Source organism: Myxocyprinus asiaticus, chromosome 31, assembly GCF_019703515.2.
Source record: "Myxocyprinus asiaticus isolate MX2 ecotype Aquarium Trade chromosome 31, UBuf_Myxa_2, whole genome shotgun sequence".
Lineage (NCBI taxonomy): Eukaryota > Metazoa > Chordata > Actinopteri > Cypriniformes > Catostomidae > Myxocyprinus > Myxocyprinus asiaticus.
The window spans coordinates 8,269,700-8,547,375 of record NC_059374.1 but is presented as its reverse complement, the minus strand read 5'-3'; the positions used below and the strand labels follow the sequence as shown (position 1 = coordinate 8,547,375).

Genomic DNA, 277,676 nt, shown 5'->3' with positions numbered 1-277,676 from the left:
GATTTGACGATACTTCAGCTGTGTCTTGTTTCAAAGGCTGGGAAGAGTCCTTTGAAGGCTACAATACCAAGCATCCTCCTTTAAACAAGCCTCGTTTAAACCAGACGGCCTTCGTAGGACAAATGGAGGCAGAACTTATCATGGTTGCTATGACAGCACGCCAATCTTTAACAAGCGCGAGAGTGAGAAGGGAGTGTATGAGGTAAATTTTAGGAGAGTTATGATGTAGAGAGAAAAGAAAATAGATTTTACAGGTATACTTTTAGTCTATAATTCTTTATTTTAATTATTATTAAATTAAATTCAAGTTTATTTATAAAGCACTTTAAAAACTGTTGAGTGTACCAAAGTGCTGTGCAGTTAAAAGGATACAATTATGTAATGTACACCATATACAAAACAGGCACAAACAGATACAAATCCATACAATACAAATCCATTGTCACACGTTTGCTTCAGCAAATATAAAACCATTAAAACGTATCATAAGCTACAGAGAACAAGTGTGTCTTCGGACGGGTTTTAAACATATAGATAGAGGTCGAGGACCTAACGAACAGAGGTAACCCATTCCACAGCCTCGGAGCAGCAACAGCAAAGGCACGATCCCCTTTATACAAATAATCAGTTGCTTCTTGATATCCCACAGTCACACCTAAAGTATACAAACATACATACACATATATATACACATACATATATACATACATACATACAAACACATATTAATCATACTAACTATATTACACTACTCTCTCCACACCCCACCTGAGAGCCCTCCAAAAACTCCAAATACCTGCCCCATTTCCGTATAAACATATCCAAGCCACCCCGTCTTCCCGATGACATCTCCTCATAAGCTGCCACCCTCCCCACCTCCATGCACCACTCCGGATAAGGGGGCACACCAGCTGACCTCCAACCCCTCAAAATAACCTGCCTGGCGATCATCACACAGGTCAGAACCCAGTTCTCTATATGGCCATCCCCCACATCGATGACCGCCCCATCGCCCAGAACACAAAATCTGGGGCAAAACGAAACCCGAGTGCCCACCACGTCGCACACAATATTCTGAACCTTCGACCAGAATTTCTGGATCTCGACACACCACCAAAAAACATGGGCCATGTCTCAATCCTCCGATTGGCATCTCCAGCAGGTGGGTGTGTCTTTAAGACAAAGCCTATACAGTCTAGAGGGGGTCCAATAAAATCTATGCAAAATTTTGAACTGTATAAGATGCACCCTTGCATCTCTAGATGCAGACTTAATGTTTTTAAGAATCTTAGCCCACACTCCTTCCTCCAATGTCAAGTTGAAATCTTTCTCCCATACTCTATTGAGAGAAGTTAAGGCTCCGTCCCCCAGACTCTGAATTAACAGGGAGTAGTACACTGATGCCTCATGACCTTTTCCAAAAGCCGCAATCACCTCTCCCAAAGCATCTGCCTCCTTAGGGGGGTGTGTGCTACTCCCAAAAATAGTACAAAGCAGGTGGTGCAGTTGTAAATACCTATAAAACTGAGGTCTGTGGATCCCAAAATGTTGGACCAAGTTTTCAAACGATCTTAACACCACTTTCATATAGGTCACCGAGTGTAGCAATCCCCCTCACAATCCACTCTGGCCAGCAGAAAGGGGACTTGCCAATACACAATTTTGGGTTCTGCCATATGCTCGAGGCAACATTTAAATAAGTGTCCAATTTAAACAATCTGGACACTTTAGTCCATACCGAGTGTAAATGCCAAATAACGGGGTGTAACTTAACTTTTCCGATTAGTTTGATAGAGATGCTTTTTAATGGCGAAATAGGGGCAAGAACTGCCTGTTCAATAACAAACCAGGGAGCGGCTCTCTCAGGTGGAAGTGACCAATGAGCAAAATGTCTGAGACTGAACGCATAGTAATAAAACAAAATCTTGGTTAGGCCTAGCCCACCTTTGTCTATCGGCCAATGTAACTTATTAAAATGCAATCTGGGACATTTACCATTCCAAATGAAGGACTTCGCTATGCTATCAAATTGCTTGAAATAAGAGAGGGGGACATCTACAGGGAGAGATTGTAGCAGGTAGTTAAATTTTGGAACACAATTCATTTTAATAACATTAACCTTCCCAATCATCGATAAATGTAATGAAGCCCACCTGCCCACATCGCTCAAACCTTTTTATTAAAGGGTCAAAATTAACTACCTAAATCTGACAAATTTGCTGGGAATAAAATCCCCAAATACTCAATGCCCTGTTTGGGCCACTGGAAGGCACCTGGCTGGAAAGCCGTTACTGGACAGTACATCTATTTGGATCAGGGAGATTGGATGGTAACTTTTACACTCGCTTGGATCTTTGTCCTTTTTAAGAATCAGACTGATCCGGGCTTGTGTCATGGTTGGAGGAAGCTTTCCATTCTTTAATGATTCATATATAACTTCTAACAAAAGTGGAGCCAGCTCTGTAGCATAGGATCTAAAAAATTCTGTGGCAAAAACATTTGGCCCCGGAGCCTTGCCAGTATGTAGGGACTTAATTACCCCGTCAAGCTCCTCCAAGGTTATCTCAGAATCAAGAGTTTTTTTGCTCAGTCTTCAGTTTAGGAAGATCTAATGGTTCCACAAAGTTTGTAATATCTTCATCAGTAGACGAAGACGTGGAAATATAAAGATCAAGATAGAACTCTTTAAAGGCATTATTAATATCAATGGCTGAGGTAAAAATTTCACCACCAGCAGATTTCACTGAGGGAATGATAGAAAGAGACTCTCTCTGCATTATATATCTAGCCAAAAGCTTCCCTTCTTTGTCCCCCAACTCAAAGTATGACTGTCTTGCCATGAATAACCAAAACTCCACTTTCTGCAACAAAATAGTATTATAAATATATTTCAATCGGGTCAATTCTCTGAGGCCATCAGATGACATACGGCGCTTCAGCTCTGCCTCTGCACTTTTAATATTTCCTTCCAACTCCATGTGTTCTCGTGCTTTGGATTTTTTGATGAATGAGGCATACTGTATGATCCGACCCCTAAGAACCGCCTTAAGTGCCTCCCAAGCCACGCCCACAGAGGATACCGAGGACCAGTTGGTCTCCATATAAACACTGATTTCAGTCTTTAACATTTGTTGGAAATCAGGATTTTGCAAAAGGGATACATTAAGGTGCCAACTGCAGGTGCATCTCAATAAATTAGAATGTCGTGGAAAAGTTCATTTATTTCAGTAATTCAGTTCAAACTGTGAAACTCGTGTATTAAATAAATTCAATGCACACAGACTGAAGTAGTTTAAGTCTTTGGTTCTTTTAATTGTGATGATTTTGGCTCACATTTAACAAAAACCCACCAATTCACTATCTCAAAAAATTAGAATACATCATAAGACCAACAAAAAAAAACATTTTTAGTGAATTGTTGGCCTTCTGGAAAGTATGTTCATTTACTGTACATGTACTCAATACTTGGTAGGGGCTCCTTTTGCTTTAATTACTGCCTCAGTTCGGCGTGGCATGGAGGTGATCAGTTTGTGGCACTGCTGAGGTGGTATGGAAGCCCAGGTTTCTTTGACAGTGGCCTTCAGCTCATCTGCATTTTTTGGTCTCTTGTTTCTCATTTTCCTCTTGACAATACCCCATAGATTCTCTATGGGGTTCAGGTCTGGTGAGTTTGCTGGCCAGTCAAGCACACCAACACCATGGTCATTTAACCAACTTTTGGTGCTTTTGGCAGTGTGGGCAGGTGCCAAATCCTGCTGGAAAATGAAATCAGCATCTTTAAAAAGCTGGTCAGCAGAAGGAAGCATGAAGTGCTCCAAAATTTCTTGGTAAACTGGTGCAGTGACTTTGGTTTTCAAAAAACACAATGGACCAACACCAGCAGATGACATTGCACCTCAAATCATCACAGACTGTGGAAACTTAACACTGGACTTCAAGCAACTTGGGCTATGAGCTTCTCCACCCTTCCTCCAGACTCTAGCACCTTGGTTTCCAAATGAAATACAAAACTTGCTCTCATCTGAAAAGAGGACTTTGGAACACTGGGCAACAGTCCAGTTCTTCTTCTCCTTAGCCCAGGTAAGATGCCTCTGACGTTGTCTGTGGTTCAGGAGTGGCTTAACAAGAGGAATACGACAACTGTAGCCAAATTCCTTGACATGTCGGTGTGTGGTGGCTCTTGATGCCTTGACCCCAGCCCATTCCTTGTGAAGTTCACCCAAATTCTTGAATCGATTTTGCTTGACAATCATAAGGCTGCGGTTCTCTTGGTTGGTTGTGCATCTTTTTCTTCCACACTTTTTCCTTCCACTCAACTTTCTGTTAACATGCTTGGATACAGCACTCTGTGAGCAGCCAGCTTCTTTGGCAATGAATGTTTGTGGCTTACCCTCCTTGTGAAGGGTGTCAATGATTGTCTTCTGGACAACTGTCAGATCAGCAGTCTTCCCCATGATTGTGTAGCCTAGTGAACCAAACTGAGAGACCATTTTGAAGGCTCAGGAAACCTTTGCAGGTGTTTTGAGTTGATTAGCTGATTGGCATGTCACCATATTCTAATTTTTTGAGATAGTGAATTGGTGGGTTTTTGTTAAATGTGAGCCAAAATCATCACAATTAAAAGAACCAAAGACTTAAACTACTTCAGTCTGTGTGCATTGAATTTATTTAATACACGAGTTTCACAATTTGAGTTGAATTACTGAAATAAATGAACTTTTCCACGACATTCTAATTTATTGAGATGCACCTGTATATGATTTCTTTTTCTCTATATGTGGCAACACCTCTAAACTCACCAGGGCGTGATCTGAGACTAAAATGTTTCCAATTGAGCAATCAACAACACATGAAATGAGGGATTTGGATATATATAAAAAAAATCTATTCTAGAATAAATCTTATGGACTGATGAAAAAATGTATAGTCTCTTCCAGATGGGTTCAAAAGTCTCCAAATATCTGTAAGACCAAGATTTTTACACATCCTGTGAAGCATCAATGTTGCTCTAGGGGGCTTACACACTTTTGCTTCACTATGATCAAGGACTGAGTCCATCAAAAGATTAAAGTCTCTTCCCAAAATTATATCATGAGGGGTGCCAGCGGCTTGCAACATCCCTTCAAGATCTATAAAAAAGCCCTGATCATCAGTGTTAGGTGCGTAAATATTAGCCAAAATCAGACATTGCCCCTGAATTTCTGCTAAAACAATAATGACTCTTCCTAATTTATCATTAAACTGTTTGAGACATTTGAATTGTAATTGTTTATTTACTAATATAATGACTCCCTTGCTCTTACTTGAGCCAACACTAAAGAAAACATGTCCACCCCATATCTTCCCAAATTTTTCAGCTTCCTGCGAGGAAAGATGCGTTTCTTAAAGAAACACTATATCATATTTCTTACGTTTAAGAAAAGGAATAACCTTCCTTCTTTTTATGGGGTGCCCCAACCCATTCACATTCCATGTGGAGAGAGATAGTACACTCATATTAACATTTGACATTTTGATATAATAGAAAAAATAAATTGTGTGCCAAAAACAAAATTATGAAGACTACATTTCAACATTAATGCAACAATAAAACCCCGAACTAAACAAACAGAAAAAAGAAAAACATGCGCATTAACCCCGCGCACGAAAGCGCCAACCAGCGTCAATCCCTTTAAACTCAAAGAGTGTACGCCTACGAGAGCCACCACGAAACTTTGCCATCGGATTGCTCAATTTTGCCTCACAAATTTGTAAGGCAAAATTACATCAAATATTTTGTAAAACAAACCCCAGCCAATAGGCAGAATAAAAACAAAGAACGTGTAGACTCATTCACAGAACTGTCTCGAAGGTGTGTTCCTTCACAAAACAAATTCCAGCCGATATAAAGCCGTTCATTTTCCTCGGACAGACAATCTTCAGTGAGCCAGCTGATGAGTGCAGCAGATGACATAATCATTCCAATGTCCCACGAAAATACTCCACAAATCATACTCCAGCCAACAGGAGGCATAAGCACAAGGAACTGACAGATTCATCCATAACTGTCCTGAAGTAGTGTTATTTAACAAAACAAGCTCTAACCGCTAGGCGGAACCAGCACAAAAGGAAACGAAACACGCATCCCGGTTCCTCGGATGGTCAAGAGTCAATTCACTCGGAGGCCGCATAAAAGTATATCCCATGATTTACACAGTCCGCCAACTTTATAAAAGACATCCTTTGTGTGGGCATGTAGATATTTTGCGGTCATCCGTAGTGTCTATTCTCAATCTGCACGGGAACTTCATTGTAAAAGTGATCTTCCGTCAATGCAAAAGTTTCTTTAAGGAAAAGCGTTAATCCACAAAACAAAACAAACTCCAGCCGCTCGACAGAGCCAACGCAAAAAGAAACAAAAACGGCGCCCAGCTTCCTCTGAAAGCCAGAGTATGTACAGTGAGTTAATCCACTCACAAGAAAAGCACCCAATGGTTACTCACACATTGTTTCAATAAAAAAACATTACCTGATTGGGACATTGCTGCCATCCTTGGTGTTTATTCTCAGTCTGTCCGGAAACATCAGAGCAAAAGTGATCTTCCGCTGATGTAAGAGTTTCTTGCATTCCTTAAACCGATCACGTTTCTCTCTTGTCGAGTTTGCAAAGTATGGGAACAAGAAAATATTGTAATTCATCCGAGAAAGCTTTCCTTTGCTCCTCACCTGGCGCAACACGAGACCTTTATCGAATAATCTAAAAAATCTGGCCAGAGTCAATCGGGGCATTTCTCCTTCAGCAGATCTGTGAGCTGGGACTGGGATTTCCAGCTTGTGGCCTGTTATATTGAGCAGACTCGGGAAAAGCTTGTCCTGGAATTTCACCATATCTCTGCCCTCTTCATGCTCAGGAATTCCAACAATTCGAATGTTATTCCTGCGGCTTCTATTCTCAAGATCTTCAAGCTTTTCAAGAACACGTTCCAAATCAACTTTGGTCACGGGCAGATTAGCGGCTAATTCCCTCTCTGATGACTCCAAATAATCGATTCGTTTTTCAACATCTGTCACTCTTGTGACTAACTCAGATAATTTTTTTCCATTGCCGTAATCGATCGACGTATTACAGCGAGATCCTCCAAGTCCGCAAGTACCTTCTTCAACATCACCGACATGTTGAACAGTTGATGCTGGATTCCTTCTCCCGCCGCGCCATCCAAATCGAGTGCCCGGTCCACAGGCCTGTATGGGCTTTCATCTTGAACCCGTAAGTGTCTTTTAATGTCCCCAGTGCCCGAGGATTTTGACTTCTTTGCTATGTTTACCTCAAACAGCAAATGTGTAACTGGGTGTATCGAATTTCACCGGATTATATCATGAAAATAATTTAAAAAAAATTAGCAAAGTGCGCAGAGCTGTCTCTCACATGTCTGCCCTTTGCACGGCGTCACGTGGCTCATTTCAAAACTTTTTTACATAAGCAGATTATTTTGGCATCCAAGAAATGTAACTTTTATATATTCACAGTCTGGGTTCAGTTTAAAAGCTACAAGCTCTTTTTGTATGTAGGATACTGATAATAATTACATATTTTAAGTACTTTAAAAATTATCTTCCTATATACTTTCCCAACAAATTATTTGATAATTTTATAACTTTATTTTCTGTATAGAGCGCAGTAGTTTCTGCAGCAGAAACGCTGCTGGCGTAAAGGCACACGTGTTGTTTGCTGCAAAATTGTTGTGATGCACTGCTTAGGTTGGGCTCACACACTGCTTCAGTGTGCAATGTAAAACAGGTGTTATGCTACAAATAATTTTGGTTGGAGTTTGGCACAGTTAGTGTCTTATTGTCAACTTATGATCAATGACCAGATGAAGGTTTGTCTAATTCTTTTGCAGTGCAACATTACCAATAGCTGTTGTCTGGGCTCAGTCTTGAATCTACATGTTCTTTATGCAATAGAATAATATAGCCATAGCCTCATGCAATAATCACTAATGTCACTTTTTTTGAAGAAGTTAGACTTAGAAGTTAGAGTTTTAAACTTTTTCTAGTTTAACATAAGATTATATCACAAAATTAATTTGTAATCTTGCAATTTTGCCATCAACCTTGAACATATTTTCTGGACAAGAATGAATTTTTAGGGCCCAAGCACTGAAAGTGCGAGAGCCCTATTCTTCTAAGGATTATTATTATGATTACGCTTCTTTTTGAGGTTTTTGGTACTTTTGGGGTACATAACATGCATGAAAACTCTTGAAAGTTTGCACACACATCAGAGTCGTTGGCCATTAGGGCATGGCAAAGTTGTGGGGAACATGGGCATGTTCAGGGGGCTCTGTAGCACATCCCTTTTGAGCTACAGTCACCAAACTTTGTACACATATAGATCTCATCAAGCCAGACAACTTTCATGCTGACAGTCATAAGCTCTGCCCAACAGAAAGTTGGCCATTTTGGATTGTTTGAAAAATGCATGCTCTGGAATTTAAAATACTCCTCCCAGGAATTTCATGTTACAGGTACCAAATGTGGGTGACATCACACCAAGACATTGACGATGCTAAATTGCAAAATTATTTTTGATATATCAAACAGTGTTGCCATGGCGATGCGATAAAATAAAGTAAAAAAATTGGAATATGGAAATGTCTCATATCTTCTGCATGCATGGTGTGATTTACATCACAATTAAGCCACATGTTTGTCCTTGCAGGCTGATCACACAGATGTGGCTATTGTGGGTCACGGTCATAGCGCCACCAACTGGCAGAAGGAAGTGTGTCATTTTTAACAGACTTTGAAATATCCCTATTATATTAACCTGAATTGCTTCAAATTGAATAATGTCAAGACAGTGCAGATTTAAAATTCTGAAGGGATTCTTGATATCTTAAATACTGTTGCCATGGCAATGCATTAAATGTCATCATTCCTTTTTGTGTATATTCACATGTTTTGAGATATTTGGCATGCTTGAATTTTCAAGTTTATTGTTAATAAACATATTTCTTATTTTTTATATAAATAAAATATAATACAAATATCAACTGAAATGTAAAAATACTTGAAAACATGCCATATGTCTAACCCAATTCTGAGTGGCAATTACCAGAAATGTCCAATAGATGGCAACCAAGCTCCATTGCTGAATGATTCCCAACATAAGACTTCTCAGTCGAGAGCGGCAACTGCTCCTCGTTGCTGTGAGTTCATGAGTTTGAGCACTTTTCCAGTCGAATCCCATAGAAAAATGCAAATAAATGTGTCCCTACTCAATATATACATCCACTGAGGTGCGGATGCAATCTTTGTTAATTAAAACATATAGTTTTATATGGACGGAATAGAACCTTTAATCTCTTGTGCAATGGGTGGATTAATTACCCCTAGACCACTCAGTCAGACTCTTTTTATCAGTGCTGATTTATGTACTTCTCCACTGACGTACAATATCTCATGACCGACAATAGCACACAGAGATGAAGTTATCAAATTTATTATGTTATTATGGGAATCCCATCCCTTTACTTTATGTTTGACAGTGGCAAAACAAATGCTTGAGAAGTCTGACTTAACGGCTACAATATTAGTCGTTGTGATGAAGCATTGCAGGAACTAGTTGATAATGTCAACAACCCGGTCGGGAAGCCAATGCGCAAAATCCTGGACCTAGTGGGCCAAATGTTCCTTCTTCATCACCGCAAAACCCAACTGCAAACCGCGAGCACCAGGCCCAGCTCGCCCAGCTGCAGAGCAGCTATCAAGTGGTGCAGAATGAAAATCTCAGCCTGCACCAAGAAATTAGGTGCATTCAAGCTGAGAAAGTCCAGGCACAGGAAGATAATTTTCACCGGATGCAGGAGGAAAATGAAGCCCTGCGCAGGCAGCTTCAAGCTGCCCAGCTAAGAGTAGAGTCAGATCAGGTAAGTGCAGCTGAAACGCACCGCACGACATCTGACATAGAAGAGGGCTCCCTTTTTAGCGATACGCATAGGAATGTGCCCCTGAGAAACCCAGGAATACACGCTAGGAGCCGAGCTGCCCCTAGTGGTACAGTCTCTGACTTCATCCTCCAAGATACCTTTCAAAATCCTCCAGCGGCCCGCTGGTTGGATGCAGGTGCCCCTCCTTATAGTTGCCCCCCAGTCAGTTTTCAGTCACGCCACCTTGCGTTTCAAACCGATTGATTCCACACCACGAAGGGGGGACAATTATTTTCAAGTCCAGAGTGGTGTAAGCGGCTCAAAGATCCCATTAGCTAGGGAGCTGTACGCAACCTGGGGTCCACCCCCACGCGTCGACTGGACTCCTTCCCCACCACGAAGGGGAGGAAGTCGTCCTCATCGCTATAGCGATCCGAGTGACTATGATGTTTCAGATGACTCGGACGACCCGTGGTCATACCGACACCAATGCTTGCGCATCCGACAACTCGAGTCCCTCGCAGGGGACATAGAATGCTTTGACCCAAGTAATCGAGATTCAAACATCAACAGTTATCTTAGGGAAATTGAGCACTGCCTGATTGATTTGCCTTACGCTTCGTCACGTGAAAAACTCAAGCTTATATGGAAGACCACGGTAAGGAGTGTCCATGCATTCATGGAAACGCTACCGACTGGTACATGAAACCGCTACTCAGCTCTGTGTAAAGCCCTACGTGAGGAGTATTCGCTGTATATCGACGAAGCCTCCGCTAACATAGCTGCTTTCGCCATCACCCAGAAGAGGCACGAGCCTCCGCGTGAGTATTATAGACGCCTGAGAGCCACGTACTTCCAAGGAAGTAACGCACCAGGTCTGGAGGAGGAACGAGCTTTCAAGTCTCTTTTCCTTCACAACCTCCACAAGTGCGTGCGATATGACGTCATGATGCACTGCAGAATGGGCAACCTCACCATGCAGGAAATCAGAAAGTACACGCAACTGGCATGGGAGACACGCGTGCGCCCTGCCCGAGGGCATGAAGGCAACGCCAGAGCCCTGGGGATCCAAGCCTCATATGCAGACCTAGCGTTTGAAGGCAACGAAATGCCTCGCGTTAAGGTGAATGCTAGAACAGGACCCCAAAGGCGGCGATCACCCCGCCAGCAGGGTAAGCAACAGAACTAGGGGGGTGGTGACCAGACACACCCCCAGGGTCATGACAGGCCTAAACAACAAAACGTTCGCTGGCCGAAAAGAAATGCGCGTTTCGAATGAAAACCCAAACAAGAAGGTGAGTGGGTAGAAAAGGTTTCAAATCCCCTCAGAGAACAAGATTTGAGAGAGGAAGTGGAGGATATAAGGAGACGCTTGACTGAGTTAGTAACTAAGCTTGACGTGCTCCGTTGTTCACAAGGTCCGTCGACCTCCTCAAAGGAACACAGCGCTGAAACCTCGTCAATACGACTAGATGATGTACCCCCTCCCATTAACGCCAAAGTTTGCTTTGTAGGTCGGGAAAAGGGGAACAGTGTTCAAGTTGCTCCCCAAAACAGTCACTCCTAACATGCCACACCCTCCTTTCTGACCTTCTTGGGCGATCTGTACCGTAAGGGCAACGACTGACACATGGGTCGTTCAACTCCCACACACTACTCGACACCGGTTCCGAAATAGTCTAATGGGTTCCAACACCTTCGCAGAGGTGGCTAGAGCAAAGCTCTCCCTTGGCAAACCATTATAGACAGAGACCTACAGCTTAAGCATCACAAGCTTAACGCAAGATAGGTCGTCTATCACAAAACGGGCCTGGATTGACACCTTTCAAGGGATGATGCTAACAGACCCTGTTTACATATGTCTCATTAATACGGAACCACTGTTAGTTGGCCAGGACCTACTGAACCGATTGGCTCCGCTTATTGACTGCCGTCGTGGACATGTGGGCTCAGGTTGACATATCAAGACCACTTGGTCCAGAAAACAGTTCGCCAGCTTCAGATGCACACATCGCCATCGTCCAAAAATCCAGCAGAGACGACGACTCCAATAAGAACAATTACAGGGCCTGGGTAAAACCCTTCAGGGTACTATAGTCACTGTAAATTTGCAATCCGTTCTTATCAATAACACTTTGCACACTTTAGGGATTTTGTCAGAGAAAATAACTTATGCATGTATCGTTAGAGATCTAATGCAGGACCTCAAGGAAATTAGCTCCTCAGTCAACAGTCTGAGTGGTGGAAGGATTCCAGCTTACCTGGTCTCCCTAGACCTTGTCGAACAAATCCTTAGATCTGCTACTATCTCCGTTGTGCAACCTTCACAGATACACTTGGCATATAGTTTTGGCATTGAAATTCCAATCCATGTAAATCCTCAGAACCTCAAAATAGGATTTATCCTCAATCTACCGTCATAGGCAGAATATATATAGACTAAAATCTGTATTTAATGTTGGTTTTCAGAGAGGTAATGCACACATTCACCTCAAAACACCACCAACATTCGCCTACTATGATGAGGACCCCTCGCTCTACCTTATCCCTAATCTAAACATGTGTACCAAGACAAAGTACATTCATTGGGTTTGTCAAAATGCAACCCCTTTGTTAGAGAGGTGACTAACTACCTCCCTGAACAAGTGTCATGGTAGCATGTCCATCAAAGATGAAGGAACAGAGACAAAGGTAGAGCGAGCAGGCAGTCGCTGGCTCGTTAACACACCAGCCACCGAAGTCATATGACTGCCATGATACAGCCACTAAGCTAAGGCCACTAAACTAAGGCTACCAAACCAAAAGGTGTTCTTAACGGTTCCCCAAAGAGCCATCGTGCACACTGACGATATTGTCCTCCATCATCTCAACGTCAACAAACATGACACAGAAATTGAGATCATGGACGCATTTAGAGGTCACAGCCTCACCATTGATGACACCCTTCAACAGCAGCTTCAGCTTCAGGCTGAAGGGATGGAATTAGTGAAGTTCAGTCTCAAACCGACTGGCTTGACCACTATGTTTCATAGTCACATAAGCAGATCGTCATCTTACCGGGAATACCCTATCAGTTTGATTGCCATCTGGCTCCTCCTTAGTGGTTGGATCATCATCGCAATTATTGCACACGCCATGTACAGGTACATTCAACACCTACAGGTCAGACTGGACTCACTTCTCATACAGCTGCGTTTTACACACCAGTCTGAGCCCATCCCACAGGTTAACCCTATTCATTTCCAAGGATAAGCCTTTTAAGGTTTAACCCTCCTTTCCTCTAACATTTTGTTCCTAGTAACCAATGTCAGGTTCTACTTTGATTTTGTGTTATGACCAAAGAACAACAAAGGATTGTGTTATGGTTAATGCTGTGCCTTCCAATAACTTGAAATGTTTATGTGTGATGAATGTAGTTTTAGAATTAGCTAGAAGTTCTATGCCCAGATGTGCCTCAATCTCTGTCCAGACGATAAAGCCTCTGTGAACTCTAATGAACTGTATGGACTGTGCAACCATTTTTCTTTCCTATCAGGAATACATGGATGGCGTAACCCACAGGTTACTGTGAACTAACAAGAACTGTTCGGCCCTTCAGTTGCTCTAAAGATGCTGGACAACAACCAACTCTTCAGAACAAAGGGGGGAATGTTGGGCCTCATGTATTCAGATAGAAGACAAAGGCAGGCCTAACACAAGTCGTAAAACATAACTCAGCCCCCACACATTCCATGTCGTAAATTTTACTGATAAAAATCGTGCCAAAATCAAACAAAGGGAGTCCAAAACAGACTACAAATCCAGGAAGCCTTGCTCACTAAAGGATCGAGCTCTCAACTCCTATTGGATGAGGCACACAACAGAACGTCCCTCAAACATGACATCACCAGGAGTTAAAATAATTCTGAAATGCGTCCAGAATTAGCTTCCAGCGACTTCGTTCACCGAATAAAGACGTAGCTTTTGCTGCTCTCTGGTGCAACCTCGTGGCAGAAGGGAGTAATGTCCGGCTTGAAACTGTAGCCATACAATCTCCATCTCGCTGGACAAGTTGAGATTACTCTGTGTTCAACCAAACACTCTAACAGATCCGAAGGAGACCGCCGAGCAATTCGCATCTTCATCCGTTTGCCTGCAGAAGTGAAGAGATTAAAGATTTCTCTTCCATCTTCAATCAAGTCAACATTTCTGAGTTCTCCGCCAGCCCGCCAAGAATCAACAGCCGTACCGCCCGCCGACAATCAACAACCATACCGCCCGCCGACAGAGTGAGGAAACGGCCTCCCGTCATCACCCGAGCCTCAAGGAACCGGGTCAAAGTTAAAGGACGGAGGAAAACACATTCTACCTGTGTCCTCATGCGATTCAAGTAAGAGGTTACGTCTGGGCAGAGATAGAATATTATAGTGTGTTATTCTTGTGTTTCAAGGTTTTTTTTGCTTGTACAGTTTACGGACCGCCATGTCCGCTCATTATTAATACTCAGGGTACTAATTATCACAAATTTGTTTTGCTGTATTGTGGTCCAACCAAATTGGACTGTTGTGCATTTTCGCCATCGCGGGTGAGACAGAAACTGAGTTCATCCATTAGAGTCAAATAACGCAGGACTTTTACGAGCCCCGCTCGTAAAACCACATCTCTGAGTGATGAACACGGCTGCTTTCTCTCCAGCTATCGCGAAATCAGCTTTTGGGCTGTCACTTCATAATCTCTCTCTCTCTCTCTCTCTCTCTCTCTCTCACTAACCACACTGACACACACACACACACTGTCACACACACACCTTATGTGTTATAGGATTATTTTTATTTCCATATCTATTCATGTCACTGTTTATTTTGTAGTTGTAAGTCGGAAGTTTATTGACTGCATTGTATTAATTATTAATTGATATTACTGCATAAATAAACTTTGTTTATATTACAAAGAGAAGTGTTTTGGTTTGTTTTGCATACGCCTGTGTCATGCTGACGGGATGTCAGTGCTCGGATTCAAACCTTCATTCATTGTTTTTTTCCCAAAAATCGATATTCTTCGGATGTCGATTTTCCTAAGAAAACAATCTAATATTGAGACTGTTTTAATATTCGGTTATTAGTCCCTGATTCCAGGGTGGTGCCCAGTCAATGTTAATCCTTATTAATATTCTATTGATTTTTGATAATTGATAATTATCTTCGATGATCGTTGAATATGAATGATCAATAAGCTAGTGTTAATTTTAATTAATGTTTCATCGATGTTAACAATTGACGATTATCTTTGATAATTGTTGATTTTAAAGGATTAAAAAAAAAGCTAACATTGATTCTCATCAATGTTCTATTGATTTTAATAATAAGTAATTATCTTTGATAATTATTAATTATTGCTAATAACCAAACTTGCTCCTAAACGTAGCACACTACATTTACTGGAGTACCATATAAGGTTTTAATGAGTTAGATCCAATTAATTAATTTAAATATTAATTAATAACTACAGAAATAATTCTTTATTATTTCTGATAGTAACACTGATTTAAACTACCAGTAAAGCCCTACAACCACATGTGTGACAACTAACCCCGCATTACAGTAGTTTGTGCCCCGTGCTCCCCTAGGCTATGAACTTGAAATTGGCAATATATGCTGAACACTTGTATGCTGAAAGTAAGTGTTCATAAATGTTTTTACTGATATAAAAATGTGATATATGCAATATACAGAATATGACAATATGACAAAAATGACAATTTTCATATATGTATCATGTTTTTTTAAACACTTGTGGAATTTAAATGTGTACATAAATGCTCAAATATATGAACTCTAATTGTTTTTTTGTTTTTTTGCAGTGGCGATTTCTCAGGGCCAGCAAAGCCTTCTCTGCTGGCGTAACATAAATAAATAAATATTATTTCATCCTTTCATTCTCATTGACCTTTTTGCCTATGTATTTTCAGTCACTTTCCACTCAAAATTCATCCACAAACAAATAGAAAAAAATAAAAAATGATATCAAATCAGAATTTATTCCTTGATGCTTACAAGCAAATTGTGACACAAATGGTGTGCCCGAAGCCATGCTCCTTAGCAGAAGCAGCACGTGAGTCTGAGCTCCACCCCGTCAAGCCTTCAGAATTCCACAGAATCCCTCAACAGTGTAAGAGAATAGGCATCTAAAGTCAGACTGTCTGATTCATCAGCCAATCAGATTGATTTATTTGTTCTTGTGGGTGTGGTCTTAAGGAAATGTCCCAGTCCAGGCCTACTTGCTGGCATTGAGTGACGCAATCACGCTTTAAGTGATGTACGTAATTTGAAAGCGAAGGGCACGAGATCTTGCTAACGAGTCGGCTGTCATCACTGCTGGTATTACCGTTGAGAAAGAGATCCTTATGGATTTAAAAACCTGAGATGTTCTGCATGATCATGCGATTGATTAATTAAACAGGAAAGGAGGACTGATTTTCACTTCAAGCAAATTGGTAAGTGCTTTTTGCATTGTTATAGCAACATCAGGGGTTTTGTAAGTGTAAATTAGGCTGCTTGAGCATTCAGTGTCAGATCAAGTTTTGAAAAGTAACCGTGTACCCTGACGAAACAAAATTTATTGCAAGCAAAATTTAAATCGCAAATATTATTAGAGAGCTTTTTCTTGGTATTAGACCTTCTTGGTTCTGGCTTTCATGCATGGACGTGTTTTTAAAATGTCAGTTGGTATTATTAGTTGACTGCCACATAATGTATGATAGGTGTTATGATTCTCTGTTGTTTGCCTTGTGTTTTGCCCCCGTCATCTGTTCCCCCAGACTACACTTCCCATAATTCCCTGCCCTGATCACTTCCAGCTGGTCACTGTTGTTTTCACCTGTCTTTCATTAACTCATTACCCATTGTGTATTTAATGCCCTGTTGTTTGCTTAGTCTTTGTCAGTTGTTATGTGTGTTGACCTCCTGTGTAAAACCAGTGTCCATCGTGAATGTTTCCTTTGTTTCTGTGTTTTCCCATCATGGATGTTTTCTTTGTTCCTGTGATTACCCCGTTATTCTGTACTTTGTTTATTTAGTTAAATACTGTTTCGCCGCACCTAGATCCAGCTCTCGTGACTTCCTTCCTAACGTTCCATCAAACGTTACAATAGGCATACGGTGTCTTATTTATTGCGAAACTGTGTTTTATTAATGACATGAATCGCACTAAAGCCCTAGACTTAAAATGCACGGGCTGCGGCTGTATATGGCCATATACCAGATTTAAATATCAGACAATGTAATAATGGGAACAGGCCTAATTATTAAAACCTCATTTGTGTTTTTAGCTTACAGATTTATTGTACATCTATTTTAAACTTAGATAAAATTTTATTACATTCTCTGAGGCAGAAAATTATAATACAAAAATAATTAAGGATTTTTCAATACCCACAGCTTTCACTTAAATGTATGCTATTTTTGTGTGCATTTTTTTTATTTTTTTATTTTTTTATTTTTTTATTTTTGGTTGCTAACTGCATTTTTAGGTATTATGCACTTCAAATGTAATTAACACAAATACAGAGGTATATAATGATGATTTGTGAGTTTTCACTGCAAAACAACCCCAAAAAATTTGAGAAAAGCAGCAGTAAATTCAGCCATTTTGTAATCCCAGCTAGCCAAATTACGTGGCCACTTTTTAACTACACCGTAATTTGATGACCAAACTTCAGTTGTGACAATGTAACTGATTACATTGCGACAACTGGAAAAGTGAAATTCCTGTATTCGTTGCCACAACGTAACTTTGAAACAGTGCCAGTCCTCCATGACGATGTTTTGTCGCAAGGTTGTGGATCAGTAGTGTCACAGGGGGGACAAAGGACCCAAAAGCAGAGATGACGGTTCAATGGTTTTATTAACAAAGTTCTCGATGTCAAGATAAGGTGCACCTGGCGCCGGCTGCATAAGGCTGAAATCCAGCAAGCCGCAATGGGCTAGTGAAGGGTGTGTTTGTATGATAAGTGTGTGCTTTGTGGAAGTCAGGAACAATCTGAAGAGAGTCCGTTGAAGCTGGTGTGGTGCGAAGCAAAGCCCAGATGATATAGTCCCCGAGACGCGGGCACAGACCGAGGAATCCTCCTCCACATGAACTGGGCACAGAACTGGAGAGGGCGACAGCAAACAGGAAGGTAACCGCACCTCTACAGACGGGCAACCAACAGACACACTAGCATGCTCCAACTACACAAGAGAGCACAGTTAATATGACAGTAAACAATAAACGGGCAAATAACAAGGTGACACACAAGGAATAAGTAGGGAGTGCAATCAGATTGAAGCAGATGGTAACGGTCGAGTAAATCATTGCTGTGATCAGCATCTCCCCGAGATCGATCACCATTCCCACGGAAACGCTGATCGCGTACTGGCTCAACCTGTGAGACACGAGGGAGAGAGAAAAACAAACAACAGTATGAGCCGGCACAAATGCCGGAACCGTGACAAATAGTTACCAGATGGTATTTTATGCTTTGAATAATTATTCTATGGGCGAGCATGCAGTATTCTAACCTAATTTATGTCCTCATTTGCCCAACATTAATTTAGAGGCTATTTAAACAGTTGTGCATATGAATAATGAATGCAGACTCAAAGTTAATGTACTTCATTTATTTTGACAGTGAATAGAGAAAAATGCAACAGTAAAATAATTTGAAACATATTGCTACAGAATTACAATGAAATTTCAAGCCTAAATTACTTCTGTGCTCATATTAAAATCTACTTAGACTATCTTAACACCTAATGCTTTGAATTACATATGTTAATTAAATGAAAATGGTAAATGAAATCATTACAATATAATCTTTAGATCTACATATTTTTTTCAATAAATAATTATATTAAATTATAGCAAAAATGTCAAATTAATCAGTTAGCAAAAAAATTTACAATAACAATTAAAAATAGATAAATAGATAGATTCTCTGAATAGAGATTTTTAAATATCAAATGGTGTTGCCATGGTGATTCACTAAATTAATGGCAAAAATAAGGAAACAGGAAGTGTCTCATATCTTCTGCATGCATTGTGTGATTTAGATCAAAATAGAGTTGTATGTATTTTCTTGAGGGCTAATCACATGGATGCGGCTATTGTGGGTAACGGTCATAGCGCCACCAACTGGCAGCAAGAAGTGTGTCACTTACAACAGACTTTGAAATAGTCCTCTTACTTTTACCCAAATTTCTTAAAAATTGTTTAGACACTGCTAATGGAAAATTTTGAAGGGATGCTTGATAGCTTTAATAGTGTTGTCATGGTTCAATTACATGAAGTTGTAGTCAAACTGGATTGGTGGCATATATCTGTTACACATTGTAGTTTAGATTAATGTTGAGTTGTTGCTGTGTCTATCATGTATTGTTTTCCGAAAGAACTGAGTGGAATTGGACCCATGGTGCTTGGGCCCGTCATCACTGCTTGCAGCTATATTTATTATTATTATTTTTAATTTTTATTTTCAACGTTTTCGATACTTTTGGGGTACATAACATATGTGAAAACTCTTGAAAATTTGCACACACATCAGTCACCAAACTTTGTACACCTATAGATCTCATCAAGCCAGACAACTTTCACACTGACAGTCATAAGCTCTGCCCAACAGGAAGTTGGCCATTTTGGATTGTTTGAAAAATGCATGCTCTGGAATTTAAAATACTCCCAAGGATTTCATGTAACAGGTACTAAATATGGCGACATCATGCCAAGACATTGACTATGCTAAATTGCAAAATGATTTTTGATATATCGAACGATGTTGCCATGGCGACGTGATAAAATAACGTCAAAAAATTGGAATAAGGAAATGTCTCATATCTTCTGCATGCATGGTGTGATTTACATAAAAACTGAGCCAAATGTTTGTCGTTGCAAGCTGATCACATTGATGTGGCTATTGTTGGTCATGGTCTTAGCGCCACCAACTGGCGGAAGGAAGTGTGTCACTTGAAATATCCCTATTATGTTAACCTGAATTGCTTCAAACTTTTTTAGAATAATGTCAAAATTCTGAAGGGATTCTTGATATCTTAAATACTGTTGCCATGGCAATGCATTAAATGTCATCATTCCTTTTTGTGTATATTCACGTGTTTTGAGGTATTTGGCATGCTTGAATTTTCAAATTTATTGTTAATAAACATATTTCTTATTTTTTATATAAATGAAATATAATAAAAATATAAACTGAAATGTAAAAATACTAGAAAATCATGCCATATGTCTAACCCAGTTCTGAGTGGTAATTACCAGAAATGTCCAAAAGAGGTCAGCCAAGCTCCATTGTTGAATGATTCCCAAAATAACACTGAGAAGATTTTTCATGTTGTGTCTAGAAGGGATCCCTCTTTCGTACGTTATGTATATGAAGTATGTGTAACTACATTCTTCAGTTAACTATATTTCTCATTTCATGTGTTAAACATCTCCAGTTCTTGAGTTGGAGTTTCTGTTTCATCTGATCTGTGTATGTTTTGATTGACGATCTGGCACTGGAATGTGTTATTTTGAATTTATGATAAATGTTTGTTGTGGCTGTTATCAGTGTCATTTATTGTCAGCAGTTTTCTGCAGCTCACGCTCTTTTTCTGGAAATAGAAAAGCGAAATACGTCCCCCATTGTGATTGCCTTCTCAGCCGTATTGTTTGTGTGTATGTAGAGTGTGGGTTTTGTCTTTATCTCTCTCTCTTAATCGTTCTCAGGTGTGGGGTAACCAGGTGAGCTGATTGTTAATATGCAGCACCAGCACGCAGTGTGTATCCTTCCTATATAAACTGAGTGTTTCATGGCTGGGTTGTGTGATGGGTGTTCGTGAGCTGTGCCATCTTGGTCACCGATGCTCTTACGCAAATTCCCGCTGTTCGGCGCTGTCTGAACTTCGAAGTTCGCTGTTTTTAAAAAAAAAAAAATTATATAGAACGGTCAATAAATGTGTCTGTGTTTCTGCTACTCTCGTCTCCCCGCATCTTTTTATTGCATTTTATTTTTAAAGTGTAACACCCATCCACTGACATACAGATACAATCATGGTTTATTACAATAACACTTTATATTTGGGTGAATTAGAAACCAGAACCTTTAAAAACTAGACGCAAAGAGTAACCACTAAACCAATCAGTCATGTTCTTGATTAAATTGCTGATATATGTGTTCATCTACTGACTAACAAAATCCCAAGACTGACAGTGGCAGACGTAGAGATTAAATTACCATATAATGTGAAATATCAATTTGAGTGATTGAATAGGTCATTAAGAATTACTGTTTATCAAAATAGGTGATTTAAAATAATCTATTATTGTGCATAAAATAATTAATATTCATGAGTTTCGCAGCACTGCCACCCAAAGTACTGTTTTCCAAGAGTTTATTTTTATTTAGAACTAAATTGTTTGTTAATGTTCCCTTTCAAATGGCTTAATCCAGCTGTTACAAAGTTGATAGGCCTACAGGATTTTATTATTAGAATAACATTGGATATGCATGCACTCTCCATCCATGCGTACACTTAAAAAAAAAAAAATTGTCCTACATAATGTGAAGTTTATTCCAGATTGCCAGGTTTATGTCAAGCTAAGAAACATTTGGAATTTGTTGATGTGTTTAATAGACAATGTACTGGTAATCTAGAGTTTTTTTTTTTTTTTTTTTTTATGTTGGCGAATCAGTAGCTAGGCTGTTACTATGTGGTTCCTGTGGAAATGCAGTTGTATCAGATATTTATAATTTGATTGTAACTCCAATTAATGAACTAGTACTTGTTGCAATGAAGCTTGGTACCTTAATCCATAAGATCTACACTTGGGCATTTGCTTTGGTGTTGCCACCCCTCATAGTAAATAGTACGTAGTACAAATATATTAACTCTAATTGTATTTGTTCATATATGGCCATATACCAGATTTAAATATCAGAAAATGTGTATATTGCAACAGTCCTAATTATTATCTATTTTAACCTTAGATACATTTTCTTGCATTACCTAACTGCACCGTAATTTGATGAACAAACTTTCGTTGTGGCAATGTATTTGATTATGTTGTGACAACCGGAAAAGTGAATTTCCTATATTCGTAGCAACATCGACGAACAATAGTTCTAAGTATGTGTAACTACATTCTTCAGTTAACTATGTTTATCAAAAGACTGACAGATCCGTTAAAGATCCATTTAAGATGGCTAGCAAAATAAGAACGTCTGTATCTTAGAAATAACAGCTTGTATTCGGGAGCAGTGACGTTACTCCAAATCGCTCCGAAACGGTGTCGTTTATTTGTGCTGATTTGTGCCATTAAAAGAAACACTGTAACTATTTATCTTCCTTAGAAATAGCATGAAACTTTTCGGGAGCAGTGACATCACTCCAAATCGCTCTGAACCAGTGTCGTTCGTTTCTGCTGATTTGTGCTGTTAAAAGAAACAACATAACATATTCCTTTCTTTGTATTTAACGAGATTGCTTTTGGGAGCCATGAAATTATTCCAAGTTTTTTCGCAAGTGAACAGCCACAGTATTCTTTTTTTTTTAAGCACATTTAGCACATTTTTTTTTTCTTCACCCAATTTGGAATGCCCCATTCCCAGTGCACTTTTAAGTCCTCGTGGTCGCGTAGTGATTTGCCTCAATCTGGGTGGCGGAGGATGAATCCCAGTTGCCTCCGCGTCTGAGATCATCAACCCGTGCATCTTATCATGTGGCTTGTTGAGCGCGTTGCCACGGAGACATAGCGCGTGTGGAGGCTTCACGGCACACCCTACCGAGAACGAACCACATTATAGCGACCACGAGGAGGTTACCCCATGTGACTCTAACCTCCCTAGCAATTGGGCGAATTTGGTTGCTTAGGAGACCTGGCTGGAGTCACTCAGCCCTGGGATTTGAACTAGCAAACTAGCGAACTCCAGGGGTGGAAGCCAGTGTCTTTTACCACTGAGCTACTCAGGCCCCCAAGTTTATTAGTTTTAATTTTGCTAGAAGCTGCCGCAACTTGTGTTGACGGTGTTTGTGTAATTGCATAGTCCTATATATTAGCTAATACTCAAAATATTTGTTTGAAATTTCAGCGCAATGTTTGAAATCATGTTACATGCCATTCACATGCTTGAATGTGTTTGTTTTTACACTAAAATTATATGCAGCACCACAAAAGAGTAAAACGTATGTGTCTCAACTCGAGACGTTTAACAGTTTACGTTTTTTTTTTTTAACTTGACATGGTGTCAAAAAACACAAACAAGCCGTCAAAGACGTCTATCTAGTGCACGTTAGTGCAAACGGACACATAAAAGCACTCAATGTGAAAGGCCCCTCAGTGTAAGACTTGAAGTCTGTAGAAAAGTTTGATCACACTTGCGTATTCTTTATTATTTGTTACTACACATCTTCACCCTGCGTGCTGAGAATGAGACACAAAACCCGCATTTATACAAAGAATCCCTAACATTCACTTAAAATCCCCATTAGATGTATAATAAAATGTGATTAGAATTTGAAGTGCTATTAATACAGTAGGCTACGAATCTGAAAATGGCAATATATGCTGAACACTTGTATGCTGAAAATAAGTGTTCATAAATGTTGTTACTGCTATAAAAATAAAAATTATATACAGTAGATATATGCAATATACACAATATAACAATATGACAAAAATGAAAATTTTCATATATGTAACCACTTGTAGATGTGTACATATATACTCAAATATATGAACTCTAATTGTATTTGTTCATATATGGCCAGTGTTGATTTCTCAGGGCCAGCAAAGCCTTCTCTGCTGAAATAACGTGCCTAATAAATAAATATTTTTTCATCCATTCATTCTCATTGACATTTTTGCCTATGTATTTTCAGTTGCTTTCCACTCCTAATTAATCTACAAACAAATAGCAAAAAAAAAAAAAATGTATCCAATTCCTCGATGCTTACAAGCAAAGTGTGACAACTTTTTCACAAATTGCATGCCTGAAGCCATGCTCATTAGCCGAAGCAGCGCGTGAGTTTGAGCTCCACCCCGTCAGGCCTTCAGAATTTCCACAGAATCCCTCAGCACTGCAGTAAATAGGCATCTAAAGTCAGATTTTCAGATTCATCAGCCAATCAGATTGATTTATTTGTTCTTGTGGGTGTGGTCTTTAGGATATGTAGGGTGTGTTCTTACGATAAGTGCGTGCTTTGTGGAAGTCAGGAACAATCCGAAGAGAGTCCGTTGAAGCTGGTGTGTTGCAAAGCAAAGCCCAGATGATATAGTCCCCGAGACTCGGTCAGAGACCGAGGAATCCTCCTCCACATGAACTGGGCACAGAACTGGCAAGGGTGTCAGCAAACAGGAAGGTAAACGCACCTCTACAGAGGGGCAACAAACAGACACACGAGCATACTCCAACTACACAAGAGAGCACAGTTAACATGACAGTGCACAATAAACAGGCAAAAAACGAGGCGACACACAAGGAATATGTAGGGAGTGCAATAAGAGTGAAGCAGATGGTAATGGGCGAGTAAATCATTGCTGTGATCAGCATCTCCCCAAGATCGATCACTGTTCCCATGGAAACACTGATCGCGTGCTGACACCACCTGTGAGACACGAGGGAGAGAGAAAAACAAACAACAGTATGAGCCGGCACAAATGCCGGAGCCATGACAAATAGTTGTTTGTTAGTAACCAGTTGGTGATTTATGCTTTAAATAATTATTCTATGGGCGAACATGCAGTATTCTAAATTAATTTACGTCCTCATTTGCCCTACATTAATTAAGAGACTATTTAAACAGTTGTGTGTATGAATAACAAATGCAGACTCAGAGTTAATGTACTTCATTTATTTTGACAGTGCACAGAGAAAAAAAATGCAACTACAGAATTGCAACGAAATTACAAGCCTAAATGACTTCTGTGCTCATATTAAAATCTACTTAGACTATCTTAACACCTAATGCCAAGAATTACATTTCTTAATTTAATTTAAAGCCAGTTTATGGATAAATAAAAATGGTAAATAACTTCATTACAATATAATCTTTAGATCTACATATTTTTTCAGTAAATAATTCTATTAAATTATAGCAAAAAATGTCAAATTAATTAGTTAGCAAACAATTTAAAATTACAATTAAAAATTGATAGATAGATAGATAGATAGGTAGATAGATAGATTCTCTGAATGGTGATTCATGAGACTGTCACCACATTTAGACAACATTATGCCTAGACATCGAAATGCTAAATTGCGAACAGATTTTTAAATATCGAACGGTGTTGCCATAGCGATTCACTAAATTAATGGCAAAAATAGGGAAACAGGAAGTGTCACATATCTTCTGCATGCATTGTGTGATTTAGATTAAAATTGAGTTGTATGTTTTTCTTGGGGCTAATCACATGGATATGGCTATTGTGGGTCACGGTCATAGCGCCAGCAACTGGCAGCAGGAAGTGTGGCACTTACAACAGACTTGAAAAAGTTCTCTTACATTTACTCAAATTGCTTAAATTGTTTAGACACTGCTGATGGAAAATTTTGTGAAGTTGTAGTCAAACTGGAATGGTGGCATATATCTATTACTCACTGTATGATTAGGGTCCAAGTTTACATTAATGTTTAGTTGTTGCTGTGTCCACCTTGCATTGTTTTCCGAAAGCCACCGATTGGAAATGGACCCATGGAGCTTGGACCCGTCATTGCTGCTCGCAGCTATATTTTTGTATTGTTGTCTTAAATGTATTATTGCTTTAAGGAAGCTAATGATTTCAATACATAATTGGTTATTTTGACTGACATTGTAAAACATAGTTTCAATTTCATAGAATATGTGGTGCCCAAAAGTCTTAGACCACATTTAAAAATTTGGTATTTAAAATCTAAATTAAACCTGACAGTAAACGGAAACTGAAAAATTTAAAACAATGAAACTTTACGATGTAAAATGAAGAAAAATATTTACGATTCTAACTAAATCTAGGTCATCAATCCAATGTAAGAAAATTTGTGACACTAACCAAATTCCTTTGTACAAAAAGGTCAGATTTCTTTGCGTCGATTCTATCATTAAAGATGCTGTAAGCGTTTATTTTATTTATTTATTTATTTATTTTTATTTAATTTTTTTTATGAATGGTATGCAGAAAATGGTCCTTCTCCCTGAAAGATGTCACGGAAATACGTGTCCTAAGAAATATCCCCGGTGTCTGTGACAGCACTAGACTGTGTAATTAAATATTAAATATATTTTTGGCAACCTCTAGTTTAGGATGAAAATTCAAAGTATTTCTTTCATGAACCAATTTACTAATACTGACACCAAGATATTTAACTGTATCTTTTACCTGAATTCCATTGATAGAGGGCACATTTGAATCATGAATGAACATAATTTCACTTTTTTTGTGTGTGTTAATTACGAGCCCAAACGCTTTACAAAAGTTATTTAAACTCCAAATTATGGAGCAGACCTGAGATTGATCCCTTAAAAAAATGCATGTGTCATCAGCTAATGGAAAATCCATCTTAAGCTGGTAGCTGTGTTTTGGAACATGGTAGTTGGTCCAAGTTGGACCTTAGCTGGTCCTAAGCTGGTCCAAGCGAGTCATAAGCTGGTCAAAGTTGGTCATGAGCATAGCTAATAACCAGCTTGGACCAGCTAATGAACAGCTAGAAACCAGCTACCAGCTACCATGTTCCAAAACACAACTACCAGCTTAAACTGGATTTTCCATTAGGGTGATGTTTTTCCATCAATTTGAATCCCTTCAAAACCTGAGCAATGAACATCATATAAATGTAATAATTCTGCATCCAATAAAGGTGCTTCTCATTTCCTAAATTGTGAATCCTTGTTTCCTCGCTCCTCCATCCTCGACCCTGTGACCCGGAAACCAATCAAAGTCTGCCATCATGTGCTTCTCATTTGTAAAATTGTGCATCCTCGTTTCCTTTCCTTGCTTCCTTTCCTCACTTCCTAGCTCCACCCTCTTAGGAAATTAGGAAAGGGTCCAAGGAAAGGAAATGAGGACAGAGGAATCAAAGCAACACAGATTTGTAAAATGAAATGTCCTGCTCACTCACACATCACTTCTGAGCGCGTTTTTGCGCAGTTGCGGTACATCAGCGCACTTGCCATTATGTTATTGAAACTTTATTTATTCATATATTTTATGGGATCAAAATCCCGTCAAAAGTATTGCAGTCAAGGATCCAAAAATAATAAGCGTGAATCAAAATAATAAACGTGAATCAAAAAATAAGCGCAAAAATAAATAAAAAGCACAGACCAAAATAATAAGTGCAGATCAAAATAGTTAGTGCAGATCAAAAAATAACAAGCATGAATCAAAAATATCTAAACATTTAAAATATGCTGCAAAAAAACAACAGAAAAATTAAAGCAAAGTCATCAGAATTGCAAACAAAATCATGTTTTCCTTGGTTATATTATTGTTTTTGTGCTCTCTGACAGTTTTGCTCATATTTTAAATTTTTGGACACTTACGCTGTATTTTTCTTTGCTTTTGTTTCCAAGTTCTGCGCTTGGTTTTCCAAAACTTGTCAGTAGAGTTTCATGTAAATCAGGGGCATTTTGCATCCCCATTGGTCCACTAGTTCTTGATCGACAGCTCCTTCTCTAGCCAGTCATTGGAAGAGGGGAGGTGACGTCACTCCAATGCGACTCCAACGGCTTCTGCACAATCGCACGATGGTAGTTGAAGATGGATATTTTTTTTTTATATGCATCCAATAACCTACAAACAAGGAAGTCTTAAATAATGCCTAAACTAAAGACTCTGCTATCTAAATTCAGCTGACTTGATACATGTATTAACAGACTATGATAATGGCATCCTCGGACAACACATTGTTTCCTAGAGCTGGCAGAAATACTCAAAACAGACACAAGCAGTGTATCTATCAACCACAAATAATAGGGTTATATTCAATTACCTGTGATTGTCCAGGATTTGTCAACTGACGGATATCCATCTTCATCTACCATCGTTATCTAAAAAAAGAGATAATATGTAATATCCAAAAAAAAAAGGAGGCCTAAATGCTTTGGACTACCGGACATCAAATAGGATTAAGATAAAATGGATACAAAATGATCTAAAAAAACAAAAAACAAAAAAACAAGACTCTATGTGGAATATTTTCCCAAAGTTAATATTTCAACAGGATGGTGGACTAGAGTTTTCATTGAAGTGCAGTTTTGATGTTGGGAAACTACCAATGAAACTGTCAAACTTTCATAGACAGGTACTTCTTATGTGGACCCTAAACTACGAACATATTTTTCACCTCACAAATATACAATTTGGAATAATAGAGATATGAAACATAATAGAAAAATGTTTCCTAAAAGGTTGGTTTGAAACAGACATAATATGAGTTATAGAGTTCATTAAGGTGGATGGTTCTTTTTTAAATTATACAGAATTTTTATCCGTTTTGGTAATTCCATTAGTCACAAAGAGTTTGAAAAAGTATTGAGATCCATCCCTGGAAGAGTAAGATTGCTGTTCAGGAATTTATCAGATTTTCCAATCTGTAAAAAATAAGATTTTCTAGCTTTTATTCCTCTAGAACGTGTAGATATTAGAAAATGGATTAATAGCAATATCAGATCTATGTGCAGAAGCAATAATACTCCCCCTAGTGTCATATATTGGAATATTAATTTGTAATATATACGTTGGAAAAATACATGGAATCAATATAATAAATGCATTATAGCTAATAAAATTAAAGAGGTAACTTTTCAAATTATTCATAGAATATATCCTGTCAAAGATTATATTAGTAAAAGATGTAAAATTTAAATTAATAATGAATGTGCATTCTGTAAGTTGAACCAGAAACATTATCCCACCTATTTTGGAATTGCCATCTTGTCAAAAGATTCTGGAAGGATGTCGCTCAATTTATGTGTAGAAAAACGAATTATAATTTTCCATTGAAGAAAACAATGTTTTACTTTATTTTCATCACAATAACAAAGATGTTAACTTTTCTTTTATTGTAAATTTATAATCATTTATGGAAGATTCTTTTTACATAAGTTGAAATGGTCAGAAAAGAAACCCAATATTAACCTATTTTTGATAGACTAGGATATTGCAACATGATTAAACTCTGTAAAAATATTAAAGACAAAAGATTTGTAAAGATCTTAATTTGTATAATTTAACATATTGCTGTTTGTATTGAAACCCCTAACTATTTGTATTGTCTTTTACTCCCCCGCCCCTCCCTTCCAATGATTGGCTAGAGGAGGAGCTGTCGATCAAGAACTAGTGGATCAATGGGGATGCAAAACGCCCCGATTTACACGAAACTCTACTAACAACTTTTGGAAAACCAAGCGCAGAACTTGGAAACAAAAGCTAAGAAAAATACAGCATAAGTGTACACATTTTTTTAAATATGAGCAACATTGTCAGACAACACAAAAAACAGTAATATAACCAAGGAAAACATGATTTTGTTTGCAATTCTGATGACTTTGCTTAAATTTTTCTGTTGTTTTTTGCAGCATATTTTAAACGTGTTTATATGTTTTTGTTTCATGCTTTTTATTTTTTGATCTGCACTAATTATTTTGATCTGTGCTTATTATTTTGATCTGCGCTTTTTATTTAGTTTTGCGCTTATTATTTTTTGATTCACGCTTATTATTTTGATTCATGCTTATTATTTTTGGATCCATGACCGCAATACTTTTGACAGGATTTTGATGCCATATATATTTATAATAAATCCAAATAATTCAAGATGCACTGTTGAAGTATGTTTCAGTTATGGTTTATTTAAACTGTAAAGGTGATACATGAATTAAAACTATTGTGTCAGAGGTGAAGGTGGAGGATAATTAATATGTGCGTCAGATACTTCGACCAAAAAGTCTTCCACATAGGATGCTCCTGTGTTTCCTCGCTCAAGTATCCTCAGTAAACTTCCTCCGTCCTCTGTCCTTGCCTCCTCGCGGTGCATTTAGAGAATTGATATATCCTTCATGATGGCGGACTTTGATCGGTTTCCGGGTCACGGGCTTGAGGACGGAGGAGCGAGGAAACGAGGATGTACAATTTAGTAAATGAGAAGCACCCTTTAAATGGCTGTTGACCAATCAGCATCCAGGACCTATCCGTTTTATACAATGATGAGCCAAAACATTATGACCACTCACAGTTGAAGCGAATAACGTTGATCATCTCCTAACAAGGCCACATGTCAAGGTCTGATTAGATTAGATGGTAAGCAAACAATCAGTTCTCATTTTCAACGTGTTGAATGCAAGAGAAATGAGCAGGAGTAAAGACATGAGCGACTTTGACAAGGGCCAAATTGTTATGGCCAGACGACTAGGTCAGAGCATCTCTGAACAGCAATGCTTGTGGGGTGCTACTGGTGAGCAGTGGTGAGTACCTACCAACAGTGGTCCAAGGAGGGACAAACCACAAACTGGTGACAGGGTGTTGGCCGCCCAAGCCTCACTGATGTGCGAGGGCAATGAAGGCTATCCTGTCTTGTCCGAAATGACAGAAGGTCTACTGTGGCACAAGTTGTTATGATAGTTACGGAAGGAATGTGTCACAACACACACTACATCGCACACTGCTGTGTATAGGGCTGCGTAACTGCAGGCTGATCAGAGTGTCCATGATGACCCCTGTCCACCATCGAAAGCACCTACAATTGGCGCGCAAGCATCGGAACTGTACTTTGGAGCAGTGGAAGAAGGTCGCCTGGTCTGATGAGTACCGTTTTCTTTTACATCACTAGACAGCCGTGTACGTGTGATCACCATTTATCTGGGGAAGGGATGGCACCAGGATGCACTGTGGGAAGACAACAAGCTGGTGGAAGCTTGCACTGGGCAATGTTCTGCTGGGAAATCCTGGGTCTGGTCATTCATGTGGACATCAATTTGTCACGTGCCACCTACCTAAACATTGTTGCAGACCAGGTACACCCCTTCATGGCAATGGTATTCCCTGATGGCAGTGGCCTCTTTCAGCAGGATAATGCGCCCTACCACACTGCACACCTTGTTTTGGGAATGGTTTGAGGAACATGATGAAGAGTTCAAGATGTTTCCCTGGCCTCCAAATTCCCCAGATCTCAATCTGATTAAGCATCTGTGGGATGTGCGGAACCAACAAATCTGATCCATGGCGGCTCCACCTTGCAACTTACAGGACCTGAAGGATCTGCTGCTAATATCTTGGTGCCAGATACCACAGGACACCTTCAGGGGTCTTGTAGAGTGCATGCATCGGTGGGTCGGTGCTGTTTTGGTGCCACGTGGAGGACCAACAGTATATTAGGCAGGTGGTCAGAATGTTTTGGCTTATAAGTGTAAATGAACAGAAGAGTGGCTGAGATTTAGATCCAATCTAAATCTGCAGATTAACAAAAATCGATGAATCGCAGCAATTTAAGCAACATGACGTGTATTAATTGTATGTCTTGGCTATAGGTGTTGTTTTTCTGTTTTTTCCACCATATATAAATATGTTAAAGGTGTCATGACATACTCTTTTTCTTTTTTTTTTTTTATCATTTTATTATCTTCCCTGAGGTCACTTAGAATGTTAATAAAGTTTTTTTTTTTTTTTGCACCAATCAGTCATAATTTAATCATATATAATAATTGTTCAACCTGTCTGTCTGAAAAGCTCAGTTTTAAGTGCCTGGCCCTTTAAGACTTCGATGTAAACGCCCACTGTTGTGATTGGCTAACATCATGCAGCCCTTCCAATACAGGCATTTTTTAAATGCAATCTAAAGAAAATGATCTAACTCCACACAATATTAAAACTAGATTTCAGGGTTAACACATAACATACACCCAACAGATTTCATCTGAATGTATCAAACTTTTCACTCAAGCTATCAAACTAAACTATCAAACAGTCGACATATGAAATATTTATGAATGAAATTGGTTCCAAACTGTTTTTCGTCCAATAGTCCAATTTTAACTGCCTCATCTTTCAATAACAGTTCCTTTGCTAAGCTTGAATCATATTGTGACTGTTTCAAATGCAATTCACATTGAAATCTTCTGAATACTCAAATGTACAATACACAGTGATGTTGGGTGCTTCAACTGGCTGGTCTTCACATCTTACATTTTCCTGGTTTGTTTACACACACATCCCCGGAAATGCATCAAAATGATCAAAGATGTTTACAATTAAAAATAGCACAGATGGGTGCAAAAACGGATCAGGACGCCTTCCAAACAGAATAACAGAATGACAGTGCAGCTGAATGAAACACAATAGGGGATCCTTTTTAGTGTTATAACATGACATTGCATCTTTTAAAATTGACGCAAGATGTATGATAATGGTCAAAGCCGTTCGTCTAGTGCAAGTTTACGTAGAAAAACATTTAAATCCAGACAGGCACATGAAGATGTCCTGTGTAAGTCCACTTTGGAGGAATCTTCCATGACAGGCCCATCTCTCCCCTCTTCAACTTTGTGACTGACTGAGCAGCAGTGGGCGGGGCCAAGGGTGCAATGATGGAAAAATATGCATTGCATATGCAGATGCAGTATTTGGTCCTTGTGACATCACAAATTTCACGAATTCCAAACGAGCCATTTTTGCAGCTTGGTTTAAATAAATGCTCTTTTTCTATTAAGAAGGAAATTTTCAGTTCTGAAACTTACAGTATGTTTTTATAGTGCATGACCTTTTATATGTCAAAAGATCAAGGAAAATGTTATTCCTCATGTCATGACCCCTTTAAATGGCAATAGGCCTATACGCAAAGCACATTATGTTCATATGAATTTCAGTGATGTAAAAAGTACTTGTACAACATGCTAATTAATTCCTCAAATGGACTAAAAAAATATCACAAAAATGGCCATTGTCATTTATATAATATTTATTTCCCCAAATACTAGTGGAATTTGAATATATATATATATATATATATATATATATATATATATATATATATATATATATATATATATATATGCTCAAATATATAAACTAGGCCTAAAGTTATTTATTTGTTCATATGGCCATATATCAGATTTCTGTATGTGTCATCTATTGCACTCTTTCAAGTTCCTGTCCAAATATTTATGTATCTCAATTCAACACAGAATAGTTTTATGGGAGAAAAAAGGTTAATGAAGTTATACAATCACAAAACTAGATTTAAATCAATAATACAGAAACTATGCGATCGTATCATGAAATTACATTTTAGTTTACCCTCTGTAAAACATACACTTCTTGGCCAACAAAAAAAGAGTCACCATTTGGATTTAAATAAGCAGATACTTAAGAGGCTATGATTGGATCATTATTGCAGTAATTAATATGTTTCAGCTGGCAACAGTTCTTTTAACCCTAACTGATGCATTGTGTAGCTTCTCATTTCTTAAACAGCAATGTCGAAGACATATCCCATGGTCATGGAAAAGATGTTACTGTGTTTCAGATGCAGGAAATTATTGGCCTGTATCAAGCAAAGAAAACAACTGAGGAGATTGCTGAAATCACTGGAATTGGGTTTAGAACTGTCCAATGCATTATTAAAACCTGGAAGGATAGTGGTGAACCATCAGCTTTGTGGAAGAAATGTGGTCGAAAAATTATTTGGAATGATCGTGATCGGAGATCACTAAAACGCTTGATGAAGTCACATCATAAAAATCGACAGTAGAACTCACAGCTATGTTTAATAGTGAAAGTAAGAACATTTCCACATGCACAATGCAACGAGAACTTACAGGATTGGGACTAAACAGTGTGTGGTCAAAAGAAAGCCACTTGTTAGTGAGGCTAATTGAAAAAAACAACATCAATTTGCTAGGGAACATAAAGATTGGACTGTGGAGCAATGGAAAAAGATCATGTGGTCTGATGAGTTTAGATTTACCCTATTCCAAAACGATGGGTGCATCAGGGTAAGAAGGGAAGCGCATGAAGCGTTGCACCCATAATGATGCACAACAAGCCTCTGGAGGCAGTGTTATGATCTGGGGTTGCTTCAATTGGTCAGGTTTAGGCTCAGCAATGTTATGCAGCAATAAAATGAAGTCAGCTGACTACCTGAATGTAGCCTACTGAATGACCAGGTTATCCCAAGAATGGATTTTTTCGTCCCTAATGGCTCGGGCATATACCAGGACAACAATGCCAAGATTCATCAGGCTCAAATTGTAAAAAAAGTGTATCAGGGAGCATGAGGAATCATTTTCACACATGAATTTGCCACCACAGAGTGCTGACCTTAACCCCATTGAAAGTCTTTGGGATGTGCTGGAGAAGATTTTACAGAGTGGTTTGACTCTGCCTTCATCAATACAAGATATCAGTCAAAAATGAATGCAACTGTGGATGGAAATAAATGTTGTGATGTTGCATAAGGTTGTCGAAACAATGCCACGAGGAATGCACGCCGTAATCAAAGGTAAAGGTGGTTCAACAAAATATTATAGCATGCATCTTGTTTTGGCCAGGCAGTGTATTTGCATGGTACTCCAAAGTACTTTAAAGAATACCATGGTACTACAATCAGTAAATCAATCAATCAATCAATACAAATCTATGGTACTTAATTTTATTTTATTTATTTTTTTTTTAACTTTTTGGCAGTTAATCATATTCTGCAGTGCACATTCAGGTATAACTACAGATCCCAGAATGCATTGCAAAGGAAGTATATGAAAGAGATTCTTTAATACTTATACCAATCTACTTTGCTCCACCATAAGAGAGAGTATAACCAGAAACCTTCTACTAAGGGGATCCGCCTACAAAATTAGCATAAAATAGCATAATGCAGCAGTCCCATAGGCATTCTATGGGCTGTGCACTGGCGAGGAGACAAGAGGTTTATTATATTTTTCCTTGTTATTAACAATTTTTTATTGATTCCATGCAGCAAATCAAACAAACACAACAGAAAATGCTAAATCAAACCACATGAAATCACAACTTTTCCCCCCGAACATTAACCCCCCCAACTCCACCCGACACAAACAAGCACTCCAGTGGTCAAAAGCCAACCAACAAAGACACACAAATAGACAATAAAACAGCAGAAAATATTTAGGGACACTAGACTCCCTCCGCTGCCCCTCCCCGAGAGCCTTCCAAAAAGGCAAAATAGCTGCCCCATTTCCTGATGTACATATCCAGGTTGCCTAGCCTTCTATATGCCATCTCCTCAAACGCCGCCACCCTGCCCAACTCAACGCACCACTCACAAAATGAGGGCACATCAGTCGACCTCCATCCCCTGAGGATTACCTGCCTGCCGATCATCATGCCGGTCAGGACCCAGCTCTCCATATATCCATCACCCATATTCAGGACCGCCCCATCACCCAAAATACACAGTCTGGGGCAAAATTTAAATTGAGTGTCCACTACGGCACACATAAAGCTCTAAACCCTCAACCAAAATTCTTGGCATTGCCAGCAGGTGGGTGTTTTTAAGACCAAGCCTTTACAATATAGAGGGGGTCTAATATAATTTATGCAAAATATTAAATTGCATCAGATGCACCCTTGCATCTCTAGATGCAGACTTGAAATTTTTTATAATTCTAGCCCACACTCACTCCTCCAATACCAAGTTTAAATCTTTCTCCCATAATGTCTTGAGAGAAGTTGAAGCTCCATCCCCCAGACTCTGAATTAACAGGGAGTAATACACTAACGCCTCATGACAAAAGCAGTAATCACCACTTCCAGAGTATCTAGGGGGGTGTATGCTACTCCCAGAAATAGTATAGAGCAGGTGGCACAGCTGTAAATACCTAAAGAACTGAGATCTGAATCCTAAAATATTGAACCATATTTTCAAAAGATCTCAACACTCCACTCTCATATAGGTCACCAAGCGTATTAACCTCCCTCACAATCCACTCTGACTAGCAGAAAGGGAACTTATAAGTAATTTTGGGTTCAGCCATATGCTTGAGGCAACATTTAAATAAATGACAGAATTAAACACTCTGGACACTTTTGTCCATGAGATAACGGGGTGTGACTTAACCTCTCCGGTTAGTTTAATAGAAAGGCTTTGCCATGGCAATACAGGGGCAAGAACTTCCTGTTCGATACAAAACCTGGGAGGGGCTCTCAGGTGGAAGCGACCAATGAGCCAAATGTCTGAGACCAAATGCATAATAATAAAACAAAATCTTGGGAAGGCCTAGCCCATCATTGTCAATCGGCCTATGTAACTTAATGAAATGTAATCTGGGACGCTTACCATTACAAATGAAGGATTTCGCTGTACTATCAAATTGCTTGAAATAAGAGAAGGGGACATCTACAGGGAGAGACTGTAGCAGGTAGTTGAATTTTGGAATACAATTCATTTTAATAACATTAACCTTCCCAATCATAGATAAATGTAATGAAGCCCACCTGCCCTCATCGCTCAAAAACCTTTTTATTAAGGGGTCAAAATGAACTCTAACTAAATCACACAAATTTGCTGGGAATAAGATGCCCAAATACTTAATGCCCTGTTTGGGCCACTGGAAGTCGCCCGGCTGAAAAGCCATTACTGGGCAAAGCTTTGGATTTAGACCAATTGACTCTGTATCCTGAGAACTTAGAAAAGGAATTAATAATTCAGTGGAGGCAAGGCATAGATCTTGTGGGGTCGGAGATGAATAATAAAATATCATCTATGTAAAGCAAAAGCTTATGAGCCATACCTCCCGCCACCACTCCTGAAAATCATCTTCCTTTCTTATCGTGGCAGCTAATGATTCCAGGGCAAGAAAGAACAATAAGGGGGAAAGAGGGCAACTCTCCCAGGTGCCCCTATCCAGAGTAAAATAATCTGAAATTAATCCATTTGTTTGTACCGCCGCTACCGGGTGTCTATAAAGTAACTTAATCCATCCATATATTTCCAAAATCTTAAAAAGATAATCCCATTCTACCATATCGAATGCCTTTTCGGCGTCAAGTGAGATGGCAGCGATCGGAGTCTGATCATTCACCACTGACCACATGATATTGATGAAATGTTATCAGAAGAGCTACAGCCCCGAATAAACCCCACCTGATCTATATGTTTAAGAGATATCATAACTTTACTTAATCGGTTAGCCAAACTTTTTGACAATATTTTTACGTCTAGCAGGATCAGGAAAATTGGACGGTAACTCTTACACTCACTTGGATCCTTGTCCTTTTTAAGAATCAGACTGATCCGGGCTTGTGTCATGGTTGGCGGAAGAGTTCCATTCTTTAATGATTCCGTATAAACTTCTAACAAAAGTGGAGCCAGTTCTGTAGCATAAGATCTAAAAAATTCAGCAACAAAGCCGTCTGTCCCCGGAGCCTTGCCTGTAGGCAAGGCCTTAATTACATCGCCAAGCTCATCCAAGGTTATCTCAAAATCAAGAGACTTTTTTTGCTCAGTCGTCAGTTTAGGGAGTTCTACTGGTTCCATAAAGTTTCTGTATCTTCATCAGTAGACGAAGACGTGCAGCTATAGAGATCAAGATAGAATTCTTTTAAAAGCATTATTGATATCAGTGGCTTAGGTAAAAATTTCACCACCAGCAGATTTCACTGAGGGAATGGTACTCTCTCTGCTTTATATATCTAGCCAGATGTTTTCCTGCTTTGTCCCCCAACTCAAAGTATGACTTTCTTGCCCTGTATAGCCAAAACTCCACCTTCCGTGAAAAAATAGTGTTATATCTGTATTTCAATTGGGTAAATTCTCTGAGGCCATCAGACGACATTCGGCGCTTCAGCTCTGCCTCTGCACTTTTAATATTCCCTTTCAACTCCACGAGTTCTCCTGCTTTGGATTTTTTGATGAATGAGGTGTTACAGCGGAAGAAAACTAACAAATTATAAAGAAAATATTAACCAAAAAAAATAAATAATAATAATTAAAATTAAACGTATATGAGGTCTTCACTCCTGTCCCAGCCAATAACAACCACAACAGATTGCAATAATAGTGACAAGTTTATTTTTTTATAAACACAAGACGAAGCATTAAGACTTCAAGAGGGGATCAGGCCAAAATAATAAACAAAAGGAGTCTAGCTGATGGGAGGCACAAACTACTTACCCTTACAAATAAAGAAATAGAAAATTAACAACAGAAATCTAGTCTCACTCCCTTTCTAGCCATAAACAGGAGAAAACAGGGTTAACAACAAAACTGATGTCCACCTCTCTGCTGCTTCCATAAATGTTAGTGGGTGGAAATAAGCACACACCCAACAAAGGACTTTATACTCACATGTTTTAAAGAAAAGTAACTGTTTACCATTGAATGCAACTTCAAGTTCTTATTAACAACAGCAACTAAACACAAGAGCTACACATGCTGGGGCAGGAGGAAAGAGTCTCCTCTAGCTTCTTCTTCTTCTTTACTGTTTAATGGCGGTTGGCAAACCAGCAATTGGTGCATTTTCCGCCACCTACTGTTATGGAGTGTGGAGCATTGAAGTTATGGTAAATAACATTTTTTTTTTTTTTTTTTTTTTTATATTCTTATATACTGAAAAGTTAATGAGGAATGCCCAATTCTGAGTCGAGATATTATGGTATCTTCTCTTCTGTTTCCAAAACTATTCCTCTCAACACCAACAGCTCTTTGGATATTATATAAATGATGGCCCTTTATCTCTCAATCCCACTGACCTTGCCACATCCTTATTATCATGCATCTTGATGGCGCCGCAGATGGCCACCTCAGTGTGGAGCACTTCTATTGTTTTGTTGTTATTGTTTGTTTGTCCCGTGTTTAGTAATCTTTTTCCAGTCAGTTTTACCAGAGACGAACTGCTGAACATTCAACAGCATATACCAGTCAATCTTTTCCCGGATTTTGAATATTCGGACGTTTTGTTTGACATTTTAGTCAGAGGTGCGGCTGTGTTGTTTAAACACACTATGAGACGCAGGCGAGGGAGACGAGCAGGTGCGCTGATCAAGCTCCATCGGCGGGGCTTTCGAACAACGCTGCCGAGCATTCATCTAGCGAATCTCCGCTCTCTCCCTATCAAAACGGACAAACTACATCTCCTCACCCGCACAAACAAGGACTTTTCAACCTTTGCTGCCTTGTGCTTCACAGAAACCTGGCTGAGTGAAGCCATTCTGGACAGCGTGTTACATCTGCCGGGCTTTCAGCTGTTCAGAGCGGATCGCATCGCGGAGTTAACGGGGAAAACGAGAGGTAGTGAAACATGCTTTTACATCAATGAATGTTGGTGTACAGATGTAACAACATTAAAGAAGATGTGCTGTCCTAATTTGGAAGCACTCTTTATTAACTGTAAGCCTTTCTACTCGCCGCGGGAGTTTTCCTTGTTTATTCTGGTGAGTGTGTATATCGCGCCAAACGCATGTTTGAATGCCGCGCTGCAACAGCTGGCTGATCAAATCACAGACACAGAACAACAATACCCGGACTCAGTTATTATTATTCTTGGGGATTTTAACAAAGCAAACCTCACACGTGAACTGCCCAAATACAAACAGCACATTACATGCCCAACCAGAGACAGAAATATACTGGATCACCGCTACACAACAATAAAGGATGCATATCGCTCAGTCCCAAAGCTGCTCTAGGAACAATCTAATCACTGTCTGGTTCATCTTCCAAACTACAGACAGAAATTAAAATCTGCTAAGCCTGTAGTAAGGACTGTAAAGAGATGGACCAACGAAGCAGAGCTGGAACTACAAGCCTGCTTTGACTGCACTGATTGGAGTGTTTTTGAGGCTGCAGCCACAGACCTGGACGAGCTCACAGATACTGTTACATCATATATCAGTTTCTGTGAGGATATATGCATTCCTACTAGGACTTATTTAACATTTAACAACAACAAACCATGGTTTACAGCGGAACTCAGGCAGCTTCGTCAGACCAAAGAGGATGCTTACAGAGTCGGGGATAAAGTCTTGTACAATCAGGCCAGGAACACACTGAATAAGGGAATCAGTGTAGCTAAAAGAAGATACTCTGAGAAGCTGAAAAACAAGTTTTCAGCTAACGACCCTGCATCAGTGTGGAGTGGCATGAAACAACTTACGAATTACAGGACTCCTACCCCCAACCCTGTGGTGGACCAATAACTGGCTGACAACCTGAATGTGTTTTACTGTAGATTTGAAAGGCCCAATCTCACGCCCCATACTCACTCTGACCTTCACTTCACACAAACACCAACACCTCCTGCAACCCCCCTCCTCCCCCCTCCTGCTACTCAAACTGCACTTAAGATCTATGAAGATGATGTGAGCCACGTCTTTCGAAAACAAAGGATAAGGAAAGCACAGGGCCCAGATGGCGTTTCACCTGCATGTCTTAGATCCTGTGCTAACCAGCTCCCCATCTTTACACAGATCTTCAATAGATCACTGGAGCAGTGTGAAGTCCCATGCTGCTTCAAATGTTCCACTATCATCCCCATCCCAAAGAAACCAAAAATCACAGGACTTAATGACTACAGACCTGTCACCCTGATGTCTGTGGTCATGAAGTCATTTGAGAGACTGGTGTTGGCCCACCTGAAGGACATCACTGGACCCTTTCTAGATCCCCTTCAATTTGTTTATAGAGCAAACAAGTCTGTGGATGATGCAGTCAACATGGGATTGCATCATATCCTGCAACATCTGGACAGACCAGGGACATATGCAAGGATCCTTTTTGTGGACTTCAGTTCAGCTTTCAACATTATCATCCCAGCTATTCTCCAGACTCAATTACACCAACTCTCTGTTCCCATGTCTATCTGTCAGTGGATTACCAGCTTTCTGACAGACAGGCAGCAGCTTGTGAGACAGGGGAAATTCACTTCCAGCACCTGTACAATCAACACTGGTGCCCCCCAGGGATGTGTGCTCTCCCCACTACTCTTCTCCTCTACACCAATGACTGCATGCCAAGGACCCCTCTGTCAAGCTCCTGAAGTTTGCAGACAACACCACTGTCATCGGCCTCATCCGAGATGACGATGAGTCTGCATACAGAAGGGAGGTTAAACAGCTGGCTGTCTGGTGCAGTCAAAACAACCTTGAGCTGTACACGCTCAAAACGGTGGAAATGATTGTGGAGGAACCCCCCAGCACTGTGGCAGCAGTGGAGTCATTCAGGTTCCTGGGCACTACCATCTCACAGGACCTGAAGTGGGAGACCCACACTGACTCCATTGTGAAAAAGGCCCAGCAGAGGTTGTACTTCCTTCACCAGTTGAGGAAGTTCAACCTGCCTCAGGCGCTGCTGATACAGTTCTACTCAGCAGTCATTAAGTCTGTCCTCTGCACTTCAATAACTGTCTGGTTTGGTTCAGCAACGAAATCAGACATCAGAAGACTACAAAGGACAGTTTGGACTGCTGAGAGGATTATTGGTTGCTCCCTGCCTCCCCTTCAAGAACTATACACTTCCAGAGTGAGGAAAAAGGCTGGAAAAATCACTCTGGACCCCACTCACCCTGCCCACTACCTTTTTGAACTGTTGCCTTCTGGTCGACGCTTCAGAGCACTGAGCACCAGAACCATCAGGCACAGGAACAGTTTTTTCCCCCAGGCTATCCATCTCATGAACAGTTAAAACTGCCCCTTTGACCTTTATGAGAGTGGTGTGATGAGATCCTTTGAAAATATGGTTCAATAGTTTGGGATCCCCAGATCTCCGTTTTTTAGGTATCTTCAGTTATGCCACTTGCTTTGTACTATTTTTGGGAGTAGCATACACTCCCCTAAAGCAGCAGATACTCTAGGAGAGGTGATTTCTGCTTTTGGAAAAGGTCATGAGGCATCAGTGTATTACTCCCTGTTAATACAGAGTCTGGGGGACAGAACTTCGACTGCTCTCAAGAGATTGTGGGAGAAAGATTTGAACTTGGTATTGGAGGAGAGAGTGTGGAATAGGATTCTAAAAAACAGTAAATCTACATCTAGAGATGCAAGGGTCCATCTGATGCAATTTAAGATTTTGCATTGATTATATTGGACCCCCTCTAGATAGACCGACACAGACCGGGCAATCAAGGAACTGTATGGGAGTATAAGTGAGCAGGAAACCGTGCACCCTGAGGCTGCGTTCATTGTGACCGGGGACTTTAATAAAGCCAGTTTCAAATCAGTCACACCAAAATACCACCAGCACATTAGTTTCAACACACGAGGGGACCGGGTTTTGGACCATTGCTACTCTCCCTTCTGGGATGGCTACAAATCCCTCCCCCGCCCACCATTTGGCAAATCGGACCACTCTTCCATTCTGCTTCTGCCCGCTTACAGGCAGAAACTGAAACAGGAAGCACCCACCCTCAGAACGATCCAGTGCTGGTCGGATCAATCAGACTCTACGCTACAGTTTTGATCACATAGACTGAGAGATGTTCCGGTCCACCTCTGATGACGACATCGAGCTTTACGCTGATAGCGTAATGTGTTTCATCAAAAAGTGCGTGGAGGACATCATTCCGACCAGAACAACACGGATCTATCCGAACCAGAAGCCATGGATAAATAGCGATGTTCGCGTGGCACTTACTGTGCGGACCTCCGCTTTTAATTCCGGGAACGCGGAGGAGCATAAACTAGCCAGTTATGCCCTCTGAAAAACTATCAGAACAGCAAAACGCCAGTACAGGAACAAGATTGAAGGACAGTTTAACACCACCAACTCTAGAAGCATGTGGCAGGGAATTAACATCATCACGGACTTTAAAGGGAATAAAAACTCCACCATGAACACCGCTGCCTCTCTCCCGGATGAGCTAAATACTTTTTATGCTCGTTTTGAGGGAAATAACACCTCCCTCGTGGAGAGAGCTCTTGCGGCCGAAGCTACAGAGGTTAGTTCACTCTCCGTCTCTGTAGCGGATGTAACCCGATCCTTCCGACGGGTGAATATCCGCAAAGCCGCAGGCCCAGACGGCATTCCGGGCCGCGTCATCAGAGCATGTGCGAACCAGCTGGCTGGTGTTTTTACAGACATTTTCAACCTTTCCCTCTCTTTGTCTGTAGTCCCCACATGCTTTAAAACATCCACCATTGTGCCTATTCCAAAGCAATCAAAAATAACTTGCTTAAATGACTGGCGTCCTGTTGCTCTGGCCCCTATCATCAGCAAATGCTTTGAGAGACTAATCAGAGATTACATCTGCTCTGTGCTGCCTCTCTCTCTAAACCCATTGCAGTTTGCTTACCGCAACAACCACTCCACTGATGATGCCATTGCATCTACAATACACACTGCTCTCTCCCACCTGGAAAAAAAGAACACTTATGTGAGAATGCTGTTTGTAGACTACAGCTCAGCATTCAACACCATAGTGCCCTCCAAGCTAGATGAGAAACTCCGGGCTCTGGGCTTAAACAGCTCACTGTGCAGCTGGACCCTGGACTTCCTGTCAAGCAGACGCCAGGTGGTTAGAATAGGCAGCAACATCTCCTCATCACTGACCCTCAACACTGGAGCCCTACAGAGCTGTGTTCTCAGCCCACTCTTGTATTCCTTGTACACACATGACTGTGTGGCAACACATAGCTCCAATGCCATCATTACGTTTGCTGATGACACGACAGTGGTAGGTCTGATCACTGACAATGATGAAACAGCCTACAGAGAGGAGGTGCACACTCTGACACACTGGTGTCAGGAGCACAACCTCTCCCTCAACGTCAGTAAGACAAAGGAACTTGTGGTGGACTTCAGAAGAAAAGACAGAGAACACAGTCCCATCACCATCAATGGAGCACCAGTGGAGAGAGTCAGCAGCTTCAAGTTCCTGGGTGTCCACATCACTGAGGAACTCACATGGTCCATCCACACTGAAGTCATTGTGAAGAAGGCTCATCAGCGCCTCTTCTTCCTGAAACGGCTGAGGAAGTTTGGAATGAACTGCCACATCCTCACACGGTTCTACACCTGCACTGTAGAGAGCATCCTGACTGGCTGCATCTCCGCCTGGTACGGCAATAGCACAGCCCACAACTGCAAAGCACTGCAAAGGGTGGTGCAAACTGCCAGACACATCATCGGAGGTGAGCTTCCCTCCCTCCAGGACATATATACCAGGCGGTGTGTGAAAAAAGCTCGGAGGATCATCAGAGACTCCAGCCACCCAAGCCATGGGCTGTTCTCACTGCTGCCATTAGGCAGGCTGTATCGCAGCATTAGGACCCGCACCAGCCAACTCCATGATAGCTTCTTCCCCCAAGCAATCAGACTTTTGAACTCTTGATCTCCCACGATCAAAATACATCAGCACTGCACTTTATTACTCTTACTCTTATATCTCACACCGGACTGTCATAATTTATATTATTATTATATTATATTCTCTCTTAACAACTTACTATCAACCGACAGCCTGAATGTCAATACAGTACAAAACAACCTACTGTTCATTCTATATATACTACTATATATACTTTTTTTTAATTTTTTATTATTGAATAATGTGTATCTATATTGTGTGTATTGTATACTGTACAGTGTATGTTATTATTTGTATATTGTGTTATGTGTAATTATGTGTATATTAGACTTAAAATTGTGCTGTGTTAATTTGATGTTATTCTAAATTGGTATATGTCTCATCACTGTCACGACTGCTATGTTGATTTGAACTGCACCCAAGAATTTCACACACCATTGCACTTGTGTATATGGCTGTGTGACAATAAAAGTGATTTGATTTGATTTGAACACAACCAATCTTAATAAGGGTAAATGCAATTTTTGCTATGTTGGGTACCACTGATTTATCTCCAAGAAGGCATAGTCGTGGTTCCACAGGTAAATTAGACCCCATCCACTCTTCCAGTACTCCCAAAATTTTACACCAGCATGGGTGAAGTAAAGAACATTCCCAAATCATATGTAAATAAGTACCCTCTTCTTCATTACATTTCCAGCATAGATTATTTTCAGCTATCCCCATCCTGTAAAGCCTAGATGGTGTGTAATAATATCTATGTACTATTTTGTACTGAATGAATTTCCCCCTAACTTCCCTTATGTTCTTACCCACATTAGATAGGATGTACAGCCAGTCATTATCATGGATATTAATCCCCAAATCCTTCTGACATATTGTTTTCAGGTTATTACAGGTATCTGCAGTTTCACTAAGCATTGATTTGTAACACACAGAAGCAGTCTGAACTTCATGTGAAAACTGAAGATAGTCATAAACAGGGTTATCACTTGCATTGAATTTGTAATCTGCAGATACTTCCAAAAATTTCCTTGGCCCCCAATATTATATTTTTTCACCAATTCAGAGTATAACATAAAAATTCCCTTCTCATATAGATCACCAATTAGAGTTACCCCTTTAAGCTGCCATTGTTTCCAAAACACCCTTGCTTTACCTATGCAAATTTCAGGATTATTCCACAATGATGCATATGATGTGATGTCCTGCACACTTTAAGAATTTTGCTCCAGACGTGTCTCGAGTGTATTGTCACTGGATTTGAGTCCCATTTAGCTCCAGAGCATTGTGAAAGAATGCTAATGGGATGAAATGGTGAGGCCAGTTTCTGCTCTATCTTGATCCAGTCCAACTCAGAGTCTGTCTCGTCCCAATGTTTAGCCAGTTTGGCCATTTCAAAAGAGAGATTATACATCCTCACATCGGGTAATCCAAGGCCCCCTTTGTCCCTTGGGGAGGTCAACTTGCTCATTTTAATCCTGGGTCTTTTTCCTTCCCATAAAAACTCCTTGATAATTTTATCATATCTCTTAAAGATAGGGTTTTGAATGTTCACAGGTATCATCATGGATATATAATTGAACTGCGGAGCAATAACCATTTTGACAATATTCACTTTACCCCACAGAGAGTTTCAGCTGTTCCCATTTGTCCACATTATTTTTTATCTTTGACAGCAGTGGTTCATAATTCAACATCATTATATCCTCCAAATTCTTCGTTAGTTTAACCCCAAGGTACTTCATACCTTTTGAAATCCATTTAAAGCCGAATTGGGTCACTGTATGGGAATGACATGTTCTAGATATTGGCATAGCCTCAGATTTCTCCCAGTTTATCTTGTATCCTGACACACTTGAATATAACTGAATAATGCTCATTAATGGAGGTAGAGATTTTAGAGGATCACGAGATAGCAACAAAATATCATCCGCATATAACATTAACTTGTGCTCTATCCCCTCTTCTACCCCCCTTACTCCCATAATATTTGGGTCTGTTCTGATCATAATGGCCAGAGGCTCTAAAACTATTGTGAATAGCAACGGGGACAACAGGCATCCCTGACGAGTTCCTCTTGAAATTGCAAAAAATGAGGAAGTCATGCCATTTGTCATCACTGTCACTCTAGGATTTTTATATAATAAACTAACCCAGGACCTAAAAATATGACCAAACCCGAAATTCGACAGGGCTGCGACCAAAAAGCCCCACTCCACCCTGTCGAAAGCTTCTTCAGCATCTATGGATATAGCCGCGATCGGGGTGTTTTCTGAAGAATTTAGCTACATCAGATGGATTAGCCTTCTCACATTATCGGCTGATGACCTTCCTTTAATGAAGCCCACTTGGTCCTTATAAATTATGCTTGGTAGAACCTTTTCTAACCGTGAAGCTAAAATTTTTGTCAACACCTTACAGTCCACATTAATAAGACTTACTGGCCTGAAATTAGCCGGATCAGCTAAATTCCTATCTTTTTTAGGTATCAGTGTTATTAATGCTTCCATGAAAGTAGTAGGTAATACTTCCGCTTCAAACGCCTCTAAATAGACTTCTGTTAGAATTGGGGCCACTATGTGAACATACTTTCTATAATATTAAGCAGGAAACCCATCCACCCCTGGTGATTTGCTAGATTTCATAGAGGTTATTGCGGCTTTGACCTCTTCTTGTGTAATGGGAAGGTCTAGAGACTCAGATTGCAATATATCTAGTTTAGGTAACTCTATATTAGAAAAAAAATTCAATTTTCTACTGTCGCATGGTCTGACAATACTATTGCTCCAATTTTACAATCTACTACCTGATCAGTGATAGAATTCAAAAGCAAGAAAAAAATCTATCCTAGAGTGAGATTTATGGCAATGAGAAAAAAAAGTATACTCTCTTTCTGTTGGATTGACCAGGCGCCATATGTCAGTCATGCGCGATGCACCCTCTCAATCTCGAACTCTCCATCCGGATCAATACCCTGTCCCTCCGATAAGATTTTATACACGCACTTGATCATTCCACCTGCCTCCAGCCCCTCTTTCAGACCGATCATCCTCACATTACTGCGGTGGCTCCTGTTCTCCAAATCCTCGATTCGGTTCCACATAACTTTCAAGCATTTATCATGCCGCTCGCCGTCACCAACGAGCTTCGAGGTGACGTCTTCCATATTGGAGATACAGCCCTTCGCTTCATCCAGACTTTCTTGGATTGCATTCACCGAGTTTTTAAGGTTGGTAACAACCTCTTTGATTGATGACACATCCATCGCTACCCCTTGTAAGGTAGAGTTAATTTTACTTATTTCGGATAATAAGTTTTCCATCTTTGAACCTTGGTCTGTCGGCTGGGGTGATGGCGACTCGTGTGCCGGCGAAGTCTGTCTGGTTGTCATGTCCCCTTAAAATACTTAGATGTGGAGGCCGACATTTGCAGTCTAAAGCACTTTTTTTGTTCCACAAGTATTTAATCTCACCAGGGACATTAGATTTGATAGAAAATGTGTAGTGAATGTGCTCAAATAAATGTAAAATATTGGTGGGCCTACGGAGCTACACAACTATGCTGCCATCTTCCCCGGCGGTCCCACGTGACTCTACTCCTTTTACTCCTATTTTACTCAATGATACACTAAAGACTATATCATGATGTCTTACAGCTTGTTTAGCTATCTGATTAATTTTCTTCTACCCCCACGTGGGCAGGTACCCATAAAAAGGAAATGACTGTTTTTAACTGATGTATCCTATACAGACTTTGAAGTATATCTAATAAAATATACTGCCTTGAAGATGATTTTCCACTTTTTAAACTTGATAGAGCTGAGTATGAGTCAGAACATACCACTACTTCAGCTGGATGGACCTCTTCAACCCAATAGCCAGCATTTCCGTAGTGTAAACTGATAGATGATTTGATGTCCTTTTTGCTATTTTGTACTTGAAATATGGTATGTACACCGCTGCAGCTGTATTGCCTGAATCAAGATCTTTAGATCCATCTGTGTATATTTCAATTGTTGAGAAAAATTTCTGGTCCAAATACTGATGCACTATTGTATCTTTTGAAACTCGTCTGTTTATGCCATTTATTCTGTCTAGCACCTGAAAGTCAATTGTTGGCATTTGGAAAAGCAATGGAGGTGTTACTGACATGACAACAGTTGGGCTAACTTTGATATTACTTATTCCTATTTGTTCAGCCTCCTTATTTGCTTTCCATCCAAAGCTATTCAGGTTCATATATTCATATTCCCAACAGTTCTCAAGAACTCTTTTGACTGGATGTGATTCTAACTGTCCAACTAATCCAGTATGCCATTTCCAGCTTGATTCTTTGAATTTCCAATGGCATCTCACCCATTTCCACTTGTATTGCTGATACTGGGGATGTTTTAAATGCGCCACAGCAAATTCTCAATGCTTGGGATTGTATAACATTTACCTTATTAATCAATGATTTGCATGCTGAGCCATACACCATACTTCCATAATTCTATGGTAGACCTTATTATTGCACAATATACTCTTTTTAGAATACTGCAAATCTGCACCCCAGTCTATCCCTGCCAAACATTTTAACACCTTTATACCTTTCTTGATTTTGTCTATTATTCTTTGGATGTGTGTGTCAAATGTTAATTTAGAATCCATCCAAATTCCTAGAAATCTTATAACTGATGTTTACTCTAACTCTTGATCATACAGCTTCAATTTAACAGAGGGACTTTTTCTTCTTTTTGAGAAACAAACCACTTTGGTCTTTTCCACTGACAGCTTAAAACTCCAATTATTTGCCCAGTTCTTTAATTGTAGTCTGCATCCTTTTCACCACATGTTATATTTTTTCCTCTTTTTCATAAGGCACTATCATCAGCATATAATGATTGTCCTATTCCTAGATCAATTTTGGCAAATATATAATTTATCATTATATTGAAAAAAATGGGACTGCAAACTGTAATGATGTGCAGGCTTTAATAAAAATGATGAAAGTAAAGCCTGCACATCGTTACAGTTTGCAGTCCCATTTTTTGCAACATCCATAAGAAAGACTCCCTCTGTTAAATTGAAGCTGTATGATCAACAGTTAGAGCAAACATCAGTTATAAGAATACAAAAACTAAAGGGTATTTATACAAACAAGAGCTAATGAGTGAATGGAAAACAGGTGAGAACAATGAGGAACAGATGGCAGTGACGAGGGCAGTGCATGATGGGAAACTAGTCTGGGGGAAACACTTCAAAATAAGAGTCCTAGGCAACATGAGGGAGACAGACCTAACCCCCCCTTTAAGGGGCGACCCAAAGATGGCTTAGGAGGGCAGGAAGATACTGGTGAGGAAGAGGATTCTCTGGAGTAGCAGGCAGAACTGCTGGAAGAGGAGTCTCTGGGGAAGCAGGCAGAACCGCTGGAGGAGGAGCCTCTGGGGGAGCGGGCAGAGCCGTGGAAGACTCTGAGGGCGGAGCCGGGAGAGGCTCAACGAAGCCAGGTGGAGCCAGGAGAGGCTCGAGAGGTGAAGCCATGGAAGGTAGAGCTGTGGGAGGCTTGACGAGAGCTGTCAGCGACTGGGGAATGACCTCTGTGGTCATGAGCAAAAGCAGAGACTGGGAAACGACCTCCGTGGTCGTGAGCATGGGCAGCGACTGGGGAACGACCTCTGTGGTCGTGAGCATGGGCAGAGACTGGGGAACGACCTCCGTGGTCGTGAGCACAGGCAGAGACTGGGGAGAAGGTGTCCTTTTCCTTCTCCTTTTCCGGACTGCTGGGAGCATAGTTACGGGAGCGGGCAAGGCCACAGGCATTGGCTCTGGGATGGTTAAGGCTTGGAGCAAGGAGAGGTGGATGCAGGTTTTGGCCCAGGGTTCCCGCCATAATCCACTGTGAAAGGGGAACCGCAAAGTTCCAGAGCCTTCTCAACATATTCACAGAGTGTCCAATGAGGATCAGCCAGAGGCATCTGTTCCTTCAGTGTACTATTCAGACCGGTCCGGAAGAAAACCACCAGTGAGCGGTCTGGATAGTGCACTAAATTCGCTAGTTCTAAGAACTCACGGGCATGATCCTCAACTGGACCTTCACCTTGCTTGAGAAGCAGGATACAGACAGCAGCTAGATCAATGTTGGGTCAGTTCTTCTGTAACAAATGGTTACTGAGATGAGACAGGAGACATAGGATCTATGTGCAGACTTTAATAAAAATGATGACAGTCAAACAACAAATGGGAACTCAAAACAACAACAAACAAGAACTGACAAAGGAATACAAAAACTAAAGGTTATTTATACAAACAAGAGCTAATGAGTGAATGGAAAACAGGTGAGAACAATGAGGAACAGATGGCAGTGCATGATGGGAAACGTAGTCCGGGGGGAACACTTCAAAATAAGAGTCCTAGGAAACACAAGGGAGACAAACTGTGACACAAACACTAGTTTGAGGAGTTTTATTGTCAATATTGTATATCTTAGAAAAGGAGGACCCCACTCTTACTTGAATAGTTTGATTAGCTAAAAAAATCCATTATCCAACTGTACATTTTCCCATTAATACCCATTCGATCTAGTTTAATTAAAAGTCCATCCTTCCACATTATGTCATATGCCTTCTCTACATCTAAAAACACTCCCACCAGTACTTCTTTATTAGTCTGAGCTTTTCTAATATCTGCTTCTAAACTTAATACTGCATCCATTGTGTTTCTTCCTCTTCTAAATCCACTCTAATTTTGACTTAAAAGACCCCTTGATTCTAAAACATATATCAGTCTTGACATAACCATTCGCTCCATTAATTTGCAAAGGTTTGATGTTAATGCAGTTGGTTTGTAACTTCTTGGTTGTGAATGATCTTTTCCTGGCTTTGCAATTGGAACAATTATTCCATGCTTCCATGTAGAAGGGAGCTTTCCTAGTTCCCACACTTTATTAAAAAGCTGAAGTATCATATTCAACGATGGATCTGAAAGATGTTTTATCATTTCATTGCACACTTCATCTTTTCCTGTAGACGTATTCCTCACCACTGCAATGGCCTGCTTCAATTCATATAGTGAAAAAACTACATCCAATGTGTTTCCAGATGGACTTCTTTGATTAAGAATATTAGGAGTTTCTCTGATACTCTTTTCTCTTCTTAACCTCATTTCTTCGGATATATTTTGATTACTATGTACCTTTACAAAAGTTTCTGCCAATATTTCTGCTTTTTCTGAATTTTTAATGATTTGTCTTTCTCCACCAATTAAAACAGGTGTACTTCAGTAAGTCTGTATCCCTCCCATTTTCCTTATCATTACCCACATTTCATTAATGTCTACTTCCTTTCCAATATCGTCACAGAATTCCCTCCAATGCTTCCTTTTTGCTATCTGGATTATTTTCCTGACTACTACTTCATTTCTCTTATACTCAATAAAATCATAAAATGAATATGACTTTCTTACTTTTCGCAGTGCTCTCTTTCTTTGTTGAATTGCTTTTCTGCAGTCCTCTGTCCACTATGGAACAGCTTTCTTCCTCCTAATTCCCTTACTCTTTCCAATTACATTACATTACTCGCTGTATCATGAATAGCTCCACTTATTTTACTATTTAATTCATCTACATCATCTGTAGAATAATTTATATGTATTATTCTCGCCTCACTTATTACTTGAAATTTCTTCCAATCTGTCATTTTAAGTTTCCATCTTGGGGTTTCCTCTATTTCAACTTGAGTTAATTCTACCCCCATTTTACAACTTATATGGAAATGGTCACTACCTACTGTGCTCTCCTCCATCACATTCCATACACATTTCCTAGCCAAACTCTGGGATGTAATTGTCAGATCAATTGCAGACTTATGTCCTTGAGCTACATCCACTCTTGTGTTTCTACCATCATTTAAGCATACTAATTCCTTCCATTCCATCATTCTTCTACAGCATTTCCATTTTGATCAGTGTAATTACAACCCCATAATGTACTGTGAGCATTAAAATCACCACACCACACCACTTTATGATTTCCCATTCCTCCTACTTTCTCTAATATTTCACTGTTTAACCTTTCACATGGATTATAAAAATTAACTATTCTGATAATTTGTGTCCCTTCCCATATTTCTACCACCAGTGATTCATATTCCTTATTTACATCTAACATTCTATAACCTACTCCTTGTTTTACAAAAGTGGCGACCCCACCACCATTACCAACACATCTATCCCTTCGTATTGTAGTATATCCCTGTATTACAAAATTCAAATGTGGTTTGAGCCAAGTTTCCTGTATACACAAAATATGTGGTTTATTATCAAAATTATCTACATATTTCTTAAACTCTTGTCCATTTGAAATTAAGCTTCTTGCATTCCATTGTATGATTATTAAAACCATTATACTCCACCACATATTGTCTAGGAGTTCTGCATCTTGATTTTCTCATTTTTAATTTCCACCATTAAACCTTCTACTTCCAAGTGTCTTTCAGCTGCCCTTACTATGATCTTGATTCTTTCCGTTCTACTTTCCGTTTGAGCAAAGCAATTTATTACCTCCTCCATAAAAGCAACAAATGATACTTTATCTACTAGCATTGTGTTTTCATTAATTTTTCTGAGATTGATACATTTATTTATTTCTGATTGCTCACTTTGCACACTTTCTTGTTGCATTCTTAACCCTCTTTATTGCTTCTGCATATGTCAAACCCCCCGCTACCTTGATATTCTGAATTTTCACTGCTTCTTTCCTCACCTGACATCCTCCATAACCAGCACTATGCTGCTCTCCGCAGTTACAACACTTGGGTTTCACATCATGTCCACATTTCCCATACTTATGATCTCCACCGCACCTTGCATATCGATTCTTCCCCTTACATACAGCCGCCACATGTCCATACTTTTGCCATTTAAAGCACCTAAGCGGAGGTGGAACATATGGTCAAACTGCATAACAAACAAAGCCTAGAAACACTCTTTCAAGCATTTTTTCTTCATCAAAGTGCACTATTACAGAAAGGCTGTCCATTCTTTCTCTATTTCTGACATACTTTAATCACTTTACATCTTCCACTTTTGCCCCAGTTAAATTTCTCTTGATTATTTCTTCTGTCACATCCATTGGAACCCCTGTAATAATTCCTTTCACCCATTTCTTTTCATCCAACATAGTACACACGATCTTCTGTCCTAGTAATGACTTTAAACCTAATGCCACTTTTTGTTGTCTGCCGTCCTTACAAAAGAGCAACAAATTTCTATTTCTTAACATTTTTGCGCTTTCAATTTTCCCTATCACATCCTTCAACGCTTTGGTCACTTTCAATGTGTTAAATACATTTGTACTCTCTGCCAAGAATTGTATCATTACCTTGAATTCCTCCTTTTTCTTTTTCTCCTGTTGCTTTTCCTTTTCACTATCCGATCCTGAAGACTTCCGTCTTTTTCGGCTTTCTGCTACGGTCCATTTACAATTACCACTATTCCCTCTTTTTCCCCCGCCACAACATTCATCCTCCATTTCCTGCTCATTCCCGATTCTGCATCACTTCCCATCATCAATGCTCCATTCATAAACCAGTGTTGCCAAAAACTGCCCAACGCTCCACTGGCGCACCTCCGTGTCACTCTCTGGTAATGTCTCCTGTAGCTGACTTTCCACCTCGGCTTTATCCACATGTTCTCATGTTGTCCATCAATCAGAGTAGCTCAGCACTTGACCTTAATCATTGGCAGCTGATGTCAATTAATCTGGTTGGTAAAATGACAGAGAGAGAACACAAGGAAAAACAAGGAAGACAACAAAAAATATACAAACACTGTATAATCAATGTACATCAACCGCTACATCCATAGATGTAACAAGGAAATAAATAAATTAATTAATAATAAAGAAATACGTCCTGGGACGTAACAGAGGCATACTATATGATCCGACCCCTAAGGACCGCTTTAAGTGCCTCCCAAGCCATGCTCACAGAGGACAGTGAGGCCCAGTTGATCTCTATATAAACATTGATTTCAGCCTTTAATATTTGCTGGAATTCAGGATTTTACAAAAGGGATACATTAAAGTGCAAATACAGGATTTCTTTTTCTCCGCAACACCTCTAAACTCACCCAGGACGTGATCTGAGACTAAGATGTTTCCAATTGAGCAATCCACAACCGATGAAAAAATAAATCTATTCTAGAATAAATCTTATGGACTGATGAAAAGAATGTATAGTTCCTACCAGATGGGTTCAAAAGTCTCCAAATATCTTTAAGACCAAGATTTTTACACATACTGTGATGCTCTAGGGGGCTTACACATTTTTGCTTCACTATGATCAAGGACTGAGTCCATCAAAAGATTCCCAATATTATATCATGAGGGGTGCCAGCGGCTTGCAACATCCCTTCATGATCTATAAAAAAGCCCTGATCATCAGCGTTAGGTGCATAAATATTAGCCAAAATCAACATTTGCCCCTGAATTTCTGCTAAAACAATAATGACTCTTCCTAACTTATCTTTAATCTGTTTGAGACATTTGAATTGTAGATGCTTACTTATCAGTGTAATGACTCCCCTGCTCTTACTTGAGCCAGCACAAAAGAAAACATGTCCACCCCATATCTTCCAAAATTTGTCAGCTTCCTGCGGGGAAATATGCGTTTCTTGAAGAAATACTATTTCATATTTCTTACATTTAAGAAAAGAAATAACCTTCCATCTTTTTATGGGGTGCCCCAACCCATTCACATTCCACGTGGAGAGAGACAATCTGCTCATATTAACATATGACAGTTTGACATACGAGAAAAAATAGATTGTGTTATATAAAATAAAATTATAAAGACCACATTCCAACATTGGTGCAACAATCAACCCCTGAACATCCCCCAGAACAAAAAAAAAAAAAGAAAAGAAAAACGTGCACATTAACCCAGTGCACAACAGCGCCAACCATCTAAACTCAAACAGGCAATGTACAGTATGTCTACAACAGTCCCCGAAATAACTTTGCTGTTGGATTGCTCAAGTGCTTCTATACAAATTTTGTGAGACAGAATTACACAACAAAAAATAATTGTAAGGGGGTTTAGTGGAAAGGAGGAGGCAAGAACCGGCTTGACAACTTAAATAACAATTTATTAACCAAAAAACACAACCAAAACACACAACTGAAAACACACAGTACAGCTGCCTGCAATTCTCTCTCTCTTGAACTGTCGCCCCCGGCCGCCTTTATCCCTCGCGCGCCCCATCAGGCTGATTGGGGACCGGGTGTGTCTCATTCCAGCCCGGCCCCGCCCTCCTCGGCTCTACACTCCTCCCGGCGTTGCCTCAGGCCGGGGAGCCCCCGGCATGACGTACATCCCCCCCCCACCCTTCCTCTCCGGGGGGGGGGGCGTGCCTTATGCCCCGACTGCCGGCGGGTCCTCCCCGCTTTCCTCGACCTGGGAGGAGACAGGAGGGGAAAAAACAACAACACAAAATGGCGAGGGAAAGGCCAACACGGAGCGACAGAGAGAGAGAGAGGAGAGAGAGAAAAAGAAACTCACCGGTTCTCTGATGCCCCGTCGCGTGGTCCTCGATCACTACTCCACCCTCTGAGGCGGACTGCAGCCGCTCCTCCCCGGGCAGACCGGAGTCAGACCTCCGACCTCCAGCGGACAGAACGCCCCTCCGCGTTCCCGGCGTCCCGTGGGGACTCTCCTCCGCCCCTGGCAGCGGCCCTACCACTCCAGGTGGTCGGGGAGTTGCTTCCCTCCTCCCCCCGTGGACGGCGGTCTTCTCTCGACCCCTCCACTTTCCCGGGGGACGGCAGGGCACTCCTCCGCCCCCGGCAGCGGCTCACTCGCTCCAGGCGGTCGGGGAGTCCCGTCCCCACTCGCCTCGCGGACGGCGGCCGTTCCCCGCGTCCGGGTGGTCGGGCTACTCCGTCCCCCGTCGGATGGCAGCGGCGCTCCCCTGGGTGGACGGCAGTGTCGAGGACCCTGCGATGGGAATCCCTCCTCCTTCCCGGGTTTCGGCACCAGTATAAGGGGGTTTAGTGGAAAGGAGGAGGCGAGAACTGGCTTGACAACTTAAATAACAGTTTATTAACCAAAAAACACAACCAAAACACACAACTGAAAACACACAGTACAGCTGCCTGCAATTCTCTCTCTCTTGAACTGTCGCCCCCGGCCGCCTTTATCCCTCGCGCACCCCATCAGGCTGATTGGGGACCGGGTGTGTCTCATTCCAGCCCGGCCCCGCCCTCCTCGGGTCTACAATAATCTAAAAAACAAACTCCAGCCAACAGGCGGAATAAGCACAAAGAACGTGTAGATTCATCCACATAACTGTCCCGAAGGTGTGTTCCTCCACAAAACAAGCTCCAGCCGCTAGCAGAACCAGCACAAAAACAAACAAAAAAATCCATTCAGTTTCCTCAGGCAGTCAAACAAATGTTCAGTGAGCCGGCCCATTCGGCTGTTACATGAGTGTAACAAATGCCCTAATCACGCTAATGATTTGCAAGAAATATTCCACAAAACAAACTCCATCCAATAGGAGGCATAAGCACAAACAACATGCAGATTCACCCACAAACTGTCCCAAAGGAGTATTATTCCTCAAAACAAACTCCAGCCACTAGGCGGAACCAGCACAAAAAGAAACAAAAAGGCGCTCAGATTCCTCGGTCAGTCAAGTGAATGTTTAATGAGCAGAGTTGTGGAGTAACGGAATACATGTAATGGGAATACGTATTTAAAATACTAAATATAAGTAACTGTATTCCACTACAGTTACAATTTAAATAATTGGTAATTGGAATACAGTTACATTCAAAAAGAATTTTGATAACTGAAGAGATTACTTTGCATTTTATTGTCATTTGTTTCATTTAATATTTAGCCCTTTCAGATGGAAAATGTATACATATAAATTATGCAATCCAAAGAGCATTTGAGCAGCGGTGAAACACTTTCTTATGATGTGTTACATTCATACGAGCAGACAGAGAAGTTAGTTTGAAGTAAGTTTGGAGCAGAAGAAATAGAACTAAACCTTTATGCTAAGCTAAAATGCTATTTCTAGCCATTTTACATGCACGTTACCAGGCATAATCATATTTTTTATCAAGAAAATTCAGGTTGGATCATAATTTCTTTTTTACTAGTAAGACCTTTGATATTACGGACAAAATCGTATTCTTGATAAAAAAAAATGTTTTATTGTTTTCCTGTAAAAATCCTTACAACAATATCAATTTGATTTATCTTGTCTTAGAAACAACACTGCATAAGATATTTAGGTTTTTCAGAGAATGTATTTTTAATATGTGTATTTTTTCTTACTGTACTGGCAGAGTTTTTATATTCAAAACAAGTGAAAAAAATCTACCAGTGCTGAAGAAGTAATCCAAAGTATTTAGAATACATTACTGACCTTGAGTAATCTAACGAAATACGTTACAAATGACATTTTACAGCATGTATTCTGTAATCTGTAGTGGAATACATTTCAAAAGTAACCGTCCCAACCCTGTCAGTGAGTCAGGCCTACTCGGCTGTTACATGAGTGCAACAAATGCCCTAATCAGTCCAATGTTTGCAAAATTCCACAAAACAAACTCCATCCAATAGGTGGCATAAGCACAAAGAACATGCAGATTCATCCACAAACTGTCCCGAAGGAGTGTTATTCCACAAAACAAACTCCAGCCACTAGGCAGAACCAACACAAAAACAAACAAAAAAGGCACTCAGTTTCCTCAGACATTCAAGTGAATGTTCAATGAGTCAGGCCCACTCAGGTGCATCGAAAGCATCACACAATGACTTACTCATTCCATTGTCTTTATGAAGGACATCGCTTGCTGTGGGCATATAAATATTTTGAGGCCATCTTTAGTATCTATTCTCAATTTGGTGCAATTCAGTGCAAAAGTGACCTTCCGTTGATACAAGAGTTTCTTGCATTCCTTGAATCAATCACGTTTCTATCTTGTCGAATTCGCAAAGTCTGGAAACAAGAAAATGCTGTGGTTCTTCCAAGAAAGCCTTCCATTACTCCTTGCCTTGCATAACACAAGATCTTCATCGGATGAAAGAAGTTTGGCCAGAATTGATCGGGGCCTGTCTCCCTCCACGGATCTCCAAGCCAGAACTCTGTGAGCTTGAACGATTTCCAGCTTATGGCCTGTTATGTCGAGCAGACTTGGGAAGAGCCCGTCTAGGAATTTCACCATATCTCGGCCTTCTTCGTCCTCAAGAATTACAACCGGTTATGATTCTCAAGGTCTTCCGACTTTTCCCAGACATGTTCCAAGTCTGCCTTGGTCGCTAGCGGGTTAGCAGCTAATTCCCTCTACGATGACTCCAGATAATCAATCCATTTCTCAACATCCGCCACTCTTGTAACCAACTCAGTGAATTTCGTCTCCATGGCAGTGATCGATCGACATATTACAGCAAGATCCTCCAAGTCAGCAATGACCTTCGTCAGCATTGTTCAACAGTTGACGCTGAATTTCTTTCACATCACTGGCCAAGTTGAATCCCGGGCTTTCGGCCTGCTGCTCAGGGGTTTCAGCTTGAGCACATAAGTGTCTTTTAATGTCTCCAGAGCCAGAGGATTTTGAATTCTTTGTTATATTTTCTCCATAGATTAGTTATGGAACAGGATGTATCGAATCTCACCGGCGCAGAGCTCGCCGTTCATGCATCCGAACCTCGCATGGTGCCATGCGACTCCATCGAGAAAAGAGTTTTTTTTTTTTTTTTTTATGGATGTCTATGGAGGAGATGTGTCAGTGTGCTGAATAAACTGCTTTTGTGAGGAAACAGCTCATCACTTAATGAATTGACCACCTGTCTGCTAATCTTCAGCATGTTTTCACTAAACAATCCTTTTGGAATAAATTATGTGTGGAGTTTACTATGATAAAATCACTATTTTATAAGAGAAGACACAGACAATTTTGCAACAGGTAGGTGTCAGTTTACGGCTCTCCCCATTCATTTGAATGGTATCCGCAAACGGTGACTTACTATCGTAGACATAGCTCTCATCACAGTAATTTCTTGAGATTCGCCTTTGAGGGAACTGCTTACCAGTTCAAAGTCCTCCCTTCGGATTGTCCCTGGCTCCTTGCACGTTCATGAAATGTGTCGATGCTGCGCTCACTCCACTGAGGCTGATGTCAAAGATAAGCTATCATGAGTATTTTAAAATGCAGGGTTATTATAGATTTGGATTTTTTATTTCTATTTTATATTCAATTTGTCATCACAATTTAATTTAGTTTTTGTTAGTTTTCACAGTTTGTCTGTTAGTTTTAGTTTTTGTCTTCTCAGTGTTTTGTAGATTCAGTTTTAGTTTTAGTATTTTTTTATGGCTGCCAAAGCTGAGCTTTTACTGGTGTAATTTAAAAAGTCCTCCATCATTGCATTTCTCAGGGCATTTCTCAGGGCATTCTTGTGTTACCTCTATCTAGTGGTATTTTCATGTTTAATGTGGAATGTAAATGCATATTTTATAATATTGGGTGAATATGGGTAAAATGACAAAGGACATTTCAGCTTGATCTCAACTGTATCCATATGTATTTCCTTAAATTATTATAAATCAGTCTTTGGTGAGTAAACACATAAAGGGACAGTTGAGGGAAATTTGAGGTAAATCTGGTTAAGGTTATAAAAAGTAAAGTAAAAGAAAAGTTAACTTAATTTTACGATGTGAAAGTGTATAAGAAAATATAAAAATTAATTCCAAATACTTTGTAGATATTTTCCAGAGAATCATTTTTAACACTTATCCACTTTAACAGTACTGCTTAAAAAATCTGGGATTTGGTCAAAAGAGGGTCTTCAAAGGTTCTACTTCCCAGTATTGAATATTTCTACATTTTTGCTTTGGACTAAGGTAGAAGACATCCTAAGCTTTCTTCAGAGGTATAATGTTAGGTTATGTGGCATTTGGATGATAATTCAAAGTAAAATTTCCAAAAGTGTCCCACTTTTCACCCCAGTATATCAAAAACTAAAACTAAAATGTTCGTTTTGGAGTTATGAATAATATAATTAGTGGTGCTTGTGGAGCAAAGTAATCTCACATACTTATTAATATTATAAGTGGTGCTTGCAAAGCATACTATGTCTGGGGGTAAAATGTACCCCAAGGGGTAAAAAGGGGGGCAAAAAACTGTCCCGAAAAGTCCCATAGTGTACTAAGTCCCATTGGGTAATAAAAGAATCACTCGCTACCTGTACAAATTGACCCCAAGCACCTCCTCCCATCTGACACTGTGGCGCAGTTTCAGTCCCTGCTTCGAGAGTATGACATTGTCTTTGACTCTCACTTCAAGGGCTAAAACGGTGAAGCCAGGCCCTTCAAGGCCAAGGTCAATATGGGACCTGTGGAACCCACAGGAAGAAGGTCCTGCAAACTCATTGTAAGTGTGACCTTAAAAAAACAGTCATTAACCCCAAGTCAACCTCCATTCTCGGTTGAATCTCTTGTGCTGGCACTATCACAGCCAGTCCCCATCGTGCCAATACCTTGGCCTCTTGCCATGCTCCAGACACTGTCGGCCATATGCAATCCTTCATTGGGTCGTAGAACGTATCTATCAGACAGATAAATAGAAAGATAGATAGATAGATAGATACGTTCTGGTTCAGAGATATGTGATTTGTTACTTGGTTGCTAGGGTAACCCCATCTGGTTGCTAGGCAGTTACCAAGGTGATACTCAAAAGACGCCTTGCTATCCTGAGTCAAATGAAAGCAACCCGAAGTCTCTATGATGTTCTGGTGCAGAAATATGTGATTTGTTACTTGGTTGTTAGCGTAACCCCTTATGGTTGCTAGGCAGTTACCAAGGTGATACTCAAAAGACTCCTTGCTACCCTGAATCAAATGAAGGAAACCTGAAGTCTCTAAGATGTTCAAGTGCAGAAATATGTGATTTGTTACTTGGTTGATATGGTAACCCCATATGGTTGCTAGGCAGTTACCAAGATGATACTCAAAAGGCTCCTTGCTGCCCTGAGTTAAATTAAAGAAACCCAAAGTCTCTATGATATTCTGATCTGGAGATATCCATCTAAGCTCGTTTTAATGGAAGTCAATGCATTTTGGTTGCTAGGGTGCACTAAATTGTTACTAGGGTGTGGCTAAATATTGTCCAGCATGATATTTAAAGGCTCCTTGCTGGTCTGAGTCAAATTTGCCAAAGTTAAAATCTCTACAATGTTGTGGTGCAGAGATATGTGTTTTGCAATACTGTTGTTAGGGTAAGTCCATCTGGTTGCTAGGAAGTTGCCATGGTGATCCTAAAAAGGCTGCTTGCTGGACTGAGTGTAATGAGACAAACCTGAAGACTCTATGACATTCTGATCTGGAGATATCCATCTAAGCCATTTTGAATGGCAGTCAATGGGTTTTGGTTGCTAATGTGCACTAAATGGTTGCTAGGTTGTATGCAGTTGCTAGGGTGTAAAGTGATAGAGTGAAAGAATAAAAAGAGTGGTGTGATGTAAAGATAGAAAAGAAAGTGATGGAGTGATATATAGATGTGGGAAAGCCGTAAGTCTGATCAGTTAGAAAAGATATAGCACACTATTCGAGATTAGTCTGAAGGTCTGTGCCGAGTTTGGTGCATGTAGCTTAAAAGCTCTAGGAGGAGTTAGAGTCAGAAATTTTTGTCTCAGAATAATAATAATAATAATAATAATAATAAGTTTAAATAGAATTTCAGTAGGTTGGCTTTCTCAAGCAAACCTAATAATAATAATAATAATAATAAGTTTAAATAGGATTTCAGAATGTTGGCTTTCTCAAGCCAACCTAATAATAACTAGATTGAAAAGTTTGTGGAAAAACTTTAGGTTGGCTTAAGAAAGCCTAGCCTGAAAGTTTGAAGTAGTTGTAAATGCTCAAAGTTTGAAGGTTTTAAGTTTGAAGTAGTTATAAGTTTAATTAGTAGTTTTAAAAGTTCAAAGTTGAAAGATTATAAAACCATTCAGTCAATCAGATAGATAGATAGATAGATAGATGTGTTTTTCTACTTGGTTGCTAGGGTGAGATAATTTGGTTGTTAGGCAGTTACCAGGGTGATACTCAAAAGGCTATTGCTACCCTGAGTCCAATGAACAAAACTAGAATTGGTTAAGTCAACCCAGAAGTCTCTATGATTTTCTGGTGCAGAGATATGTGATTTGTTACTTGGTGTGCTAGGTTAACCCCATATGGTTGCTAGGCAGTTACCAGATTGATACTTAATGAGGCTCCTTGCTATCCTGAGTGAAATAAGTCAACCCGGAAGTCTCTAAAATATTCTGGTGCAGAGATATGTGATTTATTACTTGGTGGCTAGGGTAACCCCATCTGGTTGCTAGGCAGTTACCAAGGTGATACTTTATGATGCTCCTTGCTATCCTGAGTGAAATATGTCAACCTGGAAGTCTCTACAACATTCTGATCCTGAGATACCCATCTTAGTGATTTTGAATGGAAGTCAATGGTGTTTGGTTGCTAGGGTGCTCTAAATGGCTGCTAGGGCATGGCTAAGTAGTTTCCATGATGATACTTGAAGACTGATTGCTCACCCAATTCAAACAAGCCAACTCTCATGTCTGTAGGACATTCTGTTCAGGAGATATCCATCTACGTCATTTTGAATGGCAGTCAATGGGTTTTGTTTGCTAGGGTGCACTAAATGATAGACAGACAGACAGACAGATAGACAGATAGATAGATATGACAGAGAGAGGGAGGAAAATTGATAAATAGAAAGAAACAGATAGAGACAGATAGAAATATTGTATTGATATGGCAATACTGTAAAAATAGTCATTTAAATAAAGTTTGATTTAATTTGATAGAAATAAAGATTCAATAGAGTGGACCTCAGCATATTTAGAGACAGATAGAAATAGAGATTTCATAGAAGAGCAGCCTAAAGCATGTTAATGCTTCTGTTGGTGGTTCAGATTTGAATTTTGACAGTTGGAGTTTGAATAGTCGTGGCTCACCTGAACATTCCATCAATGTAAGTGAATGTATTTTTCCGATTTTTGATCATCCGCTATGGGAAAACCGTTAAGTCCGATCAGTTAGAAAAGATATAGCACACTATTCGGGATTAGTCTGAAGGTCTGTGCTGAGTTTAGTGCATGTGGCTTAAAAGCTCTAGGAGGAGTTAGATTTAGACATTTTAGTCTCAGAAGAATAACTATAACTAGATCGAAAAGTTTGTGGACAAACTTTAGGTTGGCTTGAGAAAGCCTAGCCTGAAAGTTTGAAGTAGTTGTAAAAGCTTGAAGTTTGAAGGTTTTAAGTTTGAAGTAGTTATAAGTTTAAGTAGTAGTTTTAAAAGTTCAAAGTTTAAAGATTATAAGACCATTCAGTCTATCAGATAGATAGATAGACAGATAGATAGATAGATAGATCATTTGGTTGCTAGGCAGATACCAAGGTGATACTCAAAAGACTCCTTGCTACCCTGAGTCAAATGAAAGAAACCCGAAGTCTCCACGATGTTCTGGTTCAGAGATATGTGATTTGTTACCAGGTTGCTAGGGTAACCCCATCTGGTTGCTAAGCAGTAAAAAGGGTGATACTAATCAAGGCTCCTTGCCATCTTGAGTGAAATAAGTCAACCCGGATGTCTCTACGATGTTCTGGTGCAGAGATATGTGATTTCTTACTTGGTTGCTAGGGTAACCCCATCTGGTTGCTAGGCAGTTACCAGAGTGATACTTAATGAGGCTCCTTGCTATCCTGAATGAAATAAGTCAACCCGGAAGTCTCTATGATTTTCTGGTGTAGAGATATGTGATTTGTTACTTGGTTGCTAGGGTAACCCCATGTCATTGCTAGGCAGTTACCAGAGTGATACTTAATGAGGCTCCTTGCTATCCTGAGTGAAATAAGTCAACCCGGAAGTCTCTACGATTTTCTGGTGCAGAGATATGTGATTTGTTACTTGGTTGCTGGGGTAACCATATCTGGGTTGTAATGTAAAAATAATAATAAGTTTAAATAAAATTTCAGTAACTAATAATAATAATAACTAGATTGAAAAGTTTGTGGACAAACTTTAGGTTGGCTTGAGAAAGCATAGCTTGAAAGTTTGAAGTAGTTGTAAAAGCTTGAAATTTGAAAGTTTTAAGTTTGAAGTAGTTATAAATTTAAGTAGTAGTTTTAAAAGTTCAAAGTTTAAAGATTATAAGACCATTCAGTCTATCAGATAGATAGATAGATAGATAGATAGATAGATAGATCATTTGGTTGCTAGGCAGTTACCAAGGTGATACTCAAAACGCTCCTTGCTTCCCTGAGTCCAATGAATGAAACCAGAAGAGTCTATGATGTTCTGGTGCAGAGATATGTGATGTTACTTGGTTGCTAGGGTAACCCCATCTGGTTGGCAGGCAGTTACCAAGGTGATACTTAACAAGGCTTCTTGCTATCCTGAGTGAAATAAGTCAGCCCGGAAGTCTCTACGATATTTTGGTGCAGAGATATTTGATTTGTTACTTGGTTGCTAGGGTAACCCCATTTGGTTGCTAGGCAGTTACCAAGGTGATACTTAACAAGGCTCCTTGCTGGTCTGAGTCAAATGAGCCAAAGTTAAAGTCTCTTCGATGTTCTGGTGCAGAGATATGTGATATGTTACTTGGTTGCTAGGGTAAGCCCATGTGGTTGCTAGGCAGTTACCAGAGTGATAATTAACGAGGCTCCTTGCTATCCTGAGTGAAATAAGTCAACCCGGATGTCTCTACGGTTTTCTGGTGCAGAGGAATGTGATTTGTTACTTGGTTGCAAGGGTTACCCTTTGTGGTTGCTAGGCAGTTACAAGAGTGATACTTAATGAGGCTCCTTGCTATCCTGAGTGAAACAAGTCAACCCGGAAGTCTCTATGATTTTTTGGTGCAGAGATATATGATTTGTTACTTGGTTGCTAGGGTAAGCCCATGTGGTTGCTAGGCAGTTACCAAGGTGATACTTAACATGGCTCCTTGCTATCCTGAGTGAAATAAGTCAACCCGGAAGTCTCTACGATTTTCTGATCCTGAGATACCCATCTTAGTGATTTTGAATGGAAGTCAATAGTGTTTGGTTGCTAGGGTGCTCTAAATTGTTGCTAGGATGTGGCTAAGTAGTTTCCATGATGATGCTTGAAGACTGATTGCTCACCCAATTCAAACAAGCCAACTCTCATGTCTGTAGGACGTTCTGATCCGAAGATATCCATCTAAGCCATTTTGAATGGCAGTCAATGGGTTTTGGTTGCTAGGGTGCACTAAATGTTAGACAGACAGACAGATAGATAGACAGATAGATAGATATGACAGAGAGAGGGACAGATAGAAATATTGTATTGATATGGCAATACTGTAAATACAGTCATTTAAATAAAGTTTGATTAAATTTGATGGAAATAAAGATTCAACAGAGTGGCCCTCAGCATATTAAGAGACAGATAGAAATAGAGATTTGATAGAAGAGCAGCCTAAAGCAAGTTAAAGCCTTCTGTTGGTGGCTCAGATTTGAATTTTGACAGTTGGAGTTTGAATAGTCGTGGCTCATCTGAACATTCCATCAATGTAAGTGAATGGTATTTTTCCAATTTTTGATCATCCGCTGTGGGAAAACTGGAAGTCCGATCAGTTAGAAAAGATATAGCACACTATTCGGGATTAGTCTAAAGGTCTGTGCCGAGAATTTCAGTAGGTTGGCTTTCTCTAGCCAACCTAATAATAATAATAATAGTAAGTTTAAATAGAATTTCAGTAGGTTGGCTTTCTCAAGGCAACCTAATAATAATAATAAGTTTAAATAGGATTTCAGTATGTTGGCTTTCTCAAGCCAACCTAATAATAATAAGTTTAAATAGTATAACAATATGTTGGCTTTCTCAAGCCAACCTAATAATAATAATAAGTTTAAATAGGATTTCAGTATGTTGGCTTTCTCAAGCCAACCTAATAAGTTTAAATAGGATTTCAGTATGTTGGCTTTCTCAAGCCAACCTAATAATAATAAGCTTATGTAGTAGATCAGTATATTGGCTTTGTCAAGCCAACATAATAATAAGTTTAAATAGTATAACAATATGTTGGCTTTCTCAAGCCAACATAATAATAAGCTTATGTAGTAGATCAGTATGTTGGCTTTGTCAAGCCAACATAATAAGTTTAAATAGTATAACAATATGTTGGCTTGAAAATCAACATAATAAGTTCTTAGCTACCGTTTCACCTGCAGCGAATCTTGGATGAACAGATTCTTTGATAAAAACTGAGGACAGGCTTAGTTACATGAAAGTTAAAGTTTCTACTTAAAGAAATCGTTTCTCACAGCTTCTTAACAGACTGTGTACATTTCAATGCTCAGCGAACCGCTGGCTACAATCAGTCTCTGAAAGGAACATTACAGGGAATTAGAACTGAAACAAGGCATTACTAAATAGACGTTGTAACAGACTCCTATGCTTTTCCTCCATCTGGGTTCTGAGTATCGAATCAACCACTGTTTTTAAGCGGCTCATGTTAAGTGGCTCACCGAGCAGACCATGGTTTCAACTCCTTCAACAGCTCTTAATGGGTATGTCATGTTAAATGCAGATTAGGCCGAATCTCCTAACCCAAATGAATAACAGATTTGTCATACAACTTGACTAAGACCCTGAAATTGTGTGTCTGGGAGCTTTTGATCTGTTCGCATGGTGATACGGATACTTTTTAACCCTCCTATTATCTTTGGTGTCAGTTTGACCCCATTAAATGTTTAACGTCTCTAAATACACGATTGACATAATTTTTTTGCTTCTTATTTAATGACTTTTCCTAATTTAATGGGGACAACTGGGTAAACATAAAATTAACATGATGATATATTTTCAATGTCCTGTACACATTTTGTAGCATCAGTGTTCTTTGGGGTCAATTTGACCCCAGGCTGTTTTAGCTGTATAAAACATATAAAAAATATCAAAATTTTACACACATTTGTTTTGATTGATATTGAGGTCACTATATCATACAATTTTATAATCTTCAAAAAACTTACCTCTGCTTTAGGGCCCTAACCTACTGATAGTTCACACAACATGGGGGAGGGGAAAACATAATTCCCACGAGAACTTTGATATTTCCGTGGGGGAGGGGAAAACATAATTCTCACGAGGACATTGATAGTTCACCCAACACAGGGGAGGAACAAACATATAAAAGCTTGCACAGCAGCCTTCTAAACCATTTCTCTTGGTGCTCTGTGGGCTCTCTCTTTATGCTCTCTATCAATTGAAAATTACCTCTAAGCAAAGGTTTGCTGTCAATGAGGGTTTGTCACAGTTCTTTGACAGTGAAAGTGACATAGAGGAAAATGTGTCTGAGACAGAGGATAATGTTGAGGAGGACCCTGATTATGAGGCATCCTCCTCTGATGAGAATGAGACTCTTAGTGTTGACCCTCCTGTTGTCTCTCAACCACCAGCAGACACATTACCTTCCAAAAATGGAAAGTTATTATGGTCCCTCTCCCCACTTGAACGACAGGGTAGACTTAGTGCTGCTAATGTCATAAAAATGGTTCCAGGCCCCACCAGATATGCTGTTAGCCATGTCCAAGACATAAAATCAGCATTTGAGCTCTTCGTAACACCATCAATCGAAAAGGATATACTTGAGATGACAAACTTAGAGGGGAGGCGCATGTATGGGGACAGTTGGAAAGACTTGGATGTGACCCACTTGCAAGCCAACATTGGGTTGCTAATTTTGGCAGGAGTGTACAAGTCAAAAGGAGAAGCAACAGCAAGCCAGCAAGTGTATGCTGACACTGGAAGGGCAACATTTCCTGCCACGATGTCTCTAAAGACATTCCATGTTTTCTCCCATGTCATATGCTTTGATGACAGAGAAACAAGGCAGGGCCGACGAGAGCATGACAAACTTGCAGCAATATGTGATGGATGGGACTAGTGGGTCCAGCTATTACCCTTTCTTTACAATCCAGGCCCCTACATCACTGTGGATGAATGTCTGGTTGTATTTCGTGGGCGCTGTCCCTTCAGACAATACCAAGCATACCAAGAAAACCGGCAAAATACGGTATCAAAATATGGGCAGCATGTGATGCACAGTCCAGCTATGCCTGGAATATGCAGGTGTACACTGGTACATCCCCTAGGGAAGCACCTGAAAAAAAAAATCAGGGCATGAGGGTGGTACTAGGCATGGTTGAAGGACTGAATGGTCATAAATTTACATGTGAATATTTTTTCACATCGTACCCAGGGCGGGTGAGGAACTGCTGAAAAGGAAGGCTACCATGTTAGGAACAGTGAGAAAAAACAAGCCGGAGCTTCCCTCTGAGCTTCTTGCGATGAAGAACAGGAAGGTAACATTTTCAACGTTTGCCTTCAATGGCAGAGCCACTGTCGCCTCCTATTGCCCCATGAAAGGGAAAAATGTCCTGCTGAAGAGCAGCATGGACAAAGATGCTGTCCTGAGCATCAGAGAAGACAGAAAACCACAAATGGTCTTGGACTACAATGAGACAAAGGGAGGGGTTGATAATCTGGACAAGGTCACAGCCACCTACAGCTGCCGATGCATGACTAAGTACATTTTTATGATTAGGCTTAATGTAGTACACATCTACAGTTATTACAAAATAGTGCTGTGTAATCAATCACCACCGTTACTGTAGATTTGTAATTTGAGTATTCATATGAATGCGTTTTGTGTTGTTTTTTATCCAGCACATTATTAATGTACATCTGCATTCTGCATGCAAAACTCTGTACAATGACAACAATGGAAATGTTCTACTTCATTTTAATTCAGTAATCTCTTTGTGACTTGTAATTCACAAATCAGTTGATGGAAACAGGTTAATACTCATCATAATGGGAAGGACTTGTATAATACTTCCTGATAGTTCCTGTAGCTGAATGGGTAGAGCATGGTGCTAGGAACGACAAGATCATGGGTTTGATTCCCAGGGAATACAAAATCTAATAAAATGTATACCTTGAATGCATTTTAAGTCACTGTGGATAAAGCATCTGCCAAATGCATAAATGTAATGTACTTGACATTGGATTCCTGATGGTCACTGGGTGCTTCTCATTTCTTAAATTGTGCATCCTCGTTTCCTTTCCTTGCTTCCTTTTCTTGCTTCCTAGCTCCACCCTCTGAAACGTCCCACTCACTCATTCGTCACTTCAGAGTGTGTTTTTGCACAGCTGCAGTACCTCGGCATGCTTGCCGTTATGTTATTGTAACTTTATTTATTAGTATATTCATAATACATCCAAATAATTCAAGATGCACTGCACTGATGCTAACAGGGAAAGTTCCCACAACTTTCACTAATGTTCTGCAATGGTTATGTAAATGTTAGTGTCATGTATTTTGTTGATTCTTGTATTTCATGTCTTTTATTTTGAAAATTCTAGTTCCTGGTTCAAGTCATGTGATTCCTGTTTTCCCTCCATGTTCATGTGTCTTGTTTTCATTGGTTTATTGTTTAATTATCTTGTTTAGAGTTCTGTTTGTTCATTGGTTTGTTCTCCCATGTCCATGTATTTAAACCCTCATGTTTTCCATTGTCCTTTGTCTAGTATTGTATATGTTTGTTACGCTGTTCATATCAGGTCAAGTTCATGTCAAGTTCATGTTTATGTTTCAAGTTTATAGTTAGGGTTTTATTGGATTTCACTTTTGTTTAATAAATTGCACTTGGGTTCTTTAATTCGTCTTCATCTTCGTCATTGCCAGCACCAGCAGCTACATTACAGAAATACTAGATCCAACATAGAACCCAGCAATGAACCCAGCAACTCAGCTCCTCCGCCTACGTCAGGGGAATCGTCCCCTGGAGGACTATGTGGAGGACTTCTGCGCTCTGGCCTGCCGGGTGGACTTCAATGAGGTTGCCCTCAAAGACTGTTTATGTTTTAGACTAAGTGAGCCAATCTCCACTTTGATGCCTGGCGGTCGCAGTTCCCTCAGCCTCGCTCAGTATATCGACTTTGCCCTGCAGATCACTGGTTCTACGCTCACTGTGGGGGAGGTGGATGCTGAGCCAGCGTTCCGCGACATGGCCGCCGAGCCAGCGTTCCGCGACATGGCCGCCGAGCCAGCGTTCCGCGACATGGCCGCCGAGCCAGCGTTCCGCGACATGGCCACCAAGCCAGCGTTCCGTGACATGGCCGTCGAGCCAGAGTTCCATGTCATGGCCACCAAGCCAGAGTTCCTTGTCATGGTCGCTGAGCTAGCGTCATCTTTTGCCCCAACGCCTCAGCCTGCTCCATGCCATGTCACAGCAACGCCTCAGCCTGCTCCATGCCACATCACAGCAATGCTTCAGCCTGCTTCATGCCACGTTACAGCAACGCCTCAGCCTGCTCCATGCCACGTCTCAGCCACGCCTGAGCCCGCTCCATGCCACATCACAGTCACGGCTGAGCCTGCTCCATGCCATGTCACAGCCACACCTGAGCCCACTCCATGCCACATCACAGCCACGCCTGAGCCCGCTCCATGCCACGTCACAGCCACGCCTGAGCCCGCTCCATGCCACGTCACTGCCACGCCTGAGCCTGCTCCATGCCACATCACAGCCACGCCTGAGCATGCTCCATGCCACGTCACAGCCATGCTCGAGTCTGTTCCACGCCATGTCATGGCCACATCTGAGCAGGTAGACCTGGAGATGGTTCCTGCCCTTGTATCCACCTTTAGTTCTCCTGAGGAGGCAAGGGGAACTTTCAATGCTTCGAACCCGCCTGGACCCTCCGAGCCCTGAACTCCGCCTTGGCCTGTCGGTCCCTTGACATTGCCTCAGCTCTGCGTTCCCTCGGCTCCACTGCGGTCCTTCAGCCTGTTAGCTTTGCCAGGGACCCTCATCCCTCCGGATCCTCCTTGGTCTGTCGGTCACCTGGCTCCGCCTTGGCGTCCCTCCAATCCGTCAGCTCCACCGGGGACCTCCTTCCCTACGGCTCCACCTTGGTCCTCAGTCCCACCGGCTCTGCCTCAGTCTTCCGATCCCCCAGCTCCGCCTTGCTCCTCCGAGCCTCCGGCGTCATCTTGGTCCTCCCTGCCTCCGGCTCCACCCTGGCCCTTTGAGTCTTCGGCTACTCTCCGGGTATCCAGTTCTCCATGGCTCCGCCCCTCGAGCCTCTCATGGCTCCACCCCCCACTGGCTCCGCCCTGATCCCATGCTCCACGAACTGCCAAGCCATGCCTCAAGACCACCCCCCAGCTCCCTATTGAACTTTGAAATTTATGTCATGTTTTATGTGTTTTGTTCATGTGTTGGGGCGTCAGGAGCCACCCCTTAGTCGGGGGGATATGTAATGTGTATTTTGCTGATTCTTGTATTTCATGTCTTTTATTTTGAAAATTCTAGTTCCTGGTTCAAGTCATGTGATTCCTGTTTTCCCTCCATGTTCATGTGTCTTGTTTTCATTGGTTTATTGTTTAATTATCTTGTTTAGAGTTCTGTTTGTTATGTTACAGTTAGGATAAAACGTTCTTAAAATAATGTTCATGGAACGTTCTTATGACATTATAAGTGTTTGATAAACATTTGCATAATGTTCTAAAAAACTTTCTTAGAACAATGTTCTTGGAATATCCTTACAATGTAATTAACAACTGAAGATTTTTCTTATAAGGTTGGGAGAAAACATTCTTAGAATAATGTTCTCGGAATGTCCTTTTGATGCTATTAACAACTGAATAATATTCTCATAATGTTGGGAGAAAACGTTCTTAGAACAATGTTCTTAGAACGTCCTTATAATGTTATTAATAACTGAAGACTTTTCTCAATGTTGGGAGAAACCGTTTTTAGAACAATGTTCTTGGAACATCCTATTGATGTTATTAACAACTGAAGAGTGTTCTCATAATGTTGGGAGAAAACATTCTTAGAACAATATTCTTGGAACATCCTTATTAACAACTGAAGAATGTTCTCATAATGTTGGGAGAAAACATTCTTAGAACAATGTTCTTGGAACATCCTTATGATGTTATGAAAAACTGAAGAATGTTCTCAATGTTGGGAGAAAACATTCTTAGAACAATGTTCTTGGAACATCCTTATGATGTTATGAAAAACTGAAGAATGTTCTCATAATGTTGGGAGAAAACGTTCTTAGAACAATGTTCTTGGAATGTCCTTATGATGTTATGAAAAACTGAAGAATGTTCTCATAATGTTGGGAGAAAACGTTCTTAGAACAATGTTCTTGGAACGTCCTTATGATGTTATTAACAACAGAAGATAAACATACTTTAAACAGAATTCGTGGAACATCCTCAAGATGTTACTAATTACTGATAAACATTCTCATAATGTTAAGAGAACATTCTTAGAACCTTTTATCCAAAGTGACTTACAAATGAGGAACATCACAAGCAATTTGTCATAAGAGCTAACAATATTCATTGGACACATTGCCAAGCAGGGTGTAAGAGATTAGTACAGTGAAAGCTAGAGTAGAAGTGAAATGTGCAAAATGGACAGAGATGATTTTTATTAATAGGAGTTATAGTAAGTGCCTTTGATTATGGTTGTGGGTTAGTCAAGTGCATGCAGAAGAGTCTTGAGCTGTTTCTTGGAAGTTGTAATGTAGATCGGGTGGAGGTTGGCAGTTTGTTCCAACAAAGAGAGTGACGGTTTTGATAAGTGATTTTGTGCCTCGTTGTGAAGGAACAACCAGGTAACGTTTGTTCATTGACCGTATCTGGCGTGAGGGAACATACACTTGTAGGAGTGTATTGAGGTAGGGAGGTGCAGTCCTGAAGGCCAAAGTCAAAGCCTTGAATTTGATGTGGACGGCTAAGGTAGCCAGTGGATTGAGACTAAGAGAGGTGTGACGTGTGCCCTCTTTGGTTGATTGAAGACCAGATGTGTTGCCGTGTTCTGGATAATCTGCCTGGAAGGCCGGCCAAGAGAGTGCTGCAATAGTCCAGTCTTGAAATGACAAGAGCTTGAACACGGAGCTGCGCAGCATACTCAGGACAGGATGATGATGTTAATAATAATTGTGAGTGTTTACATAGTTTTGGGGGAAACCATTGAACAATATTATCAGAATGTCCTTTAATCATCAAATTATTTAAAAGGTCATGCAGTGACTTTGTACAAAAACTCTGACATGGTTTCATAATGTGATCTGACCTTGAGGTGATATCTTAAACATGTTAACTTTCTTTCCAGGGACATTCTCTGCTTAAAACATTGTTGCTAGGAATTGTGTTATTTTGTTTATGTTGAAAATGTATTTCAATTTTGATGAGCAATGATATCCCCCCCACACCCCACACCCACACACACATACTTTTTAATTGACAATTCACATCATTCACATAAAAAACAATAAACAGTGTGAAAACAAATTAAATGTAAAAAATACATAAATGGAAAGGCCATTATAGATTGACTTTGTCAGAAATATCATATTCATTGAAATAAGATAATATTTATATCGAACAATCCATCCATCTAGCAAATATTTAAATTGTGGTTTCTGTCAAGGTTTGCACTATACCTTTAAAAGAGATCTTTTAAACCTTCGCAATTCTACCCTTGGAAGAGCCCAATTTCTCTATGGTTAATGGTCAAAGAAGACATAATGCACTCTAAAGTCTCCCCAGAACTGAGGCAGCTCTGCATGGAAGGAATTTAATTTTGTGACAATAAATGTACCAACAGGGTAATTACAAATATTCTTTTACAGGAATGTTACCAGAACCCTGTAAGATTGAAATATGTGCTTAAGGAATTTGTGATGTGGAGATTAAGAAAATAAGGAAAAGTTATTTGTCATTTCCACTTCCTCCTAAGGTTAAAGTGAACTTCTACATTTTAAATAAGATTTATCCAACGAATGAATTTATTTAAGATCAAGATTAAATTTTCGATATGAATAATTGTGTATTTTGTTAAACAGATATAAAAAATTTAGATCATGTTTTTTTCATTGTGAATTGGTGCAACCTTTTTGGAGAGATGTGCGGAGCTGGTTACAGACCAGGGAGACTGAACTTCCACCCCTGACAGTGAAAATAATCAAATTTGGTATTTTCTTTTTTGAAAATAAGGAACAGGACTTTGGAACAAAAACTATATCAAATGATTGAAACTTGTATAAGTTTGGATAATTTTAAACTAATTTGAGAAAGCCCTATATATATATATATATATATATATTTCTACATACACACACACGGGAATATACAGTATATATATTTATATTCCCTTTTTTGTTGTTGCCCTTCTATTTAATTCCTGGTTATGCTCAATCGGAGGCAGAGGATTTGTTGCTTTTTTGTGACTTAACTATACTTAAACAATAATTTTTGGAAGCATTGAAAAAAATAGAAGAGCGGCAAAACGAGTCATTTTAGACAGTTTGCGAATTCCAAACTGACACCTGTCTAAAATCATCTGTGACTTCTCTTATAAAACAGCAGTTAAATCTTAGTAAACTCCACAAATAGTTTACTTCAAAAGGATTGTTTAATGTTAAAATAAAGATTATCGGAAAGGCGGTCAATTAATTAAGTGACGAGCTGTTTCCTCACAAAAACAGTTTATTCCACATACTGAAGCATGTCATCCATATACATTCAAAAAGAATGGCTCACAAATCTTAACTACTTCAGTCAGAAGCTGCTTTCAATGCTTTTTGAGCGTGCAATTACAGCTCGCACTTGCGCAGTTGCAGGCGAAGACAATAGATACATTTAAAGTGAAGTGCACTAAATATAACAAAGGTATAAGAAGAAACATGACAGTTTTAGTTGGGGAATGACCCAAATGCTATAAAATAAATAAATTCATGTTGCAACGAGCCGTAGACAGTAAGCTTTTTGTTTTTTGCCATTGTGAATTTTCCCAACCAACTTATCAGGACTAGTGATATTTGGGCTCTATTTTATGTTGGTGGTTTGCGCAGTTGTTTTTGTAAAACTGATTTTGCTAGACATACTGCATATAGCAGATGTTTAGTAGATTTTTGTATTTATTTGTTTTTTTTCTCTTTCATAAATACTGTAACAGCTGTACTAGTGAAATTACATTTATGAATGTGAAATGTACAGAGAAACAATAAAATTGCGCACTTTTTTGATAGAGAGAGAAAAAAATACAGGGGTGACAAAAGTATTGATTTGATTTGTTCATCTTTATGGAGTTGTTTTACAAATTCTCAACTCCTGTACTGTTCAGTTAATTAACGCCAATATAAGTTTTGGAATTCCCTACATGCTTTAAAAGGTTAGGGCACAATCAGTGGTTCTTGACACAAATTTTTCATATTTTTATTTTTTCTCTACAGTGATCCAGCCAAAAAAGATATTATGGAATCAGGCAACCATAATCTCACACTTGGAGAGTGAGAATGAAGATTTTACTTGTAGAAAAATAAGACCCTTGTAGCGAAGACGCCGGGGCAGTAGTGTTAAGATCCATGTGCAGTTTAATAAGGCAAATAAATAGTAAAAACAAAAGTAACAAAACAAAGAGCAAAAACAAAAGGCAGGCAAGGGATCGGTACACAGATAGGCAGTCCAGAAAGGCAAACAAAGTAAGTCCAATAGGCAGAGGGGTAATCCAATAAACAGGCAGTAAATCCAAAACACTCACAAGAAGGCTGGGGAATTTGGAGAACAGGCAGGAGTCAAACACAGGGTAATCAATGATAGTAATAACGCTCAGAATTGTAGACTAGGCAAACAAGACTTCACGCTGAATGCGTGGAAACTGGGAACTTAAACAGACATGGTTAAATGTGATACAGGTGGAAGAGTAATCAGTCTGACTGAAGGATTATGGGAAATGTAGGCGCTGGGGGGAGATGGCAGGTACTGCGGGTGTAACAGATACAGTAGAGCACTGGATAGTGGCAAGTACAGTATATATATATTTTTTTGTTAATACAGTGTTATGACTTTGCATAGTTGTGTTTAGGTATGGATAAAACAATTTTTTAGAAGGGTGGTGCTATTGACACCAAATCAGCTGAGTCTAGGTATATTTGTGGTTGGTCATTTCAGTTCAGTGTAGTGGAACTTTCTGTATTAAATTATTTGACATATTTCTCATAGTCAATTTTTTTTCTTTTTTAACTAGATGATGATAACCCTTCGGCACCAAATATGTCACAAATTACAAGCAGACCCACATGTAAGTTAATTGTTTTGATGAGCTCAGAGGCCTGTTGTAAGAAGCTTGTTGAAGGTTTCAGGTTGACCAAACCAGACATATGCAAACTGGGTAAGATCTGATTCCGTGGTTGCACTACATTAGTTTTAAACCTTTTCTGCCAACTCAGATTGAACCGGAGTTCATGATTAAACACAAAGCGCGTGCACATGAATGAGTGATGTGCTGTGAACAGCCAATTGAAAGAAACACGAAGAGATTCACTTCTTGCGAGAGAGTCAGCACAATTCACTTAATAAAATAATAACTGAAAGAAAATGTTTGGCTAAATCAATGAAACAAGTGAATTTATACAGTTAATAATTTACATAGGTCCACAACAAGCTTAAAAAAAAAAAAAACATGTTAGCTTAATAACTTTAAAATCTTTATATACTGATTCCAAAACTTATTTGGTATAGGTTGATATTAATTTACATTAAAAGCTTAATATTATCAAAATATAACTGCAAAAGTGTAATAGATTAAGGGTATAATATAAATAATATTTTATCATTTATAATTACTAAACTGTAAAGTGAGCTTAAATTTAGGGCATGATTTACAGGGGGAGTGTCTTTATTATGTCTTATTTTGGTTTGCCATCTAACCCAGAATAAAACCAGCTGTGGAGCAGGTTAGCCATGTAGCGTAAATTACCATGGTGATGAACACCGCTAAAACCAGTCCACATTCTTAACACTAAAAAAATTGTTCTCAAGCTAAATCCAAATTTACCTGGGTAGCCACCAAAACCGGCTTTATGGAACAGGCCTCAGTTGTCCTTTGCATAATGTAAACCTACCATTTACCTACAATTGTATGCTATTAATTTTTTTTTTCTGAACTAGATGAGGAAGACCCACCAGCACCAAAGACATGCATTGCAAGCACACCTACATGTGAGTTAATTGTTTTGAGCTTAGTTTTCCTCTGCATATTTTAAACCCAACATTGACTTAAACCCACTGTTATATTCCAACACTTTAGACACACCAAGGACAGAATTATTTAGCAACAGAACTGGACAAAGAGAGCCTTGTAAGTTTTTTTCTATTCTTTGAAGTCACACATAGGCATTGCATTTGATATAGTTGCTAATAAACTTTTTTTTCTTATTTTTTAGGTCTTTTCACAAGTACCGCACGAACAGAGACTGACATTACTTCAAATATATCTGAAGCGGATGCACATTATCAAGGTGGAAGAGATTAAAAAGATTGTACTAGGAATTTAATTGCATTAAAGGTGACACTTTTATATATGCATTATTGATGAATAGTAATTACTAGTAGGTAATCATTCAAAAGTTAATTTATCCAGATGTTTTTTTTTTTCATTCATAAATAACACATTTAAATTTTTATAGTGCTTTTCACAATACACACTGTTGCGAAGCTTTACAGAAGGTCATACCTTTAAGGGATAGTTCATCTAAAAATAATTTTTTGATAATTTACTCGCCCTCATGCCATCTTCATTTGTGGAACACACAAAAAATATACTTTGAAGGATAACTGAGGTGTTTTTGTCCATGCAATGTAAGTCAGTGTGGTCCAAAACATTCATGCTCCTAAAATGATATTAAAGCAGAATAAAGGTAATTTATATGACTCAGGTTATTCAGATATTTTAATCATTGTTGAAGTCTACTCAAGCTCAAAGCTGACTGTCTGTGCTTTATGTAAATGTACATTTAATCATTTAACAGAAGCTTTTGTCCAAAGCAACTTACAAATGAGGAACACAACAAGTCATTTATCAGCAAAAACATGAGAAGTGCTAACAATACGAGGTTCCAAAGTCATTCAGAAAAGTACAGGCTAGAACAGGCAGAGAAGAAATAGTAAAAGTTTGTCATTTTGAATGTTCACTTCACATCCAGTGTCTACAGACAGACTCAAGCTCATGTGCCATCTGCCTTGCACAGTGTAGAAAGGGTGTCATTGTACTGTCAGCTGAAAATAAGAATGACCCTGGGTTAAATTTTCATGTATGAAAAGTGTTTAAAAGTTTTTATTTTTGATGCAAACAAATTATTTCTTTATTATGAGAAAGAATACAGTTTGTAGTTTTTTTTTTTTTTTTTTTTGCAGGAATGCTATCCTTCAAATGTTCTATTCATGGTAGGAAGACTGGACATTTTCATGTACTTGGAATATTACAAATAAACATTCCAAGAATGATATTGTGAGGGAAAATAAAGTTAGCAAAATGTAAAAAACATTACCCTTTCAATGACATTCTAAGTACAAGAAAATTGTAAAATTGTAATGTTAATATAATGTTTAAATAAACATTTAAACAGTGGTATATTGTGGGGGAAAATAAAGTGTGAAAAATGTTTTAAACCGTTTATTTTTTTTTAACCTTTGAATAATGTTCTAATCACAGTAAGAAAACTGGACATTTTAACATTCATAGAATATTAAAAATAAATGCTCAAAGAACGTTATATTTTGGGTGAAATTAAAAGTTAGGAGAATGTTGTAAGAATTTTTTTTTAACCTTTAAATAATGTTATAATCACAACAAGAAAACTGGACATTTTAACGTTCAAACATTCAAACGCAACATTTTTAAACAACATTTGGAAAATGTTTTTAGAACCTAAATTTGTTACCTGGGTTCATGATGGCAGACTTTGATCAGTTTCCGGGTCACAGGCTCGAGGACGGAGGAGTGAGGAAAGGACGATGTACAATTTAGAAAATGAAAAGTGAGAGAGGAGTAGACTATTTTATTGACATGAAATGCCACTCCTGCATTCCAATCTACATCTTAAAGCATGTTTTCATGAGTTGAAAGGGAGGCTAAACAAAAAGTTAAAATGTGACGAGACTGCAGTATACCAAACAGACTCGTGCAGCGCATGCAAGCCATTCGCGCATCACGAGCTGGCAACGCTTCACTTTCGGTTAATCGCACAAGCCAACGCTTTGCTTCGGTCAGGCTGTGCAGATGACAGCCTTCATTCCGTGTTTCATTTGTTTCTTTTTGGTTACACAACAATACATGATGTTATAAGGAAAACACCACTATTAATCCATGAGATTTCGCATACAGGTACAGTACACCCTCCTTAAGCCATGGTCACATGCATTGACCAGGAAAAAAAAAATGGCACTTCATGTCAAAAAGGTTGCCGACCCAGGCACTATATCAACGGACCCTGGTGACAGCTTTGTTCTTCTTCTTCTTCTTCTTCTTCTTCCTCCACTCAGTGGTGTCCTCTGGCGTTCTGGAGCCAAGAAAATAGAATGTTGGTTACATATGTAACAAGACCCCTTTAAAACCAACCAACTGACAAGCCTGAATAGGATAGGCGACCTGCAAACCAGCCAAACAGCTTGTTTTAGCTGTCATTAATAATTAATTAATTTCATTCATTCATTTAGCAGGGTTTGGCTAAATCCCATAATTCGGTGCGCGTTGGCATAGAACTACAAATCAAAAAATGCACCGCTCCATTACTTCCCCGTGTTTTCGGGTTCGGCTGTAAGTGGGGAAGCGGCATGATGTCATGGTAAAAAAAAAAAAAAAAAAAAAAAAAAAAAAAAAAAAAAAAAAAAACCCGAAGGAAACTCTGCGATTATTGTGCAACACTGGAGCCGAAATTCTGCCGAGATTGCTGGCGTTGCAAGATTGCCAGTATCGTTTATGTTAAATCCCGGAAGAAAAGACTGCATGCATTTGGGATAGAAGCAGTTGGGGTGAATCCCGTCTTTGGTAAGTGTAAAGATTATTTAAACTGTGATCTGTAATATGCAGGAGCTTGTGCAAATCATCCTGTTGCTAACGCTACATAAAGAACACCGTACCTGCTGTTTTTAATTAACTCTAAGTTAAAACATATTAACATGGGCAGTTTGCACAATTTACTGTCTAATACAGTAGACATCGTTTAGGCCACATTCATGTCCTTTTCTTGTCAGAGATAGTAGTTACTGCATATCCTTTCCTCTTTCCCTATTGCTGATCAATAAATTTTTCTTTTCTAATCTGTTATTTTATTAGAAAACTGCCCTAAATGCTTTTATTTATTTATTTTTTTATAATCCTAACTCATATTACAATATTACATTGCACAATATTATTCTATCTTTCCACACATTCCAGGAAAAGATGTGATTGTTAATCTAATTTGAACATGTTTATTTCAGGATCATAATAAAGGGATGAAAAAAAGGGTTTGTGATTCATTCAATGAGAGTTAAAAGTTTGTAGATGGACTATGTGAAGTATGCAATGCACAGTCAGGTGAGGGGAAATAACATGGTCTTTAAAATAATTTAAGTTTACTTTATTAAGCAATGGAATCAAGATTTTTAGTTGTGCTGCAATTTACTACTATTCTGATAATCAATTGATCTGTCAGTTATTTGTTTGAATAATCGATTCATTGGACCAAGAAGCCAAATTTAATTTTCAGCATTTTATGAAGCATGCAATCCATATTATTTCACATTTTCCAGTACTTTCTATCAAACAATGAGCAAACCGAAGGATCTATGCCACACATTGTGTGCAAAAAAGGTTTGAAACATAATAAAAGAGCACATACCTAATATGACCTATACAGGCTACAATTAGCCTACTAATTTATAATAACATTGGTTGTCTTAATGGTTAAACTTTTTAAATTTTATAGATTAGCCTTTTGCAGGCCTACTTTTTTGGATTATCATATGAACTAGGCTACATAGAAATGTATTTTTAAATAAAATGTGTTTCCATTGGTGGGGACATGGTTGCACAGTGATGGAGTGTTTGCTTAATTCATACATTTATGCTCAATGTACAGTTTTCAAATTGAATTCTTTTAAGATTCTTATGCTCATGTCTACCCTAGTCTCAATGAAAGCTTTTGAAAGTGTGTTTGCCTGTGTATGCATGTGTGTTGACAGGCTTTTGGGAGTTTTTCTTTACTCTTCCTTTCTTTATTGTAGTCCTCTCAGGATCCCACCATAGGCCTTGGCAACAGGCTTTGAGAACATGCATAGCAAGTTCAGAGTCACTTAGAAACAAACACAGCAAATGTGTTGTAGATCTAATAATCTAATAAATAAATCAAATAAATTAAAGAATTCAGGGGGAAAAAGGTCCCTAGAGATAGCAGGTGCAGTTTATTCTCTCTTTTGTTCACAATAATACTGTACATCATTTGTTCAGTAAAGGCTATTTTTATCAGTGGAGGAGAAATGCTTTAAGAAATGGGCCATGATGCTTTAGTTTGCATTGCACATGGGTTCTTACACATTATCCCCTCTCTCTCTCACTCTCTCTCTCTGTCTTCCATTTATTTTCCGATAGCTGAGTGTAAGCATGGAGGATTATGACTACTTATTCAAAATTGTGCTGCTAGGAAATGCTGGAGTGGGCAAAACCTGTCTCGTCCGACGCTTCACTCAGGTTTGTGGAATAACTCATTTAATTTCTCATATCGTAAGAACACAAGAGGTTCGTCATTGTGTATTCAACAAGCAAACAAACAGAATGGTTGTTAGGACAGGGCTTGCAAGGCATTTTATGCTTAATCAATGTTCTGCAATTAATTCAGTTCCCTTAATGTGCAGATTTCATTCAGACTTTTTTGTAGATAATTTCAGTTCCATTTCAAGTCGGTCACTTCGACACTGCGTCAGTTGTTGATGCTATGGGAAGCTCCTCCCAGAGGTGACCATCTCTGAAGCCCTTTAGTATCACAGAAATGTATTGGCAGATGGTGCTTTATGCTCCGCCTCCAATGCAGTGTCATCATGAGCATATAAGGTGGAGCTTAGCGCCATTTCTTCCCCCCCCCGCATACTTTATTTATAAACATATTGCAAAGTTTTCCAACATTTCAGAAATTAAAATTCAACACTTGACCATATAGAGAAAAAGGATAAAAGAAAAAAAGAAAAACTAAAGTGCAATAGTGTTTCCCCAACAGAGTGCAAGACATACATAAACACACCATAACCCCAACCATTTACATAGAATTACAACAACCTAATCAAAAACAAAACGTCAATAAATAAATAATAATAAAATAAACAAATAATAATAAAAAAAAACATTTGCATTGTACATAACAGATTTGTATTTGCACTGTACATAACAGATTGTATTAGATTTGCACTACCCATGTGTATGTGTGTATGTATGTGTGTGTCTGTACGTATGTGTATAATTAGTTTGATTTTTTTATTATTATCTATGTCTTGCTGCTGTTTTTGTATTGTTTTGTATTGTTGTACACTGGAAGCTCCTGTCACCAAGACAAATTCCTTGTATGTGTAAGCATACTTGGCAATAAAGCTGATTCTGAAATAAAAAAAACAACCCTTGGGCGCCCTATGATATTTTCCATCCAGTGTGAGGTGCATCAAGAAAAACTAATAAAGTATAAATATTTCTACGGAGCATGTTCACTGGCTGGGGGAGAATAAGAGTCAGGACAAAGGGAGTCATTTTTCAAATAAGCACTGCAAGAAAAGGCACATTTACCATTCACGCCAGCGCACAAATCTGTAAACGAGACTATTCTGACCATTTTTGGATATGTGCTCTGGCGTGTCTGGTTTCCTGACACTGCCAGAAACTAACCAATCTATGTGCTTTTCAGTCCACACACCACCACAATAAACCCCCACAAAAGACCAGACACATTTACTCACTTACCGTAAATCTCCGCACTTTCCAGAGCACGAGCATTTCAATCTCCGCACTTTCCAGAGCACGAGCATTTAAATCTCCAGAAACAACCACTCACTTTAATAAATGTCTATATATGACTGTGCACTGCACATATTTTAAATGCTAAAATACCACTGGCCTTCAACACAAAATGCTTCCGATTACATAATCAAAAAATAGTTTACCCAGAAAGCCTCAAATGCAGCAAGACACATTATCAAAACTTCATTTTATTTGTCAATAAAGCCACAACTGCAGCAAGACTGCAACATTTACTTGACTATTTAAATTCAGTAATTTAAAAAATTTAATTTCACTTTAAGAGATTCAAAGTATTTTTCAAATGTTTATAAAAACAATATCTTTGCAAAGGAGTCATTGACCTCATGGTATTGGTTTGCTTATGAAACATTTAACAGGAAACAAACTTTAGCAAAACATTGAACTGCTAAAATTGAACTGAATTTTTTACAAATAAATAACACTTTTGATCTAACAATTATAAGACTCTTTCACGTCCATGGTATAATTATATGTATGAAACTGTCTACAGGAAAATTGAGTGACTGTCAATAAATGAAGCAAAACGTCAAACTGAATAAGTGAAACCAGGTCTGCACGATTTGGACAAAAAGTCATATTGTGATTTATTTTGGAAAATATTGTGATTTGAAATGCGTTTGATAGACAAAAACACGTTCAACTGCCAAAAGGCTACTGGGGTTTCACACTTGAGTTCTCTTAAAAAGAACCAAACTGAGACATTTTTTTCAATTCACCCACAAACAAATAAATATATAAACAGTGAAAAAAAAGTTGTACCATCCTGGCTGTACCTGTTTTTGTCCATTTTGTGATAGGATCTTAGTCCATTAATCATCATCATTTAGCTTTAACCCAGTCAACTTGAATATTAGGGATGCTCCAATCAGGATTTTAACATCTGATACTGATCTCCAATTTTCTTTTCATCTAATTGTCCGATGCGGATCATTTAACTTTTTATCAGCAGCTCTGTCAAAACTGGTTATATGTTAGCTTTCTGCTCAATGTCACTGTTAACTAAATTTCCCTGTTGTTAATACCATAGTTTTTGTTGTCAAAAATACTGTTGGTTGGTTGAATAATTAAATAAACTTACAATATTCCATTTTACTCTTTACTCTAGGCCTTAGAAACAAGTAGGCTTATTAAAAACTATCTACTGTATATAAAATAGTCCTTAAGAATGAGGCTTAATGTCAAACTGAAGTTGAAAGTGAAAGTTTTGGTGAGTTTGTCACCATTTCATAAAAAAAAAAATAAATAAATAAAAAAAAACATTATTCATTATTTTATTTTAACAATGCATTATATTATAGTATCTAAATAATTTATATAGATTTATTAAATTTATGTTCCTATAAATTTTGTTGGATGTTGGTAATATTATGGGGCTTTTCCACTTCACGGTACAGCTCGACTCGATTCTGCTCGCTTTTTGGGGTTTTTCCACTGTGGATGGTACCTGGTAAATTTTTTAGTACCACCTCGGTTGAGGTTCCAAGCGAGCCGAGCTGAAACTAAATGTTACGTCAAAACCCTGCAGATCACTGATTGGTCAGAGAGAATCTTCACTACCAGCGTCACTGGATTTGCGACACGGGACATCAACCCGCTAGTTTTAAAGTTAGCAACAGCGATAGCAGTATCATTTGTTCACGTGACTTTCAAATTGTAAAAAGAAATGGCTGTGCGCAAAACCACGCCGTGGTCAATAAACGAGGTGCAGACGTTCCTCTCGTTAGCAAAGAACGAAACGACGCAAAACGAAAAAGTCTTTCAGGAAGTGTCTCAACTGTTGGCCGCACACGGCTACCACCGGATCTACCAACAGGGAAAAGTAAAAAAAAAAAAACTTGAAAGTGACTACAGAACCATCAAGGACCACAACAGCCGGAGTGGTTCAAACAGAAGAAAGTGGAAGTGGTTTGACCAAATGGACGCTATCTATGGCAATAGACCGGCGAGCAATGGGGGGAGAGTGCCCTGGACACGGCCACGGCGTTGTTGGAGTCCACGATGGAGGATGGTACGTTTTGTTACATTAACTCTATATTCTGCTTGAAAGCTTCACTTTATTTAGTTGACCAGCTACTGGAAAGCTTGCTTCTAAAATAACCAGGCCAATTTAACTGTTACACTTGTGTAAAATCACCATGCAACAACTGCTTTATGCAGCACAATGAGCTAGTAGCTAACAGCTAGCGGTCGTGTTATTGTTTATGGTCAGTAATGTTTGTGTCGCGTTTAAGATGATGTCACGGCAGTAGAGACGGCGCAACTATGATGAACTCTCTTTCACACACACCTTTTTAAAGTATTAACTTTAAAATATACATAAGTGTGAAATATAAAAATGTAAAACCTTTATATAAACGTGTAAATGTCATCTCAAAGGAGTCCTCCACTTCCAGAGAAACAGATGATGTGCTTGACATATGCTCGGGAGTACATCCTAAATGCTCCATTCCAGTCACACCGTCCTTCCTTCCAGCATCCCATCCTCTTCATCACTCATTTGACTCCATAAATTTAGTTATACTGCTTAATAAATAAATAAATACGCCACCTTTCTTGAGGAGCAGTCGAAAACACATCTTACATTCTCTATGTGCAGCAGCTCCCCCATTCAGCACCATTTCATCAGAATCTTATCCTTCAGGGTCGCTATTTCATCTCTCTTACTCAGATTGCCTGATCTTCGATTCATCATTGATTCAGCACACCTGCACACACAGCGGATTATTGTGTACTTCCCTGTCATGCTCTGACGAAGCGCATGATGCACAAGACGCTTCACTCTCGGCTCTCCTCCTTTCTGAAGGATGACGCCGATCTCTAGCCCTGAGGGACTACAAGAGGGAGGCGTGCGAACAGCACACTATTCTGAAACACTTCATGACCGCTTTAATGACCACTTTAATTTCTGTATCGGCTCTTTGTCGTTCCCTCAAATCCTCTCCAGATAGATGGGGGATTATTTGGAGTCCATGGTATTCTTCATGTTGGAAACTTTTGGGTAGAGCGTCTGCATAGAGAGCCAAAGTTTCAACTAGAGTTAATGAGAGGTATTGAGGTACAGACTTGATATCTTTTACAAATGGCTTTAACTGCCTCAGACAGAATGGTTGGTTGTTCTGCTTCTGCTAAGTGGTGGAGTGAATTGTCTGATTCTCTCTACTTCTCTTTGAGATGCTAAATCATCCATGGGCCCATCATGTGGACGTCTAGACAGTAATTTGCAGTGACAGCCCACTTGAGTGCTAAAAATTCTAGCTTATGTGCAGGGTATCTGACTTCACTTTTTGTCAGTCCTCTGCTTGCAAAAGTGATGACTCTCAATTGTCCTTCTTGCTCTTGGTACAGTGCTGCCCCAAGTCCAGTGGTACTGGCATCGGTGTGCAACACGTTTGGGAGTTTGGTATTGGTGAATCTCAACACAGGAGCAGATGTGAGTTTATCAATGATAGTGTTAAATGCTTGTTGACACGACTGCATCCATCTCTCTCCAAATTGTTATTGGGATTTAAGTACTGTTTGTCTTTATTAGTCTCTTTCTTACTGCCTTTTTGGAGTGGGGGATACCCTGTAGTAAGGTCATTAAGGGGCTTGGTGATCTTAGCGTAATCTTGCACGAACCTTCTGTAGTATCCGGAGAACCCGAGAAAGGATCTTAGCTCCTTGATGTTCTTGGGTCTTGGACAGGTTTTGAGCGCTTCGATCTTTGTTGGGTCTGTTTTGATTCCATTCTGGTATACTATATGGCCTAGGTATCTGACTGACATCTGAAAAACTTTCAGTCCATAAAGTTTCAGTCCATATTCTCACAATTGTTTGAGATCTTGCAGTCGGGACTCGTGTTCAATCAGAGTCTTTGAAAAGACTATGAGGTCATCAGTGAAAACAAGTCTGTTGAGATCTCCCATGCACCTCTCCATTAATCGCTGAAACATGCTTGGTGCGTTTGTGATCCCTTGCGGTATCCTGTTGAAATTCCAGAATCCTAGGGGACACACGAATGTAGTTTTATGTTTATCAACCTCTTCCATCACAATTTGGTAATAGCCTGATTTAAGATCGAGAACTGTGAACCATTTTGAGCTAGTCAATACTGAGAAAGCCTCTTCCAGATTTGGCAGGGTGTATTTATAGTTTGGGAATTTAGCTTCCTGAAATCAATGCACAATCGCACAGAATTGTTGTTCTTCCTCACTACTATGGGGGATGCAAAGGGAGATTCTGACTCTCGGATGATACCAGCATCGAGAAGCTCTTGGAGATGTTTTCTGACTGCATCAACATATTGAGGGTGAATCGGTTGTGCTTGAAGGGTGTTTCGTCACTGAGTTTGATGTGATGTTTCACTTTGTCAGTGTGGCCATAGTCAAGATCATGCAAGGAGAAAACATCAGGCATGGAGTTCAACAAATCTGTTAAGTCAACAGGGATCTTTGATATGACAGGTTTCATCTTTCTCCATTACTTGCTGGATGGCATGCACTTCAGCTAGAAGTGTTTTTGGAATAATCACCAGGTCGGTTTGAGTTTCGTTTCTAAGCACAACTGGTAGCTTGTCCATTTGGCTCCATCGACCTCCAACAGATGATCCAATGGCCTCAAAGGATATTGTGATAAGCGCCTTTCATAATAAGACTGAGGAATCGTGGTCACTTGAGATCCTGTATCCAAGAGAAAGTTCACTATTTTTCCTTCAATAGTAATCCGAACAGTGCATTTTGTTCCCACTAGTCCTAATGGTAAGCCATGGCAGGGGGTTCCGTTATGAGCATGCTGTGTGAGTGTTTGTTTATATTTGTTAGGGCATTTATTTCCTTTTCCAGTCTCCATCCACCCTGTGACAGACTGCCTTCAGTTTAAACACTGTGTGGTTATGTCATTCTGGAGATCCCACTGAGCCTGTCTTTCTCTCAACTTACTCTGCTTTTCTTCCACACTAGAAGGATTTGGAACATTTTCACAGTTGATGGCAAGATGACCATCATCTCCACAATGGAAATATTGTCAGTTAGTCATTGGTACCGTGTGTCTAGGTGGCTCATTCACATCTTGATCAACTAGCTTGGATTTAGATACGGTAGGAACGTCTCTTGAATGAAGAAACTTCTCAGAGTGATGTTTCTGTATTCTTGGAGCAAAAATTTGGACTTGGAGGCACGATATTTGCTTCTTTAACTTAAATTTAATTTACATCATGGCTCTCTTTCACAATGCCTTGTTGATGAGAGAGGTCAGCAGAGAATGGCCAGACTGGTTTGAACTGACAAAGTCTATGGTAACTCCGATAACCACTCTGTACAATAGTGGTGAGAAGAATAGCATCTCAGAATGCTTTTCTGAGATGCGGGTTGGCACTGTTTTGGTGGTACGAGGGGGACCTACACAATATTAGGCAGGAAGTTTTAATGTTGTGGCTGATCGGTGTATATTAATGAACCAAAATAATTTGCCATTACGCAAACATTAAAGTGAATTGGAGAGCTTTGCTTTCACTATCAAAATAGCTTGTATTTTCGTGTGAGTTTGGTGTGAACCTCAGCAAATGGCGCACTCATCACAGCGCTTCAAAGCAGTTCATCTTCACACACTCTTCAGAAGCTGCTCTGACTGCGGCCGGTTTCATTTGGAGTGCTCAGATAATGACGTGGTCATGGTAATCATGGTTTTTCTATATTTACTTAATTCCCTTATTTGGACAGAATGTGAGTACAATTTTAAAGTTCACGATAATCACGGTTAGATAAAATAATCTCGATAAGGTGGTTATGTAATGCAGCTGAATGGCAAGCCTCAGCTGCATTACATAACACAGGCTACGGAATCGTTTGGTTTGCTCGCCGTATCCAAACACCATTTGATACTCGAGGATATTCAGTGCAAGGACAAGACCAATAGCGTTGAAGCACAGAAGTTGTCGCATCCAGTTGAACACATTCTAGGGAAACAGAAAGAAAGAAAACAAAACAAAAATATAGCTGCAAGCAGCGATGACGGGGCCAAGCACCATGGGTCCATTTCCACTTGGTGGCTTTCAGAAAACAATGCATGATGGACACATCAACAAATCAAAATTAATGTAAACTTTGACCCTAATCATACAATGTGTAATAGATATATGCCATCATTTCAGTTTGACTACAACTTCATGTAATTTAATCCGTTGCCATGACAACACTGTTAATGCTATCAAACATCCCTTCAAAATTTTCCATCAGCAGTGTCTAAACAATTTTGAAGCGATTTGGATAAATGTAAGAGGACTATTTCAAAGTCTGTTGTAAGTGCCACACCTCCTGCTGCCAGTTGGTGGCGCTATGATTGCAACCCACAATAGCCACATCCATGTGATTAGCCCCCAAGAAAATGAACACAGAAGATATGAGACACTTCCTGTTTCCCTATTTTTGCCATTAATTTAATGCCTCGCCATGGCAACCGTTCAATATATCAAAAAATATGTTCATAATTTTGATGTCTTTGCATAATGTGGTGACAGTCCCATGAATCCCCAAGGAGGAGAAGAAAAAGCTTTCTGATCTTTTTATATTATTGTTCTCAGTGCTTGAAGTAGAAGACAAAAAGTGCAGGTATTTATCTCACCTAACACACAAATAAAACTGTTAAAGTTATGCATTTATTTACATTAAAATCGTATGCAATTACATTACAAGGGGTATTTAATTAACATTTGAGTCTGGCTATAAATTCCTTAAGATCTGGCTAAAGAAAAAACATAACACCCTCAACTATAATAGGTTTTGATTTAATTTTGAAAATAAAAACATACAAAAGGTTATTGTTTATGAAATCTGAGGAAGAATATTTAGACCTGCTTAAGTCTATCTTTGACCATATCAACCCACAACAATGGCAATCTAATGTGGAACTCTCTTTTTACATAAAATAATGTAGCCTAAAACTGAAAAAAAAAAAAAAAAAAAAAAAAGAGCATAATGTCTGTTTTTCCTTTTATTATTATTATCCTCCCTTTCAGTGAGGGGACGATTAGCCTTTTCTTGTCCTGCACACATTAATTTACACACAGGAGCCATATAATTGTGCAGATAATAAATAATCATAAGAAACGATGAAAAAACTGATTTGATGATGTTCAGGATTGTGAACGCTGACACACACCTATATACAACTAAACTCTGTCAGGATTTATGCATTGGGAAGTTCAGTGTCACTTCACATAATCTATTTATGAGCACTACAGAAAAGAGTTGAGAATAAAATAAAAATGTTCTTGTATTTTTTTTTAAGCTTCAGTTTTCTTCATCGATTTATCTTTTGTGAAAAAAGGTTGTGCATATAAGCTGACATCACTTCTGTAACAGCTTTGACATTTCTTTTTAAGTGTGTAGTTTTGACTGCACCCAGCAGATAAACAATTTGCATAAATACAATAAGAATTGAATAAGACGTGATAAAATGCACTCACCTAAAAGTTGCTGGTTCATGTTTTGGAAAAGAGTGTAACTGAACTATGCCCAGACAAGCTTAAACATGGGCGCTCTGGTCCGGAACTGGACCATGGATAGCTTGAAGACCGCCGATGCTGTTGTTGCATGTGTTGAGTGTTATTAAACTCACCACTGTGTTTTGCGCAGAGAGGGCTCAGATGTTTACCACAGTGATTTTATCAAAATCATTTAGAAATTCAGATAAAAGTGATTGGCTGGCCTCATTGAATCACAGACTTGCATTAAATAAATACATAACATCGTACTGGGAGACTCTGAGAATTGGTGGTATGCAAGAAAACCTGACAGTGTTCTGACAATCTGTGCTTTCTGCTCAGGGTTTGCTACCAGCAATGAAAACAATGATATGTAAAGCCTAAACTTGGGTAGCACATGTCGAGGCATGGGAGAACCTGTCAGTATATACTACAACAGCATTTAAAAGTGTTAAATCTAGGTAGCACATATTGTCAGCCAGATAATACCTATCAGGATGTGCTACCAGCATAACTATCAGATCGTGTGATGTGTAATGGCCGTTTCACATCACAATCGGTGCGTGAGCAGAGCTTTTTTTTTTTTCGTCATCCATCATAACATATTTGAGCATTCACATCGAAAGCATCAGAAGCGTAGTGTGAGCTGCAGTACAGTTGGGGTTTCGGCTCCTTCGCTTATTTTTGCTGCTTCGCTCGTGCTCAGTTAAAGTGACCGTGCACTACTGATGGAAAAAATGTATGTGATTTGACACAAAAAAGTATACAATGCACAGAATAAGCATATATTAGTAGTCTAGTGTGTCTTTATACTGTATGAATTAGTGCACATCTGAAAAAAACAAATATAAAGAAAAAAGAAATTCCAGGAGATTTAACAATTTAAACCAATTAAAAATGTAATTATAGATCTTAATCAGAAGTACGGTTTATCATTTAAAACTACAGTAAACTACAACTTATGAGCCTGAAAATAAGAGACAAAAAATTGTCTTATGTACTATTAAACATAGAACAGGTCTATAGATTAAATTGCTCTGACATCACACCGCAGGAAACTGCGCTTCCGGGTTCTTTCGAGCAGCAGATTTCGATAGTGGAAATTTTTAATAAGACAGTTTTAATAATCTTTTAAGCTTTATTGAATGTAATAATGTCTTTTAATGTTAATTAAAGTTATTATAAATGGTTAATCTCTGGTTTACAGTGAAGAAATTATGTGGGTTCTTTTCTGAAATATCAGAATAACAAGTTTAAACTTGGTTAAATGAGCCTGTATGATTATGTCGGACATATAACAGGTTGATGAATCCTCACATCCTCACACCTTTAACACTTCTAAAGGCTAAGAAATGTGATATATAAAAATAAAAACTACTACTAGACATGCAATATGTGTCTTTTACTGCTTAAATTATTAACCCACATACAATAAATAATAATATTCTTACTTCAGTATGATCATATTCCATGTCAGAACTTAATAACTGCTGTTTTAGATTGAACAATATTATTTACTGCATTCAAAATAAATACAAAGACATCATTTTCGCTGTATAACATTATTTTTGTTAATTTATCCTTTCACAAACAGTAGTTTCATCTGTTCCTCCTGTTATATCGTATATGGTGATCTTGATCAGATAAGATCATTGTTAGATCATATTTGACCTCATATCTGTCACAGCGACAGCACTTTGGAAATTAAAAAAAGCAGTTTGCAATCAGAGTTTACGTGATTTCTTTGTAAAAAAATTTTGTTTTTAATATCGACCAACTGCTGCTGCGGGTCAAATGTGTCTAACAGAGCAGAAGCGATAACAATGACGGTGACCCGTGAAATATCATAATTTATGTAAAATCTTGAGTGTTTCCTAATGCAACGATCTGGTGGAAATTTAAAGAAGCCCCACTCTCCAATAATCTGTGGGAAACGAGACGTTACAACCCCACAGACAGTACTTTTTGGGCAGTTTCAGCGCAATTTGAGCAAAGCACCCATAGACAGCAGTTCTTTTCCGGGCAACAAAAGAACCCAGAAGGGGCGGAGGTTTTGTTTGTAAACAGTAACTTCATCTGTAGGATTCAGTAATACCCAATCACAGCCGAGTTTGCTTTCACTTGTAAACACATGCACGTGACGGACCGTGACAACAGCAAATTCAGAACTTATCACATTTGTGTTCAACAATGGATGATACCAGACTGAATGTGGAGGTGGAGAAGCAGAAAGTGCTCTATTGTTTACATTTTAGATGCAAATGTGGTCCTCCTCCTCATGTAAATAAGATTTCATGACGATCAAGTTTGTAATACTTATCAATGACCCACTCCTGATAACCATATTATAAGTTATGGTCTTTATTAAAATAAATACTCTCCTTAGTAGCATAGAAATCACAGTATTTTTCTGTATAGAACCGCTGCCCTGTCGAGTCTGCTGCTGCAGTTACGTCAAGTTTGCGATGTGAAACGGGTGTGAGGCCGTACTAAGACCTACCCCAAACCCTAATGTTATTATAGCGTTGGTAGCACATCCTGATTGGTAGCATATATTTTCAGGACACCTGTACGCTGTAGACTAAATTATAGAAGTGCAGGTATTGCGTACCGCCCCACTTTAAGCACAGATTTCTCAAATTCATATCAGGACATGGTCAGACAAGTGGCTTTGGTTCCTTTGTGTTTTTATGACAATTCCTGCCTAGTTATTCAGATAGACCTTGTTCACACTCCAGGTTTTGGAGCGCGGAAGTACATTTTACAGGGTAAACTTCGACAGCGGTGAATGGGAGATCACAGCAAATATTATTTTAACAATATGACTTTCCAGAAGAGGAAAAAAAAAAAGAGAGCAGTGGATTAAGCAAGTCAGATAGGAGAAGATGCCAAATTTACTGTCACCCTCTCAGCAGCTGTAATTGAAACCCCCTTGCAGCTGTGGTAATTAGTTGTTTTTTTTTAAAACTAATTGCAGGGTAATATAACAATAAGCATAATGTTATAAATTTACACTCAATATTTAAAAAAATTATAATATAATTTTTTATTTTTTTTATTTACACTGATAAATAAGGTGGAAATGTGTCATCACAAACTGGTCTATTGTGCAGATGTGGTCTTTTGGGAATCATTCATCAATGGACCTTGGCTGTCCTCTATTGGACATTTCTGGTACTGCATCTGAAATTTGCCACCAAAAGGTCATTTTTATATATCTACTTAAAATTTAAAACCGAACTGGATTAGACATGAGGCTTTGATTTTCTAATATTTTTATATTTCAGTTGATATTTTTAATATATTTAATTTATATAGAAAAATAAAAGTTTTTGCAGTAAATTTTCATTACAATAAGCTTAGTCTTCTATAGCTTTTTTTATTTCACTTTAAAAACTGCTTTCACTTGCACAATAAATTGCAATAGGCAACAGTATTTAATATATCAAATATCCCTTTACAATTTTACATCAGCAGTGTATTGACATTATTCTAAAGAATTTTGAAGCAATTCATGTAAACACGAGGGCTATTTCAAAGTCTAAAATTGTGTTACTTCCTGGTGCCAGTTTGTGGCACTATGACCGGCATAATAGCCGCATAAATGTGATCAGCCCCCATTACCAAACATACAGCTGAATTTACATCAAAATCATACAATGCACACAGAAGATAAGGAATTTCCAGTTGGCATTTGTGCCCTTAATTTATTGCATCGCCATAGCAACACCTTTCAATATATCAAGCGCAATGTAGCATATTTAATGTCTTGGCATAATATTGCCTAAGTTTGGTGCCAGGCACATGAATCCCTTAGAAGTATTCAAAAATTCAGGGCCTGAGATTTTCAAAAATGCACATCCAAAATAGCCAACTTCCTGTTGGGTGGAACTAATGACTATAATTTTGAAAGTTGTCCGGCTTGATGAGAACAACATATGTAGCAAGTTTGGTGACCGTAAAAGAAACTGACCCCACCACTTTTGTCAACAGGTGGCGCTACTGAGCTCCCCAGCCACGCCCATGTGTTAACTTTTGCCCAGGCCTAATGGCCGTCAACTCTGATGTGTGCAAAATATCATGAAAATTCAAGCATGCCAAGTACCTCAAAAACATGTGAATATACATAAAAAGGACTAAAACATTTAATGCATTGCCATGGCAACAGTATTTAAGAAATCAAAAATCCCTTCAGAATTTTAAAACTGCACTGTCTTGACATTATTCTAAAATTTGATGCAATTCAAGTAAACATAAGAGGGATATTTCAAAGTCTGTTAAAAGTGCTCCAGTTGGTGGCACTACGACGGTGACCCACAATAGCCTCATCAATGTGATTAGCCCGCAAGGACAAACATTTGGCTCAGTTTTGATGTAAATCACACCATGCACACCGAAGACATGAGACATTTCCTTTTTCAAATTTTTTGACGTTACTTTATTGTGTCGCCATTGTAACACCGTTCGATATATCAAAAATCCGTTCACAATTTAGTATCATCAGTGTCTTGGCATGATGTCACCCACATTTGATACCTGTAACATGAAATCCCTAGGAGGAGTATTTCAAATTCCACAGCATACATTTTTCAAACAATCCAAAATAGCCAATGTCCTGTTGGGCAGAGCTTATGACTGTCAGCGCAAAAGTTGTCCAGCTTGATGAGATCTATGTGTACAAAGTTTAGTGACTCAAAAGGGATGTGCTACAGAGCCCCCCGAACATGCCCATCTTCTAGGTGGTGCTACAGAGCCCCCGCCTGCAACTTTGTCAAGCCCTAATGGCCAATGACTCTGATGTGTGTGCAAACTTTCAATAGTTTTCACGCATGTTATTTACCCCAAAAGTACCGAAAACCTTGAAAAGAAGAAGAATAAAAATATAGCTGCAAGCAGCGATGACGGGCCCAAGCACCATGGGTCCATTTCCACTCGGTGGCTTTTGGAAAACAAAGCATGATGAACACAGCAACATCTCAACATTAATGTAAACTTGGACCCTAAACATACAATGTGTATTAGATACAGTATATGCCACCATTCCAGTTTGACTACAACTTCATGTAATTTAATCCATTGCCATGACAACACTATTAAGTATCCCTTCAAAATGTTCCATCAGCAGTGTCTAAACAATTTAAGTAAATGTAAGAGAACTTTTTCAAGGTCTGTTGTAAGTGCCACACTTCCTGGTGCCAGTTGGTGGCGCTATGACCGTGACCCACAATAGCCACATACATGTGATTAACCCCCAAGAAAAAACATACAACTCAATTTTGATCTAAATCACACAATGAACGCAGAAGATATGAGACACTTCCTGTTTGCCTATTTTTGCCATTCAGTTAGTGAATCGCCATGGCAACACCGTACAATATTTAAAAATCTGTTCGCAATTTAGCATCTTCAATGTCTTGGCATAATGTTGTCTAAATGTGGTGAAGAACAGTCTCATGAATCACCATTCAGAGAATCTATCTATCATCTATCTATCTATCTATATCAATTTTTAATTGTAATTTTACATTTTTTGCTAACTGATTAATTTTACATTTTTGTTATAATGTAATTATTGAAAAAAAATATGTAGATCTAAAGGTTATATTGCAATGAAATTATTTACTATTTTTATTTATCCATAAACAGGCTTTAAATTAAATTAACAAATGTAATTCATGGCATTAGGTGTTAAGGTAGCCTAAGTAGATTTTAATATGAGCACAGAAGTCATTTAGGCTTGTAATTTCGTTGCAATTCTGTTGTTGCATTTTTTTCTCTGTGCCCTGTCAAAATAAATGAAGTACATTTAAATTTGAGTCTGCATTCGTTATTCATACGCACAACTGTTTAAACAGCCTCTAAATTAATGTTGGGCAAATAAGGACATAAATTAGCTTAGAAAACTGCATGTTCGCACATAGAATAATTATTCAAAGCTTAAAATAACAACTGATTACCAACAAACAACTTTGTCACGGTTCCGGCATTTGTGCTGGCTCATACTGTTGTTTGCAGTATCAGCGTTTCCCATGGGAATGGTGATCAATCTCGGGGAGATGCTGATCACAGCAATGATTTACTTGCCCATTACCATCTGCTTCACTCTGATTGCACTCCCTACTTATTCCTTGTGTGTCACCTCATTATTGCCCATTTATTGTTCACTTTCATGTTAACTGTGCTCTCTTGTGTAGTTGGAGCATGCTCGTGTGTCTGTTGGTTGCCTCTCTGTAGAGGTGCAGTTACCTTCCTGTTTGCCGTCACCCTCGGCAGGTCTGTGCCCAGTTCATGTGGAGGAGGATTCCTCGGTCTGTGCCCATGTCTCAGGGACTATATCATCTGGGCTTTGCTTCGCACCACACCAGCTTCAATGGACTCTCTTCGGATTGTTCCTGACTTCCACAAAGCACACACTTATCATACAAAAACACCCTTCAATTGCCCATTGTGGCTCGCTGGATTTCAGCATTCTGCAGCTGGCGCCAGGTGCTCCTTATCTTGACATCGAGAACTTTGTTAATAAAACCATTGAACCGTCATGGAGTGGTGGTGGTGTAGTGGACTAAAGCACTGAACTGGTAAGTGGAAGGTTGTTGGTTCAATCCCCACAGCCACCACCATTGTGTCCTTGAGCAAGGCACTTAACTCCAGGTTGCTCCAGGGGGATTGTCCCTATAATCAGGGCACTTTAAGTCGCTTTGGATAAAAGTGTCAGCCAAATGCATAAATGTAAATGTCATCTCTGCTTTTTGGTCCTTTGTGACACTATTGATCCACGACTTTTCCACAACGTCGTGCAACGAATACAGGACTTTCACTTTTCTGGTTGTCACAACGTAATCAGTTACATTGCCACAACTAAAGTTTGGTCATCAAATTACAGAGTAGTTAGGAAATGGCCACGTAATTTGGCTAGCTGGGATTACAAAATGGCTGAATTTCCTGCTGCTTTTCTCAAATTTTGCAATGCAATTTTCTGCATTTTTTGGGGTTGTTTTGCAGTGAAAACTCACAAATCATCATTATATACCTCTGTAATTGTGTTAATTACATTTTAAATGCAATTACATGTAAATATTTTGGTGTATAATAACTGAATATGCAGTTAGCAACCAAAAAATAAATAAAAATGCACACAAAAATGGCATACATTTAGGTGAAAGCTGTGGGTATTGAAAGACCCTTAATTATTTTTGTATTATAATTATATATTGCCTCAAGTTTAAAATAGACGTACAATAAATGTGTAAGCTAAAAACACAAATGAGGATTCAGTAATTAGGCCTGTTGCCATTACTACATTGTCTGATATTTAAATCTGGTATATGGCCATATACAGCCGTGGCCCGTGCAATTTAAGTCTAGGCCTTCAGTGTGATTCATGCCATTAAGAAAACACAAATTCACAATTAATAAGACACCGTATGCCTATCATACATTATGTGGCAGTCAGCTAATAATACCAACTGACATTTTAAAAACACGTCCACACACGAAAGCCAGAACCAAGGAGGTCTAATACAAAGAAAAAGCTCTCTAATAATATTGGCGACTTAAATTTTGCTTGCAATAAATTTTGTTTCATCAGGGTACACTGTTACTTTTCAAAACTTGATCCGACACTGAATGCTCAAGCAGCCTAATTTACACTTAGAAAACTCCTGATGTTGCTATAATAATGCAAAAAGCACTTACAAATTTGCTTGAAGTGAAAATCAGTCCTCATTTTCTGTTTAATTAATCAGTCACACGATCATGCAGATCATCTCAGGTTTGTAAATCCATAAGGATCTCTTTCTCAACGGCAATATCTGCAGTGATGACAGCCAGCTGGTCAGCAAGATCTCGCGCTCTTCGCTTTGGAATTATGTACATCACTTAAAGCATGATTGCGTCACTCAAGGCCAACTGGAAGGCCTGGACTGGGACATTTCCTTAAGACCACACCCACAAGAACAAATAAATAAATCTGATTGGTTGATGAATCTGACAATCTGACTTTAGATGCCTATTCACTGCAGTGTTGAGGGATTCTGTGGAAATTATGAGGGCCTGACGGGGTAGAGCTCAGACTCACGCGCTGCTTCGGCTCAGGAGCATGGCTTCAGGCATGTGATTTGTGGAATTTTGCTTGTAAGCATCGAGGAATAAATTCTGATTGGATAATTTATTTATTTTTTTTTTTTTTGCTATTCGTTTATACAGTTGTTCTCAAAAGTTTGCGTACCCTTTTTTGCCACATATGGAAAAAAGAAATCATAGTTGCCGCTTTAATGTATCCCTTTTGCAATATCCTGAATTTCGACAAATGTTAAAGGTTGAAATCAATGTTTATATGGAGACCAACTGGTCCTCAGTATCCTCTGTGGGCGTGGCTTGGGAGGAACTTAAGGCGGTTCTTAGGGGTCAGATCATACAGTGTGCCTCATTCATCAAAAAAATCCGAAGCACGAGAACTCGTGGAGTTGGAAGGGAATATTAAAAGTGCCGAGGCAGAGCTTAAGCGCAGAATGTCATCTGATGGCCTCAGAGAATTGACCCGATTGAAATACAGATATAATACTATTTTGTCGCGGAAGGTGGAGTTTGGGCTATTCAGGGCAAGACATAGCAGAGAAGCTTTTGGTTAGATATATAAAGCAGAGAGAGTCTTTTACTACCATTCCTTAAGTGAAATCTGCTGGTGGTAAATATTTACCCCAGCCATTGATATTAATTATGCTTTTAAAGAATTCTATCTTTAGCTCTATAGTTCCACGTCTTCATCTACTAATGAAGATATTAGAAACTTTGTGGAACCATTAGAACTCCCTAAACTAACGACTGAGCAAAAAAATCTCTTAATTCTGAGATAACCTTGGAGGAGCTTGGCAAGGTAATTAAGGCTTTGCCTGAATTTTTTAGATCTTATGCTACAAAACTGGCTCCACTCTTGCTAGAGGTTTATATAATTAAAGAATGGAAAGCTTTCACCAACCATAACACAAGCCTGGATCAGTCTGATTCTTAAAAAGTACAAAGATCCAAGCGAGTGTCAGTTACCGTCCAATTTCCCTGATCCAGCTAGACGTAAAAATATTGTCAACATTTTTGGCTAACTGATTAAGTAAAATTATGACATCTCTTATACATATAGATCAGGTGGGGTTTATTTGGGGCCGTAGCTCTTCTGATAACATTAGGCATTTCATCAATATCATGTGGTCAGTGGCAAAAGATCAGACTCTGGTCGCTGCCATAAATGGACTTGATGCCGAAAAGGCATTTGATATGGTAGAATGGGATTATCTTTTTAAGATTTTGGAAATATACAGGTTCGGGAATACTTTTATTGGATGGATTAAGTTACTTTATAGACACCCGGTAGCAGTGGTACAAACAAATGGATAAATTTCAGATCATTGTTCTCTGGATAGGGGCACCCGGCAGGGTTGCCCTCTTTCCCCATTATTGTTGTGTCTTGCCCTGGAACGATTAGCAGCCGCGATAAGAAAGGAAGATGATTTTCCAGGGGTGGTGGCGGGATGTAGGGCGCATAAAAGCTTTTGCTTTATGCAGATTATATTTTATTATTCGTCTCCGACCCTACTAGATTTATGCCTTGCCTCCACAGAATTATTAATTCCTTTTCTAAGTTCTAGGTCTAAATCTGAAGCTTTGGCTCTGACAGCGTACTGCCCGGTAACGGCTTTTCAGCCAGGCGCCTTTCAGTGGCCCAAACAGGGCATTAAGTATTTGGGTATTTTATCCCCAGCAAATTTGTGTGATTTAGTTAGTTCATTTTGACCCTTTAATAAAAAGGTTTTCGAGCAATGTGGGCAGGCTTGCTTCATTACATTTATCTATGATTGGGAAGGTTAATGTTATTAAAATGAAATGTATTCCAAAATTCAGCTACCTGCCAGTTGGTGGTGCTATGACCGTGACCCGCAATAGCCACATCAATGTGATCAGCCCGCAAGGACAAACATTTGGCTCAATTTTGATGTAAATCACACCATCCATGCAGAAGATATGAGACACTTCCTTTTTCCCATTTTTTTTTTGTTATTATCTCATTGCCACGTCAACATAGTTCAATATATCAAAAATCCGTTCACAATTTAGCATTGTCAGTGTTTTGGCATTATGTCACCCACATTTGGTACCTGTAACATGACATCCCTAGGAGGAATATTTCAAATTCCAGAGCATGCATTTTTCAAACAATCCAAAATGGCCAACTTCCTGTTGGGCAGCGCTTATGACTGTCAGTGCGAAAGTTGTCCGGCTTGATGAGATCTATATGTGTACAAAGTTTGGTGAAGGTAGCTCAAAAGGGATGTGCTACAGAGCCCCCCGAACATGCCATCTTCTAGGTGGCACTATTGGAATTGCTGCTTTCAGCTTAGATTTGCTCCATTAGATTTGTGGAACAGCACATTTGCACTGTCAGAATTAACAATCATTGTTAGACAAAAAGACTCATCTTTTGCGGATATATTGAATAGATTGCGTACACATAGCAAGAGTTCCCTATGTGGGCAAACCTCATTAAACAATATGTCAGATAAGATCTTTTTAATTGGTGATTGGAACCATGATGAATTGAAAACACACACAATGTCTACATTGATGGCAAACCTAGGCTATGTTCAATGTGTCAAAGAACCTGCCACTGAAAATGGAACATTGATTGATCATGTGTCAAGAAAATGACTTCTAAACATATTACCATTGCACAAGTTATGCCAGTATATTTCAGTACACATGAAGCAATTCATTGTACATTTTCACAAACATAACCATGTTTCTATAACATATAAAATTGTGTAACTGAATACAGCGTCTGCCTCGTAATTGCCATGTTGGTGTAATCAGGAATGGCCTATTGGTAACCATGCACATCAGAGCAAGCATGACCAAGTTATACCCACTTCCTGGCTGACTTCCTGTTGGGTGGAGCTCAAGACTGTCAGCACGAAGTTGTCCGGCTTGATGAGATCTATATATGTACCGAGTTTAGAGACTGTAGCTGAAAAAAGGTGTGCTAGAGCATCCCAAAAATTCATATTTTAAAGGGGGCAAAACATAGCCCCCCCAGGGCCCCCCCATGTGAACTTTTGCCCAGCCCTAATGGTTAACAACTCTGATGTGTGTGCCAAATGTCATATAAATGTAAGCATTCCAAGTGCCTCAAAACACACCTAAATATATAAAGAAAGGAATAATAACATTCAGTGTGTTGCCATGGCAACATTATAAAAGATATCAATAAATCCTTACCAATTTCACATCAGCATTGTCCTGACATTATTTTTAAACAAGTTTGAAGCAATTCTGGTAAAAATGAGAGTGCTATTCCAAAGTCTGTAAAAAGTGGCACACTTCTTGCTGCCAGTTGGTGGCACTATGACCGTGCCCCACAGTAGTCACATCCATGTGATCAGCCCCCAATACCAAATATAAATCTCAATTTTGATCTAAATCACACAATCACACGAAGATATGAGCACTTCCTGTTTCTCATTTTTCACCATAAATTTATCACCTCACCATGGCAACACTGTTCAGTATATCAAAAATCCATTCGCAATTTAGCATCTTCAGTGTCTTGGCATGATGTTGGCCATGTTTGGTGCCTGTCATATAAATCCCCTAGGAGGAGTATTTCAAATTCCAGAGCATGCATTTTACAAACAAACCAAAATGGCTGACTTCCTGTTGGGCGGAGCTAATGCAAGCCAATAGGAGATATGTCTGTCATGGTGAGAACAATGTCCTCACCAAAACTTGTGAATATCAGACAAACTCTGTGGCAACCACAGCGATAAACTCATTTGAAATGTTAGAGGGTGCTATGGAGTCCACTGGCCACACCCAAGACAAATGACAAAAGAATTATAAAATCTTGCCAAACTTTGACAGGTGTGCCAAGTTTCAATAGTTTTGAAACATGTAATATGCATTTACGAACTAGGGGGCACTGTGGAACCAATGAGGCACGTCTATGCTGAATTGCAATATCAAATCAAAAGATGTCAAACATACAAAGTATGTGCAAACTTTCATACATTTTTCAGCCATCGTAAGCCCCTCAAAACACCACAGGAAAATGTGAAAATCCCACATTCCATCCAACATGGCTGACTTCCTGTTGGGCGGAGTCAAATACAACCAAGTGAACTTTGTCTAACATGATGAGATCAGTAACCATACCAAATCTTGTGCACATCTGAGCAACTTCATCCCAACCATTGCCTGCATTGGAGGCACTGTAGAGCTCCTCGACCACACCCAAGCCTAAACACTACATAACTTTTTTATGCAGGTCTGATGTGTGTGCCAATTTTCTTGAGTTTTCAAGCATGATGAATGCCTAATAAATGGGTAAATGCATTAAAAATAAAAAATAATAATAATAATTGTATAAAACATTCCAAAAACTATAGGGCTTTAGCACCTCTGGTGCTCGGGCCCTAATAAATATAGCTGCAAGCAGCAATGACGGGCCCAAGCACATGGGTCCATTTCCACTCGGTGGCTTTCGGAAAACAATGCATGATAGACACAGCAACAACTCAACATTAATGTAAACTTGGACCCTAATCATACAATGAGTAATAGATATATGCCACCATTCCAGTTTGACTACAACTTTATGTAATTTAATCCATTGCCATGACAACACTATTAATGCTATCAAGCATCCCTTCAAAATTTTACATCAGCAGTGTCTAAACAACTTAAGCAGTTTGGGTAAATGTAAGAGAACTTTTTCAAAGTCTGTTGTAAGTGCCACACTTCCTGCTGCCAGTTGGTGGCACTATGACCATGACCCACAATAGCCACATCCAAGTGATTAGCCCCCACGAAAAAATATACAACTCAATTTTAATCTAAATCACACAATGCATGCAGAAGATATGAGACACTTCCTGTTTGCCTATTTTTGCCATTAATTTAGTGAATCGCCATGGCAACACCATTCGATATTTAAAAATCTGTTCGCAATTTAGCATCTTCGCTGTCTTGGCATGATGTTGTCTAAATGTGGTGACAGTCTCATGAATCACCATTCAGAGAATCAAACAATCAATCAATCAATCAATCATCTATCAATCAATCAGTCATCTATCTATCTCTATTAATTTTTAATTGTAATTTAAAAAATTTTGCTAACTAATTAATTTGACATTTTTGCTATAATTTAATATCATTATTTATTGAAAAAGATCTAAAAATTATATTGTAATGAAGTTATTTACCATTTTTAGTTATGCGTAAACCAATTAACAAATGTAATTCATGGCATTAGGTGTTAAGATAGTCTAAGTAGATTTTAAAATGAGCACAGAAGTCATTTAGGCTTGTAATTTCATTGCAATTCTGTTGTTGCATTTTTTTTTTTTCTCTGTGCACTGTCAAAATAAATGAAGTACATTTAAATTTGAGTCTCCATTCGTTATTCATATGCACAACTGTTTAAATAGCCTCGTAGTTTGGTCATTAAATTACGGTGTAGTTAGAAAATGGCCACGTAATTTGGAATTAAAAAATGGCTGAATTTGCTGCTGCTTTTCTCAAATTTTGCAATGCAGTTTGCTGCATTTTTGGGGGTTTTGCAGTGAAAACTCACAAATCATCATTATATACCTCTGTAATTGTGTTAATTACATTTTAAATGCAATTACATGTAAATATTTTAGAAAATAATTACTGAATATGCAGTTAGTAACCAAAAAAAAAAAAAAAAAAATGCACACAAAAATAGCATACATTTAGGTGAAAGCTGTGGGTATTGAAAGACCCTTAATTATTTTTGTATTATAATTTTCTGCCTCTGAGAATGCAATAAAACGTATCCAAGTTTAAAATAGACACAATAAATCTGTAAGCTAAAAACACAAATGAGGATTCAATAATTAGGCCTGTTGCCATTATTACATTGTCTGATATTTAAATCTGGTATATGGCCATATACAGCCGCGGCCCGTGCATTTTAGGTCTAGGACTTCAGTGCGATTCATGCCATTAAGAAAACACAGTTTCACAATGAATAAGACGCCATATGCCCAACATACATTATGTGGCTGTCAACTAATAATACCAATGGACATTTTAAAAACACGGCCATGCACAAAAGCCATAATCAAGGAGGTCTAATACCAAGAAAAACTCTCTAATAATATTTGCGATTTAAATTTTTCTTGCAATAAATTTTGTTTCGTCAGGGTACACGGTTTCTTTTCAAAACTTGATCCAACACTGAATGCTCAAGCAGCCTAATTTACACTTAGAAAACTCCTGATGTTGCTATAACAATGCAAAAAGCACTTACCCAGGGCTCAACACTAAAGATTTAGCAAGATATGATTTATGCCTTATGTAATCCCATATAAGTGCTTTACAGATATAAATTCATAAATACATCATATTAACCTCAGCCGTCCTGCCATTTACACGAGTTTTTAAGTGAAGTGTTCTGTTGTGCAGAGGATGGATTTTTGGTCACCTGTTTAGTCATGCTGTCATGCAACTTTTGGCCATGTGTAGTGTATTCACACACAGGATCAAAGATTTAATCACTGAGTTAAAGATGTGATTATTGGCTGAATGTAATAAACATATGAATCCCTGAGAATAGACTTGTTACCAAATTGATTGTTACATGTAATATACATTAGGGAGATATTAGGCCTAATCTGTGAATTAAGAATGTGTATAAAACATGAAATCAGACAACCTAAAGACCAACACAGACTGATGCACAAAGCACAAAAACAAAAATACCTGTATGGTCCAGAAATGAGAAATATAACAGGTGTTTCATGAGGATGATATGAAGTAGACTGTTTTGAATATTCATCTTCACCCTGCAGCTAAACAGCTCTGATAATAATAGCCATAGTGATTTTGCGTCTTTTCATATCAAACGCCATTATCATGTTGTATTAATGTTTACGTTTTGAAACATTACCTAATTAAATGTATACTTACATTTTGGATATGGAGGAGCTCGTGATTTCCAGACACGTGTATAACTGGGGTTTAACAAAGTTTATTACGTTTCATTTGGAGCATCTCTAAAGGCAAATTAATGAGAAAATGTGTTTGTTTTTATACAGTGGGAATAAAACTAGTGCTCTGTCCCTTTACGAGAGCACATGCATGTTAAACAGTCTACGCTGCACGGAGAGAGATGGTGATGAGACATGTGAACGTAGAGACATGGATTTTCAGTCCTATAGAATTAAACTGTTGATTTTTTTGTGTTCCAATGTGTGGATTACTGCTTTTCACCAACGAAAAGTGTGGGGATTTCACGCACTGTGAACATGGAATGTGCGAGGATACTTAAAATGTTGCAAAAGACGTGCAATCCCACGACAAAATTCATTAAGTGGGTTTTTTTTCCTTCTGTTTTCTACACATTGGTAATAGCTGCTGCTAAGACAATTGGAAAAGAGCGAGGACAGTGCTTGGAGAGTGCGACTGTGCCTTGGCGCGTCCAGCACATTATGCGCTTGCGCATCTTTGCGAGCTAAATAGAATCGCGCTCGCTCCTCGGTTAGAATACTTGGTTTGCTCAGTGTAATTGTTGTGCTCTCTCACTTGTTGTTTTCTTGCACTAATGTTTTATATATATATTTTAACTAGTGTTTATGCTGCCTTATTATCATCAACGAAGCTTGTGCTTGCAAATATCTGTTCGGGTGTAAATGTGTAAAATGTGCTGTAAATATGCCCATATTAGAAAATCAGCATATTAGAATGATTTCTGAAGGATCATGTGACACTGAAGACTGCAGTAATGATGCTGAAAATTCAGCTTTGATCACAGGAATAAATTACATTTGACAATATATTCAAATAGAAAACAGTTATTTTAAATTGTAAAAATATTTCACAATATCACTGTTTTTGCTGTATTTGGGATCAAATAAATGCAGCCTTGGTGAGCAGAAGAGACTTATTTTAAAAACATTAAAATCTTACTGATCTAAAACTTTTAAATGGTAGTGTAGGTCTAAAGTAAAGTCTTTATGTAAAGAAAATGTATAGTTAGATTACTTATTTTAACTTAAACTTGATTTTGTGAATAAGCTACAAACATTCATTCTCAGGGGAGGGGTCTTTTTCTCCTCAGGTGTGAATTTAAGGAGTTAAATTCTATTTAATTATTATTTAATTATTACTTAATTGTTATTTAATTATTCCAACAATTAATTATTGATTATTTCTGATAGTAAAACTGATTTAAACAACCAGTAGCACCTACAACTTAAACTTGATTTTGTGAATAAGCTACAAACAATACATTCAGTCATTACATCTCCTCACATTCATTCTCTCTGTCACATTCCTCATAGGCTCAGGGGAGTGGTCTTTGTCTCCTCAGGTGTGAATCACATCAATATTCATGATCATCCACGCCTCCTCGCATATGGCCTTTCTAACAGATATATATTTTATATATAGATATAAAAATAAAATTTATAATAATAATAATTGTGAAAAAAAACATTCCAAAAACAATAGGGCTGTAGCACCTTCGGTGCTCGGGCCCTAATAATAATAATCTTTAGAAGAACAATAGGTCCTCTGCACTTTCAGTGCTTGGGCCCTAATAATAATAATAATAACAATAATCCTTAGAAGAACAATATGGCTTCCATACTTTCAGTGCTTGGGCCCTAATAATAATCCTTATAATAATAATCCTTAGAAGAACAATAGGGTCTCCGCACTTTCAGTGCCTGGGCCCTAATTATAATCCTTAGAAGATCAATAGGGTCTCCACATTATTTTTTTAAACTTTTTGTTATTGGTTTTTCAAGAAAATGATTTACATGTTAAATAAATAAACTGTAGAACATGGGTTATACATTCTGTTTTTGAGGTATGTACAGGTTAACAGATTCTCAGACATTAATTATTGTTTACATTACAGTACTCAATCCATTTCTCCCAACATGTTAGAAATGGATCCTTTTTATGTCTCAAAACAAGAGTCAATTCTTCCATATTGTAAATTTCCTTAACAATTTCTACCCATTCTCCAATCAAGGGGATGTCCTGTTTATACCAATGTCTAGTGATACTCTTTTTGCTTGCTACACTTAATCTGTTAACAAGATATATATATCTCCCCTCAGCAGTGTGTGTAGTGTTCCCAAGATACAGTGTTGAGAAATCCCTTGGTATTTCGTACCCTAAAATCTTTTTAATCTCTAACAGAACCATGTTCCAGAAAGGTTATATCTTTGGGCAACTCCAGAATATATGAAATTGGTCAACATCCACATGCCCACACATCCTCCAGCATGGTTGTGGTGTGGATAATTGTTTACTTTTGATTTTGGGGGTAATGAAAAAATGCCTTAGGTTTTTTCATGTAAACTCTTTCCATTTCCATGAATGGGTAATTGTATGTTGTGTTTTGCAAGCAGAGTACCATTCTTCGTTTGGAATTTCTTCCCCTAGTTTTCTTTCCCATTTATGCTTGATATAACTAGAGGTGTTTTTTCTATTCTCCCTCATGGCATGACAGAGAGAAGAGATTATTCTGGGATTATTCTTTGTATATGAGTCAATTATCAACGCTGTTAGTTTATATAATTCCATGCTCCTTGCTTTCTTAATTTCCCTCTCAAAATAGTCCCGTATCTGTAGATACCGATAAAAATCATTGTTTTCCAAATGATAATTTTCTTTTAATTCTGCAAAACTTCGAAATTTCTCTTGCTTAACAAATGTACACAATGCAGTTAAACCTTTAGTTACCCATCTCTTAAATCCTAAATCAATGCACCCTGGTTTAAACTTATTGTCAAATGCCACCCATCTCAACAATTTAATCTGATTTTTTAGGTTATACTGCTCGACTAATTTAAACCATATCTCAAGTATAATAACTGATATTTGATCTAGATTATTTCTTGAAGTCAGTGACTTTTCTTTATCACCTAGAAGACTCTGTGTAGGTAAACCCTTTTTTGCGAGTTCTATGTCTTTCCATTTAGATGTATAGTTGGGGTTACACCAGCATATGTAAGGTCTAATTTGCGCAGCATGGAGATATTCCAGTAGATTTGGTAAGGCTAATCCTCCTTTTTCCTTTGCCAGCTGTAATGTTGTATATCTTATTCATGGTTTTTTCCCCTCCCAAATAAATCTCGAAATCATCTTGTCCCAAGCCCTGAATTGAATCTTAGGAATCATTACTGGCAAAGCTTGGAAAAGATACAGTAATCTCGGGACAACATTCATTTTCACAACCTCTATTCTAGAGCTGAATTCTATGGGTAGAGTTGACCATCTCTCAGTGTCTCTTTGGATGTCCTTATTAATGATATTATAATTGCTATAGTAGAGTTCTGAATATTCTTTTGTCAGAATTACCCCCAGGTACACGATATGCTTAGCGTTCCATTTTAGATGAAATGTTTGTCTAATTAGTTGCGATGGGAAAAATTAAATGAAAGAACCTGGGTTTTCGAAACATTTAATTTATATCCAGATAGTTTCCCATAGTCCTCCCAGCAGATTCATAAATAGTGGAGGAGTAGTTTCTGGTTCCTTAAGGTATACAATAACATCGTCAGCAAATAACCCAATTACATGCTCTACTTCTCCAATTCTTATCCCACTCAAGCCCTCATGTTGCCTAACTGCTTGGGCCAAAGGCTCAATATACTGTAAAGAGCAAAAAGGGTAGGGCTCAAACAGCAGCCCTGTCTTGTTCCTCTACTTAGGTTGAAAGTGGCTATAAGATGCCCATTCACTTTGATTCTGGCTATCAGTTCTTGATAAATTGTTCTAATATATTGTATTGAATTTTCGTTGAAACCAAATCTTTCAAGCACCTGGTATAAAAAGGCCCAGTTGACGCTATCGAATGCCTTTTCTGCATCGAGGCTCAAAATGGCAGCACATTCCTGGTTTTGTCTAATATGTTCTAAAATATGTAACGTTCCTCTGATATTATCATGGGTTTGCCGGCTCTTAATAAATCCAGTTTGATCTTCATCAATTAGATCAGGCAAAAAGGTTTCAAATCTTTTACAGATAATTGAGGTAAATAGCGTATAGTCCACATTCAGAATTGAAATGGTCTATATGAATCACAAAGTTCTTTATTTTTACCTTCTTTCGGGATTATTGTTATGACAGCCTCCCTTCAAGATGGGGGGAGTCTGCCTTCTTTGAGGGTCCAATTGAACGATCTTAATAGTATTGGTTTCAGTGCTTCACTAAGCATCTTATACCATTCCGATGGGAAGCCATCGCTGCCTGCACTGTAAAACATTGCTGTAAATTTACGGCCAAATTCCTACAGCAATCTACTATGATTCTTAAATACACTGTGAAGTGACTAGTTTTATGGTAAATAGCTGTTCTATGCAAGGCATTAGGGGAAAAATATCATTTAAAATCATGATATCATCTTGGTGAAAGCTGTAGTGACATTTTGAAACTTATATTTTAACCCCACACCCCCACCCACATGATGTTCATGATGTTTCTGACAAACTCGTCTGTTTTTATCATCTCACATCAGCCTTCACTTGTCTGTCTAATGAGAAGTCAAATAATAATAAAAAATCAACCTTTGAAGCAATGTACATATTAAATGTACAATTTTGCCAGGATTGAACAGTGTATTTTTTATGAAAAAAACAAACAAACAGTATAGCACTGCATTGTGGGTTATAATGGTGACATACCCATAAGCCTTTGCACTTGAATAAATATGTATGCTTTGGCAATGCACTGGGGCTACAAAAAAAAACAAAAAAAAAAACAAACAAAAAAAAAAACAAAAAAACAAGTACAAAAGGTTTTATTCAGACTTAATAGAAGTATTGGTTTAATAAGTGTTGTTGTTTTGTTATCAATAGTTGTGTTTTGTTTGGAGTCACCATTACGGTGATTAGTGATCTCTTGAGCTGGCACCTTGGACCTTCTTTATATTATGTTCTCCCAGCCAGTCAATTTATGTTGTAGTAAAACGCAAGTTGTTGCACTGTGCTACTTGGAAGACAAAACCTAAGGTCAGACTGAATATCTGATCCTACCTTGCAAATGCACTATATGTTGCAATAGTGATGCATTACACATAAAAGCAAAAACAGTAAAGGATGTTTCAGCAAAATTATATTGCCAAAATTAATGTTTGATGTTTCTGATTAACTTATAGCATAACTCAAGTTTTTATCAAGAAACACAGATATCAGATCTCGGCATACAAAGCACAACAATGGCGACAATTAACAAACATACTTTTACGTAAAAAAGTAAAAGCTGAACATTAAAATATAAGTTACTTGGACTACAACAAAAACAACATCAAAATAAACCAGTAAATAGTAAAAAATCGAAGTAATTTCTTCATGCTGCAGTGCATGCTTGGAACATAGCTGTTAATTTCAACAACAGTAGATAGTATGTAATTTGACAGCTATATGCTGCTAAATTACAGTTGTATACTGTGGCAGCGGGGGCGTGGTCAAGCATCTCTCCGGAGAGAGAAAAAGCGGTAAGGGCGCTTACACCTGAGCTAAATTATGTATAACACCTGTCTCTAATTTCAGTGAGCACGGGGAGAGCGGCTCCCTCGCTCCAGGCGGTCGTGGAGTCCCGTCCCCACTCGCCTCGCGGACGGCGGCCGTTCCCCGCGTCCGGGTAGTCGGGCTACTCCGTCCCCCGTCGGACGGCAGCGGCGCTCCCCTGGGTGGACGGCAGTGTCGAGGACTCTGCGACGGGAATCCCTCCTCCTTCCCGGGTTTCGGCACCAGTGTAAGGGGGTTTAGAGGAAAGGAGGAGGCGAGAACCGGCTTGACAACTTAAATAATAATTTATTAACCAAAAACCCAACCAAAAACACACAACTAAAAACACAGCACAGCTGTCTGTAATTCTCTCTCTCTCCAACTGTCGTCCCCGGCCGCCTTTATCCCTCGCGCGCCCCATCAGGCTGATTGGGGACCGGGTGTGTCTCATTCCAACCCGGCCCCGCCCTCCTCGGCTCCACATATACTGAAGCTGTAAAAACAGTATCTAGCTGTTAATTTCACAGTAACATGCTGGCAACCCTGCTGCCAGTTCTTTACTGTTTTTTTTACGAGAGAATTTTTAACAGTGTGGGGACTTATTGTTTTTTAACCCACTTATCGCTTTCTACAATTCTTCCAACATGATAGGTGAAGTGAGGATTTTTTTCTGTGCTGTTCCAATCGAAGGTAGATCTAGGATCTGATCTAGAAATGTTCTATATCTTTTCTATACTTGCTGCTGGAGGTTGGGAATATAATGATTTGTAGTAATCCTCAAAAATAGATTCTGTCTTTTCCGGCTCATATACTAATTGTTTTGACTTAGGATCTTGAATTTTGTAGATCGTATTCAGTGCCTGTTGTTTCTTTAAGCGGCAAGCTAATAACTTAGTACTTTTGGGACCAGATTCATAATAAGACTGTTTTGTGTATCTCAACCTTTTCTCCAGCTCATTTTTCAAAATGTCATTTATCTGTCCCCTTATTTCTCTCATTTGTTTAAGTGTCCCTGGGTCCTGATTACTCGTATATTGCTGTTCCAAGTCATGTAATTCTTTGACCAAGTCCTCATATTTTGCTAATTTAGCTTTTTTGAGAGCAGCAGTCATAGCAGTCACCTTCCCCTGTGTGACTGCCTTAGCACCGTCCCATAAAATAATGCATCATTCTCCTCCATATATAACTTTATATAATTTTTTTTATTTAGTATTCCTACATTAAGCCTCCACAATGTGTTGTTCTTTCGAGTATTCATGTCTATTTTCAAGTGAATAGCATTATGATCCGATAAGTCAGCTACACCAATTTTGCATTCTTTCACTTTATGACGATCCCCTTTACTGATCAAGAAATAGTCAATTTGTGAATGGACTTTGTGTGGTGCTGAATAATGGGATAATCTCTGTTTAAAGGGTGAATATCCCTCCACACATCAGTTAAACCAAGGTCTTCCAAAAGATTCCTAACACACTTTAATATCTGACTTTTTCTATTACAGTGGCTGGTGGTATCTTAGAGTTTAATACCACATTAAAATCCCCTCCTAGAATTAGAACTCCCTCAGTCTCTTGAGCCACCACATTGAACAAGGATTTAAAAAAAACTTTTGCCACTCTCAGGGGGGGCATATATATTGTCCAATGTAACCATTTTATTCTCAATTTTGCCCCTTATGATAATATATCTTTTCTTCCTTATCACTTATTTCCTTAAGTATTTAAAGCAAACTGAGTTTGGGACAATAATTGCTACTCCTCTCCTATGACTTTTTTTAAAGGAGCTCTAAAAACTATTTTTAAAACCTAACTTCTTTAACTTTTCATGTTCTCGCTGTGAGAGATGCATCTCCTGCAAAAATATCACGTGCTTTTTCTTTCTTAATTTTAGCTGGGACTTTTCCCCTTTTAATCGGATTGCATAATCCATTTATATTTGTGGTACAATCTTCATTGAATCCTAAAATTAGGCTGAATGACCAAACAGTGTGACACCCCACTAAAGAACTATGAACTTCTGAACACAACAAGGCACACATTTCAACTTTAGTGTAAATTAAATGGACTTCTGAGACTGGGAAAATAAAATGAAATAATAGTAATATTAATAAGAAAAAAAAAGGAGGGTAGAAGAATGAGGGTGTACTTATGCACCCAAAAAGTCCCGTTGGAAGTATGCGGGGCTAGCCTCAGAGGAAGGGGCCCGCACTAGGCGTGTGAAGCAGTTTATCTCAGTTATTGTAAATATTCTACTCACCACTAACTCTAGTCAAATGTCCAACGAAATGAAATGAAACGAGTGAAATCAAATGCTGAATTTCTCCCCAGTAGTCAAAATTACTGTTTCAAAGTCTGTTTAGTTATAAAGGGAATATTCTGAATGTGCTCATGTCTTCTCTTTCCCCTCTTCTACTTTGTGTGTTGAAATTCCTGAAGTTCTTGTTGGACTCGTAGATACCTTTCTGTGTTTTTGTTGCCGACGCATTGCCAGGTCATGCACTGTTGAAGCCATTCTTCAAGGCGATCAGTTCCTGAGACCGCTGTGCTTCCTTCCTCATTATTTGCTACAGACCTCCTGATTATCCCGCGGTCCATCATAGCTCGTTCAGCTTCATCCGGGGTATTGTAAGTCCGGTTCCCTTCATTCCAATGAATGCGTATTTTTGTAAAGGGTGTCTGGAAACATATATTATTTTCTTTAAGCACTTTCTGTATCCCATTGTGTCCTTTACGTTTTTGCATTATTTCCACCGCATAATCATGGTCGAATGAAATGAGACGACCCTGCACCTGTATCCGCTTTTGCCAAGCTTGTTTCAAAATAGTCTCTTTCACCGTGAATTGGAGGAAGTTCACAATGATAGATCTTGGTAGGGAATTTGGATTCGGCTTCTGGGTCAAGGCTCTGTGTGCGCGTTGGATTTGAAGATCTATGTCAAGTCCTAGCTCTGTCTTGAGAAGCGCTTCCACAAACTGGGAGACGGAACTGCCGTCCTCTGCTCCCTCCGGTATCCCGTAGGTTCAAATATTGTTTCTTCGTGATCTTGATTCAAGGTCGGTCAGCTTCTCTTGCATTTCTTTGGTCTCTCGAAGTGTTTTCAATAGAGCAACGTTCACTTCGACAGTCCATGTCTCTAACTGTTTGATGCGTTTTTCTGCATCGACAAGTCTGCCTTGCTGTTTTTGCATCTCGTTGATGCTCGTTAAAATGTTTTCATTTATTTCTTGTTTGAACTGAGCGAATTCATGTTTCATGTTCCTCTTGAATTCTTCCGTAAATGAACTCAGTTCTGTCTTCATTTCTTTTCTCAAGTCACTGATTTGCCTGCTAATGGTTTCAAACCCAGCGCAAAGCACATTCTGTTCGCCTTCACCTGTTAGCTTAGCTTCTCCCGCATCGCCGTCACCATCTCTTTCAGGTGATGTAACTGCGTCCTCGATTATACTTTGTTCAGTCCCTTTTGTTTGATTACTAATGGTTTTCCGACTTTTCGTTTTTGCACCCTCACTCATTTTAATCAGAACACGAGTTTAGTATTTGAATTTCGGGGGATACATCTGACTGACTATCGGGAGCTACTGATTATACGGCCATCCACTCCGCCATTTCAACCGGAAGTCCAAGGGCCTCCACATTTTTAGTGCTTGGGCCCTAATAATCCTTAGAAGAACAATAGGGTCTCCACACTTTCAGTGCTTGGGCCCTAATAATAATTATAATAATAATAATCCTTAGAAGAACAATAGGGCCTCTGCTATTTCAGTGCTTGGGCCCTAATAATCATTAGAACAACAATAGGGCCTCCGCACTTTTAGTGCTTGGGCCCTAATAATAGAAATCCTTAGAAGAACAATAGGGACTCCACATTTTCAGTGCTTGGGCCCTAATAATAGAAATCCTTAGAAGAACAATAGGGACTCCGCACTTACAGTGCTTTGGCCCTAAAAACCCGGCCTTGCATAACATAAAGCCAAAAGATCTCTTCATGTAATCATCTCTTCATGTAAGACCAACTTATAACCACATATTATCAGCTCATAAAATAACAATATTCAGTTTTGCAGATCAAACACTTCAAATACTTTGCAACATATTGAACATGTATGTGAATTCTGTATATTTGAACTCTTTCTTCAAATAAAATCATGGGGTTCTCACTAACTGTCTCTGTGTATTTATTCTTTTAGCTCAATTTAGTTTTAAATAGATACTGACATGGCCTAACTCAGGCGCATGATCAAAAATTCATATTAGATTCATATTTTTGAAGATCTCACTCACCAAGGATAATTTCTAAGATCGCACACACACGCAGAGGTTCTTCTCGTGGTGCATGGAGTCCGGCTTTCACAGTGGCGAATTTCTCCATAATTCCAAGTTATCCTTGTATATTTTTAGTGTCGGGAATCCACGATTAGGGATTTTACCATCTCGTATCACTTTTCAGCAGTAGCGTTGATTCACAGCACTGATGATTATGCTAGCCACTTTCAACTGAGAGAATTTTAACTCAAACACTTCAAAACAATTTGGAATCAATTTGATATATAATATAGTGAACACTTACAGTGAAGCATATGGAAAACTCAGTTACTCCAGATTAATCCTTCACTCTAATTGTGATCAGGTGCTCATTCTTGGCCTCTAAAGCGGACGGTGAATTCGAGCAAGGCTAATGACTGCTCTCCTCTGTGTCCAGTGGCGAAAAAGAGCGTTTCATCTAGCGTGATGTGAGAACATGGCATGGAGCGAAGCTTAATCTAATTTCATTTACACTCTTGTTTCTTATTTGATGACATTCATTTCAAAAGTCATTGGTTCTCAATATCAGTTTCGATAATGGAAATTGAAAAATATATTAATTTTCATTAATATAATTCTAGTGTTATCATTCATTTTTTTTAAATTTTTTTCTTTCAGTTTATTAATTTAGTTTACTCTCTAGTAACCTGGGTTACATGCAGCCTTCGAGATGCTTAACTGCACTGAGCAAAGGGGCTACACTGAAATTCCCCCAGTGAAAGAGGAAGTAACAGCCCACTTATGCCCCTCCTTTACACAGGCCAGCACCTGGCTTTCTACAAGACTTGTAGACTTACACTTGCAATCGGAAATATTCAACCCCCCTCACCTTAAAAGGTATTATGGTGATGTGTATAGAATTTAATGAAAATATACAACAACAAGTCTCAGTAAACAAATAAAGAATATTTATTGATACATACAAACAATTTTGATAACATAAATTGACATAATTTTGAGTTTAAATGAAAAACATCTAGTTCTCTTGACAAATGTACATGTGCACTATTATTCAACCCCCAACCTCAGTACTTGTTTGAGCATCCTTTTGCCTTGATAAGCGATTTTGGTAAGTGCTGAAAAGCTTCTGACACCTCTCGCATGGAATCGTTGCCTATTCTTCTCGTGCAAAAGCTTCCAGCTCATTGAGGTTTGATGGCTTCCGTGCTGCAACTGCTTTCTTTAAATCCCACCAAAGATTTTTTTATGGGATTTAAATCTGGAGACTGAGAAGGACACTCCAGGACATTCCAGGACTGATTTCTTAACCAAGCTTTGGTTGACTTGGAAGTGTGCCTGGGATCATTGTCTTGCTGGAGAGTCCAGTTATCACCAAGGTTCAAGCTCACCACAGAAGGCATAAAAATTCCTCCTCAAAATGGCTTGGTTTTTCTGTGAATCCATGATGCCTGTCACATGGTCAAGATTGTCAGTTCCTGCAGCAGAAATACATCCCCACATAATCACTGACCCACTGCCATGCTTGACCATGGGAATAGTATTCTTCTGGTCATAAGCCTCGCCTTTCTTGCGCCAGACAAACCGCTGATCCATATGGCCAAACAGTTCCAGTTTTGTTTCGTCACTCCAAATAACTGTGTCCCAGAACTCTGCGGGCCTATCTAAATTCCTTCTGGCATATTCCAGTCGACCCTTCTTGTGCTTCTTGGTCAAGAGTGCCGTGCAAAATATCCTGCTACTCTAAAATACTACAGCATTAATTTTCTTTGTTCATTTGCTATATCATTCAACTGATAAAGACTTAATTTAAAGCAAAATCTAGCTCTGCAGAAAAGTTTAAAGTTATAAATCCTTACTTTCTTTGGGGGGTTGAATATTTCTTATCGCAAGTGTACATCTGCACTCTGTCCATCTTCGGTGATGCCATGAGTGCCTTCATCAAGCGGTTCAATGCAGCTAAAAAGCAGTCACAGGTGTACAAACACATCTTGCCGAAACAAGGTGGTTCTGTTACGCAACCGACTCGCTCGTGCTCCTCCTCGGGCCAGCACCCTTGTAAGCTCAGTGCCCCCACTGCTTCGCCTCCCAAGAATATGGAGTCCGAAACATGCATTGTCGCCTTTGGTACTCCATGACCTCCGCTGGTTATGGATGCCTTAGTTCACAAATAGCCAGCAAAATCCAAGTATGCTTTAACTCCTGATTTTTTTGCTTCACTAAATGTTGTGCAAAGTCCGGGAAGACAGGCAGACCATGTTGTTGGTTGCGGCAGTGTGGCTCAACTGCCTTTGGTTCACAGAGCTAGTGGAGCTGTTAGATGTGGAGGATTTCGCTGAGGAGGGATCTGCTCTCGCAAGCGCGAGGCATGATTTGGCATCCATTACCGGAGCTGTGGAAGCTCCATGTCTGGCCCCTGAATGGAGCTCATCTTACACAGATGGACTGTCACAGCCAGTGCTCGACAGTCCACCAGAGCCCCCTCTACGAGGCCATTTTGTGCCTGAAATGGTGAGTTTTCTGGTGTCCACCAGAGCCCTCTCTACAAGGCCGTTTTGTGCCTGAAATGGCGAGTTTTTTGCTGATTGGTGTTTCTCCCATGGTGCATTGCCCTGTGCAGTCGACACTTCACTTCTTTCAGGAGTGTTGAGATGCAGAACTCACTCCATCCATGCCACAACCCCTCGGGTGGTTTGTTGGTGGGCAGACACCCCCTGGTCTTAAAATTTTTGTGAGGTGCAAGACGACTGAGACCCTCTCGCTCCACTACTGTCCCGGTCTGTTACCAAGCCTTTGTTCTGAATGCGCTTACGGGTTCCCTGTTCGAGCCACTTGACGCGGTGTACTCTCTTTAAAAGACTGCACTGCTGTTTGCTTTGGCCTCAGTAAAACATATAGGGGACCTCCAGATTATCAGTCAATGACTTTTGCTTGGAGTTTGGAACAGGCTTGTCAAAAGCCGATCTTTCAAATTAACACTTTTTATTGATTCACAAAATTTACAAAAAAAGCAAACACATATTCACAGAATCAGCATATAACTCCCACTGTTAACCTTCCCCAACCCCACCCTGACCCTCAACAAACATCCCTGTGGTCACACATGAGTATACACACACAAAAAAAAAAACAAAAAAAATAATAATAATAATAATCACACACATTTAAAACTACTCTTTCCACTGCCCCTCCCCGAGAGCCCTCCAAGAAGGCCAAATAGCTGCCCCATTTCCTATCAAATAAATCTAAGTTTCCAAGCCTTCTACATGACATTTCCTCGAATGCTGCCACTCTCGCCATCTCTGTGCACCACTCTTGAAATGAGGGTGCTCCAGCTGCCGGTCATAACACTGACTGAGACCCAATTTTTTATGTGTTTATCCCCTATATTAATGACTGCCCCATCGCCTAAAATACAGAGTCTGGGGCAAAATGAAATCTAAGTGCCCAATACGTCAAACTTAAAATTCTGAACCCTCAACCAAAATTCTTGGATCTTTACACACCACCAAAAAAACATGGGTTGTGTCCCCATCGTCTGATTGGCATCGCCAACAGGTGGGTGTGTCTTTCAGACCAAGCTTATACAATCTAGAGGGGGTCCAATAGAATCGATGTAAAATCTTAAATTATATCAGATATCCTTGCATCTCTAGATGTAGACTTGACATTTTTTTAGAATCCTAGCCCACACTCCCTCCTCCAATACTAAGTTTAAATCTTTCTCACATAATCTCTTGAGAGAAGTTGAAGCTACGTCCCCCAGACTCTGAATTAGCAGGGAGTAATACACTGATGCCTCATGACCTTTTCCAAAAGCAGTAATCACCACTCCCAGAGTATCTGCCGCTTTAGGGGGGTGTATGCTACTCCCAAAAATAGCACAGACAGTTGGTGCAGCTGTAAATACCTAAAGAACTGAGATCTAGGAATCCCAAAATGTTGAACAATTTTTTCAAAGGATTTCAACACTCCACTCTCATATAGGTCACCGAGTGTATTAACCTCCCTCTCAATCCACTCTGTCCAGCATAAAAGGGGACTTATTAATACATAGTTTTGGGTTCAGCCATATACTCGAGGCTACATTTAAATAAATGTCCAAATTAAACACTCTGGACACTTTTGCGCGTACCGAGTGCAAATGCGAGATAACGGGGTGTAACTTCTCAGATTAGTTTGATAGAAAGGCTTTGCAATGGCGAAATAGGGGCAAGAACTTCCTGTTCAATACAAAACCAGGGAGGGGCTCTCTCAGGTGGAAGCGACCAATGAGCCAAATGTCTGAGACCGAATGCATTATAATAAAACAAAATCTTGAGTAGGCCTAGCCCATCTATGTCAATCGGCCTATGCAATTTACCGAAATGTAATCTGGGATGTTTACCATTCCAAATGAAGGACTTCGCTATGCTATCAAATTGCTTGAAATAAGAGAGGGGGACATCTATAGGGAGAGATTGTAGCAGGTAGTTGAAATTTGGAATACAATTCATTTTAATAACATTAACCTTCCCAATCATAGATAAATGTAATGAAGCCCACCTGCCCACATCACTCGAACGTTTTTATTAAAGGGTTGAAATTAACTAAATCACACAAATTTGCTGGGAATAAAATACCCAAATACTTAATGCCCTGTTTGGGCCACTGGAAGGAGACCATCTGAAAAGCTGTTACCGGGCAGTATGCTGTCAGAGCCAAAGCTTCAGGTTTAGACCAATTAATTCTGTATCCTGAGAATTTAGAAAAGGAATGAATAATTCTGTGGAGGCAAGGCATAGATCTAGTGGGGTCGGAGACCAATAATATAATATCATCTGCGTAAAGCAAAAGCTTATGCGCCGCACCTCCCACCATCACCCCTAGAAAATTATCCTCCTTTCTTATCGCGGCTGCTAATGGTTCCGGGGCAAGACAGAACAATAATGGGGAAAGAAGGCAACCTTGTCGGGTGCCCCTATCCGGAGTAAAATAATCTGAAATTAATCCATTTGTTTGTACCGCCACTACCGGGTGTCTATGAAGTAACTTAATCCATCCAATAAAAGTATACCCGAACCTGTACATTTCCAAAATCATAAAAATATAATCCCATTCTACCATATCAAACGCCTTTTTGGCGTCAAGTGAGATGGCAGCGACTGGAGTCTGATCTTTCGCCACTGACCACATGATATTGATGAAATGCCTAATGTTATCAGAAGAGCTATGGCCCCGAATAAACCCCACCTGATCTATATGTATAAGAGATGTCATAACCGGTTAGCCAAAATGGTTGACAATATTCTAGCTGGATCAGGGAAATTGGACGGTAACTCTTACACCAGTCAGATTGATCCGAGCTTGTGTCATGGTTGGCTGAAGCTTTCCATTCTTTAATGATTCCATATAAACTTCTAGCAAAAGTGGAGCCAGTTCTGTAGCATAAGATCTAAAAAATTCAGCGGCAAAGCCATCTGGCCCCGGAGCCTTGCCTGTAGGCAAGGCCTTAATTACCTTGCCAAGCTCCTCCAAGGTTATTTCAGAATCAATAGAATTTTTTTGCTCAGACGTTAGTTTAAGGAGTTCTAATGGTTCCACAAAGTTTATAATATCTTCATCAGTAGACGAAAATGTGGAACTATAGAGATCAAGATATAATTCTTTAACCCTCTGGGGTCTTAGGGTGTTTTGGGCCCTGGAGATGTTTTGACATGCCTTGACATTTGTGCTTTTTTCAGTTACTTAAAAACATATTTATGGCTAAAGTCTGATAACACTGTATTCAGCACAAACTGGGCTACAATAATATGTGAACAACATGTATGTATATGTTTGTATTTCTGAGAAAATAATGTTTATGCATGGTTTTTGAAAAAACAAAAATTTTAAGTCACTGAAATAAGGCCATATAACACATACTAAACATTTGTTCACAAGACTTTTGAGAACTGGATCTTGAAGCCTAGAGTTTTTGCTACAAAAATGATGTGAAAACCATCCTGATCACTCATTCATACAAAACAATATAGTCATTTAACTTTTGTAAGACACTCTTAGTGTTAGAAAGGCCATATGCGAGGAGGCATGAATGATCATGAATATTAATGTTATTCACACCTGAGGAGACAAAGACCACTCCCCTGGGCCTATGAGGAATGTGACAGAGAGAATGAATGTGAGGAGATGTAATGACTGAATGTATTGTTTGTAGCTTATTCACAAAATCAAGTTTAAGTTGTAGGTGCTACTGGTTGTTTAAATCAGTTTTACTATCAGAAATAATCAATAATTAATTGTTGGAATAATTAAATAACAATTAAGTAATAATTAAATAATAATTCAATAGAATTTAACTCATTAAATTCTATTCTCGGGGCACCGCTCTTTGAAAAGAGAAAAATGATAGCAAGTCTCACAAAACAAAATCGGTTAGGTTGAGTATCTTAATTGTTAATCAAAATAATCAAAAAGGGGAAAAACTAGTTAAATTATTGCTATACAAATCTAATAGTAATCTAGTTACAGTTAGTGTCTAACACCTATAAAATAACAGTACTCTGAGGTAACTTGGGAGTTCTTCACGTGGCAGAGGTTGGCTTCAACACAATATTCAAACAAAAACAAACAGGAGTACTTATAATTTAACAAGATTTATTATAATCAAGCAGTAGTAAACACAGCCAATACTATCCGAATATAATCCAAAAATAAATCAAGGAAATCCTAAACTAACAGTAGAGCTATATGCTAGTGTGTGTATATATGAGTGTGTGTGTGTGTGTGTGTGTGTGTGTGTGTGTGTGTCCAGATGCGGTAACAAAGGAATCAAAATGGAGGCTCAGTTTCAAAATGGAGGGTTAGATCCAAAATGGAGCTGATACCACGTGAGGGTGGAAATGAGTGGACACACAAAGGAACTGACGAAACAGGCGGGAGAATTTGGTTCACCAGCATGAGTCGAACATAAACCGCGGCACCGCTCACTCAGTGAATATCAGTGAGAGAGAGAATGAGAGTGAGAGAGAGAGGAAAAGTGCATGCAATTTAATTAAGGGTAACCGCTCGTAACAGCGGGACTGAATTACTAGTTCAGATCACTCAACAAAACAAACGTAACCCCAAAAGAAAACTAAATACAAATCTCCCAACTCGAAACAGCAAGCAGAGTTTAACGTACAAATATACTCAAAACATCAGCATTTAGAATCAAAAATACGATTTAGTTTCACAAGAAAAATCACAGTTTCTAAACTAAATCTGCCCAGATATCAAGCCTTACTTGGGAAATCCTGTGTGATTTCAGTAGGGTTGTCCGTTGGAATTTCTGTTGCATTGAGCGGTGAGGAGAAACAGTCTGGATGGTCCCTTGTCTTACGCTCGTCAGCAAAAAGACACGTCTCTGCTTTATTCTTCGGATCCAGCAATGGAGAAGAATGCAGAAAGTAGTCAACGTTGAATGAAAAAGAGGGAGAAGGGAAACTGGTCGCCTTTCCGTTTTTCAAAATAAATTCACTGTTGCTTTACAGTGAAACTGAACCGGTTGTTATAAGTATACTATAAGACTTGAACAAAGCTAAGTTAATCTTGCTCTACCGTGGCCAAATGGTGAGGTTAGAAAAACGTGGTCTCTTTGTTCTCAGTCCAAAACAGAGGGAAAACTCCTTCAGTACGTGCACAGTACAGATGTCCCTTAACAGCCAGGCAGAGCTTAGCACAGAGAGGCCGAACTACATCTGTCCGCTGGTTTTATTGACAAGATGACGTCATCGGTCGTAGGCCGCTTTCGACCAATGGCGTTTGAGACTGGGTCCATGGGTGGGACTTTGCATCCAGTTGTGAATTTGTGAAGGATCCTGGGAAACTGAGTTCAGTGTCTCTCCTTTGATTATAGAATAAAGGGCTATGTGGTCTCTGCTGCCATTTTGAGTGGGTCAAGCCCCTACAAAGTTAAAAGAAGTAATCTGACTATACATTTTCTTTACATAAAGACTTAAAAACTTTAGACCTACACTACCGTTTAAGAGTTTTAGATCGGTAAGATTTTTTTATATTTTTAAAAGAAGTCTCTTCTGCTCACCAAGGCTGCATTTATTTGATCCAAAATACAGCAAAAACAGTGATATTGTGAAATATTTTTACAATTTCAAATAACTGTTTTCTATTTGAATATATTGTAAAATGCTATTTATTCCTGGGATCAAAGCTGAATTTTCAGCATCATTACTGAAGTCTTGAGTGTCACACGATACTTCAGAACTCATTCTAATATACTGATTTACTGCTCACGAAACATGTATTATTATCAATGTTGAAAACAGTTGTGTACAATTTTTTTTCAGGATTCTTTGATGAACGGATTTACACATGAAACAACACATAGAGCAGTGGTACAAAAGACAGTGCAAAAGAGACATTCAGGGCAAAAGTGCAAACAGGGACAGTGCAAGATGAAAGAAAAATAATTAAAGTGTCAAGTGCACATAGGGAGAGACGAGAGTATTACCGAAGGTGGATGCTTTGTATGAGCTCACTCATCCACCTATGCGTAGCCTACTCGTTCACATAGTATTGCACATAAGCATCGTAAACTTTGAAGTGAACAGTTCGCAGCACACAGATTTGAGAATACAGTTACATGTATTTGTGCCATTTTTGAAAACAGTTCCTGTTCAACTGAACACATAAGTGAACATCACATGCCTGGCATTTCCAAGGTGTTACCTGCCTTTTACCGTGCTGTACTTTGCAAAGCATGCACTTCCGGCGACCAACAGTGGCAATATCCTTTGCATCTGATGTCAGCTCAGCTCCTGGAACCAGTACATGGTCACTACTGGTCTGTTTTGGTGCTACTTTCTGTGACACACCACAGAGCTCTGCAATAAGCTGTTCCATGAACTCTTTGTGGGTCATGTTACCACCTAGCTCTTTGTGCATAATGAAAGCGTTGGTGGAAGTAATGTCCAATAAGTGTAGAAAGATCTTTCTGTACCATGTAGTGGTTTGACCACGGATAGTGTCCATGAGAGGTTTGACCTTGAAAAGACGGTCATGTTCAGCTGTGCCCCTTTTTCTGTCATTTTCCTTATCTGCATCTGGGTGACTCATGTGCACATTCCATGAAATGGTGCTGTATGTGTCTCTTGACATGATTGTGGCAGGAAAAGGCACAGAGAAAAGACTGTCTTGCCGCCAGTAGTCTCTGATGGAGCTCACCTTCACCATGGCCATGTAAAACAGCAGGCCAATGTAGCGGTACATTTTAATGATGCTGACATCTATCCATTTATATTTGTGGCCCTTTGCAATTGCCCCGGCAGCCTGAGCATTGGTGTTGTGGCACAGAGTTGACACTGCATTCTCAGAAAAAAACATTTTGAAGAGACTCTGGGGAGTGTGTGCTTCAGCAGGACTCAGCTGTGGTCCAGGTTCCCGTGCAGGCAGGAATCTCAGAGTCTGTGGAACCATGTAAATATCTGTCTCTGTTTTCCATGACAGAGTGGACTGCCTGTTGCTTGCCTGAATGTTTGTCTTGTCCCTCTTTGCAACAGGTGTCTGATCACTATTATTCTTATAGCTGTAAAACAAACAAACAAACAAACAAACAACTGTGAGCATGTTTATTACACAAAGAACTATATTATCACTAATTATATAAACAAAATTAAACTAAAATCTATAAAATAGTGGGTAAATGTTTACTTACTCTTTCTGATTTTCCATTACGTTGCTGCATGCCCTCCTAGTGCGAATGGCAGGTGAAGGCGAGAGTGATGCAGCCACATTCCTTTCAAAAAAATAAATAATAAATAAATTGGAGGTAAATAAAAGTCATACAGGCACATATTGTATAATCACCAATTATATAAACACAAACTAACATCTGTAAAATAGTGGGTAAATGTGTAATTACACTTTCTGATTTTCGACTGGGGTGCTGCGTGCGCTCCTAGTGTGAATGGCAGGTGAAGGCGAGAGTGATGCAGCCACATTCCTAAAAAAAAGTTGAAAGCTATTATTACATATATATTCCAAAGTATAATATCAGTAGCCTATATGCATAAATGATGGAATATCAATGGGTATAGAAGCGTGCTGTATATGTCTGTCAATGGTCCATTACCGGAGATAGCACACCGCAAACATTTACTCATTCGCGCACTTCATCGACCGGGCATATTTACAGCACATTTGACACATTTACACCCAAACAGATATTTGCGAGCACAAGTTTCGTTGATGATAATACTAGTTAAAATATAATCTAAACATTCATATTACTTTTATATCATATTACATATCATATTTATATCATACAGCATACAATTTAAATACCTGCTTTAGCCGAAAAAACATTTAAATGTAACTAAAACTTGCCTATTAGGACATATTTCAAATTTCAATACTCTGAATCCTGGCTGGCAAGTCTGGAAATAGTCCAGCTAGTAAAATATGTACATGTTTATATAAAATAGCATTAAATAGAGTATTTTAAGTTGTTTCCGCTGTTATGCGGAAAAAATCCAACAGGATGCACTGGCGTGTCCGTCGACCCCAGAGGATTAAAAGCATTATTAATATCTATGGCCAAGGTAAATATTTTACCACCAGCAGATTTCACTGAGGGAATGGTAGAAAAAAACTCTGTTTTATATATCTAGCCAGAGGTTTTCCTGCTTTGTCCCCCGACTCAAAGTATGACTGTCTTGCCCTGAATAGCCAAAACTCCACCTTCTGCGACAAAATAGTATTATATCTGTATTTAATTCGGGTAAATTCTTTAAGACCATTAGACAACATTTGGCGCTTCAGTTCTGCCTCGGCACTTTTAATATTCCCTTCCAATTTCACGAGTTCTTGTGCTTTGGATTTTTTTTTTTTTTTTTTTTTTTTGTGAATGAGGCATTCTGTATGATCTGGCCCCTAAGAACTGCCTTAAGTACCTCCCAAGCCACGCACACAGAGGATACTGAGGACCAGTTGGTCTCAATATAGACATTGATTTCAGTTTTTGAATTTGTTGGAATTCAGGATTTTGCAAAAGGGATACATTAAAACACCAACTATATGATTTCTTTTTCTCCATATGTGGCAACACCTCTAGACACACCAGGGCATGATCTGAGACTAAAATGTTTCCAATTGCGCAATCAACAACAGATGAAATGAGGGACTTAGATTTAAAAAATATATATATTCTAGAGTAAGTCTTATGGACTGATGAAAAAAAAATTATAGTTCCTACCAGATGGGTTCGAAAGTCTCCACATCCTGTGAAGCGTCAATGTTGCTCTAGGGGGCTTGCACACTTTTGCTTCACTATGATCAAGGACTGAGTCCATCAAAAGATTAAAGTCTCCTCCCAATATTATATCATGAGGGGTGCCAGCGACTTGCAACAACCCTTCAAGATCTATAAAAAAGCCCTGATCTTCCACGTTAGGTGCATAAATATTAGCTAAAATAAGTCTTTGCCCCTGAATTTCAGCTAAAACAATAATGACTCTTCCTAATTTATTTTTACTCTGAGACATTTGAATTGTAGATGTTTACTGATCAGTGTAATGACTCCCCTACTCTTACTCGAGCCAGCACTATAAAAAAATGCCCACCCCATATCTTTTCAAAATGTTCTGCTTCCTACAGAGAAAGGTATGTTTCTTGAAGAAACACTATATCTTATTTCTTACGTTTAAGAAGAGAAATAACATTCCTTCTTCTTATGGGGTGCCCCAGCCCATTCACATTCCACATGTAGAGAGACAATCCACTCATATTAACATTTGACATTTTGATATATAAGAAAAAATAGATTGTGTGTCAAAAACAAGATTATAAAGACCACATTCCAACATTGGTGCGACCATTAAAACCCGAACATACCCCAGAACAAAACAAACAGAAAAAAGAAAAACATGTGCATTAACCCCGCGCACGACAGCGCCAACTAGCGTTCATCCCTCCAAACTCAAACAGTCCATGTACACCTACGAGGACCCCCGCAAAAACTTTGCCCTCAGATTGCTCAAGTCCGGTGTTTCTATACAAATTTTGTGAGACAGAATTACACAGCAAAATATAATCTATAAAACAAACTCCAGCCAATAGGCAGAACAAACTCAAAGAGCGTGTAGATTCATCCACATAACTGTCCCGAAGGTGTGCCACTCTGCAAAATAAACTCCAGCCGCTAGGAATTGTCAATTGTCATACTGCTATGTTGCTTGGAACTGCACCCAAGACTTTCACCCACTGCTGCACTTGTGTATATGGTTGAGTGACAATAAAGGGATTTTATTTGATAGGCGGAACCAGTACCAAAACAGTCAAGTGAATGATCAGTGAGCTGCAATGTGAGTATCACAAAATGACTTACTCCATTGACTTTATGAAGGACATCATTTGTTGTGAGCATGTGAATGTTTTACGGCCCTCTTTAGCATCTGTTCTCAATTTGGCCGGGAATATCAGTGCAAAAGCGACCTTCCATTGATGTAAAAGTTTCTGCATTCCTTGAATCTATCACGTTTCTCTCTTGTCGAATTCGCAAAGTCTGGGAACAAGAAAATGCTGTGGTTTTTCCAAGAAAGCCTTCCTTTACTCCTCACCTTGCGTAACACAAGATCTTTATCAGATGATCTCAGAAATTTGGCCGGAATTGGATCGGGGCCTGTCTCCCTCCATGGATCTCCGCGCCAGAACCCTGTGAGCTCGCTCGATTTCCAGTTTATGGCCTGTTATGTCGAGCAGATTCAGAAGGAGCCCATCCTGGAATTTGACCATATCCCGACCCTCTTCGGCCTCAGGAATTCCGACAATACGGACGTTATTCCGCCTGCTACGGTTCTCCATGTCCTCCGACTTCTCCCAGACATGCTCCAAATCACCTAGGTTGCTAAGGGATTAGCAGAGATTTCCCTCTCTGATGACTCCAGATAATCGATCCGTTTCTCGACATCCCACATTCTTGTAACAAACTCTGAGAACTTTGCCTCCATGGCAGTGATCGATTGACGTATCACAGCCAGATCCTCTAAGTCAGCAACGACCTTCGTCAGCATTGCCGACATGTCCAGCAACTCTCGCCGCATTTCTCCAACTAAATTGACTCCCTGGCTCGTGGACCTTTCAGGGGTATCAGCTTGAGCACGTAAGTGTCTTTTAATGTCTCCAGAGCCTGAGGATTTTGAATTCTTTGACATATTGTCCTCCTAGAACAGTTATGATACAGAGTATATCAAATCTCACCGGTTTGTATCATTAAAAGTGTTAAAACTAGCAAAGTGCGCAGAGCTCGTGGTTCACATGTCTGGTCCTCTCATAGCATCGCGTGACTCCCGTCAAAAGCTGATCTTAAGCCTAGAGAGGTTTAACTGCCCAAGGTTTAGGCCACTGCTTTTAGGGCCCGGGTTGTTACCTTATAAGCCTTCTCTCCTCCTCCGTTTGCATCAGACGAGGCACAGAAACAGCACATGCTATGTCCTGTGAGGGCGCTACGGATGTACGTTGACCGTGCTAGTCAATTTAGGCTGACGGATCAGCACTTTGTCTGCTTTGGAGACTTTCTCTTTGGGTTATCAATGCTGTTGCACTTGCTTATAAGTCACAAGGCATGCAATGTCCCCTGGGTGTGGGCTAAGTGTGTGTCCTTGGAGGACATCTGTCTGGCTGCAGGCTGGACTTCCTCAAACACCTTTGCCAGGTTTTACAACTTGGATATCTCTTCTAGGGCTGTTAATTGGGCAGAGAACCTAAATTTGAATTTTTACCTTAAATATTTTCAAAATTGTAATTAAATTTGAATTTTAAAGTTAGCTGATTTTTAAATTGACGTTGTTTCCTTAGTCCACAAGAGGATGCTTTGAATACATAAGCCATAAAGCACCATGTTACATTATTGCAAAGAACATTCCTGGCTGTTAATAAAAGAGCATTCCATTTCCAACTAAAGTGCATAAAATAAATAAATAAAAAGTTTTAGTCAGTCTATATTCTCAAATGTTAAATCAAAAGTAAAACGAGGGGGGAAAACGCTTCAATAGACAGTTCACATGGTGTTGCACTTGCACTGGTGCCACAGTATACTACCCCAGACTCAAACTATAATAACAGCGATATATGTTATTCATTACAGTTGTATTTAGGGCAGCAATATTCCCAGATAGCAGTGATATTCGGCTGAACTCGGTGGTGAAGCAGCTCAGACTATGAGCCCAGGCCAGGGGCTGTTCAAACTGATGGAACACTACAAAATGGAACAGAAAGCAAGAATTTCGAGACACACATTTCTAAGTTGAACTCCTTTCCTGACAAAGCGTTTAAAAAAACTCATTGCTTGATCAGAGAAACGCTGATATCTGAGAGAAAGATGCAACTGCCAAAGACCTCCCTACTGTAAGGGGTTGTTCACGTCGAACACTTTTGCAACCATCAATTTGCAACTTAGTGTCTCGTGCAGGAGAGCTGTGTTTTAGATGCTGTGTCTTGTTAAAAAGAACTTTAAAAAGTGTCTTGAGACACAAGGTTTCTGTTAAACATTATTTGTTATGCTGTTTCTAGCCTTTTTTAGTGCAAGAATGTGATCAATCTGAAGTCATCGTCAGTGCTCGGCACACATCCAAAATTCAAATGCACAGTTTTAGCATTCGAATGTGCATTTTTTTTCTTAAATTCAGGGATGTAAACTCCTCACCTTTCAGCAAAATTCACTGTTTTAAAACAAAAATTGGTCACTTGTGATTCGTGCAGATCTGAAGAGTTTTTGTTTTGGGGGAGGGGGGATTGGTCTCCCGCATGATTGATTAAAGCAGTGGCCAATCGCATGCTTGGCAACTGCAGTCCTAACGAGGCAGATTGCTTGATTGTTTACAGCTTCGGCCAGTTGCATACCTTGCTACAGCAGCACGTGCACAGTTATTCTGTGTCTGACAGGAGCATGGAGGGCTCGGAACAAGCGGCACTCGTGAAACTTCTCATTTTAAAAACAAACTGAAGGGCATGTTGTTTGTTCACTTCGGCATTGGCATGTGAGTCTATCTTGTTCATCAAGGAGAGAAAGGGTGGAAGAGCTACTAATGTGTAAAAGTGACTGATGTTTTACACATTAAGGGGCTTTCACATGACTTGTGTCAGCGCTGCCAAATACATTCAGTCTATGAAGTGATACCACTTTACACCAAAGAGTTTTTCACAAACGTTTTTGCCTCACAAATGATGTCTTTGAGAGTACAAAGCAACAAGAAATATTTAAAAACTGTCCCAATTTATGAAGACATATTGAATGTCATATTGTTTTTAAATTAAATATTAACTATTCGTTTCCAACGATCCAGAGACCCCAGTTATTGAATACAGTAAATTACATTCACCAAGAAAATGTTAAGACCTCAGCATAAATGAGTACTCTTATTACTTTCTGCAGTCGAAGGAATTGTCAGTTTTTTCTCTTCTTTATACATGTTTTCAATGTTTTTTGTGCCCATCTCTCGCTTTCTTGCATGGCAAACTTCGCCCCTTTGTGATGCTTTCGGCAAAGCTGCGCTTGATGCTGTTGTTGAGCGAGCGTCGACACCCCGACCCAAGTCTTGTGTTAGGCGCTTGATGAAAGGACATTATTGAAACTCATAATAATTATTATGAGGCAATTATTGTTGTCTTTTCTGAAAAAAAAAAAAAATCATTTTATACAGCTTAAATACTGTAGAAAATGTATAGATCTGCTTTGTTCTTATAATTCTTAAACATTCTTTTGAAGTCAGTAGATTTGTAGACATGCAAAGTTTAATAAAGTAGAAGGTCGTTATTGAAATGTATTATTATTATTATTATTATTAGACTATTATTGTTGTCTTTTTGGATGAAAAGTCATGCTCAGCCATTCACAAACTGAAGGAAAATTATAGATCTGCTTTGTTCTTATAATGCTTTAACACTATAAAGTCTCTTGGTAGATTTTGGTCGTGAACGACTCGGAATGATTCAGTGACTAACTCATAGCACATAAGATGCTCATTTAGCCACTTAGTGGCATCTCTAGAAGTGGTAACTGAACTAATCAGTGCAGAAGCTAGCCACACCAAAATACCCTTTATTTTTGCAGCTAATTCTGCACAGTTGTGCAGTTAATTTGCAATACTTGAATCATTCAAATAGCTGGAATTCGTGCTTTTGGCTTGTTACATCCCTCTGAAGATTAGGGGTATGGAGAAATAAGAAAATGTTTTTCCCCGGGAACAATAACTTAATGGAATGGTTTGAGTGCTGGCATGAACTGACAGAAGCTGATGTAGTGTGAAAATACAAAATACATTATTATATACAATGTGGAGAAAGTTGCAACAATGTGATAAGTATTAAGTGATAAATGTCAGTAATACACAGTAATGTAGTGTGTACACTATTTACACACTAATGAACAGTTTAGCAGAGCACAGGGAGAAGGGACATGAGCGGCACTTAATCAAAGAAAGTAACAAAACAAAATGACAACTAACTTTAGTATTCCCCATCCCGCTAAACTGTCCAACAAAGAAAAGTATGTACAGAAACAAAATAATCTTCGGATGTCTAAGATGCTCTGCACAAACTACCCTGACTAATCCAAACACAAAACATACAAGGGATAGTGCTCGCGTGTTGTGCAAATGTAGGGTACGTGACGTGCTTCCCTATCCTCTCCTCCCTGGTTTGGAGAAACCCATACAGAGACCAGTTAGAGTAAACAGAACGATTCGGAAAACAAAATCAAATGTCAGATAAAACAAACGAGTAGGGTAAGTAACGATGTATAAACAAAAGAATAATTATAATTAATTAATTTATAATTTTCTTTATTTATCACACATTATACATTTGCACATATACAGTGAAAGTCTTCTTTTCACATATACAAGGACACATCAAAAGAGCGGTCTATACACAGTCGTCAGGAAAGTCATGAACCAAAACAAAGTAGTGAACGGAAGTAGGTGACTTCATCCTCAAGTGTACGACCCTGTCTTTATATGCTAGATGCATGACTGGATTGGCGATGTGGAGTGACAGGGAAGGTGTCCAATGACGAGGTCTGAGACATGTGACAGCAGAGTAACAGCAGAGAGAGAGAGAGAGAGAGAGAGAGAGAGAAAATTATACCACCACCAAGACTGCTTTCTGGACATAACATAGCTTAAAAAAATATCCCCAGAAAATATGTTCGTGGACCATTGATTGTCTCACATTTTTGGTCCCTCATGAGTTTGCATCCCTATAAATTTTAGAATTTTAATTTGATAGCACTAGTCTGTTCCCTCTCTTCCCAGGTTCTCAATGTGAAGGAAGGTTGATTTTTCAGTGTTCAATACCTTTTTAGGTAGTGCATTTTATCTTGACTATTTCATCTCTAAACTGTGCCAATCTGAGTGCTTTTCAGCATAAAGAGTAATGTTTAATGTCCAGTGGAATTAATGTCAGGTTATCTGTCATGGACCGTCCTAGCATTCCTTTTTACACCCTGGTGTGGATGACTATAGTTCAGTGGTGCTTCATTACCCAGATATGCTAGTGGCACTGCCATTCTCTCTACCATAAATGGTTGGATTTTATTTTCTCTTCCATCCTATTTGTCAATATGAAGGGGAGAATCCGTTGATGCCTTTTAACTACCCTACTAGCTTTGCTAGTACGTGCAAATCAGTAGCACAGCGTGAGGGTATACGATTCCCATAGAGTCTGCAACTGAATCAGCATTGAAGTGACCAACTTGAAAGGGAACAGTATGGTTAAGACTGTAACCCTGGTTTCCTGAAAGGACGGAATGAGACGCTGCGAACACTGGCCGCACTACTGATTTCTTGCTGTTAAGGATCTGAGAGATGTGCTCACTTCCCTTCAGTCAAAAATCCTCATGAAATGGCACATGAAAAGAGCAACCATCCAATAGATTTGTGTGATTCTAAAGTGCTTCAGAGATTGTCACTCCTGGGCAGAGCTTCCCATAAATCAGCAACTGATGCAGCGTCTCATTCGCTCCTTTCAGGGAACCAGGATTACAGTCGTAACCATACCATTTTATGTTTTATGGACATTATACTTAAGAAATTTGAGATTAATGTTTGCAAATCTCCCATTCACTTGACAAAATGGAACCAACAGCTGGCATCATCTTAATGTATTTATGTATTTACATACTGAATTCCTATTAACCTTCTTCCTAACATCTGTTTGCATACTGAATTGTGATTGGTTTTGTCTTTCTTGCATCTATTTAAAGAGCTGGTTCATACAAAAATTATAATTCTCTCATCATTAATTCGCCCTTATGCCATCTCAAACTTGGATGATTGTCTTCTTCTGTAGAAACACAAATTGAGTTATTATAAAGGATGTACGAGTTGTTTTTGTCCATACAGTTTTGTAAATGAGGTTCAAAACTTTCAAGCTCCAAAAAGCTCCATATGACTTGAGTAGTTTAATCCATGTCATCTGAAGTGATACGATATCTTTGGGGAAGAAACAGACCAAAATTTCAGTCCATATTTACTATAAATCATGACATCCACAGTTTCCTTGGTGTGTTCATGTGAGAAGCTTGTTCATACATATCCTTGCATTTAATGCATGTGCAGAGTGCTATACAAGAACCAGAAGCAGTTTTGCCAGGTTCGCGGTTTTTGCAGCCAGATGTCGCAGGTTGAGTTTTTTTGGGATACTTTTAAAATGTACTGCGGTCACTAAAGGTTGATGATAAACACTAGAAAATGAAAATGCAACATCTTATTGATGGTATAATAATACCAGGATTGAGTGTCTTCAATTGCGTGCAGCATCACAAAATCCCCATCTTGAAGCCTCCACTTCCACTGTTCCAATCAGGATAATGTTAGGATTTATTGTGAATTTTTGAGTGAACTATCCCCCATCTATAGTCATAAACAGCAAAGCGGCAGAAGCTGCTTTTGTGTGAGCACTGGTGTTTTTTCAGAAAATTCAAAACTAATAATTGTTACATTTCCACTTCTCCCATTTTTAGGGCCTGTTCCCCCCTGGACAAGGTGCCACCATTGGAGTCGATTTCATGATCAAAACTGTTGAAATAAAAGGAGTAAAAGTAAAGGTAGGTATGACGCTTTCGTTCATTGATTTCTTGGTAAAGCTTTGATGTAATTGTTTTGTAATATACAACAGTTAGTTCCAGTCCTCAAATCTGATTGGACGAGAGACGTTCCATGAGTATTGATGTCTCACGACATCAGCACATTTGTGGCGTTCTAACTAAAGCGTAAGAGCAGCGCAGATGTGTAAAAGCAGCTAGATGTGTGTCTTTTAATTTTTCCCTGTGACATTAAAGATTTTAGCCAGCAGGTGGCAACAAAAGACAATTTTTACGTGTTATGAGCCAGTAAAGTTTGACGTGATTTGAGTCGGCGCACGTCAGACAACGAGCGGTTTCTAAATCTATGGGGGAAAGAGCTTTCTCTTTCAGAGGCCCTAAGCTATGGAATGCTCTTACTATTAGAAATGCCCCAACCGTTTTAAGAAGTTACTTAAGACTCATTTATTTAAGGTAGTCTTTTAATATTTATTAATATTAATTTTATGTGTGGTTGCTGCTGTATGTTAGTAATTTTGTGTTTAGTCTTTTTTAATTTGTTGGTATGGTGGTTGCTGTTGTATGTTATGTGTTTATTCAATCTTGTAGCGCTTTGAGTGTAAGAAAAGCGCATTATAAATAAAAGGTATTATTAAATCAGCATGGCTGATTAGTTGACCAGTAAACTCTTGGTTTCTTAACCCCTTAAAGTTTGTGTGGGCGGGGCCAGGAGTGTGTAGTATGTCCTTGGATATATAAATAGTGGTGTTATTTGACTGCGTAGAATTTGAACTTCATGACTTTTTCATTTAAAGCTCCATGTCGCAAATGAGTGCCACCCTGTGGAAATGATGCAGAAATATGAATATAAAAGTTTTTCAAATAGTACTAAAATAGACACGTCTTATATGAAAGAAAAACTCTTGTTCTAAGGAATGTTATTGCCATAACACCACAGTTCAAAAGATTATTAAAAGAATAACAAATTGAAATAGGATATCCGTAAGTCAACAAAGACAAACGGCTCATGTCTGGTCCGATCACTGCATCTGTAAGCCCTAAGTTTATATTAGCTCTAACCGTAATGCCTTTGCACACCAGAGGTGACGCAATAATATGAAAGAATCTCAGATGAAAGGCCTTCACATTTAAAGCGAGGTGAATTTTTTTGTGTGAATCAGTGAATTTTAATTACAAATTCTTAAGTATTTTTTCCTGTAATTCAATGAAGGTCATTTAGAGGTATTTTTAAAAGATTCTTTCATCCTCGTTTCTTTATATTTAGTAATCACATATTTAATACAACCTCTTAACTTGAGGCTGATTTGTTGGTTAAGAGTTAATGATTTATCATTGTAATAATCGCCCAAATAGTCAATTAATCATTCTAATAATCATTAGATTAGTCGATTATCAAAATAATCGTTAGTTGCAGGGCTGTTTGACACAAGACCTGTGTGTTTCCAGTCCATGCTTCTGATACAGTAAATGCTGAGGAGATGTCAGTGTAGTGACTTACGGCTGATATTGGCAGTTGAACACTTATAGCATATTTTATAAATTTCAGCAAGTGGTGCAGTATGCTGTGTTGTTGTGAATTTGACAAATAAAATGTTTAACTTTCATGGTATTTTGAGCACGAGTAGCTTCTGATCAAGTGTCATCACATGCAGGCTAACACTTTAAAATAAGGTTGTACTTGTTAACATTAGGAAATGCATCATGAACAAACAAAAAACAATATTTTTGGTAAAATTTTACAATAAGGTTCCTATTGTTAATATTGGTTAATGCATTAGGTATCATGAACTAACAGTGAACTATATATTTTTACAGCATTTATTCATCTTAGTGGATGTTAATTTATAAAAAATAAATTTCATTATTTGTTCATGTTAGTTCCTACTGCATTAACTAATGTTAACATATACAACTTTTAATTACAAATTTTTTATTAGTATATTGTAGGGCTTTACTGGTTGTTTAGATCAGTGTTACTATCAGAAATAATTAATAATTATTAATTAATATTTAAATTAATTAATTGAATCTAACTCATTAAAACCTCATATGGGGCTCCAGTAAATGTAGTACGCTACGTTTAGGAGCGGGTTTGGTTATTAGCAATAATTAATCATTATCAAAGATAATTATTAATTATTAATTATTAAAATCAATAGAACATTGATGAGAATCAATGTCAGCTTTTTTAATCCTTTAAATCAACAATTATCAAAGATAATCGTTAATTGTTAACATCGATGAAACATTAATTAAAATTAACACTAGCTTATTGATCATTCAAATTCAACAATCATCAAAGATAATTATCAATTATCAAAAACAGAATATTAATAAGAATTAACATTGACGGGGCACCACCCTGGAATCAGGGACTAATAACCAGATAGTATAACAGTCTCAATATTAGATTGTTTTCTTAGGAAAATCGAAATCCGAAGAATATTGATTTTCAGGAAAAAAACAATGAATGAAGGCTTGAATCCGAGCACTGACATCCCGTCAGCATGACACAGGCGTATGCAAAACAAACCAAAACACTTCTCTTTGTAATATAACAAAGTTTATTTATGCAGTAATATCAATTAATAATTAATACAATGCAGTCAATAAACTTCAGACTTACAATTACAAACTAAACAGTGATATGATTAGATATGGAAATCAAAATAATCCTATAACACATGAGGGTGTGTGTGTGAGAGCGAGTGTGTGTGTGTGTGTGCGTGTGTGTGTGTGGTTAGTACGAGAGAGAGAGAGAGAGAGAATAAAGTGATAAAGTGAAAGCCGTTTTCGCGATCGTGGGAAAGAAAGCAGCTGTTAGTTTATCGCTCAGAGACGCAGTGGACGGCTCGTAAAACAGTCCTGCATTCTTTGACTCTTTAATGTATAAACTCAGTTTACCGGTCTCACTCGCGATGGCGAAATTGCACAACAGTCCAATTTGGTTGGACCACAATACAGCAATACAGATTTGTGATAATTAATACCTTGAGTATTAATAATGAGCGGACATGAACTGTACAAGCAAACCTTGAAACACAAGAATAACACACTATAATATTCCATCTCTGCCCAGACGTAAACCTCTTACTTGAATCGCATGAGGATGCAGAATGTGTGTTCATCCGTCCTTTAATTCCGACCCGGTTCCTTGAGGCTCGGGTGATGACGGAAGGCTGTTTCCTCGCTCTGTCGGCGGGCGTACGGCTGACTGTTTCTCGGCGGGCTGGCGGAGAAATCAGAAATGTCGACTTGATTGAAGATGGAAGAGAAATCTTTAATCTTTTCACTTTTGCAGGCAAATGGATGAAGATGCGGATTGCTCAGTGGTCTCCTTCGGATCCGTTAGAGTGTTCGGTTGAACACAGAGTAATCTCAACTTGTCCAGTGAGATGGAGATTGTATGGCCACAGTTTCAAGTCGGACGTTACTTCCTTGTGCCACGAGGTTGCACCTGAGAGCAGCGATGAGCTACGTTTATACTCGGCGAACAAAGTTGCTGGAAGCAAATCCCAGAAGCATTTCAGAGGTATTTCTACTCCTAATGATGTCATGGTTTGAGGGATGTTCTGCTGTGTGCCTCATCCAATAGGAGTTGAGAGTTGGATCCTTTAGTGAGCAAGGCTTCATGGGATTTGTAGTCTGTTTTGGACTCCCTTTGTTTGATTTTGGCATGATTTTTATCAGTAAGATTTACGACCTGGTATGTGGGGGCTTGAGTTAGGTTTTTACGACTGTGTTAGGCCTGCCTTTGTCTTCTATCTGAATACATGAGGCCTAACATTCCCCCCTTTGTTCTGAAGAGTTGGTTGTTGTCCAGCATCTTTAGAGCAACTGAAGGGCCAAACAGTTCTTGTCGCTTCACAGTAACCTGTGGGTTATGCCATCTATGTATTCCTGATAGGAAAGAGAAATAGTTGCACAGTCCATACAGTTCATTAGAGTTCACAGAGGCTTTATCGTCTGGACAGAGATTGAGGCACATCTGGGCATAGAACTTCTAGCTAAATCTAAAACTACATTCATCACACATAAACATTGCAAGTTATTAGAAGGCACAGCATTAACCGTAACACAATCCTTTGTTGTTCTTTGGTCATAACACAAAATCAAAGTAGAACCTGACATTGGTTACTAGGAACAAAATGTTAGAGGAAAGGAGGGTTAAAGGTTAAAAGGCTTATCCTTGGAAATGATTGGGGTTAACCTGTGGGATGGGCTCAGACTGGTGTGTAAAACACGGCTGTATGAGAAGTGAGTCCAGTCTGGCCTGTAGGTGTTGAATGTACCTGTACATGGCGTGTGCAATAATTGCGATGATGATCCAACCACTAAGGAGGAGCCAGAGGGCAACCAAACTGATTGGGTGTTCTCGGTAAGATGTTATTGATAAGAACGGAGTGCAAATTTACAGTGACTATAGTACACTGAAGGGTTTTATGCAGGCTCTGTAATTGTTCTTATTGGAGTCGTCGTCTCTGCTGGATTTTTGGACGATGGCGTCTTGTCCATCTGAAGCTGGCGAACTGTTTTCTGGACCAAGTTGTCTCGGTATGTCAACCTGAGCCCACGTGTCCACGACGGCAGTCAATGAGCGGAGCCAGTCGGTTCAGTAGGTCCTGGCCAACTAACAGTGTTTCCGTATTAATGGGACATATGTAAACAGGGTCTATTAGCATCATCCCTTGAAAGGTGTCAATCCAGGCCCATTTTGTGATAGACGACCTATTTTGTGTGTAGCTTGTGATGCTTACGTTGCAGGTCTCTGTCTATAACGGTTTGCCAAGGGAGAACTTTGCTCTAGCTACCTCTGTGAAGGTGTTGGAACCCATTGGACTATTTCGGAACCGGTGTCGAGTAGTGCGTGGGAGCAGAATGACCCATGTGTCAGGCGTTGCCCTTACGGTACAGATCGCCCAAGAAGGTCAGAAAAGGAGGGTGTGGCATGTTAGGAGTGACTGTTTTGGGGAGCAACTTGGACACTGTTCCCCTTTTCCCGACCTACAAAGTAAACTTTGGCGTTAACGGGAGGGGGTACATCGTCTAGTCATACTGACGGGGTTTCAGTGCCGTGTTCCTTTTGAGGAGGTCGGCGGACCTGGTGAACAATGGAGCACGTCAAGCTTAGTTACTAACTCAGTCAAGCATCTCCTTATGTCCTCCATTTCCTCTCTCAAATCTTGTTCTCTGAGGGGATTTGAAACCTTTTCTACCCACCCACCTTCTTGTTTGGGTTTTCGTTCGAAACGCGCATTTCCTTTCGGCCGGCGAACGTTCTGTTGTTTAGGCCTGCCATGACCCTGGGGGTGTGTCTGGTCACCACCCCCTTGGTTCTGTTGCCTACCCTGCTGGCGGGGTGATCGGCGCCTCTGGGGTCCTGTTCTAGCATTCACCTTAATGTGAGGCATTTTGTTGCCTTCAAGCGCTAGGTCTGCATATTCTGAGGCTTGGATCCCCAGGGCTCTGGCGTCACCTTCGTGCCATTGGGCAGGGCACACACATATCTCCCATGTCAGTTGCGCATACTTTCTGATTTCCTGCATGGTGGGTTGCCCGTTCTGCAGTGCATCGTGACGTCATATCGCACGCACTCGTGGAGGTTGTGAAGGAAAAGAGACTTGAAAGCTTGTTCCTCCTCCAGACCTGGTGCGTTACTTCCTTGGAAGTTTGTGGTTCTCAGGTGTCTGTAATACTCAAGCGGAGGCTCGTGCCTCTTCTGGGTGATGGCGAAAGCAGCTATGGTGGCAGAGGCTTCGTCGATATACAGCGAATACTCCTCACGTAGGGCTATACACAGAGCTGAGTAGCGGTTTCGTGTACCAGTCGGTAGCGTTTCCATGAACGCATGGACACTCCTTACCGTGGTCTTCCATATGAGCTTGAGTTTTTCACGTGACGAAGCATAAGGCAAGTCAATCAGACAGTGCTCAATTTCTCTGAGATAATTGTCGATGTTTGAATCTCGATTATTTGGGTCAAAGCGTTCTATGTCCCCTGTGAGGGACTCGAGTTGTCGGATGCGCAAGCGTTGGTGTCGGTATGACCACGGGTCGTCCAAATCATCTGAAACACCATAGTCATTCGGATCGCTATAGCGATGAGGATGACTTCCTCCCCTTTGTGGTGGGGAAGGAGTCCAGTTGACGCGTGGGGGTGGACCCCGGGTTGCGTACAGCTCCCTGGCTAATGGGATCTTTGAGCCGCTTACGCCACTCTGGGCTTGGAAATAATTGTCCCCCCTCCATGGTGTGGAATCAGTCAGTTTGAAACGCGAGGTGGCGTGACTGAAAACTGACTGTGGAGGGCAACTGTAAGGAGGAGCACCTGCATCCAACCAGCGGGCCGCTGGAGGAGCTTGAAAGGTGTCTTGGAAGATGAAGTCAGAGACTGTACCACTAGGGGCAGCTCAGCTCCTATCGTGTGTCCCTGGGTTTCTCAGGGTTACATTTCTACCCATATCGCTAAAGAGGGGATCTCCTTCTATGCCAGATGTTGTGCTCTGCGTTTCAGCTGCACTTACCTGATCTGACTCTACAGATCTGAAGCTGCCTGCACAGGGTTTTGTTTTCCTCCTGCATCCGGGCATTATCTTCCTGTGCCTGGACTTTCTCGGCTTGGGTGCACCTAATGTCTTGGTGCAGGCTGAGATTTTCCCTCTGCACCGCTTGGTAGCTGCTCTGCAGCTGGGCGAGCTGGGTCTGGTGCTCTGCGGTTTGCAGTTGGGTTCTGCGGTGATGAAAAAGGAACATTTGTCCCATAAGGTCCGGGATTGTGTGCTTTGGCTTCCCGACCGGGTTGTTGACATAATCAACTAGTTCCTGCAATGCTTCATCACAACGACTAATATTGTAGCCGTTAAGGTTATCTCTCTCCTCTACGGAGAGACGGAGGACAGCAGCGACCACATCTTGCAGCGCTGGGTCGACTAACCTCTGTGGAGCTTCAGCTTCAGTCACGTGGGGCGATTGGTGACTCATTTTACTGGTAAAAATTCTTGCGACACAGTGGCTCTGATAGCTTGTTGTTTTACAGTTGCTATAATGCTGACACGAACACACAGTTGAGAGGCTTCGACCTGTGGCTTACGGGCTACTGTTATGTAATGTGCAAATTTCACTGCGTTCTCTCTTTGGTGGACGTCAATGAAGTGACTTGGCACCTCTCTGTAACATTTAGATGAAAGGGTTAGGAGTTAAATAACAACAACAGCAGGTTTTAAGCAGACTATCGTAAATTTACCAACCCCTAATTCATTCTTAAGAGCACTTTCACACCACACTGGCTTATGTTTGGCAAGTTTTGAGAAGTAAATTGTCAAACAGAACCAAACTTTGAAGTAATGATTCAAGTTATTACTTTGGATTCTTATGCATACACACTGTGTCAGAACTGGCACGTAGGATGCCTCACACAGGACACCAGTTATTATGTTGGGCTTTACTGGTTGTTTAGATCAGTGTTACTATCAGAAATAATTAATAATTATTTCTTTAGTTATTAATTAATATTTAAATTAATTAATTGAATCTAACTCATTAAAACCTCATATGGGGCTCCAGTAAATGTAGTGCGCTACGTTTAGGAGCGGGTTTGGTTATTAGCAATAATTAATCATTATCAAAGATAATTATTAATTATTAAAATCAATAGAACATTGATGAGAATCAATGTTCGCTTTTTTTTAATCCTTTAAATCAACAGTTATCAAAGATAATCATTAATTGTTAACATCGATGAAACATTAATTAAAATTAATACTAGCTTATTGATCATTCAAATTCAATCAAAGATAATTATCAATTATCAAAAATCAATAGAATATTAATAAGGATTAACATTGACGGGGCACCACCCTGGAATCAGGGACTAATAACCGAATATTAAAACAGTCTCAATATTAGATTGTTTTCTTAGGAAAATCGACATCTGAAGAATATCGATTTTCGGGAAAAAAAAACAATGAATGAAGGTTTGAATCCGAGCACTGACATCCCGTCAGCATGACACAGGCGTATGCAAAACAAACCAAAACACTTCTCTTTGTAATATAAACAAAGTTTATTTATGCAATAATATCAATTAATAATTAATACAATGCAGTCAATAAACTTCCGACTTACAACTACAAACTAAACAGTGATATGATTAGATATGGAAATAAAATAATCCTATAACACATAAGGTGTGTGTGTGACTGTGTGTGTGTGTGTGTGTGTGTGTGTGTCAGTGTGGTTAGTGAGAGAGAGAGAGAGAGAGAGATTATTAAGTGACAGCCAGAAAGCTGATTTCGCGATAGCTTTAGATAAAGCAGCCATGTTCATCACTCAGAGACGCGGTTTTACGAGCGGGGCTCGTAAAAGTCCCTTGTTATTTGACTCTTTAATGGATGAACTCAGTTGCTGTCTCACCCGCGATGGTGAAAATGCACAACAGTCCAATTTGGTTGGACCACAATACAGCAAAACAAATTAGTGATAATTAATACCCTGAATATTAATAATGAGTGGACATGGCGGTCCGTAAACTGTACAAGCAAAAAAAACCTTGAAACACAAGAATAACATGCTATAATATTCTATCTCTGCCCAGACGTAACCTCTTACTTGAATCGCATGAGGACACAGGTAGAATGTGTTTTCCTCCGTCCTTTAACTTTGACCCGGTTCCTTGAGACTCGGGTGATGACGGGAGGCCGTTTTCTCGCGCTGTCAGCGGGCGGTACGGCTGTTGATTCTCGGCGGGCTGGCGGAGAACTCAGAAATGTCGACTTGATTGAAGATGGAAGAGAAATCTTTAATCTCTTCACTTCTGTAGGCCAACGGATGAAGATGCGAATTGCTCGGCGGTCTCCTTCGGATCCGTTAGAGTGTTCGGTTGAACACAGAGTAATCTCAACTCGTCCAGCGAGATGGAGATTGTATGGCTACAGTTTCAAGTCGGACATTACTTCCTTATGCCACGAGGCTGCACCGGAGAGCAGCAAAAAGCTACGTCCGTATTCGGTGAACTAAGTCGCTGGAAGCCACTCTGGAAGCATTTCAGAATTATTTGAAGTCCTGATGATGTCATGTTTGTGGGACGTTCTGTGGTGTGCCTCATCCAATAGGAGTTGAGAGCTCGATCCTTTAGAGGGCAAGGCTTCATGGATCTGTAGTCTGTTTTGGACTCCCTTTGTTTGATTTTGGCGTGATTTTTATCAGTAAAATTTACGACTTAGAAGGTGGGGACTTGAGTTATGTTTTTATGACTGTTAGGCCTGCCTTTGTCTTCTATCTGAACACATGAGGCCCAACAGACTTTAAAGGGAATAAAAACTCCGCCATGAACACCGCTGCCTCTCTACCGGATGAGCTAAATACTTTTATATGCTCGTTTCGAGGGAAATAACACTTCCCTCGCGGAAAGAGCTCTCGCGGCTGAAGCTACAGAGGTTAGTTCACTCTCCGTCTCTGCAGCGGATGTAACCCGATCCTTCCGACGGGTGAATATCCGCAAAGCCGCGGGCCCAGATGGCATTCCGGGCCGCATCATCAGAGCGTGCGCGAACCAGTTGGCTGGTGTTTTTACGGACATTTTCAACCTTTCCCTCTCTTTGTCTGTAGTCCCCACATGCTTTAAAACATCCACCATTGTGCCTGTTCCAAAACAATCAAAAATAACTTGTTTAAATGACTGGCGTCCTGTTGCTCTGACCCCCATCATCAGCAAATGTTTTGAGAGACTAATCAGAGATTATATCTGCTCTGTATTGCCACTCAATCTTGACCCACTGCAGTTTGCTTACCGCAACAACCGCTCCACTGATGATGCCATTGCATCTACAATACACACTGCTCTCTCCCACCTGGAAAAAAGAACACTTATGTGAGAATGCTGTTTGTAGACTACAGCTCAGCATTCAACACCATAGTGCCCTCCAAGCTAGATGAGAAGCTCTGGGCTTAAACAGCTCGCTGTGCAGCTGGATCCTGGACTTCCTGGCAAGCAGATGCCAGGTGGTTAGAATAGGCAGCAACATCTCCTCATCACTGACCCTCAACACTGGAGCCCCGCAGGGCTGTGTTCTCAGCCCACTACTGTATTCCTTGTACACACATGACTGTGTGGCAACACATAGCTCCAATGCCATCATTATGTTTGCTGATGACACGACAGTGGTAGGTCTGATCACTGACAATGATGAAACAGCCTACAGAGAGGAGATGCACACTCTGACACACTGGTGTCAGGAGCACAACCTCTCCCTCAACGTCAGTAAGACAAAGGAGCTTGTGGTGGACTTCAGAAGAAAAGACAGAGAACACAGTCCCATCACCATCAATGGAGCACCAGTGGAGAGAGTCAGCAGCTTCAAGTTCCTGGGTGTCCACATCACTGAGGAACTCACATGGTCCGTCCACACTGAAGTCATTGTGAAGAAGGCTCATCAGCGCCTCTTCTTCCTGAGACGGCTGAGGAAGTTTGGAATGAACCGCCACATCCTCACACGGTTCTACACCTGCACTGTGGAGAGCATCCTGACTGGCTGTTTCTCCGTCTGGTACGGCAATAGCACCGCCCACAACCGCAAAGCACTGCAAAGGGTGGTGCAAACTGCCAGACACATCATTGGAGGTGAGCTTCCCTCCCTCCAGGAAATATATACAAGGCGGTGTGTGAAAAAGCTCGGAGGATCATCAGAGACTCCAGCCACCCGAGCCATGGGCTGTTCTCACTGCTACCATCAGGTAGGCGGTATCGCAGCATCAGGACCCGCACCAGCCGACTCCATGATAGCTTCTTCCCCCAAGCAATCAGACTTCTGAACTCTTGATCTCCCACGATCAAAATATATCAGCACTGCACTTTATTACCCTTACTCTTATATCTCACACCAGACTGTCATAAATAATATTATTATTATTATATTATGTTCTCTCTTAACAACTGACTATCAACCGACAGCCTGAATGTCAATACAGTACAATACTGTACATTCTATATATATATATATATATATATATATATATATATATATATATTTATTTTTATTTTTTTTATTTTTATTGAATAATGTGTATCTATATAGTAAAAAAAAAATAAAAAAAAACTTATTATTATTTGTATATTGTTGAGTGTAATTATGTGTATAACAGATGTTTAAATTGTGTTGTGTTAATTTGATGTTATTGTAAATTGGTATATGTCTCATCACTGTCACGACTGCTATGTTGATCAGAACTGCACCCAAGAATTTCACACACCATTGCACTTGTGTATATGGCTGTGTGACAATAAAGTGATATGATATGATTTGATTTGATTTGATAAGTTCTCAATCATGTCTATCAAATGCATTCAGATTATATCATGGGCCTTCTGTTGCCTATGCTGTCTGTTCATCATAACACATCTGCATCAATATCAAGAGCCATTATTTCATGTCAACAGCGCATTCGCTCTTATAGTAACGGCAGGCAGTCACGCGTTCACAGCATGATAACATGAAGGTAACTCGGTCAAGGTTCACTCGCGTGTCATTCACCGTGTTGCATGCCTGAGTGTTCCCATCTGGGAATTAAGATCAATATTCAGACATGTCATGATGTACAGTGCTCATTGTATGGGTCTCATCACTCCATTCAGTAAGATATCCCTGTTTTGTTGGTCACTCTTCGCTCTAAATCACGTAGCGGGCGAATTTAAATACAATGTATCATCCCCATGCCGTACTTACTTTGAAAGACAGAGCTCATGTTGTGGGCACTCTGAAGGGAGCATGGCATCACAGTTTAAATGTAGCCTTCTCTAAAGTCTTGTGAAAGGGTCCTTCATGAAATAATTAACTTTGTTTGTTTGGTACAAAATTTCGAGCAGTGTTCCCTTCCCAAGCGCCTTCAAGGGCGCATTAATGCCGCTTTGGAAAATGCAGTGTTATCTTACTCTTTACGTCTACTTCCACGTTCTCATCGGAAGCACCACTGTTGTGGTGCGCCTCTGATACCTAGTGGTAGGCCCCGGACTGCATTCCCTTATTCATCAGATCATTTCATTACCAGCATAATGCATTCTGCGCCTTATATGATCAGGCGAAACTCAGCAAAAAAAGAAACGTCCCTTTTTCAGGACACTGTATTTAAAGATAATTTTGTAAAAATCCAAATAACTTTACAGATCTGTATTGTAAAGGGTTTAAACAAAGTTTTCCATGCTTGTTCAATGAACCATAAACAATTAATGAACATGCACTTGTGGAACGGTCATTAAGATAAACAGCTTACAGACGGTAGGCAATTTAGGCCACAGTTATTAAAACTTAGGACACTAAAGAGACCTTTCTACTGACTCTGAAAAAGATGCCCAGAGTCCCTGCTCATCTGCGTGAACATGCCTTAGGCATGCTGCATGGAGGCATGAGGACTGCAGATGTGGCCAGGGCAATAAATTGCTATGTCCGTACTGTGAGACGCCAAGACAGCGCTACAGGGAGACATGAAGGACAGCTGATCATCCTCGCAGTGGCAGACCACGTGTAACAACACTTGCACAGGATCGGTACATCCGAATATTACACCTGCGGGACAGGTACAGGGTGGCAACAACAACTGCCCGAGTTACACCAGGAATGCACAAGCCCTCCATCAGTGCTCAGACTGTCCGCAATAGGCTGAGAGAGGCTGGACATGTAGGCCTGTTGTAAGGCAGGTCCTTACCAGACATCACCGGCAACAATGTCGCCTATGGGCACAAACCCACCTTCGCTGGACCAGACAGAACTGGCAAAAAGTGCTCTTCACTGACGAGTCACAGTTTTGTCTCACCAGGGGTGATGGTCGGACTCACGTTTATCGTCGAAGGAATGAGCATTACACCGAGGCCTGTACTCTGGAGCGGGATCGATTTGGAGGTGGAGGGTCCGTCATGGTCTGGGGCGGTGTGTAACCGCATCATCGGACTGAGCTTGTTGTCATTGAAGGCAATCTCAATGCTGTGCATTACAGGGTACATGCGGTACCCTTCTTGCAGGCTCATTCTGACTTGACCCTCCAGCATGACAATGCCACCAGCCATACTGCTCGTTCTGTGCGTGATTTCCTGCAAGACAGGAATGTCAGTGTTCTGCCATGGCCAGCGAAAAGACCGGACCTCAATCCCATTGAGCACATCTGGGACCTGTTGGATCGGAGGGTGAGGGCTAGGGCCATTCCCCCCAGAAATGTCCGGGAACTTGCAAGTGCCTTGGTGGAAGAGTGGAGTAACATCTCACAGCAAGAACTGGCAAATCAGGTGCAGTCCATGAGGAGGAGATGCACTGCAGTACTTAATTCAGCTGGTGGCCACACTGTTACTTTTGGTTTTGACCCCCCCCCCCCTTTGTTCAGGGACACATTATTCCATTTCTGTTAGTCACATGTCTGTGAAACTTGTTCAGTTTATGTCTTAGTTGTTGACATTTTTATGTTCATACAAATATTTACACATGTTAAGTTTGCTGAAAATAAAAGCAGTTGAAAGTGAGAGGACATTTCTTTTTTTGCTGAGTTTATATATATATATATATATATATATATATATATATATATATATATATATATATATATATATATATATATATAATACTTCTACATCCTACATTTTTTTGGCACCTCTCTATCTACTAGACCTATCATTAGTTCACATTTCTTCCTTGGGCCACCTCATTTCATATGCACATCATTCATCAGGCTGCTCCATCTCTCGCCTCACGCTAGCATTTCGTCGATAACACTCTGACAATGTATCTGTTGACGACCACTGCTGATCGGACCTCAGATTTGATCCCTGTGGCTAATCACTGGAACAGTTTCCCCTTTTCCATAACAAAACCCCTTTTCACGCACGCGTGCCCTCCGAAGGTCCTGAGGCAACTGAATAGGATCATGATTTGCAGGGAAATGGCCAGATTAATGTTTAACTCATGCCAGCTCCCCTTCATCTGCATCTTTGAATTCACCCCGTTGTTGCCAGCGTATTATGGGGTCCTCCACTTGCACGCAAATGTATCGTCATTTGAGACTCAACTACCACCATTGTATCAAAGGCTGTCCTCCTCTAGGCTCCTTAGCCCCTACCTGAGACATTTGACATGGCAGAGCACCAACTGAACTCCATTCTCTCAGCCGAGCACATTCCCAGGTTTTCAATTCAATCGCTACTCTCTATCTCGTTCAGGAGTTCCATCGACATCTCCATTCACCAGCATACTTCTCATCCTCTGCCTGCCTTTTGAACCTTCTGCTGGTCTAAGCCAATTACTCCTCCCCTTAAGTTCCGTTAAAACTCATGCAGAAAGGACTCGCCCAGCCCAAGCTCATTTCACCTCTTTTCTCTAACACTCCAAAACAAACCACATGGGATGCGGTTTTAGCATAACGTTATCTATAACCTCCAGCTCTTCCTACCTCAACCCCCTGCATATTCGGAATACTAGTCCACAATTTGCATCTGATCCCTTAAATATTGCAGCCCCTCCCCTAGTCACGAGGCACTCTTTGAATGTCTGACAACTCGTCTGTTGTCCTGTTAGCACACCGCATAACCACATCCACCCTCCTCACCAAGGCTTCCACAATCCCAGCATGGTTTTCTTTTGCATAGGTACTGCTCAAGCCTAGCTCACCCTCGACGGAAGGCTCATAACCTACATGGGATATCTTTCAAAGAAGGGTATTGCATGCAAAGTCGCCATTATCATATGGCTTTACGCTACGTTGTTCATCTTTCAGCAAAGATAACCATCAAACTATGCCTGCCCTCATCGGAGTGTTCATAATCATATGTTGTTTTCTTTCAACGAAGGGTATTGCACGCAACGTCACCATTATCGTATGGCTTTATACTATGTTGTTCATCTTTCGGCAAAGATATTCCAAACAACGCTGCCCTCGTCGGAGGGTTCATAATCAAATGTTGTTTATCTTTCAACAAAGATACAGCACAACAATGCTGGCCTAACGTAGGGCCTCATACCATGTTGTTCATCTTTGGGAAAGATTCTGCACAACCAGGGGCTCCTCGACGGAAGGCCTAAAACCGTACTCGAGGACAAGGACAAAAAAATTACACTCAAGGACAAATTACACTCGAGGACAAAATAAAACTCAAGGACCCCAAAACAATAATAATAATTAAAAAAAAAATCTATCATACCCTCTATCATAAAAGCCATCAGTAAACGTAAGCACGGCTTTTCCTACTGCAAAGGTATTGCACAACCATGCCAGGGATACAGAATATTTCATGCAAGTGTCAATTCTAGATCTTCACGTCATTTTCTCTTCTCTAGATTGAACACCAAACACAAGACCTGGTTCGTAACCTGACCGGATCTTCTCTTTTTGGGGTAGTATTTTATCACTCTCTTTTGGGGTAGGCTCCTCGCCCCTGCCTCCCATCTCCGGCAGGATCTGATGGTTCCGAGTACAACAACTTCGGACTGCCAGACGGGGCTTACGCCAAAGAGAGACATTACATTCCTGTTTTATATTCATCAAATAAATGTCTTCTAAAACTTTACTCAAATCTGCGAGTCTTCCTGATAGAAGTGTTGTTCACTGTTAATTTATAATGACTAATATAGTTAACTAATGTTAACAAATGAAACCTTATTGTAAAGTGTTACAGATATTTTGTGGTGTTATAACGTATGAAACTAAAATTATAAAAAAGAGAAATGTAAAAAAAAAAAAAAAAATGAAATAAAAATGTTTTACATCAAAACTAACTAAAACTAAACTATTCTAAAATTGAAATCCAAAACTAGGGATGTCCCAATACAATTTTTTTGAGAACGAGTACGAGTACCAGTACCGATACTTTTTTTTTTTTTTTAAGTACTCGCCTATACCAAGTCCGGTTTTTTTTTTTCTCTCTCTCTGAACTCCATAACAACAGTTTATTTCAATTTAATCATCAAAATGGTGTTTAAATAAATAAATTCATTAAAACTTTAATCAAATGAAAGTATAACAATTATTTTTTAAACATATTGTATTATTTTTATCAAATGAAGTGATTTTATACAGAACCTCACAGCACAATCCTAAAAACTACATTGGAGTTATTTTTGTCAAATAAAGTGCTGCATAACAGACCATAACAGGTGAGATATTGCTAAAATATAATACAGTTACTATTGATTTATTATTATTAGTAGTAGTAGTAGTAGTAGTAGTAGTAGTAGTATAACTGTGAATATTACATAACTATAGAGTAGTGATCTATTTTTGTCATACTTCATTCATTTAAATTGAGCTTTTATTTTGAAGTGTTTGTGTTGTTTTGACCAAGGAACTCTGACATAATGACGGCAGCTTCCCAATCCGGAAAGCTGGTCGCTACGTGACTCAAAGTGATTTTTAAACTGCAAAAGAATACTATTTAAATAAATAAATAAATATGTAGTCTGTGTATGACTCACGCTAAAAAGTGAATTAGTGCTCTGCCTGCTGTCATCTGCTACAAACAGAGCATGCATTGCTCATAATAGTGTTTCCATGTGTGAGCCAAGGATTTCTTAAAGGTATGAGCACTTTGTGTTTTTATGCCTGTACAACACCGGCTCCACACATTCACAAGTACACATTTTAAATGCTGCATGTGCAAACTATATATTTATCACATTAAATCGCAGCATTTGCTGTTAAATAATCTCACTAGGACATGACGTGATTTTAATTTGTGCCCTGAATGTTTAGGTAATGACATTCATAAGTCAGATGGTAGTGGTTTTTGGGATCTGAGAATTTTTACATGAGCGCAGTATCGGGGGTGCTACAATTAAAAAACTGCATAAACTTCGCAGCTGTTTGAGCGACAAAGTTCAAATTAAATGTGCATCTTTTTTGGTTCAAATGCTAACATATTCTTAAAAAATGGATTCGGCAAATTAACAAAAATGGCTGCCAATGACCACTCAAATTTCAGCGTCTTATAACTCGTATTGTGAATGGCAGTGTGTTATGAAAATTACTATACACAAGCAGTCAACTTGAAGCTGCGTATAAAATTTTGTGACAATTGGCCTCACGGTGGGACTATAATTATCGAATGCACGTTTTTGCTAATAACTCCAGAACTGTATAGGCTACAGTAGACATTTGTAGCTTCTCTGAATCCACCAGTGCCCCCAAATCATATGGCCACTTATTTCCAGAATAAACGTTTTATACGATTTTGATTTATTCGAAAAAATTAAATTTTCGAACTCATCCTAGGCTGTTTGTCCGATTTGCATGAAACTTGGTATACATCATCTACAGACCCTCCTGACAAAAATGTATCAAAAGAATTTTGATACATCGAATCGTTCCAAGATATAAGCAAATACGTTTTAGGGCGTGGCCCATAATGACTATCTTGTATAATGTATCTTGTGAGCGCAATTTTCAAACTTAACAAAACTTTGTACACATAGACAAGAGAACAATCTGAGGTAACAGGCCGAGTTTCGTTCATTTTTTTACTAGGGGGTGCTATAACTTAAGAAAATCCTAATTGTACTACTGTGCTCAAAGCAGCTGAATTAAATCCAGAACCGTATAGGATAAAAAAATAAAAATATTTCTGTGAATCCATCAGTATCACCAAATCAATTGTTCACATGAATTTCCATTTCCAAATTTGTTTTATATATTTTTGAAAATCCTAATAACATAATCTTATAAGAAACTGTATTTCAGGCAATCATAGCCATAAAAGGTTGTTGTAATGTTTGTCCACCAGAGGGAGCAACATCACAATAAATCATTGAATGTCTTCAAAGAGTAAAAAAGGGAAATATTAAAATATATTGCCACAGCCATTTAAATTAGATAAATAATAACAATAATAATAATAATAAAATATTTATTACTGTTTTATATATTCAGAGTGTGATATGTTATATGTTCAGAGAAATATTTCAATGTTCATAACTGTGTAACTGTGTTTTACACACTCGATGGATTTCCCATTTATTTATCATCAAAGGTGTTTCTTTGTCATCTCAAGTTTATTATTTGTTTTAGATCTGCATACGAAAAGGTTCATTTGTGTTTGACAAAGAAGCGCTTGGTGCAGATGTAACCTGACACCAGTACTCACTCACACTGCAAAGCTTATTTCACATATCCTATCTGATCATATCCACATTTTTTGTCCCGCCTGTTTTCACTTGACATATTTGACTGTGTTTACAGACTTTTTACAGAGTGTATGTTCCCGTGCTGGTAAAACAAATGCAGCATGTTTTATCTACTTACTACAAACCGCCCTGTAATAATTAACCTATTAATCGCCTTCGAACTGACACATTGGTAAAAAAACCTGTAAAAGCAGCACCTATCAGTGATGTTGGTCAACAATAGACACCAGAACATTTTGCTTTGTAACTTCAGAGGATGCTGACTGTTTTATGCTGTTGAGTTCACCCCACGAACAATGGATAAATACAGATAGATGCTGCTGAGTTCGGCTTTGTGTCATTCAAAACTGTTAGCATCTATCTGACCAAAGTAAATTCATTGTTGTTACTTCTTCCTCGATTACAATTTATTAAGTTAATGTTGCTTTTGTATACCCATAAAATGTGGTATTTCTCTATAAAACAATTTAACCATTAACAGAACTGTTCACAATGACACACGCAAAAATATCAAATATTTTAACTTTCACAGTGTTTTCTGCAATTGATGCAAAATAGTTCTTGTGAACAAGCATGACTAGCAGAAGTGCCTCCGTATACTGTGTATAACCACCTTTACACACTACTAAAAGATTGTTTGTCATTCTATGACCCTGCTCTATTTAAACATGGATCTTTTAGCCTGCACATGATTTTTTTATCTATTGGTGCAATAAATATTAACTTTATTTGATATAATCTGTTACCCGTATTTTGTTTTATTTATTTGACATCCATGACTATTTTCAAAACAGACAATTTAAATATTTTTTATTTTGCTACTGTTAAAGACTGAAACGATGTACTGCTTTTTCATGTTTTTATTTTGTTATAATACCTTTTTCTTGCGCTTTAAGCAACACATGCAGTAACACTAATGTAATGATTGATGTATAAAGTAAAAACTCAGAGACCCTCTCCTTGAAATCTGAACACAACTGGTCAAAAGAGACATATAATGTTCATGGTATTGGTGTCTTTTAATAGTTGTGCCTATATTTCTGCAACTGCTGTCGTAAGATTCCTTGGGTCATGCCGAGTACACTGTTACTCAATTTGCCACAACTAGCCATACTTCCTGTATGCCATTTTGAATTTCATTGAAAACCTACTTTTCGAACACCTCCTAGACCATAAGTCCAATGCACTCGAAATTTGGCTTTTGTCATCTAGGGACATTCATACCAAAAGTCATCAAAAGCTTTTTGTTAGACTAAACGGTTCTTGAACAGCACTTCAACGAATTAGATGGCAAGATGCCAAAAAGCATCAGAGGCTGTCTCTGTGATGCTTTTTTTCTATTGACTTGGAATTTTATGTTTCTCATTGGCATCAAACCCTGAAAGCATCACACAAATTCAGTGACAGTGCAAACTATTGGTCAAAAGTTATCATGAAATGTTTTGTTTTATAACCATTTCTATTTATTTTATATTGTTACAGCTTTTCTTAAAATCATTATCAGAAAAGTCCAATCATATCTCCTTACATGCTGATGGTTTGCTTGGCCCTGTAATTGATGCTTGATATTTTTATTCATGCAGACCAAACCATCATAAATATCATAATACAATTAAAAATAGTCAAATAAAATTCTATTGCTTTAGCTCTATTTTAGGTGCTTGCAAGCTATCTGTATAATGCTTTAACATCATGGCACATGCACTTAAAGGCCCTATGCTGCTTGAACCAGATAATTGCTGTTTGCAGCTATATTTAGTACTATTATTATCCCCTAAAACTGATTGTGCAGACCAAACAGTAAGGCATTTGGGGAATGGTAGTAGTCATACACATGTTCTTATCCCAGTCAGCCAATAGGTGGTGCTATAACAAAGGCAAATGCGTTTTGGGCCATAACTCTGCAACTGTAAGGGCTAGAATCAAAATATGTTGTTCCTCTGATTCCTTGGGTCACCCTACAAAACGTATATCTCCGATTTCATTTCCATCTATAAAAAAATGTATAAGAAAAAAACTACTTTTTCAAACTCCTCCTAGGACGTTTTTCCGATTGCCATGAAATTTGGTGTATATCATCTACAGACCCTCCTGACAAAAAGTTGTTCAAAGAATTTAGATACATCAAATCTTTCTGAAGATATTAGAGAAGCAATTCCTTCGGTTGAACACAATTTTAGTTATTGATTCAATATCTACTCAACACAAACTCCAAACGTAACCAAACTCTGTATACAAAGTCGGCAGAACATTTTGAAGATGGACACAAAGTTTTGTACAATTCTGCCACCAGGGGGCGCTACAAAAGTTTTAAATAACCATTACTTTGCAGCCGTTTGAGCGACAAAGGTCAAATTAAACATGCATCTTCTTTGATTCAAGTGCTAACATATTCTTACATTTTTTAACAAATCGATTTGATAAATCAAAAAATATGCCCGCCAGTGGCCAGTCAAATTTCAGCCCCTAATAACTCATATTGGGAATGGCCAGTGGTTATGAAACTTTCTATACACAAGCAGGGTGTCCACACGAAGCATTATATCAAATTTCGTGACAATTGGCCACATGATGGCACTATAATTAACTAATTTGCATTTTTGCTAATATCTCCGGAACCGCATAGGCTAGAATAAAATTCTAAAGCTTTTATGAATCCATCAGTGCCCCCAAATTATTTGGTCATGTGAATTTTTATTTCCGCAACAAACTTTTGCAACGACTTCGATTTATTTGAAAAACATACTTTTTCGAACTCGTCCCAGGTAGTTTGTCCGATTCGCACAAAATTTGGCATACATCATCTACAGACCTTCCTGAAAAATAAATTATCAAAATAATTTTGATATGTCAAACTATTCTGAAGATATAAACAAATATGTTTTGGGCTGTGGCCCATAATATCTAATTGGCCTTGTTAATTGTATCTTGTAAGCACAATTTTCAAACTAAGCAAATGTTAGTATAGATGCACAAAAGAACATTCTGAGGGAACATGCAAAATGTTATCAATTTGACAGAGCTATAACATAAGAAATAGCTTTTACAACTGTAATTGATGCTGTACATAAATAGGCTGTATAGGTTATACTTTTTGTCCACCAGAGGGAGCCACACAACAAGAAATGTCTTCAAAGAATACTAGCAGTTATATTTTGCCATTTAGCCACTTCTTGTAAATCAGATAAATAAATTAAATTAACAGCTTTTTTCTTCTTAATTTGAGGGATAGATTTAAACCCTATTCAGACAAGATTAGTTTTATATGTTGATGTGGGGAATTTAATAATTATCAGAGCTTCAGTAATTTTAATTCCTTGTCAGTAATTTTATTCAGACTTTTTAAGGTGTGTGCATTCCCGCACAGGTAAAAAGATAAATAAAAATACAGCGTGTTTTATCTACTATAAAGCGCCCTAAAATAATAAGCGTTGGTATGTCTCAGATTTTAATAAGACATTAAGCAGATGTCTTTGACACATTTATGATTTAGAATGTTTGTAAATCTGATCTTTTTAAGATGTTTAGCAGATGTTAATTAGATTGTGATGCTTTCCAGATGAACATACCTAAAACAGACATCTCTGAGACGTGTGCTATCTGGGTGACATCTGCACTCTCACAGAAGCAGATATCTCATGGATCAGCAACCACTAGTTATAGTTAAAATAGAATTGAAAGGGCAGATAGATTTATTCTAATTAATAATGTAATACTATTAAAATGATTAACAATGCTTTAAACATATAAAAGTAATTTAATATTATCAGGTGAATTTTTTAATTTAATAGTATTGAGTGTTTTAATAGAGAACTAATGTTTATTTTATGTAATTTATTTTATTGCGTTTTAAAGAGGTCAGTGTTTATCACTTTTTTATGATGACGATACTGCCTTACTGGTTCCTACGGTAAAAAAAAAACTTTTTTTATTGGTTACAGAGGGAAAAAAAAAAAAAAAATCTTTCTATAAAAATAGCACAACTGCTACACACTTTGCATGTGTGTGAGAGAGAATGTGTCAGTGAGTGTTTTTATATTTAACCCTTAGAACAATTATGTTATTGGTACCTCAAGAAAATAGATTAAGGAAAACATGCAAGAGGAAATATAGTTGCAGAACAAAACAACTGTTACCACAATTTACAAGTGTGTGTATGTGTGTGTGTTTACATATATGTGTGTGTGCAAGAGAAGGCGGAAACATGGATACAGAATAACCCAGACAGACAGTCATATAGAACTGCTGCTGCTACGTACCATACTTTAGATTTGAGAGAGGGAAAGAGAGTGTAAATGTGAGTCAGTGAGTGAATGTTTGAGTTATTGAGGGTAACTGTTCTTCTCTTTGGGCCCTATGATGCATTGCACTTGCAAAAGATCAAATTGGCCAAAAGTCTGTCAGTCATTTGTGCACGATGGGGCTGTAGTATGATGCCTCCATGGCTGAAAACACGCTCCACTGGAGCACTAGAGGCAGGCACTGCCAAGACCCTGATGGCCACTCGAAATAGTGCAGGAAGTGTTTTCATGTTTATAGCCCAGAATAAGAGAGCGTTCTGTCCTTCAGAAATGTCAAGGTAGTGACTTAACTCTTGTGCTGGAGTGGTCCCAATGGACTTCCTTGGTCTCTTACGATATGCTGCAAACAGTCCCTCCTCCTGTTCAGGCTGCTGACCCTCTTGCTCTTCATGCTCAATCCATGAAGCAGCCCTTACATCCTCGACAGCATCTTGCAAGATCAACTCTGGCAAAGGATGAACACAGGCAACTGTTACTATTACAATGTTGCTAATGATGCAGTAAGTTAAACTAAAAATATTTTATTGTTTCAAACATTTAATGTGTGCCATGGGAGAAAAAATAATTAATCATGATAATATTTATTTACCCTTCACTCCTTGTGTAACCACTTCCTTGACTTCAGGGTTGACAAGCACATGGTGCACCACCCACTGCAAAGAAAAATTTGGATCCAAGACAGCTGCTTTGAGGTATACTGGGTCTGAAAAAGGCACAGAAGTCCCATCTTTTGTGCTTGCCATTTTCACACTGATGAAGATTCCAAGAAATCTTTTGGTCAGGAATGCCTGCAGACTTCTGACCAGGTTGCTTAGGAAACAGACCAGAGTCTTCAGTTTCTCCAAGTGGTGATTCAGAGCAAGAACAGAGGGAACAACAGAGCTGATGGTAACCATCCTCTCCCCCTGGGTCAAATCTGTTGCCTCTGCAAACGGCTTCAGAACGTCCACCAACTCCTTCAACTGATTCCACTCCCTTGTTGTGAACAACAGCTCCTTATGTCCAGACTTTTCCAGAACACAACTGACCTTTGAATGATCACACTCAATTACTGCCCGTACCTGTCTCAGTGTTGAGTTCCATCTTGTGTTAACAGCAGCTGGAATGGTCCTTTCACCAAATTCAGACTGAAAATCTTATTTGAATGTTGTGCTTGTGTGAAGCAATGAGCTGATTTTTGATCATTTTGAAAGAGAACGCGACATCATATTTGTTTCTTTCAAGCCATCCCCCACCACCAGTTGAAGAGTGTGGGCGAAACACTGAAGACGCCGTTTTCTTGCCATAGCAGCATCCAGGGATTGCTGCTCCTCTTGGCTTAGATCATTCCAGAGCTGTGGATCATCAAGTTGGTCCTCATCATGTGTGTCTTGTTCTTGTTCAGTGGGGAAGCACCCAGTGAAGGCTTTCTTCATGTTGGCGGCATTATCACTAATAATATAGTCTAATTTATCTTTAATGTTAAAATAATCACAGATGGCCTCAAATTGCTCACTGATTCTTTCACCAGTGTGTGGGCCTTTGAAACGGTTGCAGACCAGTAAATTAGAATTAAGCTTAATACTCTCATCAGTTGCCTCGATGAAGTGTACAGTTACTCCAAGATACCCCCTCATTTTTCTGTAGGACCAAATATCCACTGTGACAGATACATTTTTTGTGTTGCATAATGCAGTTTTTTAGCTTGTTGCATCACTCCATAGCAAGGTTTTCTTCTTTTGAGGCCACTGTTCTGCGACACACTGGGGTGTACTTCTGGTCAACCACTGAGAGAAAGTGACGAAAACTCTTGTTTTCCACAATAGACAGCGGTAGGTTGCAATCAATAACTAAGTCAGACATGATTGAATTAGTTATAGCTTTCTGTTGTGGATGACTGGCACCGTACTGCCCAACATGGGTTTCTATGAACTGTGAGACTGAAGGTTGCTGTGGATCATTTGGGATGCTTTTGTTAATCTGGTATTCTTCAAACCTGTGCATGATAAAGATAATACAAAGCAGAGATTAATTCAGTTTCTATGAATGACAATATTCAGAATAAATACATATCAAATCAATTTGGACGAGTTTAAAATTAGTATTTTACAAGTAGGATAATAAACATTATTACATGGCAGATTAAACTCTAATCTACATATCATGTCCATATATTTATTTATTTGGCAAGTATATCATAATAAGCGGGATAATGTACATTTAGCCGGTCATTATCACAAAGGATAGATATCCCTTTAACCAATGAAGCCGTGCAGACTACTCGCATGACCAGCACGGTTCTGTATCTTTAAAAAAGATGCACATCTTTTCTGTGCAACATGCAGAACCAAGTCAAAATACATTTAAAATCATTCTAAAATCATTACTAGAATGTAAAATTTAATTACGTGGTATCACGATACATGTGTCATAATTCCACATGCACACAGATAGATAGATAGATAGATAGATACACACATACACTGCACGTATATATGTAAAGATGACATATGGATCTTATCTTTGGACACACATTAACGCAAGCCAAACTTTTACTCTAAACACGCAGTGAAAGGACGCTGAACGTGCTGAGCTGGTGAGTGAAATCTGAAATATTACCAGGCAGTGGCTAATTACAGACATTTAAGTTGCATATATGAGTGATATACTGTAAAGGGCTGCAAACAGAGTAAAGGATCGGTTTTGTGATTTTTAGAACCATAACCAATATAATCAAATAAATATAGCCAAACGCGTGACAGAGGACCAGCGTGTCCGCAAAAGAATGAGTGCGTTTACATGCACGTTCTAACCAATTATGCTCAAAAAGGCACCAACGTGTGTGGTCACAATAAATGCCGTTCCTTTATCGAGGTCATACAGCGGCATAATAATAAACCAGTCGACACGGGTAGATTTAGCCAATTACACCAATTGCTATAGCACGTTAAATGTTAAATGTTACTGACCGCGGTAAAAATAGTTTGCGGTTCGATATGCAGACATTGTTAGCCTGTAAATCCGCCATGCACTGCCATAGACATGTATGTTACTGACATAGCTGACTATATCAGTTAACAACTTACCTCTCAGTGGGTTTTCAGATGCCTCACAAAATTGTACGTTGTCGATGAGGTGTCTGTTATTTTGGAACCACAGGTTCTACATGTTGCAATCCTTTTGTTGCCTTTAACGCTGTATTCTTTATATCCAAATGATATCACCTTTGGTATCATTTTTGCTGTGAACTTGTCCTTAAATGTGCGCCGTGGTCTTCAAACTTGGTCCAGCTTTCGTGGAAGCTGATTGGTTGGTTGTCTGATTGGCTGAATATGGACCGCTGAAATGCAGATTTGAAAATCAAATGAATCATTTATTTGGGAAATGAATCGTTGACTTACTGAAGATTTTTTAAATGTACAACTCTTATCTTTGGTTTTAGAAAGTATAAGTCTTTCCAAGTCAGAGGGCTCAAGTCCAAGTCGAGTCGCAAGTCTTTTTGTATTCTATCGAGTTGAGTCGCGAGTCATCAAATTTGTGACTCGAGTCCGAGTCAAGTCCAAGTCACGCGACTCGAGTCCACACCTCTGTTAACCAGTTATTAATTTTTGCATTTCATGAGTATGCGTATGCACTAAAAGGCCCTAAGTAGGCTTGAACCCTGATAATTGCTGCTAGCAGCTATATTTAGGGCCCAAACACTGAAAATGCGTAGCCCTATTGTTCTTCTAAAGATTATTAGGGCCCAAGCACTGAATGTGCAGAGGCCCTATTTTTCTTCTAAGGATTATTAGGGCCCGAGCACCGGAGGTGCTAAAGCCCTATTGTTTTTGGAATGTTTTTTCACAATTATTATTAGGGCCCAAACACTGAAAGTGCAGAGCCCTATTGTTCTTCTAAGGATTATTATTATTATTTTTATTATTATTCTTTACAAGGTTTTCGGTACTTTTGGGGTACATAACATGCGTGTTGACAAAATTTCAGGGAGGGGGGTGCAGGGGGGGGCTCTGCAGCAACACCTAGAACATGGGCCTATTCGGGGGGGCTCTGTAGCACATCCCTTTTGAGCTACAGTTACCAAACTTTGTACACATATAGATCTCATCAAGCTGTACAACTTTTGTTTTGACAGTCAAAGCTCTGCCCAAAAGGAAGTTTTGGATTGTTTGAAAAATGTATGCTGTGGAATTGGATATACTCCTCCCAGGGATTTCATGTTACAGGTACCAAATGTGGGCGACATCATGTCAAGACATTGACGATGCTAAATTGCGAAAGGATTTTTGATATATCAAACGGTGTTGCCATGGCGAAGCCATAAATAACGTCAAAAAATTGGAATAAGGAAATGTCTCATATCTTCTGCATGCAGAAAATTAAAACATCAACATTTATCCAAATGTTTGTTCTTGCAGGCTGATCACATTGATGTGGCTATTGTGGGTCACAGTCGTAGCGCCACCACTGGCGGAAGGAAGTGTGTCACTTTTAACAGACTTTGAAATATCCCTCTTATTTTTTACCTGAATTGCTTCAAAAAAACTTAGAATAATGTCAAGACAGTGCAGATTTAAAATTCTTGATATCTTAAATACTGTTGCCATGGCCATGCATTAAATGTCATCATTCATTTTTGTGTAGATTCACATGTTTTGATGTATTTGCCATGCTTTAATTTTCAAGTTTATTATTAAATATATTTCTTATCTAAATTAATGTTTAGGCATCATGAACATGGATTGGAGTGGACATAAATTTCAAATAGCTAAGATTCGGACACAAGGCGTCCCAACTGTAAGTCCGTCAGGATGTGGGACACGGCGTGTAAATCAAGACTGTCCCTGTTATTGGGACATCTAGTCACCCTATCTCCATAAGTGCAATGTTAATTTCTGCAAACCGTAGATTGCTGATAGAGTGTGCTGTCGACGTAATGTGGCTGATGTGGCTTACGATCTCTCAAGCGTCATCCATTAGAGGCAACACCTCGCAACAACACCATGATGTGCCAAGCAGCAATATTCTAATACATATGGCATGCATAGTTTACAGTTAGTGGTGGTTCAGGACAATATTTAATGAAAATTGAGACAAATTTGCAGAGCGATCCCAACTCTAATTCTTTCTGATGGGATTAAGGCAGTAGGTTACAGACGATGGGACCAATCAGATGAAAGGCGCGTTTCAGTGTCGCTCACGTGCATATCAAATATTCAAGCCATAAATTAAACAAATTTAACAATGAAAGAAAATTACATTTGAGCCATTTCCCCCTTTCTCTTTATTCCATTTTAAATAGAAAATGAAATAATCAACAGAAAATGAGTTTGTATCTACTTATTCTATTCATCAGTGTTAAAATCAATAAAGAAGCAACCGCATTTGTTTTTCATTTTTGGGTTTAAAAAGTAAAAAAGAATGGATGCAAAAGTACACGGACCTTTTGGGAGCTGTGAAATTATTCCAAGAAATTCTGACGTCCCTCACACCTGTATGCGAATGTTACTCTGGCAGTAATCATCAGTGTCATGCAGCCTGTTTTATTCAGTTGTGTAGTAGGCTAATCAGCTCTGAATACGTTTATTAGTTTTAATTCTGCTAGAAGCTGGCACGACTTGTGTTGACGGTGTTTGTGCAATGGCATAGTCCTATATATTAGCTGATATTCAAAATATTTCTTTTAAATTTCAGCGCAATGTTTGAAATCATGTTACATGCCGGTCACATGCTTGAATGCATTTGTTGTTGCAAAAGAGCAAAACGTATGTGTCTCAACTCAAGACGTTTAACAGTTTAAGCCCTTTTAAACTTGACATTGCATCTAAAAACACAAACATGCCGTCAAAGACGTCTATCTAGCACACGGTTTACATTTAAATCATTTATAAAACAGTGCAGATGTTGCATATTTTTTTATGAGCCTATTATCCAGTTTGTTTCCTAATTTCAAACATCATTCAAATAGAACATACATATTACACAGGAGGAAAGGCTCCTCATTACTATGGTTAGGTCAATGTAGCTAGTCTAATAGTAATAATAATAATAATAAATTATAGTATTTATGAAGTACTAGCCAAAGCACATTTTGAAACTTTAACTACAACTGCCACTGTTGAAATAAAAATTAGGTCTAATAGATTCTACCTGTAGATTATTTCATATGAAACTATAAAATTCTGTCAAAATATAACAGTTACTTTTACTCAGGTAAAATCGTGAAACAATTATGTAAAGGTGATAAGGTGTAATACATTTTTTATTTTATTTTTTATTTTTAGCACATAGCACAGTGTTGCTCTTTCCTCCTCAGTGCTGTTTGGCATGTCTGGGCTGCCTACTGTTTGAAAGGTTTGACCTGACTTCCTCCGTAACGCTTTAAACTAAAAAAGTCTCACTAGAATTGAAATGGGTCTCATCAGTTTTGAGGTCTGCACAGTGTGCACCACAATATCAAGGGAAGCAAGGTTGTTGAGCACATGCACCAGAGAGTAGAGCAGATCATGAGCGTGAGCTGGTTCCATTACACTCATGCGAAAGCTTTAATCGGACCACGGAAAATATTGCAGTGTGGATGAAAAGCCTTTAGCTGAATGCGAGATTTTCATTAAATTTGCCTCGGTAGTCCTAAATGGGCTATCACTTGGACAGTCACCCTAAAAATCTTCAATGGGAGAACCATGGCATTGTTCTTTCCCTGCTGTCCACGACCCAGTCCGAATAGACATGTGACCCACATTTGGGTCGCAACCCACCAGTTGAGAAACACTGCACATGACCAATCAGTCATTTTCTTGATTAAATTGCTGATCTATGTGTTCATCTAATGACTAACAAAATCCCAAGACTGATAGTGGCAGATGTAGAGATAAAATTAGCATATTATGTGAAATATCTATGAGTGATTGAATAGGTCATTAAGAATGACTGTTTATCAAAATAGGTGATTTAATAAAATCTCATATTGTGCATAAAATAATTAATATTCATGACTTTTTTAATAATTTTAATAATGATTCTATGGGCGGACATGCAGTAGTGTAACCTAATTTATGTCCTTATTTTCCCAACATAATTTAAAGATGTAACACTTAAAGATGGGAAAGGAGGAAGCTGAGACCGGCTTGACAAACACATAGACATTTAATAACACTTTTCAGTGTCCAAAGAAACAAAAACACGCACTGCTTTTTAGCCAGCTGCTTCAAATCCTAAAGACACGTGGACAAGTTTCATACGCCTCTCTCCCGTCTGCTGCTGTCTCTTCTCCTTAAATACTCCCGCCTCCCCTCGATGGAACGCGAGGCAGGTGTGGCATGCAGGTGGAAGTCATGTCAGGGGGGCATGCAGTGGGGGCTCTGTAGCACCACCTTGAAGATGGGCATGTTCAGGGGACTCTGTAGCACATCCCTTTTGAGCTACAGTCACCAAACTTTGTACACATATAGATCTCATCAAGCCGGACAACTTTCGTGCAGACAGGCCATTTTGGATTGTTTGAAAAATGCATGCTCTGGAATTTGAAATACTCCTCCTAGGGATTTCATGTTACAGGTACCAAATGTGGGCGACATCATGCCAAGACATTGACGATGCTAAATTGTGAAAGGATTTTTGATATATCGAACGGTGTTGCCATGGCGATGCGATAAAATAAGTCACTCTTATAAACCTCGGGTCTCTAGAGACCCTATACACTTTTGGTACTTAAACCATTATAATTTTTTTTTTTTTTTTTTCACTATTTATAAGAGATATATTGAGGAATACTTAAGAGATGTGGGCACAAATCCAAAAAAATGGATGAGGTACAGGGGGTGGGATGAGGTCCCGGGTCTTTACAGATGTATGCGTTTAAGGGTTCTTTTAGTTCAAAAGAATTAAATGTACAGTTGAAGTCAGAAGATTACATACACCTTAGCCAAATACATTTAAACATTTAAAGTCCTGATATTTAATCGTAGAAAACTTTGCATGTCTTAGGTCAGTTAGGATCACTACTTTATTTTAAGAATGTGAAATTTCAGGATAATAGTAGAGAGAATTATTTATTTCAGCTTTCATTTCTTTCATCACATTCCCTGTGGGTCAGAAGTTTACATACACTTTGTTAGTATTTTGTAGCATTGCCTTTAAATTGTTTAACTTGGGTCAAACATTTTAGGTAGCTGTAACACTTCTCGGTTAAAGGAGGAGGCAAGAAGCAGATTTTGTGGTTCAGGTAAGCCTTTTATTCTCCCCACTGCAGCAAATGCACTCTTCCAGGGCTTTCACCGTGTTCAATAATTCAGTCTAAACATATATAACTATTTCAGAAAAATAAACTCTCAGCTTCGCTATAATAAGCTCTTGGCTTCACAATGAGGTCTCTAGTACCCAGGCTCTCTCTTTCCTCTGAGTGCTGCGTGGCCCTCTTTATGCTGCTCTCCCCGTGCTCACTCAAATTAGAGACAGGTGTTAGACATAATTTAGCTCAGGTGTAAGCGCCCTTACCGCTTTCTCTCTCTCCAGAGAGATGCTTGACCACGCCCCCGCTGCCACATATCCCCACCGCCCGACTCGGGCCGGGGCGGCATCCGGCCTGCCTACAACTCCCCCCCCCCCATTCCAGGAAAGGAAGTCGGCGACAGCCATCTGCGCCCCCGGTCTGTGGACCACCTTGAACTTAAACGGCTGAAGAGCCAGATACCAACGGGTGATTCGGGCATTAGTATCCTTCATGCGGTGGAGCCACTGGAGTGGGGCGTGATCCGAGCAGAGGGTGAAGGCCCGCCCCAGCAGGTAGTATCGGAGTGTGAGGATCGCCCACTTGATAGCGAGACACTCCTTTTCCACGGTGCTGTACTTAGTTTCCCTTAACGAGGGCTTACGGCTAATGTACAGCACCGGGCGCTCCTCCCCCTCCACCACCTGCGAGAGTATGGCCCCCAGCCCCCTGTCTGAAGCATCTGTCTGTAAAACAAAAGGGAGAGAGAAGTCAGGTGAATGTAAAAGCGGCCCCCCGCAAAGTGCAGCTTTAACTTGCGTGAACGCCCGTTGACACTGCTCCGTCCACTGGACCGGATCTGGAGCTCCCTTTTTAGTGAGATCAGTCAGCGGGCTGGTGAAGTCCGAATAATTAGGTACGAACCTTCTATAATAGCCAGCCAGCCCCAGGAACTGTCTCACCCCCTTTTTGGTCTTGGGTCTCGGGCAGGTCGCAATCGCCGCTGTCTTGTCAATTTGGGGACGCACCTGCCCGTGGCCCAAGTGGAACCCCAGATACCGTACCTCCACCCGTCCAATCGCGCACTTCTTCGGATTCGCTGTGAGTCCCGCTCGGAGCAGCGATCTCAGAACCGCCCTCAGATGTTGCATGTGCCGCTGCCAATCATTGCTATAAATGATGATGTCATCTAAATAGGCAGCGGTGTAAGCTGAATGCGGTCTGAGGATTCGGTCCATGAGACGCTGAAACGTAGCCGGGGCTCCAAACAAACCGAACGGAAGAGTCACAAATTGGTGTAATCCAAACGGTGTGGAGAAGGTGGTTTTCTCACGGGAAATTGGTGTCGAGGGGATCTGCCAATAACCCTTCGTCAAATCCAATGTTGAATAAAAATGAGCAGTGCCCAACCGATCGAGCAACTCATCAACGCGAGGCATTGGATATGCATCAAATTTAGACACCGCGTTGACTTTTCTATAATCCATACAGAATTGCACAGACCCGTCACTCTTAGGCACTAGAACAACAGGGCTGGACCAATCACTGTGGGATTCTTCTATTACCCCCATATCAAGCATCGCATCCAATTCTTCCCGAACGATTTTCTTCTTGTGTTCGGGTAATCGATAGGGGCGGCTACGTACCACGACCCCCGGCTCGGTCTTGATGTGGTGATGGATGAGGTTTGTACGTCCCGGTAGAGGGGAGAACACATCTGCGAACTCCTGTTGCAACCTCCGCGAGTTGGCTCGGTGAGAGGTGGTCTCCGCAAATGACCGGGGAGAACTGATTATGTTTTGAACTCTCCTCCGGTCCGAGCTCCGCCTTCTCGGGAACTACCGTAGCCAACATCACGGGGACCGCCTCCCTCCACAATTTCAGGAGATTGAGGTGGTATATTTGACGTGCGTCCCCTCTATCGGTTCGTTTAACCTCATAATCGAGATCTCCCACTCGTCGTGTGACCTCAAAGGGTCCTTGCCTCTTGGCGAGTAATTTAGAGCTCGATGTGGGAAGCAATACAAGCACTTTATCTCCCGGTGCAAATTCCCTTAGCTGAGTTCCCCTGTCATACAGTCGGCGCTGTCGTTCTTGAGCTTGGAGCAAATTCTCCTGTGTTAGTTGCCCCAAGGTGTGGAGTTTTGCTCTAAGATCAAGAACGTACTGAATTTCATTTTTACTGTTTGAAGGTCCTTCCTCCCAGGCCTCTCGCAATACATCAAGCACGCCGCGTGGGCATCGCCCATCCAGCAGCTCGAATGGGGAGAAGCCAGTGGAGGCTTGCGGGACCTCTCATACTGCAAATAACGGGGTCGAGCCATTTATCCCAATTTCTAGAATCATCGTGCATGAACTTACGAATCGTTTTTGAGGCTTTTATTAAATCGTTCCACCAGGCCATCCGTTTGAGGATGGTATACACTGGTGCGAATCAATTTAATATTTAACAACTCGTACAGTTCACGTAGTGTTCGTGACATAAATGTTGTGCCTTGATCGGTGAGGATTTCTTTCGGAATCCCCACCCGGGAGATTATTTTGAAGAGTGCCTCCGCAACACTGCGTGCTGAGATGTTGCGAAGAGGCGCTGCTTCCGGATATCGTGTTGCATAGTCAACTTGGACCAATACAAAGCGATGTCTGCATGCTGACCGTTCTAATGGCCCGACGAGGTCCATTCCAATTCTCTCAAAGGGGACCTCGATCAAAGGGAGAGGGCGCAATGGCGCTTTTGGGGTGGCCGGTGGGTTAACCAGCTGGCATTCGCGGCATGCCGCACACCACCTGCGGACATCGCCGCCAATGCCCGGCCAATAGAAACGGGCTATTAGACGGTTCAGTGTTTTCCTTTCTCCTAGGTGACCCACCATGGGATTATAATGAGCCGCCTTGAATACCATTTCCCGACGGCTCCTTGGAATCAACAGTTGGGTTGTATCCTCTTTGGTCCGAGTGTCCTGTGTCACTCGATACAACCGCTCATTTATAATTGCAAAATAGGGGTATGAAAGTGCGATTTCAGGCTGGAGTCGTTGACCATCTATGACTCTCACTTGGTCAAAGGCGTGTTTGAGGGTTTCGTCTCGCGATTGCTCCAAAGGGAAATCCCCGTCAGGGAACTCCCTGAGAAGGGGAGGGGCTGCAGCCTCTCACCCTCTCTCGTCATCATGACGTGGAGCTGTCGAGGACGGCCTTGGCTCCGCCTCCCCTGCCAGAGCATCGCACATCACACATCTCCCTATTTTCATACAGGACCCATCCGCGCAAATTTCCTTTAATAAAACTCTAAAATCAGGCCAATCAGTCCCCAAAATCAGCGGATGGGTGAGGCGGGAACTAACCGCAGCCACCACTCTGTTTTTTCCCCCGAAATTTAATTGTCAGGGTCACCACCGGATACTTGTGAATATCCCCGTGTACACATTTCACCTTCACCGTTTTAGTTGTGACCAATGCCTCGGGTTGAACCAGGCGTTAGTGGATAGTGGTTTGATTACAACCGGTATCCACCAACGCTTGGTGAGTACCCCCTTGACACTTACCGGTATCCGGTACGCTCCGGCCCGGTAGGGGGCAGCCTGTGGGAGGTCAGAGACCTGCACCACCGTCCCCAGCTCCATCAGAGGGCACTGATCTCGGAAGTGGCTCGGGTCTCCGCACCTCCAGCAGGCCGGCCCAGGCGCTACGCCCGCACTTGCGTCGGCGGGTGCCCCCCCTGAGGGGGAGAGCGGCGGGGCATTGGAGTAGGGGAAGGTGTCGCCTCCCACACCCGGGGAACTGGTCTCAGGGGCTGAGGTCCTCCTCGTCTGCGTGGGGCAGGAACGGGACCTGAAGAGAGAGCAGACGAGAGAGAGAGAAAACGTAGGAGGGCTCTTCCGCCCTCAGGATCGCCGCCATGTGGTCCTCCGCAAGTCGGATAGCTTCGTCCAACGACGCCGGGCGGTGGCACTGGACCCACTCCGCCGTCCCTTTTGGCAGTCAAACTATGAACTGTTCCAGTACCACCTGGTCGATAATTCCCTGGACGTCGTGATCCCCCGCTAGCAGCCATCTTTGGCAGGCGTCACGGAGCCGCTGGGCAAAGGCAAACAGGCGGTCGGAGCTCTCCAACTTCAAGCTCCGGAAGAGTTGACGACTTTCCTCCGGAGTGCGACCAACCCGTTGCAAGATGGCTCTTTTTAAATCTCCATAGGCCAGGAGGCTCGACGCTGGCAGTTGTTAAGCTGCGAGCTGGGCTTCCCCGGACAATAGTGGGATCAATCGGGCTGCCCATTGGCCGAGCGGCTAGCCCCAGATCTCGGCGGTCTGCTCAAACAAATCCAGGAAGGCCTCAGGGTCGTCCGCCGGCCCCATTTTCTGTAATGCTGGCGGGGGTAACGGCGTGGAAGTGTCTAGGGTCGCAGCTGAGGATGACCCCTGGCTGAGGAGGCTCTGGATCGCCTGCCGGTCCTCGGCTTGAGCATGCATGAGCTCAACAAACCGGCGGTCTTGATCTTGTCGGAGCTCAAGCAGCGTCTGTTGGTGGTTCTGATGTAGGCTGGCGAGGGCTTGGAGGATCTCCACCAACTGGGAGGACTCTACGGGTCAACTTCCGTCCATCTTCAAACCTTTCCCGGGTTTCGGCACCAGTGTAACACTTCTCGGTTAAAGGAGGAGGCAAGAAGCAGATTTTGTGGTTCAGGTAAGTCTTTTATTCTCCCCACTGCAGCAAATGCACTCTTCCAGGGCTTTCACCGTGTTCAATAATTCAGTCTAAACATAAATAACTATTTCAGAAAAATAAACTCTCAGCTTCGCAATAATAAGCTCTTGGCTTCACAATGAGGTCTCTAGTACCCAGGCTCTCTCTTTCCTCTGAGTGCTGCGTGGCCCTCTTTATGCCGCTCTCCCCGTGCTCACTCAAATTAGAGACAGGTGTTAGACATAATTTAGCTCAGGTGTAAGCGCCCTTACCGCTTTCTCTCTCTCCGGAGAGATGCTTGACCACACCCCCGCTGCCACAGTAGCCTTCCACAAGCTTCTCACAATAAGTTGCTGGAATCCTGGCCCATTCCTCTAGACAGAACTGGTGTAACTGAGTCAGGTTTGTTGGCCTCCTTGCTCGCACACATTTTTGTGATGGCTTTGTGATGGCCACTCCAATATCTTTACTTTGTTGTCCTTAAGCCATTTTGCCACAACTTTGTTTTTACAGATGAACGTGGTACCTTCAGGTGTTTGGAAATTGCTCACAAGGATGAACCAGACTTGTGGAGGTCCACACGTTTTTCTGAGGTCTTGGCTGATTTCTTTTGATTTTCCCATGATGTCAAGCAAAGAGCCACTGAGTTTGAAAGTAGGCCTTAAAATACATCCACAGGTACACCTCCAATTCAGTACACCTCCTATCAGAAGCTAATTGTCTAAAGGCTTGACATCATTTTCTGGAATTTTCCAAGCTTTTTAAAGGCACAGTTAACTTGGTGTATGTAAACTTCTGACCCACTGGAATTGTGATATAGACAATTAAAAGTGAAACAATCTGTCTGTAAACAGTTGTTGGAAAAATTACTCGTGTCTTGCACAAAGTAGATGTCCTAAACGACTTGCCAAAACTATAGTTTGCTAACATTAAAGTGGTTAAAGTTTTAATGACTTCAACCTAAGTGTATGTAAACTTCTGACTTCAGCTGTATATCCTGACCTGCATAACACCAAAAACATCACTGTAAATTGTAGCAACACCTCCTCCTCAAATCTTCTGGTGACACTTAAGTTTATAACAATACCAGGAGTAGTGGACTCATTTAAACTAATATATTTATCCTGTTTCAGCCAGGTTTCAGTGAAACAGAGCGAATCCACACTATGTAAATTATGTAATAATTTCATTTACAATCAGTGCTTTGGAGGAAAGTGATCTAAGTAGCCCTACCTTTTATGTGATGTTTATCTTTTTTTTTCAAGTCATTTTTATTTGTATAGCGCCTTTCACAACACACATCATTTCAAAGCAGCTTTACAGAAAATCATGCATTAACAGAAAATGAAACCGTAATAGCTATAAAGTCTTAGAGTCATCATTGTGTAGTTTGATTAAATACAATTATGTCAAGTTTGACATTAAAAAAAAAAATCTAAATAAATTAATGAGGGTTTTGTGTTTGATAGTTCAGGGAACAGACACATTCTTTATATGATATCTAGGTGACAGTCTCTATGTGTTGTAGTTTATGTGACCTACATCTCAAGGCAGCTAGCAGACATTTGGATTAGCCAGTTTGTCTGCTTCCAGACCTGGGCCCCAGTTAGTCAAACACTATCACTATTAAGACTATGAGCCAAATTACTAGTTAGTAGAGTGGCACCTTCTATGGATGGATGGAGTCCGTCTCTCTTTAGCAGGTCAGGCCTACCCCAAAAACTCGTTCAATTGTCTATAAATCCTATGATATTCTCCGGACACCACTCAGACATCCAGCCATTCAGTAACACTAATCTACTATAAACCTCGTCACCATGATGATCAGGGAGGGGGTCAGAACATATTACAGTGTCTGGCTTCATTTTTGCAAGTTCACACACCTCTTTAACACTATCTTTAGTGATCTCCGACTGGCGAAGCCGGGCATCGTTAGTGCCGACATTAATATTTTAGAAAATCTGTGTTTAGCAATAGCCAGCACTTCTAAATTTGATTTGATGTCAGATGCTCTGGCTCACGAAATGCATTTTACAAAGGTAGCTGGAGTCTCTGTTTCCACATCCCTTACAACAGTGTACTAATAACCAGGGCGCTTCAGTAGGTGCATCACTGAGTGGGTAGAATCTATTAGAAATCCTAACAGGAATGGGAGATCGGTATCGATTTTCCCTAGTAGTATGCTGCCGAGACGTCACCCAAACGCCCTGCTGCGGGGGTTCTACTGCTGGAACCGAAGTGTGTGTGTTGCTCGCTGTACTTCTCGCATCCGAAACAATATTTACCGGCTTCTCTTTTTCACTGACCTCCACTAGCGTTCGGATATGTGTCTCTAACTCCGTAATCTTCTCCATCGCCCTAACTATTTTCTTACATTTATCACATGTAAATCCCTCACTGCTGATGTATAAAGCTATCGTAAATAAGTGGCATGCAGTGAAAGTAGCAATAACGTGTGCTGATGCCATGACTTACCACAATTGTTTGTTGGTAGTGGTGGTTCTTGAGCAGCGTGGGTTTGAGATCGATGTGAATCCTTCACGCAATTGTTTGTTGTTTTGGTGGTTCCTGATCAGCGGTGGTTTGAGATTGATGCAATAATCCGTGTAAAACGCAGAGTAGAAAATGGATGCATGCAGTAAAATGCATGCAGTTTAATCACACTAAAAGTAGAATAGCGGATGCGCCCGCTAAAATGCAATAAAAGTATAAAAGCGGAAAAACCGATGGCCGCAGTAAAATGGCAGAGATTAAAGATTAAACGCTAAAAATAGAAAGATAAGCTATGCTAAGCAGGCTAGCAGGCTACAAACACAGACTCGAGCTGACAGACTCGAACAGCGCAGAAGTAAAAAATTTTAATTTTAGATATCTTTATTTCCTTATCATTAAAAATATCCTAAATGCATTTTTGATATCTGAAACTAAGATTCTAAGATTTATGACAAGTCAATATTTAATAAGAGATATCTTTAATTTAAATTATTACTAGTCAAATCTCATTTAAAGATATATATATATATATCTTTAAATGAGATTTGACTAGTAATAATTTAAATTAAATTTATATATATATGTGTATATATATATATATATATATATATATATATATATATATATATATATATATATATATATATATATATATACACTATATTGCCAAAAGTATTCGCTCATCTGCCTTTAGACGCATATGAACGTAAGTGACATCCCATTCTTAATCCATAGGGTTTAATATGACGTCGGCCCACCCTTTGCAGCTATAACAGCTTCAACTCTTCTGGGAAGGCTTTCCACAAGGTTTAGGAGTGTATTTATGGGAATTTTTGACCATTCTTCCAGAAGCGCATTTGTGAGGTCAGACACTGATGTTGGACGAGAAGGCCTGGCTCGCAGTCTTCGCTCTAACTCATCCCAAAGGTGCTCTATCGGGTTGAGGTCAGGACTCTGTGCAGGCCAGTCAAGTTCTTCCACACCAAACTCGCTCATCCATGTCTTTATGGACCTTGCTTTGTGCACTGGTGCGCAGTCATTTTGGAACAGGAAGGGGCCATCCCCAAACTGTTCCCACAAAGTTGGGAGCATGGAATTGTCCAAAATTTCTTGGTATGCTGAAGCATTCAGAGTTCCTCTCACTGGAACTAAGGGGCCAAGCCCAGCTCCTGAAAAACAACCCCACACCATAATCCCCCCTCCACCAAACTTCACAGTTGGCACAATGCAGTCAGACAAGTACCGTTCTCCTGGCAACAGCCAAACCCAGACTTGTCCATCAGATTGCCAGATGGAGAAGCGTGATTCGTCACTCCAGAGAACGCATCTCCACTGCTCTAGAGTCCAGTGGCGGCGTGCTTTACACCACTGCATCCGACGCTTTGCATTGCACTTGGTGATGTATGGCTTGGATGCAGCTGCTCGGCCATGGAAACCCATTCCATGAAGCTCTCTACGCACTGTTCTTGAGCTAATCTGATGGCCACATGAACTTTGGAGGTCTGTAGCGATTGACTCTGCATAAAGTTGGCGACCTCTGCGCACTATGCGCCTCAGCATCCGCTGACCCCACTCTGTCATTTTACGTGGCCTACCACTTCGTGACTGAGTTGCTGTCATTCCCAGTCGCTTCCACTTTGTTATAATACCACTGACAGTTGACTGTGGAATATTTAGTAGCGAGGAAATTTCACAACTGGACTTGTTGCACAGGTGGCATCCTATCACAGTACCACACTGGAATTCACTGAGCTCCTGAGAGCGGCCCATTCTTTCACAAATGTTTGTAGAAGCAGTCTGCATGCCTAGGTGCTTCATTTATACACCTGTGGCCATGGAAGTGATTGGAACACCTGAATTAAATTATTTGGATAGGTAAGCGAATACTTTTGGCAATATAGTGTATATATATATATATATTAGTGCCCGACCGATACATCGATATACCAATATTAGCCTTTCACCGATATATCGGTATCAGCGTATATTTTACCGATATGCGCTGATATGAAAACTTTTTTTCAGAACATATAATTCAGAAAACAATGCTTTAGAATTGGTGTCATAGCATAGTTTGTCCAGCAGAGTGCGCTCCGACTCTGAGCTGACGCGGAGTTAAACGGTCTCTTCTCGTTAAATTGCTAACTAGTTTGTTAAATACATACTGGAAAGTTAATAAAAAAATGACCCCATCATTTTTTATAACTAATATAACGTTAACCCTTTCCCTGACAACCATGTCACTCATGTTTATCACATCTGTTTGCTGTTAGCCAGCTATAGTTTGTCATTGCAGTCAGTAATGTAGCAGATTGAAAGGCAAACATCAGAGCATCTTTTTGCAGCTCAGCAGACAACGGTGCGGTGGTGGATTGTGTGTGGTGAGTGTTGATTTCACGCTTCGCTGTTACCTAGTTGGTGAGACACAATGCTGGAAAGTAAAATAAACAACGTCCGTCTTTTACTCTCCGTGACAATGAGCTTATAGCTAACTAGCTAACCATGTAGCTACTTTCATTGTCATCAGCTGAGTGAAAGCTAATGTGTAAACATGTTTTCACCAAACTGTTTTGTTCAGGATTCATAGTTTGGTACCCTCTTCAACCGAACAATTCCAGTCGTTGCATTTATAAAATGTAATATTTAAAAGTCTGGTTTTCCAGACATTAAAATAGGATACGGAATAAAAGTAGATTTAATAAATAGTGTATTTGCCCTATGCCCGATATATACTATATAGGAACTGTATCTAAAATAAATGAGGGGTGATAAACACTAATACAACAGGCTGGAAAAATAGACATTTATTCATTTTAATATCCTTTATATATATATATTTTGAATGTGTAGAAACTTGACACCGACATGAGTCTGCTTTTTTATTAAATCAGTTACTCCTGGTCGGAGGCTGTCGTATATATTTAGTTTATACGTAGGGTTACATTCTACCTACACTACCGTTCAAAAGTTTAGGGTCACTTACTCATTCTTATTTTACTTTTCTTTTTTTTTTTCAGAATAATAGTAAAGGCATCACAACTTTGGAATAATAGAAATGGAAATATGGGAATTATGTTGTGACTAAAAAATTCCAAATAAATCAAAACTATGTTATATTTCAGCATCTTCAAAGTGGCCACACTTTGCCTAGATTTTGCAGAAATGTACTCTTGGCATTTTCTCAACCAACTTCTTGAGGTATCACCCTGGGATGCTTTTTAAACAGTATTGAAGGAGTTCCTTTCTTATTTGGTCCAAGTCATCAATTAAAAAAAAAAAAAAAGTAAATAACATTTTAGTTTTGTAATTAAATAAATTAATATGCAGCTGTACGAGAAGGGAGTCCAGTCTGGCCTGTAGGTGTTGAATGTACCAGTACATGGCGTGTGCAATAATTGCGATGATCTAACCACTAAGAAGGAGCTAGAGGGCAACCAAAGTGATAAGGTGTTCTTGGTCAGATGATGATCTGCTTATGTGTCTAGGAAATATAGTGGTCAAGCCAGTCGGTTTGAGACTGAACTTCACTAATTTCATCCCTTCAGCCTGAAGCTGCTGTTGAAGGGTGTCATCAATGGTGAGGTTGTGACCTCTAAATGCATCCATGATCTCAATTTCTGTGTCATGTTTGTCGACGTTGAGATGGAGGACAACATTGTCAATGTGCACGGTGGCTCCTTGGGGAACCATTAAGAACACCATTTGGTTTGGTAGCCTTAGTTTAGTGGCTGTATCATGGCGGTTGTATGACATTGGGACTTCGGTGGCTGGTGTGTTAACGAGCCAGCAATTGCCTGCTCGCTCTACCCTTGTCTCTGTTCCTTCATCTTTGACAGACATGCTACCTTGACACTTGGCACATAAGTTGTCTTCTCTGACAAAGTCCCTAAAGTGTGCAAAGTGTTATTGATAAGAATGGAGTGCAAATTTACAGTGACTATAGTACCCTTGAAGGGTTTTACCCAGGTCCTGTAATTGTTCTTGTTGGAGTCGTCATCTCTGCTGGATTTTTGGATGATGGCGACTTGTCCATCTGAAGCTGGCAAACTGTTTTCTGGACCAAGTGGTCTCGGTATGTCAACCTGAGCCCACATGTCCACGATGGCAGTCAATGAGCGGAGCCAGTCGGTTCAGTAGGTCCTGGCCAATTAACAGTGGTTCCGTATTAATGGGACATATGTAAACAGGGTCTATTAGCATCATCCCTTGAAAGGTGTCAATCCAGGCCCGTTTTGTGATAGACGACCTAACTTGCGTGTAGCTTGTGATGCTTATGCTGCAGTTCTGTCTGTAACAGTTTGCCAAGGGAGAGCTTTGCTCTAGCCACCTCTGCGAATTTGTTGGAACCCATTAGACTTCTTTCGGAACCAGTGTCGAGTAGTGCGTGGGAGCTGATGCACCCATGTGTCAGGCGTTGCCCTTATGGAACAGATCGCCCAAGAAGGTCAGAAAAGAAGGGTGTGGCATGTTAGGAGTGACTGTTTTAGGGAGCAACATGGACCCTGTTCCCCTTTTCCCGACCTACAAAGTAAACTTTGGCGTTAACGGGAGGGGGCACATCATCTAGTCATACTGACAAGGTTTCAGTGCCGTGTTCCTTTGAGGAGTTCGGCGGACCTGGTGAACGACGGAGCATGTCAAACTTCGTTACTATCTCAGTCAAGCATCTCCTTATATCCTCCATTTCCTTTCTCAAATCTTGTTCTCTGAGGGGGTTTGAAACCTTTTCTACCCACTCACCTTCTTGTTTGGGTTTTCGTTGGAACCGCGCCTTTCCTTTCGGCCGGCGAAAGTTTTATTTATTTGGCTATTATATAACGCTAGCTTATTGATCATTCAAATTCAACAATCATCAAAGATAATTATCAATTATCAAAAATCAATAGAATATCAATAAGAATTAATATCACCGGGGCACCACCCTGGAATCAGAGACTAATAACCAGATAGTATAACAGTCTCAATATTAGATTGTTCTCTTAGGAAAATCGACATCCTGAAGAATATCGATTTTCGAAAAGAAACAATGAAGGTTTGAATTTGAGCACTGACATCCCCTGTCAGCATTTGACCCAGGTGTATGCAAAACAAACCAAAACACTTCTCTTTGAAATATAACAAAGTTTATTGATGCAGTAATATCAATTAATAATCAATACAATGCAGTCAATAAACTTCCGACTTACAACTACAAACTAAACAGTGACATGATTAGATGACCATATTAGATAACCAAAATAATCCTATGACACATGAGAGGAAGGTGTGTGTGTGTGTGTGTGAGAGAGAGAGAGAGAGAGAATGGGTGTGTGTGTGTAAGGAGGGACGCGCACAAAATGGCGGACGTGACTCTCGTGGAGAGTACGTCACGTGAGATTTCTGGCCAGAGAATATGAGCGGAGAGAAACCGGTCAATGGCGTCTGCCCATTTACTGCGTGTCTCTGCTGGTACGATAACTTAGGGACAAAGCTGAGCTTTATCACGAAGTTATCTACTAGCCAAGTGTGTGCGAGAATGTTTGTGAGGGGTCACGTGTGTGTGTGGTTAGTACGAGAGAGAGAATAAAGTGGCGGCACCAAAACTGGTTTCGCGATCGTGGGAGAGAAACCAGCTGTTAGTTTATCACTCAGAGACGCGGTGGACGGCTCGTAAACCGTCCCGCGGTCTTTGGTTCTTTAATGGATAAACTCAATTTGCCGGTCTCACCCGCGATGGCAGAAATACACAACAGTCCAATGTGGTTGGACTACAACACAGCAGATCTCATTCGTAATATCAGTACATTACAGTAATACCTTGAGTATTAATTGCAGCAATGAGCGGACTCAGTGGTCCGTAAACTGTACAAGCAATAACCTTGATACACAAGAATAACACACTATAATATTCTATCTCTGCCCAGACATAAACCTCTTTCTTAAATTGCATGAAGTCACAGACAAATGTGTGTTCATCCATCCTTTAACTCCGACTCGGTTCCTCAAGGTTCGGGTGATGACGGGAGGCCGTTTCCTCACTCTGTCGGCGGCTGGTACGGCTGCTGATTCTCCGCGGGCTGGCGGCTGGCTGCTGATTCTCCGTGGGCAAATCCCGGAAGCTTCTCAGAGGTATTTCTACTCCTGATGACGTCATGGTTGAGGGGCGTTCTGTCGTGTGCCTCATCCAATAGGAGTTGAGAGTTCGATCCTTTAATTGAGCAAGGCTTCATGGGATTTGTAGTCTGTTTTGGACTCCCTTTGTTTGATTTTGGTGCAGTTTTTATCAGTAAGATTTATGACGGAGTGTGTGGGCCTCAGTTAGGTTTTACGACTGTGTTAGGCCTGCCTTTGTCTTCTATCTGAATACATGAGGCCCAACATAGGCTAAGTTGTAACATACGTATAGTTGGTGCAAACAGCCCCTGATGTTTATTTAGCTATTTATTTTATTTTTATTTATTCTTTATTTAAATGGTCAGCCATTGACTGATACTGAACAGTACTGATGTTTATTTAGCTATTTGTTTTATTTTTATTTATTCTTTATTTTAATGGTCAGCAATTTACTTATACTAAACATACAGTACTGATGTTTATTAAGCTATTTATTGTATTTTTATTTATTCTTTATTTTAATGGTCAGCAATTTACTTATACTAAACATACAGTACTGATGTTTATTAAGCTATTTATTGTATTTTTATTTATTCTTTATTTTCTCAGTGTTCATTTCTAGAATTTGTTGACAATGTATAATAATAATTTCAAATGTTCTTTAATAAAAATATTTGTTTAAGAAAGCAGCCTTCTGAGTACCTTTGCATAGTCATATCGGTGCAAAATCGGTGCACAGTCCACATAGAAAAGGTCTGTTTTCATTCCAGCTCAAAAATTAGCTATATCAGTCACCATATCGGTTATCGGTGAATTTTCCCTCTCTAAAATCGGTATCGTATCGGTCTCAAAAATCCAATATTGGTCGGGCTCTAATATATATATATATATATATATATATATATATATATATATATATATAAACCTAAATATCTTATGCAGTGTTGTTTCTAAAACAAGATAAATCAAATTGATCTTGTTTTAAGTATGTGTAGATATTTTTACAGGAATACAATACAAAAATTATCATCAAGAATACGATTTTTGCCCTAATACCAAAGGGCTTACTAGAAAAAAAGAAATTAAGATCCAACATGAATTTTCTTGATTAAAAAATATGATCGTGCCTGGTAACATGTGCATGTAAAATGGCTAGAAATAGCATTTTAGCTTAGCGTAAAGCTGACAATTGTCACAATTGTACAAATTTCTATTTATTTTGCTCCAAACTTATTTCATACTTAATTCTGTGTCTGCTCGTATGAATGTAACACATCATAAGAAAGCGTTTCACTGCTGTTCAAATGCACTTTGGATCGCATTATTTATATGTATACATTTTTCCATCTGAAAGGATTAAATATTAAATGACACAAATGTCAATAAAATGCAAAGTAATCTCTTCAGTAATCAAAATACTTTATGAATGTAACTGTATTCTAATTACCAATTATTTAAATTGTAACTGTAGTTGATTACAGTTACTTATATTTTGTATTTTAAATACGTAATCCTGTTACATGTATTCCGTTACTCCCCTCTCCAAATATATATATATATATATATATATATATATATATATATATGTGTGTGTGTGTGTGTTTGTGTTTGTGTATGTATTTATGGATATCTCAAATTGATTACTGACCAGGAAGCTCTTTCTTTGTAGATATATGCAATTAGCATTCTGACTGGGAAGAATTTGAATAGAGATATCTTGAATAAACATTTTTACAAGTGAAAATTACTTTACAGATATCAAAAATGTGTATGCAGATTGCCTCTTTGCTATGCCCACCTTAATTTGTTTTTAAAAACCAATCTTTCCATGGAAATGGTTGCCGTCCCCCATTATGTATGATAAAGAATTGATCTTTAAATGTTAGTCTTGCATGTTTTGGTTATTTTAAACAGACTTTTACAGGGAAGTCATGTGATGCTATGCGAGGATCGGACATATGAACGGCGAGCTCTGCGCACTTTGCTAGTTTGAATACTTTGTCATAAACTGGTGAGCTTCGATACACTCTGTTCCATAACTTTTCTAGGAGGACAATATTTTATTTTGGAAACATTTTAGTCTCAGATAACGCCCTGGTGAGTTTAGAGGTGTTGCCACATACAGAGAAAAAGAAATCATATAGTTGCCGCTTTAATGTATCCCTTGTGCAAAATCCTGAATTCCAACAAATGCTAAAGGCTGAAATCAATGTCTGTATGGAGACAAACTGGTCCTCGGTATCCTCTGTGGGCGTGGCTTGGGAGGCACTTAAGGCGGTTCTTAGGGGCCGGATCATACAGTATGCCTCATACAAACAAATGGATTAATTTCCGATTATTTTACTCTGTATAGGGGCACATGGCAGGGTTGCCCTCTTTCCCCATTATTGTTCTGTCTTGCCCTAGAACCATTAGCAGCCGTGATAAGAAAGGAGGATGATTTTCCAGGGGTGGTGGCGGGAGGTCTGGTGCATAAGCTTTTGCTTTACGCAGATGATATTTTATAATTTGTCTCTGATCCTTCTAGATTTATGCCTTGCCTCAACAGAATTATTAACTTAGTTTAAAAGTTCTCAGGATACAGAGTTAATTGGTCCAAATCCGAAGCTTTGACTCTGACAGCGTACTGCCCAGTAACAGCTTTTCAACCGGGCGCCTTCCAGTGGCCCAAACAGGGCATTAAGTATTTGGGTATTTTATTCTTAGCAAATTTGTGATTTATTTAGTTAATTTTGACCCTTTAATAAAAAGATTTTTGAGCGATGTGGGCAGGTGGGCTTCATTACATTTATCTATGATTGGGAAGGTTAATGTTATTAAAATGAATTGTATTCCAAAATTCAACTACCTGCTTTAATCTCTCCCTATAGATGTCCCCCTCTCTTATTTAAAGCAATTTGATAGCATAGCAAAGTCCTTCATTTGGATTGGTAAATGTCCCAGATTACATTTCAGTAAATTGCATAGGCCGATTGACAAAGGTGGGCTAGGTCTACCCAAGATTGTGTTTTATTATTATGCATTCGGTCTCAGACATTTGGCTCATTGGTCGCTTCTCTCAACTTCTCTCAAGAGATTATGGGAGAAAGATTTAAACTTGGTATTGGAGGAGGGAGTGTGGGGTAGGATTCTAAAAAACGTCAAATCTACATCTAGAGATGCAGTGGTGCGTCTTATGCAATTTAAGATTTTACATTGATTCTATTGGACCCACTCTAGATTGTATAGGATTGGTATGAAAGACACACCCACCTGTTGGCGATGCCAATCAGAAGATGGGAACACAACCCATGTTTTTTGGTGGTGTGTTAAGATCCAAGAATTTTGGTTGAGGGTTCAGAGTTTTATGTGTGATGTATTGGGCACTCAAATTTCATTTAGCCCTAGACTCTGTATTTTAGGCGATGGGGCAGTCATTAATATAGGGGATAAACGCATAAAAGATTGTGTCCTTACCAGTGTTCTGATCGGCAGACAGATTGTTCTAAGGGGATGGAAGTCAGCTGAAGAGTGGTGCACGGAGATGGGGAGGGTGGCGGCATTCGAGGAAATGCCATGTAGAAGGCTGGGAAACTTAGATTCGTTTGATAGGAAATGGGGCAGTTATTTGATAGGAAATGGGGCAGCTATTTGGCCTTCTAGGAGGGGAGTGTTTCCCCAACCTGAGTCAAGTGATGGAGGAGTGTGACGGGGAGGAGGGCGAGGCCGGGCCGTGAAGACACACGGCCGGCCCTGAATCGGGCTATTCAGCCAGGAGGGGGATAAAGACGAGCTTGAGGCGCCAGTTTGAGAGAGAGAGACGCACGCAGCTGCACTGCATGTTTGTTTATGTTGGTTATAAGTTAAGTTTGACATTAAAACTTTGTTCCCTGTCTGTTACTCACTCGATATTGTGTCAATGTAGTGACACTAGGGTTTCGATCTTGAGAGCCCCAATCACCTTTGCTTAAAATAGAAAAGGCCAATGAGAATTGGCGAGTGGAATTTGCATGCCAATCTCCACCCTGGACATACGGGTATAAAAGGAGATGGCGTGCACCACTCATTCAGATTTATGCTGAGGAGCCGATAGAGAGTCCCGGCCGGTTCAGCACCGCGGCAGGAGGGACACAACGTCTCTTTCCCTCCATCAGGGAACAGAGGTTATACCAGTAACCAAGATGTTCCCTGTCTGTCACTTACTCGAAGTTATGTTGATTTAGTGACACTAGGGTTTCCTATAGCTGAACCATGTCACGAGGTACGGAAGAGTGGACATGGGCAAGCTCGCATCGAGCGCTCAACCACGTCGTGAACTTCCAGCGAGTTAGGTAAGGCATCTCCCTAGTCCCGTTAAGGGGGGAGGAGGCACTTACCCAAGGAAGCTACTGGCGGAGCCTTACCTGATTGCTGTTAAGCAATTTCCCACCAAGCACTTTCTAGAATAATGCTGGGAAGTGCTCTTCCCTCTCCAAGAGGGGGAGCACTATGGAGACCACATCCTACCGGAGGGAGGTTAACATGTGGAGAATATCTCACATGGACTTACCAACGGGGAAGTTCACATATGGAATGATACCACCGGAGGACCCTATCTACAGAGAGGGTACGCAGCAACAGTGGCCGAGGCAGAGAATGCTCTGGCAAGGGGAAAAACAGGGTTCACCTAAGGGGAAACCTGAACAGCGGAAACTCATCATACGGGATTACCAAGGGGGAATCACCACGCATGGAGCACTGAGCCCGAGCACACGGGCTCACCTGAAAAGGGGCATACCACGAGTACTGGGCTTGGTGCAGTTACACCTCTGCCAAGTTAGTCACCGAACAGTGCTTAAGAATTAAAGAGGCGTCCGGGGTTCACCGGATACGGGGAACTGTTGTGGACAAAAAGGCGCACATTATCACCTTTTGATAAAGGGGAAAGGCGCAATGCAACGATACACCCAAACGGCCGCCCGGTCTACCTGCTGTTACCGCATAACACTTGGGTAGAAACCGGGTCTATGTGTGGGTTGTAAAACCTCGCAAAGGTATTGGGTGTAGCCCAACCCACAGCTCTGCATATGTCCGCTAGAGAGGCCCCCACTTGCCAGTGCCCAGGAGGATGCAACACCACTAGTGTAGTTTGCCCAGATTCCCAAGGGGCATGGCAAGTCCTGAGATTTGTATGTGAGAGAAATGGCATCCACTATCCAATGAGCTAGTCTCTGCTTGGAGACAGCTTTCCCCTTCTGCTGTCCTCCAAAACAGACAAAGAGCTGCTCCGAGCATCTAAAGCTCTGCACGCGGTCCAGATAGATGCGCAGGGCGCGAACTAGAACACAGCAATGACAAGGCAGGGTCTTCCTCCTCTGAAGGGAGCGCTTGCAGGTTCACCACCTGGTCCTGAAAAGGAGTGGTGTGAACTTTGGGCACATAACCGGGCCGGGGTCTCAAGATCACGTGAGAGTGTGCCGGCCCGAACTCCAGGCATTCGCTGGTTACAGAGAGCGCCTGCGGGTCCCCCACCCTCTTGATGAAAATGAGTGCCATCAGGAGGGCCGTCTTCAGAGACAAAGTTCTGAGCTTGGCCTGCTCCAGGGGCCCAAAGGGGGCTCTCTTTAGGGCAGGTAGGACCACAGAGAGAACCCAAGAGGGAATCAGGCACGGTCAAGGAGGATTCAGCCTCCTCGCACCCTTGAGGAACCTGTTGATCAAGTCACGCTGTCGTGAGGGTCTCAGTGTTGTGATAAGCTGCTATGGCTGCCATGTACACTTTCAGGGTAGAGGGAGACAGCTGTCTCCCCAGCCTTTCCTTAAGGAAAGACAGCACAGACCCGACAGCACATCTCTGTGTGTCTTCCCCACGGGAAGAACACCAGTTCGCAAAGAGACGCCACTTCAAGGCATACAGCCGCCTCCAGTCGTGGAGCCAGCCATGGAGATTCCAGAGGTCTCAGACTTCTGTCTTTTTAATTGACTATAAGTTTTAACTGTGTTTAAAGATGTTAAAGGGTTATGAATTGTAGGTGCCTTTATTCTGAAGCAGTAAACCTCTTAGTAATGCATTTGTTTGTCCAATTTCACATTTTGTATCTTCTATAGATTGCATAATAAACACACATGGTAAACTGGAGACATTTTTACATATCACTGATTCTTGAGATAAGGGACAAAACATGTCTTGCATACAAAAGTCATCTTTATTTTAAAAATCAAGAAATTCAGAACAAAAAAATACTGGAAAATTTAAATCTAAAGGAAATGTGTATTGTGGAAATGTTTTTTTTTTTATTTTTTGTTTTTATTTTTTATTTTTTTATTATTTAATTAGAATTTTTTTAAATACATGCTCTATACTTGGAAGCACACAGTGGCGAATTCTCAGGGCCAGCAAAGCCTTCTCTGCTCGCCTAACATGCCAAATAAATAAATATTTTTCATCCTTTCATTCAGTCACCTTTTTGCCTATGTATTTTTAATCGCTTTGCACTCTTAATTAATCTACAAACAAATAGAGAAAAACTAAAAGTTTATCCAGTCAGAATTTATTCCTTGATGCTTACAAGCGAAGTGTGACAACTGTTTCACAAATCACATGCCCAAAGCCGAGCTCGTTAGCCGAAGCAGCGAGTGAGTTTGAGCTCCACCCCCTCTGGCCTTCAGAATTTCCGCAGAATCCCTCAACAGTGCAAATGAATGAGCAACTAAAGTCAGATTGTCAGATTCATCAGTCAATCAGATTTATATATTTGTTCTTGGTAGGTGTGATCTTTAGGATATGTCCCGGTCGAGGCCTTCTAGCTGGCCATGAGTGATGCAATCACGCTTTAAGTGATGTACGTAATTTGAAAGCAAAGAGCGCGATCATCATCGCTGCTGCTATCACCATTGAGAAAGAGATCCTTATGGATTTAAAAACATGAGATGTTCTGTATGACCGTGTGATTGCTTAATTTATTAATCAGGAAAGGACGACTGATTTTCACTTCAAGTCAATTGGTAAGTGCTTTTTGCATTATTATAGCAACATCAGGAGTTTTCTAAGTGTAAATTAGGCTGCTTGAGCATTCAGTGTCGGATGAAGTTTTGAAAAGTAGTGCTGCGTTCCATTCAACTCGGAAAGGCGGATTTTACAACTTCCTACTAGGAAAAGTGCAATGGAATGCACCTTGAAGTCAGAATTACAACTTGTAGGCTCGTGCAGAAATTCTCAACTCCGATTTCGCCGAGATGCAGATGCATGTTGTCACACAAACAGGTCGACACTCAGGGAGATATACAGAGTAAGTGATAAACATTCACTTTATTAAGTAATATCTATAAATGAGTTCGTTTCCACATTACATGATATTAAAGCTTGTTTAACAAACGCCTGCAGAAACAGGTGTATAAAACATTATAATATAAAGTGCTAGCGCTGCAGCATTATTTATCAGTTGGGTTGCTAGGATATTGCAAGCAATATTTAAATCACAAATAGTATTAGATATATTTTTCCATGTATTATAGACCTCCTTGGTAGATTCATATGAAAAATTATGATTTTTGACGTTCATTTCACAAAACATTCATGCTGCAGTTAAAATTAGGCTTGCTTGAGCATTAAGTGTTGTTTTAAGTTAAAGACTTTATTGTCATTGTACTGCTGTGCAAAACAATGAAATTTTGTTGGTATCCCACGTTCTCAAACAATTACATAAGAAAACAGCATCAACAATAAATATAAAAATGCAAACATATTAATACAGATTAAAAGTAAAAAAAATAAAAAATATTTAAAATGTGTAGTGCAATTACAAATATAATTTATAAATGGAGATCAGTCAGGAAGTGTTCAAAAGTTGTATGGCTCTAGTAAAAAAAACTATTTTTCAGTCTTGTGGTACGAGAGTAGATTGTCTTGTATCTCCTACCAGAAGGGAAAAGATCAAAGAGGTAGTGTGCATGGTGAGTGGGATCCCTAATAATTTTGGAGGTTCTGCTCTGACATCTGGACAAATAAATGTCCTCAACTGATGATAACTGTGTGCCGATGATATTTTGTGCCATTTTGGTAACTCGTTGCAGAGCCCTCTGTTCCTCTCTTGTACAACTGCCGTACCAAGATGTGATGCAGTATGTCAGTACTCTCTCCACTGCACATTGATAAAAGTTCACAAGAAGTTTCTGATGCAATCTTGCTTTCTTTTATCTTCTCAGAAAATAAAGACATTGTTGTGTCTTTCCGATGACAGCGGTGGTGTGTGTAGTCCAAGAAAAATCCCCTGTAATGTTCAACCCCAAGAAATTAAAACAGGTGACTCCCTCCACAGCCACTCCATTTATAAACACAGGACTCAGATCAATTTTCCTTGTCTTCCTAAAATCCACCACAATCTCTTTTGTCTTCTTGATGTTAAGGATGAGATTATTGTTGGAACACCACGCTGTCAGATTTTGTAGTTCGTCCCTGTATGCATACTCATCATTGTTCGTAATCAAGCCAATGATTGTTATATCTTCTGCAAATTTTACAATGGTGTTTGTTACATGAGCAGGTAGGCAGTCATGAGTGAAGAGTGCATATAACAGGGGACTCGGTACACATCCCTGTGGAACACCAGTATTCAGGTTAAGACTTGAAGAAGTGTACTTTCCTAGTCTGACATTCTGGGAGTGGTTGGTTAAAAAGTCCAAAGTCCAGCTGCAGAAGGCTGCACTTATTCCCAAGCTGTGGAGTTTGGACACAAGTGCTTTGGGTATGACCATGTTAAAGGTCAAGCTAAAATCAACAAACATCATTCTGACATATGTGTTTGACTTATCCAGGTGACCCAAGGCAGTATGTAAAACAAAGTTGATTGCTTCCTCTGTTGATCTGTTCTCCCGGTAGGCAAACTGATGCTGATCTAGAGTGGCTGGAATGATACTTTTAATGTGTGCCAGAATCAACTTCTCAAAGCACTTTGATATTAAAGGCGTAAGTGCAATTGGTCGATAATCATTCAAGCAGCTCACCTTTTGTTGTTTGGGGATGGGCACAATTGTTTTAAGACACTTAGGAACAACAGCACAGGTCAAGGAGAGGTTAAAGATGCTGGTAAACACCTCTGATAGATGGTCGGCGCATTCCCGAAGTACAAGCCCAGAAATACCATCAGGACCAGCCGCTTTCCTCACATTTACACTGTGCAAAACTCTCCTGACGTCGTCTGTATCAAATATTAACGATTCATGTTGGTCGAGTGACAGTGCATTTTAAACAAACAATGTATAAGTCTCTGCGGTCACAGCTTCAACTTCTCCGTCATTCTCATTATTATAATTTCTGTTAAAATTGTGGGATCAATTTTGTCATTTTTGTTTAGTTTATAGAGGCATCTTCAACTGAGGGGGGAAAAAAAATGTCTCCAGTGTACAACACGTGGTTGAGATGGAAAAATATTAAATTTTGTCAACTCAGTCAGAATTTTCAGAATAGTATGAAAACAGAAAAAAAAACTTTACACTTGTTGAATTAATCAAATTAAAATAGCATGCTTTTTTGTTTGTCTGATGGAGTTGACACAAATGACAGTAAGATGCAAGTTATGAAGTGAATAAATGTCAATTTTCAGAAAAAAAATAAAAGCGTTTTTATAAAAACCTGTTCACTTACATCGTTCGTTAGCTGAGACCTTTGTCTACAAATATATCCATTTCAAATTAATTTAGTATTAAAAAAATAAAAACTCAGATTTTAAACATGTTTTGTCCTTATCTCAAGAATCAGTGATATATAAATGCACTTACATTGTTTGTAAAATTTGTTAAGCATCAACTTAATTTTAAATTGAATTTTGAATATTGAATTAATTCTTCAGCTGTAATTTTATAATCTGAATATTTACAGCTAGTTTTACCTATAACAAATTTCAAAACAAAATCTGCTGTTTAAAAATTACAAATCTATAAAATTCACTATAAAAACAATTCAACTTTGTTATAAAATACGCCATGGAAAATTCAGTTTTGTTAAATGCCACGTCTAAAATTCAAATTTACAAAATTCTAATTCAAATCCTTTTGTTATTAATCTAGCTCTATTAAATTGTGAAAAACAAATTATCATGTCTGCTCCTATCACTGCTTAACCACAAACTCTATATCAGCTTTTATCTTGGGTTGCGTCACAAAATTAGTCTATTTTTTCTTGTCTCTCAGCTTGTCTGGGTAAATGATCCACTGTTATGTCTCAAATGTCTAGAAAAAAAAAATGCAGTTCAGCAAAAAAGGTATTATAAACAAATCATCATTTGAATATGTTCCTGACTATTGATGGTAAAAAGTTATACAATGCTAACTTGAAATTCTTAGCTTTCAAATTACACCAAGATCCCGTGTGTAGTCCATTCAGAGGTCGTGATATTCCACAAAGCATGGGGGTAATGGTGGGGCTTCCAAAAAAAGACTGGAAGCCAATGGGCGGAATCACAAACCATGTACGGGTGCCACCTGCTTTTCAGATCTGTTTGTTTTTGACAGAAGGTGAAAGAGAATTTTTTTTTTTTTTTTTGCTATTTGCTTCCACCTAGTGGAATGATCTAAGACTAACAGTAGGGAGATAGAGCAAACAGAGTCTTCGTTACAAGCTTTTGAAGCTTTGTTTATTACAAGATTTTTGAAGCTTCATTGGGGCATCCCTTGCCTTTTAGATCTGTCTATTGTGATAGAGAAAAAAAAGAAAAAAAAACTAGTGTTTGCTGCCACCTAGAGGAACTATTAAAGAGATTTTTTTTTTTATGAAGAGAAAGGCCTAATTAAATACATTTTGCTTGCAACTCATCATGCATGTATATTGGAATATTTTGTTTGTTCTGTATTTTTAGCTTTACAAAAAAACTTTCATTAAATTCAAGTCAAGAAAAGCCATGCCTTGAGAGATTTATTAAAATCCTATTCAACATGTTAGCTTGCTGTCTAGCTTTGCAAAACAATGCATTGTGAGGACAGTAAAACAGTGATGAATAAACTTAGACTGTAAGGTTTGTACAAAGCTAGGGTAAATTACATCTTAAATGTGCATTTGGAAGCATTTAGTTCAGCATGCCTCGCTGGTCTGACAGACTCCATGAGTGCATGCGCTGAGTGTTTGTGCTCACGCTGGATGCTGTCAATCAAACACACTGCGCTCTGCTCTTTTTTTCTCAAACAATGAAACAAACTTTTTTTAATCCAGGTAACGAGTAATGAGAGGGTCTGTGTCAGAGTAAAAAGTATTTGTTTGGCCTAAATATTTAGCAAAGTATAAGTTGCAACAAATGTAAAAAAACTAAAAGTACAACTATTTTAGAAAGCTATTTAAGTACAAAAACAAAGTATTTGTACTTCATAACTTTACACCACTGTAAGTGAGTTCACTGTTAATCTAACCCCTTCTTCCCCACAGCTGCAGATCTGGGACACTGCCGGGCAAGAGAGGTTCCGCTCAATCACCCAGAGTTACTACCGCAGTGCCAATGCTCTCATACTCACCTATGACATCACCTGTGAGGATTCCTTCCGATGCCTTCCGGAGTGGCTGCGGGAGATCAAGCAGTATGCCAACAACCAAGTGGTGACAGTCTTAGTAGGTGAGTATTCAGGGTGTTATTTAAAAAAAAAAGCAAAAAGCTGAAACCTGCATAAGGAAAAAAGCATTCTACTGCATGCCTCGAGGGAATAAATACACAATCACACACTTTCACAAGGTAAGGTTTCTCCATGAATCACATCTTAAATCACTCTGTTGCAATTGTTAATGCTCGAGGAGGGACAAACCACAAACCAGCAACAAGGTGTTGGGCGCCCAAGGCTCATCAATGTGTCACAGCACACAGTGCATCGCACCCTGCTGTGTATGGGGCTGCGTAGCCAGCAACCGATCAGAGTGCCCATGACGACCCCTGTCCACCATCGAAAGCGCCTACAATGGGCACACGAGCGTCGGAACTGGACCTTGGAGCAGTGGAAGATGGTAACCTGGTCCGAGGAGTCCTGTTTTCTTTTACATCAAGCAGACAGCCGTGTACTTGTGCGCCATTTACCTGGGGAAGTGATGGCCATTCATGTGGACGTCAATTTGACACGTGCCACCTGACAAAACATCGTTGCAGACCAGGTACACCCCTTCATGGCAGTGGTATTCCCTGATGGCAGTGACCTCTTTCAGTAGGATAATGCGCCCTGCCACACTGCACACATTGTTTGGGAATGGTTTGATGTATATTAAGAAGAGTTTAATGTGTTGCCCTGGCCTCCAAATTCCCTAGATCTCAATTCGATTAAGTATCTGTGGGATGTGCTGGACCAACAAGTCCAATCCATGGCGGATCCATCTAGCAACTTACAGGACTTGAAGGATCTGCTGCTAATGTCTTGGTGCCAGATACCACAGGATACCTTCAGGGGTCTTGTAGAGTCCATGCCTCGGTGGGTCGGCACTGCTTTGGTGGCACGCGGACAACCAACAGCATATTAGGCAGGTGGTCATAATGTTTTGGCTCATCATTGTATATGTAATGACAAAAATCCAAATATAACTATCTGCTACACCAATTTTAATTATGATTTCACTGTTACTGTTTATTACAGTAACAGTGAAAACCATTTAGCAATATAACAGTTGTTACAGTTTAGCAATATAAGCCATTTTAAAACATTTATACTTAATGTAATTACGATACCTGTCGTCTTTGCGTAGTATCGTCTCTGGCAATCTTGTTGAGCAAAGTAGTACTGTTGGATAGCATTTCTCTGTATGTTTAAATATTTCCTTAAAAAAAAATAGGAGTTAAAACTGTAGGCTACACAAACACTGTGATGTGCCATGGTTGTTTATGTTTGAGGTAGTCACTTAAACTGCCACGTAACCCACTACATCACCGTTCAGCTCTCAGGTCAGTGGAAAAATGCAGCCAATTTAGGAAAAGCTCCAGATTGCCCCTGACGTGAAACAGCCGAACACAAGCTCGGCTCAAGAACCATTGCCATTTTGGTGGAAAAGGGCTACCAATGGACTTTTTTGGGGGTTGGTGCCTTAAACAGACCACATAATATATGTATAGAGAGCGGCGGTACTGCATCTCTGTACATACAGTATACTATATACAGGCGCTTCTGCCGAGATGCTGCACAATGGTTAAAGAGGTCCAACTAGAGCTTGTTTACATTGAAAAACGTTCAGAGTGAACGGCCCCAACTTCATTTAAAATACAAAACACTTTAATACAATGACTAGGGAGAAGAGAGAAAGGGAGAGAAAAGGCTTAACATGAAAATAGGGTATTTCTCCTTGAATTAGTACCGTTGTTTTGACAGTAAAAAGTGTTTATCACAAGGGAAATTTAAGAAAATCGTGTTAAGCGTTTTAACTTAAACTGTACTACTGTACTGTTCTTTTGTAATAAAAGTAATGCAGTTTTTCCCACCATCTGTAATGGAGCTGAATTTCTGTCACTATGTGTGGAATATATACATATGTACACACAGACTAGTATTCATTATCCCTTCTGCACAGTTTACACTTAAGGAAGAACACTTGAAACAGACTAACGTTGAAAATTTTAATTGGAAAATTCAGGAGTGTTCATTAAGTGTTACCGGTGTCTCCAAATGAATCCGATCTCCCTAGAAAGAGAATGACCATGTTAGTGTCATAGTGTAGTTATCCCATCGGGTTTATTTGTATTTCAGACATTAATCAAATGAACATGTGACCAAGTAAACAATATGTGGATACCTACATAGCTACTGGTTTTGGTTTGCTGCTGACATTGTTATTGATCCTGGGAAATATTTAATTAAAGAGTGATCTTTCCATGTATATATTCAGAAAAGTGGAAGAGCGAAATGTTTACTTACCGATCTGCAAACGTCCGGGACGCAACCTGTCAAAATAGAAGTCCCCGGGGGTTGGGTTCTTTTATAATATTTAAGTCCTGTGCATTTACCCCGGAAATTGATGTTATGTCCGGTAGGCCTCATTATAAAAGGAGAGTGTTTGTTTGATTAGGAAGGATGACGCTGGTGAGGTAGGAGGAGCGGTCAGACCAGGTCGACAGGGGAGAGAAGTGGAGTTTACGTGGTAGGATTTAATATTTTCTGCCGGATTAGCATAAACTGTACTTTGACTGTAACATCATGTCAACTAGTTCAAATGGAGGTAATGGTAATGAAATAGATTGGATGATTTCTAGGTCTGCGAGGCAGAAAATTGCATTGAAAGAAAAAGATAGATTAGCAAGAGCGAGAAGTTGGTCGGATGATATTGAGGCTGGCAAGGGTAGCAATACCAAAAAAATCAAGAACCAGTCAGCATGATAGGCGGGCAATTATTGATCAAACACAAGAAAAAGAGTGGAAAGTAAAAATTGAATTCAATCAGGATGGTGGGCACTATCACCCGATTAAACTTACCAGAGCGATAGAAGAAGAAATCGGTAGAATTAAATATGCTAGGTTTTTGTAGAGCAAACAAGTATAGATACATGCATCAAGCAAACAACAGCAGGAAAAGATACTCAGAATGGCATCACTTAAGGGGGAAAAGATGAAGGCTCACATCCCTGGAGCAATGGCAAAGCTGAGAGGAGTAATTTCAGGAGTTCCATTGAGAATGTCTATGGAAGATGTTAAAAATAAGATCCAAGGAGGCAAAGTAATAGATGCCACAAGACTTAAGAGTAAAAGGGATGGCTCACTGAAGGAAACCCTTTTGGTAGTAATTCAGAACATCCTCCCTAAATCAGTACAATACATTCCAAAACCACTCCGATGTTATGCATGTCAAAGAATGGGGCACACAGCACAGCAGTGTAAAGGAAAGCTAAGGTGTGTGAGATGTGGAGGCCAACATGAGTATGGAAAATGTGAAAAGGATGCCAAGGTTAAATGTTGAAACTGTGGAAGTGAGCATAGTGCTGTGTATGGAGGCTGTGTAGTGCAGAGAGTAGCTAGAGAAGTCCAGAGAGTTAAGATAATGTGTAAAGTTTCATACGCAGAAGCACTAAACAAACAACAGACATTCTAGTGGAATGGCTCAAAGAAATGCAGTTCAAAACGACAGTAATACACCAGAAAATAAGGCCCAAACCCAAGGCCCCATACCTATGCAGAGTGCTTGTGCTCATAAGTGTAAAGTAGATGATGATACACTAGCAGTGAACACAGTGAACTTCATGGTCTTCATCTGCCATGCCATTAATGTTGCAAAAAAAAGAAAAGTGATAGAATCAAGACCATTGTGGTGGTGACAGGAAGATTCCTATATACGAGAGATGTAAAAGCAGATCAGATTCATGCAGTGTTGACAACAACTGAAGTTGGAGGGTTAAGACTTTAATTATGGTACTACACATACTACAGTAGAATATGAGAAGCCTCATAATTTATGGTCAAGAATTCAAAAAGGAAATATATATATATATGAATTAGAAGTAGTTCCAGATGTAGTACATGTGCAAAAAACTGGTTACAACCCCATTTAGATTGTGATCCCAGGGTTCAGTTCTATAAGACATGACAGAGCTAACAATCAAAATGGTGGATGATGTGCTTCTTTTCTCAAAGATGGGTTGACCTATAAGGTAGTTACCTCCCCTGAGGATATGGAATGTATAGTAGTTGAAATTTGCAGCCCAGGGAAAGAAGGAAATATTAAATTAATCAATATGTACAATCCATGTAGAAAGCTAACCACTGACATGTTCAAGGAAATGGCAGGTACGGTATATAGAAAGGAAATTTGGTGTGGAGATTGTCATAGAAATTCTGAAATAATAGACTCAGAAGCAAAAGACTGTTTTTCTGTAAGTTTAATTTCTTGCAAGAAATGTTTCACAGTCACCATTTGGAATGCCAAAGCTTCCTCTTGATGAGTGAACCCAGAACCTTCTGTTAATTGGTTATTTATCAGTATCTGTGGAGTGCAGCCCCCACTTTCGCAAACTTCACCACACAGCTCCTGCTTTCATCTCTGAGAGTTTCAGCTGTTAATTGTCTCAAGTTGTTAACCTTGCTGTTATCTTAACACCCAAACTAGAGTAAAAAAAAAACATTTTTGTTCTGTTCAACAGGTCACCTCTCCCACCTGCTGCAAATGAGTCATCTTCGTTTGGAGTTCCATGCTTCTGTGTTTGTTGCTGGAGATCATGAGACAGCAATATGGGCAATCCAATTACCAATGCGAGCAGCCTCAAAATCACTGTACCACAGGTCAGGCCACACCCCAACTGTTCGTATGGGTTCCACGGCTTCCTTGTTGGTGCCGTTGTCACCTGCTTTCCACTTTGGGCCTTCCTCCTAAATTCTCAGGGCAGTGTTGGTTTCTTCACCGGGACCAGGACATAGTGCTCACTGTAAGAACACTCCCCCAGCTCCCTGGACTTCCGCCACAGAGAAGTGATTCGAGCCCTCTAGGTTTTCGCCAGGGATCAATGCACGCTTTCTTGTTGTCCTTCTGCTAATGCTGTTGCTCTCTTACAATGGCTTGCATGTATCCAGGTGGCCCTCTCTGCGACCTTCACTGTTGTTGCTGTTGTCACTGTTGTCAGAAGCACATGATACAGTCCTTGCCAACGAGGAGATTTTCAGCTCTTCTCCTGTAGTACTTCACCACCATCCAGTCACCGGGTTTCAGGTTGTGTAGCTGTCCTTGAGCTCCTCTGGGTAACCCCTCCTTTACCTTTCTATGAATATCACAAAGCACAGCGGACAGGTTTGCACAGTAACATAACATTTAATTCTCACACTGGTCTGTACCTGGCATTTGCCTGGGTTTTGGCCCTATTCCAGTATTTAGGGGTCTTCCAAAAGGGCTGAGGTTGCTTCTTTTGTGCACCCGTGCCCTCATGTGCATCAAAACCAGAGGCAGCGCTTTTGTCCAATTAAGCCCAGTCTCAGCACAGCATTTCACCAGTTTGTTTTTCAGTGTACCATTTTCCCGCTCAACATCACCCCCGCTTTTGTGGTGGTACTCACAGTGTGTTGTCATATCAATCCCCAAATATTCACCTGTTGCCTTTAGGGCCTGATTCACAAAGTGGGTTCCATTATCACTAGTTATTTTAGCCGGGATACCCCATCTCGGTATTATTTCTTGTGATAGTATTTTTTCCACTGCCCCTGCATCTGCTTTCATTGAGGGGAATGCCTCCACTCATTTGGAAAACATGTCCACAACTACCACGCAATATGTTTTTCCTTCTCTTAGGGTTAGCTCAATGAAATCCATTTGAAGATGATCAAATGGTTTCCCTGGTGGTGGGTGTGCACTGATGGGCATTTGCTGCCCCCTCCCAACATTATATTTGGCGCAAATTAAGCATAATTTGAAAACCCCTTTGTGAACCAATACCTATTTATTTCTGCTAGCAACCCTCCTTTTGACACATGGTCTATCCCATGTGTCAATTTCGCATAGTGTGAAAATAAATGTTGTGGTAAGCATGGGTTCCCATTTGGCCCAAACCATACGCCCTCCATACACACACACTGGGCCCGTTTCCAAGCTGCCTTCTCTTCAGATGTAGCTCTGCCCTCTAAATCAATTAGGTCAGCTTGTGGTGTGTGTGTGTGTGTGTGTGTGTGTGTGTGTGTGTGTGTATGTGTGTGTGTGTGTGTGTGTGTGTGTGTCAGTATGAGGGAGTGAAACACATGAGTGTTTAGTGAATTCCTGTTGAGCAGCTCTCTTGGCAGCTGCTTTTGCTCTGGAATTTCCCTGTGAAATTAGGTCAGATGAGTGGGTGTGATCCTCACATTTACAAACAGTCACTTTTGCTGGTCTTCATCTCTGGTCTAGGGAAACAAACAGCAGTTATTGCAGCAACACAGTCATGTTGTTCTCTGTCATCAGCTGTGGGAAGAAGGGTAGCTGGGTTTAAGACAGTACAGCAAATCATCAAATCTTCTTCCTCCTTTTAATTTGATGCTTTCAAGTGTTTCTTTCAATGCTGCATTATATATTGCTGTACTTTCACAGTACCCTTGAGCCAATCGGGTCCATGTGTAAGTTTTTCCCTCAAATGAGTACGCAAAACCAGTATTGCGAGCTTTAACAACTGGAATGCTGAAAAAAGCATTAGATAAATCTACAACAGAAAACCGTTTGCTATTTGCCGGCACTTGTGATAATATGGTGTGTGGATTTGGAACATTTGGAGCTCGAGCATGTACAACTGCATTAATTGCTTTCAAATCTTGTACAAATCTCCATTCTGTCGGCTGGCCAGCATCACAAAACTTTTAACCAGAAAAATTGAAGTGCATACTGGAGATGTTGGGCAGGGCACAATAATGCCTGCGCTCAACAACGATTCAAAATCTGGGCTAAGACCCTCCTTTGCTTCCAATTTCAGAGGATATTGCTCTTTACATGGTCTGTACGAAGATTTTGGAGTGATCACAATCAGTTCAACGTTCTTTATCAAACCTACATCATATTTGCTTTGGGCCCATAAATCATTTGGCACTTCAGCCAGTTCAGGGGGCAGTTCCCCCAGTGTGACGAATGCTGGGGAAAACTGTCCACAATTTTCATGAACAATCTGAACACCCCTCGAGGTCTCAATGGTATGTCGACACTCATCTGAGCGCTATGCCACACTTCACAGTTTTGCATTATTACCCATTCGTCTGCAAATGTGCACTGTTTTACCCAAGGACCTGAATTTTCCCATTCTACTTTTCTCCATTTTGCCAATAAAATGTGTGGTCTGGCATTGGGTACCCGATATTGTGTCTCTTCAGCAATACTGGGCAGCTGCACTCTAATTGCACATTTATCTTCATTCCAAAACAACCAATCTGTTTTCAGCCAATGCTTTCGTGCAGTTTTTTCAAACCAACCCTTCTCATACTGTTCATCTGGTCCTTCTGACACGATTGCAGTACAGTGTAATGAATCACCTTCTATAAAATCAGTTCTTTCCTGCATCATGTGTGCATGCCAATTCCAAAACCTCACTGCCAACTGTGCATTTTTCACTTTCAGTCAATTGCCATTCATAAGCATATAACAGTGTGTTCAAATTACATTTTATCATCATGTTTTCCAGTGGGCCCTCTGTTCCCTTCCTGGCCACAACTACCCCTGATGCTCCTGCTATTAAACTGATGCCCACATTAAATCGCGGCCCAGTAAATTCACTCTGCAGTAATCAGACAGCAACAAAGAGTGTTTGATATTGCCCTTGAAATTGTCAGTCACAGACAAAGGTGTGGTATAATATTCCTTTGCCCCAATAGTTTTAACAAACCTGCCACTTAATTTTGGCTTAGTTTGAAATTCCTTTGTCATTATTACTGACTCTGTGGCACCAGAATCTACCAAAAATGTTATTGGGGTGTTTCTTACTGTCAATGTTAACTTTGGCATTGCCCTATAGGCCCCATCAGAAAACATGATGTATTTTGTTTCCTGTGTGTCATGCGTATGTGTGTGTGTTTTGATTTTGCTCACGTGTTGATGTACAGTGGTGTGAAAAAGTGTTTGCCCCCTTCCTGGTTTCTTATTTTTTTGCATGTTTGTCACACTTAAACGTTTCAGATCATCAAACAAGTTTAAATATTAGTCAAAGATAACACAAGTAAACACAAAATGCAGTTTTTAAATGAAGGTTGTTATTATTAAGGGAAAACAAAATCCAAACCTACATGGCCCTGTGTAAAAAAGTGATTGCCCCCTAAACCTAATAACTGGTTGGGCCACCCTTAGCAGCAACAACTGCAATCAAGCATTTGCGATAACTTGCAATGAGTCTTTTACAGCGCTGTGGAGGAATTTTGGCCCACTCATCTTTGCAGAATTGTTGTAATTCAGCCACATTGGAGGGTTTTCGAGCATGAACTGCCTTTTTAAGGTTATGCCACAGCATCTCAATAGGATTCAGGTCAGGACTTTGACTAGGCCACTCCAAAGTCTTCATTTTGTTTTTCTTCAGCCATTCAGAGGTGGATTTGCTGGTGTGTTTTGGATCATTGTCCTGCTGCAGAACCCAAGTTCGCTTCAGCTTGAGGTCACGAACAGATGGCCGGACATTCTCCTTCAGGATTTTTTGGTAGACAGCAGAATTCATGGTTCCATTTATCACAGCAAGTCTTCCAGGTCCTGAAGCAGCAAAACAGCCCCAGACCATCACACTAACACCACCATATTTTACTGTTGGTATGATGTTCTTTTTCTGAAATGTGGTGTTACTTTTACGCCAGATGTAATGGGACACACACCTTCCAAAAAGTTCAACTTTTGTCTCGTCAGTCCACAGAGTATTTTCCCAAAAGTCTTGGGGATCATCAAGATGTTTTCTGGCAAAAATGAGATGAGCCTTAATGTTCTTTTTGCTCAGCAATGGTTTTCGTCTTGGAACTCTCTTTCTTATGGTGGAGTCATGAACACTGACCTTAACTGAGGCAAGTGAGGCATGCAGTTCTTTGGATGTTGTTGTGGGGTCTTTTGTGACCTCTTGGATGAGTCAACGCTGTGCTCTTGGGGTAATTTTGGTCGGCTGGCCACTCCTGGGAAGGTTCACCACTGTTCCATGTTTTCGCCATTTGTGGATAATGGCTCTCACTGTGGTTCTCTGGAGTCCCAAAGCTTTAGAAATGGCTTTATAACCTTTTCCAGACTGATAGATCTCAGTTTCTTTCTTTCTCATTTGTTCCTGAATTTCTTTGGATCTCGGCATGATGTCTAGCTTTTGAAGATCTTTTGGTCTACTTTACTTTGTCAGGAAGGTCCTATTTAAGTGATTTCTTGATTGAGAACAGGTGTGGCAGTAATCAGGCCTGGGTGTGGCTAGAGAAATTGAACTCAGGTGTGATAAACCACAGTTAAGTTATGTTTTAACAGGTGGGGCAAACACTTTTTCACACAGGGCCATGTAGGTTTGGATTTTGTTTTCCCTTAATAATAACAACCTTCATTTAAAAACTGCATTTTGTGTTTACTTGTGTTTGATGATCTGAAACGTTTAAGTGTGACAAACATGCAAAAAAAAATAAGAAATCAGGAAGGGGGCAAACACTTTTTCACACCACTGTATGTTGCTGTTGTCTTCAGATGTCACCTAATCTGTTCCCAGTCCCCCAGTTAGTCAATCAGAATCCTCTACATGCTCTGCTGGTCCCTTAACTGCTGGTTTTGAAAGTTTTTTATTCTTAGGACATTCTTTTGCCCAATGTTCAAGTACACCACAAATGAAACAACCTCCCTCTTTACTCTTCTTAGGGCATTCTCTCGTCCAGTGCTCCATCTCATCCAGTTCCCGCATGTGGAACATTTCCCATTGTTTGGAGTTCTGCGCCCTCTGGATCCACCCCTCATTCGTGCTCCTCTTCCCCTAACTTCCTCTCTGCCCCTCCCTGCATGGGATAACTGTGCTTCAAAGGCATTCAGCTGAGCCATTTGCAGGTGTGCTGCCATATTCTTTTCTTTTTTCATTGTTTTCTCATTCAAAGCTTTCTCAGCATGTACAGTATATTTTTCAACATCAGCCAGTCTGTCAGTATCACAGTCAACACAGTGATCGCTTACATGTGCTCTGATATCAGTTCTCAGTCCTTCAACAAAACAGTCGTGCAAATGTGCTTCCCAAGGTGACAATGTTAGTGTCCGGTGGCTTTTCAATACCGCTGTGTATGGTGTGCATTTCAGTGAAGCGAGCCAGATAATCATAGACGTTTTCATTTGGGCCTTGTTTGAATGCTGATATTTTACGGAGATCCTTGCGCCTTTGGAACATAGTTCTGATGCTGTTCAACAGGTCGTTCACTGAATGTACATACCCCGAGCCATGTTTTTCATCATATTGGAGATCCAGGTTGGGGTATCCTGATGATACCTGTCCCCATTTGAGCTTCATTTGCGTACCCAGTAATTTTCGTATTTCTCCAGTGGTGGGTCGAAACTGTAAGATTCTTTCAACTGCCGCACATACAGTTGAAGTCAGAAGTTTACATACACCTTAGCCAAATACATTTAAACTATCATTTCCTGATATTTAATCGTAGAAACATTCCCTGTCTTAGGTCAGTTAGGATCACTATTTTAAGAATGTGAAATGTTAAAATAATAGTAGAGAGAATTATTTATTTCAGCTTTTTATTTCTTTCATCACATTCCCAGTGGGTCAGAAGTTTACGCACACTTTGTTAGTATTTGGTAACATTGCCTTTAAATTGTTTAACTTGGGTCGAACGTTTTGGGTAGCCTTCCACAAGCTTCTCACAATAAGTTGCTGGTATTTTGGCCAATACCTCTAGACAGAACTGGAGTAACTGAGTCAGGTTTGTAGGCCTCCATGCTCACACGTGCTTTTTCAGTTCTGCCCACAAATTTTCTATCGGATTGAGGTCAGGGCTTTGTGATGGCCACTCCAATACCTTGACTTTGTTGTCCTTAACCCTCTGGGTTCTGAGGGTGTTTTGGGCCCTGGAGAAGTTTTGACATGCCTTGACATTTGTGCTTTTTTCAGTTGATTAAAAACATATTAATGGCTAAAGTCTGATAACACTGTATTCAGCACAAACTGGGCTAAAATAATATGTGAAAAAAGTACGTACATGTTTGTATTTTTGAGAAAAGAATGTTTATGCATGGTTTTTGAAAAAACAAAAAAAATTTAAGTCATTGAAATAAGGCCATATAACACATACTAAACATTTGTTCACAAGACTTTTGAGAACTGGATCTTGTAGCCTAGAGTTTTTGCTACAAAATGATGTGAAACCATCCTGATCACTCATTCATACAAAACAATATAATCATTTAACTTTTATAATACACTTTTAGTGTTAGAAAGGCCATATGCGAGGAGGCGTGGATGATCATGAGTATTGATGTGATTCACACCTGAGGAGACAAAGACCCCTCCCCTGAGAGAGAATGAATGTGAGGAGACTTATTGATTGAATGTATTGTTTGTAGCTTATTTACAAAATCAAGTTTAAGTTAAAAGAAGTAATCTGACTATACGTTTTCTTTACATAAAGACTTTACTTAAAAACTTTAGACCTACACTACCATTTAAAAGTTTTTAGATCTGTAAGATTTTTTCATGTTTTTAAAAGAAGTCTCTTCTGCTCACCAAGGCTGCATTTATTTGATTCAAAATACAGCAAAAACAGTGATATTGTGAAATATTTTTACAATTTAAAATAACTTTTCTGTTTGAATATATTTTAAAATGCAATTTATTCCTGTGATCAAAGCTGAATTTTCAGCATCATTACTGCAGTCTTCAGTGTCACATGATCCTTCAGAAATCATTCTGATATGCTGATTTTCTAATATGGGCATATTTACAGCACATTTTACACATTTACACCCGAACAGATATTTGCAAGCACAAGAGAAAGGAGAGAAAGCAGCTGTTAGTTTATCACTCAGAGACGCGGTGAACGGCTCATAAACCGTCTCGCGGCCTTTGGTTCTTTGGTTCATAAACTCAGTGTGCCAGTCTCACCAGTGATGGCGGAAATACACAACAGTCCAACGTGGTTGGACTACAACACAGCAAAATCTAATTTGTGATAAAAGTACGTTACAGTAATACCTTAAGTATTATTAGCAGCAATGAGCGGACTCGGCGGTCCATAAACTGTACAAGCAATAACCTTGATACACAAGAATAAAACACTATAATATTCTATCTTTGCCCAGACGTAAACCTCTAACTTGAATCGCGTGAGGACACAGGTAGAATGTTTGTTCATCCATCCTTTAACTCCGACTCAGTTCCTCGAGGCTCAGGTGATGACGGGAGTCCGTTTCCTCACTCTGTCAGCGGGCGGTACGGCTGCTAATTCTCGGCGGGCTGGCGGAGAATTCAGCGACGTCGACTCGGTTGAAGAGGGAAGAGAAATCTTCTTTCTTCACTTCTGCAGGCAAACGGATGAAGATGCAGATTGCTCGGCGGTCTGCTTCGGATCTGTTAGAGTGTTCGGTGGAACACAGAGTAATCTCAACTCGTCCAGCGAGATGGAGATTGTATGGCCACAGTTTCAAGTCAGATGTTACTTCCTTGCGCAACGAGGCTTCACCTGAGAGCAGCGATGAGCTGCATCTACACACGGCATGCAAAGTTGCTGGAAGCGATGCCCAGAAGGATCCCAGAGATATTTCTACTCCCGATGATGTCATGGTTGAGGGGCTTTCTGTCGTGTGCCTCATCCAATAGGAGTTGAGAGTTCGATCCTTTGGAATTTCACACATAGGTGTAAAGTAAGCAAGGCTTCATTGGACATGTAGTCAGTTTTGGACTCCCTTTGTTTGATTTTGGCACGGTTGTTATCAGTAAGATTTTATGACTGAGTGTAGGCCTCAGTCAGGTTTTACGACTGTGTGCAGGCCTGCCTTTGTCTTATATCTGAATACATGAGGCCCAACAGTGTTATTCGGCTTGCAAGCCTCACCCTTTTTCCTCCAAACATAACGATGGTCATTATGGCTAAACTGTTCAATTTTTGTTTCATCAGACCAGAGGACATTTCCAGAAGATATTTGTCCACATGTGCACTTGCAATCTGTAGTCTGGCTCTTTTGGAGCAGTGGCTTCTTCCTTGCTGAGCAGCCTTTCATGTTATGTCGATATAGGACTCATTTTACTATGGATATAGATACTTGTCTACCTGTTTCCTCCAGCATCTTCACAAGGTCCTTTGCTGTTGTTCTGGGATTGATTTGCACGTTTCTCACCAAACTACGTTCGTCTCTAGAAGACAATGCAGCTCCTTCCTGAGTGGTATGATGGCTACGTGGTTCCATGGTGTTTATCCTTGCGTACTATTGTTTGTACAGATGCACGTGATACCTTCAGGCATTTGGAAATTGATCCCAAGGATGAACCAGACTTGTGGAGCTTCACAATTTTTTTTCTGAGGTCTTGGCTGATTTCTTTTGATTTTCCCATGTTGTCAAGCAAAGAATCACAATCAGAATGAGCTTTATTGCCAAGTATGCTTACACATACAAGGAATTTGTCTTGGTGACAGAAGCTTCCAGTGCACAAACAATACAGCAACAAGACAGAGATAATAATAAAAAAAAATAGAATAAAAATAAATATATATACGAATGTACAATATACAAATACAAATCTGTTATATATAGAAGCAAGGGAATGTAATGGCAGAAGAGGTATGGTATGTTGGATAAATATAAATAGACTAAGCTGTGTATTGCACATTAATTTTAGTTCAGTGGGGCAGTTTAACTGTTCATCAGATGGATAGCCTGAGGGAAAAAACTGTTCCTGTGCCTAACGGCAGTGTTGTAGTCAAGACCACCTAAACCGAGACCAAGTCAAGACCAAGACCAAGGCAGGGCGACACCGAGTCAAGACCAAGACCAGACCAGTGCGAGTCCTCTTCATTCACCTCTTTTATTGCCATATAGGTGTGTGTCTGTGTCTGTGTGTGTGTTTGTGTGTGTATTTATCAGTGTACCATGAGAAATGTCTTGATAAAATAATCAAAAGGCATTGCAGAGGTGAATTTTCTTTTGTTTTCTATGAGCAAACAAAAACAAACACTACAGAGCTGAAATCAAACCATCTTTATTCAACACTCCTTTTTCAAGTTTTACCATCCACCTAAAACAATAAAAATGTTGTGCAAGCATCGCATCAGGTTTTCTGGATGACTCTTCCCCTAGAAACCATCAAGTACAGAATATATCAAACAATTATTCAATAATTATTCAAGTCTTCACTTTTCTCTGTCTTTTCTTAAACAATATATTACGTTTTTTTTTTTTTTTTGAACCAACAACAAGCCTTGTATAAATGTGTGCAATTTGCTAACCACATTGCTAAATTTAGAAAGCAGAACAAAGAATGCCAAACATAAACAAAGCAGCCTATTTAAAATGTTAAATTTTCATATAAGTGGAGGCGCATTACTCAGTCTCCACTCTCTGCTGTCACATCTCTAGCTTTCTCAGTTTCTGAAGGAGTGTTAACGCGGTGTGTAGTGTTTATGTCGGAGCTGACATTAGCTAACGTTGATGTAACGTAACTTTATATACATTAGCTACATAGCTTTATGTGGCCTGTCTCGTCATTATTTATCACAAGCAAAAACGTAACTTGGAAACAACAATTTGTCACTACATGCCCTGTTCCCTCAATCTCTCACAAAGTTAACTCTGCATTAGCTACATCCCCCAATATGTGTTAACTAAGGGTACGTTTACACGACAACGATGTACTAAAAACGAAAAAGTTTTTCCTTTGCGTTTTTGAAAAGTTTTGCGTACAGACGACAACGTTGTCATAATGATCCCCGTTTACACGGATCTGCGAAAACGACTAAAAACGCTGTATTATGCATGCCAGGCCAGTAGTTGCCGATGTCACTTTCTAAAGAAACACTACATGCCTGCGCATATAAGCATTCTTCCACAGAGCGGTGAATACAAACAAAGAAGATGGCGAAATTTGTCTTGTTTTGAAGTACTCGCGCGCATGCCTATAGACTGAACTCACAAGATTATTCAATAAACTTTGCTCATTTTTACCATCACTTTGTCTCCTGCCTTCTTCTGGATTCCCCCTGTGGACTCTTAAGCTGGTAGGAGAGTAAGTTAACATAACAAGCTGTTGATGTTGACTGGTTTTGGATATCAGACAGAACCCTGATATATGGATATCTTCTGACGGAGAGAGAGGTCTTGTGTACACTGGATCTAACATGCATTTTCACTGCCTCATGTTTTCATATTCTAAGCATACCATTGAATACTGTACATGGCATCACATCTCTGTTTATAGGCTATATACATAAGGGGTGGGTGAATGAATTGCAGGGTAAAGGTACATCAAATAAAATTAAGTAAATAAATAAATAACATTTAAAATACAAATATATTTTTCGCATCTGAATCCATACATTAATTTCAAGATTAGATGTCTCCTAATAACCCAATTCATAAACAATCTGCAGTGCTAGCATTTGAGCTACAGGTGTAGGATTATCAAAAGACAGTATAATTTACCATGTTTTGAACACCTGCTTTTCTGCTAATGTTTGTTAAACACGCTTTAATATCATGTAATGTAGGAATTTTGACCAATTTAGGTACGCTATATAATGAGGTCACAGATGCCAAGAGCACTAATTGGATAATGAAAAACCAACAAATTTGTGTCTCTTCCAATTTGTAGATTTGTTCTTGAAAATTAATTCTTGCATCGGCTTTTTTTTGTTTTTTTTTTTGTGATTAACATTTTTTTATTGATTCAAACATTAAACAAAGAAAAGCAAAACATTTACACAGAATCAATATTTAACCCCCACTATTTAACCCCAACCCCACCCTGACCCTCAACAAACATTCCTGTGGTCACATATGAGAATATACACACACACAAAAATGTGTGTGTGTGTGTGTGTGTGTATATATATATATATATATATATATATATATATATATATATATATATATATATATATATATATATATATCACACACATTAACAACTATACCTCTCTCTCCACTGCTCCTCCCAGAGAGCCCGCCAGATATTTGCCCCATTTCCCCACAAACGAGTCCAAATTCCCTAGTCTTCTAGATGACCCTTCTTCGAAAGCCGCCACCCTCCCCATCTCCGAGCACCACTCCTGAAATTGGGGCACTCCAGCCATCTTCCATCCCCTTAAAACAATTTATCTGGCAATCATGACACTGGTTAGGACCACATTTTTTATGTTTATTCCCTATATTGATGACCGCCCCATCGCCTAAAATACAGAATCTGGGGCGAAATGAAATTTGAGTGCCCAATACGTCACACATAAAACTCTGAACCTTCAACCAAAATTCTTGGATCTTAACACACCACCAAAAAACATGGGTTGTCTCTCCATCTTCTGATTGGCTTCACCAGCAGGTGGGTATGTCTTTAAGACCAAGCCTATACAATCTAGAGGGGGTCCAGTAGAATCTATGTAAAACTTCAATTGCATAAGGTGCACCCTTGCATCTCTGGATGCAGACTTGCCGTTTTTTAGAATTCTAGCCCACACTTCCTCCTCCAATACCAAGTTTAAATCTTTCTCCCATAATCTCTTGATAGAAGATAAAGCTCTGTCCCCCAGACTCTGAATTAGTAGGGAGTAATACACTGATACCTCATGACCTTTTCCAAAAGCAGTAATCACCACTCCCAGAGTATCTGCCGCTTTAGGGGGGTGTATGCTACTCCCAAAAATAGTACAGAGCAGGTGGTGCAGATGTAAATACCTAAAGAACTGAGATCTGGGAATCCCAAAATGTTGAACCAAATTTTCAAAGGATCTCAACACTCCACTCTCATATAGCTCACCAAGTGTAGTAACCTCCCTCACAATCCACTCTGACCAGCATAATGGGGACTTATTAATACATCATTTTGGGTTCAGCCATATGCTCGAGGCAACATTTAAATAAATATCCGAATTAAACACTCTGGACACTTTTGTCCATACTGAGTGCAAATGTGAGAGAACGGGGTGTAACTTAACTTCTCTGATTAGTTTGATAGAAAGGTTTTGCAATGGTGAAATAGGGGCAAGAACTTCCTGTTCAATACAAAACCAGGGAGGGGCTCTCTCAGGTGGAAGCAACCAATGAGCCAAATGTCTCAGACCGATTGCATAATAATAAAACAAAATCCTGTCTAGGCCTTTGTCAATTTTTGTCATTTTGTCAATCGCCCTATGTAACTTACTGAAATGTAATCTGGGATGCTTGCCATTCCAAATGAAGGACTTCACAATGCTGTCAAATTGCTTGAAATAAGAGAGGGGGACATATATAGGGAAAGACTGTAGCAGGTAGTTGAATTTTGGAATTAAATTAATTTTAATAATATTAACCTTCCCAATCATAGATAAATGTAATGAAGCCCACCTACCCACATCGCTCAAACCTTTTTATTAAAGGGTCCAAATTAACCCTAACTAAATCACACAAATTTGCTGGGATTAAAATATCCAAATACTTAATCCCTGTTTGGGCCACTGGAAGGAGCCCGGCTGAAAAGCTGTTACCGGGCAGTACGCTGTCAGAGCCAAAGCTTGGGATTTAGACCAATTAACTCCCATCCCATATCCAGAGAATTTAGAAAAGGAATTAATAAATCTGTGGAGGCAAGGCATAGATCTAGTAGGGTCAGAGACGAATAATGAAATATCATTTGCGTAAATCAAAAGCTTATGCGTCACACCTCCTGCCACTACCCCTGGAAAATCATCTTCCTTATCACGGCTGCTAATGGTTCCAGGGCAAGACAGAACAATAATGGGGAAAGATCCAGAGAAAAAAAATCTGAAATTAACCATTTGTTTGTACTGCCGCTACCGGGTGTCTATAAAATAACTTAATCCAACCAATAAAAGTATTCCTGAACCCATACATTTCCAAAATCTTAAAAAGATAATCAATTCTACCATATCAAACGCCTTTTCGGCATCAAGTGAGATGGCAGCGACCGGAGTCTGATCATTAGCCACTGGCCACATGATATTGATGAAACGCCTAATGTTATCAGAAGAGCTACGGCCCCGAATAAACCCCACCTGATCTACACTGAACAAAAATATAAACGCAACATGTAAAGTGTTGGTCCCATGTTTCATGAGCTGAAATAAAAGATCCCAGAAATTTTCCATACGCATTGATAAGATTAGATTAGGGCCTAATGAATTTATTTAAAATGACTGATTTCCTTAAATGAACTGTAACTCAGTAAAATATTTGAAATTGTTGCATGTTGCATTTATATTTTTGTTCAGTGTATAAGAGGTGTCATAACTTTACTTAATTGGTTAGCCAAAAATTTTGACAATATTTTAACATCTAGCTGGATCAGGGAAATTGGAGGGTAACTCTTACACTTGCTTGGATCTTTGTCCTTTTAAAGAATCAGACTGATCCGGGATTGCGTCATGGTTGGCGGAAGTTTCCATTCTTTAATGATTCCGTATAAACTTCTAGCAAAAGTGGAGCCAGTTCTGTAGCATAAGATCTAAAAAACTCAGTGGCAAAGCCATCTGGCCCCGGCGCCTTGCCTATAGGTAAGGCCGTAATTACCTCGCCAAGCTAATCCAAGGTTATCTCAGAATCAAGATAATTTTTTTGCTCAGCCATCAGTTTAGGAAGTTCTAATGGTTCCACAAAGTTTATAATATCCTTATCAGTAGACGAAGATGTGGAACTATAGAGATAAAGATAGAATTCTTTAAAAGCATTATTAATATCAATGGCTGAGGTAAGTATTTCACCACCAGCAGATTTCACTGAGGGAATGGTAGAAAAAGACTCTCTGTTTTATATATCTAGCCTTGTCCCCCGACTCAAAGTCTGACTGTCTTGTCCTGAATAGCCAAAATTCCACCTTCCGTGACAAAATAGTTTTAAGACTGTATTTCAATCGAGTAAATTCTCTGAGGCCATCAGACGACATTCGACACTCTGCCTCTGCACTTTTAATATTCCCTTCCAACTCCACGAGTTCTCGTGCTTTGGATTTTTTGGTGAATGAGTCATACTGTATGATCCGGCCCCTAAGAACTGCCTTAAGTGCCTCTCAAGCCACGCCCACAGAGGATACCGAGGACCAGTTGGTCTCCATATAAACATTGATTTCAGCCTTTAACATTTGTTGGAATTCAGGATTTTGCAAACGGGATACATTAAAGCTCCAACTATATGATTTCCTTTTCTCCATATGTGGCAACACCTCTAAACTCACCAGGGCGTGATCTGAGACTGAAATGTTTCCAATTGAGCAGTCAACAACAGATGGAATGAGGTACTTAAATATAAAAATTAAAAAAAACTGATGAAAAAAATGTATAGTCCCTACCAGATGGGTTCAGAAGTCTCCAAATATCTGTAAGACCAAGATTTTTAAACATCCTGTGAAGCGTCAGTGTTGCTCTTGGGGGCTTGCACACTTTTTTTCAAAAGATTAAATTCTCCTCCCAGTATTATATCATGAGGGGTTCCAGTGACTTGCAACATCCCTTCAAGATCTATAAAAAAGCCCTGATCATCAATGTTAGGTGCATAAATATTAGCCAAAATAAGACTTTGCCCCTGAATTTCTGCTAAAACAATAATGACTCTTCCAGCAAATAAATTTTTATTTTTTATCTATTTATTTATTTATTTACTGCATTTTCCGGAAATAAGTCTGACTATAAACCTGACTATAAGTCACACCGGGTCAAAATCACGTTGTTTATAGAGAGAAAAAAACACATAAGTCGCACTGACAGAGGTTGGATCCGGCAGGTGCTAGAACTCGGGAGCAGCCGCCCGGCCTCCATTCACTGGTTCAGATATCAAACACGCTCTGTGAAGATTACAGTACCTCAGAATCTACACATCATATCACTGTGTTTTTGAACTTGTTTAAAACAGGAGAATTTGCTTTTAGTAGTTGTATGTAACAGTTTCTCATATTCTTTTTATGTTTCATGAGAGAAACGCGACAAGTAAGACACATCTGTTCATAACATCTGTAACTCTATGCTGTGCACAAATAAACAACTTTTAGTCTTTGAGTAAAACAATACACCTGTTATATTCTATTTATTCATTTGGTTCACTGACTGAATGTTTTTACTACAAGTGTGATGATGAAGCATCATTTTGTGGGCATGTGAGGAGTTGCATTTGACAGCGGACTACAGTTTGTTAGAACAATAATGTTATGATGACAAAATATTTCAACTGGTTACATGAAATACTTTGTAATAGAAAATATACTGAATTGGCAACTTTAAAACTCTTCTACCATCTCTATGCCTTCACTAAAATACCGGACATTTTTTTTATACCTTGATGATATCCATAGATAGCAGAAAGACTGTGTAATCAGATAGAATAAGAATGTGAGGGAGAAGAGAGAGGAAGATATGTCAACTCTGGATGAGGACTTTACAATGTCGGAACTCAAAATAGCCTTGCAAAATACTGGGTATACAGCCCCAGGACAAGACCAGTTATGTAATGCCATGTTCCGACAACTACTAGTGGAAACATTGAAGTTAGTGCTGAGATTTTTTAATAAAATCTGGAGGGTTGGAGTTATGTCGAACTGTTGGAAAAAGGCAGTAATATTACCATTTAACAAGCCAGGGAAAGAGCCTGCTAATCCTGGTAGCTACAGGCCCATAGCTTTGACATCACATATATGCAAATTGATGTCTCCATCACATGTAGGCTATCGCGTGTACTGGAACAGAGAGGGCTATTGAGTAATTTTCAGTTTGGATTTTTTTTTTATAAAGAACGTTCCACAACAGATGCTCTAGTTAGAGTAAGTAATGAGGTGGAAAAGACAATGAAAATGAAAGAGTTGATGGCAATAGTATATTTTGACATCAAAAAGGCATATTATCCCCATTTTATCCCTATGTGGAGGGAAGGGTTACTTATCAAATTAAGTAAAATGGGTATTGGAGGAAGGATGTACAGTTGGATAATGGACTTTCTAACAGGCAGAAAAATTAGAGTCAAGGGTGGTGCAGAAGTATCTAAGGAATTTGATAAATAGATAATGGTATTCCCCAGGGAAGGGCATTCAGCCCTGTATTGTTCAACATAATGATAAATGACATCTTAACAAATTTAGATGGATGCATCAAATCAGCACTATATGCAGATGATGGGGCCATATGGATGAGAGGAGAAATGTGATGTGTTAGAAAATTTAAGTAAAGCAATAGAGAAAGTTGAGTGGGGTTGAAGCTTTCAGCAAGCAAGTCTTGATACATGATGTTTACAAATAAGCGCAAGGTAGGTGCTGAGAATCTAACACTATATGGTCAGCCAATGGAGTGGGTGCCTGAATATAAGTACCTGGTGCTATGGCTAGATAACAAATCTACATGGAAAGTGCATTTCAAACTCTTAGAAACAAAATGCAAAAAAGTAATAAATCTATTACGAGCTGTGGCTGGATGTGACTGGCGGGCAGACAAACAGTCATTAATTGACATTTACAGGCTGATTATGAGGTCAAGAGTAGATTATGGTTGTTTAGTATATGGAGCAGCAGCAAAGACATCATTGCAAAAAGTGGACAGACTACAGTATAGAGCACTACGGTTATGTGTAGGAGCTATTAAGTCAACCCCCATTAATGCAGTACTAATAGAAGCAGAAGAATCACCGCTGGTGTTAAGAAGGGAGAATTTCATACTAGCATATTGGGTCAGGTTAAAAGGAAATGGGGAAGAAACCCCTACAAAGAAGACAATACAGGGTTGTTGGGAATATTCCAAGTTCCAGGGGAATGGGTTTAGGTGGATATAAGGGAAGGAGCAAGGACGTATGGTATGGAGGCCTTAGAATTCACCAGGTCCACCCCAGTTAGTACCGTTTCCCCTTGGCTTTTTCCAGAAGTAAAGATAGACATGAGTATTCTGGAAAAGAAAAGAGAATGACAAATGAATAAAGTGGGAGTTAAAACAATTATGTACCAAAGGAATAGTTATCACAAATATCTCAAAATCTACACAGATGGTTCTAAGAACAAACAGGAGAGTGTGGGAATTGGTGTGTATATCCCTTATATCTATCTCCAAACGGTTGTCCAACCAGCTATCAGTATATACAGTAGAAATAGTGGCAGCCATTACTGGATTAGAATGGGTTAAAGAAATCAGACCAGATAGAGTGGTGATATGTACTGATTTCAATAGCCGTCTTGGAAAGCATACAATCAACAACAAATGTCAGAGAAGATTTACTCATTGAACTGTACCACAGTTTATTTAGACTTCATAAAGCTGGTATTGATTTACAGTTTTGTTGGGTACCAGCTCATGAGGGACTGAAAGGAAATGAGTGTGCCGATAAACTAGCAAAAAGGGCATTGCAAAAGGAAGTAACATTGATAGTTCCAGTTGGAAAAGGAGAAGGAAAAGCTTGGATTAAGAAGAAATCCAACTGTGTGAAATGCATCAACATCAATTAGTAGGTTTTTAAAATATACAACAACATCCAAACTAAAATGTTTGAACTGCAGTAACACTAACTGGTATCTGGAATAGATACATTTTAAAATGATTAGAGCGAGTCTATAAAACTTCATTTTTGTTATTAATAATTATTCTGTCATTCTCTTACCTTTTATTTTGATCCAAACCCGTAGGACTTTCTTCCATGAATGAAAAAAAGAAAAAGATTAATGTATTAAAGGAAAAAGATGCAATGAAATTGAATGGTGACTGAGTTTAATCTACCCAGTAACACCTTTTGTACTCCATGGAATTATTAACTGTGAAGTTGTAGTTAAAGGTTTCTAAACTTGTTTAGGCCATTTTTTTTTTTCATATCAAATACTAGCCTATAGTTTATTTTTTTTATTAAGACTATCTACATTAGCATAACCACAGTATTGTGGTGCCGCTAATGGTCTGACCTGTGGTTATGGCCTTTATCATTACAAATGGCACTGTTAAAAAATGGAAGAACAGTGGTAAATTTTCATGAAGGGAAGTACAATCTAGAAAAGTTAAAGGGGTTAAAATCTGGATTTCCATGGACAAATGGACAAATTATTGACAAAGTTGTTCTACTTGTTCTATCCTACTCCTGTTCTTACTGGCCATGTTTGCCTTAAGATATTCTAAAGGTGACTTAAATCATTATGTCTGTGTCCTGTTGAACTTTATATTATTCTTGTTCAAATAAAATGTCCAAACAAATACGTGCAGATACAGTCTCCAGTTGTTGTTTTTTTTTTATTTTTTTTTTTAAAAACTTTTTGTGGGACAGGGGATTTTGGCTAGTGAAAATGCTGAGTGGTTAGTGACTTTGGAATACAACTAGACACAGTGGCCGATAAGCCAAAAAGTAAATGTCAAGCCCTGGGGAAACGCGGATATGCCAGGAACGCACTGAATAAGGAAATCAGAGTGGCTAAAAGAAGATACTCTGAGAAGCTGAAAAACAAGTTTTCAGCAACGACCCTGCATCAGTGTGGAGTGGCATGAAACGACTTACGAATTACAGGACTCCTACCCCCAACCCTGTGGTGGACCAACAACTGGCTGATGACCTGAATGTGTTCTATTGTAGATTTAAAGGCCCAATTTCACACCCCACACCCACTCTGACCTTCACTTCACACAAACACCAACACCTCCTGTAACCCCCCTCCTCCTGCTACTCAAACTGCACTTAAGATCTGTGAAGATGATGTGTGCCGTGTCTTTCGAAAACAAAAGATAAGGAAAGCTTCAGGCCCAGATGGCGTTTCACCTGCATGTCTTAGATCCTGTGCTAACCAGTTGGCCCCCATCTTCACACTGATTTGCAATAGATCACTGGAGCAGTGTGAAGTTCCCTGCTGCTTCAAACGCTCAATCATCATTCCTGTCCCAAAGAAACCAAAAATCACAGGACTTAATGACTACAGACCCGTCACCCTGATGTCTGTGGTCATGAAATCATTTGAGAGACTGGTGTTGGCCCACCTGAAGGACATCACTGGACCCTTTCTAGATCCCCTTCAATTTGCTTATCGAGCAAACAGGTCTGTGGATGATGCAGTCAACATGGGATTGCATCATATCCTGCAACATCTGGACAGACCAGGGACATATACAAGGATCCTTTTTGTGGACTTCAGTTTGGACTGCTGAGAGGATTATTGGTTGCCCCCTGCCCTCTCTTCAAGAACTATGCACTTCCAGAGTGAGGAAAAAGGCTGGAAAAATAACTCTGGACCCCACTCACCCTGCCTACTACCTTTTTGAACTGTTGCCTACTGGCCGACACTTCAGAGCACTGAGCACCAGAACCGTCAGGAACAGGAACAGTTTTTTCCCTCAGGCTATCCTTCTCATGAACAGTTAAAACTGCCCCATTGAGCAATAATTAATGTGCAATACACAGCTTAGTCTTTTTATATTATCCAACACAATCTACCTCATCTGCCATTACATTCCCTTGCACTGTATATAACCGATTTGTATTTAGATTTGCACTACGTATGTGTATGTATGTATGTGTGTATGCATGTATGTGTGTATGTATGTGTATGTATATATATATATATATATATATATATATATATTTAGACAAATGTAGACAAATTCTTTGTATGTGTAAGCATACTTGGCAATAAAGCTCATTCTGATTCAGATATAAACACAGAGACAGCACACAACCGTGAATGTCGTCCGGGCAATTCTCGGATCGACTCGGGTATTACACAGAATGTTAAACAGACCCTGGACACACAGCAATAGAATGGGACCTGACCCGGACCCGGCTGACCGAATAGAATGTGGATCCGAACCTGTACGGGTCCCGGGTCTGGTCTTGGATCCTCAGGATAGGGTGGACCCATGAAGACCTCTAGCTTCTACATTAAGAATAATTGAACCATCTAAATTAAACTGCAGCATATGGAGTGTTGTATGCATAATGTTGGATAATGTTGGATAATTGTATGTAGAGCCAAGGAGGGCGGGGCCGGGCTGGAATGACGCACGCCCGGTCCCCAATCAGCCTGATGGGGTGCGCGAGGGATAAAGGCGGCCGGGGACGACAGTTCGAGAGAGAGAGAATTACAGGCAGCTGTACTGTGTGTTTATGGTTGTGTGTTTTTGGTTAAGTTTATTATTAAACTATTATTTATATTCTTAAGCCGGTTCTCACCTCCTCCTTTCCACTGAACTCCCTTACATTATATAATTGTTCTGATTTGGATCTGCAATTATGTAAACTTTTTCAAATTAATTTCTACTTTAATAACTGTCCGCACCCGCCCTCCCTCCTCTCCGTCGGACAACGGACTGGAGGGGGGCCCACTGAAAACATTTTGTACCGGGCCCAAGAATTCCAAACTTCAGCCCTGATTATCGGGTTGCACAATAAAATGCACTGGGAACTGAACACCATTGGACTCCTGTAGCCTCCATTCCTGGGCTGTCCCCTCACACCGTCATATAGCTGAGTCTCTTTGTCTTGCAGAATGAGCACTGATATATACCATGTCATGAATAGGTGCGTTTACTGGTGTTTTAAAATCACAATAGTTGGAAACAATTAACGCCCTCAAATGCTATATTTTTGCCAAAATTATCCTGCTTCCGACAGAAAACAGTTACAGAAGACGTGTGCTGATTGTCACTGATCTTTACCCCAGCCGCTTCTGTCATGTGTGGTGTCCGTGCAAAGCAACAGACGATATCTCACACAACTTTTGGTCTTGGCAGACAAGATCTGCTATGCTGCTGCTGCTGCTGCAGGGCAAGTATGAAGACTTGCTACTGCTAGAACATACACAGGCATACTGTGTTGGCATGTGGAAATGCTGCTGCTGTTGGTGCACAATTAGACAAGCACAAGACATGAAGCATCGAGCATATACATTGCCAAGGCTGTACGGGTCCCGGGTCGGGTCTTGGATCCTCAGGTTAGGGTGGACCCGTGAAGACCTCTAGCTTGTACATTAAGAATAATTGAACCATCTAAATTAAACTGCAGCATATGGAATGTTGTATGCATAATGTTGGATAATGTTGGATAATTGTATAATTGTTCTGATTTGGATCTGTAATTATTTAAACTTTTTCAAATTAATTTCTACTTTAATAACTGTCCGCACCCATACTCCCCCTCTCTCCATCGGACAACGGACTGGAGGGGGGCCCACTGAAAACATTTTGTACTTCAGCCCTGATTATCGGGTTGCACAATAAAATGCACTGGGAACTGAACACCACTGGACTCCTGTAGCCTCCATTCCTGGGCTGTCCCTTCACAACTATTTTGATAATCAGTGATCTGTAGATTTCATCAACTATTAATCAGTGATTAATCAACTTATCAGATGTTTCACACCTTGCCATATGTTCTACTATATCGTGTAATGTAACAAATTTCATAAAATTATAAAGTAGTAGAGCATTGTGCAAAAAATATTTAAAAAAAATACATGTTGCAAAATAAATTGCAGATAAAACTGTTTTAAAAGCAGTAAAATAGTTAAAATAAAGAAAGAATAAACACTCAAAATGGCAGCAGAGACTGCATGGCCCTTTGTTCTATAATCAAAGGAGAGACATTGAACTCAGTTTCCCAGGATCCTTCACAATTTCACAACTGGACGTGAAGTCCCGCCCATGGATCCAGTCTCAAACACCATTGGTCGAAAGCGGCCTACGACCAATGATGTCATCTTGTCAATAAAACCAGCGGACAGATGTAGTTCGGCCTCTCTGTGCTAAGCTCCGGCTGGCTGTTAAGGGACATCTGTACCGTGCATGTACTGAAGGAGTTTTCCCTCCTTTCTGGACTAAGAACAAAGAGACCACGTTTTTCTAACCTCACCATCTGGCCACGGTAGAGTAAGATTAACTTAGCTTTGTTCAAGTCTTCTAGTATACTTATAATAACCGGTTCAGTTTCACTGCAAGACAACGGTGAATTTATTTTGAAAAATGGAAAGGCGACCAGTTTCCCTTCTCCCTCTTTTTTCTTCAGTGTTTGACTCAGGCTTGTGAACCAAATTCTCCCACCTGTTTCATCAGTTCCTTTGTGTGTCCGCCCATTTCCACCCTCACGTGGTATCAGCTCCATTTTGGAACTAATCTGACCCTCCATTTTGATTCCTTTGTTACCACATCTGGACACACACACACACACACACACACACACTAGCATATAGCTCCACTGTTAGTTTAGGATTTCCTTGTTATGTTTTGGTTATATTCAGCTAGTATTGGCTGTGTTCATTACTGCTTGATTATAATAAATCTTGTTATATTATAATAAGAAGTACTCCTGTTTGTTTTTGTTTGAATATTGTGCTGAAGCCAGCCTCTGCCACGTCAAGAACTCCCATGTTACCTCAGCGTACTGTTATTTTATTGGTGTTAGAAACTAACTGTAATTAGATTACTATTAGATTTGTATGGCAATAATTTAACTAGTTCCTCCCCTTTTTGATTATTTTGATTAATAATTAAAATACTCGACCTTCAGGGTAGATTTTGTTTTTATGAGACTCGATCAGTAAATTGCTATAATTTTCCTCTTGTCAAAGAGTGGTGCCCTGAGGATAGAATTTAATGAGTTAAATTCTATTATTTAATTTAAATATTATTTAATAATTAATAAAAATTAATTAATTATTTCTGATGGTAAAACTGATCTAAACAACCCGTAGCACCTACAGTACAATTATATTATAAGAACAAAATACATGTTGACTGCTAAGAGATAGAAGACAGCAAGGCACTATAAAATGCGGTCGATTGTGACTGTCATCACTTCCAACTAAAAACACGCCTCACAGTATAAACTCCCACCACCAACACTGATTGACAGGTGTCTGTGTAAGGCATCGGAAATGCAAGTGCAAAGGTAATTGCAATTCCATTTGAATTTTGGCAGGCTCCATACGGGACGCAGAGGAAGTGAGATAGCAAACGGGATAATTGCTTTTGCTGTTTCGATATGACAGGCTCAGCAGCACCACATATTTGGGGGGCTTTGTAAAACATCCCTTTTGAGCTACAGTCACCAAACTTTGTACACATATAGATCTCATCAAGCCGGACAACTTTCACACTGATAGTCATAAGCTCTGCCCAACAGGAAGTTGGCCATTTTGGATTGTTTGAAAAATGCATACTCTGGAATTTAAGATACTCCTCCCAGGGATTTCATGTTACAGGTACCAAATGTGGGTGACATCATGCCAAGACATTGGAAATGCAATTGTATTGCAAATTCATGGATATTTATAATTTGATTGTGACTCCGATTAATGAACTAATACTTGTTGCAATGAAGCATGGTAACTTAATCCATAAGATCTATGCATGGGCACTTGCTTTGGTGTTGCCACCCCTCATAGTATATAGTACATAGTACAAATATATGAACTCTTATTGTATTTGTTCGTACATGGCCATATACCAGATTTAAATATCAGAAAATGTAAATATTGCAACAGTCCTAATTATTGAATCCTTATTTGTGTGTTTACACAAACTTTCGTTGTGACCACCGGAAAAGTGAATTTCCTATATTCGTAGCCACAACGTAACTTTGGACCGGTGCCAGTCCATCATTACGACGTTGTGGCAACATCGAGAAACAATGGTTCCAAGTATGTGTAACTATGTTCTTTAGTTAACTATGTTTATCAAAAGAATGACAGATAAAGTTAAATATCCATTTAAGATGGCTAGCAAAATAACGTCTGTATCTTAGAAATAACAGCATGTATTCGGGAGCAATGAGGTCACTCTCCACACCATGTGGTCCAAATCGCTCCGAACCGGTGTGTCATTCGTTTGTGCTGATTTGTGTCGTTAAAAGAAACACTGTAAATATTTATCTTCCTAAGAAATAGCATGAAACTTTTCGGGAGCAGTGACGTCACTCCAAATCCCTCCGAACCGGTGTCGTTTGTTTGTGCTGATTTGTGCTGTTAAAAGAAATATCATAACATATTCCTTTCTTTGTATTTAACAAGATAGCTTTTGGGAGCCATGAAATTATTCCAAGATTTTTTGCAATTGAACAGCCACAGTATTCAGCTCTGAATACGTTTATTTGTTTTAATTCTGCTAGAAGCTGGCGGGACTTGTGCTGATGGTTTTTGTGTAATTGCATAGTGCTATATATTAGCTAATATTTAAAATATTTGTTTGAAATTTCAGCACAGTGTTTGAAATTATGTTACGCGCCGTTCACATGCTTGAATGCTTTTGTTTTTGCACTAAAGTTATATGCAGCGCCACAAAATGCAAAACGTATGTGTCTCAGCTCGAGACATTTAACAGTTTAAGTACTTTTTAACTTGCCATGGCATCTAAAAACACAAACAAGCCATCAAAGACGTCTATCTAGTGCACGTTTAAATTGAAATAATTTATAAAACAGCGCAGACGGACACATAAACGTGCTCAATGTGAAGGGCCCCTCAGTGTAGTAAGTGTTTATAAATGATTTTACTGATATAAAATGTTTAATTATATACAGTAGATAAATGAAACAATATGACAAAAATGACAATTTTCATATATGTAACATGTTTTTTAAACACTTGTGAAATTTAAATGTGTACATAAATACTCAAATATATTAATTCTATTTGTATTTGTTCGTATACGGCCAGTGGCAATTTCTCAGGGCCAGCAAAGCCTTCTCTTCTGGCATAACGTGCCTAATAAATAAATATTTTTTCATCCTTTCATTCTCATTGACCTTTTTGCCTATGTATTTTCAATTGCTTTCCACTCCTAATTAATCCACAAACGAATAGCAAATAAATAAATAAATAAATATTATCCAATTCCTCAATGCTTACAAGCAAAGTGTGACAACTGTTTCACAAATTGCATGCCCGAAGCCATGCTGTTAGCCGAAGCAGCGCGTGAGTTTGAGCTCCACCCGTTCAGGCCTTCAGAATTTACACAAGAATCATTCAACACTGCAGAGAATAGGCATCCAAAGTCAGATTGTCAGTTCATCAGCCAATCAGATTGATTTATTTGTTCTTGTAGGTGTGGTCTTTAGGATATGTCCCAGTCCAGGCCTACTATCTGGCGTTGTGTGACGCAATCACGCTTTAAGTGATGTAATTTGAAAGCGAAGAGGGCGAGATCTTGCTGACGAGTCGGCTGTCATCACTGCTGGTATTGCCGTTGAGAAAGAGATTCGTATGAATTTAAAAACCTGAGATGTTCTGCAGGAAAGGAGGGCTGATTTTCACTTAAAGCAAATTGGTAAGTGCTTTTTGCTTTGTTATAGCAACATCAGGAGTTTTCTAAGTGTAAATTAGGCTGCTTGAGCATTCAGTGACGGATTAAGTTTTGAAAAGTAACTGTGTACCCTGACGAAACAAAATTTATTGCAAGCAAAATTTAAATTGCAAATATTATTAGAGAGCTTTTTCTTGGTATTAGACCTCCTTGGTTCTGGCTTTCGTGCGTGGATGTGCTTTTAAAATGTCCATTGGTATTTATTAGTTGACTGCCACGTAATGTATGATGGGCATATGGTGTCTTAATCATTGTGAAACTGTGTTTTCTTAATGTCATGAATCGCACTAAAGGCCTAGACTAAAAATGCACGGTCCGCGGCTGTATATGGCCATATACCAGATTTAAATATCAGACAATGTAGTAATGGCAACAGGACTAATTATTGAATCCTCATTTGTGTTTTTAGCTTACAGATTTATTGTATGTATATTTTAAACTTAGATAAGGTTTATTGCATTCTCTGAGGCAGAAAATTATAATAAAATAATTAAGGGTATTTCGATACCCACAGCTTTCACCTAAATGTATGCTATTTTTGTGTGCGTTTTATTTATTTATTTATTGGTTGCTAACTGCATATTCAGTTATTATGCACTAAAATATTTACATGTAATTGCATTTAAAATGTAGTTAGCACAGTTACAGATGTATATAATGTATATAAATTAAGCCATTTTGTAATTCCAGCTAGCCAAATTACGTGGCCATTTCCTAACTACACCGTAATTTGATGACCAAACTTTAGTTGTGGCAATGTAACTGATTATGTTATGACAACCAGCAAAGTGAAATTTCTGTATTCGTTGCCACAGCGTAACTTTGGAGCGGTGCCAGTCCGTCATGACAACGTTGTTGCAAGGTCGTAGTTCAGTAGTGTCGCGTTGGGGACAAAGGACCTAAAAGCAGAGATGACGGTTCAATGGTTTTATTAACAAAGTTCTCAATGTCAAGATAAGGCGCACCTGGCGCCGGCTGCAGAAGGCTGAAATCCAGCGAGCCGCAATGGGCTAGTGAATTTCGTATGATAAGTGTGTGCTTTGTGGAAGTCAGGAACAATCAGAAGAGAGGCCACTGAAGCTGGTGTGTTGCGACGCAAAGCCCAGATGATATAGTCCCCGAGACTCAGGCAGAGACCGAGGAATCCTCCTCCACATGAACTGGGCCCAGAACTGGTGAGAGTGATGGCAAGCAGGAAGGTAACCGCATTTCTACAGAGGGGCAACTAACAGACACACGAGCATGCTCCAACTACACGAGAGCACAGTTAACATGACAGTGAACAATAAACGGGTAAATAACGAGGTGACACACAAGGAATAAGTTGGGAGTGCACACAGAGTGAAGCAGATAGTAACGGGCGAGTAAATCATTGCTGTGATCATCATCTCCCCAGATCGATCACCTTTCCCATGGAAACGCTGATCGCGTGCCGGCTCCACTTGTGAGACACGAGGGAGAGAGAATAACAAACAACAGTATGAGCCGGCACAAATGCCGGAGCCATGACAAATAGTTGTTTGTTGGTAACCAGTTGGTAATTTATGCTTTTAATAAATTATTATATGGGTGAATGCAGTATTCTAAACTAATGTATGTCCTCATTTGCCCTACATTAATTTAGAGGCTATTTAAACAGTTGTGCGTATGAATAACGAATGCAGACTCAAATTTAATGTACTTCATTTATTTTGACAGTGCCCACAGAAAAAAACGCAACAACAGAATTGCAACGAAATTACAAGCCTAAATGACTTCTGTGCTCATTAAAATCTACTTAGACTATCTTACACCTAATGCCATGAATTACATTTGTTAATTTAATTTAAAGCCAGTTTATGGATAAATAAAAATGGTAAATAACTTCATTACAATATAATCTTTAGATCTACATATTTTTTTCAATAAAGAATTATATTAAATTATAGCAAAAATGTCAAATTAATCAGTTAGCAAAATGTTTTAAATTACAATAAAAAATTGATATAGATAGATAGATGGATTGATTCTCTGAATGGTGATTCATGAGACTGTCACCACATTTAGACAACATTATCCCAAGACATCGAAGATGCTAAATTACGAACAGATTTTTAAATATGGAACGGTGTTGCCTGGCGATTCACTAAATTAATGGCAAAAATAGGCAAACAGGAAGTGTCTCATATCTTCTGCGTGTATTGTGTGATTTAGATCAAAATTGAGTTGTATGTTTTTTCTTGGGGGGGCTAATCACATGGATGTGGCTATTGTGGGTAACGGTCATAGCACCACCAACTGGCAGCAGGAAGTGTGGCACTTACAACAGACTTTGAAAAAGTTCTCTTACATTTACCCAAATTGCTTAAATTGTTTAGACACTGCTGATGGAACATTTTGTGAAGTTGTAGTCAAACTGGAATGGTGGCATATATCTATTACTCATTGTATGATTAGGGTCCATGTTTACATTAATGTTGAGTTGTTGCTGTGTCCACCTTCCATTGTTTTATGAAAGCCAACGGGTGGAAATGGACTCATGGTGCTTGGGCCCGTCATTGCTGCTCACAGCTATATATTTCTTTATTATTATTACTTACTATCTAAGGATAATAGTAAAGTCATCAAAACTATGGAAGAACAGAAATGTAACTATAGGAATTGTGTTGTGACTACAAAAATCTAAAATAAATTAAAACTATGTTATATTTTAGCATCTTCAAAGTAGCCACCCTTTGCATAAAATTTGCAGAAATGTTTTTTTTTTTTTAATAAAATTTTGTTTTGTAATGAAATAAGTTAATATGCTGGTACATTATATTTTTGTCTACAAAACTAATTTCAAACATTTAAGCATACACCTTCAAATCAAAAGGTTTCTAAGATCATGAGAAACATTTAAGTCAAGTGACCCCAAACTTATGAACGGCAGTGTAGATTGTAACTGTTTCTTGTTGAAGCACTTTTGAAGCTAGAATATTATTTTGAGGGTATTTATGTTGTGTGTGTGTTTGTACTTGGTAGCCAGTGTGTTATGATGATCGCTGACAATGACAAACGAATCATATGACAACAGATTTTATCTGCTTTGTATTTTTGGCAATAAATGATCATTTCACAAAATGAACACTGGCGGCCAAAAGTTTGGAATATTGTACAGATTTTGCTGTTTCGGAAGGAAATTGGTACTTTAATTCACCAAAATGGCATTCAACTGGTCACAAAGTATATTCAGGACATTACTGATGTAAAAAAACAGCACCATCGCTATTTAAAAAAAAAGTCATTTTGATCAAATCTAGACAGGCCCCATTTCCAGCAGCCATCATTCCAACACCTTATCCTTGAGTAATCATGCTAAATTGCAAATTGGGTACTAGAAAATCACTTGGCATTATATCAAACAATGCTGAAAGCTATTTGGTTCATTAAATGAAGCTTAACATTGTTTATGTGTTCCATATCTGTCAAGATTGGTTTGCGGCGGTAGACCTGAAGGACGCGTACTTCCACGTCTCGGTTTTGCCTCAACACAGGCCCTTCCTACAGTTTTTCGCGGGCCTGGCGTACCAGTACAAGGTCCTCCCCTTCGGTCTGTCCCTGTCACCTCGCATCTTCACGAAAGTTGCAGAGGCAGCCCTTGCCCCGATAAGGGAAGTGGGCATCCGCATCCTCATCTATCTTGATGATTGGCTAATCCTAGCTCACTCTCGGGATCTGTTGTGTGCGCACAGGTACCTGGTGCTCAGGCATCTCAGCCGTCTGGGGCTTTGGGTCAACTGGGAAAAGAGCAAGCTCTCCCCAGTTCAGAGCATCTCTTTTCTCGGGTTGGAGTTAGACTCAGTCTCGATGATGACGTGCCTCACGAACGAGTGCGCGTAGTCGGTGCTGAACTGCCTGAATTTGTTCAGGTGGAGAACGGCGGTCCCACTGAAGCAATTTCAGAGGCTCCTGGGGCATATGGCATCCTCAGCTGCGGTCACGCCACTCGGGTTGATGCATATGAGACCGCTTCAGCACTGGCTTCGGACTCGAGTCTCGAGATGGGCATGGCGCCACGGGACACGTTGTGTGGGCATCATGCCGATCTGTCACCGTTTGTTCAGCCCTTGGACAGACCTGGCATATTCATAGATCAGGTCTCCAGGCAAGTCGTCGTCACAACAGATGCCTCCAAGTCAGGCTGGGGCACCGTGTGCAAAGAGCACGTAGTCGCCGGCTCCTGAACAGGCCCACAACTGCATTGGCATATCAACTGCCTCGAGTTGCTGGCAGTATTGCTCACCCTGCGGAGGCTTCGGCAGTTGATCCAGGACAAGCACGTGTTGGTCTGGACGGACAACACGGCAACAGTAGCATACATCAACCGCCAAGGCAGCGTGTCGCAACTCGCCTGCCGTCTCCTCCTCTGGAGTCAGCAGCGGCTCAAGTCGTTGCGGGCCACTCACATCCCGGGTGACCTCAACAGCGCAGGTCACACTCGGGAGAGTGGAGACTCCACCCCTAGGTGGTCCAGCTGATTTGGAGTCGATTCGGTCAAGCGCAGGTAGACCTGTTCGCTTCCCGGGAATCCTCCCACTGCCCGCTCAGGTATGCCCTGACCGAGGCACCCCTCGGCACAGATGCGCTGGCACACAGCTGGCCCCGGGGGCTACGCAAGTATGCATTCTCCCCAGTGAGCCTACTTGCACAGATGCTGTGCAAGGTCAGGGAGAACGAGGAACAGGTCGTCCCAGTAGCACCTTACTGGCCCACCCAGGCTTGGTTCTCGGACCTCATGCTCCTCCCTTGGACGGGACGCAGAAGACCTAAGTGGCCTACCGCCCGCTGTGGTAGACACAATCACTCAGGCCAGGGCTCCCTCTACGAGGCGCCTGTATGCCTTGAAGTGGCGTCTGTTAGTTTCGTAACCTCTGTTCCCTGATGGAGGGAACCTCCAGCCACAACACTGAACTACCTGCTGAAATGGCTGGGACTTTCTCTCAGCTCCTCAGCACAAAACCTGAATGAGTGGTTGTGAGCCAACTCCTTTTATACCCGTATGTCCGGGGAAGTGGCATGCAAATTCCACTCGCCAATTCCCATTGGCCTTTTCTCAAAGATCAGAGGTGTTTGGGGCTCCCAAGAGTGACCCCTAGTGTCACTACATCGACACAACATCTCGTTCCCTCCATCAGGGAACGGAGGTTACGAAAGTAACCAAGATGTTTGTTTTTGAGTTGCCACAGTATGCAATAGACTGGCATGTCTTAAGGTCAATATTAGGTCAAAAATGGCAAAAAAAAGAAACAGCTTTCTCTAGAAACTCTTCAATCAATCATTGTTTTGAGGAATGAAGGCTATACAATGTTTGAAATTGCAGATTTCATACAAAGATGTACACTACAGTCTTCAAAGACAAAGGACAACTGGCTCTAATAAGGACAGAATGAGATGTGGAAGACCAGATTACAACTAAACAAGAGGATAAGTACATCAGAGTCTCTAGTTTGTGAAATAGATGCCTCACTTCAGCTGTCTTCATCTGAAAGCTTCATTGAATTCTACCCGCTCAACACTAGTTTCATGTACAACAGTAAAGAGAAGACTCAGGGGTGCAGGCCTTATGGGAAAAATTACAAAGAAAAAGTTTTGAAACAGAGGGTAAAAAAAAGGTTAGAGTGGGCAAAGAAACACAGACATTGGACAGCAGATAACTGGAAAAGTGTGTTATGTATCTTAAACCTCTGGGGGTGTTTTGGGCCCTGGAGAAGTTTTGACTTGCCTTGACATTTGTGCTTTTTTCAGTTGCTTAAAAACATATTAATGGCTAAAGTCTGATGACACTGTATTCAGCACAAACTGGGCTACAATAATATATGAACAACATGTATGTACATGTTTGTATTCTTGAGAAAATAACATTTATGCATGGTTTTTGAAAAAAACAAAAATTGTAAGTCACTGAAATAAGACCATATATCACATACTAAACATTTGTTCACAAGACTTTTGAGAACTGAATCTTTTATGTTTTTGTGAGTTTTTGTTACAAAAATGATGTGAACCCATCATGATCACTCATTCATACAAAACAATATAGTCATTTGACTTAAAGACACTTTTAGTGTTAGGCTATATGCGAGGAGTCGTGGATGATCATGAATATTGATGTGATTCACACCTGAGGAGACAAAGACCCCTCCCCTGAGAGAGAATGAATGTGAGGAGACTTGATGATTGAATGTATTATCTGACTATAAATTTTCTTTATATAAAGGCTTTACTTAAAAACTTTAGACCTACACTACCATTTAAAAGTTTATAGATCTGTAAGATTTTTTTAAATGTTTTTAAAAGAAGTCTCTTCTGCTCACCAAGGCTGCATTTATTTGATCCAAAATACAGCAAAAACAGTGGTATTGTGAAATATTTTTACAATTTAAAATAACTGTTTTCTATTTGAATATATTGTCAAATGCAATTTATTCCTGTGATCAAAGCTGAATTTTCAGCATCATTAGTGTAGTCTTCAGTGTCACATGATCCTTCAGAAATCATTCTAATATGCTGATTTTCTAATATGGGCATATTTAAAGCACATTTTACACATTTACACCCGAACAGATATTTGCAAGCAGCATAAACACTAGTTAAAATATAATCTAAACATTCATAGTATTTTTATATCATATTACATATCATATTTATATCATAGAGCAGACAATTTAAATACCTGCTTTAGCCGAAACAACATTTAAATGTAACTAAAACTTGCCTATTGGGACATATTTCAAATGTCAATACTCTGAATCCTGGGTGGCAAGTCTGGAAATAGTCCAGCTAGTAAAATATGTACATGTTTTTTATAAAATAGCATGTCAACTAATGTAAGTAAAACTAAATGACTTACTCATCCGGAATTGTATCCTCGGCTGGATCAAATCGCTCCTCAAAATGCAAACATTCATCGTCAGTGTCCCGCTCTTCTTCTGAGGAAAATGTGAACTCTTCGTCACTATCCAGGACCATCTGTAGCTTCCTCACCTGTGTAGTGTGCCATCTCCCAAACGCACAGGAAAGTGAATGAATCTGATGATGAACTTGATATTTTTTAAGGCATTGTTGTGGGGGCGTTTTTACCATTTGCATATTTGCATAGACCGCCTCAGCACATTACCGTATGAATAGCATGCTCTGCTGGTGGGTGTGATCTCATTAGAGATAATGAGCTCAGCCAGGAGAAACTGTACATCGCTTTGTTTCATACAGATTACATTGCAGGAGAATATTTGTTTTAAATTTGAATTGTTTTATTTAAAAGTAGACATTTTAAGCTTTCTTTAGACATGTTTCATGTTTGTGTGATAAATATTTGCGGAGTTTCAGTTCATTTTTGTGACGTGTTTCAGAAAGATGCTCGTGGAGATAGACGGCTGAAAGCGTACACTGATATTTTCTTTATTTTAAAAAGCACAAGGTTTTGTTGTTATTGTGAGTGTACACAAATAAAAGTAGACCCTTTATAGTTTCTAATGATGCCTTACACTTATCTGTATGCCCAAAATTGACAGAGTATTTTAAGTTGATTCCGCTGTTATGCGGAAAAAATCCAGCAGGACGTGCCAGCGCATCCGTCGACCCCAGAGGGTTAAATCCGTTGAGCTTTTGTAGGATCAGCTAGACTGTAAGGTGCGTGAGAAGTGCCTGACAAGACAGCCACATCAATGGCAAGTGCTACAGGAAGCGTGGGTGAAATGTCACCTGAGTATCTGAATAAACTGACAGCTAGAATGCCAAGGATCTGCAAAGCTGTCATTGCTGCACGTGGAGGATTTTTTGTTGAATTCTTTGAAGTAGTTTAATTAGTTCTGAACATTTTTTTCAAACTGTAATAGTGATTTTTCATGTTATTAATGTCCTGACTATACATTGTGGTCAGTTGAATGCCACTTTGGTGAATAAAAGTACCAATTTCTTTCCATAAGTGCAAAATCTGTACATTATTCCAAACTTTTGGCCGCCAGTGTACAGTTTGGTATTTTTAGTGCTGGGCATATTGCTGCAGTATATGGCCCATTTGTAAAAGTGTGGTTTTTGAACAGAAAAAACAGACAAACAAACAAAAAACATATATGATCATTCGTATATACAGTATATATACTGTATATAGGGTTCGAAATTAACTTTTTGGCTCACCGGCCACTGTGGCTAGTAGTGTTCCAAAGTCACTAGCCACTCAGCACTTTCACTAGCTAAAATCCCCCACCCCACAAAAAGTGATAAAAGTAACTGGAGACTGCAACTGCATGCATTTGTTTTGACATTTTATTGAACGAGAATGATATTAGTTTAGCAGGATACAAGCCTAATGATTTAAGTCACCTTTAGAATATCTGAAGGCAAACTTGGACAGTTAGAACAGGAGTAGGACAGAGAGGGAGGAGAATTTGTCAATAATTTTGTCTTTAATTCATGGAAGTTTTAACCACTTCATTCTAAATTGAACTTGCCAGTGAAAGTTTACCATTGTTGTACCATTGTTTAATAGTGGCATTTGTAATGAAAAGGCCATTACAACAGGTAAGACCATGGATGGCTCCACTGTGGTTAGGTTGATGTTGATAGTCTTTAAAAAATGTTTTTTTTAAAAATGTAGTATTTGTTATGGAAATAAAAAGTAGCTAAAATATGTATAGAAACCTTTAACTACAACTTTCACAATTGCAATAAAAAGTCTAAAAGATTCACTCTAATAGATTTAATAAAAATCAGTTATCAGTTAGTGACACTGCAGTAAAAAAAAAAAAGAAAAAAAAATTTTAGTAAGAATGATGTGTATTTTAAAAACTGATGATGTGTATTTGTTTCGTCTTCAGCTAGTCAGTGCTGTTTATAATGTAGGGGGTGTCTAGCTGTTTGACAGGTTTGACTTCCTTCACTTAGAGCTTTATACTAGAATGTTCCCTGTAGAATTCAAATGGGTCATGTTAGTTTTGTGGTCTCTGCCGGCCTCCGTGATATCGAGTGAAGTCCGTCTGAATCATGCAAGTTTCGCTTTGTGCTGTTCCAGAGCTCTGGCGATCTTATCTTTGATGATATTATGCCACGCACAATTAAATTTGCTTTGACAGCGGCTCTGAGTCACCTGACATTCGCAAAGTTTTCAATGCAGAAAAAACCCTGAAAACGTCACCCGAGTGGCTAGTAAGAGTGACGGTTCCTGTTACTTGAGTCTTATCTGAATAATAGTTTTGTTTAGTCCCCTTAGATCTGCATACACTTAAAGTAACACTATTCTTGCCAGAGGGAGAGACTAATACTGTCAGGATAGGCTGACCAACACTACCATATACAGTACTTTTGATTAGTCCTTATAGTTTCCTATATACCCTGAACTGGAATAATATTACAGTAATCAGACGTAATGACTAACACTATTTAGATGGGTCGACCAAAATTAAATTGTTCTAAATAATGATTATATTTAGTCCCTACAGTCTAGGTACACTTAGTTAATGCCAAATAAGTTAGTCAGAAAACTAATGTCCCAGCAGACGTGCCCGATGCTCTATCAATGCTGGGCCGTTAGTGTGTACTAACTCTGATCGCAGATTTAATCTACTAAAGCCAAAAATTTCAGAATAGAATCATGGTTAACAAACATATATTATGCCAATTACTTAATTAATCAAATATATAAATAATCAATACACAACATCCAGTGCTCAAAGATGAATCTTAAGAGTAAAAGATGTATACCTGACTTTTACAATAAGCATAGTGTTGTGTGTTTGTAACACACAACCCTATGGGGTCACCTGGCTACAGAATTCTTCTGGCGATCTTATCTTTGAGTTTTTCTTTTTTTTTTTTTATCTCCTTTTCTTCCAATTTGGAATGCTCAATTCCCACTACTTAGTAGATCCTCATGGTGGTGCGGTTACTCACCTCAATCCGGGTGGCGGAGAACAAGTTGCCACCGCATCTGAGACCATCAATTCGCGCATCTTATCACGTGGCTCATTGTGCATGACACTGCGGAGACTCCGCGTGTGGAGGCTCATGCTACTCTTCGCGATCCATGCACAACTTACCACGCGCCCCATTGAGAGCGAGAACCACTAATCGCGACCACGAGGAGGTTACCCTATGTGACTACCCTCCCTAGCAACCGGGCCAATTTGGTTGCTTAGGAGACCTGGCTGGAGTCACTCAGCACAGGGGTGGTAGTCAGCGTCAATACTCTCTGAGCTACCCAGCCCCCCCTTGTGAGTTCCTCTTAAATATCCAATGATAATTGCTTCAAATGGAAACAATAGGCTATTAAATTGGAATTTGGAATTAAATGGAATCCTGTGACTCGAGAGGTTACATCTTCCTGCATCATTGAAGACCCCAAGAAGACACCCCCCAAAAACTTCAAGACATAATTTCTCTATATTCTAAAATCTTTAAGACTCAAGGCATAAACATATACTTCATACAAAATCTAAGAACAAACCGGTGTGACTTATTTTAGAACTAAATCTAGCCTAAAAGAAGGTGTTTCTGCATTCGTTTCAGTGGTTTGTAACAACTCGTCTGGGAACTTTTAGGAAAAATTCTTACCGGCTACCAAACACCTTCTTACTGCCATTAGTGCACATCATCGGTAAGTGTGACCTGGAGCTCCACCTACCTTGAGGCCAACAGTTAATTTTGTTTACATTGTTCAGTCAACATGAACACACCAGCATGCAGAGTTATTAGCGAGCTGGTGCAAATTCCTGTACGATCGTTCACGTAGAGACATTTTCCAAGACCATGCCATGCTTTTTTTTATTTATTATTATTATTATTATTATTATTTAGTTTAATTAGTCTACAAGAGGAATCAAACCTGCTCAAATACTCTAAAGTGCTCATTTACTCGTGCTGTCTGCGGCCGAAAGCCATTCACACATCTGTCCAAAGTAAGATGTTATCATACTTCTGTCTGTATTCTACACATTTAACTCTCTTTTATACACCCATTTTTGCAATGGTATCAGTGTCATCATAAAATCATGTCATGTCATGAGGAATCAAATTTTCCATGATATTTTGACATATAAGAGGTCATTCTACTATTAAAACGTACTGTAAATCGTAGAACTCTAAACTTAATCCCCAGTGCAAAACAATTTTTTATTGAAACCAAGCTGCAAAAAAGCCTTGTTCTGTTCTTCTGAGACTTTCCTATGTCATTTGGGGCCCATTAATTCATGACCGCCTCTACAGCAAAAAAACATCAACACCTACTTAAAATTATTGCACCCTTGGCCCCGCCTACTGGTGCTTCAGTTCGTAAACTGAGAGAGAGAGAGCAGGACAGACAGGCCTAGTGTGGCCTAATTATTCCTGAACACCAAAGTGGACCCATCTGGACTATTATGAATAATATGCACTAGACAGACGTCTTTGACCGCTGTAATGTATCTGGTGCTGCTTTTAAAAGACGAGGTGTAAAGTTACAACTCTGAAGAGGAGACGCCATTTTCTGTCATTCAGCTGCTGCTTCTTGCTGTTTTGAGCACAAACTGCTCAACAAACTGTTCTTTCACCCATCTGTACTATTTTTAATTGTTGGTGTATGTAAACATGCACTAGATGGATGTCTTCGACCGTTTTGATGCATTTCCAGTGATGTGGTACTGTATGTATGTACCTATTCACCATACATTGGACTATGTTTTTGTTTTTTTTCCAGCTTATATCAGTGTGGATTATATGTTGTTTTTCGCTCATATCAGCGTGAATTGCTTGTGAACAATTGCTCCTTCAATAACAGTTCCTTTGCAAAGCTTGAATCATATTATTCAAGCTTTGCAAAGGAACTGTTATTGAAGGATGGGGTAGTTAAAAACACTTGGACCCGATCAAAAGCGTAAGTAAACCGTTTAATTCATGACTATTTCAAATGTCATGACTGTTTAATAGTTTATGGTGCTTAGTGTTAACGGTTGTGCTTGAGATGAATGGTGTAATATATTAGTATTCAATGTGTTGGATGTGCGTTATGTGTAAACCCCAAAATTTTGCTTTATAATATTGTGGAGCTTGTTCATTCTCTTTCGATTGAGTTTAAAAAATGGCTGTATTTAAAGGGCTGCATGATTTTAGCCAATCATAACAGTGTACATTTACATTTAAGTTTTAAGAAGGCGCTTAGGCCAAAACCAAGCATTTCAGACAGAGGGCCAGAGACAGGGTGAAAAATGATCATATATAATTAAATTATTACTTTTGTAGTTAGTTTTGGTACAAAAACTTTAATAACATTATCAGTGGACCTGAGGAAAGATTATAAAATGATTAAAAAACAGAGCATTTCATGACCCTTTTAATGTCACATTAGTTAAGATTTTACATGTAGTCTTTGTGTCTTCATATTTAAATGTGTTTCTTAAAGCCTTCCGCAGCGGTGTGGCGGGTGTCTGAATGTTCGCAAACAGTATACTGTTGCTCAGCTGTTTCATACTTCGTTTTACCTCTGAACGAAGAACGAAGAAGAACTTCTCCAGAAGTACTGTATATTTCTTGGCCTTTAGTCTACTGCTTTGAGAATGAGACCACTGCATCAGTTGTACTGAGACCTTTTAAATTATACCAAATACGAATGTTAAAATCCCATGTATTCACAAAGAACATTATATTTTCATACAGTCATTCTGAGTGAGTCTAAAGAAATTAAGGTGGAGGAGAAGGGAGTGGGAAAGAAGAGACAAGTGTTGAGAGAGCACAGATGAGAAAGGAACTTTCCCCTCATTCACTTTGTGGGGTGTAGACTGTAGACAAATGTCTGTATGTTAATTTACTGTATGTGTATTGTCCATCTCTCATGAGGCTCAAGTTTCTGAGGTTCTTTTAGCCTTACAGAATACATATATAATTTATTGTTTTTTTACTTTTGAAAGAACCACATTTTTACAAGAATTAAGATATGTAAAATGTTTTTTATTTTATTCTCGTTAAATGTTTCCATAATGTATTCAAATAGCATGTTTTGTGTACTCGCCTCATTACTATGTAAAAGTACTTAAAATCATTTTAATTAAATAAATAATAACAATAATAATAATTTAAAAAAGTGTGACACTTGAAGCTGAAGGGATCCTGCTTTGCGACCCTCAGGCTTTCCAAAGTTGAGTACCCCATTTCAGTCATGACAACTTTTGGAATGATTTAGCATGTTAATGTGGGTTTGACTAGTAATGGGAAAATGAAGCTTTATGAAGCAATGGGGCTTTCATTAAAAATTTATTGAAATTGGGTTTATTATTCGAAGCTCCCATACAATGTTCACTTTACTGCCATTCTTGGTCAGAAAACAAAGTGTACCTAGTAAGTCGCTGTGGCTGACAACGTTTTGAAGCAAGAACATGTATTATCAACGCTTTTATGCCATTTTCGTGTTTTGTTTACTTAAGTGTTCATGAAAAAATAATAACCAATTGTAACACAGCTCACAAACAGAAGGGAAGGAGAACACACGGAAGCAGGTTTTTCCAGGCTCAGGTAGGACTTTTAATCAGCCACTTCAATGCTTTACAACTTCACAAACTCGTCAGCTTCACAGGCACGTAGTAACTTAAACACATCAGCTTCACAAACATGACAGATTAAACGTAGCAGCTTCAGGAGCACCGTGGCCTTCCTTGTGCCAGACTCTCTCTCTCTCTCTCTGCTGGTGGCGTGGCTGCATATACTGTATGCCTCTCTCCCCATGCTCACTGGAATTAGAAACAGGTGTTAAACATAATCTAGCTCAGGTGCAAGCACCCTTACCACTTTCTCTCTCTCCGGACGGACGCTTGACCACGCCCCCGCTGCCACATATCCCCACTGCCCGACTCAGGCCGGGGAGATATCCAGCCTGTCTAGAAAAGGGACGGCAAACTCCTTTTCCCTGTGCTTCTCTGTTTGTTTGTTTGCTTGTTTAAGTTTGTATATGTGATAAGTTTGTGTTGTTTTTAATATTAATTTGACGACCTGACTGAGTAGCAAAATGAAGATGGAGTTCGCTGGAAAATTCATATTTACGTGCGTCCTGATCTTCTCTTTAATCTTGGAAAATCTATCAATGTTCGGAAGTAATGGCATGGGTGCACCTGTGCAGACTTACTCTCTGGACTTTTTCAGTAAGAGAGCATCTGCATTCCATGGGAACACCTACAATTCTAGACAAACATTTTCTATCCACATTAAATGATGAAAAATGGAAGATGACACAACATAAAAAGTTAAAATAAAGAAACAGGGTTGAAGAGGTGGTGTCAAAAACAGATTGCGCAGACGCGGCACCTGTCACCCTCTTCCTGTGATTACTCTCTCTAATGTCCGACCCTTAAATAACAAACTTGATGAATTAACTATCAGGGCAAAAACAGAAGATCTGTTCAGGTGTAGCAATCTAATATGTCTAACAGAAACATGGTTGACTGAGAATAACGGTAACGTCGACCTTGATGGCTACACTTTCATTAGAGCAGATCGAGACAAATGAGCAGCGGGAAAATCAATAAGCGGTGAACTTTGTTTATGTTTGGATAATACCTGGGCAACACAATACAAAATACTGGACAAGATTTGTACTCTGGACTATGAGATTATCTCGGTTGCAATTAGATCTTTTTATTTACCGAGAGAGATTGGGCAGATCATGGTGATTCTTTTCTATGTGCCTGGACCAAATAACACTGAAGCAGCTGACAAAATTACGAAATGTTCCACTGACGCACTGGAGAGGTCTGTGGACCACTGTGGTTTGTTCTTGGAGACTTCAATACCTGTGATTTGTCTGCATACATTCCAGCCCTTCAGCAATACATAAAATGTCCGACGCATTGAACACTTTGGATAAGTGCTTCGGGAATATTATAGATGCTTAATAAGCAGTGTGTAGACCTGCCTTAGGAAAATCGGACCACAATTTTATTCATCTCCTGTCGAGATATCGACAGAAAATTAAAAGGGAGAAACTTGGTACACGAAATACACAGCAGTGGTTGCAGGAAAGTATTGAGGAACTTTTGTTTTGCCATGACAGATTGGCAGGTGTTCTTTTACTCAAGTACAGATGTTCACGAACTTACAGATGTTATTACATCATATTTAAAGTTTTGTGAAGAAACTATAATACCTGTAAAGACAGTCAGAGTTTTTCCTAATAATAAGCCTTGGTTAACCAAAGAGTTGAAGGCTGTTTAAATGAAAAGAAGTTTTGCTTTTATTAAGGGAGACACTGTGAAAGCTAGAGATAAAGAGAAGGAATTTAGAACTAAAGTAAAGATGGCTAAAATTAATTAATTTTAATAATAGAGATGAGCAGAAATTGTATTCAGGAAATGTCAAACAGGCCTGGGAGGGACTGCATGTAATGATGGGGAGAGAGAGAGGGTAAGACAAAATGTACAAACTGATGACTGTGTAAGGTTTGTTAATGAATGTAATTATTTTTATAGTAGATTTGATTTAATAGATGCTAAAAGGAAAAGTGAAGAGGTTCTTAAGAAAATTCTGACAGGTCCAGCAGCCCTGCTGTTAGAGCAGGATGTAGCTGCGTATTTAGCCCGTATTAAAGTTAATAAAGCACCAGGCCCTGATGGGTTAAAGGGGAGGGTGTTAAAAGTCTATGGTTATCAGGTCAAAGTGCCCCTTACACTACTATTTCAGACATTACATAATGAGTATACTGTGCCACATATGTGGAAAGTATCTACAGTAATACCCATCCCGAAAACATTGGAGGCAAGTTTACCAGAAGATTATAGACCAGTTTCTATGAACTCAGTCCTGGCTAAATGTATAGAAAGAATTGTGAGTAAACATGTGATGTTATCAGTTAGTAAGATTTTAGATCCATTCAAATTTGCATATAGACCATACAGGAGGACAGAATATGCTAAATTTACATTAATCGATTTTATAGCAAAGCATATTCGTGATTCCAGTTCTTATGCACGGGCACTTTTTATTGATTTAATCTCTGCTTTAACGCCCTGCTAAAGTCTGTGCACATCACTGGTGTGTTGTCACCACTTTTATTTTCAATATATACCAATGAGTTACAGATTAAGAGTAACACAGCTGGTATTTCTAAGTATGCTGATGATATGATCCTAGTGCAATTCTATTCAAAGAGCCAATCACTGGGGGGACACGTGACGCCATGCGAGAAGCAGACGTGTGAGCAACTGGCTCTGCGCACTTTGCTAGTTTTTTTTATTATTTTCATGTTATAATCTGGTGAGATTCAATACACCCAGTTACATATTTGCTCTTTGAGGTAAACATGACAAAGAAGTCAAAATCCTCAGACTCCGGAGATATTAAAAGACACTTACGTTTTCAAGCTGAGGCCTCTGACGGGCCTGCGGACCGGGGACTCGATTTGGATGGCGCGTCGGGAGAAGGTATTCAGCGTCAACTGTCCAACATCTCGGTGATGCTGACGAAGGTTGTTGCTGACTTGGAGGATCTCGCTGTAATACGTCGATCGATTACGGCGATGGAACAATATTCTCTGAGTTGGTCACAAGAGTCACTGATGTTGAGAAACGAATCGATTACCTGGAGTCGTCGGAAAGGGAATTATCCGCTAATCCGCCTGTGTCCAAAACAGACTTGGAACACATTTTGGAAAAACTTGAATATTTCAAAAATATAAGCCGAAGGAATAACATACGAATTGTTGGAATTCCTGAGCATGAAGAAGGCAGAGATATGTTGAAATTCCTGGACGAGCTCTTCCCGAGTCTGCTCGACATAACAGGCCATAAACTGGAAATCGAGCGAGCTCACAGAGTCCCGGCTCTCAGATCTGCTGAGGGAGACAGGCCCCGATCAATTCTGGCCAAATTTCTGAGATGAGCCGATAAAGATCTCGTGTTGCGCAAGGCAAGGAGCAAAGGAAAGCTTTCTTGGAAGAGTCACAATATTTTCTTGTTTCCGGACTTTGCGAGTTCAACAAGAGAGAAACGCGATCAGTTCAAGGAATGTAAGAAACTCTTACGTCAACGGAAGATCGCTTTTGCACTGATGTTTCTGGCCAAACTGAGAATAGACACCAGGGATGGCAGCAAAGTATTACATGTCCCAAATAGGCACTCTCCTTTATAAATACATTGGAGTGAGTAAGCCATTTGATGTTTCTTATATTAGTGGACTGTCTCGCTGTTCAGTGACTCGATTGTCTGAGGAAGCTGGGCGGCATTTGTTTTTTTTGTTGCGTTGGCTCCGTCTAGCGGCTGGAGTTTGTTTTGTGGCATGACTCCTTCAAGAAACTTTTGCATTGACAGAAGATCGCTTTTAAACTGAAGTTCCTGGCCGGATTGAGAATGAACACTATGGATAACCGCAAAATATCTACATGCTCACATAATGGACGTCTTTTATAAAGTTGACTGGCTGAGTAAGTCATAATGTACTTTTTTATGCGGCCTCTGAGTGAGTTTGGCTCTTGATCATCCGAGGAACTGGGATGCCTGTATTGTTTCTTTTCATGCTGGTTCCGCCTAGCAGCTGGAGTTTGTTTTTGTAGAGTATTTTTAAGGGACATTAGAATTATTAAGTCATCTGCTGCACTTATAACTCACTGAACAATTGTTTGTCTGTCCGAGGAAACTGAACGGCTTTATATCAGCTGGAGTTTGTTTTGTGGAGGAACACACCTTCAAGACAGTTCTGTGAATAAATCTACGTGTTCTTTGTGTTTATTCTGCCTGTTGGCTGGGGTCTGTTTTACAAAGTATTTTCTGTTATGTAATTTGTCCTCACAAAATTTGTGCAGAAGCACCGGACTTGAGCAATCCGATGGCAAAGTTGTCACGGGGGTTCTCGCATGCGTACATGGACCTTTTGAGTTTAAAGGGATTGACGCCGGTTGGCGCTGTCGTGCGCGGGGTTAATGCGCACGTGTTTGTTTTGTTCGGGGGGAAGTTCGGGGATTTATTGTTGCTCTAATGGGGAATGTGGTCTTTATAATCTTGTTTTTGACACAATTTATTTTTTCTATTATATCAATATGTCCGTTATTAATATGAGTGGATTATCTCTCTCCACATGGAATGTGAATGGGTTGGGGCATCCCATAAAAAGAAGGAAGGTTATTTCTTTTCTTAAGCGTAAAAAATATGATATAGTGTTTCTTCAAGAAACACATCTTTTCCCCGCAGGAAGCGGAAAAATTTGGTAAGATATGGGGTGGACATGTTTTCTTTAGTGCTGGCTCAAGTAAGAGCATGGGAGTCATTACACTGAGTAAGCATCTTCAATTCAAATGTCTCAAACAGATTAAAGATAAATTAGGAAGAATCATTATAGTTTTAGGAGAAATTCAGGGGCAAAGGTTGTTTTTGGCTAATATTTACGCACTTTATTTAAAAAAAATATTTATATTTTTAATCTATTGATGGATTCAGTCCTTGATCATAGTGAAGCAAAAGTGTGTAAGCCCCCTAGAGCAACATTGACGTTTCTCAGGATGTGTAAAAATCTTGATCTTGCAGATATTTGGGGACTTTTGAACCTATCTGGTAGGGACTATAATTTTTTTTTTTTTCATCAGTCCATAAGATTTATTCTAGAATAGATTTTTTTTTATATATATCTAAGTCCCTCATTTCATCTGTTGTTGACTGCTCAATTGGAAATATCTTGGTCTCAGATCACGCCCTGGTGAGTTTAGAGGTGTTGCCACATACGGAGAAAAAGAAATCATATAGTTGGCGCCTTAATGTATCCCTTTTGCAAAATCCTGATTTCCAACAAATGTTAAAGACTGAAATCAATGTTTATATGGAGACCAACTGGTCCTCAGTATCATCTGTGGGCATGGCTTGGGAGGCACTTAAGGCGGTTCTTAGGGGCCGGATCATACAGTATGCCTCATTCACCAAAAAATCCAAAGCACGAGTACTCGTGGAGTTGGAAGGGAATAGTGAGGAGGTCACGTGACTCTATGCAAGGGGCAGACGTGTGAGCAGCGACTCTGTGCACTTTGCTAAATGTTTTAATTATTTTCATGTTATAATCTGTTGAATTTTGATACACCCAGTTACACATTTGCTCTTTGATGCAAAACATGGCAAAAAAGTCAAAATCCTCAGGCTCTGGAGACATTAAAAGACACTTGCGTGTTCAGGAAGAAAGCCCCGACAGGCCTACAGACTGGGGACTCGATTTGGATGGCGTGGCAGGAGAGGAGATCCAGCGTCAGTTGTCCAACATGTCGGTGATGTTGACGAAGATTCTTGCTGACTTGTAGGGTCTCGCTGTAATACATCGATCGATTACGGCAATGGAAACAAAAAATCTCTGAGCTAGTTACAAGAGTGACTGATGTCGAGAGACGAATCGATTTTTTGGAATCTTCGGAGAGGGAATTAACCGCTAATCCGCCCGCGACCAAAGTTGATTTGGAACATCTCCTTGTAAAGCTTGAAGATCTTGAGAATAGAAACCGCAGGAATAACGTTCAAATTGTTGGAATTCCTGAGCATGAGGAGGGCAGAGATATTGTGAAATTCCTAGACGAGTTTTTCCCGAGTCTGCTCGACATAACAGGCCACAAGCTGGAAATCGAGCGAGCTCACAGATTTGCTGAGGGAGACAGGCCCCGATCGATTCTGGCCAGATTTCTGAGATCATCCTTTAAAGATCTTGTGTTGCACCAGGCGAGGAGCAAAGGGAAGCTTTCTTGGAAGAACCATAATATTTTCTTGTTCCCGGACTTTGCGAACTCGACAAGAGGGAAACGCAATCAGTTCAAGGAATGTAAGAAACTCTTACATTGGCAAAAGATCCCTTTTGCTCTGTTTTTGGCCAAACTGAGAATAGAAATGAAGGACGGTCGCAAAGTATTTACATGTCCCAATCAGGCAATGTCTTTTATTGAATCAATGGATGAGTAAACCATTGGGTGTTTCTCATGTGAGTGGGTCGACTCGCTGTACTTGCTCTTGAGGAAGCTGAGCGACATTTTGGTTTCTTTTTTCTTTTTGCGTTAGCTCTGCCGTGCAGCTGGAGCTTGTTTTGTGAATAACACTTTTCCTTAAAGAAACTTTTGCATTGAAGTTCCCCGCCAGTTTGAGAGTGCACACTACGGATGACTGCAAAATATCTAAATGCTCACACAAAGGATGTCTTTTATAAAGTTGACGGATTGTGTAAGTCATGGTATATACTTTTATGCGGCCTCCGAGTGAATTGACTCGACCATTCGGGGAACTGAGATGCCGGTTTTGTTTCTTTTTGTATTGGTTCTGCCTAGCAGCTGGAGCTTCTTCTATTGAATAACACTCCTTTGGAACAGCTGTGGATTAATCTGTTTATTATTCGTGCTTATTCCTCCTGCTGGCTGTAGTTTGTTTTGAGTTTTTTAACGGGACATTGGAATGATTACGTCATCCGTTGAACTCATAACAGCCAACTCACTGAACATATCTGAATGTTTTATATCAGCTGGAATTTGTTTTGTAGGGCTTTATTGGTTGTTTAGATCAGTGTTACGATCAGAAATAATTAATTATTTCTTTAGTTATTAATTAATATTTAAATTAATTAATTGAATCTAACTCTTTAAAACCTCATATGGGGCTCCAGTAAATGTAGTGTGCTACGTTTAGGAGCAAGTTTGGTTGTTAGCAATAATTAATAATTATAAAGATAATTATAATTATTAAAATCAATAGAACATTGATGAGAATCATCAAAGAAAATTATCAATTATCAAAAATCAATAGAATATTAATAAGGATTAACATTGATGGGGCACCGCCCTGGAATCAGGGACTAATAACCAGATACTAAACCAGTCTCAATATTAGATTTTAGGAAAATCGACAACCGAAGAATATCGATTTTCAGGGAAAAAAAACAATGAATGAAGGTTTGAATCCGAGCACTGACATCCCGTCAGCATGACACAGGCATATGCAAAACAAACCAAAACACTTCTCTTTGTAATATAAACAAAGTTTATTTATGCAGTAATATCAATTAATAATTAATACAATGCAGTCAATAAACTTCCGACTTACAACTACAAACAAACAGTGATATGATTAGATATGGAAATAAAAATAATCCTATAACACATAAGGTGTGTGTGTGTGTGTGTGTGTGTGTGTGTGTGTGTGTGTGTGTGGTTAGTACGAGAAAGAGAGAGAAGTGGCGGACCTAAAGCTGATTTCGCAATCGTGGGAGAGAAAGCAGCTGTTAGTTCATCGCTCAGAGACGCGGTGGACAGCTCGTAAACAGTCCCGTGAGTATTAATAGTGAGCGGACATGGCGGTCCGTAAACTGTACAAGCAAAAACCTTGAAACACAAGAATAACACACTATAATATTCTATCTCTGCCCAGATGTAAACCTCTTACTTTAATCGCATGAGGATGCAGAATGTGTGTACATCCATCCTTTAATTCCGACCCGGTTCCTTGAGGCTCGGGTGATGACGGGAGGGCGTTTCCTCGCTCTGTTGTCGGGCACGGCTGCTGATTCTCGGCGGGCTGGCGGAGAACTCAGAAATGTCAACTTGATTGAAGATGGAAGAGAAATCTTTAATCTCTTCACTTCTGCAGGCAAACGGATGAAGATGCGAATTGCTCGGCGGTCTCCTTCGGATCCGTTAGAGTGTTCGGTGAAACACCGAGTAATCTCAACTCGTCCAGCGAGATGGAGATTGTATGGCCACAGTTTCAAGTCGGACGTTACTTCCTTGTGCCACGAGGTTGCACCTGAGAGCAGCGATGAGCTGCGTCTTCACACTGCAAACAAAGTTGCTGGAAGCAAATCCTGGAAGCATTTCAGAGGTATTTCAACTCCTGATGATGTCTTGGTTTGAGGTGCGTTCTGTTGTGTGCCTCATCCAATAGGAGTTGAGAGTTCGATCCTTTAATTGAGCAAGGCTTCATGGGATTTGTAGTCTGTTTTGGACTCCCTTTGTTTGATTTTGGCATGATTTTTATCAGTATAATTTACGACTTGGAATGTGGGGGCTTGAGTTAGGTTTTTACAACTGTTAGGCCTGCCTTTGTCTTCTATCTGAATACATGAGGCCCAACAGTTTTGAGGAAGATCACACCTTTGAGACAGTTCTGTGAATGAATCTACACATTCTTTGTGGTCATTCTTCCTATTGGCTGGGTTTATTTTACAAAGTATTTTCTGTTATGTTATCGTAATTGGCTAACCGATTAAGTAAAGTTATGACATCTCTTATACATATAGATCAGGTGGGGTTTATCAGTCTCAGGCATCTGGCTCACTGGTCGCTTCCACCTGAAAGAGCGCCTCCCTGGTTTTCTATTGAACAGGAAGTTTTTGCCCCTTTTTACCATTGCAAAGCATTTCTATCAAACTAACCAGAGAAGTTAAGTTACACCCCGTTATCTTACATTTGCACATGATTTGGACAAGAGTGGCCAGATTATTCAGTTCGGACATTTAATTAAATGTTGCCTCGAGCATATGGCTTAACCCAAAATTATGTATCAACAAGTCCCTGTTCTGTTGGTCAGAGTGGATTGTGAGGAGGGTTGCTACACTCGGCGACCTGTATAAGAGTGGAGTGTTGAGATCTTTTGAGAATTTGGGTCATCATTTTGGGATTCCCAGATCTCAGTTTTATAGGTATTTACAGCTGCGCCTCATGCTCTGTACTGTTTTTGGGAGTAGCACACACCCCCCTAAAATGGCAGATACTTTGGGAGAGGTGATTACTGCTTTTGGAAAAGGTCATGAGGCATCAATGTGTTGAGCCTCATGTATTCAGATATAAGACAAAGGCATGCCTAACACAGTCATAAGCCTGACTGAGGCCTACACACACACACAAAGTCATAAATCTTACTGATAAAAACCGCGCCAAAATCAAACAAAGGGAGTCCAAAACAGACTACAAATCCCATGAAGCCTTGCTCACTAAAGGATCGAACTCTCAACTCCTATTGGATGAGGCACACGACAGAATGCCCCTCAACCATGATGTTATCTGGAGTAGAAATACCTCTGAGATCCTTCTGGGCATTGCTTCCAGCAATTTTGCTTGCCGTGTGTAGCTCATCGCTGCTCTCAGGTGTAGCCTCGTGGTACAAGGAAGTAACGTCCGACTTGAAACTGTGGCCATACAATCTCCATCTCGCTGGACGAGTTGAGATTACTCTGTTCCACCGAACACTCTAACGGATCCGAAGGAGATTGCCGAGCAGTCCGCATCTTCATCTGTTTACCTGCAGAAGTGAAGAAAAAAGATTTCTCTTCCCTCTTCAATCAAGTCGATGTCGCTGATTTCTCCGCCAGCCCGCCGAGAATCAGCAGCCGTACCGCCCGCCGACAGAGCGAGGAAACGACCTCCCGTCATCATCCGAGCCTTGAGGAACCGAGTCGGAGTCAAACGACGGATGAACGCATTCTACCTGCGTCCTCATGCGATTCATGTAATAGGTTTACATCTGGGCAGAGATAGACTATTATAGTGTGTTATTCTTGTGTATCAAGGTTATTGCTTGTACAGTTTACGGACCGCTGAGTCTGCTCATTGCTACTAATAATACTCAAGGTATTACTGTAATGTACTGTTATCACAAATGAGATCTGCTGTGTTGTAGTCCAACCACATTGGACTGTTGTGTATTTCTGCCATCGCGGGTGAGACCGGCACACTGAGTTTATCCATTAAAGAACCAAAGACTGCGGGACAGTTTACGAGCTGTCCACCGCGTCTTTAAGTGATAAACTAACAGCTGCTTTCTCTCCCACGATTGCGAAACCGGCTTTGGTGCCGCCACTTTATTCTCTCTCTCTCGTACTAATCACACACACACGCAACCCCTCACAAACATTCTCGCACACACTTTTGGCTAGTAGATAACTTTGTGATAAAGCTTTGTCCCTAAGTTATCGTACAAGCGGAGACACGCGTTAAACGGGCAGACGCCATTAACCGGCTTCTCTCCGCCCACATTCGCAGCCATATTCTCTGGCCGGAAATCTCACGTGACGTACTCTCCACGAGAGTCACGTCCACCATTTTGTTCGTGTCACTCCTTACACACACACACACACACACCCATTCATGCAAACACACACACACACACACACACACACACAACCACACACCTTCCTCTCATGTGTTATAGGCTTATTTTGGTTACCATATGTCACTGTTTAGTTTTTAGTTGTAAGTCGGAAGTTTATTGACTGCATTGTGTTGATTATTAATTGATATTACTGCATCAATAAACTTTGTTTATATTTCAAAGAGAAGTGTTTTGGTTTGTTTTGCATACACCTGTGTCAAATGCTGGCAGGGGATGTCAGTGCTCAGATTCAAGCCTTCATTGTTTCCTTTTGAATGTTGATGTTCTCCGGATGTCGATTTTTCTAAGAGAACAATCTAATATTGAGACTTTTATACTGTCAGGTTATTAGTCCCTGATTCCAGGGTGGTGCCCCGGCGATATTAATCCTTATTAATATTCTGTTGATTCTGATAATTGATAATTATCTTTGATGATTGTTGAATTTGAAGGATCAATAAGCTAGTGTTAATTCTAATCAATGTTCCATTGATTTTAATAATTAATGATTATCTTTGATAATTAATATTCTATTGAATTTGATGGTTATCTTTGATTGTTGATGTGAAGGATTAAAAGAGCTAACATTGATTCAAATCAATGTTCTATTGATTTTAATAATTGATAATTATCTTTGATAATTATTAATTATTGCTAATAACCAAACCCGCTCCTGAACGTAGCGCACTACATGTACTGGTGCCCCGTGTGAGGCTTTAATGAGTTAGATTCTATTACTTAATTTAAATATTAATTAATAACTAAAGAAATAATTATTAATTATTTCTGATAGTAACACTGATCTAAACAACCAGTAGCACCTACAATTGTATTACTCCCTGCTGATTCGGAGTCTAGGGGATGGAACATTAACTTCTATTAAGAGATTATGGGAGAAAGATTTGAACTTGGTTTTGGAGGATGGAGTGTGGACTAAGATTCTGAAAAATGTCAAGTCTGCATCTAGAGATGCAAAGGTTTACCTTATGCAATTTAAGATTTTACAAAGATTTTATTGGACCTCCTCTAGATTATATAGGCTTGGCGATGCCAATCAGAAGTTGGAGACACAATCCATGTTTTCTGGGGATGTGTTGAGATCCAGGATTTTTGGTTAAAGGTTCAGAATTATTTGTGTGACATTCTGGGCACTCAAATTTTACTTTGCCCCAGACTTTGTATTTTGGGTGATGGGGAAGTTATAAATTCGGGGGACAAATATATAAAAAATTGGGTTCAGACTGGCGTGATGGTTGGCAGACAAATTATTTTTAAGGGGTTGGAAGTCAGACGGAGCGCCACCATTTCCGGAGTGGTGTGCGGAGATGGGGAGGGTGGCAGCTTTTGTGAAGATGACAGATGGAAGGCTGGGGCTGGAGGACTTGGTTTTTCAAGAAGTGGGGTAGATATTTGGTGGTTTGGGGGGACTGTAGGGGAAGGGATGAGGAGAGAGACTTTTAGTTTATGTATGTATATTTTATATTTTATTTATTTATTATTTTATTGTTTGTGTGTGAGTGTGTATTATTTTGTGTGACCACAGGGGTGTTCTTTGGGGTAGGGTGGGGTTGGTGTTTGGGGAGGGACATTAATGAGGGTTAAAAGTTAAATGTTGATTCGGTGTGTTTATGTTGTGTTTTTCTCTGTTGTTATTTTCTTTGAATCAATAAAAAATATTAATTACTGGAAGGCACCCGGCTGAAAAGCCGTTACCAGATAGTACGCTTTCAGAGCCAAAGCTTCGAACTTAGAAAAGGAATTAATAATTCTGTGGAGGCAAGGCATAGATCTAATGGGGTTGGAGACGAATAATAAAATATCATCAGCGTAAAGCAAAAGCTTATGCGCCATACCTCTCGTCACCACCCCTGGAAAATCATCTTCCCTTCTTAGCGTGGCTGTTAATGGTTCCAGGGCAAGACAGAACAATAATGGGAAAAGAGGGCAACCCTGCAGGGTGCCCCTATACAGAGTAAAATAATCTGAAATTAATCCTTTTGTTTGTATCACCGCTACCGGGTGTCTATAAAGTAACTTAATCCATCCAATAAAAGTTTTCCCAAACCCGTATATTTCCAAAATCTTAAAAAGATAATCCCATTCTACCATATCAAACGCCTTTTCGGCATTAAGTGAGATGGCAGCAACCGGAGCCTGATCATTCGCCACTGACCACATGATATTGATGAAAAACCTAATGTTATCAGAAGAGCTGCAGCCCCGAATAAACCCCACCTCTATATGTATAAGAGATGTCATAACTTAATCAGTTAGCCAGAATTTTTGACAATATTTTTACATCTAGCTGGATCAGGGAAATTGGACGGTAACTTTTACACTCGCTTGGATCTTTGTCCTTTTTAAGAATCAGACTGATCTGGGCTTGTGTCATGGTTGGCAGAAGCTTTCCATTCTTTAATGATTCTGTATAGACTTCTAACAAAAGTGGAGCCAGTTCTGTAGCATAAGATCTAAAAAATTCAGCTGCAAAACCATCTGGCCCGGAGCCTTTCCTGTAGGCAAGGCCTTAATTACTTCGCCAAGCTCCTCCAAGGTTATCTCAGAATCAAGAATTTCTTTGCTCAGTCATCAGTTTAGGAAGTTCTAATGATTCCACAAAGTTTCTAATATCTTCATCAGTAGACGAAGACATAGAACTATAGAGATCAAGATAGAATTCTTTAAAAGCATTATTAATATTAATGGCCGAGGTAAAAATTTCACCACCAGTAGATTTCACTGAGGGCATGGTAGAAAAAGACTCTGCTTTATATATCTAGCCAAAAGCTTCCCTGCTTTGTACCCTGACTCAAAAGTATGACTGTCTTGCCCTGAATATTCAAAACTCCACCTTCCGCAACAAAATAATATTATATCTGTATTTCAATCGGGTAAATTTTCTGAGGCCATTAGACGACATTCGGCACTTCAGCTCTGCCTCGACACTTTTAATATTCCCTTCCAACTCCACAAGTTCTCGTGCTTTGGATTTTTTGATGAATGAGGCATACTGTATGATCCGACCCCTAAGAACCACCTTAAGTGCCTCCCAAGCCACGTCCAACAGAGGATACTGAGGACCAGTTGGTCTCCATATAAACACTGATTTCTGCCTTTAACATTTGTTGAAATTCAGGATTTTGCAAAAGGGATACATTAAAGTGCCAACAATATGATTTCAGTCTAGAGGTGCAACACCTCTAGACTCACCAGGGCATGATCTGAGACTAAGATGTTTCCAATTGAGCAGTCAACAACAGATGAAATGACTTAGATATCAAAACAAATATTTTCTAGAATAAATCTTATGGACTGATGAAAAAAATTTATAGTCCCTACCAGATGGGTTCAAAAGTCTCCAGATATCTGCAAGACCAATATTTTAACACATCCATCGGCTTGCAACATCCCTTCAAGATCTATAAAATGCCCTGATCATCAGCGTTAGGTGTGTAAATATTAGCCAAAATCCACCGTTGGCCCTGAATTTCTACTAAAACAATAATGACTCTTCCTAATTTATCTTTAATCTATTTGAGACATTTGAATTGTAGATGCTTACTTATCATTGTAATGACTCCCCTGCTCTTAATTGAGCCAGCACTAAAAAAAACATGTCCACCCCATATCTTCCCAAATTTTTCAGCTTCCCTGCGGGGAAAGATGTGTTTCTTGAAGAAACACTATATCATATTTCTTACATTTAAGAAAATAAATAACCTTCCTTCCTTTTTATGGGGTGCCTCAACCCATTCACATTCCACGTGGAGAGAGACAATCCGCTCATATTATCATTTGACATTTTGAAAAATAGATTGTGTGTCAAAAATACAATTATCGACCACATTCCAACATTAGTGCAACAATCAAACCCCGAACTTCTCCCCGAACCAAACAAACAGAAAAAGTAAAACGTGTGTTTACTCCACACATGACAGCACCAACTGGTGTCCATCCCTCTAAACTTAAACAGTCCATGTACGCCTACGAGAGCCCCCGAAACAACTTTGCCATCAGAATGCTCAAGTCAGTGCCTCTATACAAATTTTGTGAGACAGAATTACACAACAGAAAATAATCTATAATACAATCTCCAACCAATAGGAGGCATAAGCACAAAGGGCGTGTAGATTCATCCACAAACTGTCCCGAAGGAGTGTTGTTCCACAAAACAAACTCTAGCCACTAGGCGAAACCAGCACAAAAAGCAACAAAAAAAGACGCTCAGTTTCCTCGGACAGTCAAGTGAATGTTCAGTGAGTTAGGCCCACTCGGCTGCAACATGAGTATCACACAATGATTTACTCACTCCATTGACTTTATGAAGGACATGGCTTACTGTTGGCATGTAAATATTTTGCGGCCATCCTTGGCATCTATTCTCAATTTGGCCGGGAACATCAGTGCAAAAGTGACCTTCCATTGATGTAAGAGTTTCTTGCATTCCTTGAATCGATCTCATTTCTCTCTTGTCAAATTTGCAAAGTCTGGGAACAAGAAAATGCTGTGGTTCTTCCAAGAAAGCCTTCCTTTACTCCTCGTGTAACATTAGATCTTTATCGGATAATCTCAGAATTTTGGCCAGAATTGATCGGGGCCTGTCTCCCTCAGCAGATCTCTGAGCCGGAACCCTGTGAGCTCGTGCAATTTCCAGCTTATGGCCTGTTATGTTGAGCAGACTCTGAAAGAGCCCGTCAAGGAATCTCACCAAATACCGACCTTCTTCGTCCTCAGGAATTCCAACAATTCGGACATTATTCCGCCTGCTACAATTCTCCAAGTCTTCCAACTTCTCCCAGATGCACTCCAAATCCACCTTGGTCACTAGCGGATTAGCAGCTAATTCCCTCTCCTACGACTCCAGATAATTGATCCGTTTCTGGATATCCCCCACTCTTGTATCCACCTCAGTGAATTTCGTCTCCATGGCAGTGATCGATCGATGTATTACAGCAAGATCCTCCAAGTCAGCAAGGACCTTCGTCAGCATTGCCAACACGTTCAACAATTCTCACCGAATTTCCTTCACTTCTCCGGCCAAATTGGCTCCCTGGTCCACTGCCTTGTCAGGGGCGTCAGCTTGAGCATGTAAGTGTCTTTTAATGTTTCCAGAGCTCGAATTTTGAATTATTTGACATTGTCTTCCTAGAGCAGTTAATGTGTGTATCGAATCTCACTGGTTTGACATAAAAAGTATTAAAACTAGCAAAGTGCGCAGAGCTCACCGTTCACACATCTGAATCTCGCATGGCGTCACATGACCTTAGTCACAGTTTTAGTCTTTTGACAAATGTCTTTTAAAAATAGTCAATATTTTGTCATGTTATATTCATTAACTTTAGTCAGTTTTACAAAAATGACAAAATTTTTGAATACGAAATGAATATCTTTGACTTGACATGCAAAATGGACATAAAGTTTCAAACTGTAACAGACCAAACTTTAATCAAATATTGAAATATTTAGAAATAAAATTATAAACATTTTCTAATGTAAACATGTATAAAACATACAGTTTAAATGTACATAGGCTTACTGTCCTTGTGAAAAACCTGAGCTCCTGAAATAATAATGTATAAATGGAAGTATTAGCTTTTAGAAGTTAGCCTACTGTACTCTGAATTCTTCATGCTTTAAAGACTTACTCATTTTCCGTGAAAGGATATTACATTGCATGTAGCATGTTTCTTATGGAAACAGTGTATTCACAACGCACGTTATGCAATTATTATAATTATAATTACGATTATTCTAACTAGCGCGTCATTTAATTGCCCAACACACTGGATTACATTTACATTTAGCAGACGCTTTTATCCAAAGTGACTTACAGTGCCCTTATTACAGGGACAATCCCCCTGGAGCAACCTGGAGTTATGTGCCTTGCTCAAGGACACAATGGTGGTGGCTGTGGGGATTGAACCAACAACCTTTTGCTTATCAGTTCAGTGCTTTAGTCCACTACGCCACCACCAGATTAATTAATTGATTAATTGAATCCATGTCTATTATCTTCTATATACAGATTATCAAGATGTTTCTTCTTCTGTTTATATCTTGCAGTATAATTTTTATCATATTTTCGTCAGCAGTATGCTTTAATAAAATCATTTAATAATCTTCATGATGCACCTTTTTCTCTCGTCTTCGTTATCATTGACGAAATCAAAACTTTCGTCAACAAATGTTTTCATCATTGATTTCGTTGACAAGATTAATAATGTAAAAATAATGAAGTCTTACACTGAACTCAAAACAGCAGTATTATTACCTCTTAAATTAATGCAATACAATACAAACATTAATAGTCTATAAAACACTTGAATAATCATTAAAATATACTTGTAACTGGTGGTGATTCAGGACAGTCCCCTGTTCTTTATGTAAAAGCACTTTGAGTGTAGTGTCAGAAAAGTGTACAATTCATTCATTTAAAATATGTAAATAAGAGTGTTGTTTATCTTCATCAAAGCAAGTAAACTTTTTGCTTTGCAATTTTACTGAAAAGGAGCGCTTCTACAGTAGGAACAGTAGGTAGTCAACCAAAATGATACTCACCTGGGAATCAAACCCATGATCTTGAAGTTGTTAGCATCATGCTCTACCAGGTAACACACAAACTAGTAAAATGTTTACATTGCACTGTTAGTTGCTTTGGATGAAAGCATCTGCCAACTCAATAAATGTAAATTTAATTGCCGTGTGCAGTACCACCACACTTACACTGTGAATTCCCTATGAATGAGACTCATTCGCAAAATCACTGCCAGGTGACACAAAGGGACACTTTTTGCACCATAGTTCAGTGTGAAGAAAAAAAAGTGTGAAGTGTCCAGTGTGAAGAAAGTGAGTTATGACTAGCACTGTTAATATTATTATTTTTATTGTATTTTTTACATTTTGATATGTAGGTGGAGATCTAACAATACTAAATTAATCGCAGCATTAAAGTTAGCTTAGTTAGCTAGCTTATGAATTTACCATTGGCATTTAGAAGGAAATGCTAGAATGATAGCCTTTTTTTCAATATATGGAAACGGCTGCTTCATAGATATTGGTTAATTGTACCATATTCCAGAAAATCTAAACGAAAATACATTGTGAATATTCATAATTTAATTTGTTAGCCATACTGAAAAAACAACTATGCAACAATGCAACAATTTAATTAATTCAGCTAGTCGGTAGTGGTAGAGCGGTTCAACTAAAACCCCACTCATAAGCATAATAAAATGTAAATGTGTTTATTTTGTTGTTATTATATGTGATATGCATTTAAAGTTCAAGAAAGTGGGGGGCCTGGGTAGCTCAGCGAGTATTGATGCTGACTACCACCCCTGGAGTCGTGAGTTCGAATCCAGTGTGTGCTGAGTGACTCCAGCCAGGTTTCCTAAGCAACCAAATTGGCCCAGTTACTAGGGAGGGTAGAGTCACCTGGGGTAACCTCCTCGTGGTCACTATAATGTTTGGTTCTCGCTCTCGGTGGAGTGTGTGGTGAGTTGTGCGTGGATGCCTTGGAGAATAGCGTGGGCCTCCACACACGCTACGTTTCCGCGGTAACACACTCATCAAGCCACGTGATAAGATGCGTGGATTGACGGTCTCAGACGTGGAGGCAACTGAGATTCGTCCTCCACCACCCGGATTGAGGCAAGTCACTACGCCACCATGAGGACTTAGAACACATTGGGAATTGGGCATTTCAAATTGGAGAGGAAAGGTTCAAGAAAGTGGTGTGGAGTATACAACATGTGGAAAAGTAACATGCACCCAGCAGACGAACGATATGCCTTTATTGCATAAATACACATTTGACCACATAAATAGTAATATTTGATATTGATGAAGTTAATTTTAACATTCAAACCAAATGCAGACATATTATTTCAGCATTGCATGGTTTTTATTTGCATATCCTGTCACAAAAATCAATTTTGTGCTTTGGCTGGTACTGACACTGTGTCCTGGAATTTCATTGTTGGTCATTTGATCTTCTGTTTTGGGATTATACTGTATATAATTATAAGTTGGGATTTCAACTACACTGGTTCAAGCAGTAGGAATGCCAAGTTGATGGTATAAAACTGTACATTTCTTGTCTATTACCACCTTCTGCTACTTATACCAATGATGGCTAGGAGATAATTATAATAATTTTCATAATTTTCAATTATAATTTTCTTTATTTATCACACATTATACATTTGCACATATACAGTGAAATTCTTCTTTTTTCACATATCCCAGCTAGGCTGGGGTCAGAGTGCAGGGTCAGCCATGATACAGCACCCCTGGAGCAGATAGGGTCAAGGGCCTTGCTCAAGGGCCCAACAGTGGCATCTTGGTGTTGCTGGGGCTTGAACCCCTGATCTTCTGATCAGTAACCCAGAGCCTTAACCGCTGAGCTACCACTGCCCCATTGATTGGCCAGATTGGCCTGATGGCCTGTAACCCAGTCTTCCTAGAGAGAAGAGCCAGAGAAAAAAGAGCTTGAGCAAAAACCTAGAGCACAATTTACACTCCTGTTTTATCCTTTCCTTGACCATATGACCAGAACCATACCTGATACATTTAAGCTGACCAATATATCCCTTTGGAATAGTCCCTTTTTCGTCTTACAGCCTGAACCCCCACCCAAAAAAAAAAAAAAAATCGTTTTATTTAAAAATGTTCCCTTAAAACATTTACGTACCAAAAATGTATAGGAGATTAAAAACTAGAATAACTTATTACCTTTTGCTTTAATTACAGCCATTAGTCAGTTTGGTTATGTCTCTACAAGCTTCCCGCTGTCACGGAGAAACTCATGGAGGCGGGGATATGGACTCAACAGCGGGGTTTTATTGAATAGGTGAATAAAAAAGTAAACAACAGGTGAGTAAATCCAGATAGAGTAGTGTTGCATACAGCAGGTAAGGTAATTTCAAGACAGGGAAATAATGCGATGTACAGATGAATAGATAACTCACAACAGTCCTTTTATCCTTGCAGGTAACTTTGAAGAAGCAGGAGAGTCACAACTCTGGATGATATTCGGAGGAGGAACCAATACACAAACCCACATGAGGAGAACAACAATTAAATAAATATCCATAGAATATAACACCAAGTAAGTACTAACAGGTAAGTCAGTCAATACTAGGAAGTCCGTAGTTTCTGATCAGGAGGCCAGGGAGGAGTCCATGGATGATCAGGAGGCCAGCGAGGTGACCACAGGGCAGAGACTGGGTCAGGAGGCCTGAGAGGTGGCCATAGAGCAGGGACAGTGTCAGGAGGCCTGGGAGGTGGCCACAGGACAGGGTCAGGAGGCCTGGGAGTCGGCCACAGGGTAGGAACTGGGTTGGAAATTCCCCTTGTCACATGGTGGGAACCGGCTGATCAGGAGGAGGAGGAGGAGCTAATGTCCTGGGTGGAGCCAGCAGAGGAGGAAGGGCCATCGTGCTGGATGGAACCAGCAGAGGAGGAAGGGCCATCGTGCTGGATGGAACCAGCGGAGGAAGAAGGGCCATAGGCGGATCTGGAAGTGGAGCAACAGGAGTAGGAGCAGCCTGAGTCATAGGAGGTGGAGTTTCTGGGGTTGAGGGTGGAGCCGAGGGAGGCTTGACGAAGGCAGGCAGAGCCACAGGAGTAGGGATTGGAGATTCAGGAGGTGGAGATCATGGTGAATCAGGCTGAGCCGTAGGAGACTCTGAGGGTGGAGCTGTAGAAGGCTCGATGAAGGCAAGTGAAGCCAGGAGAGGCTCGATTGATGTAAGTGCTAGCATCGACTGGGGAGTGGGAGTCCTTTTCCTTCTCCTCCTCTTCCAGACAGCTGGAAGCGTTATTGCGGGAATGTCAAGGCTACAGGCATTGGTTCTGGGACGGTCGAGGCTACAGGCGTTGGCTCTGGGATGGTCGAGGCTACAGGCGTTGGCTCTGGGATGAACAAGGTTTGCAACGCTGGCTCGTTGGCCATGGCAGGCATGGGCGTTGGCTCGTTGGCCATGGCAGGCATGGGCGTTGGCTCGTTGGCCATGGTAGGCGTGGGCGTTGGCCGTGGCAGGCGTGGGCGTTGGCTCGTTGGCCATGGCAGGCGTGGACATTGGCCGTGGCAGGCAAGGGCGCTGGCTCGTTTACCGTGGCAGGCATGGGTGTCGGCAGCGGCCTGGGGTTCCCACCATAACCCACAGTGTAAGAGGAGAATGTGACCTCCGTGGTCGTTGCCGTTGACCGCGGTGGGGAATCGACCACCGGAGCTTGGAGAGGGTTAGCCCCCCAAACAATTTATTTAGGGGGAATGTAGGGAGAGGAGTTACCTTGGGGTCGTGGTGTTGGGAGTGACCTCCTCTGTCCAGCATGTCGATAATGGCGAGGGGTAATGGATGGCCAGCTTGGCTCTGACATATTCCACAAAAGAAAGGTTCTCCACCTCCAGAAGAGCTGTACGTCGGTGGAAGTTCAGTCCCATTCCATAAATGGCTCTGAGGTAGGAGTCAGATATTGTGGTCGGGGTAGTGAGTTGACAAAACTTTGTTGTATATTCCAGAAGAGGAAGATCATGTCTGAACAGCTCCAGAAATAAACCAGTTAGCTCCATGATCCTAATGATTGTGCTCATCGGTGTTGGTGGAATATTGGAAGCCCCCGCTGAGTCCTTTTTGGTGGTCTGTTCTTCTGTCACGGAGAAACTCACGGAGGTGGGGATATGGACTCAACAGCGGGGTTATATTGAACAGGTGAATGAAAAAGCGAAGTAAACAACAGGTGAGTAAATCCAGATAGAGTAATGTTGCAAACAGCAGGTAAGTAATTTTCAGACAGGGAAATAATGCAATGTACAGACGAATAGATAACTCACAACAGTCCTTTGATCCTTGCAGGTAACTTTGAAGAAGTAGGCGAGTCACAACACTGGATGATAACCGGAGGAGGAACCAACACACAAACCCAGATGAGGAGAACAACAATGAAATAAATATCCACAGAATATAACACCAGGTAAGTACTAACAGGTAAGTTAGTCAATACTAGGAAGTACGTAGTTTCTGAGCAAACATAGACGAGAACAGACCAAGAGTGTGTGTGAAGGCTAGGTATAAATGCAGTCCTTGATTATTCAATAAATGATGTGCAGGTGCATGTGATCAAAACTTCAGGGGAGACTGAGCGCTGTTTCGGCAGTGAGGGAGAGAGAGCGGAGTGTGGCGTGAGAGAGGGAGTCCGGTGGATCCGTGACACCCACACCGAGATTGGGGAAAGGCTCTGAGTTGGCCATTTATGGAGTTTGACCTTTGATCTTAAGCCACTTTGTTTGTTTTTTTGGTGGTGTGTTTAGGGTCATAGTCATGCTGTAGGTGAACCACCTGCCCATCTTCATTTGTCAAGCAGGGTGCCACAGAGTTTCCTCAAGAATTTGGGTGTACATGGCAGCATCCAGTTTCCCTTCAATCCAGACCAATTGCCCATTCCCCTCTCAAGAGAAACACCCCCACAACATAATGTTGCCATCACCATGCTTCACAGTAGGTATGGTATGTTCTGGGTGGTGTGCTGTATTTGGTTTTCTCCACTTGGAGTTCAGTCCAAAACATTTTTGTCTCATCTGACCATAAAACTTTTTGCCACATTGCATCAGAATCTGCCATGATCAGAGCACTGACCTAAATCAATAGAAAACCTCTGGAAGGACTTGAAGAGAGCAGTCCATCGCAGCTCACCCCGCAGTTTGACTCGAACAATTCTGCAATTAAGAATGGCCAAATATTCCCCTGTACAGGTGCAAGAAGCTAGTAGAGACATTTACAAACAGATTATTATGCTGCAATTAGTGGGGATTCCCCCAGTGCACTTGAGCGCAGACGCAAGGGACAGTAGTCGATTTTTGTGTTCTACTGATTCGTTTGGACAGTACATTGTGGAGGGGGACATGGTCAGTGCTCGAGATGGGGGTAATAGAACAATCGCACAGCGATTGGGCCAGCCCGGTTGTTCTTGTACCTATGAGTGACGGGTCAGTCCAGTTCTGTGTAGAATACCGAAAAGTCAATGTGCTGTCTAAATTTGACGCATACCCAATGCCCCAAATTGACGAACTGCTCGATCGGTTGGGTGTGGCTTAATATTATTCGACATTGGATTTAACAAAGGGATGCCACGTTCCAGCGCCTCATGGATAAGATTCTCAAACTGCACACTGCATATGCCACTGCCTATTTATTTTTTTATTTTTCTCCCTATGTGGAATGGCCAATTCCCAATGTGCTTTTAAGTCCTCATGGTCACGTAGTGATTCGCCTCAGTCCAGGTGGCGGAGGACAAATCCCAGTTGCCTCTGTGTCTGAGATTGTCAACCCCCGCATCTTATCACGTGGCTTGAGCGCATTGCCACGGAGACATAGCACGTGTGGAGGCTTCTACATGCTCCTAACTTCTCTCTCCCATTCATTTTGCAGATGGATGCATCAGAGAGGGGGTTGGGGGCCGTACTCTCGCAGGAGGTGGAGGGGGTGGAGCGGCCCGTGCCAGTACAGCATGATCAAGAAAGAGTGCCTTGCCTTCTAGAGGGCAGTCCTAACCCTCCGCTATTACCTGCTGGGGTGGGCCTTCAACCTCTGCTTGGATCACACCCCGCTTCAGTGGCTCCACCACATGAAAGATGACAATGCGTGGATCACTCCTTGGTACCTGGCACTTCAGCCCTTCAAATTTAAGGTGGTCCACAGGCCGGGGCCAAAGATGGTTGTGGCTGATTTCCTCTCCAGGAAATGGGGGGGGGGTTAGCAGGCCTGAGTCAGGTGGTGGGGGTATGTGGAGTGGGACATGGTTTTGTGTCTGTCACTGGGGAGAGAGGAAGTGGTAAGGGCCATCACCTGGTGATTGTTAACACTAAACACCTGTTTCTCGTTTCAGTGATGACGGAGACCAGCTTTAAAAGGCCGCCGGAGCGACAGACAGACAGAGAGAGACTAGAGATGCTGTGTGTGTGCTGTAAAGCCAATACTTTGCTGTGAAGCTGAAAAGCATTTAATTAAAAGTTGACTCACTTGGACTGTGAAACCGGCTCCCGTGTCCTTCCTACTTGAACCCCTCTACGTACATATAAATTAACCAGTTCAAATAAAAAAAATATCAAAAAATGTTTTTTAGCCCCTGCATAAAAGTCAAATGCGTCTTAATTATTTTTTGAATAAAAATGTTTAGGTAATTGCAGCTGTTCATAACTGTTTTTAGATCAGTTATATAACATTTTGTGTTTTATTTTATTTATATATATATATATATATATATATATATATATATATATATATATATATAAAAATTTTTTTTTTTTTTTTATTGCTTCTCTAATCAATCATATTTAATCTTGCCTAGCAACATGAGTGTAAGTCACTGCCACTGCAATGAAATATGAATCCACCAACACAAGATGCGGGGCAATCTGGTCTTTAGTAGAGCAGAGGTGATCATATTGAGGAATGTGTGTAAAGTTAATTCAAGTTTTAATCTGGGGGAAAATCTAAGCAAGTCCAAATCTCCTACAATCTTTTGGAAATGGAGTGTCACAACCCCACACAGCACCCTTTTCACCTCAAACAAAGATCTAAACTGCTCCCTCCCCCCTTTGGGATAGTGGAGGCAGATAGTAAGGTTTGAAACACTGACAATGTGAGGCTATCTGGGGGTTTAAAACTTTTGTCTGTTTAAAAAAAATAAATAAATAAATAAATCTTTGTTTAAAATTTTTTAAAAGGTAAAGTCCTAATTGCTGCATTAAAATGTGTTACAGGAAATTGTTTAACATGTCTCATGTTTCACATCTCCAAAAAAAGCCAAAAAATGTATGTTAATGTTCATTAAAAGAAAGTGACAGTGTCTGTCTTCGCATGGGGGATGGGAAGAACAGTGCGTCCTATAGTAGATAGTAGCCTTCATTTATCACAAGGCATTTTTAGTGTTCGACTTTGTTGTTAGAGAACCTGGGTTCAGATCTCATCCTTTTTTTAATTTTTTTTTTTTTTTTGGATACATGCATAAAACTAAAATGTACCCAACAGCAAGTGACACATGCCTTTATGGCATAAATACTAGTGCTGTCAGTTGATTAAAATTTTTAATTGCGATTAATCGCATAATTTTTCTAAGTTAATCGGGATAAAAATGGCGGACAGGAAGTTTGCTCGATCATGACATAATTGGTATCATTGTTCTCAGAATGAACCACAGAATCTATCAAGACCAGTCTCATGACAGTAGGCAAAAGGAGTCAATAGCTATTAGCATTTTTAGAAATAGCATTATAATTTTTGACCACAAGGTGACGCGGTCCCGAAACTTTTTCAGTCCCTTCAGAGCATGGTGCCAAAGACACATACCGAGTTTCATAACAATACGCCAAGTCTTTCGTAAAATACAGCATTTTATGGCTAAATTCAAAATAGCCGACATCCATAATGGCCGACATAGGAATTTTACATATTGTTGGACCCACTGAATCTAATGAGACCAATTTGATGATTTTATGACAAACTGTTCAGAAGTTATAAGCAAAAATGTGCTTTTTTCATATCTCATGACCACTAGGTGGCACTGTTCCAAAACTGAGCAAGCACCCTCGAGTCATGGTGCCTATGACAAATAATACGTTTGGTATGAATACGCTAAAGCGTTACGGAGATATACCCTCACGTCCGTTTTGGCGTGTTCTTCATCGAATTCGTTGAAGCGCCATTCGAAAACGGTATGGTTTATCAAAATTCTGTGAATAAATTATTGTCGTGAGTGCCTCCTAGATGATGCAGGCCACTTTTCGTGCAAACTAGACAAACAGTCTAGGAGGAGTTCGAAAAAGTAGGTTTTCAAAACATTTAAAATGGCAGACATAGGAATTTTTTATATCGTTGGACTCGCTATACCCCACTGAATATAATGAGACCAATTTTATGATTTTATGACTAACTTTTCAGAAGTTATAAGCAAAGATATGCTTCTGACCAGTAGGGGGCAGTGCGCCAAAACACTGCAGGTAACCTCAGGGCCTAATGGTGATGACACATACCAAGTTTCGTCCCAATCCCTCAAAGTGTTGTGGAGATATGGCCTCAAGTTCAATTTTGCGCGTTCTTCGTCGAATTCGTTGAAGCGCCATTCGAAAATGGTATGGTTTATCAAAATTCTGTAAATAACTTTTTGTCGTGAGTGCCTCTAGATGATGCAGGACAATTTTCATGCAAATCGGACAAACGGCCTAGGACAAGTTCGAAAAAGTAGGTTTTTCAGAAAATTCAAAATGGCGGAAAAGTTTTCATGACGGAAAATGACGTCGAATTGTCTTGAGCCAAGGAATCAGAGGAAAAAATAATTTTGTTTCTAGGACTCACGGTTCAAAAGTTATTCACATAAACGTGAGTGCAAATTTGGGCAGTTGGTGGCACTAGAGGGTTTGAGGTAGAGATGCCAAATTTGCTGTGGTTATAGATCGGACTGTCCTCTATCTGTGTGCCAAATTTCATAACTTTCCCATAAGCGGTTCTATGGGCTGCCATAGAGTCAAGAGCGGAAGAATAATAATAAGAAAACTAATGAAAACAATAGGGGTCTTTCACCCCTAATAAGAAAACTAACGAAAACAATAGGGGACTTTCGCCACTTCGGGGCTTAACCCCTAATAAGAAAGCTAACGAAAACAATAGGGGTCTTTCGCCTCTTCAGGGCTTGAACCCTAATAACAATATAATGTTTTATTAACATTTTTCAAATTAAGTCTTCCACAGTTTAAAGATAGAAATGCATTAAAATAGCACCAATTCAAGTAATTTTCTTTTATTTAATGCATTTCCCAAAGTCTAAGTGGGAGTTTGACTAATTGAAAGAACTAGTCCCCTAATAGGTTACATACAGTATTCATTGTAATAGGCATTATATCTCTTAAACACTTATCCTCTACAATATTAATCTGCCGGTAGACTGTGCCATGTTTATGATTCGTGTCAGGGAGTCAGCTCCACTCTGATGTAAAAAGCAATTGCAGACAAAAACATCTCATTCTGCGTTTTGGTGATAGTTAAGACGGCGTGCTTCTGTGGAAATTAAAATGCGCCTTACTTAGGCTGAAAAATACTTGATTTCTGTCACAAGTCCCATCTGGGCTGGTTTGGTACAACAAATAGCATCAAGAGCTACTTTCTCCATCATTATATCACTGACATGGCTGTTGTGGGTGTTTGTGGTGTGTGTGTCAGTGAAATGAGTCCGGGCGGACACGTTACAAAAAGATTCCTAGGCCTGTTCTGGTTGAGTACCATCTGTATTGTCATGGCCAAAAGCAGACCTTACTGTGCAAGCTCATGGAAGAAAACCCCAGCAACAACCTGAGCATAGCATTGTCAGGGAAAAAATCTGCAAAACTGAGCAAATTAAATGTTAGACAATGAGCGAGAACTCAAGTTGATTGGCTAAAAGATTACAAGTTTAAGGACCTATCAGCATGCGCCATGCAGAGTTTCATGCCTGAACTTAGTCATTTACTGTAATCTGATTACAAGAATATAATATAATAAGACTTAATGTGTTACACTACATTTTGACTAAAAGTAAATAGATTACTGTAACGAAATCAAATGCTCTCTAGAACGCAAATGCCCCTTCCCCTGTAACCAACTAGCAAGTAGCAAATCATGTTTCATGGCTGCAATGTAAATAAAGTCTTGGCTATTTTGCTTTTTTATTTTAAAGGTATGAGCACTTCAAAATGTCCCTCTTGAACTTGCTGTTTCAATAGGGGAAAACACTGCACTCCTGAAGCGATTTAATGGGATCTTTAAGACATTCATAGTCACCATTCAAAATTTATAGTTTATGCTATGGTAATGATTGTGACCTCAAATTGTACATCTTATTCAGAATCAGAATGAGCTTTATTGTCAAGTATGCTTACACATACAAGGAATTTGTCTTGGTGACAGGAGCTTCCAGTACATAACTATACAAAACAGCAACAAGACTTTAAAAAATAATAAAAAATTGAATAAAATAAAAAATACAAAATATTGAAAAGTGTATATATAGAATACAGAATAGACTATATATATATATATATATATATATATATATATATATACACATACACAGTGCATCCGGAAAGTATTCACAGCGCTTCACTTTTTCCACATTTTGTTATGTTACAGCCTTATTCCAAAATGGATTAAATTCATTATTTTCCTCAAAATTCTACAAACAATACCCCATAATTACAACATGAAAGTAGTTTGTTTGAAATCTTTGCTAATTTATTAAAAATAAAAAATGAAAAAAATCACATGTACATAAGTATTCACAGCCTTTGCTCAATACTTTGTTGAAGCACCTTTGGCACCAATTACAACCTCAAGTCTTTTTGAGTATGATGCTACAAGCTTGGCACACCTATTTTTGGGCAGTTTCTCCCATTCATCTTTGCAGGACCTCTCAAGCTCCATCAGGTTGGGTGGGAGCGTCAGTGCACAGCCATTTTCAGATCTCTCCAGAGATGTTCAATCGGGTTCAAGTCTGGGCTCTGGCTAGGCCACTCAAGGACATTCACAGAGTTGTCCCGGAGCCACTCCTTTGTTATCTTGGTTGTGTGCTTAGGATCATTGTCCTGTTGGAAGATGAACCTTCGCCCCAGTCTGAGGTCCAGAGTGCTCTGGAGTAGGTTTTCAACAAGGATGTCTCTGTACATTGCTTCATTCATCTTTCCCTCGATCCTGACTAGTCTCCCAGTTCCTGCCTCTGAAAAACATCCCCACAGCATGATGCTGCCACCACCATGCTTCACTGTAGGGATGGTATTGGCCAGGTGATGAGCGGTGCCTGGTTTCCTCCAGACATGGTGCTTGCCATTCAGGCCAAAGAGTTCAATCTTTGTTTCTCATGGTCTGAGAGTCCTTCAGGTGCCTTTTGTCAAACTCCAGGCGGGCTGTCATGTGCCTTTTACTGAGGAGTGGCTTCCATCTGGCCACTCTACCATACAGGCCTGATTGGTGGAGTGCTGCAGAAATGGTTGTTCTTCTGGAAGGTTCTCCTCTCTCCACAGAGAAACACTGGAGCTCTGTCAGAGTGACCATCGGGTTCTTGGTCACCTCCCTGACTAAGGCCCTTCTCCCCGATCGCTCAGTTTGGCCAGGTGGCCAGCTCTAGGAAGAGTCCTGGTGGTTCTAAACTTCTTCCATTTATGGATGACGAAGGCCACTGTGCTCATTGGGACCTTCAATGCTGCAGAATGTTTTCTGTACCCTTCCCCAGATCTGTGTCTAGAGACAATTCCTTGGACTTCATGGCTTGGTTTGTGCTCTGACATGCACTGTTAACTGTGGGACCTTATATAGACAGGTGTGTGCCTTTCCAAACCATGTCCAATCAACTGAATTTACCACAGGTGGACTCCAATCAAGTTGTAGAAACATCTCAAGGATGATCAGTGGAAACAGGATGCACCTGAGCTCAATTTTGAGTGTCATGGCAAAGGCTGTGAATACTTATGTACATGTGATTTTTTTCATTTTTTATTTTTAATAAATTTGCAAAGATTTCAAACAAACTTCTTTCACGATGTCATCATGGGGTATTGTTTGTAGAATTTTGAGGAAAATAATTAATTTAATCCTTTTTGGAATAAGGCTGTAACAACAAAATGTGGAAAAAGTGAAGTGCTGTGAATACTTTCCGGATGCACTGTATGTGTGTGTGTGTGTATATATATATATATATATATATATATATATATATATATATATATATATTATACACATACATACATACATACATACCACATATACGTAGTGCAAATCTAAATACAAATTGGTTATATACAGTGCAAGGGAATGTAATGGCAGAAGAGGTTGGATGTGTTGGATAATATAAAAAGACTAAGCTGTGTATTGCACATTAATTATTGCTCAATGGGGCAGTAACTGTTCATGAGAATGGATAGCCTGAGGGAAAAAACTGTTCCTGTGCCTGATGGTTCTGGTGCTCAGAGCTCTAAAGCGTCGGCCAGAAGGCAACAGTTCAAAAAGGTAGTGGGCAGGGTGAATGGGGTCCAGAGTGAATTTTCCTGAACCTGAATGACTCCACTGCTGCCACAGTGCTGTTTAGAATGGTGAGGGGGGACAGTGTTGGTGTGTTCCTCCTAAAGTCCACAATCATCTCCACCATTTTGAGCGTGTTCAGTTCAAGGTTGTTTTGACTGCACAAGACAGCCAGCTGTTTAACCTACCTTCTGTATGCAGACTCATCGTCATCTCGGATGAGGCCGATGACAGTGGTGTTGTCTGCAAACTTCAGGAGCTTGACAGAGGGGTCCTTGGCAATGCAGTCGTTGGTGTAGAGGGAGAAGAGTAGTGGGGAGAGCACACATCCTTGGGGGGCACCAGTGCTGATTGTACAGGTGCTGGAAGTGAATTTCCCCTGACTCACAAGCTGCTGCTTGTCTGTCAGAAAGCTGGTAATCCACTGACAGATAGATGTGGGAACAGAGAGTTGGTGTAATTTAGTCTGGAGAATAGCTGGGATGGTGTTGAAAGCTGAACTGAAGTCCACAAAAAGGATCCTTCAGTCCCTGAAGCATCTGTGTCCAGATGTTGCAGGATATGATGCAATCCAATGTTGACTGCATCATCCTCATCTTATCGTTTGCTTTAATAAGCAAATTGAAGGGGATCTAGAAAGGGTCCAGGGATGTCCTTCAGGTGAGCCAACACAAGTCTCTCAAATGACATCATGATCACAGACATCAGGGCGACAGGTCTGTAGTCATTAAGTCCTGTGATTTTTAGTTTCTTTGGGATGGGGATGATAGTGGAGCGTTTGAAGCAGCATGGGATTTCACACTGCTCCAGTGATCTATTGAAGATCTGTATGAAGATGGGGGCCAGCTGGTTAGCACAGGATCTAAGACATGCAGGTGAAACACCATCTGGGCCCTGTGCTTTCCTTATCCTTTGTTTTCGAAAGACATGGCACATATCATCTTCACAGATCTTAAGTGCAGGTTGAGTAGCAGGAGGGGGGTTACAGGAGGTGTTTGTGTGAAGTGAAGGTCAGAGTGGGTGTAGGGTGTGAGATTGGGCCTTTCAAATTGACAGTAGAACACATTCAGGTCATCAGTCAGTTGTTGGTCCACCACAGGGTTGGGGGTAGGAGTCCTGTAATTCATAAGTTGTTTCCTGCCACTCCACACTGATGCAGGGTTGTTAGCTGAAAACTTGTTTTTCAGCTTCTCAGAGTATCATATTTTAGCCACTCTGATTTCCTTATTTAGTGTGTTCCTGGCCTGATTGTACAAGACTTTATCCCCACCCCTGTAAGCATCCTCTTTGGCCTGACGAAGCTGCCTGAGTTCTGCTGTAAACCATGGTTTGTCATTGTTAAATAAGTCCCCACAGAAACTGATATATGATGTAACAGTATCTGTGAGCTCATCCAGATTGGTGTCTGCAGCCTCAAAAACACTCCAGTCAGTGCAGTCAAAGCAGGCTTGTAGTTCCAGCTCTGCTTCATTGGTCCATCTATTTACAGTCCTTACTACAGGCTTAGCAGATTTTAGTTTCTGTCTGTAGTTTGGAAGATGAAAAGAGTGATCAGAGAGTCCCAAAACTGCTGTAGGGACAGAGCGATATGCATCCTTTATTGTTGTGTAGCAGTGATCCAGTGTATTCCTGTCTCTGGTGGGTCATGTAATGTGCTGTTTGTACTTGGGCAGTTCATGTGTGAGGTTTGCTTTGTTAAAATCCCCAAGAATAATAATAACTGAGTCCGGGTATTGTTCCGTGTCTGTGATTTGATCTGCCAGCTGTTGCAGCGCGGCATTCAAACACACATTTGGCACGATGTAAACACTTACCAGAATAAATGAGGAAAACTCCCATGGCGAGTAGAAAGGCTTACAGTTAATAAAGAGCGCTTCCAAATTAGGACAGCACATCTTCTTTAATGTTGTTACATCTGTACACCAACTTTCATTGTTGTAAAAGCATGTTCCACCGCCTCTCGTTTTCCCCGTTAACTCCGCAACGTGATCCGCTCTGAACAGCTGAAAGCCCGGCAGATGTAACATGCTGTCCGGAATGGCTTCACTCAGCCAGGTTTCTGTGAAGCACAAGGCAGCAAAGGTTGAAAAGTCCTTGTTTGTGCTGGTGAGGAGATGTAGTTCGTCCGTTTTGTTAGGAAGAGAGCGGAGATTCACTAGATGAATGCTCGGCAGTGCTGTTTGAAAGCCGCGCCGAAGGAGCCTGACCAGCGCGCCTGCTCACCTCCCTAGCCTGCGTCTCTTGAACAGCAGAGCTGCGCCTCTGACTAAAATGTCCAGCAAAATGTCTGAATATTCAAAAACCGGGAAAAGATTGACTGGTATATGCTGTCGAATGTTCAGCAGTTTGTCTCTGGTAAAACTGACTGGAAAAAGATTACTAAACACAGGACAAACAAACAAAAACAACAAAACAATAGGAGCGCTCCACACCGAGGCAGCCATCCGTGGCGCCATCATGATGTATACTGAAGGAGAGGTGTATATTAATATACATCATGATGTATATTAAGGAGAGATCTGATATTACTTTTTCAAAGCAATCAGAATAGATTTTTACCTGCCAGACAATAAAATAGGAAACAAATCCCATAGACATAAATTTAAGAAGGGTCCTGAACCAAGTTTCATGACATGCATGAAAGGTGCTTTAGAGTGTATCAATAATGTTTTTTTTATGTATCTTTGCAGAATAAGGTCCACATTGCACTCTCTAGCTTGCAGATTTAGGACATTGTCTATCAACAATTGTTTAAATCGGTCTTTAGAACTGCTACATATAGCTCATTGTCAACACTAAACAAACTCCCTGGCATTTGATGGACCTTCTAACTGTCTACAGATACTGTATTTAATGTCCTTTTCTGTTGTGGATTTTATCACCTTTTTATCCAGCCCTGTTGACTGCTGTTGTTGTTTGCAGGGAATAAGATAGACTTGGCTGATAAGCGAGAAGTCCACCAGCAGCAGGTGGAGGAGTTTGCGGAGGCACAGAGAATGCTCTATCTGGAGACCTCTGCAAAAGAATCGGACAACGTGGAGAAGCTCTTCCTGGACCTGGCCTGCAAACTGATCTGCGAAGCCAAGCAAAACACGTTGGACAACAACTACTCCACCCCCATGCCTGGAGAAGGGAAGAAAATCAGTTACTTGAGTTGCTGCAGCATGAACTAGTACAGTTGGCCACCCTATCTGGCTGAGGAGGCAACATGGATTGCTTACAAATTGGTTGTATTGTTGGTGACCTCTACATAGTGGCAGTGGTTACTCTTTGCCACTGTTGTTGAAGTCTACTTAATTTTCCCCTGAAATCCTGGGTGTTTTAACCGTATTCACTGTATTTCTGTATTTTTCTAGTACCACAACTTAATTCTCATTTATTAATCTGTTAGTTTATAACAGATTAATAAATGCTTGCATGGAAGTGTGGTTGTACTCGACATAATGCCATGTCATTTTAAAAAAAATAATAGCCAAACCCAATGTGCCTCTGACATATTTCCATCCTGTCGTCATACAGTAAAAAAGTACCCATGTGAATCTCACAAAGAGCATGTGCGGGTCATATTTCACCCAAAACATCAAAAGGAAAAAAATAAGAAATTATATTTTACATAAGGAAAGTGAGGCCTTTTAAAGACAATTAAGCACATTTCCACCCCAAATTAACTGTAATTTGAAGTCGACCATTATGTTTTTCAATAGCAAATGCTGATATCAATACAGATACTGAGCTATCAGTTCTGTTAATTGGTGGCATGGTCATCATGCCAAATCTAAAAATTCCCAAATATCAACCAAGTAGCCTGTCTGGTCGATATGTCGGTCTATCACTGACTGGTCGATCACTGTTTGTAATTCTCATTATTCTCATTGAAGATACTCAGTGATGATACCGTTGATGATAATTAGATTCTCAGTACTGTAATACAGTTATGAGAATTACCCAGACACAATGATTTTGTTAAATAATGTTTTTTATATTTTTATATTACAATCCTCATTAAAGCAGTACAACAAAATTCTACAAAGCAATACTACAAACATGGACAAATACTTCTAACATTTTAATTAACATGTAAATAATATTTAAATAATTTGTTATTGTTTTTCACAGTTACAAATTATTTTTACAATTGAAAATAATTTCATAATGCAAAATATAATTTCTTATATCCTTTTTGTTTTTGTTTTTTGGCTATTTGATTTTGGGTGGCCAAGCACTATATATTATCTTTAAATGTTTTTGCATTAGGCCATTGTCTAAAATGCTTATTTCATTCCATATTGATATTTTTTCCAAGAATTTCTCAGATTTATTGTTGGAAATATTCTGTACTTTCACTTTTGCTGTAAGGTTGTTTGCACCTGTGTTATTTTAATGGAACTGTGAAACATCTTTTATAAACTTTCAGTAGTTTACTTGCTGCTTTAAGAGCATTTTCCTGCATTTTATGTATTTGTCCATCATTTTTTAACTAAATGAAATTGGATGGATTTTACACTGTTCTTTGTAATATTTGTGAATTGTGATTGATTCATCTGTTTCATTTCTGAACAAAATCCAGATTTTCTATTAACACATTTTATTTTAAAGTGATAACATTTTTTAGTTTTGTATAAAATGTTTTCTTTCTGTGTTACATGATTTGCCATGCGCAGTATTTTCTCAGTCAGTTATTTTTGCCTAGCTTTGTTTTACAGATACTTGCCATATTGTAACATGTTGCATTGTGTAACAATGGCATTTGCTAGGATTATTTGTTTTCTGTTAAAGGCCCTAATTTCTAGTATAGCATTACTAAGTGCTTCTTTTGTCCATTTTTGTCTGAATGGACCATGTTAATATCGGCATTTCATGATATGAATTACAATATTTAGCAAGGAGTGCACGCACAACTGTATTCCTTCACTTTTATCCAAGTAGTTAAATGTACATTTGTTGTTTTCGGTATGTGTGCTATATAAGTTGTAATGCATCTTGTGTAATACATGAATCATGACTAAAGAGCTGAACTACATAACTGCAGCAATTCAGTACTTCTAAGGCTTTTCGTTTGAGCAATTCTACTTGTATACTTTTTTTGTTTTTATTCTCAATATATAGACAGCAAGTTTTTTTCTCAAAATAAACATGGTTATGACACTAATTATAATGTCATTGTAAGAAAATTATTAAAACATTATGTTGATTAAAGTTGCTTTGGGCCTGTTTACACCTGGCCACTTCATGCATTTTCATTGATCGGACAACTTCCGATCATGAAAAGACCAGGTGTAAATGCCCTCTGAAAGGCATTTGAGATGGATTGCAATCTGATTGCTTAGACCACTTCAGGAGGTTGTTTGAGACACATTCCAATAGAAACTGGTCAAGTCTAAATGCATCTGGTTGTTCAAGTCACATATGTAAACTTAAACCCGCCCAAGCAGCGCTATGTCTGCATAGGAGAAAAGCTAAACATAACAGCTGTCACCGACTACACTGATCAGCCACAACATTAAAATCACCTGCCTAATATTGCGTAGGTCCCCCTCGTGCCACCAAAAAGTGCCAACCTATTCTTCTCACCAAAATTGTACAGAGCGGTTATCAGAGTTACCATAGACTTTGTCAGTTCGAACCAGTCTGGCCATTCTTTATTGACCTCTCTCATCAACAAGGTGTTTTCATCCGCAGAACAGGCACTCACTGGATGTTTTTTGTTTTTGGCACCATTCGGAGTAAATTCTAGAGATTGTTGTGTGTGAAAATCCCAGGAGATCAGCTATTACAGAAATACTCAAACCATCCCATCTGGCACCATCGTCTCACATACGGTAAGCCTCGAGGGATAAAACACACGGTGCGCCCATACACAGACACATGCACGCTGGGCGAATTCAATTGGAATCAAATAATAAAGCACATCTTTTAAATTCTCTGCAAGGAATTAGCATAATCACAGAAGTGAACTCTGTTTTATTTGCTTATAGTGCGGGAACTGAAGATCGGATTTATATTGACATTTGTGTGGCCAAGTGTAAATGGAATTAGTTTTTTCAATTGGATGGCAATCCGATCACTAAAAACGCATGAAGTGGCCAAGTGTGAATAGGCCCTTTAAGTGAGGAAACATTTTTTCAGAGGTCTCCCCAAACACTCCTGCTGTCCTTTATTGGTTAAACAAACAGGTGTAGTCCCGCTCACAAGTGACTAAATTTACAGATTGGCTAACACGGGTGGGGCGCAGTCAAATTCGATTTTGCTGTTTACAGGGCCAAGAGACAGGTATTTAAAAAAAAATAAATAAATAAAAAATCGCCTACAACTCATTTAACCATTTACTCCAGTTACTGACAATGCAATTAAACTGTGATAACAGCACTGTGGTAACCTTGGTGTGCTGTGTTCCATTCAAAGTTGGTTGTGGGATATTCCTAGTTGATATCTTCGATCGCGACCATAAAAGCAATCCATTGCTATTTTGGAAGATGATGTCTAAACAAAACTGTGACGCTCCCGTTAGCTTAGCAGGGGCATTGATTATTTTGTTTACTGAGATAACAACCTCCCGTGTTTTTACCATAGGAGAGCGTAAAGGCATGTTCACACAAAGTCCGTTTTTTCAGTGCGATTGTTCGCTCCGAACGAGTTTTGAACGGGAACAATGGCGCTATTCACATCGGGTTCCTTTTTTTTTCCTTCAGGCTGCGATGAAAACTGACTGACCAATGAGATAAGAGCTTTTTGTCATTTCGTTGGAGCTGCTCAATCCAGTGCATTGGTGGCACTAATCAACTGGCAAACACCAGCACTGGACGTGCAACTGATAAACACCCCCAAAATATACTTAACAATAAATAGCCTAGTTGCAGTTCATGGACCCTTTGCACTGCAAACATAATCCCAGTCTGCTTTTGGTGTTTTGTCTTAATGTGCATTATTTAATATGTATATCACTGTGCCTGTTCCATAAAAAGACTCTTTAGGTTACATGCAATATTTTACTGCAGACAAACAAATTTAGCTATTTTTATTGCAAGGGTAAAATAACAAAGTATTGCAATAATTTAATTAAAGACCATGAGCCAATGTTTTCTTTCATTTTATTTTAATATTAGGCTATACATCATATTTTATAATATAGGCTACCTGTTATTCTTAATGTACATTATTCCATGTGCATTTATTTCAGTGTACCTTGTTTTATATTATCCAGGCATTCACAGCAAACACAAAATGCTTTTAAAATGTTTCACAACACTGCATTTTGGTTGCTAGGTAATGTTGCAGAACAACGTTTTAAAAACGTCCTAGATGACACCTCAAAAACATTACCAAAATAAAACATTTTAAAAATGTTGTGAAAGTACCAACCTGTGATGTTTTCTATAAGTAGCCACTAAACGTAAATATAGTGTGTTTTTAACACGAAAATAAAACCAGACCAAACTGCAAATTTAGGCGTAAAAATAATGTAATTTGTGCGATTGATTAAGACGTTTAAAAAAAATCTACGTCATGAAATACCAAAAATAAAACCAGGCCAAATTACAATGTTTGTGGGACGTTATTTGTCTATGATTAATTTTAATGAAATGAAAATGGTGAATTCATATTATTTTGGAAGATAATTGGCCACAAGAGCGCGCACGAGACATATCCATCTGCAGTACCGTATCAGCTTCAGGACAGTTTTTGCGTTGTGTACGTCCAGTGAAATTCTGGTGACATTCTCTTTAATTTCTTGTTACAGGTATGTGAATCCCAATTTTCTCTTTACTTACAGAAATGTCAGTTTTGTTTTATTCTGTATATGAAAAAAAGAGATGGTGCTTTTTTATATATATAAATCTCATTTTTATTAGTTAAATACAATAGACCTATTTACAAAGGTAAATTCTCATAAGAAATCCGTACTTTTTGATCTTTAAACATGAAACATAAACTGTAAGAACAGTACTGTGTGAATGCCTCTATAAATCAGTTCTCTCCTCTTTTTCCACTAGCGTTTCTGCTGCTAATATAGATTATAACCAGAACAAGATCAGTAACACTTCAGATTCCCGTAAACTGTTTTCAAAGTTTTCATCTCTTCTCTATCCTCCTACACAGTGGCGGATTTAGGCATGGGTGACATGGGCAGTTTCCTAGGGCGTTCTCATTTACAATCAACACATAACCCCACAGTAACTGACACCTACTGACCGGTCTCTCTCCTACCCTTCCTGTCTAAAACTCTTCATTGGCAGATCATTCCAGATCTGCTGGAGAGGAGAGGTGTCCAAATCACACCTGCTGACCACTGGTGTTCCTCAAGGATCAGTGCTTGGACTCCTCATCACACGAATCGATCAATGAGGCCCATGGCTTTTCTTACCACTGCTGTGCAGATGATAAGCAGCTCTACCTTGTCGTTCCAACCTGATGACCCTACTGTCTCAGCTTCTCTGCCTGCCTCTCTGACATTTTGACCTGGATGAAGGAACACCACCTTCGGCTCAACCTTGCCAAGACAGAACTCCTTGTTATCACAACCTCACTATTCATCTTGGTTCAACTACACTAACACCAACCAGAACAGCTCAGAACCTGGGAGTGGTGGTAGATGACCAGCTTAATTTGACTGCCCACATCTCATCTACCACCCAGTCTTGTAGATTTGTGCTTTATAACATCAGGAAAATTAGACCTTTTCTGTCTGAATATGTTGCACAGCTCCTGGTACAAGCTCTGGTCATTTCAAGACTGGACTACTGTAATGCTTTGTTGGCTGGCCTCCCAGCTAACACAATTAAGTCCAGAATGCAGCAGCATGTCTAATCTTCAATTAGCCAAAAAGGGCTCATGTCACTCCACTGGCTACCTGTAGTGGCCCACATCAAATTCAAAGCTTTGACTCTGGCATTCAGGACAGCCAGTGGAACCGCACCTACTTACTTCCATTCACTTCTACAGGTCTATGCTCCAACTTGCTTTCTGCAGTCTATGAACAAGCGGCGCCTATAGTGATCCCGTCACAAAGAGGCTCAAAGTCTATTTCACGATCATTCACTTTCTCTGTTCCGGAATGAGCTTCCAGCTTTCACACAATCTGCTAATACCATCTCAACGTTCAAGAACCAGCTGAAAACACATCTGTCCCATGAGCACATAACCAATCCACACTAATTGCACTTACTATTGAACTTACACTTATTGTACAAAAAAATAAATAAAAAAAAAATCTTTCTCTGTCTGTTTCGCCTATACTACTCCAGCTAAATTGAAATCTTGGCTGTACAATGCAGATGTTGTTGAACTTTGTATGACAAATTGCTTGCTATGTTCCTCATTCGTAAGTCACTTTGGATAAAAACGTCTGCTAAATGACAACATGTAAATGTAAAATGTAATGCCATTAACGCATGACACATGACGCTCATGTGTTTCAGACTGTTGATGATAGAAATGCTGTGTCACAGAGATATGAATAGACTTTAAAACTCATTACACTGTTTAAATTTCAACCCTGTTTCTGCAACTAAGGTTCATCACAGAGGCCAAAATGAGTATTTTATAAATGTTAAAGCCTCATGATAAATTCTTAATAATCATTATTGATGTTTGATTTTCATTGTCTGTAATGCTGTAATTCCCCAGTTCGTGAGGACATAAAAAACACAATAGATGCTGTCAACCTGGACAGAAGTCTGTTCCACTTACATCACACCTGACTTCACTCTGCCTGTAAATGGATGGCTGTCTAATTTGCATGTTGTTATCCTCAGACCTAAATGTTGTGTATAAGTGTGCATACCCCCTTTGTCTACTGGAAGTATATACACCCATTTCAGAATATCTACAAATATAAGAGATAAAATATCCAGATTTTTAGTACTGCCCTTCAGAAGCTACATAGCAACATTTACATATCCAACAAGCAAAAATAATAACAATTTACACACCTGTTCAGAAGTTCACATCCCCTTTGTTCTTTTATTATTAAAAATTTTTATTGATTCCATTCAACAAATTAAATAAACCTAACAGAAAATGTGGAATCAAATTATATAAAATTAAACCTTCCCCCCCAAAAAAATAAAAATATATTTGAGTGCCCAATATGTCACACATAAAACTCTGAACCCTCAACCAAAATTCTTGGATCTTAACACACCACTAAAAAACATGGGTTGTGTCTTCTCATTGGCATCGCCAGCAGGTGGGTGTGTCTTTAAGACCAAGCCTATACAGTCTAGTGGGGGTCCAATAGAATCTATGTAAAATCTTAAATTGCATAAGTCACACCCTCACATCTCTAGATGTAGACTTGACGTTTTTTAGAATCCTAGCCCACACTCCCTCCTCTAATACCAAGTTTAAATCTTTCTCCCATAATCTCTTGAGAGAAGCCGAAGCCCCATCCCCCAGACTCCGAATTAGCAGGACGTAATACACTGATGCCTCATGACCTTTTCCAAAAGCAGTAATCACCACTCCCAGAGTATCTGCTGCTTTAGGGGGGGTGTATGCTACTCTCAAAAATAGTACAGAGCAGGTGGCGCAGCTGTAAATACCTAAAGAACTAGACGTTACCATGGAGATGTATTTTTTTGCTCAGTCGTCAGTTTAGGAAGTTCTAATGGTTCCACAAAGTTTCTAATATCCGCTTCAGTAGACGAAGACATGGAACTATAGAGATCAAGATAAAATCCTTTAAAAGCATTATTAATATCAGTGGCTGAGGTAAATATTTCACCACCAGCAGATTTCACTGTATTGTCTTGCCCTGAATAGCAAAAACTCCACCTTCAGCAACAAAATAGTATTATATATGTATTTCAATCGGGTCAGTTCTCTGAGGCCATTAGACAACATTCGGCGCTTCAGCTCTGCTTCGGCACTTTTAATATTCCCTTCCAATTCCACGAGTTCTTGTGCTTTGGATTATTTGGTGAATGAGGCATACTGTATGATCCGGCCCCTAAGAACCGCCTTAAGTGCCTCCCAAGCCACAACCACAGAGGACCAGTTGGTCTCTATATAAACATTGATTTCAGCCTTTAGCATTTGTTGGAATTCAGGATTTTGCAAAAGGGATATATTTAAGTACCAACTATATGATTTATTTTTCTCTGTATGTGACAACACCTCTAAACACACCAGGGCGTGATCTGTGACTAAAATGTATCCAACTGAGCAATCAACAACATATGAAATGAGGGACTTAGATATAAAAATAAAAAAAATCGATTCTAGAATAAATTTTATGGACTGATAAAAAAATGTATAGTCCCTCCCAGATGGGTTCAGAGTCTCCAAATATCTGTAAGATCAACATTTTCACACATCTTGTGAGGCATCAATGTTGCTCTAGGGGGCTTGCACACTTTTGCTTTCACTATGATCAAGGACTGATTCCATCAAAAGATTAATGTCTGCTCCCAATATTATATCATGAGGGGTGCCAGCGGCTTGCAACATCTATAATAGATTTCAAGATCTATAAAAAAAGCCCTGATCATCAACATTAGGTTCATAAATATTCACCAAAAGAAGACTTTGCCCCTGAATTTCTGCTAAAACAGTAATGACTCTTCCTAATTTATCTTTAATCTGTTTGAGGCATTTGATTTGTTGATGCTTACTTAACAGTGTAATGTCTCCCCTGCTCTTACTTGAGCCAGCACTAAAGGAAACATGTCCACCCCATATCTTCCCAAATTTCTCAGCTTCCTGTGAGGAAAGACACGTTTCTTGAAGAAACACTATATCATATTTCTTACACTTAAGAAGAGAAATAACCTTTCTTCTTTTTATGGGGTGCCCCAACCCATTCACATTCCATGTGGAGAGAGACAATCCATTCATATAAACATTTGACATTTTGACATGAGAAAAAATAGATTGTGTGTCAAAAACAAAATTAAAAAGACCACTTTCCAACATTAGAGCAACAATCAAACACCTAACATCCCCCAGAACCAAACAGACAGAAAAAAGAAAAACATGCGCATTAACCCCGCGCACGACAGAGCCAACTGCCGTCCATCCCTCTAAACTCAAACAGTCCATGTATGCCAACTTTGACGTTGGAATGCTCAAGTCCGGTGTTACTATACAAATTTTGTGAGACAGAATTACACGATAAAAGATAATCTATAAAACAAACTCCAGCCAATAGGTGGAATAAACACAAAGTACGTGTAGATTCATCCACATAACTGTCCCGAAGGTGTGTTCCTCTACAAAACAAACTCCATCCGCTAGGCAGAACCAGCACAAAAAGAAACAAAAAAGGCGCTCAGCTTCCTCGGACAGTCAAGTGAATATTCAGTAAGTTAGAACCACACTGCTGTTACATGAGTGCAACAACTGACCTAATCACTCCAGTGTCCTGCAAGAAATATTTTACAAATCAAACTTCAGCCAATAGAAGGCATAAGCACAAAGAACATGCAAATTCATCCACAAAATGTCCCGAAAGAATTGTTATTCCACAAAACAAACTCCAGCCGCTAGGCGGAACCAGCACAAAAAGAAACATAAAAGGTGCTCAGCTTCCTCGGAAGTGAATTTTAAGTGAGTCAGGGCCACTCAGCTGCAACATGAGAACCACAAATAACTTACTCAGTCATTGACTTTATGAAGGACATTGCTTGCTGTGGGCATGTAAATATTTTGCAGCCATCCTTAGTATCTATTCTCAATTTGGCCAGGAACATCAGTGCAAAAGCGACCTTCCGTTGATGTAAGAGTTTCTTGCATTCCTTGAATCGACCACATTTCTCTCTTGTCGAATTCGCAAAGTCTGGGAACAAGAAAATGCTGTGGTTCTTCCAAGAAAGCCTTTCTTTACTCCTCACCTTGCGTAACATGAGATCTTTATCGGATGATCTCAGAAATTTGGCCAGAATTGATCGGGGCCTCTCTCCCTCCGCGGATCCATCTCAGTTGAATTTCGTCTCCATGGCAGTGATCGATCGACGTATTACAGCAAGATCCTTCAAATCAGCAATGGCCTTTGTCAGCATTGCCGACACGTTCATCAATTGACGCCGAATTTCCCTGAATCCACCGGCCTGCTGCTCAGGGGCTTCAGCTTGAGCACGTGTGTCTTTTAATGTCTCCAGAGCCCAAGGATTTAGAATTCTTTGACAATTGCCTTCCTAGAACAGTTAAGAAACAGGGTGTAACGAATCTCACCGGTTTATGACACAAAAAGAATTAAAACTAGCAAAGTACGCAGAGCTCGCCGTTCACACGTCCAAACCTCGCATGGTGCCAAGCAACTCCCTCAAATTCTTATTTCTAAAGAATTCAGGGAAATACTCTTTCCCTATTATTGTTCTGTCTTGCCCTGGAACCAATTCCAACTATTACTAAGAAAGGAGGATGTGGCGCAAAAACTTTTGCTTTACGCAGATATTTTATTATTCAGCACCGATCTTACTAGATCTATAGCCTTGCCTCCACAGAATTATTAATTCCTTTTCAAAGTTCTCGGGATACAGAGTCAATTGGTCTAAATCCGAAGCTATGACTCTGACAGCGTATTGCCCTGTAATAGTGCCCTGTCTGGGCCACTGGAAGGTGCCCAGCTGAAAAGCTAAGTATTTGGGTATTTTATTCCCAGCAAATTTGTGTTATTTATTTAGAGTTAATTTTGACCCTTTAATAAAAAAGTTTTTCGCGCGATGTGGGCAGGTGGGCTTTATTCCCTTTATCTATGACTGGGAAGGTTTATGTTATTAAAATGAATTGTATTCCAAAATTCAACTACCTGCTACAATCTCTCCCTATAGATGTCCCCCTATCTTATTTCAAGCAATTTGATAGCATAGCGAAGTCCTTCATTTGGAATGGAAAGCATCCCAGATTACACTTCAATAAGTTACACAGACCGTTTGACAAATGTGGGCTAGGCCTACCCAGTCAAAATGCATCATTGCATCATGCATTATGAGAGATATATAGTCATTTTATTGAAGAAAACTGACTGTCGACACAGAACTATGCAAACTTCATGAAAGAGCCTTGAAGGTCTTCGGTCTTAAAGGCCGAAAAGCAACTTTTTAATCTTCTTTTTTCAGTTAAACATGTCTTTTCACCTAATATCACAAATAAGCAGCTATGCATTGCAAAAGAAAGCATTACCACACATTGCATGCATTTTTAAGAGTTATACAGTAATTTTAATGAAAAAATCTGAATGTTAAGAAATGTGCAAACTTTATGAAACAGCTCTTGAACGGCCAAAAGCAACTTTTAATCTTAGAGAGCTTTTTGGAGTCATTTCTCATCAGAATTCACTTCTTTTTCAATGAAATAAGATTTTCACTAATGTCACTCAAAAAAAAAACAAAAAAAACAATTTAAAGCATTACAAGACAAAACGCATCATTGCAAAATGATTGCATGTATTATAAGAGATAAACAGTAATAGTAAGGAAGAAATCTGAATATTAACAAAGAACTTAATAAAACAGCTCTCAAAGGCCAAAAAGCAACTTTTTAAG

At 39.7% G+C, this 277,676-nt stretch overlaps 1 protein-coding gene across 4 annotated transcripts; it reads left to right on the top strand.

Annotated features, from left to right (window-relative positions):
• The first annotated feature begins 79,784 nt into the window (after positions 1–79,784).
• On the top strand, positions 79,785–268,359 carry LOC127421928 (ras-related protein Rab-30). 4 transcript variants are annotated; one of them, XM_051665156.1, is made up of 6 exons: positions 79,948–80,096; positions 81,681–81,779; positions 134,359–134,442; positions 189,715–189,898; positions 194,381–194,519; positions 266,116–266,244. In XM_051665156.1, exons 2-6 carry the CDS (start codon positions 81,693–81,695, stop codon positions 266,120–266,122), a joined length of 501 nt encoding a protein of 166 aa, XP_051521116.1. In that variant the 5' UTR covers positions 79,948–80,096; positions 81,681–81,692; the 3' UTR covers positions 266,123–266,244. The 4 variants fall into 4 exon arrangements, with proteins under 4 accessions (XP_051521114.1, XP_051521116.1, XP_051521115.1 ...); XM_051665155.1 differs by lacking the exon at positions 266,116–266,244 and adding an exon at positions 257,039–257,066; XM_051665153.1 differs by lacking the exon at positions 266,116–266,244 and adding an exon at positions 199,531–201,303.
• Positions 268,360–277,676: the final 9,317 nt, after the last annotated feature.

Excerpts from the sequence above, each read along its gene's own strand:
- LOC127421928 (XM_051665153.1), top strand. The coding sequence starts at position 81,693 with ATGGAGGATTATGACTACTTATTCAAAATTGTGCTGCTAGGAAATGCT. Across the intron at positions 81,780-134,358 it reads TCGTCCGACGCTTCACTCAG|GGCCTGTTCCCCCCTGGACA; the intron begins GTTTGTGGAATA and ends TCCCATTTTTAG. Across the intron at positions 134,443-189,714 it reads TAAAAGGAGTAAAAGTAAAG|CTGCAGATCTGGGACACTGC; the intron begins GTAGGTATGACG and ends TCTTCCCCACAG.